Source organism: Phocoena sinus, chromosome 5 (genome assembly GCF_008692025.1).
Source record: "Phocoena sinus isolate mPhoSin1 chromosome 5, mPhoSin1.pri, whole genome shotgun sequence".
NCBI classification, from domain to species: Eukaryota; Metazoa; Chordata; class Mammalia; order Artiodactyla; family Phocoenidae; genus Phocoena; species Phocoena sinus.
In genome coordinates this window covers 53,384,487-53,665,498 of record NC_045767.1, presented here as the reverse complement: position 1 = coordinate 53,665,498, position 281,012 = coordinate 53,384,487, and the positions used below count along the sequence as shown (strand labels likewise).

Genomic DNA, 281,012 nt, shown 5'->3' with positions numbered 1-281,012 from the left:
ACCTCAAGGTGCAAAGGACAGCTGTAACCTATGTGCACCCTGGCCAAGCTGAAAACAGGTGGAGTCAGGCCCAGAATAAAAACTGGCATACTTGGACTCAATTAACAAGTAGCTTTTGAAAGTCAGAGGCTGTATACGCCTTTAAGTACAATCTATGTGTTTGTTAATGTTCATAGTAATTTTATGTGTGTGTGGAATACGAACAGAGAAGTACATTCTTTACATATATATATATACTCTTCAGGGTGTTTAAAAAAAGAATAGTGGATGGAGGTTGGAATTCAGAAAGTGTTATCATTCTACATTCCTCTACAATGGTTGGAGTTTCATGAACTTCTTTTCTTTGCAAAATTGGTGTTGAAATCTCTCTCCTCCAATGTAGAATCTCAACTTAAAATAAGACATGAACTGTACATTTAGATACAAGGAAGTGCATTTCTAGAACAGAATGTATCAATCCAGTCTACCAGCCCTCCTCCCTCCCTCCCCACCACTTTCTTTCATAGTTTTCATGCCTCCAAGCATCTGAGAGGTGAGCTTTTCATTTTCCTGTTTTCTTGGGTCCATGACCACCCATTGATCCATGCCTGACAGACACTCTTTGTGGTGCACAAGGGCTAGTGTTTTAAATTATATATAAAAAAAAATCAATATGGAAAGGGGAGGGGCAGAGAGTGGCAGGAAGTGATCATGAATAGGGGAAGGGACGTTGTATAATGTAACAAGATGTGAGTGTTGACATTTGTTGTTTTTTTGCGGGTTGGGGGTATAAAGTGTTAACAGAGAAGAAATTATTGAGGATGTGAACATATGTTATAGGGGACTTTTCAAGCCAGATGTTAGTTTTTCTATTCCTCAGACTACAATATTATTTTAATAATTCTAACCATTCACCTCTGTCAAAAATTTCAAGGTAAAAATTCAACTGACTAAAACGTGCACTGCTAAAATAGTAATGATGAAAGGTGTAAGAAATGAAGATGTCTCCAATATTTGAGTAAATCCTACAAAACCTACCATTTTCCTGCCAGAAGAATAAACCTTCCTCTCTGACAGTGTTAGCATATAACTGAAGCTAAATTAGCCTCTTTGCTCCCCACACCTTATTGGAAACCTTTGGAAATTCCAAAGGTATGTTAACCTAAAAATGGGGCTGCCAGATTTAGCAAATAAAATACAGGATGTCCGGTTAAATTTTAATTTCAAATAAACAATTAATAATTTTTTTAGTATGAGTATGTCCCATGCACTAAAATATATCTTATATTTTATCTGGCAACCCTACTTTAAAAGCATGTAAGAATATAAACAAGTTTTCCCAAATATAATATAGAGAAATAAAATGCCTCTGTTCACTAAATTTATTGGAAAGTCTTTCACATAATGGAAGCTTTTTTTAAAAAGAAGAAAAATGCTGTTAACTTTCAGAATTGGTGCCTGACCTTTGGAAATGGTACTATCAATAGGCTGATTTTACTTTAAAAAAAAAATGTTTTTAACATAAAGCTATTCTAATACTTTGTTGAGTCAATTGCCTTTATTTCATGGTAAACTGAATTCTTAAATTTGAAATAAAATGACCAATAGAGTTAAGAAAATAGATTCACCAAGTTTCTGGTATTTTCTAGTGTCTTCTGGTAGCTTCCACTCATCACCAGAGTGGTAAGTTTGAACCTGAGCACGGTAATGTATCTTTGATTTTTACTTAGCCCATGTGTCCCAATGGCTTCTCATGCCTTTGTTACTTCAGTAAACTCTCAAGATAGCTTGCAGTGGTGAATAAGAAATGCACGTGTCTAGATATTAGTTTATACATGTTCGTGTGTGTATCTTCTCCATTCACTTAAATGCAATCATGAGGCGAGCGACAGTAGCTGCTGAATCTCCACTGTATTTCCTTCCAGTGCTTCGCCCAGTGCTCTGTACACCATGAGTGCTCAATAAACGTTGTGACTGACTCCCGCTCTGCCTCCGATGCTTTGGAGAACTCTTTTCCTGTCCACAACAGTGAGTCTCAACAAGGGGGGCATACTCTTGGGGAGTATCAGAATTTCTAGAGGGCTTTTTCCAACTCTGCGTGTATCCCTACCCAAGACTTGGCTGTGTGAGCATTTGCTGCCACCTCTCCCTCCCTTTTGCTCTCCCCTGTGGTGTGTTTGTGTGTGTGTGTGTGTGTGTGTGTGTGTGTGTGTGTGTGTATAATTGGAGATGTTACCAATGGGATGCTGTCACGCCTGTGAACAGTGCCAGGACACAGATTTTTTTAAAGGGCTGGGAAAAAGGACAAATACTGTAAGATTCTATTCACATGAGGTATCTAAAATAGTCAAAAATCATAGAAACAGAACATAGAAAAGTGATTACCAAGGGCTGGGGATTTAGTGTTTAGCCAGTGTAGAGTTTCAGTGTTGCAAAATGAAAGAGTTCTAGGGTCTCTTGCCCAGCTATGTAAATGTACTTAAAGCTACTGAACTGTGTGCTTAAAAATGGTCAAGATGGTAAATTTAAAGTTAATGTGTTTTTTAGTAAAATAAAAAAGGGGGAATGGGGTTGGGAAGCACTGGTCTATAGTATCCCTTGGTTTTGCTCCTTTCCACCCTCATTCTCTTTAAGGAGAACAGTAAAAATAACCATCACTGTGTTCCTAATCCATGTTTAAGTACTCTACTCACTCGTTAGGGCTGATAAGTATTATCAAAGCCCACTTGGCGCCCTTAGCTGTTACCTCCCATCTATTTGCTCTCCTGCAGGACTCCTCTGGGTACCTCTGGGCATCTTCCTATGTCATCCGCCCCGCCCCAACCCTACCTCTGAGCCCTGTGGCCGGCTCTCAGCTCCAGCCAAGGTGCTTCCTTGATTCGGATCTCTATGGCCCCTCCGCTTTCTGGTCACCCTCAAGTGGAACATAGATTCCACATTTCCTAAACCTGTTGCCACAACTGAGGGCCAGCCCCACAATTCCACGCTACACCCTGCTCTGAGCAGCCCAGCCTGGGAAGAATTTCAGGTCCTCCTTCTTGCTCAAGAAGAGAGATCAGACAAATATGAGTTGTCCAGCAGCCACCCTTGTACATAACACATGACAGGTGCTCAGTAAGTGTCTGGGGGTGCATGAATAAGTGAATGGATGAATACATTTGAATGGAGTCCATCCTCAATGCCGGGCCTTTCCGGGCTGCTATGGGGACAGCACCATCCTAACCAGAGGCATCTTGCCCAGAGTGTGCAGTAGGTAGGGCTTGACAAGAGGTAAAGCTGACTGGGCAGCCTCATTCTGTTTCCAATCCTCCACGCTGAACATGAAGTACAGCAAAAACTGCTTTCCAGTTCGCTGACCATAAACACGTCCTCTGACGGTAAAGAGGATATACATTGGACCCCAAGTCCGGAAGTCTGTGTCCCAAACTTAGCCCTGTCCCTAACTTGCTGTGTGGCTCCAGGCAGGTCACACACCCTCTCTGGGTATCAATTCCTTCCTGCAAAATGACGGGTTGTTGCTTCATTTTTGGTACTGTGGGATTCAGTGTGTCGCAATTTGCTATGTGCTTTTATTATTCCATACCCTCCCTTAGTTTCGTTGGCTTCCCGTTGTCTTTGCCATCAGAAAATCTCCCTGACGCTAAGCACATAACCACCTCTGAGGAAGGCTTGATCTCGAGGGCACCTCTGAGAGAAGGCAGCCAGGGTGAGAAAGAAAGGGTCTCAAAGAGGAATGTGCAAGCTCTCAGCCCCTTCTAGGTCACAGCTGCCCAGAGCAACTGGTGTGAGGCTGGTCCCTGGAACACGAGCCACATTCCTACTGAAACGTAGGCAGAAGAATCCACTCCCAAACCAAGTTTTTCCTAGATGAAAGAAGTACCAACATTCGTTAAAGCCTGCTTTATGCATTGTGAAGTCACTGGTGACAGCGGGTAACAATACACGCTCATGGAAGGATGAATGAATGTCTGGTACATATGGGGTTAAAGGAGGCCGTCAAAAAGATGCTACCGCCAGTTGACCCTTGAGGTGGAGGCTCCCCTGCCCCTCCCCTGTCCCTGGAATATGCTTTCCACTTGCATTCCCTGTTCCCAGAAGCTGCTCCAAGGATACAGCCTCGAGATAGAACTGTGGTGCTGAGGCTCCTGGACTGTGCAGAGAAGGCCTCTGAGTAAACTTCTAAGAGTCTGGTGGGCACGCGTGGAGATCTACTCAGCGTGCTGCCACCCAAGAAAGTCCGCTTGCTCCTTATACCTGCCATGACCAATCTGGAGGGCTGCCTCTGTCTTCAGTCTCTCCCTGCCCTCTACCAAGGAGGCCGGTTTCAGATTTTACCCTGGAAGGCCCCGAGAAGGTTGCTTGCAAAGCAGCATCTGGTTTCTTATTTAAATCTCAAAACAACGTGTGAGGCATCATTTTCCACAATTCACAGGTTAATAAGTTGAGCCTCAGGGGAGTGACCATGTGTACGAGGTCCGACAGCTAGTAAACAGCAGAGACAGATCGGGCCCATTCTAATGCCACCAAGCTGCTGTCGGGATTAGGTGACATTCAGCAACCTAAGTGATCAACAGCTGGTGATTTCATTTCCTATAATGCTTCACAGTTCCTAGTCCTGGTGCTACACAAGCCTAAGGATGAGAAATCCCGTCTCTGTCCCCCGCCCACAAACTCACTCACCAATGGCCTGGCTCTGAGCTCCCTGAATGTGGAGGATTTGAAAGCTGGCATTTTGCACATGTGTCTTGGATACTTCTATCTCTATGTTAATTTTTAGAGGAAAGATAATACACTTTGCCATATCGCGGGGAAGCCGAGAGATGCTATCAGTCAATGAGCTTTCACCTCTTGGGCAAATTATCAACATTATTAAAGTAGGTCTATTTTCTCAGAAGAATCAGAGAGGAGACAAATATAGGCCAATTTATCTGTCAGCCTGCCATGTGAAGCTTCCTGGTCTGTCGCTTCACCTGCTATCTTTCTATCAAATCCCCTTTCCCCAGTTAAATCTACAGATTATTATTATCTGCAGACCGTCACTAAGATGTCCCCACCCCAAATTCATCATCTGAAATGGAATGATCTGTCTATCTCAAACCACCTCTCCTGATTCTGTCTGCTTGCTAATGGTACCTCCACTTGCTCAGATTCTCAGGCTCAAAATCTGGCTCATCTTTTTTTTTTTTTTTTTGCGGTACGCGGGCCTCTCACTGTTATGGCCTCTCCCGTGGCGGAGCACAGGCTCTGCACGCGCAGGCTCAGCGGCCATGGCTCACGGGTCCAGCCGTTCCGAGGCACGTGGGATCCTCCCGGACCAGGGCACGAACCCGTGTCCCCTGCATCGGCAGGCGGACGCTCAACCACTGCGCCACCAGGGAAGCCCTATTGGTCCATTTTTGTTGCCTTGTGCTACATTAACAAACAACCCCAAATCTAGCACAGAGGATCATACATGAAGGTTTTCAAAACGTGTTTGATGAATGAATCCCTCACCTATAAAATAAAGTATTGGGTCTAGATTAGTGGATTTAAAATTTTAACACAGAGGAAACTCTTTCCTCCCTACCTCCCCAAGCAATTCTGTATGGAAGCCCAAATGGGAAAGAGATGAAAGATTGAGGGCTTTGAGACACTTCCTTGAAATCTTAGTGGAACCCCTTGGGGTCTGAAAACCACTAATTTGACTCGATTTCAAGACTAAGAATCTGTGATCCTTGGACCTGAGGTATCAGTCTGTCTTCCGTCAGGACTAGCCAGTGACTACAGTTAAGCTTGGCCTCCCAAGTTTAGGGTCTTGATTTGCAGACTTGCTGTGCCCTTGGCTTTGTCGAGTGAGCAGACCACTCAACACATCACAGCATTTAGCTGAGAGGAGATCCCGGTCCAACATGCCTCCTGTTGTGAGCTAAATTGTGTCCCCCTAAAATTCATATGTTGAGGTCCTAGCCCCCAGTACCACAGAATGTGACTGTATTTGGAGACAGGACCTTTAAGAGGTAATTAAAATGAGGCTATGAGGGTGGGCCATAATCCAATCTGACTGGTGTCCTTATAAGAAGAAATTGGACACACAGAGAGACCCCTGGGCTGCACGTGGACAGAGAGACAACCATGTGAAGAGGCAGCAAGAGCCCATCTGCAAGCCAAGGAGGGGCCTCAGAGGAAACCAGTTCTGCTCATCTTGGACTTCCAGCCTCCAGAACTCTGAGAAAATAAATGTCTGTTGTTTAAGCCTCCCAGTCTGTAGTATTTTGTTATGTAGCCCTAGCTGACTAATACACCTCCCCCTACCAAAGGTGCAGGGCTCAGAAGGCCACTCTCATTCCTGAGGCCCAAAACCAGTCCAAACTTGTCAGAGAAGACAGAGCCTCAGAAATGCCCCTTGTGTGGCACCACCAGAACCTCTGAGAGTTTGAGCTAAGTCCTCACACTTGCCCCTAGGTCTCTTCTCCATCAACTGCTCTGTCTTTCCCTCTTGGGCCCTAATTTCAGTTACACCCCTCAAGCACAGAAGCAGCTGCTGCAATAAGGAAACAGCTGGCTGGGGGCTGGGGTGCGGGGCAAATAAATGAGCTGGGCAAGTGAGAACAGGAGTAGTGGCTGAGGGGGTTCAACCCAGCTGAAAAACTCCCCAGGTGGAGCCAATGGATCCCAGAGCCTAACTCAGCAGGTGTTTCCCTGGGCGCCTTCCAGGTGGAAGGTTGCCAGATAAAATACAAGACACCATTTAATTTTGATTTCAGATAAGCAATGAATAATGTTTTAGTATAAGCATGTCTTGGGCAATGTTGTATTTATCAGCTATATCTGGCAACTGCATCCAGGAACTCTCAGGTGCTGGGGCAGAGAAAGAATGTCAGGAAACCGAGAGGGAAGAAATTAAATATGATCACGTGCAGCACAGACGGAGGACACGGCAGAGACTGGCACATCATAGGTTCTGAACCAATTTGGGAAGAAGGAAAGGAGTGCTTCTGGGTGATGTGTCTCTGGCCAGGGCAGGTGGGGCTGGAGACTGTCACCATCCCAGCCTGCAGCCCCTTATTTGGAGTCAAGTCAAAGCATCCCAGTTGTATTCATTTTCTGTTGCTGCTGTAACAATCTATCACAAACCTCATGGCTTAAAATAACACAACCTTATTATCTTATAGCCCTGGAGGTCAGAAATCTGAAACGGGTCTCACTGGGCTAAAACCAAGGTGTCAGGAGGACAACATTTCTTCTGGAAATTTTAGGGGAGAACCCATTTCTTACCTTTTCCAGCTTCTGGAGGCCACATGGCCTTCTCATCTTGAAGGCAGCAGCATAGCACCTTCAATTCTCTCTCTCTCTCTCTCTCTCTCTCTCTCTCTCTCTCTCTCTCTCTCTCCCTCTGTCCTCCCCATCCCCCTCTCCCTTTCCTTTCTCTCCTTGCCCCCTCTATGCTTCCATCAGCTCTTCTCCTTCTTTGACTTTGATCTGTCTGTCTTCAACATATAAGGACACTTGTGATTATGTTGGTCCACCTGGATCATGGTAACATACATACCCACAGGCTCTGGAGATTAGGACATGGATATCTTTGCAGGGCCATTATTCTATCTGCCAGTGTTTCTCCCCTGTGGCTTCTGCCACCTTGTCAAGGCTGCTATTAGGAAAAAACAGAGTTTGGCCAGGATCCATGGCTCCTAGATATATACAAGGATGGTGCTCAAAAATCAAGGTGTTGAGCTTCCCTGCTGGCGCGGTGGTTGAGAGTCCGTCTGCCGATGCAAAGGAAACGGGCTCGTGCCCCAGTCCGGGAAGATCCCCGTGCCGCGGAGCAGCTGGGCCCGTGAGCCATGGCCGCTGAGCCTGCACGTCCGGAGCCTGTGCTCCGCAACGGGAGAGGCCACAACAGTGAGAGTCCCGCATACCGCAAAAAAAAAAAAAAAAAATCAAGGTGTTGAGTACTAGGGGTTGAGACTTAGGCATGGACATGAAAGGCTGAGGGAAGGAGACAGAATGTAGATCTGAAACTAAAATGAGACACACTCAGGTCTGACCGCCTGAATATACTCCCCAGTCTACCCTGTGGGGGCATTTCTGACACCCTAAGGCTGCCTTAAATATTGCTTTCAACCAGGTCTCCCTTGGTTTGGGTGGAGAGAACACAGTATGCTTTCTCTCAAGGTCGCAGCCCTGGGGTAGCCTGAGCCCTGCACCGTCTTAGCAACAGCTCCACGTGTAGACCCTTGGTGACCCAGGCTCTGACCCTGCAGAATCTTAGTGGCTGTGCTCCTTTGCTAAGACTGCTGTAACAAAAGACCTCAAACGTGGAGGTTTAAACAACAGAGATGTATTTTCTTACAGTTCTAGAGGCTAGAAGTCCAAAAGCAAGGTGTCGGCAAGGACGGTTCTTTCTGAGCCCTGTCTATGCCTCTCTCCTAGCTTCTGCTGGTTGGCTGGGAATGTCTGTCATTCTTTGGCTTGTAGATACATCAGCCCATCTCTGCCTTCATCTTCACCTGGTGTTCTTCTGTGGTCATGCCTCTGTGTCAAAATTTCCCTTTTAATAATGACACCAGCCATATTGGATTAGGGCTCCACCCTAATGACGTCATTAACTAATAACACCTGTAGTGACCCTGTTTCCAGATAAGGTCACATTCTGAGGTACTGGGGAGAGGGTTAGGACTTCAGCACATGAATTTGGGAGGGGACACAATTCAACCTGTAACAGTGACTTAGAGACTTCAAGTCTCCTAATTCCACAGCTCTCAGTGAAATGGGCATAAGTAAGTCTACCCATGAAGTATTCACCCACCTCCCTCAGTGTGTGTCCATTAAATGCTTAATCCCTCTGCTTCCTCAGCTTGTGGCAGAATGCAGTTTCAGATGTGCATGTCTCTTCCTTATCCTCATGGTTCCTTGAGGTGGCTATTATTAACCTCATTTTATAAACGAGACTAAGAGTTTGAGAAAGCTGCCAGAACCACATCACTCATGAGGGCAGAGCAGGAAGTCACACTTTGTGACCCTCACTTCCACTGGCCCTTTCAAAAGAGGGACAAGTGAGTGAGGACTAGGGCTTACCAATGGTTATCCCCAATAGAAAACTGAGTACCCGTAGAGAACTGAGCAGATGCTTGGGTCTGGAATCATCTGGCAAATTCCTTGAGGTTCAAAAAGTGCTACCAGCCAGGGAATAATTCACTGTTGGGTGAGCTGTGGGAAGCATGAGGGTAGGGGGAATTCAGCTTCCAACAACAGAGGTATCTATGCCTGTGGTCTTGGGTCACACCCACATGAACACAAAGGCTTGGCATTCCCCATTCTAAGCTCCCAGAGGCCACTCCACCCTGCCCTTTGAAAAGGTAGATTCTTATAACTAGATAAACAGTTCCCCTTCCCCAGCCCAGAGCAGCATTACAGGAATCCCAAAAAGTACTTTTTTTTAATTACATAAAGTAATAAAATACTTAGGAATAAACCTACCTAAGGAGGTAAAAGACCTGTACTCAGAAAACTATAAGACACTGATGAAAGAAATTAAAGATGATACAAACAGATGGAGAGATATAGCATGTCCTTGGATTGGAAGAATCAACATTATGAAAATGACTATACTACCTAAAGCTATCTACAGATTCAATGCAATCCCTGTCAAATTACCAGTGCCTTTTTTTTTTTTTTTTTTTTTTAACAGAGCTAGAACAAAAACATCTTAAAATTTGTATGGAGATACAAAAGACCCTTAATAGCCAAAGCAGTCTTGAGGGGAAAAAATGGAGCTGGAGGAATCAGACTCTTTGACATCAGACTATACTACAAAGCTACAGTAATCAAGAAAATATGGTACTGGCACAAAAAAAGACATATATATCAATGGAACAGGACAGAAAGCCCAGAGATAAACCCACACACCTATGGTCAACTAATCTATGACAAAGGAGGCAAGAATATACAATGGAGAAAAGACAGTCTCTTCAATACGTGGTTCTGGGAAAACTGGACAGCTACATGTGAAAGAATGAAATTAGAACACTCCCTAACACCATACACAAAAATAAACTCAAAATGGATTCGAGACCTAAATATAAGACTGGACACTATAAAACTCTTAGAGGAAAACATAGGCAAAACACTCTATGACATAAATCACAGAAAGATATTTTTTGATCCACCTCCTAGAGTAATGGAAATAAAAACAAGAATAAACAAATTGGACCTAATGAAACTTAAAAGCTTTTCCAAAGCAAAGGAAACTGCAAACAAGACGAAAAGACAGCCCTCAGAATGGGAGAAAATATTTGCAAACAAATCAACAGACAAAGGATTAATCTCCAAAATATATAAACAGCTCATGCAGCTCAATAATAAAAAAACGAACAACCCAATCCAAAAATGAGCAGAAGACTTAAATAGACATTTCTCCAAAGAAGATATACAGATGGCCAAGAAGCACATGAAAATCTGCTCAACAGTGCTAATTATTAGAAAAATGGAAATCAAAACTACAATGAGATATCACCTCACACCAGTTAGAATGGGCATCATCAGATAATCTACAAACAACAAGCGCTGGAGAGAGAGTGGAGAAAAGGGAACCCTCTTGCACTGTTGGTGGGAATGTAAATTGATACAGCCACTATGGAGAACAGTATGGAGGTTCCTTAAAAAACTGAAAATAGAACTACCATATGACCCAACAATCCCACTACTAGACATATACCCAAAGAAAACCATGATTCAAAATGACACATGCACCCCAGTGTTCATTGCAGCACTATTTACAATAGCCAGGTCATGGAAGCAACCTAAATGCCCATCAACATACAAATGGGTAAAGAAGATTTGGTACATATATACAATGGAATATTACTCAGCAATAAAAAGGAACAAAATTGGGTCATTTGTAAGGACATGTCTGTCATACAGAGTGAAGTTAAGTCAGAAAGAGAAAAACAAATATCGTATATTAATGCTATATGTGGAACCTAGAAAAATGGTACAGATGAACGGGTTTGCAGGGCAGAAATTGAGACACAGATGTAGAGAACAAACATATGGACACCAAGGAGGAAAGCGGCGTGGAGGGAGGGGAGGTGTGATGAATTGGGCGATTGGGATTGACATGTATACAGTGAAATGTATAAAACGGACGACTAATAAGAGCCTGCTGTATAAACAAATAAATAAAATAAAATTCAAAAAAAACCCCAAAAACCTCAGATCCTGGGTCGCATCCTTAGAATCTGGTGTGGGGCTCGGGAATATGCATTATTAACAAGCTCCCCGCGTGGTATTTACACAGGTGGTTCTGAGATGCACTTTCAGAATCTTTGTTCTGCAACTTTCTATTCTTTAGAAGGTTTGAGTCCCTGTTCCCCAAGACAAGGATTTATGGGGCAACAGATTTCACCACAGCGCCCCTGCCATGAGCCACTGGGGGGGCAACTGAGTCACAGGTTGGGACTGACCAAGAAGTCAAGTGGTCCGAGCCAGGAAGCAAGGGTTGTCTTCTTTTCCGTGATGGAATACAGAAGGATTGTGGCACTGCCAGAGAGAGTGGTGACACGGACGTGCACGATGTCACCTCGCTCTCCCAGCTCCGCTCTCCAATTCTCCCTTTCAGGCTGCACCCAGGAGGCCCCCTGCTAGACCCAAAGAACTGCAAAGTAATGGCGGGGTTGGCTGATGCAATGCCCCACGAGCTGAGGCCCCATCCGAGCTAATGCAGAGGCATGCTGGTGGGAAGTAGGAGAAAGGGGGCGTGGTGCAGCAACCACAAGCAAGACTCCAGAGTCAGACCACCTGCATTCATTCTGGATTCTTCCCTGTGTTAGCTGTGGATTCTTCCTAGGGCAGGTCAACAACCTCTCTGTGCCTCGGTGCTATTGTCTGTGAAATGGGGGGAAGAGCCCAGTGTCTGCCTCTAAGGAAATTACAGAGAAGGAAGGAGGTCATCCTTTTAAAAAGCACTTATCATATCAAAGGCGCTCAAAAGCGTTAGCTAAAATTATTAACCCATGAGTCTTGGTTGGAACGGTTACTTTGGCTTCTGGCAAGTCCATAAAGAGGAAAGGGGCACATACTAGATGCTCAATAAATATCAGTTACGTGTGCATTTGTAAGCCTTGCCTGCTTGCATGCTGCTCCTGTATCCACCCCCAGATCCGAAGCACAGGGAGGGCAGTGTCCTTTGATCTTCTCCAGGATCCTCACACAGGGTTTGCCCAAGATAGGTACCAACAAACAGAAGCCCAGTTGGAGATGGATCCCATGACAGCTATATCATCTTCCCCAGTCCTTCCTCTCACACTTGAAAAACGGACTCGCCAGGGCTTCATTGCCCATGAAACTGGAAAGTCTTGTTGCTAATTGTTCATTCTGAGGCTACTTCACTATCCTGATGTCTTTACTGATGAACACCCGTGACCTCCCCCTCCTTTCTCATCCAACCCCCAAGTGGTACCAGAGTGGATCCAGACAGCGGGCTGCCATTGTATATGGGTTCAGATTATAAAAATGTCAAGTACTGGAAAAAATATATTTCAGATTAACTCAATTTAAATATGGGGCCACTTCGTTTAAATATCTAACTTGAATCTTCAGTGTTTCACTGAAAGAGGAGGAGGTGGGGAGGGGAGCAAAGGGTGGGGGGAGTGAGCCCCTGGCCCTTGCTGGGCATTGGGCTGGGCAGGTTTCCGGGCCACCCGTCTCTCCCACTGGGTGTGAACTGGGTCTTGCTGATTCCCTAGGGTCTGGGACGGCAGGAGGCACACTGCTCCTGCCCGCTGTGGTCAGGAACCAGCACCTCCAGAGGAAGAAAACCTCTGCTGCTTGCCACCCTGGCTGGTCCCCTTCCTCCCCTTTACCTAAGTGGGTACCGAGCTGCCAGCTGCTATGAGATAAAAGCCAAAGGGGAGAGTCTCCGTGCATGCGCACTGCAGGGCAACCGGAAACATTGGTTTAGGTCGGCCGTTGTCAGTCTTGATCTGTCAATTTCTTACTTTTAGCAGAGCACTAACAACATACACTTATTAACTATGAAAATAATGTTATAAGTGAATTTCCTGTGGGAAAGCTAATCTCTTTAAGGTGAGTCTGAAACGGTAGCTCCTGGCCCCCTTACCTCTTGTTTTTACAAAAGGGACATTTTGAGAAATTCAGGTATACTGGACAATGGCTGGTTTTTATTGGGGAGGGTGGTAGTGTTGTCCCCCGAGGATCTGAAACAAGAAGAAAAAGGTCCGGAGAGAGAAATGGAATCTGATCAATTTGGGCCCAAAGAGTAGAGTCAGTGGTCCTAGAGTTTGGAGTGAGGGGTAGCAAGGGGAGGAACGCTGAGGAGAGGGGAGTCCTTTGCAGAATAAAAGTAGGGTGCACGAGAGGGTAACATGACTTAAAGACCCTGAGGCCCATTTGCAATTCACTATCCTAATCCTGCCAGGACCCAATAAACATGAGAAGGCTTAGTGCAACGGGAGGCTCACTGTGAGGTTGGTAAAAGTGGCCTTTGATACCCAGGCCTGTGAAAGGTTACCGTTCAGCCAATGTTCTTTCTCTTGACACTGCCACCTCCTCTGCAGGAGGCATATCCCTGCCCTACGGATATTGGGATTGGCCATGTGACTTGCTTTGGCCAGAAGAATTTGTGGACAGGGTAGTGACAGTGAGCAAGTTTTGAGCCTATGACTGAAGAAGCGTTGAGGGTTTCCATTTATTCCTCAGTTTGCAGCTGGTCCAAGAAGGATGAGAGACACATGGAGCAGATCTGGACTCTACCCACAGCTTGGAGCCGAGCCCAGCCTAGCACAGATCAGCTGAACCCAAGTTGACCAATGGACACTTGAGCAAGAAATAAACCCTTATTATATATCACCAAGATTTTGGATGATTTGTTATGCAGCATTACTGTAGCAATACCTGACTGATGCATTGCCCTTTCCCTGTTTCCTACCACCTCACTCTATGTGTCTCCTATCCTTTCTCCTAGGTCTTCTCCCAATCAGAATATTTCTTTTTTTAAAATTTTTATTCGAGTATAGTTGATTTACAATGTTGTGTCAGTTTCAGGTGTACAGCAAAGTGAATTTTGTTATATATATATATATATATATAAATATAATAAATATAAATATAATAAATATAATAAATATAATAAATAAATAGATATATATATAAATATATATATATATATAAATATATAAATATTTCAACCTAAAAGGCCTGAGGTCAACTTCTTAACACTTAAACTAAATTTTAATTACAGACTTTCTCCTCCCAAATATATATATGCTTTCCAAGTCATTGTCTCTTTGCCAAAAGAAACGCTTTTCTATTAGGATTTCAGAAATCACCAAGCAGGTGAAAAAGGCATTTACAGACTGGGCACACTTTTTTATGTCTCCTGATTTCACACTCCTAATAGCCAGGGTGAGGCACACCCCATCAAATAGCTGATTTTTCAAGAAGGCTCAAAATACTGAAAGAAGGGCTCAACAGAAGCCACACATCTGCTTCATTCTATCATTTGCTCACAAGAAGTGGCAACATGGGCTGGCGATTCTAGCTGCCCACCCCTCCCTTAAAGTTTGGCCAGCTCCCCAGTGCACATGGCAGCATGTGTTCAGGAAGATGACTAATGTTAGCAGAAGTCTCTGGAGACTCTCTCAGGGAACTTTTATTTATTAAATATAAAAATCCATGTTTAAATATAATGTCAAAAGTACGACACAGACCAGCATTAGCTAAGACAGACTGCTGCCTCTAATCTTCAACAAAGAGATGTTCTTCATGTTCTGGCTTCTGGGCTTAAAACCTCTAAAGATTTTCCATGAAGGCTCAAACAACTCACCAGAGAAGTCAGTGGAGGCCAACAAAGCCCATCTATTTCTTTCCATCATCTGTTCTTAATGGCAGAGGCTACGGCTTTCATGTCGGGATATAGTATGTAGTCGAGTCTAAGTTAATTTCCGTGGAAGGCAGCTGTTCCTGACTGTTTGGGCTGGGCTAGAGAACACAGCTCTGTTTTCCATGGAGCCCAGACTTCATGTTCACTCGTCCACTCCTTTAATAAAGAGTTATAGGGCTTCCCTGGTGACACAGTGGTTAAGAATACACCTGCCAATGCAGGGAACACGGGTTTGAGCCCTGGTCCAGAAAGATGGCACATGAAAAAAAAAAAACAAAAAACAAAAAACAAAAAAAAAACAAAAAAAGAAAGATGGCACATGCCGCAGAGCAACTAAGTCCATGTGCCACAGCTACTGTGTCTGTGCTCTAGAGCCCGCAAGCCACAACTACTGATCCCATGTGCCACAACTCCTGAAGTCTGGGCACCTAGAGCCCGTGCTCCACGACAAGAGAAGCCACCGCAATGAGAAGCCCGCGCACCACAACGAAGAGTAGCCCCCGCTCGCCACAACTAGAGAAAGCCCGCACGCAGCAACGAAGACCCAGCACAGCCAAAAATAAATAAATAAAGTAAATAAATATATACCTTAAAAAAAAAAAAGAGTTATGGAGAACCTGCTGGGTGCCAGGCCTGGCCCCAGGGACTAGAGGCGCATGGAGTGTAGACAATGCCCAGGTCCCCTGTTTAGACTCTGGAGGTGGAGACACAGACCACACACGAGTAAACACAGAGTGCTTTGGTCACAAGGAGTAGGAAGAAAGAACAGGGTGATAGGATATGTGCGAATAAAAGGTAGGGTGCTCGGGGAATACCAGAAGTGGAAGTTTCCATGCTGCTTACCCTTTGACAGGCGCTATTTTAAGTTCTTTGTGTATATTAACTCATTTAATGTTCACAGCCACTGTATGGGGTAGGTACTACTACTGCCCTTTAACAGATGAAGAAACTGATGCACAGAGAGGTGAGGTAACTTGCTGTATATCACACAGCCAGTACATGGAGGAGCTGGATGCAGGCCCGGGTGCTGTGCCACAGTCCGCACTCTCACCTGCTATGCGACATACTGCCTCACGGAGCAGGAGACGGTGGAGCCGAAGTCTGGGTGATAGGAAGGGACCAGCCATGTCAATATCTGGCGAAAAGTGTACTCTTCGGGCGGGCAACGAGACCAGCACAGTCCTCTGGAACCAGAGTGGCAGCTCTGGACACAGTGAAAAGCTTTGGGATCTATTTCCACTCTGTGGTGTTATTTCTCATTCAAAAGCCACTTTTCCTGCTAAAGCTTCATGAGACCTTGTGTATCATCTGTTTTTCTAACCTTATGTCCTAATACCTCATACAGTACTTAATCCATAGATATATTTAATAATTCTTTTTTGGATCAATGAACATGTTGACTAATTAATTAATGAGCACTGGACCAATCTGATGTTGGTTTGAATTCTAAATCCTTCACCTGTTAACTGTTCAACCTTGGGCAAGTTACTTAACTTCTCTGATTCTCATTTTCCTTTTCTGTACGATGAGGATAATGAGACAATCACCAGGTTGGGTATTGAGAGGGTTAAATGAAATAGCTTTTGTAAGGAGTCAAGAGCAAGGTCACCATCGGATAGGTCCTACGGGAATGCTGGTGTCCAGATTTCTTTCCCCACTACATACAAAATCAGAGTTGTTCTAGTGACATGAACCCACTGTAGAATCTAGAGTTGAAAGGGACTCTAAGCCCTTGTTACTTGAAGTGTGGTCCAAGGACTAGCCCATCAGAATTCCATGGGAACTTGCTAGAAATAAATAAGCTCAGGCCGTACCCCAGACCTACTGAATTAGACTTTCTAGAGGAGAGATCTGCTTATTTGTGTATTTAATAAGCACCCCTCTCCATCCCAGGTGATCCCTATCATCAAAGAGAAAGTCGAGATAGATGAAGCCTGCTCAAGTCCAAGGGTCTATATCCTTCATACTGCTCCAAACACATGGACCCCAGCCCACTACTCTAGCGCTTGCTGCCTGGGCTTCCAAACATTGCTGCTAACCCGTTTCCTGGCTGCCCTGACTCAGATACCTGCCACTCCTAGCTGGGCCCCCAGTAGATTGACAGCCACCCCACTGGATGTCCACACCGGACCAATCAGTTGGGCTCGGGAGGGTCCAGTAGCATCGCGCAAAAGAAGAGTCGGAGCCTGGCTCGCTGACCAGTGTCACAGTCCCCTGTGAGAGGTGCCTTCTCTCCTTTGCAATCCTCCTGGCTCACCTGCTGTACCTTAGGAAATAGAATGGAACAGGATTCTGTGTAACGGTGGGAGGCGGCCGTATTTGTGAATCATCAACCACATCAACAAACCCTAAAGACGCAGGTAAAAGAGAGGACCAATTCTTACTCGCCTGTCAAACATTCTCCAGGCCTATCTATGCTAATTGCTCATTAATCAACTCTGATCTTAGGGTGTCACAAAAATTGGTTTCTTCATTTTTAGGATATGATCAGACCTTCCAGAAACTAAATTTTCTTCTTAGTTGCTGCAGAACTCACTTTAGTGAGGTGTGGAACCTGTTGTTTAGTCTTGGTGACTGGACTCATTTGGGCTTTTCAGGGAGTTGAAATAAGAATGCCTTCCACTCCACCTTGTAACTCCTTGTTTTGCCCCTCAGCACACTGCTTTAAACATTGTTTAGAGACCACCTCTGTTGGGATGATAACCCAAATGATGGTGCTAAAACATAACTTCAGAATGGCGGTGATCCTGTCTGCCACGATGGCTCCGCCTGGCACAAAGTGGGGTTTCGATGTATATTTCTTAATAAATGCCAAAAAGCATAGAGATGTAAATGGACTTTACAAAGTTGCTCATCAAGCTGAGGACTGGAGGGCACACTGGGCTCACATTTTTATCCAGAGCTGTTAGCTTTTAAATCTTTACTGTGCTCAGGCTGACTTTCATATCCTGTTCCAGCAAACTAGAGAAAATCTTTCCCAAGCCAAGTTCAAACTTGCTGCCATCTACTGGCCAACCCTTGACATTATATTTACCTGCGTATATTTAAATTTTAACTAAGCCCACGTGTAACTTAAAACATTTGCAGAAAGTTACGGAAACATGATCTATTATAAGGATCTGGAAGTAATATCCCATTTCAGGAGAATAAACTGTTCTGGATTACGTGTTTTAAAATCTTAGATTATAAATTAGAGCGCAATGAAATTGCCAATCAATAAATTGTTATATCCTCAAAGGACTGATATATTGTTTTTCTGGATTTTATGGCTCCTCCTTCATAGTCTGTGAGTTTGGGAAAAAGCATATTGAGTCTGAAAGTCAAAGAATGTCTCCTGAAGTTACTCAGGCCCAGAATGTACACATTCAGAAAACTTTGGCTGGTAGAGCTGCCCACTCAGTAGAAGATGCTAGGAAGTTCATCGTCCCAACTCCCCACCAAGGAAGTGTGTGTGAAAAAAAAAAAAAAAAAGAAAGTGTGTGTGTGTGTTTGATATACTTTTTAAATATATGAACTGCAAGCATTGGAAAACAATAGATCTCACATTGCTCCGTGCTGCATATGAAAGGTAAGTCGGGTCCATAAATAAAACTCCCCCAGAAAGAAAGCACACAGACACACACACACATACACCTCTAATTTCAAAGATTTTTCTGAGACTCAATGTGGCTCAAGACTGGCCGTTGAGAAGCTGATTGTTCTGGAATGGGACCCAAAGTCTGGCTGGTGATTTTCTTTTCTTTTTTTTTTTTTAAATAAATTTATTTATTTATGTCTGTGTTGGGTCTTTGTTGCTGTGCGTGGGCTTTCTCTAGCTGTGCCGAGTGGGGACTACTCTTCATTGTGGTGTGCGGGCTTCTCATTGTGGTGGCTTCTCTTGTTGCGGAGCACGAGCTCTAGACTCACGGATTTCAGTAGTTGTGGCACGCAGGTTTCAGTAGTTGTGGCTCGTGGGCTTCAGTAGTTGTGGCTCACGGGCTTCAGTAGTTGTGGCATGCGGGCTTCAGTAGTTATGGCATATGAGCTTCAGTAGTTGTGGCGCACGGGCTTAGTTGCTCTGCGGCATGTGGGATCTTCCCAGACCAGGGCTCGAACCCGTGTCCTATGCATTAGCACTGCGCCACCAGAGAAGCCCCTTGCTGGTGATTCTTTAGACTGTTCCAAGCCACCAGTGCCCCACAGAACCACAGAGAGACACCTCTGGCCAGGGGCAGGCAGGGAGACTACACTGTAGTCCAGGAAACATTCCCCTTCCTTGAAAACAGATTTAGCATCTCTGAGAATTGTTTGTCCTAGAGAACAGAAGAGTGGTGCATGTGTGTGTGTGTGTGTGTGTGTGTGTGTGTGTGTGTGTGTGAGCTAAGACCTGCCTCTTGCACAGCTTCTCACTGGCAGGGCTCACCAACGTCTCCCTTGCCCAGTGATTTGCCAGGAAACCGCCACAGAGTGCAGTTCTCATCCAATAAATATTTTTGGAGCTGAGAAGATGGACTCAAACTCATCCAATAAATATTTATGGAGCCTTTACAGACACTGTTCTAGGCTCTGGGGACACAGCATTGAACAAGGCAAACAGTGCTTCCCTTCTCTTGGCTCTTGCCTTCTAGCAGGAGAAAAAGGCAATAGACAAGTGCAGAAACTCAGGAGCAGTAAACGCTACACAGAAAATAAAACAGGGAATGAGATGAAGAGTGAATGAGCTGGGGAGCTGGAGGACAGAGACTTATTAGGATGGCCATCTTTTTCTCAAAAAGCAGACACCTGAATGAAGTGAGTGAGACAGCCATGGGGAGCTCTGGGAAGAGTGATCTAGGCAGAAGGAACAGTAGGTTCAAAAGCCCAGAGGTGGGAATCTCTCGGTATGTTCAAGGAACTAAAAAAAAAAAAAAAAAATGCACGTCACATACATAACTTCAAATAATCTTTCCAAAGACCCTAAGAAATAAGTGCTATTATTATCCCCATTTTACAGATGAAACTGAGGCTCAGAGAGGTTAAGTACCTTGCCCGAGGTCATCCAGCCGGCAAATGGCGGAGCTAGGCAAGGAACCCAGGTATCTGGCTGTAGAACCCAAGCTCTTAAAGAATTTGAATTGATATGAGAAGAAACAAGTGCCGGGTATTACCTGGAAGAGCTGAGGGGTGTGGGTGGTGAGTAGGGGTGGAAGATAGAACCCAGGACCAAACCAGTCTTCGGGAATAAAGGGTGCTTTCCTTTCCTCCTGGGGAGACTTGTAGAAGAGAATCTTTTAGAAGACGGTGTATCAGTTGACAGGAAAGGAAAAGGAACACCTAGGGTGTGCCTATGGGGTCCCCAGTGAAGTGTGTTTGTGTGTGTGTGTGTGTCTTCTCTTGTACGACTACGGGGACAGTTACACTAAGCGTGTCATTTTAAATTTCTCTCCGCTTAGACCCACACGCCCTAACGACCCGGTCCCTCTGTGAAGTCCGAGGGTTTGTGCAGCTGCACGGGACATTGTCATGGGAGAGCGGAGTACCCACACCCCTGCCTCCCCTGGGCAGGTGAGAAGGTCAAGGCTGAGGGTCCAGAGGGAGAACAGAGAGAGCCCTGTGGTCTGCAGCTAAGCTGGCTGAGAATGTAAGACAAAGGCTTTCCTTCCCAAATGCTCTGAGAGATCGTAGCCCTTGGGGGGAGGGTGGTGCCTGGGTCTTATTGTCTCATCCTAGAACCCAAGGTTCCCGAGAAGAGCAGTGTCGTCTATGTCACACACCAACCCCCAGGCCCCCAGCACCTAGCACAAGTCCTGGCAGGTAGAAGGCACTCAATAAATAGGTGTAATATGGACGTGTGATATGTCTATTAGGACCTTCTGCTGCAAGGGGCAGAAAATTTCTGGTTTCCAAAAGAAAGAAAATTTCTTAACCTGGTAATGAAAAACATGGGAACTAGATTGGGCTTTCCACCCAGTGGACACGGGGCTCCTATGGTGAACCCAGAACTCTGAGTTTGCCAGGTCTGAGCTCAGTCTTTCACCATGTTTGTTTCATTCTCAGGTAAGATGGTTGCAGCAGCTTCAGTCCCCACCCAACCTCCCAAGAGAAAGACAGGGTCCTGGGAATCACTCTGATTGGGCCAGCTTACATCATATTACCAGCCCTGAGCCGATCGTCATGGGCAGTGAAATGCAGTGTCTTGATTGGCCTCAGTCTGGGTCGTGTGCTTCACCCCAGATTCCTGAATGACAGCCCCACACTGACCTCAAGGATGAGCAGAGAGGGAGAGGAAGATCCCCTATGAGCCCCTTATATTGGGTGGAAATACATATGATCTGTACCATCAGAGACAGGGAGATGGAAATAATAGCAATTATAATGACAAACATTTATAGAGGGCTAACTTCTACTGAGTTCCGTACTAAACACTTCACAAGTGTTAATGCAATTCTGGTAACAATGGGATGGGTAGGTGGTATCAGTAGTCCTTACTTCACAGAAGAAGCAGCTTAGAGAAATTAATTAACTTGCCCAAGTTCACACAACTATAAAATGGCAGAACCAGGAATCAGACCCAGGTATCCAGCTACAAAGTCCATGCAGTCAACCACAGCCTATGTAAAAAACTGCTGAGAAAGCCCAGAACGGGGGCAAATTAGCAGGCAGCATTTCAGCTGATACCCAGTGCCAAGCAGAGCCCTGACCCATAATAAACGCTATTTGTCCAATGAGTAAATGGTGCCCTGGTCTCACCCATGTGCATTTGACGTCCTCAGATGCAAGTGACTTGATTTCTGGGAAAATACTTTATACTGCTTCCATATCCTCCTAAGCTGGAGGTCCATAGTGGGTGCTAACAATTTTTATTTTTAGGAGAAAATGAAGAAGCAATCGTGATTGGAAGAAATATCCTCTCCACCCCACCTTAGGGAGGATTCCTATTCTTTCATCCACCTTACATTTTGACCCTGGGCAGCACTTCCAGAAATAACTTTTCTGGGTGGTCTTGATACCAATTCTCATCTCTGCTCTTCTGGGAAAGCTTCCTTCAGAGACCATATCTAAGCTATTTGCCAGTGGACAGGGGCTGAGGGGTTCCACGTGCTGCAGACTCGTAGATCTAAGCAGGCATCTTCCCGACAGAGCCCAGGTAAAGGGCCTGGATCCTGGGGATGGTGGGGACAGAGAAAGCCCGCGGTCTGGAGCCAGCCCCTCCCCCTGGCCAGGGTGTCTGCGGGGTCCAGCTTAGAATTCTCAGCTCTGCAGGTTGGTGTTTCTTCTCTAAATAGGCCCTGTGCTAGGGTCTGAAGTGGACCACCAAGGGATGGGAGTAGTACATACAGCATTCACTCACCCACTCACTCCCTTATCCATCCTTTTACCGATACTTACTTGAACACTAACCAAGTTCTAATCACTCTTTCAGTTGCTGGGGCATTAAAAAGAGGAAGACCAAGATTCCTCCCTGATACCCTCCTCCCAAAAGACGTCTGCTCATCCTCCTATGAAGCTGAGACACTTGGGGGATCGAGCATTGACCAAATAATCACACACATCACTGAAAGGACCAGGAGCTAAGAGAGCATGTGACGAGGCAGCTGGCAGAGGTAGGGCTGGCAGTGGAGGAGGGAGTGACAGCAAACAGCTCCCAGAAGAAGTGATATTTGAGCTGAGCTCAGCCGAGCAAGGGGGAGTTCAAGGTGAAGTGGGTTGAGGCAAAAGGCAGTCAGGCAAGAAGGAAGAGTCAGGGCCGAGGTGGTGAAGAAGGACTGACAGAGGCAGTGCAGGTGTTGCAGAGATCAGGGGAGGAAGGAGAGATGCGGCCAGAGAGGGAGGAGGGGCCTGACCCTGCAGGACTTTGTAGGATTTGTTGGGAATTTTGTCTTTCACTAGAGGACACTGAAAATCTAGTCCTGGCTATGCGTTTACGAGAAAGAGCTGTGATTCAGTTTCTATGTTAGAAAGTCCCACTGGCTATTGTGGGGGAAACCAGAATGGATAAGGAGAGAACCATTAAGAGGCTACTGGAGGAATCCACAGAAGAGATGGTGGAGGTTTGGACAAGACTGATGGCCGTGGAAAGAGGTAGCATGGACAGAGTCAAGAAATGTTTAGGACACAAGTCAACAAGAGAGCTCTGGGACCAAAGTGATTTCAGAAATGTGTTTCCTACCCACCCCTCCCATCCAGGACAATCGTTAAGACTCCATGGGTCCTAGACACTTGTCCTTGGAGGCCAGGCCCCACATTCATATCAAATACCCACAGCCCACATCAAACATGGTTTTGTAGGGTTTTTTTAAATTGAAAATATTTTAATCACTTTGCTTTTCAAATTATCTAGCTACATGTATAATTAATACATTGAATTTGCAAATGGTCATACCCCAAATCCTAGCCAAGGGAGAAAATCAAAACTACAAACTGTTTCCAAATATAATCAAAAATGTTACTCTGGATGATAAATTAGGTCAACACCTTCACACAGTCCACAAATTTAGAACTTTGAACGTGACCTCCGCCTAGGGCAGAGGCTGTCATTGTTTTTATTCTGGGTGTGTCAATAGTGTTGATTTATTCAATATGCCACAATTTTGAGAACCTTCTTTTGGCATTTCTTCACCTGAAAAAAATTAGATTTACTGGGGCACCATTTACATCCAGTAAAATTCAGTCTTTTTATGTGCCTAATTCTACGGGTTTGACGAATATCTATAGTTGTGTAACTGTGACCACAGTCAAAATAGGGAATATTTTCCTCACCCCCAACATTTCCCTGGATTCCCTTTTGTATTCAGTCCTCTCCCTTCCCCTCATTCCCTGGCAACCACTGGGGTGAGTCCGTCCCCAGGGTCTTGCCTTTTTGAGGTCTTCTGATGGAATCACAGGGCGTGGAGCCTTCTATGCCTGGCTTCTTTCACTCAGCAGGTGCACGTGAGATCAATCTACTTTTGCACGTATCAATGGTTTGTTGCTTTTTGCTGCTAAGTAGCTGTTCACTGTATGATGTATTACCAGGAACTTGTTTATTTTTTGTAAATTTATTTACAGAAATTTATTCTCCCGCAATTCTGGAGGCCAGGCTTGCGCGCCCTCCAGAGGCTCTCTGGGAGGTTCATTTCCTTATCTTCTCCAGGTTCTGGAGGCGCCAGGGGTCCCATGGCTGGTAGCTGCATCACTGCAGTCTCTGCCTCCGTCCTCACATGGCCTTCTCCTCTTTCCCTCTTGTCCTCGGATTTGGGGCCCACTTGATAATCCAGGGTGATCTCATCTCAAGATCCTTAATTACATCTGCAAAGACCCTTTCTCCGAAAAAGGTCACCTTCACCGGTTCAAGGATCAGCACACAGATATGACCTCTGGGGGGCTGCCATGCACCCTATTACATATGGCTAGATCACAGTTTGTCTCTTCTCTCACTAGCCGATGAGCATCTGGGTTGTTTCCAGTTTGAGGACAGTATAAATACCCCTGCTCTGAACACCCGCCGGTCTTTGCACTGACCCACGCTCTCCTTTCTCCTGCGTGTGGGATGAGGGTGTCATTCCCCTACTTGGTGACACAGGAGGCACTTCAAAACAAGGCAGTGGCCTGTCCCTTTCGTTCCACATCTAAGAGAGGCTGTTCCCTGAGGCCTGCGTGTCCCCCGCCCCCTGGTCCCAGGCCCCTGCACTTGGAGAGTCAAGAACATTTATATAAATGGGCTCTTGGAGAGGAAGAGCTCCAGCAGGGTCAGGGACTGAATCTCATTTCCCCGGACAGCTTCCTCGAGCGCCAGGCTCCAGCTTCAGACGTGGCAGTTTCTCTTCCTGTCAGTGTCCCTGGCACGTGAGTCCAGGGCAGGCTCGGGAAGCCAGATAACGGGTGCTGCGGCTGTGAGTCCCTCTGCCACCCCACACCCCCAGGGACCAGGGCGCACTGACCCAGACGGGCTGATGAGGCCCCCCTGGGGTGCAATTTTATCATCAACCTGTAACTGCGTTATCTCCAAAAATAAATGAACAGTCGATCTTGCTAATCCCCTCGGGCTCCCCAGCCGAGCCTGGCATGTGTTTGATTACACATGTCCTCCTGTGGGTTCAAAGGAGTCTTCTGTTTAACATCGACATTTGCTTTTGAACCCTTTTCATTTATTTATTTTTTCATTGTTTGTTTCTGCTTGTCCTTGCCCAGTGTGGGAACGCCCGGATGCTGGGCCCTTCTATTCTAAGGCGCTCCGCCCCTGTGGGATCCTGCACACCTGTGTGACCTTCACCCACCTGCTTATCTCACGCTGACTAGGACACCTTCAAACTCCCTGAGATGAAAGCGCCAATGGAGTTGTTTAGAAAAAAGGCTTGCTGGTGACCTCACCTGCTCCCCAGGAAAGTCTGCCTCCTAGCCTGCAGGGGGAGAAGGTTCTTGCTGGGGGAGGCTGCGAAGCCCGGATTCAGTCTCCACCTCCTGGTTGAATTCTGTGTCCTTGACCTTCGGCTGTACTGCAACACTAACTGAGCCTGTCGCTGCGGGGCAGAGTATAGTTCCCCCCAGGATTCATTCCCTCCATTAAAACAACAAAAAAAACACCCTTTCTAGCCTTCTATGGGTTGAAATGCCTGGGTTTTGTTTTTTTTTTTTTTTTTGCCGGAATTCAAAATCCTAACAGAGAGTCCGCTTCTACGGCAGAGATGGAGAAATCTGCCTAATTTCCTCCCAGTTCAACTTTTCTCTGCTACTCCGAGGGCCTCCTGAATTTTGTGCAGCCCTATTCACAGTGACAAACATGGTTCCTGGGAGGCTGATAACAGGGAGCATTCACCTTTCTTACTATTCAGATGACTGCTCCGACACAGGTGAAACCGCCCTCAGGTTTCCCACAGGTGAAATCTCAGTGAGGTGAAAATCCAGGTGGCTTCAAACATAAGGCAGGTCTGCCTCTTCTCTTCCAAGCCACTGGCTCCCACCTAAATGTGTAGCTTGGTTTCCATGTGACCCAAATCAAACTCAGCATTACATGAATGCCTACTTTATGCCAACCACTTTACATATTTAATCGCATTTTTATGTTTATCAACAACCTCAGTGAAGCAGATATCCTTCCTTCCCTTCATCTTACAGATGAGGAAACTGAGTTTTAGAGAAATAGAGTGAGGTGTCTAAGACTTCAAAGCTAGCTAGTAGTGAAAGAGGAAACCTGAACTTAAGCCCACGTCTCTGTGTCTCTAATGCTCATGGTCTTTCCCTGTCCATGCTGCCTTCTCCAATCTGACATAATTCACAATGTGCCTTTGAACAAGTTACTCAGCCTCTCTGAGCCTCAGTGTCCTTGTCTATGAAATGGGAATAGTAAGTCCTGCTCCCCAGTGTTCTTGAGAGCTTTAAAAATGGGATCAAGCAGGTAGACTATTTAGCATATTCCTGGCACATAAATGTTCAGCAAGTAGCACCAACTTCTATTTTCTAGTAACAGCATTCAAGCTTTTGATGGTAGAGTCAGATCATAGAATCTTCCAGCTAGAAGCACCTTTAAGACCATCTTTTACAATCCCCTCACTTTACAGATGAGGAGATAGAGGCCAGAGAGTTTACGTGAACTTCAGACAATGTGGTCAGACAATGTGTTAGTGAAAAACTGAGGCCATGTTCATGGTCATTCAAGTACAGGTTCAAGTTCTTCAAAACTGACTTTTGGAAGAAAGGAATGTTTGTATCTTGCCCTTTGAACTTCTTAGCTTCATTCCAGGCTATTTGGTGTGGGGACAGGGGATGGGGAGTAGTTTCTGTTTTTGTTTTGTAGCAAATCATAGTTGAGGAAAAATTGTAAAGGAAAAGCCAATATGGGTCAACACTCCTTGACCCATGTGAGATCCCTGGGTCAGCATCATCTAGAAGCTTGTTAGAAATGCAATTTCTTGGGCTCCAACCCAGATCCCTTAGTCAGAAACTATCTTAGGGACTTCCCTGCTGGTCCAGTGGCTAAGACTCCATGTCCCCAATGCAGGGGGCCCAGGTTCGATCCCTGATCAGGGAACTAGAGCCCACATGCTGCAACAAAGAGTTCGCATGCTGCAACTAGAAAGATCCCGCGTGCCACAAAGAAGATCCCGTGTGCTGCAACTAAGACCGGTGCAGCCAAATAAATAAATATTAAAAAAAAAAACAAAACCTCTCTTAAAATGGATCTTCCAATAAATACTTCATTTGAAAATATTGTATCCATAAAATACACCAAGAACAGAATATTATGAAAAAAAGAACAAGAAAGAGTTTTTGAAAACTTAAACAAAAAATGAGAGCCAAAATGAAAAAATCCAAAGAAGAGCTGAAAGGAAAACTAGAGGAAATCTCTCTGAAAAATGAAATAAAAAGACAAAGAAATGGAAAACAGGATAAAGATAAGAAAATTAAAGAAGCAATCAGGGTGGCAGTTTGGGAGGGTCATCGGACTGGTAGGAATTCCAGAAAGAGAGAACAGAGATAATGGAGGAGAACAATCTTTCAAAGACATAACACAAGAAAACTCCAGCAAAGTTTGTAAATATCTATTATTTATTTATTTATTTTTGTCTGGGTTGGGTCTTTGTTGCTGCACACAGGCTTTCTCTAGTTGCGGTGAGCAGGGGCTACTCTTCCTTGCGGTGCACGGGCTTCTCATTGCGGTGGCTTCTGTTGTTGTGGATCGTGGGCTCTAGGCACACAGACTTCAGTAGTTGTGGCACACGGGCTCAGTAGTTGTGGCTCGCGGGCTCTAGAGCGCAGGGTCAGTTGTGGTGCATGGGCTTAGTTGCTCCCCAGCATCATAAATATCTATTTTGAAAGCACCCAGTGAATGTCTAGCATGTGTTTGAAAAAAAAAAGTGTACAGCAACATATGTATGTTAGTGTACAATTTTAGATTGACAAAAATCCTAGGGCTTCCCTGGTGCCACAGTGGTTGAGAGGCTGCCTGCCGATGCAGAGGACACAGGTTTGTGCCCCCGTTCGGGAAGATCCCACATGCCGAGGAGCGGCTGGGCCCGTGAGCCATGGCCGCTGAGCCTGCACGTCCGGAGCCTGTGCTCCGCAGCGGGAGAGGCCACAACAGTGAGAGGCCTGCGTACCACACACACACACACAAAAAATCCTAAAATCTTCCAGAGAGGGGGAAAACAAACAAACAAATAGAACCACACAAATCAACTGTAAGGAAAGACAGTTTAAAAAGGAAAAGGCCCATAGGACAAACAGCAGTTAGAGGTATCTGGAAGGATGACTTTCTAAGGAAAAATAATGGTTTTAATGACTATCTGACATGTTTGCGTATTTGGAAAATAACAATGATGTTTATTTAAACAAATATAAGCTCCACGAAGGCAGGGATTTAACTAGTTTGCTCACTGCTGATCTTCAGTGCCAAGAACAGTGCCTGGCACATAGTGAAAATTTAGACTTAATGAATCTTATGGAACATTTGGAAATAAAGAGAGAGTAGGTGTATAGAAAACTGAGTAGGGGTAGTGGGGGAGAAAAATGACACTTGTATTAACTTCAGGAAAAACAAAAAGTTATACTAAAGAGGAAACATAATTATAGTAACCTATCTATATTACTGTATACTCTCAAGAGTGAATAATTAAACAACCATAGTAATGTAAGCACTGACCAATTATTTAAATAAAAACTGTATTATATTTGGAGGAAAGAAAGTAAGAGAGGAATGGGAATCAGGGTGGAGGCAAGCAAAATCCTCAGCTGCCACCGCAGGAAAGTTGACAGATAATGTTTAAATTAAGTCAAGAAACAGAGTATGATGGGGGCTTCCCTTCCCTTCCCTTCCCTGGTGGCGCAGTGGTTGAGAGTCCGCCTGCCGATGCAGAGGACACGGGTTCGTGCCCCGGTCTGGGAAGATCCCACATGCCGCAGAGGGGCTGGACCCATGAGCCATGGCCACTGAGCCTGCGCGTCAGGAGCCTGTGCTCCGCAACAGGAGAGGCCACAACAGTGAGAGGCCCGCGTAAAGAAACAGAAAATGAGGACCAAGAGGTAACAAGGCAGAAGGTGAGGGGCACCAGGAGGACTTTGGATTTTACTCCGAGCAAGATGGGAAGTCAGTGGAGGTCTTTAAGCAGCAGAGGGACACATTTGCAAAGACCCATTTTGGCTGCTGTGGAGAATAGACTCTAAGAGGGCAAGGTTGGAAGGTGGAGAAGTGGTTAGAAAGCGGCTGTAAATACGCCCCGTGAGGGCCGATGGTGGCTTGGCTCTCACTGGTGGAAGTGGTGAGAAGGGGTCAGAGTTTGAACATATTTTGAAGGAGCCACTGACTGGCTTTCCTGATGGACTGGATGTGGGGCACGAGAGCAAGAAACAGTCAACCTTGCCTTTGAGCTTCTTTCCCCGAGCGATTGGAACCACGGAGGAGGCGCCGTTTAGGGAAAGGGGAAGGGAGGAAACAGGGGCTGGTTTCACATCGAAGCCTGAGATGCCTATTAGCCTTCCGATGTCAAGCAAGCCATTATATCTACAATTCTGGAGTTCAGGTGAGAAGTCAGGAAATATGCCCTGGGGAGTCACCCCCATAAAGACCTGAGACGGGAGAGACCATGGCAGGGAGTGTACGGTAGGGCAGACAGAGGGGATCGGTCTTCGCTCTGGGACCACCCGAGGTTTGCAGGCTGGGGAGCTGAGAAGGAACCAGCAAGGCAGACTGAGAACGAACAGCCAGAAAGCTTGGTGTCCTGGAGGCCAAGAGAAAAGAGAGTCTCAGAACTGAGGGGCGTAATCAGCTGTGTCAAGTGAGTAAACGGGATGGACAATGTTCCAAAGCCACGCTGTAATAAACCACTCACATTTAGCTAATAAAATGTGGGCTTGCAAACATGTTTCTCTAACAGCTCAGAAAACAAAGTATTTCATATGCTTTAACATGCTGCTTTCCATCTTTTAGAATACCTCCACATTTGTGACAAAGGTTAAAAAGGAAAAAATACAAAAGGAAAACTTCAGGTTGCCCTGGGCTCCAGCACCAACACACAAAGCCAAGTCTTTCTCTACTTGTCCTTGGTGAACCAAACTCCAGTAAACGTGCCCAAAGCTTTGCTCTTTACACACACTTCCCTAGTGTTGAAATCATGTGACAGATAGAAAAGGTTAAACATCATATTCCAAGAAAAGACTCCTTGATTTGGTTGAAATATTATCAGAGCAGGAGTGTGGGTGTGTGTGTGTGTGTGTGTGTGTGTGTGTGTGCGCGTGCCCGTAACATTTCTGAGGATCTCTCACTCTGTTTTGCTTCTCTGCTCACCTGGCGTCTATATCCCATCCCTGGAAGGAACCTGTGTATTGTTTGCTCCATTTGGATCGAAAATCACAGGGAGGGGAAGAAAACATGGACTTCTTAGAGCCAGGCCACAGAAAGTTTCTCTGAGGAGAAGCTTAAGTGAAGGGTCTGCCTCTCTCAGCTCCGAGGGTTGTCTGTCTGAAATCTCATTAGCACCCGGATGCCACTCATTTGGGTTTTAGGTTTTTGTGATAATTTCGTCTCTCTGAATTTGTAGAATTGCACTCAGGGGTAAGGGAACCCAATTAAAAATGAGGGGTTTTTCCCCCCAAACCAAAGAGTTGTAAAACTCGGGTGCCCTTCAGCATCCCTCTAACTTTCGCCTTGGACGCTCTAAGGCTGTGGAGTTTATGACACATGGTTACGTAATGCAGGCCTCTGCCTCGTGACTATGACTGCACGTGAGCACTTCGATCTTTATTTAGACAGGCTGCATTATCAGCCCTGTAAGGAGAATGTGATGAGCCCACTTGCGATGTGGTAACAGAAGGTCTTCTCGAGGGTAGAGAGAAATCTTGACTCTGTGCTTCAAAAACAACAGGCTAATTCTAAAACCATTATTAGTGAGTTAATGCTGACTTGGAAAACAATGATGTTAGCGAGAAACAATCACTTTCACGAATCAAAGAGGCATGTTACTCTTTTTGTCGATCATTCCCATTTCTGTCTGCGCGTAAGTGAGGGCCTCGCTACTCCAGGTGGGGTCTCTAGACCTGCATTACCAATGCAGCATCATTAGAAATGCAGGATCTCAAGACCCATGCCCACTGACCTACAGAGTCAGACTCGAATTTCAACACTCTCCCCTGGGGTAGTTTAGCACAAAAAAGTTTGAGAAACACTATTTAAACAGGGACTATTGGGGCGGGGGTGGGTCTTGGACCTCTTTTCTACCTATTCTTCTCCCCCGAGATCTCATCAGGCTGATGGCTTTAAACCCCATCTACATGTGATTGACTCCCAAACGTGTATCTCCAGCACAGAGCGCCCTGAACTCCCGATCTGGAGATCTACCTGCTTACTTGCCTGTCTAACTTGAAGTCTAATAGGTGTCTCAGAATGAGCCTACGTGACTCTTATCTCTTGCCTTCCTCCCTCTGCAACCTCCCTCCAGCTGCATCACCAGGTAGGGAGAGGCCATGCTTTAATCGAACCAGCAGGGATGGCAGAAAACTGTGGTGTGGACACCAGGGCCCCTGCCCCACCCTCAGCCTTGCTCCTCTATCCCGGCCTCCACCAGGGTTGGCTCTTCTCTGAGGAGGGGCTCTCTCTGGAAGCTTCCCAGAGCCCACGTAAGTCGAGTCCTCCTGGCATATGAGCATCCCAGTCACAGCAGGCTTCCAGATGGGCTTTCCCGGGCAGAAACTGTCCTGTAGTCATCTCTCGACTGCCCACAGCTCACAGCCCCTCACCCTGCCCTATGTACATGTGCCCAGGGTTTACTGCAAGGTGACTGAAAGGGACTCCAAGAAAGGCAGCAAGGACAAGCCTAAGTTCCTCAGCGGGCTGAGCACGACTGTGACGTGTGTACAGCACCTCCACTGAAATGGTCGGCGAAGTACTCGTTAGAGACAACAGGTTTTTATATTGAATGTTACCTACTCAGTACCTCTAGGACACAGAAATTCTCACCCATAGATGCCCCTGGATGCTGCGGAGGTCTTTTGATGGTCAGATCCCATTATCTCTGGGCTTGAGATGGTGACATTTTCAGTAGGAGCCCTTTAATACGTACACATGCATAGACATATACCTGTATTTATTTTTGCCTGTCTCTCCCCAAGAGAAGGAAAGCCCCATGAAGCAGGATTTTATTACATATCTTCAGTTCCTGGCTGGAGAAGAACTAAATTAACTCATTCAGCAAAGTTATTAATACTGAGTAAAGGGCAGAGGCCAGGAATCTTAACCAAATGGTAGGTCCCCCCCACAAGGAAAGACATGTGGTGCAGAGAACCATTCCCCCTAACAGACATGGCAGGAGATTCTACCTATCGGACCCTGGTAACCTGTTAAATTTAGACACAATCATGAAACAATCAATTCCTACTGCTCGCATGGTTCAATTACACTAGGGAACCTGCCTGGACTACACTCCTTGCCTTCCATCAGCCCATCCACTCCTCCCTGTTGAAATCCTGGACTGCCTCACTATTGGAGACACCGTTCAAATGCTCCCATCTCGATGCTCCCCTTGATGTTGGTACTGTCTCCAAACCCTTACCTTCCCTAACTCACTCAGGTCCAGAGGGCCTGGGCTTGAATCATAGCTTTGCCACTTAAGGCTGCAGAACCCTAAAAACGACCCTTGCCTTTTTCTTAATTTCTTCATCGATGAAATTAAGGTAATAAAGGCAAGACTTTCTATTAGGACACCAGTTGCAAGTAATATGAACCTATTCGAGTTAATTGAAGCACTGAAGGGAAATGATAAAAATAATGGGTTATCACTTGGAACTCAAGGGCAGGAATACAGCTGAGCCTCAGAAAGGGGCGGGAACTGGGAATGCTCCCACTTTTCTTTGGATGTCTGCTTCATTCTTCTCCCTGCAAACCAGTTCTTTGCTTCTCAGTTGACATGTCAATGTTGACATGTCAAAACAAGGTCCCTGAGATCTCCTGTTTGCTTCTTGCCCAATCACCTGCAGAAAGCATGAGGAAGTCTCTCCAGTGGTTCTATCAGCTGCCATGGGGGTGAGAAAAGCAGGTCAGAGTTCCCGAGAGCTCATCCTGCGGAACGGGCATTTCTCGGGAAGGCTGGAAGGCTAGAGGAGTTGGGAGGGGTTTTGATGATGTGGTTCACCATCTGAGCATCCTTTTCAAAACTGCCTATTAAGTTGACTCAGAAGTTTGAGGAATAAGAAATATTTCATGTAAAGCCCTGAGCACAGAGAATACACTTAATACACTTAATTTGACTACAGAATTTATTGTCTGTAGCCCTCCAGAGGAGCTCCCTGGCACCTCTTCCCCAAACCCAGCAACCTCAAATTCCTTTTTGGGGAATTATCTCTTCCCCTGTTGGTTCTAAATCTAGGCCTGTGATCACACAAACCAAAGAGCCCCTGGAGGTTCCTTTTAACTGGCCCTTCCTCTAAGTGCACAGGAACAGGCAAGTGACCTAGGTTCACATGGCCGGTTGCTCTCATCTGCAAATTTGAATCTGAAGCAGCTGACTTAAGGATAAAAGAAAAGAGGGAATGCTCACAGCAGTGGCTCCCTGAGCAGACCACTCCTGAGCAGGAGTGGTTCCTTAACTCACAGGAGCTGCCTTCCTTGTATTTCTAAGCGTGACCCAGGCTGCCCTTCAATCCTTGAGCTTCTGCTACTCTTACAAAATCCCCTTTCCCTAAGTTAACCAGGTTTGGTTTCTGACTTAACTCTTGTAACTCTAATAATGGCTATCGTATTGAAGGTGTATCTTTTCAAATCTTTGAAGTATTAAATGCAAAACCACCATATCACTGTTTTCTTGAATGAGCAGCAAAAAGCCTGGGGACTAAGCTCACGAAGATCTTGGAAGACCCAGGCCAAGCGGCCTCCTGAGCTGGATGGAGAGCAACCACACCAGATACCTGGGCTCTGAGGTAAATACAGGACAATGGCTGAGTGCTCTTCATGCGTGCTTCCTCCCAAGTGCTGTGTGTCATTTACTCCCCAACTATGAATGAGACGAATGAGCAGTGGCAAGCTGCCGAATCTGCCACCCCGAGGACATTTATGATTTGAACACCAATCACTCAGGTCATTGTTTCACACTCTGGTCTCTGAGTTCTGGTCTTACTCATATGAGGTCCAGAAACTCACTGAAGTTTGAATTAACTGTTAGATTTATTCAGAGATGAAGATCCATTATCTTCACCTGGAAGATGGAAAGGTTTTGAAGTTGTTTTCACCATTATTTTTATCATTTCCCTTCAGTGCTTCAATGAACTCGAATAGGTTCATAGATTTCGAATTCTCTCTAGGGTCGTATAATTTAGCACATATTTATGTGTAAGGCTTGGCCAGGGGGACTAACAACATTAACCAAGAGGTCATGATACTAAAATAATAATAAAAACAAATGAACACCCGGCAACTGGATAGCACTTTCAAGTGAATAAAGCATTTTCAATCTATAATCACGTTTGGGTATTTCAACTTCTCTAGGGCTCGTTTTTTCTCAACTGTGAAATGTGAGAACTAAAATAGAATGGCTGTTCCCTATAAAGTTCCTTAAGACAGAACTTGTCGCAGAACCAGCTCCTAGAAACCCTAGTCCCTGCGCCTTTCTGACTGAGACGTCTCGCATGGCACTTGAGCGTGACTGAGTCACCTGAGCCCGCATCTGAATCCCAGCTCTGCTAAATTTAACGTATGACTTTGGGCAAGTCCTGAGCCTGTGTCTTCACCTCTAAAACAAGCCTATTAGCTCATAGGGTTGTGGTGAGGATTAAACAATGGCCATAAAACAATTCACAAGTGGCCAAAGTGACTTCTCCCTCAATCTTGCCTCTCCCCTTTTCCCTCAGCCCAAGTCTGTTCATTGTCTTGGCTAACTGTTGAGAATTCCCAACCAGAACTTTAAAATGCACGAAACCTAAATACCATTCTATAGATTGGTATCCAGTATACTGAAACTGTAACCCAGAAAGTTTTTAGGAAGGGCCCTGCTATGGACTGAACCGTTCTCCCCCAAATTTCATGCTGAAGCCCTAACTCCCAATGTGACTGTATCTGGAGATGGGCCTTTAGGAGGTAATTTAAGTTAAATGAAGCCATAAAGATGGGGTCCTAAGGGCTGTGGGCTTAAGAAGAGACAGACATGTCTCTCTCTGTGCCATGTGAGCACACAGCAAGAAAGGTAGCCATCTGCAAACCAGTTAAGTGTCCTCACCAGAACCTGACCATGTTGGCACCTTGATCTCAGACTTCCAGTCCTCAGAACCGTAAGAAAAATTAATTTCTGTTGTTTAAAGCCACCCAGTACTTTATTATGGCAGCCTGAGCAGACTAAGACAAGCCCTTAGTGAAAATTTTTAAGAAATGGCCACACCCTGAATGAGCTCAGAGCCTAGAACATTACTGGCCATTTAAAAATTCCTGGTTGGGCTTCCCTGGTGGTGCAGCGGTTGAGAGTCCACCTGCCGACGCAGGGGACACGGGTTCGTGCCCTGGTCTGGGAAGATCCCACATGCTGCAGAGCGGCTGGGCCCGTGAGCCATGGCCGCTGAGCCTGTGCGTCCGCAGCCTGTGCTCCGCAACGGGAGAGGCCACAACGGTGAGAGGCCCGTATACCGCAAAAAAAATTAATTAAAAAAAAAAAAATTCCTGGTTGTGTCTTAACTAATTCCAACCTCTGGCACTACCCAGAAATAATAGGGCTAGATATTTATGCTTCTAAGCAAAGAGATGCATATTCCATTATCCTTCACCTGACGGTCTTCTCAAAGATCACACCAGCGCTTCCCTGATGGCGCAGTGGTTGACAGTCTGCCTGCCAATGCAGGGGACGCAGGTTCGTGCCCCGGTCCGGGAGGATCCCACATGCTGCGGAGCAGCTGGGCCTGTGAGCCATGGACGCTACGCCTGCACGTCCGGAGCCTGTGCTCCGGAACGGGAGAGGCCGCAACAGTGAGAGGCCTGCGTACCGCAAAAAAAAAAAAAAACTCAGTTGTGAAGGTTTAAGGAGCAGGGGAAAACCACGATCACCGATTTTGTGTCGTGTTGTGAGCAAGGACAAGGAGCACCCTTGTGGGGAGAAAACTTCGTTTCACGATAAAAGAACAGCTGCCAAAAACGGCCCAAGAGGCTGCTGGGAATGACCTCGTCACACTCTACTCCTTTATATGAAGAAGATGGGGCGGGGGCGGCGTTCTGGATTGACAGTCTGGGATTTCAGCACCCGTGGAAATGATCGACCAGGCAGAGGTGCCAGAAATGATGGACCTGCATGTTGACTGTACTCAATGCGCAGGGTAGTAGAATACAAGGAGGTGAAAAGCAGGGACTACAATCAATCATGCCAGAAAGAACCTGATACACACCTAAACCTCATACTTACCTTTTAAAAAACTTGTCATAGAATTCCACATTTTAAAGTGCTACTTCCAAGATTTCTCTAGGTCCTGTTGGGATAAGTTCCTGGACTTGGCCCTATTCAGAACTGGCTGGGAGCGGTAGGACACGGAGATCAAGCCGTGGTGGATGGTGCCTGAAAACTTTACCTTTCCTTTAGAATTTTACATAGAAGAGGACCAGGAGGAGCCCCTCTGTGGCCACCTGGACTCGCACCTGGCCCGCGTCGAGGCGCACAACCAGACCCTCATCCAGCTGGAGACGCGCCTCACGGCCACGAGCCTGACGCACGTCCTCACGTGGGGCTGGTTGAGTTGAGGCAGTGGCTGTTCCCATGATCTGGAGCCTTGGGACTGGGACCCCCAAAGCCGGGCTGGAGGACGCAGGATGCTGCGGCTGGTGTGGCGCCAGCCCCTGACCACGAACCACCTGGCCGAGCCCTCAACCCCATCCATCGTGCTGGACCCGCCTGGCCTGTTTTCATCCCACAGGAAGGGGAGGACCATCCCTCTTCGGCCTTCTCAGGCTTGCCCTTACCGCATGCTTGGTTCTAGATGCCTTTAGATTTCACTGTGTCAGTAAAAGGATTTTGCTCTCCCCTGGGCAGTCGAGACTTGAGGGGGGTTTTGGCTCGGGCATATGGGTAAAAACACCTGAAGGGCACTGACACGAGGCTGCGTTTGTAGCCCAGTCTTGTCCCTCAAAGTGTAAGTCCCCCGGGTGTAAGAAAGTGGTCCACCAGCAAAGATCCAGTAGAACAAGTGGCCCAATGTAAAAAAACAATAAGAATAAAAATAAAGTGCTACTTCCGCAAAGCAAAACATTCTATAAATTCCATTATAAAACAACCTAGCTGTGTTCGTCATGAATGTTTTTTGTTATAGAGTTAAAACCTTGTTCCTTTTCTGTATTAGAAAATACTTACCTGCCTTTTCTTTAAACCAAGATGAGTCATGAGTTCTTACATATGTGTGCAGGACACCTTACACTATTTATTGAACACCTGCGTGCCAGGCACACAAAAAACCTTATCCTTAACACAAAGAACTGTGGATAACTGTCCAGTCTTGCAGGTCCTACGGGAGCTGTGGCACCAGTTCTATCCCCCAGCCGTAAGCTTTAGGGTCTAACCTGTAGGTCAAGACGAAGCACCTCATTTGTACTTTACATACATCAACTTAATTTGTCGTCCTCATTGCTGTCTAGCGCTAAACTAGGGTTTTTCAGGGGTTTTTGTACTGTATCTTTCTAGATTTTTGTTTGTTTAAGGAGAGGACTTGCTTCTGTGATCCCTCACCACTAGCACCTGATGCAGCTTGCCCTCTGCATGTTTTTAACTGGCAACCATCTACGGGTTCAAGGACAAAAAATATACACATATATATACTTAAGGGACTTTTCATTAGGTTGCTTAGAAACTGATCATATACTATGTATAACAAGGGGTAGAAACACATTATTCCCATCTAAATTCTAAACCAAGAAGCTATTACCCAATCTATACGTAGACTGGGAGTTTGGAACTGACGTGCACACACAGCTATATTTAAAATAGATAACCAACAAAGACCTACTGTAAAATAAATAAATAAATTGTTTTTTTTAAAAAAGAAGCTATTACCAATCCTAGCCATTAAAGCCTCACAACTCAAATTCCAACTATATTGTTTCTAAATTATTTAACAATCACTATTTTTAGATGTATTTAGCAAAAATCCTGATAACTTTGCTTATATTTTTTTCTTTTGGGGGAGATCAAATAAATGAACTTGTTATGACTGAAAAAATACGTAACAACTTCCCCCCCTTTACTTTCTGTTTCCCTATTAAACAAAGTACGCTTTCTTTCCAACGAGGAGCTCCCACCAAAAAGGCAAAAACATTCTATGTTCTTTCATACACCAAACCAAATGACAACCTTACACTAGAAAAGCAAGCTACTGTTAAAAAATGCTTTCCAATCTTGAGATTAGCTCGAAAAGTTCCTGAATTGGGAGACAGCCCTTGAATGGCGAAGCCCATTTCCCCGTGAAGAAGAAAGAACCACTCCCCCGCAAAAAAAACTTTCTTTTTAAAGCAGTGTAGTTTAAAACATTAAAAAAGAAAATCAGCACAGCCATCACTTTGATGTGATGTAGATTAGATAGCAAGGTAAGACTGTAAATATACCAACTGTAATATGGAATTTAATTTTATCTCTATGAAGTATTCTGAAATCAAAGACGACATGCATCAGGCACATCCAACAGAAGACTTTTACAATGGTTTACATTTCCTTTTTATTTATTTCTTGAAACTGCCCATATTGCAGGTTTCTCATGGATGAAATATGGAACTGAGCAGATTCTTTTTTCTACAAAATTATGGTATAAACTTGCTCAATTTTCTATCTTATTGCTAATAAACCTTACAGGTGCACAGTTTGTAAAATAAACCCCTTAAGGACTGAATGCATAGAGCATGCTGCAAGGTACAAGAAATAAGCTAAAAATGAGCATATAAACCTACATCTGGACCAACACAGTACTGAATGCTGGCAAACATTTATCACAACACATGGAAAAATTAATAAAAGGAAATACAGTTCAGTCCTGAAAGGGTTAAATAGAAACCCTAATATATTATTGTTTCTAACCATCATCCCACATTACAGTGCTTGAAAACAAAGTCGAAAGTCTGGCACAGAAAATTACACACATTTGTTCAGTACTCATCAGAAACACAGCTGCTTTTGAAATCAAAAATAAGTAACTTAGTTAATAATTGAATAACATTTTGTTTCAAAAAGGAACACCCCCCCACCCCCTGCATGGATTATCTGATTAAACATGACTAGTTAGTTTAGTTCTTAAAACCTGTGTTGGAAATTGAGGGCACAGATGGTACTCGTTTCATTAAAAAAAAACAAAAACAAAAAACCCCCCAAAACAAAAAACTAACCAGTTACAATGGCAAATAAGTCTGTGCAGTACGAGTGACAAATATTTCACTAATTAATATATATATGAGGATGCCTTTAGTCGCCACAGTTTAAGAAAAGTCAGCAGCAGGGTAAATTTTATACTAGTGTTCAACTCTGAAATCATTTAAAATAAAAAGGGCATTTTATATTTAAAGCCTTTAGCTTGCCATCCCAATCTATGTGATCAAATTCAACAGAACTAATAAAAACATATTGGATAACAGACTCAGCTTCTATGCATATTTTCAGAAACTGCATAGAATCATAAGAGCATAGGCTACACTTCTAATACAGAATTAAAAAAAAAAAAGCTTGAATGTACTATACTTTAACTGAAGTGGTTACCATTCTGAGAGTCTTTATAAGGGAAAATGACCAGCATCTCTAACAATGCCACCATTGGAGGAGGGGCCGTGTTCTACCATAACCAGAGGACAAGGCTCCTGAAAATTAAACACTGAAAATAATTCACAAAAAAATTTTAATCAGCTGATAAAAGAACTACTAGTAAACAATAAGCCACAACAGACAAATCATTTCAGTCTTTAGTTTGTGGTATGTAGAATGTCATAAAATAGTGGGGGGGGAGAGTGCCTGTATAAGCATATTCTTGGACTTTTCAAAAAAAAAAAGAGGAAAAGGGTTTACAGTCTAATATTTCAATTATCTTATTAAAATAAACAAAGAGCCAAAATTAGATATAGTTAAACAGTAAAAAAGCAAAAGTTAATTTTAATAAAGCCATAAACTTGAAAAAATTATATTGAGTTGCAATGCTGGGTAGGAATAGTTTGTTCTTCAAAAGCATCTCATCTATTATCAGTTAATTTAATATAATTTGGTAACTAAATACCAAACCTGGGAAGTGGAGGAAACTTGTGGCCCATTCAAAGTAAGGCAGCACTGAAAACATTTCGGTGCTCTGAACAAAAAGCACTGTGTAAAGACTACTTCCAGACTCAACAGAGAGAAGAATAAATACTACTCAGAAACAAGCAAGTTTGCAAGAAAAAGCCAGTAAACAGTTAAAACAAAGAAAGATAAGGCCACAATGAATTCTGCCCTTGGTCACTGAAACAGATTTAAAGTGTGAGGCAGGATTAGCTTACAAGAGAAGCTAGTGACGGGAGCAGACTTAAAGAGAGAAAGGCTATATATAGTATAATGCAGCCTGTGAGTAATTAAAAAGGCTTGCAGTAAAGAGAAGACCACAATAACTTTTATTTAACCACTAACATGTTTTACAAATGACTTCCCCCTTGAAAACTGAGGAAAAAGTGATGTAAAGATGTTAGGAATTGTATTTACAATGGCAGAGTCTGAGCAGAAGAATGAGTAATGAAGATATCAAAGCTGGGGGTGGAGGGGAGTTGGGGGGAAGCTACTAACAATGATGTTTTAAAAAGTCTACTGACGGAAACTTTTCAAAATAGCCCAGGACATCAGAAAGACAATTTCTGTATGGAAACTGCAGGAAGTTAGTTTTGCATTCTTAAGGTACTTGTGGCTCCTGTTTTATGGGACAGTAAAAGCTTACCACAATCTAGAGGTAGTTTTTACTCAAAGAAAGATGACTGTATTACTAGACCATGTCCTGTAACATCACACACACAGTTCCTGTAGAGAACGTAGCCCAATGAGTCTGCTGCAATTTCTAAGACACCGAACATAGGCGTGCCCAAAGTGCAGGAACAAAACCAACGTGAAACTGGTGAGCCCAGCACACAACCCTGAATGCAGCCAAATCTTAACTGAATGGAGAAGAAATGCTTTCCGAGTAGGAGACATTTGTGAAGATGCTCAGTACTGGGGAAGAGAAAACAAAAAAAGGCAGGGAGAGAAATGGAAAGATAAAGTACATTTGCATTTTTATAATCTTACAGCTATCTGTTCCTAAAGTACTGTCTTCCAGCTATTTTAGTTGGTCATCTAGTAAAAGCATCTTGTTTCAAGGTTACAATGATATTTTGGCCTAGGCTACCCCCCACAAAACAAAGTAAGTAAAAACATGCTTTTGCTGAGATTTTCCTCATTATACAATAAGGGCACCATCTACCAACTGGTAGCAAATACTTCTGATGATATTTTTTTGTCATATGCCAACAAGGCAGAAAAACACCCTGCTGAATGAAATCACTGGGAATATTCTAGCTTCAAAATAAAATGTTTAACTTACACATAATACAAGTTATGTACAAGATTAGGAGGAGGGAAAACCTGAACAAATCCTGGACCGCATAGATACATTTCTGCACAGGAAAAGGGAAGGGAACACTGTAAAAACCAACATGTTCCACGCCATTAACTCATTAATGACTAAATGGCCACATTTAATTCCAGGTAAATGTTAGAACCTCTTGGATTACAACATAAATACATTTTTTTAAAAAAAAAAGGAACACTGAAATAACTATCAACGGTGTCTGAGAATAGAGACTAAATCAACGTACGTTGCATGTATTGCAGGCAAGGCAGAGGCATTTTTTTTAAAGCTTTTGCACAGACTTCAAATAATCTTAAAAGAAATATGCAGGCCTTTACAAGATTTGAATTGCTGAAATCAAAACACCTTCCACTCATGAAAAGTCATAAGACTTCAGCTTTTAAAGAAAATAATAAAATAAAAAGAACAGTTCCAGCCTTAGACCAAAAAGACCTGGAGGAGTATGGTAATTAGATTAAACAAGCATGGTCAGGCTTGGAACCTGAATGTACTTAAGAGCAAAAGCTCAAAGGGGGTGGGGAGGAGAACAACCTATTTGGTAACAAAGGTGTACTATATATACTGTGATATAAAAAAGGTATGGTGAAAATGTACCTTTTACTAAAGCTTATACAAGTTCCTTGGTCCATAAAAACTATGTTAGATTTTCGTCTTCTAGTTTGATTACCTTTTACTCCAGCCACATCTCTATTTCTTGCCCATTTAAACAAAACCAAACAAAAACCAACCAAACAAAAATAACAGCTGAAAAAAATCAATTTCCAAAAGTTTGCACATTCTGATGTTTTTTGTTTGTTTTACTGTGGCTTCTGCACTTCAAATCAGCACTTGCAGGTAATGGGGTTTTTGAATAGTATCACCGGGTACGAAAAGTTTTCCCAAGAAACCACAAAAGATTGTTCATTTTTTTCTTTCTTTTTTTGTCAACATTTTGCCGCACTCAAGTCAGTGTAAGTCCTAGCAAAAAGACGGTAGTTAGGACACAACTGTTGCTGTAGATGACGTGACATTGGTTGAATTTGTGCTGACATTTGTGTAACTCCCCTCGCTGTTTGTGTTTGACTCATTAGGGGGCACTTGGCTAGAGTTGGCTCGAAGGATTGCTCCCGCCGCGCTGCAATGTGGCCGTGGCCCCGGTTCTGGGGTGTAGGTAAAGGTAAGGCTGGTGGAATAAATGATTCCATCATTACGGACCAAAGTTACTGGAACCTGGACTGGCTGCCGGACCCATCTCCAACCTTCTCGGAATGCAGAAATGTCTGGGACAACACAGAGCATACTCTCTCCACATCTGAGAAGGAATTAGAAATCACTTAAAAGCACAGAAAATTTTAGAACCGAAACTTAAAACAAGGTTGCTTAAATACAGGACAACCAATATTAGGAAAGAGTCTCATGAACCCACACCCCCATCAAAAACTCTAGATGATGTAAAAAATTATATTAAGTACCTGTACATAGTTTCAGCTTCTACATCCCCAAACCACACTCGTAAATTTGGAGTGAAATTCTGTCCTGTAAGTTCAAGCATTGCTACGTCCCCACCGCCATTCAACTGCAATTCACAGAAAATCAGAACAATGTTGAGAAAACTTTTCATTTTTCATTAAAGTACAGTTTCTCATTCGACTATCATGTGCAAAAAAATGGATAAATAAAATGCTTCTTTTAAATGACATGATTATAAAGACAAAGTGAACTAAAAATATCGCAAGCTAATATACAAACTGATTTACATTTAAATTTTCTTGCATAAAATTATGTTCCTCTCGTTTTCTTTTTTTAAAAAATCAACAAATGATGTATAACAAAGCCTCCAAAAAAAAAAAAACTCCAAATCACAAGATTTGGAGAAAAATCAAATTTATTGTGAAATAAAATTATGCCGTGTCATAGCTCAGATCAGTTGCAAAGAGCTAAAAGTCAACTTGTAAGTGGTCTCACCTGAAGACTTTCTACAACAGGCACCGGTGTGACTGGGGCAAGGACAGGGCCCATCCCCTCGTAAAATGTATACTCTGCCTTATCCGTACTAATGATTGTCCAGGAAGCGCCATCATTTATCATCTCTTTATTTGGTTCTTTTGGGCATGGAGTGGCCTTATGAAAAAATTGGTTAGAAATTGAGTTTTATATACACTGCAGTATAAGACACTTTAACAAAGTAACACTCATAGACTGGCATTAACATGAAGAGAATTTAGTACAAATTTATAAACTTCCCAAGCACGATGCTTCGCCAATCCCTAAACAAACAGAATATTAACATGGAAACCTCACATATTGCAGGTTTTATTTTAATACAAAATATTTCAGTGACATACTAAAAACTAATAATACCTTCAGAATAACCATTTAAGTAAGAGTATACCAGTACCTGTATAATTTCTTTAATAAAAGATCAGTATCTGTGATGTAAATAGCTGTTTAAAACTCTTTAGGGATCCCTGAGAGAGAGAGAATGGGAGCCCCCTCCTGCTCAGAGAACAGCTAGAAACTTACGTACTTTCAGCTGGAAGGAACCGAGATATTGACTGACAATCCCCTACCCCTATCTCGAAACACCTAGGCCAGACCATCAGTGCTGGGTTGAGGAGACTGGCTGTGTGTGCATCTCTCTGGAAAGTCTCCAGATGTTCAGAAATGAGTTTCATGTGAAAGTATAACTATTCTAATAAGTCATCTGTTCATGTCATAAATGTCCTCATGAAAGCCTTCTGAGTAAATATAGTTAAAAATTAGCTTTTGAAATGTGTCATTACTGTCTTAGAAGACCCCAATATAAATCTGATGAGAATTATGACGCTTCTCCAAAATAGGCATGTATCATATACAATGTTGTCTGCACATAATTTCAGGTGATTTACTGAATACCCAACATCTAGTTTTGGATAATCTGAGGGGCTCTTTGTTCCTCAGAACTAGATGTTAACTGCTTCTCTTAAAACATTTTCATAGTTTTGAGTTCTTCCTTGATGTAGGATGACTGCTATATCCGAGGAACATGTGGGCTAAGGACCCTTGAACTTGAGACAAATATCTGAACACACAGCTTCATGTATTTGGATACAATTAACATTAAGCGAGAGTTTCATGTTTCTAAATGCTGCTAACCTAATAGTTTGCACATTTTAGATTTTACCAGTAATTTAAAAACATACCTGAAACTGAATTATTCTTTCTTGAGAAAGGCACAAGTACATTCTTTCTGTATCCTTAAGGTAAAATGCACATTTATGGAGCTGTGACACAGGATCATCTGCATCCAGTAATGCGGTCTGCTTATCAACTTTCCTAATTATCTGTATTTCAACAATTAAAACAGAAAAGATCATCACATGTGGAGTTTTCATTTCGTACACTGTCAAGAGTACACAGAAAGAATCTGCTATATAATAATACACCACAGGTATTTGTAACATACCTACATACACAAAAGAATTTACAAACAATAAAGCTAGGTATAAGAATACTTTTAGATTGCAAGCATGTTAAGAATGTAGAGATGTTACCTTTTTCCTTGAACTCCTAAAAAAATAGGGCAGACTGGCACCTGTTTTCTAGATCAGTGGTTTTCAAACTTTAATGTCCATACAAATCATCTGGGGTTCCTGTTAAACACACATCTGTTCTGATCCCACAGATCACATACGGGGCCTGATATTCTGCATTCTAGCAAATTTCCAGCTGATGTTAATCCTGACCTTTCCAATAATATACAACGACAAATATTCCAACATCAAAGGGGAAATTATCTCTAAAGGCCACTATGGGTGTGCTAGTCGGTACCTAAGTCCAGTATCATACTTATATGTTGTTTTAATTTTAACCTAAAAGAGGTTATCATTTTGCAGATTAGGAAACAGGCTCAGAGGTCAGGTTAAGTTCCTCAAAATCACTTGGTTAGTAGCTCAGGGACCAGAATATGATTCCAAGGCAGGCTGCTTGTCCAGCCTGAACTCTTTCCATTACACACTATGACCTTATAATCCAAATATTCCACAAAACACATATGGATATCTGAAAGATAATCCTATCAAACCCTAGACATTACTTATCACATGGAAGGTAATCACTAAGTGTTTGAGGACTATGAAAATCACTCCCAACAGCATACAAACATGTTAGAACTATTTCTCATCTAAAATCAGAAGAAACCCCTTCCTTGACTACACATCCCTGTCCTTCCCTCTCACCACCCTGTTTCTCTGCTCTCCTTTACATCAAAACTCCTCTTCCTCACCACCCCAACTCCTGAAATCTCTCCAGCCTTTTGTCTCAAAATTGCTCTTGGTGAGGCCACTAAGGACTTCAAGACAGTTGAATCCCATAAGCACTTCTCTGTCATCTTATTAGCTTTCTCAGAGGCATCCGACCCACACATTCTTCCTTCGGGGATACACCTGCTCTAACCAGCCTTTAGTCTCCACAGCCGAGTCCCCAAATCTCTTCTCCTCTATCCATACTCTATACTTTCTATACTATTTAGAAGTTGGCAACTCCTAAATTTGTATTTCTGGCCATAGCCTTTCTCAGGCACTCGACGTGTATATTTAACTACCTATTCAACAGTTACACTGAAAATGTCTATTAATAGGCATCTCAATCTTAATCAAAAACAGAATTTTTTATTTCTTCCTAAATGTGATCCTCCCTCAACTCATAGCTCAATAAATGACACCACGTTCACTCAATCCTAAAACTGTGGAGTCATCCTTGACTCCTTGCTTTCTCTTATACCCAAGCTGTCAACAAATTGTTAGGTCTACCTTCAAACAAATCGGTCACCTCTCATCACCTTTCCAGTACCATCCTAGTCTAAGGTACCATCATCAACTTCCTGCCCGAATTTTGACAAAAGCCCAACCACCTTTCTCTTTGTTTCCACAGCTATATCCCTATGCTCTCTTATCCACAAAGCAGCCAGAATTATTCTTCCAAACATAAACCAACCATCATTCCCTGTTTAAAACTCTCCAGTGGGGACTTCCCTGGTGGCGCAGTGGTTAAGAAGCCGCCTGCCAACGCAGAGGACACGGGTTTGATCCCTGGCCCAGGAAGATGCCACATGCCACAAGCAACTAAGCCCGTGTGCCACAACTACTGAGCCTGGGCTCTATAGCCCACAAGCCACAACTACTGAGCCCGTGCACTGCAACTACTGAAGCCCACACGCCCTAGGGCCTGTGTACCTCAACTACTGAGCCTGCGTGCCGCAACTACTGAAGCCCACGCACCAAGAGCCCGTGCTCCACAACAAGAGAAGCCACCGCAACGAGAAGCCCGTGCACCACAATGAAGAGTAGCCCCCACTCGCTACAACTAGAGAAAAGCCCGCGCACAGCAATGAAGACCCAATGCAGCCAAAAAAAAAAAACCACACACACACACACAAAACCCTCCAGTGGCCTCCTATCTTACACAGATAACAGAAAGTCCGTAGTGTAGATAGAGAGAGGGACTCGACAAGATGTTGCCCATGGCTAACCTTGCAGAATCATGTCCTGGCACTTCCCCCCCGCACCCCGACTTGGCTCTAGCTACAATGGCTTCCTTTCTAGTCCTCACACATTCCTGTCTTAAGTTCTTTTTGCCCTCATTCTGTCAGCCTGAAATGCTCCTCACCCAGTTTCTGCTTTCCCAACTTCATTCTGGTCTCTATTCAAATAGCCCCACTTCAAAAAGACTTCTCTGACCACTCTAAGCACTCCCATTTCCCTATCCCTTTATCCTGTTTTAATGTCTTATCACTTACATTAACCTTTTAATACATTATATGGGTATTTCTTTAGCTGGTTTTCGTTGACATCCCTTCCAAAATGTAAGCTCCGGGCTTCTCGGGTGGCGCAGTGGTTAAGAATCCGCCTGCCAATGCAGGGGACACAGGTTCGAACCCTGGTCCGGGAAGATCCCGCATGACGCGGAGCAACTAAGCCTGTGCAACTACTGAGCCTGTGCTCTAGAGCCCACGAGCCACAACTACTGAGCCCGCATGCCACAACTACTGAAGCCCACGTGCCTCACGTGCCTAGAGCCTGTGCTCTGCCACAAGAGAAGCCACTGCGATGAGAAGCCTGCTCGCCTCAACTAGAGAAAGCCCACACATAGCAACGAAGACCCAATGTGGCCAAAAATAAATAATAAAATAAAATAAATTAATTACAAAAAAATGTAAGCTCCAAAAGGAAAGAAAGTCTACCTTGTTCACCAATGTATCTCCAGCATCTAGACAGTTCCTGGCCCATGGGTTCAGGGCTATGTGTAGAATGCACGTATGCATGTAGGATGGTAATACTTTGCTCCACAATGGACATCCTTAACAGTAGCTACTCACAAGATATTGTGAGGACTAAATGAATCAATATATGTAAAAGTGCTCAGAACAGTGCTATTAATATTATGCAATATTATTGGGTTTTTATTACTTGATTCACACCGGACATATTCCAAGATGATTTTTCTTTACTTAAGCCACAGCTATTAAAAATCCTAATCTTTTAAAGTCAACATTCTTCATATTTACACATTTTTAGCTCTGCAGTTTATTAGTCAGAATATTTGTCATTCTACTCACATCACCACTAATTTTTGAGTTTAAAGGGAGACAATATACTTTTAGCAATTACAGCTTCTAAGGTATTCTGTGAGACTAATTAAACTCAAGCAAAATGTTTCCATTCAATGCTAGTCTTAAAGGTGTATTTAAATTTAATGATGTTTGGATTTTAGGGAAATAAGTGAATTTTGAATGTTGTAAGTTTAAAGCTTACTGTAAGTCTACCACACTCAACTATGACTTCACCACGTAAGAGTCAACATTTGCCCATGACACTGTCATTTCTGTAATCCACTGTTTCTCCACTACCTAGTAGTAATAAGCATATTGAGAACATGGGCCATGTTTGGTTCAATTTTATTTCCCATAATAGTTCTCTGGACATAGAAACTGCTGAATGACCTAGTCTCACCAATAAAGAAACCAAATATGTCCCCTACTATTTGGTATCAAACTTGCTGTCATCATTTCTAATTATTAAGAATAGGAAAGAAATCTGAGAAACCAGATAGTACGAATGTTCTAACAAGCTACGTGTGATGAATTCTACATTCATAAAACATCAGATGTTACTCCAACCAGCTCTCTCTCTTCTACGCTGGCTTTGTAGGTTACTGGTACAGTATTTTCTATATTTCTGAGGTAAACAGGATACAGCTCTTAAGGACAGAAAACATATCTTATTCATATTCCTAGACTATACCTGGTAAATGCCCAGGCTCAATTCATGTCGCTGATTAGTTTACCTAACAGATTTTAGATGTCCCAAACCTCTGGGGCATCTGACAGCCTTGAGGAAGTGGGATAAATACTAACCAGTGTTTCTTGTTAGTTGGCTAGACCTACATAGACTATGTCTGTTTTTAAAGTATCCTAAAAACCAGGATTTCTCATTAGAACATTCATCCCATTGAAACTTGGTCTTGGAGGGAGAGTGTTTTCCAAGCAAAGATCTCCAATAAGGCTAATATTCTAGGAAGCATAGCATGCAATGTTCAGATATTAAGACAGTGTCATCCTTCTTGAAAGCACATGAAAGCCTCCTCTGAAAAACGTGCCTTTGTTGAAAACTGCACGTAAGTGGAGGTATAGGAGGGCATGAAGTAGTGCAGACCATATAAAGCCTAGCTATGTCTCTGAGGAATCTAATTCCTCAGTCACACAATCTCTAGAAAGAGGTATTTATCGGTACATTGTTAACGATTGTACTGCAACTTTTCCTAAGGCATTCTCTGGATCAGGTTTTTTATTGCAACATTTTTATAATCAGAGCCCCATACTTTTATATGTTGAAAATATTCAATTAAAGATGATGTTCAAGGGGCTTCCCTGGTGGCGCAGTGGTTGAGAATCCGCCTGCCAATGCAGGGGACACGGTCCAGAAAGATTCCACATGCCGCAAAGCAACTAAACCCGTGCGCCACAACTACCGAGCCTGTGCTCTACAGCCCATGAGCCACAACTACTGAGCCCGTGTGCTGCAACTACTGAAGCCCGTGCGCCTAGAGCCCATGCTCCACGACAAGAGAAGCCACTGCAATGAGAAGCCCGCTCACTGCAACAAAGAGTAGCTCCCACCCACCGCAACTAGAGAAAGCCCACGTGCAGCAGCGAAGACCCAACACAGCCAAAAATAAATAAATAAAATAAATAAGTTTATTAAAAAAAAAAAAAAAAGATGACCTTCAAGCAAGGCAGACCAGTACTTTACATGAAACTAAGTGAAAACACTATTTTAAGATTTGAGTCTGTCTTCTAAGTGGCTATATATAAGCTGTTGCTGATCAGAGGCAAAGGCCTCTGAATAGTGATTCTACAGTACAAGCATTTAATACCAAAGCAAATAAACATTATCCTTGGAATACAGTGACACATAATGAATGAAAAGAGAAGAACCTGAGTAAATGTTGATTCAGCTTGTTTTTTGGTGTGTCTTCCTTTCTAATTTATGTACCCTTCTTTCCTTACCTTTCCCCTTTTTATAATTTGCCTCAGGTTCAAGGTTTTGTAAATTTATATTACTATGTTTCACATATTTTGGCTTATGAAGTTGAAATGGGAAATAAAATCACCTTGTACAACCATGACACAGAAAAATATAAAACAAAAACAATAATATGATGCATTTACTTAGATAGTTATAGATCAACCCAGCTCCTGCTGAAATAGTCCCAGAAAAGATCAGCCAATGAAATACTTCACCAAAGAGATACAAAGCATATTCAGGCAAGTAATACTAAAAGTTCTTCCATTCACTTAACCCCCTCCCCCAACCTGACCTTGAATCAAACTTACTCATAAACCCCCTCCATCTTTAATATAACTAAATTGTGTTCTGCTTCAGAAAAGGAGGGGGAAGATGACAAAGGGTATATGAGGGGCTTTTGCTTCATTCTGCTAAGAAAAGCAGTTTTTTACAGTTTTAAAAAGCCCCAAACACTATGCCTCTCTACCAGAGTAAGAAACACCAATTTTATTTAATTTTTAAATCCATCTTCCTTTGGGAGAATAAAATAATAAAAATTATGCTTATATTTTTAAAGAAATTTGAAATTCTATGCTTTTGAAAACTTGGTCCTGTGTTGGGATGAAGCAGGTACCACAAAGAATGAATAATGTATCTACATTAGTTAAGAAAATAAATCCTAATGTAACTTTATAGTGCCCTCTATTGAACATATCCAGATATACAACCAAAAAGGGAAAAGGCCACCAACATTTATTACAAACAGTCATGAAGTCATTAAGGCCATACCAATCTTGGGAGTGCCATGCCAGTAACTGAACACACAAGTTTGACTGTTTGTCCATAATGGATGTATCCATCGCGGACTGTGAATTCTTCTCCTTCTGATTCATCGTCATCCACTGCAGTGCAATGGAAACAGACCAAATTATCTTTTAGAACTTATTAATCTGCTTATAAAAATGACAAAACTTAATATATCTGTATGTCTTATTAGTAAAAAGAATTTAAAAATTTCACACGAAAAAAATCAAATGCATATTTTTATACTCACAGAGATGAATGTAAAATGCTCCCCACTGCTGAGAACTGGCATGGAAATTACCTCCTTCTACATGCAAGTATCTGGTACTAACTGTCTGGGATCGAAGTCGATTAAACAGAGCCACCTTTGTTCCTGAGGCAATGCATACTGCAAAGAAAACACAGCTCCTATTTATGTGAGTGGGGTTTGGGGGCGGGGCAACAGTGGAGAGCAAGAAGGGACCAGTACCCAGTGAATCAGGACTATGCATTACTATCATTTAATAATTAATGGATTCTGCTAACAATTTTTTTAACCCTCTAAGAAAATACAGATGATACCCCCCAAAATCAAGGTAACTCTTTATCAGTAATGTCAAGCTAAAGATATATAATATGTCCATAAAAATCTTTTTTTTTTTTTTGCGGTACGTGGGCCTCTCACTGTTGAGGCCTCTCCCGTTGTGGAGCACAGGCTCCTGACACGCAGGCTCAGGGGCCATGGCTCACGGGCCTAGCCCCTCCGCGGCATGTGGGATCTTCCCGGACCGGGGCACGAACCCGTGTCCCCTGCATCGGCAGGCGGACTCTCAACCACTGTGCCACCAGGGAAGCCCCATAAAAATCTTTATAAAATGAGAGTTACACAGTATGTTTAATGCGGTGCTGTTTTTTAAAAGGAAGTTACTTTTAAAATATTAAGTGTCCAACAGTAGGAAACTGATTAAATAAATTATAATATCATTCACCTATTTGAATAATGTGTATTTAAATGCATTGGTAAGAAAATATCTCCCTGATATATCACTGAATGGAAAGCACACTCTTTATACTGTGGTTTTGTTAGGTAAACATATACATTTTTATGTGACAGCATGTGTCTCCATGTGCTCACATCTATTTCTGTGGAATACATTCATAGAGAGGGGTGTGGAAGGATGTTTACCAAAGTTGATGGCAACTGCCTCTGGATACTGTGATTTTAGAGATTTTGCTTCCTTCTAAATACCTTATAGTATAGCATTGCATGAAATTTCTTGAAAAAACAACCACATCTATGTAAGCAATACTCTGAAAATGAAATATGTTCTCTGCCATCAAGTAACTTAGAGTCAATAGAAATATAAAATTAAAGAGGTAATCCTGTAATTTGAATTGGAAACAGCCTAAATACATGACATTGTACCTCCTGATGCAAGAACACTACATCGCTGTGAAGTAGGCTTGCCCTCCAGTAACAAACAACAAAAAAGAACCAAAGAACAACCACCTTAAATCTGATCAAGTTTCTAAATTTACTGACAAAGACTCTCTCCTTGACCAAACTTTAGACAGGCTCCTCTGAGCCCTTTTTCCACCGGGACTCTTCCTTGGGCCCTGGCATTGGCCTGCCTAGCCCGGTTATTGCCAAGAATCCTGCTAAACCATCCTCCCATCCTTGATATCTGCTCAAGTTCCTCCCCTCCACCTTTATATCTGATCATCTAGGCCTGTCTTCATAAAAATTCTGGTAAGCTAGTTTGTCAAGAATCCCCCTTCCCTTCATGTCTCTCTCCTCTTAGTAACCTTCTATCCACTGATCCCCTCAACTCTGTTCCTTGGCTATAAATCCCCACTTCTCCTTGTTGTATTTGGAGTTGAGCTCAGTTCTTTACTGAAATCTCTTTTCCCTACTGCAAGGGTAGTGAATAAAATCTGTTTCTAACCATCTTTAGTGTCCAGCTCTGTTTCTCTCTGACACTACAATTTACAGAAAATACATTAAACTACACCAAGGAAATATAATTAGCAAATTCCAGTATGTGGAAATCTCTCATGGTCAACTGACTCAGTCTCTTGAATAAATAAACTACAAGAAGAGAGAGAGAAACAGAGAGATGTAGAGAAAATCCACAGATTAAAAAAAACTCAAGGACATGTCAACACAATATATAGAATAGTATCTGATGGATCTTATTTGAATTTTGATTCAACCAAAGGGCTAAAAAAAACCCCCACATTTTAGATAATTTTAAATTTGAGCACTAGCTAGGTATTTAATGATACTAAGAAACTATTTCTTTTTATAGTTGTTTTATGTTTATTTTTATGTGATCATGGTATTGTAATTATATTAGAAAACAGGAGACCCTATCTTTCAGAGATACACAGAAATATTTACAGATGATATAGTGTCTTGGATTTGCATCAAACTAAAATGAGGGCAGAGGAAAGTGTGTGTGGGGGGTAGGGTTACAGATGAAGATAAATCAGGACTGGCTTGAAGTTAAGATCACTGCTGCAAGTTAGAGGATGAACACAAGAGGTTTCATGTCATTAATGCAACTGTCTACTTTAGTATGTTAGAAAATTTCCATAATATAAAGTAAATGATGATGATAATAATGACCAAGCAGACTAAAAACCATCCACTACATAAAATCCCATTAAGTTCATAATAAAACAAAACAAAATAAAAACAAGCAAATAAACCAAAATCCTAAAACCTCACTGGTCACCTTCAAAGAATACTATTGTTATTCTGCAAATTAGTAAATAAGAACCTATCCTGGCTTTTCTCCATAGACTATACTTAAAGCAAACAGCTAACAAATGCAAAAGTTAAGAATAAAAGAATTAGAAAAATCATCATTTTGCAGCCCCTAATGAAATACTAGATTTAAGCAGCCATCATGAAGGGCTACTAAAATCATTAGGTTAAAGGTCGCTGAGGAACTTTATAACTGGTGGATTAGACTAACAACAGCTCAAATTACTATAACCAATCTTAACATAACAAGAAGTGGGATAACCAGATATTACATGACTTCTGATCTGATAGAAATGTACATAGGATCAGCTAATTCTAAAATAAAAGTTTAACCAACAGTTTGTAGAAAATATGAGAGACAGAGGAACACGTAATCAGCCAGATCCAGAATATGGAAATTCCACAGGAAAAATGACCCAGTTTCAACAAATAAATAACACAGAAGAAAAAACAGGCTGGTGGAAAGAGAAGAAACCATTACAGATTAAAATGTATGAACCTTGTTTGGATCCAAGTTTGAACAAGCCAACTGTTGAAAATAACAACACAACTGTAAAAAGATATTTCTGAGACAATGTGATAAATCTGCACCCGGACTAGCCATTAGATGGCATTAACGAACTACCATCAACTGTTGTTGGGTATAATGATGTTTAAAAGAAAATTATCTGTTAGAGAGTCACTACTGCAGAAATGGTTGAAAGGATACGATGTCTGAGATGTACATTAAAAAATTCCAGCAGTTGGAGGAGGAAGGAAGGGGTGGTGGTGATAGAGATGATAAAACAGAATTGGTAAAACCTGTTGAGGCCAGATGGTCACCTTATACTACTTTCTCCCTTTTATGTAAGTTTGAAAGTTTTCATAATAAAAAGTTAAAATAAAGAAAACTGGGCACAGAGGTTGAAGTTCTGTAAAATTCAAACAGCATTTATCTGCTAGTCTAAAAATGTGCTGATGAGGCAGCAGTCTCTGCCAGTGCAACTACATTAAAATTTTTGTTCAGGTTCTCAGGACAGCCTTCCAAAGCCCACTTGATATAACAGTGTTTCTCAAAGGGGTGCTTTTGATATTCTAAGTGAATCAATTCTTTATGGAATGGGAACCTTCTTGGGCACTGCAGGACATTTACACACCCTAATGCTAACATTACTCCCTCCAGTCACTATGACAGCAAAAGGAAACTCCCATTTCTCCAAATGACTCTGGGTGGCAGTGATGAACCAATTCTGTTTAAAAACCACTTCCCTGGGCTTCCCTGGTGGCGCAGTGGTTGAGAGTCCGCCTGCCGATGCAGGGGACGCAGGTCCGTTCCCCCGTCTGGGAAGATCCCACATGCCGCGGAATGGCTGGGCCCGTGAGCCATGGCCGCTGAGCCTGGGCGTCCGGAGCCTGTGCTCAGCAACGGGAGAGGCCACAGCTGTGAGAGGCCCGCATACTGCAAAAAAAAAAAACCACTTCCCTACCCCAGGTATTGCCCATTTTTAATTAAAGAAAAAGACAATAAAGCAGCAGTAATAACTGAATATGACTTTTTCAGATAAAGTGAAGACCACAAAAATATTTGAAAAAAAGGAACTGGCTACTGAAAAGCAATTTTTAATTTAAAAAATAGATGAATTTGTCTTATTAGTTCATGTCGGGAGTTGAGGACAAAAAAGAAAACAAGTATACATACAGTCAGCATTTTTCAATGACTGCTTCTTTTTGGAAGGTTTGGAGATGACTTTTATCCGCTTGCTGAGGAACACACCAATGTCATCACTATTGCCATAGAACATCTTTACAGAGAGCATGAAGTGCTTTCTCTTGTCTGAATCAGATATATACAATGTTTTGGCCGTGCAATAGTTCTGTGAAAGAAAAGGCAAGTTTTAATAGCACCAAAACCCTGTCAGCTATGTACCTACAACTCAGTATGGCCACGTCTAAGTTTGATCAGACTTAAAGGCAGTAACTCCACAGAAGCGCTGATAAAACCAACTGTGAAAAGTACTGATATCTGAAAACAAAGTACAAAGTCTTCCTTATCAAGTCTACGAAATACTAACACTGTGTTGTTTTCCCCTCTCAAAAAGGCTTTTAAAAAAGTCTTTTCTTGTTTTATACAGTTCTACATCTATTTCACAGAATTACCAATGTTATAGCAGTAATTTTAAAAAAAATTTTACAGTTAAAAAATTCCATGACTGTCTTTCTGCAAATAAGATATAAAGAAGGCTATCAGAACTCAATTAAATTATGTAAAAGATTTTAGCACTGATCCTTCTCAAAATAGTGCATACAACGTTTTTTCTTATATAGCCGAACACTAGAGTAACCACCCATGAGTCTGAGGAAAACATTATTTTTTGAAATAGCTAACACTTTGCCCAATAGGATAATTCCTATCGCATCACCAAAAGAACTGAATTTAAAGGTACTAGAGAAAACAAACGCAGCAAAGTACTATGTCAGTTTACCAGAAATTAAATTCTGGTAACTGAAAGGATAGTATTAAAGAGTTATAGCACTTGCAAAACAATAAAGATACTTTGAAATGCTACTATTTCAATTACATATGACAATTCTAAAATCTTTCCTATTCCCTTGATCCCTGTGAATGAGGGAAGAGGCTAAATTATTGATCTATTTTTCCAGATTGGGTAAATAATGCTCAAGTACAGCTTAAGTATTCAAAAATCTGAAATATATATATATATATTTTTTAAAATCATTGCTCTACTTTAAAATTAGGCTAAACAAGTTTCTTGACTACCTCTGCTGTGTGTTCCTTTTAAAAAGTAGTGCAAATGCCACTCATTTAGAAAATAACTAATGGGCTCCAGGTGTTTAATCTTTAAAATATTACTCACAGCCAATTTTAGTACCAGAACAAAAATCATGCCATACTTTATTGCATTTCTCAACAGCAAAGTTATATAAGAAAACTTAGGTGCCGTCTTAAATATTTTACTCAATTAAGTTTTTATAAATTCAAAAGGGTGATAAAAGCTTTGAGAGGCTTTGTTCTGCACAAGGCAAAGTTAAGATAAAGCTCATAATAGTAATAAGAAAAATTAAAACAACAGCCTTTGCACTCACTCAGCTCCTTTCACTCCAGGATCTCTAAGTGTTCAGGGATGCTGAACCATGGCCCTGCCATACTTTAAAAAGCTCTGAAAGTCATATAAAGCCTGAACTATGGAATTATTCTACAACGTAAGACCAAGTCTAGGAAGATAGGTATTAATACACTAAAGGAGAGTACTCCCATGTAACAAAAATAAAATGTGTATCTAAATGAAAGCAATTAAATTCTAATGGCAAAACTTAAAAATGATGAGATCACTTAATTTGAGTGTTAACATTAGGGGATATGATCTATATCAGAAAAGAGAAAATACTGAAATCTAGCATAAATGATAAGGTAGACTGGCAAACAGGAAAGGAAAAAAGAGCAGAGAAAATTGGGTCATAACACAGACACTCAAAGGGCTTTATTTTGTTTGGAAAGAGCAAACATACATATATCTCCTTGGAAGGAAAGGAAATATACCCCTAATTACAAAAGTGAGTAGTTTGAATCCACAAAAAAATTCTAATAAAGCTATCTCAGATACAATTTATTATTTTTTAAAAGCTATAAAGCTACTGACCACAAACTACTCAAATTTCACAAGAAAAAAAAAAAGGACAAGTCACTGATTCAGAAAGTATTACGGCTTTAAGACGCTAAGTAAATAAAAACTGAAGTTACATTTGCTTCATCATACCAAAAGGCTAAATTAGCTAATAAAATTCTAAAACAGAAAATGGCATATAATAAATCTGTCTATAAACAATGAAGAGTTTAACTTAAAAAACATCTTTCTAAAGACAAGATCTTCAGGCAAGAAAAAAAATCTGCCCTGAAATAAAAAAGAAATACCAAATATAATCCTACAAAAGTTTATAGAAATATCTGAATTGTAGAATTTGAATTATATAAACAAAACAATACTAGCAACATAGGTGTAGGGGATGTAATTCTTTAAAATAAAAATACAAGTGTGCTAATTAGGGAAGTAATTCATGTTGCATAGCTTACCTAGCTCCAACTATGTAAGACATAAACTGAGGAAATGAATAGTTAACAAATTAAAAACATCAGATCCAAAATATTACCAACATATAGTTAAATGTCATGACCATAAAATAAGGGCTGCATATATTAGAACTTTGTTGTAATGAAGATTAAAATAAGGACAAATACCCAAAAATGCAAAATAAAATCCCTCCTTTTTCAATAATGACTAATTGTACCATTCAATGAACAGGCTGTTGAAAGAAAATAACATTACCTTAAATGAATGGAGGTTAAGTGAGATAGGACCAAAGTGCCTCTTTCTGAAGCTCAGCATCTATCCACTGCTTGGTCCATCTTTGCCTACCTGGACCCAAACTTACCTTGTTCCTGTACCTTGATGGTCCAAGCATATGATTATGCTGTTCTTTCTGCCTGGAATGACTTCTGCTCTCAACCAGTCTTATTCTCTATAGACTTCTCTAATAGCATTTTTCATTATAACTAAATATTAACACATAATTTTGGCATACAGACTCTGTACTACCCTGTAAGTAGGTGTTTTAAGCACTATTTAATGCTCGAGCTCTCAGGTATTCTCTTCTGCAAATTTCTAGGGCTTGGGAAAAGGATATAATGGCAGAAGTTGAAGAAAGATGTACTAAGCCGTTATGCTAAGAAAAGCAAGTGGCAGTGCTGTTTGTTTGTTATTTCCTCCCTTAAAATTGCTGGAAGCTGGAAGTGTTAAAGCAAGCAATGAAGTTCAATTAACACAATTATATACAATGGTAGCTAGAATCCCTGGCTTCTTACTACCTATCTGATTTAATTACCATTCACAGTTCCAAATGTCTAGATGTACAGCTTAGAGACATATCACTAAGACTTTCTATATAACAGAAAAATAGATGAGACATGACTAAGGCCTATTTGTTCAACCCACTACTTAAATATATCTTTTACCTTGGCTCAAGGGTCATAATTCAGAAATATTTTACACTGCTCTATTTTAAGATGAAACAACCTTTACTGTAGTAAGTTTTATCCCAAACCTAATTTAAAATACATAGTTGACAAGCCTTAATGATAAAAATATAGAGATACAAATGACATAAACATACTCAAATTTGAAGGAGGTTGAAGGCTCCTTATTCTCAGTGCTCATTATCTGTAAAATGACTAAAATTGAATGAGAGTACAAATCCGCTAGCTCACCACCCTCAACCTTGCCCTGCAAACTCCCATTCTTAGTGTCGGCTACAATACAGCAAACACTAAGACATTCAACAAAGACTTACTGAATGAGAAAACAGCTATTTATGCAGTACTTTAAAAGACATTCATGTAGTCACTGAAATCAGAAATAGCCATTTTTCAAATTTTAATATCAAGAGAAAACAAAGTAATAACTAATGCTAAGTCACTGAAGAACTACTTTTGAAAACTAAAGGTACAGACTGAAATAACTGCTTTCTAAATCGATAAAATACAATTAGTAAAACTAACTCATAAATTTTATTCCCTAGTAAAGTAATCAAAGAAAATACCTAAAAGTTTGAGTAAAGGTAATTATGGCTGTTCTTGTCTACACAGCATATTTCTGTTCTACACTGAAGCTAAGTAAAACATTTATGATGTTTATAACCCATAATACTTTGTTTCTAGTATAAGACTAAGATTAAATGAGTAGAACAAAACATTATTGAACTATGTATTTTCATTGTTGTTTGACTATCATGCCCCTGTCAGATGGATGAGCAATTAGCCTCCTATACTGGCCCCCAACAGAAATCTGATTCACAGCCTGCTAAAACTGCTAGCAAGCTGAGGAAGCTTATTGTGTGCCACCTTTAGATGTCAACAGCTCAAGCTCCGTGAATCATGACTAAACCACAGCTACTTGAGAAGTTTATTTCTGGCTCTGATTTATATATTCAAAAGAGTGCTACCAATAGCCATAAAAGGAAAAAAAAAAAATCACCACTACAAAAACAAGTAAGAAAATTGCATTCTGGTACCATGGTTCTCTTTACCTTTCCTTCCAAGTTCAGCTGCTGCATTTCTTGGTCACTATTTCCTATTCCAATAAATGCACATGGTTGAGACTCTTGTTCAGAACAACCATCGCGTTCCATTTGTTCTTTTTTTTTCTTCCATCCACTGCCCATAAGATATACACAAGGAGGAGGGCAAAAGAACCTGAAACAATGAGGGGGAAAAAACACAATGCAATTACATTCAAGAAAGCATTTCCCTTTCTTAAACACATGAATACAAAATCATGCTGAACTGCACAAAGTTAGCTCCTAATGAAACATTTTGGTGAAGTCTTTTGTAATGCAAATAATCATATCCACAGCACAGAAATCAAGACTTCCACTTCCATTTGTTCAGGTAAGGTTCATCTATATTGATGTTATGCATTCACTTAGCCTAGATATTTTTTAGAGCAGGGAACATCTCTTTTCACATAGCTCAGAGTTTTGAACTACTGCAGTTCAACAAATCCAAAGTACTCTAACATATACAAAACATGGTATACCATCACAGAATCTGCAGTTACTGATTAACGTCTACTCAAAATGATGTATCATTAATTAATGACATTCTTGGTATGGATATTACTCTTAACTTCATTTGGTAATTAACCTGGAAAACAGAGCAATGCCCAAAGTAGAAAATTTCGAAATACTAATACAACTAAGTAAAAGAATTAAAAGCAAAATGAATCATTGGATTACTATATATCTTACATCCTGAACACCTGCTGTATGTGGATGACTGAAAGAAAAATATACTGTATCCTTTCAACTCACAGACAACCAAGAGATTTGTTTCGCTAGTTGCCAAAAACCCACCCTCACAAATTCTTCCCACCTAGAATAATTTCCTTATAATCTTCTCTTAGTAATTACAAAATATCTACTTCAAATCCTAGCTCAGGCAGGCCCCACATTTTACATAGTTCAGACCGTCAATCCAGTCCTTATGTAGGGTGTAACTCCTTTGCTCAATCACACACTGACTTACACATACTTTAAAACATTTATGTCGGGACTTCCCTAGTGGCGCAGTGGTTAAGAATCCACCTGCCATTGCAGGGGACACGGGTTTGATCCCTGGTCCAGGAAGATTCCACATGCCGCGGAGCAATTAAGCCTGTGCGAAGCCCGTGCTCCACAACAAAGAGAAGCCATCTGCAATGAGAAAAGCCCTCGCACCGCAAGGAAGAGTAGCCCCCGCTCACCGCAACTAGGGAAAGCTGCCCGTGCGCAGCAACGAAGAACCAATGCAGCTAAAAATTTAAAAAATAAATAAATAAAATAAAGTTTAAAAAACATTTATGTCATGTCTCGTCAAGGGGCCTGAAAACTCAAATACCTACTCAAATAGTAGCCAAGTAAATTCAAATAGCAGCCAGGTAAGCAATATAAATGGGTGGGCCAGCTGTACAATAAATAAGTAGAAATATCCCTTAGTTACCCAAAGAAGTAGGTTCCCTCCCTTCTTTCTTGAAACACACAGCCCTCATGGTAATTCCCACTTTTTGTATAGCTATAAGCATAGAAATTTCTTTCTTAATCTTTTAAGCCCACTGAAAGAAAAAAAAAAAGAGCTTAACTGCAAAGAGTATCAGCCAATGCTGTGTGGCTCTGATGACAAGGAAACAATCGGGATCAGCAAGCATGTGAGTATACACTCACCCACCCACTCACAGGGCTGAACTATGGGCGTGGAGGCCTAGTGCTGGCCACATCCTCCAACTTCCCAATAGTTGCCTGAAATCAAGTTTTACATGAAATTCCTAATTTTAAAATTTGGCAAATAATTTATGCCTTTTAACACTTTTTAGGCCAACAATGTACAGACTTAAAAAAATAAACAACTGTACACAGGCATGTGTGTGTACATACATACACACAGATACCATCATGCTGGATTTAGCTTTCAGGCCACCCTAAAGGTAGTAAATTGGGAGGCTGGGGTCAACATATATATACTACTATGTATACTAATGAGAATCTACTGTGTAGCACAGGGAACTCTACTCAGTGACCTGTGGTTACCTAAATGGGAAGGAAATCTAAGAAAGAGTAGATATATATATAAATGATTCATTTTCCTGTACAGTAGAAACTAACAACACTGTAAAGCAACTATACTCCAATAAAAATTAATTTAAAAATAAATTAAATAAAGGTAGTAGAGTAGTGTCTACCTGTTTGCTTCCCTCTCAGCACCTACTACAATACTGACTGAATTGAATCAAAATATATGGCACCTACTTTTTGCTCAACTCTACCAAAGACTACTTTAGAGGCAATCTACATACAATTTATAGGAAGTGAGCTGGGTTTATTTAATTTTCATTAATTCACAAAAATTTATTACACCCCTAATCTATACTAGATACTGGGAATATATTAGTAGTTAAAACAAACAAATAAAAATTCTTGTCCTAATGGAACTCAGAGTCTAATAAGAAAGACAATTTTAAAAAGTTAGATGACTAAAATAACATATATACTCTGTTAGCTGATGGTAAGTACTGAGGGAAAATAATAAAGCAGGGAAGGGGTACTTAAAAATGTAGAAGACCTGGGTGGCCAGAGAAAGCCTATTTAAGAAGATGACTTTAAATCATGACCTAAAGCCATGGGTTTCTAGGGTGAGAGCATTTCAGAAGAAGGAATAAATAGCAAGTGCAATGGCTCCAAAGTAGAAAGGACTATAATGGACGGCGGAGAAACAACAGACCAGCGTGGCTGGAGCAGAGACGAGAACAACAGGAGATGAAGCCGGAGTAATGGGGAAGTAGACCTAGCAGGTCGAAGGGGTCAGGCTGAGTTAGGATGAAAATCTTCTGGGGTCTTCTCATATGTATCTAAACCAACAGAAAGGAATCAGAGCAGCCTTTGTTCCTGTATACTCTCTGTCACCATGGACATAGAGGTCACAGCCGAGGCAGTGGGCTCAGTTCCAGGTCACTCCAAGTTTGGAGGGATGCCTGGATTAGCTGGGCTAGTTCAGGAGTTGGCTCAGTTCAAGTCTGCACCACGGATCTTTCTGGCCTCTAATGCTGGGAACCACCCAATACTTACCATGGCACAGATTCAAATATCTAGCTGGCACACTATCAAGAAGTTGAGAAGGCATCAATTTTGGAAGCTTGTCTACTATTAGTATTTTATTGACAGATGTTAAGCCTCCTTAGTAAGTTGGTATATCAGCTATAAAATTCGAAAAGCTTTGTTTTACTATAGTGTACCAAATGTAGTGCTGGTTTTCTCAAGAGTACTGTGATAAAATGGCATGAAACCAACAGGGCATAAAAATCAGACAGGTTGACAAGAAATTCTTTACCACTCAAAACACTGACCTAGTTTGTATATTGAAAGTGCTTTCCAATCTTGTAATAAATGTAAGAAAAATGAAGATTCTTCAACTGCCTCTGAACTAGCCTTATTTTTATATCAACTCTACAACTATTCAAGAAAGCTGTGATGCAAGAAAATTGCAAATCCAATATAAACATTAAGATTATTTCTACCATATGATGATGAAATCATATTTTAAACATCCCAATATTGTCACTCCCTAAAAATCAGCTAATGAATCAAATCTTCATTTCCAGAAACTTCAGTAGTAATATAATAATCAAATAGAAGATAAGCATCAATACAAAAAAATTTACAGACAAATGAAAGGAAATTAAAGGGAGGAGGGTAAGGAAAAAATGCCACCTAATTAACAAAAGAAAAATTAACATACACCTTTATAAGGTGTATGTGAATCGATGATTCGTTGAATTTGGACAGCTGGTCAATATGTACCAAACATTCAGTGAAAAGTCTGACCAAGTGGCTAGCCTTTGGAGTTTAACAGCTGCTATAAAAGGACACTTTATGAAACAATGTGCCTTTATTTTCTAATCTAAGCAACTATGACAAACAATGCTTTTATTTGCCACTTGGTGGCGATATGCACACATTTATGATTTCATTCATTTCCTAGTTCCACAGTCAGTCTTTATTTTCAGAGAGTGATTCAACAAGTTTTTCCTCATATCCTGAGATGAGGTCTGGAAAATACCTTACAGATTCAAAGAAACCTTTTTATTTAGCCCAATATATAAGATTAGACAAAATCCAAACACATCATTTATACTTTTTTATTTTGGCAGAATCATTACCCTTTGATGATTATTCATATTTCCCCTAACACAAAGTTGAAGAAATGTTAATATGTCTACTGGCATTTCCATATCTTTAATAGAAATTTGCCTCTAGACAAATAATTTTTTCTTTAAGTTTATTTTTCAATTTGAAAAGACCTTCTTCGATTAAAAAGTAAAACTAGCCACTAACATACTAAGTGGGATACCAACTATGTTATGCAAATAAATACTCATCATTAGGCACAAAAGTGAATCCTGAGAATGATTTAAGATTTTAGGATAAAACTTCCTACCCAAATATTTCTAGCATCATTCACTGGAGTTATTTTGTAAGCCAAGATGACTGTGGTCATGTCCCCAGGTTACCTCATGCCTAATGCAAGAAAGAAAGCAGATCTTCCTCTTTCCGCTGCACTCCACTAAGGAGTAAGGGACAAGAACTCTTCCAGTAAGAAGCCCTACCAGTTATCCAGGAGGCTGACCTGTGTTAGCAGCCCCTGACGACTAATACCTTTTTAAAATCAAGTAATTTTAATAGGTTTTTACCTTTACTGTGAAACTAGTGTATGTCTCTTCTGGAAATTTTAATAATACAATAAACATAGAAAGTAGTTACTCTGGCTTTTTCATCTTTTTTTTTAATTCTTTGGAGTCAGAAGCTAAGATTCTTTGAGCTTTCCTCTGACTGGGGTTTTAGACCCACCAGGCTATACCCCAAATAATAGAAAGAAATTGAAAATAAGGGCAACCATAATAACAGTTAACCATTAAATCACCTATTTTAACTTGATAAACCACTATATCTTTGTATTTTTAACAGTGACTAACAAACAGGAACCTTATCTGGACTAATCTTTTGAGTAGCTCTTCCCCTTCTGTTATCTGCACTGGGCCTCAGTTATCCACTGAAGTATTAAATGACTTAGTGACTTTTAAAATTCCCATCCAAGATGCTTTTGCACAGTACCTGGAACCTTACAGGTTGTGAGAAATAAAGAATAGATGAGTTAATAAATGAATCCAATTGTATTAAACTGAGCAACACTGCCCAGGTTGGCAGCTTATACAATGAACATATGTTTTCCTATCTTCATTAGATCCAGCCCAATCTCACTCTGCTAATGGTAAAAAGAGAATCCCAGACAAAGTGAAGTTTACAAAGTTTGTGTTTTTTAGACATCTTTAGGTTCTTCAGGTACCTTTTCCATCTTCAAGCCTTGCTGTAGATAATTAACACTCAAACATAAAATGCCAGGCTATGAAAATTAGGGAAATGAAAAAAATATGAAATTTGGAATTACAGACCCAGGAGTTTTAATCCTGGTTTTTATCAACTCCTAACTAAAGTGAATCTGGGCATATTTAAAGTCTCTGATCTTTAGTCTCCTCACTCACAGAATGGGGATTAAAGCATGCCTACTTTACAAGATTATTCTGAGGATTAAAATTTAAAGACATTTGTAAGGCATTTCCAGAACAATGTCTAGCTCGTGACTGGATAAAGGGAAGCTGTTCCTTCTTCAGATTCACTATGAAATACAAGGCTGACCCTTTAGACCCATCTCAAGTAATGAGGGTATTGACTTATGCTGTTTTGCTTGGTTGGGGGGAAGGAGACAATCTCCTATATACACGTGATTTCATTATTGGCGGGGGGGAGGGGGGGAAGAGCAGACAGAACACCTGAATTTCCAGTACCAACTTCATGCACAAAGGGGTCACTATCTCGATTTGGTTTCTTCGTCCCAAACTGCAGGTACCAACTTCTTCACATATTTAACTCTAAATCAGATGATTTAAGTTCCATTAGTAAAGTAATCAGAAATTTAGTAAACTTGAATAACTAAAAAAGAACACTTGGCAGTATGAGTCCTAAATGCTGTTTTCAGCTGTTCATCCTCTTTGAGGATAACATTATCAACTAAACAGTTTCACCTTTTTTTCAGCTCAGATTTAGAGGACTTTGAGAAAGAGACTATTTAAAATTCTTCCAGCCTGTAAATTAATATACTACCTTTCCCTTCTCTTATGCATATGCTAAGATCTCCTTTATCTCACAAATTCTAAGATTCCACTCATTCCTTTCAATCCAACACCCAAACCTGAGTTTTCATTCCTTCTCCCAATTCAGTTTTGGTGCCTTTCTAGCCAATCCAAAAAAATCTTTCATCTTCCCCCGTAAGCAGCCTTTGTCTACAAAATGCTTAACACAAAAATGCTGTCTGAAAGACAAAGGCTTGAGAAACTATTAAGAAAATTCCAGGAACCAAGTGAAATAACAAAAATCCACAATTATATACCAAAAATGCTGAAATTTTAAAAATACTAAGACAAACACTAAATATTAAAATCCCTATTATAATTTAATTTTGGCTAATCTGATTTATAGGTCATTTCTGTAGTGCCACATTCATGTGGTATGAGTACCAGCTCAGCTTTGCTGGGTTTTTTAACCTGAATAGGCACAGGGTCAGGGTGGAGAGGGGTGGGAGTACTTTCCTTCACAATCACTGCATAATTCAATTTGGGGGTTTGTTTAAGCCTTTTTCTTTTTAAAATGGTACTTTTGGGGTCACATTTCTTTATAAAACTACATTTTCCACCGAAAGGAAAGCTACTTTTTGAATGAGCTAATGTATCACAGAAATACTTAGAGAACACCATGCAGCCCCAAATAAAAACTACGGATTATTTCATTTTGTGAAATCACGGATTTAACCAGAGGATCTTTACAAAATTAGCCACAATTTACTTTGTTTCTCCCTCTTCAATAGAGACAAATCCCCCATTTTTCATTTTGTACTTGCAAATTAACCCAATAGAAACTATCCTCTTACTTGTATATTAATACATCACTTGCAAATTCATGATAGCCATTATTAGCCATTAATTATCTACCAGAAAAACAATAATCTTACCTTTTTTCATTTCCATATGACTTCTGTGCAACTTTTGCATGAAGAATAAGTACTGTTTGATCCCCTCGCTCTTTTAAATAATTTCGCATAGCTTCCCTAAAATAAAATATAAATATCACCATTACAGGGGTAAGATTTAGAGTATTACTATGCTCTATAATGAGAATACTTAAGAATATGTTTCAAACAAGCAACTCCAAAAATGAAAACAATAAAGCAAAACAAACCCATGAACTAAATTTAAAGAATGTTATACAATGGGGAAATATACACTGCTCATCTTCAACTCTATTCTTTGTTCTTTGAAAGAAGCTGTCCCTCGCTCTTGGAATTTATGATACAACTCAATTAAACCACAATTACAACTTAGAGAATAACTAGAATCACTATGTACACTGCTAATTAGGTTTTAAACCCTTTATAAAATTAATGCATGCAATACTTTTGTATTTAATAATCTGATTCACTACCACCACTAGCCCCTCTCCTCCAGCTATTAGAATGAGTATTTTTTACTGAATACAAAGCCATAAGAAATCCTTAGGTCATACAAATTTATTATTACATGTTCTTAAAGTAACAACCCTACAAAAGGACTAAGAAAGGGCTACCATTTATATACAGATACATAATTACTCTCAAGGATGTTACTAAACACATAAAGTTAATAAAAGCTAATGCAAATTAGTGAAAAACAATTAAATTTTGGAAAAAATACAATGTTAATTATTTCAAGCACAAAATACTCCAACTATCTATTTATTATGCAAGTGTATAAAAAATTCAATGTCTTAAAAATATTTATTCACCCAATTATTTTGCTAAGCAATATAATAGAGTATGAAGAACACAAGGTCTACACAGATCAAACTTTACATTTCTGAATCAGTAGAATCCCAGTTCTTGAGATGTTTAACACATTACAAAATAAAGCAAAAGTGCTTCAAAGGCAATCATCAAGAAACTTTTAATAAAGTGAATGCTATTTTTATTTATAAGTAAAAGACAAATGTATAGGGGATAGCTACAGAATAGTAGTAAGCTATTAAACGCGGGGAATTCTAGACTTCTGGCACTTTGAAACTAAGTGGCCTGGAGCAAATTTCTCAACCTCATCTAGCTTGACTTTCTGTATCTGATAATAACAATAATGCTGACATAACATAGAGTGGTTGTGGGGATTAAATGAGATGACAGTGCTTATGTTTAGTGACTGAAAACCTTTTGGCTCAAGGCAGGAATGGTAACACTGGAATCCAACAGATTGCACATTATTCCTTACCACTGTAACAAAGCTCAAAGTCCAGTAAAGACAGCAAAAAATGTTTGGAAAACAAATTGTAATGAGATTCATGTTCCAAATAGAGGTATGACCAAAGAGCTCCAATAGAGAGTGTCTATGTAAAGGAGGGGAGGGGTGATAAAGGACCACTCCTAGGAAAATTTTCTTAGAAGAGCTAACTTCTGAAGGAAAAGGAATAGTCACAGTAAGTGGAAGGAAGAAAGAGTAAGGCATTCCAGGGCCAGGGAGAGAAGTATGGACGAGCAGGAATGACCCTGCAAATTTGGGTACAGCAAGAGATTCAGGCTGAGGAGTAAACCAGCCACAAAAAACAATAGTAGCTAAGATTTCTTGAGTGTTTACTATGTGCCAGGCCCTGAATAAATGCATTATTTCACTTAATCCTCATAATCCAAAAGATAAGTATTGTTAATACCATGCTGAATGTCTTGCAATTAATAAATGGTAGTCAGGAAACTGAAACAAATTCTCTAAAATTCTAAAGTGAGCCATGGCAGTGAATAAAATTGAGAAGTTGGGTACAGTCAAATTGTGAAAATCCCTCGAAAATCTGACATTTGTAAACTTAAATACTAAGTATAAAAGTTTAAGCTAATTCAAATATCACCCCATGATAAGATGGTGATAAAAGTGGTAGCAGGTAATAAAAATTTTAAGACACCTAGAAAAAACTTAAAATAAAAAAATCCATCTCTTTGAGAGTTAGGAAAAGATCATCATTTAATTTTATCTCCACTCCATTATAGAAAAACACCATGCCGTGGAAAGTGGATTTTCAATCTACACAAAAAGCAATTCAAGATCTTGAGGTTTCTTTTAAACATACAGTTAATTTTCCTTTATAGTTAATTCTAGTGGTGAAATAGAGAAGGGGTTTTACAAAGCATAGAGAAAAGACAAACTTGAAAAAAGGCTGACACACCAAGAAAGAGGTAATAGAAGACAGTACAGGAGAAGACAGGTTTTAAGTCTTTTGTTTCAGGAGAAGCAAGTGTTAATAGGTTCTACTGGACAAATGTCAACTCTGAAGTGCCCCAGAACTCCAAGCTGGAAGTATTTAATAGGTTGTTGGAAACAACCATCTGTAATTCCAGAGAGGAATCTGGGCTGGAAAAGTACAGTTCATTGGTATACACAGTTCATAAATAAAGCCATGGTAGTCAATGAAGTCTCCCAGAAAGAAAACACAGTGATAGGAGAGTCAAGAAGAAAATGTATAAAAGGAAATGAAGAACCGGTAGGGGTAGAACTGACACTGTCTATTAGATGCTATGGAAGGAGACAACCTCAAAAGAGGGGAACAATCAAAAGGTAAGATGCTGGAAAAGTGAAGGTCACTTTAATTTTAGCAAGAAGTCTAACAGCCACCAGTTAAAGCCTCACAAGTTATTTGTAAAATAAGAGGCCATTGTGATGCCTAACAAGTAAGAAAAGAGCCATAGGTACTATCTGGAAATACCCTCCAGGGAATGGAGAAAGAAGCTGACTATGTACAATGATTGAAAATCGGTATTGAAGGACTGGCTAATGTTGAAATCCATAAATGATAGTGTCAAGTCCCACTAACATTCCAAGGGAATAGAGACAGCACATTCTCAAACCTGCTGGGTACTGGACAAGAGGTGCAGCGTGGAGAGGATAACGATTAATAAGGGATTTGAGGTGTTACTAAGTCACGTGACTGACCATAGCATTCAAGGTAGATAAGAAAACAAAAGCTAAGCCAGAAGAAGGTCAATATCTTGACAAAACTGGCACAGAAGCCCAGTCACTGGCATAAAAAGTGAAAAGTTGCTATATACTTGAAAAAAAAATTTTTAAGAAACCATTTTAAATATTTCCCCATGCCGAATTCTATTTGCATTTACAGTCTCTATTTTATCATTTAGCAATTACTTGATATGTTGGTCATATTTCATGTCTTTTTTCCTTGTCTTCCCAAAGAGTATGCAAACCCTTTCAGACACACTATTAGGTACATTTTAGAAATGGAGGAGGGGTTAAGTAACTTTCCCAAGATGATACTGAAGTCCCAGGATTCAAATTTAGGCAGTCTGGCTTTGGAGGACAAAATTAATACTATCAGATACTTTTGCACTGGTATTATGAGCACAGTTTTGGTATGAAACAAACAGGAAGAGGTCTGAATCTTGACGCCTGTCAATTACTAAGCCTGAGTTTTCTCACCTGCCTTTTTTTTAAAAAAAAAGACAGTAATAGCTCATATTGTGAAAAATATTTTAAATTAAGTACCCCCACAAACTGACAAATATCCAGTGTCAGTAAACTCTACCTATTCTTATTATTTTCTGAGAACAATGGCAGGAGGGAGAGGGAGATGGAGGTCGGAAGACTTACACTGAAGTTTAAGGGCAAACTTGAAAATGACCTGGAGGTAAATCATCAGGTGTCTCACCTGCCTTGCAAGGCACAAGTTTTTGCAAGCATAATAGGTAAGCTGCACTTTTATACATCTTCCCATTAAAGATTTATTGAGAACCTATTACATCCCAGGCACTGGTTATCGTGCTAGCTGAACTGTTCACAATAATGATTACGACAAAAGATTACAGATCTCAAGGTATTTATGATGAATGCAAGATGACAGCTCTAGTTTTCCTTGTCTTTTTCCTTCATATTTATAATACAAATTCTTGAAAAAAGCAACTAGAACCTTAAGTAACCATTAATAATAGTTGCCCTGTAGTAGTAATTTGCCAAATAGCTTCTTTCAACAAGAAAAAATTTTCCTTTGTTAATAGAATATCAAACATTAAAATTACGTTATCTGGCAGTTAAAGGTTGACAGCTTTGTTGTGCACCTTAAGGAGCCGTTAAAAAAGATATAGGCAATATACTCAAAAGAAACACAATTAAAAAGTAAAGACCATGGAATGACAGCCCATGTGCTCTTCATTTAGTCTAGGATTTGGTTAATTGAATAGGGTTTCTATTTCAGCAGTGTTGACATCCTGGGCTAAACAATTCTTTGTTGTGAGGGAGCTGTGCTGTGCATTGGAAGGTGTTTAGCAACATCTCTAACTTCTACCCATTAGAAACCAATAGCACCTTTCCTACAGTTGTGACAACCAAAAATGTCTCCAGATATTGCCAAACGTCAGAGGGGTAAAGGGGGAGGTCACCTGGGTTGAAAACCAGTGGATTAAAGAAAACCAAAAATGTTCCAACAATAAGTTGAGAAAATCACTCAATGTCTTTTTAAGAAAGAATGAGGGAAATTTTGTCATTTGAAGACATAATATAGGTGCTGTAAAAACGTTACCAGTAGAATTACTACTTTGTATTACTGAATTGTTAAAAAACAGTAACAACAAAGCTAAAACTCATAATTTGTTGTAAGTTACTATCTAACAAGTTTTGAAGCTTATGTATTCTTTGTTATTTCATTTAATAATTCCTTATAAAATATTCATTCTGAATGAAAGCCAATTAACAATTATTTGAAGAACACCATGGAGCAACTATTTCTGAAAGAGTTTACTCACTTAAAACACATTAGCTTAAATGTTTAGAAAATCAGAAAATTTTACCAGTATTTTTACTCACATGAAAGCACAGCAAATGCCATTCTAGCTTGACATGTTTAAACTATCACCATCTTCGTCAAATTTCTGGCTCTTTTTTCCTTTATAAACGTCTTTTTTTTTTTGAATATCGCAAACAAAATTCACAAAAAAGACCATCCTTAACAGTGTTAACCCCTATTTTTCTGAAACTAGAACCCTTACTTCCTCACCACATTCATATACGCCACCATGATTAGGCCAAGGGGCACATAAGTGATTTAAACCAGATGTACATGTGCGTGCACACATTGGGGGCTGGGGGGAAAGCATTTGAGCTGGGAGCTAAACATAGCCAGTCCCAACTACTCAAGGAATGAAGTGGCCCACAAACTTGGAAAGTCCAGACAGCCATCCTTACAGATAGGATCAGTCCCTGTACTACTCAAATTGGAATTTTGTCACTTGTAAAATCCAAATAATAAAGGTTCCAATGTGAACTGTCTTCTGGTAAAGAAACCTAGTTTTGTTGTATCAAGTGTGCCCAAAGTAATTCCATACACACACCTCTGTACCTGCAAACATTTTAGAGAGCTGCAGTGTATACTTTGAGTAGTATTCAGTATACTGAATACTACTACAGGCCACAGGTCAGCAAACCACACTAGCAGCCTGTTTTTGTACTCTCTAGGAGCTAAGAATGCCTTTTACATTTTTAAAGGGTTGTAAAAAAGAACAGAAGTCTATGCAACAGAGATAGTATGCAGACCTCAAAGCCTAAAATATGTACTACTTGGCTCTTCACAGAAAACATTTGCTGACCCCTTCATAAGCAATAAAAAATAAAATGATTTTAAAAGAAAAGTTGCAAAACTGGAATTTCCCTGGTGGTGCAGTGGTGAAGAATCCGCCTGCCAATGCACGGGACACAGGTTTGATCCCTGGTCCAGGAAGATCCCACATGCTGCAGGGCAATTAAGCCCGTGTGCCACAGCTACTGAGCCTGCGAGCCACAACTCCTGAAGCCCATGCACCTAGAGCCCATGCTCCACAACAAAGAGAAGCCACCGCAATGAGAAGCCCACGCACCGCAACAAAGAGTAACCACCGCTCGCCGCAACTACAGAAAGCCCACACACAGCAACAAAGACCCCAAACAGCCAAACATAAATAAATTTATTTAAAAAAATTTTGTTTAACTGTGTCAGAAAAACTGTGCTTTTAGAACACTATCTAAAAGATCATCCTCTAAATAACAACACATTTTTTTCACTGTTGTTTAAGTTGGAAGATGGAGGTTAGGATAGAATAGGGTAGGTTTAAGAGATTTTTTTTAAGGGAAAGAAACCCTCTCTGAATTGAAGTGTCCAACCTCCATACACCCGAATGAAAAGTGATATAAAATTCCTTATTTATTCATTCATTTATGGCTGTGTTGGGTCTTTGTTGCTGTGCACGGGCTTTGTCTAGTTGTGGACAGTGGGGCCACTCTCCACTGTGGTGTGTGGGCCTCTCATCGTGGTGGCCTCTCCCGTCGCAGAGCACAGGCTCTAGGCGCCCAGGCTTCAGGAGTTGTGGCTCACAGGCTCTGGGGCACAGGCTCAGCAGTTGTGGCGCATGGGCTTAGCTGTTTCGCGGCATGTGGGATCTTCTCGGACCAGGGCTCGAACCTGTGTCCCCTGCCCTGGCAGGCGGATTCTTAACCACTGCGCCACCAGGGAAGCCCTAAATTATTTTTGATCAAATACAAGACCCTAAAATTTTCCTAAAACGGAAAACTCTTTACAGGAGAAATGAGGAAATATGGTGAAAAAGAGCCAGATGGGACCTAAACTTGCTATACTGTCAGAAGGGAAAATGTCCTGACTTTTGAAATTAAGGTTAAATTTTTATCACAGAATTGGGAATTGATTTCACATTCCAATTTTCTGTTTTATTCAAACTGTTTTACTAAATTGCTTTATACTAGCTTTGATAATAAAGAGTAAAAAATCTAAGTTTGCCCTCTTTAAGAGATTTAAACAAATAAAGCTTACCTAAATTCTCCCTTGGAAGACACACTAATTTCTTCTAAGGTATTTTTAAAGGGTAAAATGCTACTAAAATTTTTTACAGCTTTACTGAGGTTTAAATTGAAATACAGAAAAATGCATTTATTTCAAGTGTACAATGTGCTAGGTTTTGGCATATGTATACACCATCAGCACAATCCAGAAAGACAGTCATCATTCCCAAGTTTCTGTCTCTCCCCAACCCCAAGAAACCACTGATCTACTGTTATTATAGATTAGTTTGCATTTTCTACAATTTTATATAAAATTCTACTTTCTCCCGACTTCTTTAGAAAACTGGACATAATTATCCTAAGATTCCTCTATGTTGTTGCATGTATCAATAGTTCATTCCTTTTCATTGCTAAATAGAAAGCCATTGGAGAATACACCACGATTTGTTGGTCCATTCACGTGTTGGTGGGTATTTGAGTTATACCTATATGGCTATTATAACTAACACTTCCACAAACATCTGTATTCAGGTCTTTGTATTAATACGTTTCCATTCTTCGTAACTGAATATGTAAGAATGAAATGGCTAGGCCATATGGTAGGGGAGTTTTAACTTCTTAAGTGCCATTTTATTGCGCTTCACTTTATTGCACTTCACAGATATTGTCTTTTTTTTTTTTTTAACAAATTGGAGGTCTGTGGCAACCCTGCAACAAGCAAGTCTTTCAGCACCATTTTCCCAACAGCACTTTTTTTTTTTATGCGTTACGCGGGCCTCTCACTGCTGTGGCCCCTCCCGTTGCGGAGGACAGGCTCCGGACGCGCAGGCCCAGCGGCCATGGCTCACGGGCCCAGCCGCTCCGCGGCATGTGGGATCCTCCCAGACCGGGGCATGAACCCGTGTCCCCTGCATCGGCAGGCAGACTCTCAACCACTGCGCCACCAGGGAAGCCCCCAACAGCACTATTTTTTAATTAAGGTAAGTACTTTTTTCCCCCAGACATAATGCTATTGCATTAGACATAATGCTATTACATTATAGCGTAAACATAACTTTTACATGCAACAGAAAACAAAAAAAATCTGTGACTTTTTTCCCCCAAATCAAAAGAGCTTTTATTGCATCTTTAAAATATCACAAATGAGTCCGAAGAATCATCTGGCATCTTGCTGTTTCTGTAGCCAGACCACTCAAATATTATTCATCAGCCTGCTGAACTGTTTCTTTTTTCAGAAACATAGATAACATCCAAAAATTTTTTGATATCCTTGTTTTTAACTGTTGGCGCTTGCTGAATCAAAGCAGCTAAATTTGACACAAGTTCAATGTCATTTCCTTCAATAATCAACTCATCTTTCTGGACCTGATACTGAACAAGCAACGCCTGGCCTCATCCAAACCCTCAGGATGTATTTTTCACCCCCAAAATTTTGGATTTCAACAAGAGAACCATTCTCCTGAATATCAACATTGATGGGGAACTGAGCATATACAGACCTCATAACAGAAGTCCAGTTTAACACCCTTGATCATGTTCTGTATACAACTACAGACAGTGCAAACAGTCGCCAGTTCCCTTCTATTTCCCCACCATTTGTGAAGCCAGACTGTCTTCTTTTTCTTTCCAAGGAGACTGAGTTCTACATTGATGTGACTGAAGTCCCTCCACAGGGTGCCTCTAGAAAATTTGTGTGTCTTGCTTGTTTTCGTCTAAAAGCTGTATAATTTGACATTTTACATTTAGGTCTATTTTGATCTAATTTTTGTATATGGTTCCAGGTATGAATCATAGTTATTTTATGTTATGTAAGTGGTGGGTGCATATGGTTATCCAACTGTTCCAGAATCCTTTGTTAAAAACCCTTTAGCTGACTAAACTGCCTTTGTACCTTGACTGAAAAACTTATCTCAAGAACAATTTCTGGCCACTATTCTGTCGCAATGATCTACTTGCTATCTTTAAACCAATACCATCCTTGATTACTGTAGCTATCTAACAAGCTTTGAAATCAGGTAGTGTTAAGTTCTTACTGCCCTTTTTCAAGGTTGTTCTGGATAGTCTAAGACATTTGCATTTGCATCATAAATTTCAAAAACAGCTTGTCAACTGCTATTAAAAAAAGCCCATTGGGATTTTGATTGGGATTATGTTGAATCCATAGATGAATTTGGGAAGAACTGACACTATTGAGTCTTCTGCTCAAAGAACATTTATTTAGGACTTTACAGCAATGTTTTGTAGTTTTCAGTACATAGTTTTTGCACATCATGTGTCAGATATTTTCCCCTAAGAATCACATATTTTTTGATGCTACTGTTTTTTAAATTTCAATTTCCCACTGTTCATTACTAGTATAAAAAACGCAATTCATTTTTGTATGCTTTATACGTTGACTGTGTAGCCTACCACCTTGTTAAACTCACCTATTAGTTCTAATAACTTTTTTTTTTTTGGAAGATTCCATAGAGATAATACTGATGTCTACAAATAAAGTCAGTTTTACTTCTTTCCAATTTAGATGCCTTTCTTTTTCTGGCCTTACCCGTACTAATTAGAACCTCAAGTACAATGTTAAATGGAAGTGGTTAAAAGTGGACACCCCTGCATTGTTCCTGATCTTGAGGGAAAACATTCAGTCTTTCACAAGTATGGTGTTAAATGTAGTTTGTTTATAGGTAACCTTTATCATAATGAGGAAATTCCCTTCTATTCCTAGATTGATGAAAATTATGATGAAGAATGAAATGTCAAAAGCTTTTTCTAAATCCCTGAGATGACCAAATGATTTTCCTTTTTTGTTGTTAATGTATTAAAATGACATTGATTGATTTCCATTTCTGAGATAAATCTCATTAGATCACGATGTATCATCCTTTTAATATACTGTTGGAGGACTTCCCTGGTGGTGCAGTGGTTAAGAATCCACCTGCCAATGCAGGGGACACAGGTTTGAGCCCTGGTCCAGGAAGGTCCCACATGCCATGGAGCAATTAAGCCCATGCGCCACAACTACTGAACCTGTGCTCTAGAGACCGTGAGCCACAACTACTGAAGCCCACACGCCTAGAGCCCCTGCTCCACAACAAGAGAAGCCACCGCAATGAGAAGTCCATGCACCACAACGAAGAGTAGCCCCCGCTCGCCGAAATTAGGGAAATCCTGCGCACAGCAATGAAGACCCAATGCAGCCAAAAATAAAAATAAAATTTAAAAAATAAACAGATCAAAAAAAATACTGTTGGATTCATTTTGAAAAACTGTTAAAACATTTTATATCTGTGCTCATAAGGAATGTAAGTCCACAATTTTATTTTATTTTAATGTCTTTGTCTGCTTTTAGTAACAGGGCATCACTGTCCTAACCGAATGAACTGGGAAATGTCCTGCTTTCCAGTTTTCTGGAAGAGTATGTATAGAACTGGCATGATGTATTTCTTAAATGTCTGGTAGAATTCAATAGCAAAATCATCTAAGCCTGGAACTTTCTATGTGGAAGGTTTAGAATTACAAGTTCAATTTCTTCAGATATAGGGTTATTCAGGTTATCTATCTGTTTCTTCCTGAGTAAGCTTTGGTAGCTTGCCTGTTTCAAGGAATTTGTGTATCTCTTCAAAAGTTGTTGAATTTATCAGCAGAAAGTTATTTCTAATATTTGCTTGTTATCCTTTAAATATCTGTAGAATCTAAAGTGATATTACCTTTCTCATTCTTGATGCTAGTAATTTATACAGAAACAGATTTCTATTTGATATGATTATCCTTCTGCCTGAAGGATTTCTTTAACATTTTTTGTAGCTCAGGCCTGTTTATGATTAATTCCTTTTCAGTTTCTTATGTCTAAAAATGTCTTTATTTTGCCTTTGCTAGGTATAGAATTCTAGGTTGCCATATTTTTCCCCCTTGAATACTTTAAAGCTCTTGTTCCACTGTCTTCTCCCTAACAAGGTTTCAGATGAGAAACCTCTGTCATCCTTATCTATATCTTTTTTTCCTCTGTATATAATTTATCTTTTTTTCTCTGTTGCATTTAACATTTTCTCTTTATCACTGACTTCAAGCAATTTGATGATGATGTGGTTTTAAAAAAATGATAGTTTTTGCACTTGGGATTCACTGAGTTTCTTGGAACTGTGGTTTTATAGTTTTCACCAAATTTAGAAATTTTTCAGCCATTATGTCTTCATATATTCTTTTAGTCATACCTTCCCCCCCTTAAATGACTCCAATTACATGTATATTGGTGTATTTGAAAATAAACCACAGCCCATTAATGATCTTTTTTTTTCCAGATATTTTCTGTGTGCTTCATTTTGGATAGTTTCTATTGGTATGCCTTCAAGTTTGCTAATCTCTTCTTCAACAGTGTATATCTGTGATTAATCCCACCAAGTGTATTTTTTCATTTAAATACTTTAGTTTTCATCTCTAGAATTTGCTTTTGATCTTCCCTTTTTTATCTTCCAGGTCCTCTATTTAAGTTGTTCAACCTCTAGCTCAGGGATCTACAATTACAGCCTGCATGTCGAATGCAATCCACCGCCTATTTTAGAAATAAAGTTATACTCCAGTATACAGAAATGTCCATTGGTTTACACACTGTCTGAGGCTGCTTTTGTGCTACAACAGAGTTAAGTAGTTACAACAGAGGCTGTTTGGGTCACAAAAATACCTACCATTTTACCCTTTAACAAAAATTTTATACACTCCTGGTCTTAGCTTCTTTTTTTTTTAAACATCTTTATTGGAATATAATTGTTTTACAATGGTGTGTTAGTTTCTGCTTTATAACAAAGTGAATCAGCTATACATATACATATATCCCCATATCTCCTCTCTCTTGCGTCTCCCTCCCACCCTCCCTATCCCACCCCTCTAGGTGGACACAAAGCACGGAGCTGATCTCCCTGTGCTATGCATCTGCTTCCCACTATTTATTTTACATTTGGTAGTGTATATATGTCAATGTCACTCTCTCACTTCGTCCCAGCTTACCCTTCCCCCTCTCCATGTCCTCAAGTCCATTCTCTACGTCTGTGTCTTTATTCCTGTCCTGCCCCTAGGTTCTTCAGAACCACTTTTTTTTTTTTCGATTCCATATATATGTGTTAGCATACTGTATTTGTTTTTCTCTCTCTGACTTACCTCACTCTGCATGACAGTCTCTAGGTGATCTTAGCTTCTTAAACATAAAGAAGACAAATGTAATAACTGTTTTAAGGTCTTTGTCTAATTTTATCATCTGTGTCATTTCTGGGTTGGTTTTAATTGACTGATTTTTCTTATTATGAATTATATTTTCCCTACTTCTTTTTACAACTGGTTATTTTGATTAGATGTTAAGACACAATGAATTTCATCACCTTTTTGAGTGCTGCATATTTTTTATTCCTTTAAATATTCTTGAGCTTTGTTTTAGGACACAGTTACTTAGAAAAAGTTTTATCCTTTCAACCTTGCTTTTAAGTTTTGTTAGGTGAAACCAGAGCAGCATTTAGTCTAGGCCTAATTTTGTACCACTACTGAAACAAAACACTTCTGAGTACTCTTGTTGATGCGCTGTGAATTATGACATTTTTTTCCACTTTGGCTATTGGGAACAGGCACAATTCATAGTATTGAGGGAGCTCTAGGAATTCTTTCCTCTAATTGTTTAGGTTGTTTTTCCTCCCAACCTTCGGTAGTCTCCTCACAAGGTGGTAATCAATACTCAGCTTAAGACTAGAGAGGACCCTCTGTAGATCTCTGCGTAGCTCTTTCCTCTCCAGTTCTCTGCCCTAACAGTTCTGGCCACCTTAGCCTCCTAATAGTCCCAGCTCTACCTCCACAACTCAGGGTGCTTACTAGGCTCCACCTGGATTCCCCTTCCCTACATCATGTACTGGAAACTTTCTCCAGGCACTAAGCTGAGGCAATTGTAGGGCTCACCTCATTTGTCTCCTGTCTCTCAAGGATCACTGTCCTTTCTTGCCTGCCATTCAATATCTTGAAAACCACTGTTTCATATATTTTGTCCAGGTTTTTAGTTGTTTTAGGCCGAAGAGTAATTCTAGTTCCTGTTACTCTATCTTGCCTAGAAGCAGAAGTCCTAAAAGCTACTAAAATTTTCCAAACAGGGAAAATTGCTTAAAGGGTAAATGGAAAATCATGATAAAGTAGATGGGACCTAACTATATTATTGTTTATATTTAAGGAAAGGAAAGGAAATTTTACATATGCAGGTAACTATTCATCAAAATATATTTTATCAGGGACTTCCCTGGTGATCCAATGGTAAAGAATCCACCTTCCATAGAGTCTGTCATACAGAGTGAAGTAAGTCAGAAAGAGAAAAACAAATACCGTATGCTAACACATATATATGGAATCTAAGAAAAAAAAAACAAAGTTCATAAAGAACCTAGGGGCAAGACGGGAATAAAGACAAGACCTACTACAGAATGGACTTGAGGATATGGGGAGGGGGAAGGATAAGCTGTGACAAAGCGAGAGAGTGGCATGGACATATATACACTACCAAACGTAAAACAGATAGCTAGCGGGAAGCAGCCGCATAGCACAGGGAGATCAGCTCGGTGCTTTGTGATCACCTAGAGGGGTGGAATAGGGAGGGTGGGAGGGAGGGAGACGCAAGAGGGAAGAGATATGGGAACATATGTATATGTATAACTGATTCACTCTGTTATAAAGCAGAAATTAACACACCATTGTAAAGCAAAAAAAAAAAAAAAAAGAATCAACCTTCCAATGCAGGGGACATGGGTTCAATCCACATGCCGTGGGGCAACTAAGCCCACATGCCACAACTACTGAGCTCACGCGCCTCAACCAGAGAGCCTGCATGCCACAAACTACAGAGCCCACGTGCTCTAGAACACGTGCGCCACAACTACAGAGCCCATGCGCCCTGGAGCCTGTGTGCCACAACTAGAAAAGAGAAGACCTGCACGCCACAACTAGAGAGAAGCCCGTGTGCCACAACAAAAGATCCCGCATGCCTCAGCAAAGATCCTGTGTGCCACAACTAAGACCCGACACAGGGCTTCCCTGGTGGCGCAGTGGTTGAGAGTCCGCCTGCCAATGCAGGGGACACGGGTTCGTGCCCCGGTCCGGGAAGATCCCACATGCCGCAGAGCGACTGGGTCCGTGAGCCATGGCCGCTGAGCCTGTGCGTCCGGAGTCTGTGCTCCGCAACAGGAGAGGCCACAACAGTGAGAGGCCCGCGTACCACAAAAAAAAAAAAAAAAAAAGACCCGACACAGCCTGAATGAATGAATGAATGAATGAATAAATAAATATTTTATCGTTAGGAGTCACTTGAACCTATTGCTGCTGGTAATGAAATTAAAATATTTATCTATTAAATTTTAAATTTCAAAATGCCTATCTATGTGAATTAAGCAATTCCAGTTAGAATTTCAAGATATATAAAAATAATTGAAAATACATTTACATGGACCTGCGAGATAAGTTATATTTTCCCAGCCCACTTGATCTGAAATACACCTTAAATTTTTTTTTTATTTTGAATTTCAGGCACAGAGAAAAGTTACGAAAGCACAAACAATTCCTAGTCCCCATTTCCCCCAGACTCTCGAATGTTAATATTTTACCATATTTGTATATTATGGGTTTTTGTGGGGGTTTTTTGCAGTACGCGGGCCTCTCACTGTTGTGGCCTCTCCCGTTGCGGAGCACAGGCTCCGGACGCGCAGGCTCAGCGGCCATGGCTCACGGGCCCAGCCGCTCCGCGGCATGTGGGATCTTCCCAGACCGGGGCACGAACCCGTGTCCCCTGCATCGGCAGGCGGACTCTCAACCACTGTGCCACCAGGGAAGCCCTATATATTATGTTTTTAAAACCATTTAAGAGCACATTATAGATATAAAGTCCCTTTTTCCCAAGATACTTGTGTTTATTTCCTAAAAAGACAGTCTCTTATACAATCACAATGCAATTATCACTGGTAATAGATTTTATTCAGATGTCTCCAACTGTCCCTCTAATGTCCTTTATTGGGGGTGGGAGTATGGAGCAGTATTGAGAAACAGCTGTCCTCAGGCCAAATCAGAATACCGTTTAGTTTATTTGTTTTTTTAATTAATTTGAGCTGGAACAGACACACCATTCATTTCCATATTGTCTACGGCTGATTTGGGGATGCAAGAACAGAGCTGAAAAGTCAAAACAAACTCAGTTTGCCCCAAAAAGCCTAACACTTTTATTATGTGGCCTATTACAGAAAACGTTTGCCAACTCCAGCTTTAGAGCACAAGAAAAATTTGTTCCTGCTCCAGGTTCAGTTGAATTTGTCATGTTTAACTTAGTTGTCATGTCTTTTTGGTCTCCTTTACTCTGGTACTCCTCAGTCTTAGTTTTTCATGATTTTGAAATTTTTGAAGAGTAGATGCTGTTTATTTTATAGAAATGTCCTTCCATCTGTGTCTGTCTGATGCTTCCTTATGCTTAGATTTAGCTTATGCATTTTTGGCAAGAACCACTACAAAAGTGATAGTATGTCCTCAGGATGCATATGATACTTAGTTGTCCATTATTAGTGATGTTAATTTAGAACGCTTAATTAAGGTGGCATCTGCCAGGTTTCTTCACTGTCATGTTACTGCTTTTCACTTTATAATTAACCATACTTTGTGAAGATATGCTTAGACACTATAAAAACACTTTGTTTCTCATCAGACTTTAAACCAGTAGTTTAAGAATTCACTGATGATGTTGGCCTGAAACGATTATCACTGTAACGGTTGCCAAAATGTGCTTTCCTAGTTCCATGATTCCTTCTACACTTATTAGGTGGAATTCTTCTGTAAAGAAAAGCTATCTCCTCTCCCCCATTTATCGAATTATTTATTTAACTCAGTGTAGACTTCTAAACTGTCCTTTTATTTTATGGGTTTTAATCTATTATTATCATTATTTATTTTGATGACCAAAGTGTCCATGATTTGGCTAAAAGAAGCCTCTTCAAACTGGCTCCCTTTGTGTGTACTTCTGGCATGCCCCTGTCATTCTTTGAGTGAAACAGCTTTTTTAATAATAGTAATAATGTGGAAAGAACCCAAATGGCTATCGGTGTGAATTAAATAAGGAGTAGTGGGAAGACAAGGAAAATCTATGGATACACTAAGGAGAACAAGGTAGAAGATCTACAGTTAACAGAACAATGGTAGAGTATGATGCCAGACTTTAAAAAGAAAAAAGACAGGTATATGTGTATACACACATACGATTTTCTTGAAAGATACTAATGACACAGGGTAGCATTAACTCTAGGACTGTAACTGTGGAACTGAATGTCTTATTTTTATTTTACAATCACTGATGGTTAGAAATTTTAAAAATCATTTTCAAGACTAACACTTTTAAATTTAACATGTGTAATTAAAATGCATACCGTAAAAAATTACATAATTAGAATATAATATTTATAGTCTCATTAAAAATGGATAACATCTTTGTTTTAAAATTCTTTTCTAAAAGCATTTAAGACAAAAAAAAAAATAAAAAAAAAAAATAAATAAAAGCATTTAAGTATCTTTCAAGTTCCAGTTGTGATCAACAAATTGTGACTGGCTAATGAAGCTAGATATAGGAAACTATCTTTACATTGTAGCCCTTGTTATACTAACTATATAATACTCAATATTAATTCTTGAAAGATTTCATTTTTCCCTTTGAACTGTATCCTCTTACCCTGTTTTTTTTTTTTTTTTTTTTTTTTGCGGTACGCGGGCCTCTCACTGTTGTGGCCTCTCCCGTTGCTGAGCACAGGCTCCGGACGCGCAGGCTCAGCGGCCATGGCTCACGGGCCCAGCCGCTCCGCGGCATGTGGGATCTTCCCAGACCGGGGCACGAACCCGTGTACCCCGCATCGGCAGGCAGACTCCCAACCACTGCGCCACCAGGGAAGCCCTACCCTGTTTTTTGAAGGGAGAAAAAGGGGAGATGTGGGGAAGGGAGGGTGGAAATACGCTTATGATCTAGATACCATTATGTGAATAACTTCTTGCAAAGAACATCTAATATAGCTTCCAAAATGACAGGATCTAACTCTTTTATGAAATGTTTGGGTGAAAGACTAACATAATGCTTACCTAGTAAGTCGTTTAGGTGGAGGCCGCTCACCAAATTTTCTAGAGAAAAAATAAGAAAAAAAAATTAAATAGGCTGTATGACATGCTCCACAGTAAGCTTTTTAGGCACCATGAAATCTCCTTTATGACTTATACTTCAACCCTACTAAAGTCCAGTGTAAAAAGAAATCCTCTAGTAAACACCTATACCCAGTTATAACAATACATTCTTTAAAACCACTCCTAAACAAAACAACAAACTCTAACTAGGCCTGACACATCCACTCTAAACATGTACCATGCTGATTAGATGAGGATGACAGGTACCTTCCAGAGACACCTTGCTAAAAGACATCTAACCAAAGACCTCCCTGCCCCAGTCTCACATAACCTGGAGCACTCAAAAAAATCCTCACAGCCCAAGAGGTGGTGTAGAGCTCACAAGTGTTTACCATGTGCCAGGCACTATGTTACACATTTTTTCCCCTTTTTAATCATTATAAAATAATTCTGGAAGATACATATTGGCCCATTTTAAAGCTGTAGAAAGCAAGTTGCCCAATATCACAGAGTAAATTAAGTGACAGACAGAGTTAAGATTTAAACCTAGATGTTGACTACTTAATTAGTTTATAGCATATGGCCCTTCAAAAATAAATATGCTATATGTACTAGCATAGAAGCATTTCAGTTGTTTGGGAGAGGGCAAAGAGAAAAGCATGAGCAAGGATAAGCACAATTTAGGTTGGAATTAGAAATACATACACCATGCAGGTTAAGAGAAAGACTCAGAGTGAGATTAGCTGAATTCAAATCTATGATTTGGTATTGGGTTGGCCAAAAAGTACCTTTGTTTCTTAAGTAGAAATAAAAGACACATTTTTCATTTTCACCAAGAACTTTATTGAACATATTCACTGTTTTGTTCTACTACCTTCTGCCATTTTTCAGGCAACTTCATAAGTCCATTTTCCCAAAACTTTTTATCTTTTTGAGCAAAGAACTGTTCCAGGTTCTTTTACAGTCTTCCAAGGAATTGAAATTTTTTCGGTTAAGAGAATTTTGTAAAGACCAAAATAAATGGAAAACCAAAGGTGCAATGTCTGGTGAATACTCGAATGAATCAGAACTTCCCAGCCAAGCTGTAACAGTTTTTGCCTGGTCATCAGAGAAACGTGCAGCCTTGCGTTATCCTGGTGGAAGATTATGCATTTTCTGTTGACTAATTCTGGACGCTTCTTGTCGAGTGTTGCTATCAGTTGGTCTAACTGGGAGCAGTACTTGTTGGAATTAATCGTTTGGTTTTCCGGAAGGAGCTCATAACAGAGGACTCTCTTCCAACCCCCCCATTACACGACATCCCCTTCTTTGGATAAAGACAGGCCTTTGGTGTGGTTGGTGGTGGTTCATTTCGCTTGCCCCACGATCTCTTCCGTTCCACATTGTTGTACAGTATCCACTTTTCATCGCTTGTCATAATTTGTTTTAAAAGTGGAACGTTTTCATTACATTTCAGTAGAGAATCGCATGCGGAAATACAGTCAAGAAGGTTTTTATCGCGCTATGTGGAACCCAAACATGAAAGCGATTAACATAACCAAGCTGGTACAAACTATTTTCAGGGCTTGATTCAGATATTTTGAGTACGTCTGCTGTCTCCCACGTGGTAGAACATTGACTGTACTCAGTTAAGGTCTCGATTTGATTGCTATCAACTTCAACTGGTCTACCCAACCGTGGAGCATCATCGAGCGAGAAATCTCCAGCACAAAACTATGCAAACCACTTTTGACGTGTTCGATCAATCACAGCACCTTCTCCATACACTGCCCAAATCTTTTTTTGCATTTCAGTTGCATTTTTGCCTTTCTTGAAATAATAAAGCATAATATGCTGAAAATGTTGTTTTTCTTCCATCTTCAATATTAAAATGGCTAAACAAAAATTCATCAATTTTTTTTTTTTTTCGGTACGCCAGCTTCTCACTGTCGTGGCCTCTCCCGTTGCGGAGCACAGGCTCCAGACGCGCAGGCTCAGTGGCCATGGCTCACGGGCCCAGCCGCTCCATGGCATGTGGGATCTTCCCAGATCGGGGCACGAACCCGTGTCCCCTGCGTCGGCAGGCGGACTCTCAACCACTGCGCCACCAGGGAAACCCCAAAATTCACCAATTTTGATAAGTCTTTTTTTAAATGCATGCTGATATGACAGCTGTCACATACAATCTAACAAAATTGTCTCGAATGAAGTTTTAGACAACTAAGCGCTACTAGAGCCATCTTACGGACAAAACTGAACGAACCTTTTGGCCAACCCAATATTTACTTCCTGTGCAGCCCTGAAATTATTTGACTCTCTACACCTCAGTTTCCTTCCTCATCTGTAAAAAGGACACAGTGGTTGTACTGACCTCAAGGAGTTGCTGAAGGGATTAAATGTGCTAATTAACATATAGAAGACACATAGAACAATGCCTGGAATACAGTAAATGACGAATAAATGTTAGTAATTATTACCGTTTTTTAGTTATAAATGGTTATGTCAAAATAACTAAAGATATTAAGTGTGATATTAATAAAGGTAAGTATAAGAGGAAGAAACAAATCCCTATGTGATGACCTCCTATTTCCTCTGAAATAAGAAATGAGATCTTCTGAAAGACATGGTGGAGGCACACAGCACTTGAAGAAAAATGATCAATAGAATTTTGTTTTCTTTTTAAAGCAAGATTGCAGTTATAGTTTAAGTGACTTGTTCATAATCACAGTTATATGTTTGTGAAGCCTAATTTGACTTAAGATTTCTCTACTATATTTGTCGTATTTTACATAATTATTAACTTTGATGACTGAAGTCTTAGAATCCCATGTACTTCCTTTTGTTGAGTAATTTAATGCTATATGACATTGTTTATGAACTCCATTTATAAACAATGGGCATCTGTGACTTTGAATATTCTGGTATTTTAGTTAACTCTAAAATATTGAAACGTGACTTTAATTGAAATAGCACTAAAAATGAGCAAATAATCCAAGTTTCTGTCAGAAGAATTAATAACAAGTAATTCTCATTGATTTTATCCTATAGGATGTTCAATTTTAAATACAATGATTTAGTAGTAATATAAGCAAGGCTGCTGAAGACCGTAGTTTTAAAACACTGAACTACTGGCTAATCTATGATGTGAACTCCAATTATGAAGTTAAAGGCTCTACTCCTGAATCTTTTTCCACAGGAAAGATTTTCTTTTGAACCTTTGAGATTGACTAAATGTACCACTGCAGCATATGATTAAAATAAAACTGCCTCACTAGAATATTTTACAAAAACCAGGAAGTTTAAGACAATCTTTAAATTACTTCTTCACATATGTATTTAAGAGCAGTTAAACTTTATAAAAGAAGCAAAGTGAGGTGTGGCCAGAATCTAACTAAGGGCTTAAAATGGTGAAAATTTTAGAGAGAGACACAGTTAACAAATGAAATAAAACTTTTCAGTGAGAATCACGATGCCACTAACCCTTCAAACTAGCTAATAACTCCAACCATTAAGCATCCTTTGGGATCTAACACAGAATTTAACATAAGTTTATTACATGGCTAGTAAGAGATCCACTGCACTCAAAATACAAATGCAAATTTTGTTTCTTGGTGCTGTGAAATGCTTACAAAATTAGATTAACAACTGAATGCTGATTAAAATATGTGTCTACATTCTTTTTTGGAGCTACACATTAGATGAAGTCAACAATCATATAGCACGCTTGTGCAATATCACTCCTGCCCCAATAAAAAACATGAGCAAGAGAACTCAGCAATTTGCCTGCTAAGCCTAAACAGCATTTCAAAATGATGCAGTGTTCTGTCTAAGTGCTATCCTAAGGCTAGAAAGCTTATAAATGTTAATAAGATTCAACTGGTTCTTCAGTATATAATAAAGCATCTCCAATTGTGTGCAGTCTCAATCCTCTCTTTAATGCATATGCCATCACATTCATATCTATCCCATTAAAAACTAATGGTTGGGGCTTCCCTGGTGGCGCAGTGGTTGAGAGTCCGCCTGCCGATGCAGGGTCCACGGGTTCGTGCCCCGGTCCAGGAAGATCCCACGTGCCGCGGAGCGGCTGGGCCCGTGAGCCATGGCCACTGAGCCTGCGCGTCCGGAGCCTGTGCTCCGCAATGGAAGAGGCCACAACAGTGAGAGGCCCACATACCGCAAAAAATAAACAAACAAACAAACAAAAAAAACTAATGGTTACTGCAAATATCATATGATATTGCTTATATATGGAATCTAAAATAAAAGGGTACAAATGAACTTATTTACAAAACAGAAGTAGAGTCACAGATGTAGAAAACAAACTTATGGTTACCAGGGGATAAGGGGGAAGGGATAAACTGGGAGATTGGGATTGACATATACACACTACTATATATATATAAAATAGATAACTAATAAGAACCTGCTGTATAGCACAAGGAACTCTACTCAATACTCTGTAATGGCCTACATGGGAAAAGAATTTCAAAAACAAAACCAAAAAAGAGCAGATATATGTATATGTATAACCGATTCACTCTGCTGTACACCTGAAACTAACACAACACTGTAAATCAACTATACACCAATAAAAAATTTAAAAAAGGGCTTCCCTGGTGGCACAGTGGTTGAGAGTCCGCCTGCCGATGCAGGGGACACGGGTTCGTGCCCCGGTCCGGGAAAATCCCACATGCCGCGGAGCGGCTGGGCCTGTGAGCCATGGCCGCTGGGCCTGCGCATCCGGAGCCTGTGCTCCGCAACGGGAGAGGCCACAACAGTGAGAGGCCCATGTACCGCAAAAAAAAAAAAAAAAAAAAAAAAAAAATTTAAAAAAGAAAACCTAATGGTTACTGTATCTATTAGAATGGGGGAAGGATAAGAAAATGAGGTTTCCGAGAAAATTCATAAAAGTGTTTAGTAGGTTCACAATGCACAATTCTGAAGCTCACAATTGAACTAAATTCTGATTATTCAATAAAATTCATAGGTCTACGTATTTAAAACTGTCATTATACCAAGATACTATATGCACCCTATACTGATCAAGATCCATTTTCCTCTTCTAATCTGATGTATTGATAGAATATACAAAACTTCAAGAATTATCTACTACAGAAAGAAGGCCCATCTTTAAACATGAGTGACTTAAGAAAATTCATAATGTATATTTACATTATGCAATCAAAATAACCAGTTTTCAGCAGAAATGACAAGTCAGCTAACAATTACTCAGAGACTGATTATGATTTAAAGATTAAGTTCTATCCCTCCCTTTTGCAGTAGGGAATGGTGAGAAAGGTCGGTACAAATTTTTTATCTTTACTTGTAATCTATTTTTTGAAATTTTATTTATTTATTTATCTGTGGCTGCTTTGGGTCTTCGTTGCTGCGTGCGGGCTTTCTCTAGTTGCGGCGAGCGGGGGCTACCCCTCATTGTGGTGTGCAGGCCTCTCACTGCAGTGGCTTCTCTTGTTGCGGAGCTCGGGCTCTAGGTGCACGGGCTTCAGTAGTTGTGACTCGTGGGCTCTAAAGCACAGGCTCAGTAGTTGTGGTGCACCGGCTTAGTTGCTCCGTGGTATGTGGGATTTTCTGGGGCCAGGGCTCGAACTCGTGTGCCCTGCATTGGCAGGCGGATTCTTAACCACTGAGCCACCAGGGAAATCCCTTGTAATCTATTTTTAAAACAAGATATCTATTGACGTGTTGACAACTGAAAACCAGAAATAAATTGGATCCACCAAGTTTAGGCCACTCTTCCGTAAAACACTTTCATAATAGGTGCACAGTATATTTAACAATGCAAAAACAAAAAAATCTAAATCCTTAAGTATCCTAGAAACACCTTTGATTTTATGAAGTATTGACTTAATTCCTCATTGTAACAAAGAATCACTGTTATCCAATTTCTCTTTTTGATATTATAGGTTGTCAATATCTCATTTGCATGAGTAGGTTTCTCAAATTTTTTGCACACTATATAAAGCATAGTTTTGATTAAATGTGATCATCAACGCTGTTATATATTTAAAAGAAAAAAGTTGTAATTCTGGACTTTTTTTAAGTAACAAGCAAAGGTTAGCTTATATAAAGGTGATTACACCCTTTTCTTCTTCTATTACGTATGCTTCTCCCTCATATTGTGATTGGTGAACAAAACACAAAAACTTATGTGCTGGATTTCCCTGGTGGTGCAGTGGTTAAGATTCCGCCTGCCAACGCAGGGGACATGGGTTCCAGCCCTGGTCAGGGAAGATCCCATATGCTGCGGAGCAACTAAGCCCATGTGCCACAACTACTGAGCCTGTGCTCTAGAGTCCGTGAGCCACAACTACTGAGCCCACGTACCACAACTACTGAAGTCCACGTGCCTAGAGCCTGTGCTCCGCAACAAGAGAAGCCACCGCAACGAGAAGCCCGCACACCACAACGAAGAGTAGTCCCCGCTCACCACAACTAGAGAAAGGTCGTGCGCAGCAACAAAGATGCAATGCAGCCAAACATAAATTGGAAAAAAGAAAAAAATCTATGTGCCATCATTAGTAATGTTCATATAATACTATGGCTCAAGAAAACTTACACTGCCCAAAGTATCTATGTTGTAAGTATAATTTTAGGCTAGCAAACTCATTTTACTTTAATTTCACTAGCTTTCCCTTTCTAAGATAACAGTGATCTTTTATTCAAAATACAAAGAGCTAGGGAAAATATTATTATAGCTAAATCTATTTTCATATACCTGGCAGTGTGACGATTTTTTAAATTTTGCCATCAATCACTAAACATAGCACTTCCTACCTATAAATAGTATTAAGATTCCCACATATCCTCCAATCCATTTGAATTTTCAAATAAGTAAAAAACCTGCATACACTTTACACACTTCTTTCACTTCTTTTTTGCTCATGGTGGAGATGTAATATTGTTTTCCCCACAACAGATACATTTCCTTCTATATTAACCAATCTGTTAAGGAAGTATATGACTACAAATGTATTGAGGACAAACATGATAATATCAAAACTTCACCATCTTAACACCTTTTCTAGCTAACAGATGATTCACGTGAGAAAAACCAAGTCAAAACTCAAAAGGCGGGGGCTTCCCTGGTGGCACAGTGGTTGAGAGTCCACCTCCCGATGCAGGGGACACGGGTTCGTGCCCCGGTCCGGGAAGATCCCACATGCCACGGAGCGGCTGGGCCCGTGAGCCAAGGCTACTGAACCTGCGCGTCCGGAGCCTGTGCTCCGCAACGGGAGAGGCCACAACAGTGAGAGGCCTGCGTACCGCAAAAAAAAAAAAAATCAAAAGGCGGGTGTGGAAGGATAAGAAACAACTTTTTTGAATATAGAACAACTTAGTAATTACACTGCTAGAATACTGTCTAGTAACAATATTAGAATTTCCAAGTTTAAAAACATAGAGCTGGATGGAAAAGCAAGCTCAAGTAATGTGGGAAAAACACCTTTTCTAGCTAACAGATGCTTCACACGAGAAAAAACAAGTCAAAAAGCAAAAGGCGGGTATGGAAGGATAAGAAACAACTTTTTTGAATATAGAACAACTTAGTAATTACACTGCTAGACTACTGTCTAGTAACGATATTAGAACTTCCGAGTTTAAAAACATAGAGCTAGATGGAAAAGCAAGCTCAAGTAGTGTGGGAAACTATTCTGCCCTTGGGTGTAGAACTAAAAGTAATTTCCTCTATTTTTTTGTATTTCACAAATTTTTTGCTTCATGCAGAAACGATATTACAATAAATTAACTCAAGACACACTGATGCGGTATTCGCAGGAAAAATGTAGAAAAGAAAGCATGAACAATTCAAACCCATAATTAAGCCAAACTCTGCACCAAATCTGCTGTAAACAGTATACAGTTCAAAAAAGTACTAGAACTCTTGAAACATGATTCAAGATACTGAAATTAAACAACATTTGATGGGAAAATTAGGAAACCTGATTCATATACTCAAGAATCCATACCTGATCATTCCACCAGGAGAAAGAAACAAATAGGTGATATACACTATCACCATAGTCTATGCTAAAATATAATACGAAAAACAAAGCAAGTGGTACTAGGAAGTTGTTTAGTAATTTACTCACAAAAATAGAAGATGCTAGTTAGAAAGGACTACACATAACATACCGTCTTTGTCTCTAGATTCATTCATTCACCTAGTATGTACAAAATATAGGTACTTGGTATACATCAGTGAACAAAAGAAACACAAAATCCATGTCCTTATGGAACTTACATGCTACTAAGAAAAATGGACAATGGCATATGTTCAAAGATATTATCTATATAGTTTATAAAAACAAAAATGTAAGAAACAACTTAAATATTGTACTTATTGAATATGATTTAAAAGATTAATACTTGACTAATCTAAAAAATATATTTAAAGTAAATATGTAACTTATTTTTACTTCTAAAAGCTTATTCATTCTATACCTATGGCAGAAAACAGCCTACGTATTAAGTCACATAACTTTGAGCAAGACATGTCACCCTTTGTCGCATTTCAACTTCTAGCTTTGAAACTACTCTTACTTTAAGAACCATATTTAATGGCAATAATGCTCAAAACCTGTACAGGGTGTAACTAGTGGTCTTGGATACTGTAACAAAGACAATCAAGGCAGGAGACTGGATACTGTAACAAAGACAATCAAGGCATGATGTAGTCTCCGAAACCATCACATTTATTAAGCATGTTTCTATTAGAACAAGTATCCTATGGGGTAGACTTCAAAGACATGCCACACTTGCAGTTGACCCCATCAGGTGGAGAACATGCTCCCCTTCTTACTAGTATACTGGGTAGAGAACATTTGAAAAGCACTGCTTCCTTAATTTTTAAAGTCCCTTTATCCTACCTTTTCTTTTTCAATTAAAACCACAACAACAACAAACTTAACAGTCTGTCAGCAGTTTGTGTAAAGAATCAGGAAGAGTGGAAAGATACAAAGAATGAGTGATTGGGACCATCATTTCCAGCTATTCTCAGCATCTGGCTTTTTAGGTATCTCCAGTATTTTTATTACCAGGTTAGGGTAAAGATGTCTTTTCTAAAATCCATACCTGAGGAGGGATTTCCCCCAATTAAATCTGCAACAGCCATAAGCCTCACCACCCAGTTAGCACAACTGAGTTATGAGAACACTGGCATCCATTAACATCACATATAAAGATCTTATATGAAAAGTATATGTCTTAAAACCTATGGCTCAACAAGAGGGAGCAATGAGACACTGAGCAAAGTACTCCAATTTCATGTCAAGAGACTGAATAGGACAAATTGACATCAAATGCCTCCTAACGTGATGCATAAGAGCACAATATCACTTCTGTGATACCACTGACAAAAAAAAACCACAGAACTTGAATCTAAACATGAGGAAACATAACATACCTAAATTGTGGAATAGTCAACAAAATAAGTACACTATACTTTTCAGAGCATCAAGGTTGTGAAAAACAAGCAAAAAACTGAGAAACTGGCCCAGATTAGAAGGGACTAAAGATACATGATCACTGAATACAACAGACTATCCAGAATTTACTCTGCTATAAAAGGACATTATTTAGACAAGTAACAAAATCTGCATAAAACGGTAGATTAGGGCTTCCCTGGTGGCGCAGTGGTTGAGAGTCCGCCTGCTGATGCAGGGGACACGGGTTCGTGCCCCGGTCCAGGAGGATCCCACATGCCGCGGAGCGGCTGGGCCCGTGAGCCATGGCCGCTGAGCCTGCGCGTCCGGAGCCGCAAAAAAAAAAAAAAAAAAAAAAAAAAAACGGTAGATTAGAAAATAGGATATCAATTTTAATTTCTGGTTTTGACAGCTGTACACGGGTTCAATAAGAGAATGTCCTTATTTTTTAGAAACACTGTAGTGTTTAGGGAGAAAAGGGCATGATGCCTAATTACCTTCAAAGGGTTCAGGGAAAATAAGTATATATGTGTATGCGTGTGTGTGTGTGCGTGCATGTGTAGATACACAGATAATGCAAATGTGGTAAAATGTTAATGACTGACGTATCTGGCTGAACTTCTTTGTAATATTCTTGCAATTCTTCTGTAAACTGAAATTATATCAAAACAAAAAAGGCCACAATCAGAGAAGCACTAATCTCCTGATCAAGTTGCTGGCCTGACCCTAATTGCCACAGAACCTGGTGGTGACAAACCTATCAAAAAACATTCAATGAAGGTGACACATAAGACACTCTATGGCCAGCTTCCTGGCGTAGCTCTTATGTTCTTACGACAATCATTTAAGAATTGTTAGGACTTCCCTGGTGGTGCAGTGGTTAAGAGTCCGCCTGCCCATGCAGGGGATACGGGTTCGATCCCTGGTCTGGGAAGATCCCACATGCCGCGAAGCAACTAAGGCCGTGCACCACAACTACTGAGCCCACATGTCAGCCACAACTACTGAAGCCCACGCGCCTAGAGCCTGTGCTCCGCAACAAGAGAAACCACCACAATAAGAAGCCCGCGCACTGCAAGGAAGAGTAGCCCCTGCTCACTGTAACTAGAAAAAGCCCACGTGCAGCAACAAAGACCCAACACAGCCAAAAATAAATAAATAAGTAAATTTATATTTAAAAAAAAAGAATCGTTGCTGTAGATTTAAAGTTTGATAATACCCGTCGTTGACGTACAAGTAGAGAAACAGGAATTCTCATGCACTGATGGGAGTTTAAATTTGTAAAATCTTTTGGGAAGACATTTGGCAGTGTCTATTATAATTCAAGATGTGCATTTCCTTGAATTCCTAGCCATTTCTATTCTGGAAATTTATTATATAGGTATACATAAACTGTGACTATGCAAAAATTTGTATACGAAGATTTTCAATAAAACATCATTTGGGGCTGCCCTGGTGGTGCAGTGGTTAAGAATCCGCCTGCCAATGCAGAGGACACGGGGTTTGAGCCCTGGTCTGGGAAGATCCCACATGCTGTGGAGCAAATGAGCCCATGCGCCACAACTACTGAGCCTGCACTCTAGAGCCCGCGAGCCACAACTACTGAGCCCGCATGCCGCAACGACTGAAGTCTGCGTTCCTAGAGCCCGTGCTCCTCAACGAGAGAAGCCACCGCAAGGAGAAGCCCCTGCACCGCAACAAAGAGTAGCCCCGACTCACCGCAACTAGAGAAAGCCTGTGTGCAGCAATGAAGACCCAAAGCAGCCAATTTATTTTTAAAAAGCATCATTTCTATTAAGAAAAATTTTTTAAATCCATGTGTACAATTAGGAATAGACTGCTGGTTACACATAGCACCTCCCAGTCTGCCCCCCCCCACACACACACACAAGGAGAGAAAAAAGAGAGAAAGAAAAGGGGGGAAAAAGCTATCCAATTAGTAGCAGTGATCTTTTTCTTCCCCCCACCCCACCCCACCCCCGGCCATGCCGCGCAGCATGCGGGATCTTAGTTCCCCGACCAAGGATCGAACCTGTGCACCCTGCAGTGGAAGCAAGGAGTCTTTACCACTGGACCACCAGGGAATTCCGAGTAACATTAATTTTGAATGAGGAAATGAGATCTACATTTTCATCCCCTTTCCCCAAGTGCATATATAAAACAACACACAAATACATACACCCTGCTACGCCCAGTATTAGTGATAATGGTGGGCAGCAGCAAAAATTCCATTTTGCTCTAGAATGTATTATACAATTTGACAGATGTTTTATTCATTACTAATTAAGTTTGGCTTAGGTAAACAGCAAAATAAAATTTCAGTATCTAGACATCAGTTAAAGCCACTCATACACCAAGTCTAAAATACAGGTGGCTTAAAATAGAAACAGAGAAAAACATGTAAGTTAAAAATTTACCCCCATGGGGACACATGTATACGTATAACTGATTCACTTTGTTATAAAGCAGAAACTAACACACCATTGTAAAGCTATTATACTCCAATAAAGATGTTAAAAAAAAAAATTTACCCCCAAAATGGTCTCAGTAAGCAAATTTCACTAGGGGAAACATTTTAGAAAAAAGTATTCCAGACCCAAATAAAGAACACACCTTTATGGAAAACATACTTCCGAAAAAGGAAAACATAATGCAACATAAAGAATTTTAAAGAGGTTCCAATCTTAACGTCTGTTTAATTTTTGCTAAGAACTTCTTCAGACACCTCACTTGATCTTATGCACTGCCTTTTAAGACAGTGTTTAAGAGGTGAAAAGTGTCATCTAATGAGAGCACACACACAGTTTGTCACCAATGCAAGTCATGGGAGAGGCAGCCACATATTGCGGTAAGGGCATGGACTCAGGAGCTAGATTGCTTAAGCTCACATTCCACCTTTAAAGCAAACTAATGGAAGTTACTTAAACTCTCTGTGTCTCATTTTTCTCAACTGAAAACACAGATGAAAGTATGTCCATGTACGATTCTTGCAAGAATTTTAAAAGTTCGTAAGTGTACAGCACCAAAAAGAGTTCTAGGCCCTGAGTAAGCACTAGACAAAACACCACTACTGCTTCAAGAGTGGATTACTGACTATTTGCCCTAAGAAACATGGTAAAACTGAAATAGGCCCTTCAAAACAAATACATATTTATATTGCTTTAAAATATATATAATCATACATCTCACAAAGAGATTAATATCCAGAATACATAAAGAACTATAACTCAGCAACAAAACATTTGATTTACAAATAGGCAAAGGACTTGAAGAGATAAGAAGATATGTATCTCCAAGAAGATATACAAATAGCCTATAAGCACATAAAAGAAGCTCAATGTTACTAATCATTAGGGAAATGCAAATCAAAACCGTAATGATACCACTTCACACCCATCAGGATGCCTATTATCAAAAGAAACAAAAAATAACAAGTGTTGGTGAGGATGTGGGAAAATCTGAACCCTTGTATGTTACTGGTGGAAATATAAAATGGTGCAGCCACTGTGGAAAACAGTATGGCAATATCTCCAAAATTAAATGTACAATTACTACATGATCTACCAATTCCACTTCTGGGTATATACCCAAAAGAAGTAAAAGCAGAATTTCAAATAGATACTTGTACACCAATGTTCAGAGCAGCATTATTCACAATAGGCAAAAGGTGGAAATAACCCAAATGCCCACCGATGGATGGACAGATGTGGTATACACATACAATTAAATATTATTCCACCTTAAAAAAAATTCTGACATATGCTACATACAATATGGATGAACCTTGAATACATTGTGCTAAATAAAATATGACACACACAAAAGGACAAATATCCTATGATTCCACTTATATGAGGGACCTAGAGTATTCAAATTCAGTAGAATGGTGGTTGCCACGGACTGATGGCAGGGGTGAGGGTAAGGGAGCATGGAGAGTTATTGTCTAATGGGTACAGTTTGGGACGATAAAAAAGTTTTGGAGATGGATGGTGATGGTGGTTGTGCAATAATATGAATGTACTTAATGCAACTGAACTGCACACTTAAAAATGTTTAAAATGGTAAATTTTATGTTTTATATATATTCTACCACTCAAGTAGTACATTTAGTTTTGCTTAAACTATGGCTTAGTGAGGGATAATAGCTCAGCTTTGAGGGGTATCCTATGTTACTGCCTGGTTAGGTGGCGGCAGCTGTCCAGTAACTTAGAAAAGAACAAACAAGTGGGTGCCACAACAAACAAAAGAAAACCATGAGGAGTATATGTACATATATAAAAATGGTTCCTACTACCATCAAGGCAAAGATGCAAAAGGAAAGAGAGAAATCTGTCCTAGAATCTACACCTCCCAAGGTAGCGCAGCCCAGAAAGCATGCAAACAATCCATCGAAGACTGTTTGGGGCTGAACATCTCCCATGGAAAATGCCAAGTGATCATGGAAAGCAGCTTGTACATGAGATGAAATCACACAGTTTTTGCCATTGCACCCCCCCATTACTTCTCACCCCCACCTCAAATTATAAGCAGTGAAGATCTTTTTTCTCCACAAAACTTCTGCCAAAGATGTTAAGGGTGTCAGTTCTCTGACATCATTTGAAAATTCTTTGCAGGAAGAAAGAAATCTGATATTAATCAGAAGTTATTAATTTTCTCTCATCTTTTGAAATGCTCTTTCCAATCCTAGTGAGACTTTAAAAAAAAAGGAAGAAAAAAAAAGCCAATAAAAGTAAATGGGGCTTCTTCCCCCCTTATCCCCTTATCTAAAATGAAATTTAGAAAGTCATAGATAATAACTATCCATAATAGGATTTCTTCACCTGTTCTCCTTGGGTCCTATTCTTGAAAAGGTATGCAACATTTAGTGTGTAGTTCATTTATCTAGGAAGGGATCCAGTTACCTATATGCTAACCACTGTTCAGGACAGGTGTTTGGCACTGAGAGATCAGATCCCCAAGAAGTGACCATCAATGGTTTCTGGTAGGGAAGCTTGACTAGCAGAAAGGGCCAAAGAGGTTTTTAGTGGGGAAGGATATGAGGAAGACGAATAAGTTACATTTCAGGAGACCTCTCAAAGTAAGTTCTTGCCTCCATGGAATAAACAAACTGGAAAAATAGGCGATTTTCAGTTAAAAAAGAAAGCTACTAAGCCAAAAGACTTTGCAATTTTAAAGCTGGGCTCTATATTGATTCCTAACACCCTAAAAATAAAAATTTCCAAGTAACTGTTGAGGAATCAAAGGATTAAACTTGGTAGAGAGAAACCAGGCATTGTACTACTTAGCTCCCATCACACAGAAAGTATGAGTAGAAAAAAATAATATTTCCCTGTAAAAGTTATGTCCAGTGGACCTCTCTCTAAATTAACTGATTCAGCCTGTGGAATGGAATAGCCTCAGAAGCAACATCATGCAATGAATGAGGTGGTACGTGAAGGCCCAAGACTTTTCCTTAATGAAAGTACACCTGAGAATATAGTGATACTGATAAACCATTGACAACAGTTTAAAATACATGCTTATTGACTTGAGATTATTACTGCACATGTTCAAAAGTAGTAAGAATGCTATACCCCCACAAATGTGTATACATGGGTACCAAAAGACATCTACAACAATGTCCACAGCATCATCAGACATAATAACCGCAATCAGAAACTCAAATGGCCACTGTCAAAGGATTAGATAAATTATAGAATAATCATACAATAGAGTGCTATTCAGTAATGAAAGTGAACAAATTATCATTACATATGCAATAATGTTGATTACTAGCAAAACAAGTCAGGCTCAAAAAGGTACAAGAATTGTATGATTCTATTTATATGAAATTCAAAAAAAAAAAGCAAAACTAATCTACTGTACTCACAAGAATACAGGTTACCTTTGAGAGGGAGGTACAGACACTAGGAGGAGCTATAAGAAGGGTCCCTGAAAAGCTAGTAATATTCTGTAACTTCATCTGTGCGATGGTCACCCATGTATATTCACTTTGTGAAAATTTACTTTATTGTACATTTATGATTTGTGTGCTTTGCTTTTCTGTAGGTATATTACTTTAATTGATAAATATATTTCTAGATATATAAATACTTAAGTTTCTTGAATGAATGGATGGTTTTGAAAAAAAGTTCTTTCCTAGACTTTATTCCTATTGTCGTCAAATTGTATTTTAACATCAAAATTTAGAAGCCAGTGATTTCTAGTCCTCGGCTATACCATTCCCGAATGTATGTATTTCATATCAAGAAGGGTTAGTATAAGGGTATAAGTCCTGACAAAATTTGTCTTCTTCTCTCCATCCAAACTGCAGATCAGAATTTACAATCTCCTCTCCTAATTAGTAGGCAAAAAATCAGGATCAACTATGGTCCTCTGCTGGGGCAAATCTATTCCAGAGTAGGCACTTAAAAAAAAAAAAAATCACTAATTATGCAGTGTCACAGAAAAAGGTTGAATGTGTACTAGGATTAGAATCTTCCTATTTGTTAATTTTTAAACTGGCTTCCTATGCCTCCCTTAACTAAAACCAAGATGAAGAAGAAGGAGAGAGAGAGTGGCATAATTAATTGTTTTCCTACAGTCTCATTCCTTTGTTCTTTCATTAACATTTAACATATTAAAGTGCCTACTGTATGTTAGGCACTGTAGTAGACACTTGGAACGTACAACAGCAAATAAGAAACATGATCCCTATGCAGACAGAATACACTACAACAGCAGGATCAGGCTATGCACTGTGCATGCATATCTCACTTCACACACACACGTCAATCTTATTAAGGTAGGTGCTATTATCCCCATTACAAGATCAGCTTAGAAACCACCTTGCCCAAATTGACACAATGATAAATTTGGTTTAAAATGTAACTAGGAAGATAGCCTCATCCACCACAGAGCAGATAGCAGAAGCAAGAAGAACTACAATCCTGCAGCCTGTGGAACAAAAACCACATTCACAGAAAGATAGACAAGATGGAAAGGCAGAGGGCTATGTACCAGATGAAGGAAGAAGATAAAACCCCAGAAAAACAACTAAATGAAGTGGAGATAGGAAACCTTCCAGAAAAAGAATTCAGAATAATGATAGTGAAGATGATCCAGGACCTCAGAAAAAGAATGGAGGCAAAGATCGAGAAGATGCAAGAAATGTTTAACAAAGGTCTAGAAGAATTAAAGAACAAACAAACAGAGATGAATAATACAATAACTGAAATGAAAAATACACTAGAAGGAATCAATAGCAGAATAACTGAGGCAGAAGAACGGATAAGTGACCTGGAAGACAGATGGTGGAATTCACTGCTGCAGAACAGAATAAAGAAAAAATAATTAAAAGAAATGAAGACAGCCTAAGAGACCTCTGGGACATTAAACACAACAACATTCACATTATAGGGGTACAAGAAGGGAAGAGAGAGAGAAAGGACCTGAGAAAATATTTGAAGAGATTATAGTCAAAAACTTCCCTAACATGGGAAAGGAGATAGCCACCCAAGTCCAGTAAGTGCAGACTCCCATACAGGATTAACCCAAGAAGAAACATGCCGAGACACACAGTAATCAAATTGGCAAAAATTAAAGACAAAGAAAAATTATCAAAAGCAGCAAAGGAAAAACGACAAATAACATACAAGGGAACTCCCGTAAGGTTAACAGCTGATTTCTCAGCAGAAACTCTACAAGCCAGAAGGGAGTGGCATGACATATTTAAAGTGATGAAAAGGAAGAACCTACAACCAAGATTACTCTACCCAGCAAGGATCTCATTCAGAGTCGATGGAGAAATCAAAAGCTTTACAGACAAGCAAAAGCTAAGAGAATTCAGCACCAACAAACCAGCTCTACAACAAATGCTAAAGGAACTTCTCTAAGTGGGAAACAGAAGAGAAGGAAAGGACCTACAAAAACAAACCCAAAACAATTAAGAAAATGGTAATAGGAACATACGTATCGATAATTACCTTAAACGTGAATGGATTAAATGCTCCAACCAAAAGACAAAGGCTTGCTGAATGGATACAAAAACAAGACCCATATATATGCTGTCTATGAGAGACCCACTTCAGACCTAGGGACACATTCAGACTGAAAGTGAGGGGATGGAAAAATATATTCCATGCAAAAAGAAATCAAAAGAAAGCTGGAGTAGCAATACTCATATAGATAAAAGAGACTTTAAAGAATGTTACAAGAGACAAGGAAGGACACTACACAATGATCGAGGGATCAATCCAAGAAGAAGATATAACAATTATAAATATATATGCACCCAACACAGGAGCACCTCAACACATAAGGCAACTGCTAACAGTGCTAAAAGAGGAAATGGACAGTAACACAATAGTGGGGGACCATAACACCTCACTTACACCAATGGACAGATCATCCAAACAGAAAATTAATAAGGAAACACAAGCTTTAAATGCAACAACAGACCAGATATATTTAATTGATATTTATAGAACATTCCATCCAAAAACCACAGATTACACTTTCTTCTCAAGTGCGCACAGAGCATTCTCCAGGATAGATCACGTCTTGGGTCACAAATCAAGCCTCAGTAAATTTAAGAAAACTGAAATCATATCAAGCATCTTTTCTGACCACAACGCTATGAGATCAGAAATCAATTACAGGGAAAAAAACCGTAAAAAACACAAACACAAGGAGGCTAAACAATACGTTACTAAATAACTGAAGAAATCCAAGAGGAAATCAAAAAATACCTAGAGACAAATGACAATGAAAACACGACGATCCAAAACCTATGGGATGCAGCAAAAGCAGGTCTAAGAGGGAAGCTTATAGCTATACAAGCCTACCTCAAGAAACAAGAAAAATCTCAAATAAACAATATAACATTACACTTAAAGGAACTACAGAAAGAAGAACAATCAAAACCTAAAGTTAGGAGAAGGAAAGAAATCATAAAGGTCATAGCAGAAATAAATGAAATAGAAACAAAGAAAACAATAGCAAAGATCAATAAAACCAAAAGCTGGTTCTTTGAGAAGATAAACAAAATTGATAAACCATTAGCCAGACTCATCAAGAAAAAGAGGGAGAGGACTCAAATCAATAAAATTAGAAATGAAAGAAGAAATCACAACTGATACTGCAGAAATACAAAGGATTTTAAGAGATTACTACAAACAATTATATGCCAATAAAATGGACAACCTGGAAGAAATCAACAAATTCTTAGAAAGGTACAACCTTCCAAGACTGAACGAGGAAGAAATAGAAAATATGAACAGACCAATCACAAGTAATGAAATTGAAACTGTGATTAGAAATCTTCCAACAGGGCTTCCCTGGTGGCGCAGTGGTTGAGAGTCCACCTGCCGATGCAGGGGACACGGGTTCGTGCCCCGGTCCGGAAGGATCCCACATGCCGCGGAGCGGCTGGGCCCATGAGCCATGGCCGCTGAGCCTGCGCGTCCGGAGCCTGTGCTCCGCAACGGGAGAGGCCACAACAGTGAGAGACCCGCGTACCAGAGGAAAAAAAAATCTTCCAACAAACAGAAGTCCAGGACCAGATGGCTTCACAGGTGAATTCTATCAAACATTTAGAGAAGAGCTAACACCCATCCTTCTCAAACTCTTCTAAAAAACTGCAGAGGGAGGAAAACTCCCAACTCAACATAATAAAGGTCATATACGACAAACCCACAGCAAACATCATTCTCAATGGTGAAAAACTGAAAGCATTTCCTCTAAGATCAGGAACAAGACACGGACGTCCACCCTCGCCACTATTATTCAACACAGTTTTGGAAGTCCTAGCCACGGCAATCAGAGAAGAAAAAGAAATAAAAGGAATACAAATTGGAAAAGGAGAAGTAAAACTGTCACTGATTGCAGACGACATGATACTACTATACAGAGAATCCTAAAGATGCCACCAGAAAACTACTAGAGCTAATCAATGAATTTGGTAAAGCTGCAGGATACAAAATTAATGCACAGAAATCTCTTGCATTCCTATACACTAATGATGAAAAATCTGAAAGAGAAATGAAGGAAACACTCCCATTTACCATTGCAACAAAAAGAATAAAATACCTAGGAATAAATCTACCTAAGGAGGCAAAAGGCCTGTAGGCAGAAAACTATAAGACACTGTTGAAAGAAATTAAAGATGATACCAACAGATGGAGAAATATACCATGTTCTTGGATTGGAAGAATCAATATTGTGAAAATGACTATACTACTCAAAGCAATCTACAGATTCAATGCAATCCCTATCAAATCACCAATGGCATTTTTTACAGAACTAGAAGAAAAAAATTCTTAAAATTTATATGGAGACACAAAAGACCCCGAATAGCCAAAGCAGTCTTGAGGGAAAAAAAGGGAGCTGGAGGAATCAGACTCCCTGACTTCAGACTATACTCCAAAGTTACTGTAATCAAGACAATATGGTACTGGCACAAAAACAGAAATATAGATCAATGGATCAGGATAGAAAGCCCAGAGATAAACGTATGCACCTATGGTCAACTAATCTATGACAAAGAGGCAAGGATATATAATGGAGAAAAGACAGTCTCTTCAATAAGTGGTGCTGGGAAAACTGGAGAGCTACATATAAAAGAATGAAATTAGAACACTCCCTAACACCATACACAAAAACAAACTCAAAATGGATTCGAGACCTAAATTCAAGACCAGACACTATAAAACTCTTAGAGAAAAACATAGGAAGAACACTCTTTGACTTAAATAACAGCAAGATCTTTTTTGATCCACCTCCTAGAGTAATGGAAATAAAAACAAAAATAAACAAATGGGACCTAAGGAAACTTAAAAGCTTTTGCAAAGCAAAGGAAACTACAAACAAGACGAAAAGACAACCCTCAGAATGGGAGAAAATATTGGCAAACGAATCAACAGACAAAGGGTTAATCTCCAAAATAAACGAACAGCTCATGCAGCTCAATATTAAAAAAACAAACAACGCAATCAAAAAATGGGCCGAAGACCTAAATAGACATTTCTCCAAAGAGGACATACAGATGGCCAAGAAGCACATGAAAAGCTGCTCGACATCACTAATTATTAGAGAAATGCAAATCAAAAGTACAATGAGGTATCACCTCACAACAGTTAGAATGGGCATCATCAGAAAATCTACAAACAAATGCTGGAGAGGGTGTGGAGAAAAGGGAACCCTCTTGCAGTGTTGGTGAGAATGTAAATTGATACAGCCACTATGGAGAGCAGTATGGAGGTTCCTTAAAAAACTAAAAACAGAATTACCATATCACGCAGCAATCCCACTACTAGGCATATACCCAGAGAAAACCATAATTCAAAAAGACACATGCACCCCAATGTTCATTGAAGCACTATTTACAATAGCCAGGTCATGGAAGCAACCTAAATGCCCATCGATAGACAAATGGATGAAGAAGTTGTGGTACATATATACAATAGAATATAACTCAGCCATAAAAAGGAACGAAATTGGGTCATTTGTAGAGACTGGATGCATCTAGAGACTGTCATACAGAGTGAAGTAAGTCAGGAAGAGGAAAACAAATATCATATATTAACGCATATATGTGGAACCTAGAAAAATGGTACAGATGAACCAGTTTGCAGGGCAAAAACAGAGACACAGATGTAGAGAACAAACGTATGGACACCAAGGGGGGAAAGCAGCGGGGTTTGGGGGTGGTGGTGTGATGAACTGGGAGATTGGGATTGCATGTATACACTGATATATATAAAATGGATGACTAATAAGAACCTATTGTATAAAAAAATAAAATAAAATTCAAAAAAAATGTAACTAGAGTATAATGTCCATGATTTTCCATGTAGTCTGTAGTAAGATAGAATTTAATTACACTTCAATTCTGGATACTAACATATGAAGAGGTATGAATATAAAAATTATGAAAAGATTATTAAATGTACTAACTGACCCTAAAAGTTTCTATGCTATAGTACAGACCCATTTTGCTTCAGTGAGGGGTCAACAAAAAACCTGAAAGGAAACCTTTCATTACACTCCCAATACTTCCACTACTGACTAAATTTTATAATTGTAAAGGATCATTTTTTCTTTGATTACTAGAAAGTGAAAAAATATTTTCTAAAGCTATAAATGCATATAATTGAGGAAGTCTAAAGACATCTGCTGTGGGAGCATACCTTAGCTATTGCATAAACAGACACACATGTTCACGTAGATCTGTAGGTCAAATTTTTGATGATTACTCTTTCGTATTCCCTGTACAAAGACAATATGTTATATTGTTCATGTGATAGTGTCTACCCTATCAATCATAATTTCACAAAGTACATTTTTTTCTGAGTTGAAAAGGACCAAGAATACGTAGAAAATTCAATTTTCTAAAAATTATAAAGACAGTACCAGCCCAACCTCTATCAAACCATTTTTTGGCCAATTTCTTAAATAGCCAAACCTCTAGGATACAGTTTGGTATTCTAAAATACTTGAATTCTGCAGTGCATCTGCCTTTTATTATTTTTTTTTTTTTTTTGCTGTACGCGGGCCTCTCACCATTGTGGCCTCTCCCGTTGCGGAGCACAGGCTCCAGACACGCAGGCTCAGCGGCCATGGCTCATGGGCCCAGCCGCTCCGCGGCATGTGGGATCCTCCCGGACCGGGGCACGAACCCGTGTCCCCTGCATCGGCAGGCGGACTCTCAGCCACTGCGCCACCAGGGAAGCCCCTATTTCCCTTTTAAATAACACAGACCAGAACATTTATGGATGTGTAACCAAAATAAGGTCTAATTCATAAAGGAAAGACTACGATTCAGGTTTACAAGGAGTTAATAAACCTTTTCAAAGAAGCCTGTCCCTAAGGGAAAAAAATAAAAGATGGCAATTATCATTTTAAAACATGCAAAATAGGACAGTGAAGGGAGACTATTCAATAAACAAAAATAATAAGGTGGTCAAAATTCATATATTCAGAATAGGGAAGAAAAGATTTCCAGAACGTTTTTAATAACACCACTGCATGAATAAGGAAATGCCTTTCTGCTTGAGTGTTTATACCCAAAACAATACATTTCTTTTGAACCGTAACTTAACTTTCTGTTATCACGTCATGTTATAACGATCAAACCTAATTTTTGTGGTAAAGCCAAAAACCACTCTGAAGAAGTGGTCTTAACCACAATTCAAAGCTTAAAGAATGGCTTTTCTGCCAAACCTTATCTGAGCCATTAACCTGTCATGCTTTCAGACACTGCTAGGACCAAAAAGGCAGGCCCAGCAGCTAGCATCTGCTCAGGCAAGCCTCACAAGGAGGGGCCATGGGGCTCTGCAAGGGGAATACACAACACGGGCACGGAGGTTGATGGTACAAAATCTGGCAGCAAAATGCTTTGCCTTGGGTGGTACAATAGGCAGCCTAATACTTCAACAACCATCTGAGGAGCCTTGGCTCGGCACAGGCAAAAGGAAGATTCTGAATTGAGAATCACCATAAAGTGATTAAAAGTATAGACCCTGATAAATTATAGTAGTAAAACACTAGAACAGGAGGCAAAAGCCTTGGGATTTGATAGCAGCAATGAGGAAAACAAGTCTATACTCTTAGCAGGTGTAGACTTAACTGTCACAGTTTGGGCCATTCATGCTATATATTTACTTGGTATTTTGCTGTGCTATGAGTTCAAATTATGTAAAGCTGTTGTGTTACAAATTTACTAGTTAACTGGCTAGTCAACTGCCCCTAACATCAGCTGTCTAACTAGAAAATATGAGGGCACAGTTTTTCTTTAAAGATGAGCTGCTCGGGCTTCCCTGGTGGCGCAGTGGTTGAGAGTCCGCCTGCCGATGCAGGGGACATGGGTTCGTGCCCCGGTCCGGGAAGATCCCACATGCCGCAGAGCGGCTGGGCCCGTGAGCCATGGCCGCTGAGCCTGCGTGTCTGGAGCCTGTGCTCCGCAACAGGAGGGGCCACACAACAGTGAGAGGCCCGCGTACCGCAAAAAAAAAAAAAAAAAAAAAAAAGATGAGTTGTTCCATTGCAGCAGCTAATTCTTAACATTCCTTTCTCACCAACTTCTACACATGCATGTTCCCTAAAGACACTGTGGCCTCTCTTCTCTACAGTGCTAGTATTATTGACCTCTTCCCCTCATTCTTGCCTTCCATCACAAAAAATTCACTGACAAATGCTATCAGCTGCATTCCCAAATTATCTTCTATATCTCCACTCCCTGATTCCATAAGATTAGATGAAGCTCTTATTACAACTTTTATATCCATAGCACCCTAAACTGGCCTCATGCAGTAAAACAGACAAGCACATAAAAACAAACAGAATATATCCACTTATATATGCTCTCATTTAACTCTCATTAACAATTCTGATAGGCATTATTTCAAACTTAAAAGGGAAAACTGAAGCTCAAAAAGTCACAAGGTACGACTTTCCTCTGTTTCTGATTACACACTGATCATACTAAGATTGAAGATTACATATAAAAATATAAGGAAGCCATAGTCTAGTCTTTAAACCACTTTACTTTGCCTTCGCAAAATAATTGTTTTTTCCCCAATTTTAACTTCTATTTGCTTTTATCCATTAAACAAATCTCCTATCATATGAAAATTTATTTAAATGTTTCAGAAAAATCACTTCTTAACTTGTAAACTATTTCTCAGCAAACCAGAACTGCTGATTCTCAAGGATGAAACGCTGTAGTAATCCAACTAGGGAAAACGGAACAATGCCACATTTAAATAAACCAGGAAAATCTGACTGTGTTAACAGCTCTAGGAATTAGTCAAATCTAGCGCCTTTAAAGAATTATAAGTATCCCAGTAATGAAGAAAATGCCAACCTGTTTCCATAATAAACTGAAGATGCACAGGGGATTTTTTTAGGCTGTAACTTTTATGCTGGACAAATTTTTTTTAATGGCATTAGTGTACATTAGAGAAATATGCCCAACACTATAAGCATGTATTGTTCATAATTAAAATTGACTCAACTTCATAAAATATTAAGTTTTCAAATGCAATTCTGTACAGTGTGTGCTCACTAAGCGAATGAACCATAACAATAGCAAGTCATCTTGCTAAAAGGGTAACAAAACAGTCATGAAATCGTAGCTCTTAAACTATAATATAATTTAGACCAACTACTTTGAATTAACAAATGATTATGAACAAACTGATCTGAAATGTCTAATAAGTTATTTTCTACAGTGGAGGAAAAAGTTATAAATGGTCCACCAAACGAGTTCATACTAACTTCACAAATTTTATGAGAAAAAGGAATTAACTATTTTACCAAGTCCAAAGAGCTAAAACAATGATTAATTTCCTCACCCTAATGAAACTGTCTACTTTTCCCATAAAGAATGCCCTGCAAAGATACCATGCTATAGGTAATTACTGTTACTCGCACTACAACAGCAATGTAGTTTAATGTGGTATGCTGACACTTCAAAAAAGTGATAATCCATGTTGTTGACAGATTCTATTAGGAAGTGGTATCAAGATCTAAATGGGGCTACAAACAATACAGCTGAAAAGAGGTCCTTAGAAGTTTATGTTCTTTCATGTAATTTTGTTGAGTCTAAAACTAAGTGCTAGGAAAACTTACATACACCAGGTGTAAGTCTTCAGCAATTTCACGCAGGCAATTTTTTAATTTTTTTTCTGTGGTACGCGGGCCTCTCACTGTCGTGGCCTCTCCCGTTGCGAAGCACAGGCTCCGGATGCGCAGGCTCAGCGGCCATGGCTCACGGACCCAGCCTCTCCGCAGCATGTGGGATCTTCCTGGACCGGGGCACGAACCCGTGTCCCCTGCATCAGCAGGCGGACTCTCAACCACTGCGCCACCAAGGAAGCCCGAAAACATCTTTTTAAATACTCTCAAAGGATCTAACCTTCATTCTTAGAGAGTGTTTTTGACTTGTTTTCAGTAACCAAAAGTATACTGGAGCCATATCTAACAGCTGACCCAGTAATTTATAACATGCTCTTTCTTCTAATCCTAGACCTGCGGTTGGGGTGCTGCCTCCGGTCAGTTCTCTCAGTTCTTGGCCAACTATACTAGAAGGTAGTTTAGTTTCTTCCTAAACTACACTTCAGAGACTTCCCTGGTGGTCCAGTGGCTAAGACTCCATGCTCCCAGTGCAGGGGGCCCAGGTTCAATCCCTGGTCAGGGAACTAGATCCCATGTGCCGCAACTAAAGATCCCACATGCTGCAACTAACAAAAGATCCCACTTGCAACAACTAAGATCCTGCCTGCCACAACTAAGATCCGGCACAGCCAAATAAATCAATAAATATTAAAAAAAAAAAAAAAAACTACGCTTTAGGAGGAAAAATCTTTGAAAGAAAAAGATGACAAGCTGCTCTTGTGCGTTATGATAACCAAAGTAAAAGGAACACGGTTGTGCACAAACAAATGCCACGAAGTGACAACATGAAACCCTGCACTCAACAGGATAAGCAGCATGAGGCAGAAAGTGATGACGCTGGAAGTAAATATGACTGAAATAATGATGAAAAGCTAAGCAATGCTACTGATAAGAGGAGAAAAGGTTGGACAGTCTGGGAGAAGACCAGGTTGGGGTGGGGGTGGGGGGACACTTGGGGAAACAGTAATAGAAAAAAGGGATTCAACTCTCCCATTCTCTGAATCCACAGGTTCTTGTTCCCTGCCCGCATCACTAGCAACAGTATGTCTTTACGCACTGATGCAAAGACAAGCCACCAACATGAAGGCAGTTAACCCACGGGGCGGGAGGGAGGTGGGATTTCTTTACCTATCTTCTGTAATTCCAAAAAATAATTTCTAGGTTTAATACATCATACCCAATTCAGAGCAGGAACCATATATGTTTTTGACTCAATTTCCAAGAACTTGCAGAGAAACATGAATTGTACTTATTATCTTTTGGACTCTTATTTTGGCAAAGATTTTTATCCATTGTTCAACTCCTGAGTGTAGAAAACTAATGTACAAATTCCATTGTTGTGAAACAATTTACCAGAAATCGTCATTCTCGTATTGTTTTCTAGGAAGGAGGAAACTGTATTTCAAACACAATCTTAAAACATGAATATGCTGATACTGTACTACTCTGAAGCTTTACTTTTTAAAAAATATTCACCAGAAACTCTGTGATCATCTTCAATATATCTGTAAAGCAAATATCTGCTGTTATGAAGACACTGGAATAGGCAGAGGCACTAATCCAAGAAAAATAAAATTTTAAATATTATCAAAATCCTCACAAAAACAGAAGTTCTAACATTTGACTACCTTAAATATTTGTGACATATCTAATTTAAGGTTAATTTTTTTGGCAACATTAAACTTTTATATTTACCTTCTGAAGTAAAAAAGTACCTGGTATATGAAAAAGTCCTAAGACACAGGGAATGGGAAAATGAAGTGGGTGGATTTTAGTATGTATCATCAGTTTTTTGGTACTTTTTAATTGCATGGGTCATTTTCATCAATGCAAAGAAAGTAAATTCCTTCACAACTAGGAAATATTATAAATTTCTAACCTATGAGCCTTTAAATATTTACGAGGGCAAGCAAGAAAACACACACACATACACACACTCACCCCAAATAACACAACAAAAAACAAGGTTTCATAGCTAACTGTTTCCTACTGTCAGAGAGAAAACTACTGAGCTAACAATCCTGTTTTAGATATGTGAAGTCTTCTCTGGCTGAGGTCAGTTTGACAATATGGATTTATAAGACTGAGTGCCATACAGTTTCCCAGATGATCATTATCAGAACTTAGGTCTGCAATACAGTACACACACATACTCTCAAAACAAGAGTTTTACAGAACTATATCATATGATCCATTCATGGCATTTCCTATTCTGTTCTTTTCTGCTTCATATAATTTGCAGGGTGGGGGGGAGTAAGGGAGGATAGCAACTTATTTAATTGACTCCAGAATGGGCTACCACTGGCAGTTTGAAAACCACTGATCTATGAGTTGATTAACACATTAACAGAATGCATGCCAAGGGGCGGTCTACTAGATTACTCTACTTGATAAAATATCCTTAGTTAATGCCACTCATCAGCTGCTGCTATTATGTTCCCCTTTTCTCCCTGCTCCTTAGATATTCTCCTGTAACGCAAAGCATGGTAGGAAGATCCTTGAAGATGATATAGAGAATATGGCATACCATTAGAAGCCACAGACTGGAACCTATCCTGGTCACTTTTTCTCAGCAAGGAAAAACAATATAAACCTAATACCACATCTCAGGGACATCTGTGACCATGGGAGGCATACACTGAGTGGAACCAAAACGATCCAAGCAACATACACATAAATGTGCATATATCTTGTTTATTTCAGCTTTTTAAAAAAAATGAAATAAGTTTTTTTTTAAAAATGCTCTTTTCTACATACACTGCACTGATTTTATTTTCTATTACAATACATGTCTTAATGCTGATCATAACCCCCACTAAATCGAGTTCCTAACCAACTAAATCGAGTTCTTGACCCACTAGTGAATGGGCTGAAACCTGCAATTTGAAAAACACAGCTTTAAAGGACACACAAATCGACCTAGCAGGATAAGAGAACCAGAGATAAATTACCAGTCTCCAGTGGCCACCTTCTTTTACTGATGAGAAAAAGCTCAAAGAATTGAAAACATTAGTCAAAGAGTGATTGTTTATTTAACTCTAGGAAGATCACAGAAGAAAGTATAAGATTCAGAAAAAGAAATAATGTAATAGCATCTCACCCAGCAGAAAAGAGGTTCCTAATCTGGCATTTAATAATCATCATCGGGCTTCCCTGGTGGCGCAGTGGTTGGGAATCCACCTGCCAATGCGAGGGACATGGGTTCGAGCCCTGGTCCAGGAAGATCCCACATGCTGCGGAGCAACTAAGCCCGTGTGCCACAACTACTGAGCCTGTGCTCTAGAGCCCACAAGCCACAACTACTGAAGCCCATGCGCCTAGAGCCCGTGCTCTGCAACAAGAGAAGCCACTGCAATGAGAAGCTCGTGCACCACAACGAAGAGTCGCTCGCTGCAACTAGAGAAAGCCCGCGGGCAGCAACAAAGACCTAACGCAGCCAAAAATAAATAAAATAAAATAAATTTAAAAATAAATAAATAAAAATAATCATCATCACTGTTAATCTAACACTGGCTTCTTGCATGCTCAATCCTACACTAAATGTGTATGGAATTTATTTATATATATGTGTGTGTATATATACATATACACACACATATATAATGTAATATATAATTACGGTATTATATTTTTAATACACAAGTTTATTTTTTTCCCAGATCATTCTTTCAACCTGTCAAAACAAAAAAAGTAGTGCCAGATTTGAAACACAGATCAGCTGGCCGCAGAATCTAAGCTCTTAACCACCAAGCTATAAACTCTTCCAAAGAGAAAGGAGTTCCCAAATCTGGCTGTGCATCAAGAATCCCTGTGGCATTAAAACAAACAGATGCCCAAGTACTACCCTAAAAAGAGATTTTTTTTTAAGTTGAAGTGGCAAATATTATGGAGAAATATATTTTGTAAACAATGTATCAAATACCATCTCCAACCAAAGAAACCATCTTTTTGGAGAGTAGACACTGTTGTATTGGACATAAAATACCTGGTTGAACTTGGTTAACAGGCAGCTGACTTCACCTTGAAATTTGATTCACTGTCATTATAGACCAGAATTTAATATAAAGCAGTTTTGTCTTAGGTTTAATAACTAAATTCCATTAATAATTTAACTGCTGACACGTCAAGAGAATCGTAACATAAGGTAGACTGATAAAAATTACAGGCTGCACCAAAGTATTTCTATTACACTTATATATCCATGATTTAAACATCTATCTTCCCAACATGTTTTCCTTCATTACCTAAAAGATAAAGAATTTTGAACCCGATGTAACTTTATGAACTCAGCATTCTCCCTGGGTTGATTCACTTCCACTACCCCAAGAAAACATCCAGTAGCAAGCAAACAGTACAAATTTAGGTTTCCAAGGTTTCCAATAATTAAGAAATGGTTTGACTACATCACTCAAATAAAATGTTATGAACATAAAAACCTTAAAGATTTTTGATGGTTAAGTGGGTAATATGAAGCCTAGAATTACCACTACTAGCAACCACAAGTAACAGTGGGACTACATACCACAAACACATGAAAGATTAACTGTATACATACGGTGGTGAAGAGACAACAATCACAGTATTAGTAAAGAATTACTCATTTTCCTCTCAGTAAAAATTCTTTGTAAAAGACAAAAACAAGCACAAACTATAAATGGTCCAAGTAAAAATTATTTCGTTTGGTCAAATTAACACTCCAACTGAAGAACTGTATCCAATTATTTCCTGTTCAGGCTACCATGAAATGACAGCACTACAGAGAAACTAGTTATGATGTAAACCAGAAAGATAATTACAGACTAACATATGAATAATCACTAAACTATTTCGTGAGAGAAACTATAGCCCATTACTATTAAAATCTAGCAAAAATATCTACCCTAGTGTCTCCTATAACCATATCTCAAAGGGGGGTGGGGAATCACTCAACAAGCTTGTGATACATGTTTTTACAACAAAAAATACTTTTGCCATAACTCCATAACCACATCTGCAATTTAAATATTAAAATATCTTAAAATATGCAATAATTAAATATAGAACCATGAGTGTTCACTCTACGCATGACCTTGGGGCCACTGGAAGATTTCTAAAGCATACCTTTTAATCCACGCCATGGTACTTCAAGAACATGTTAAGGTAAGCCACAGGCTGGAACACTTCGATGCACCTCAAAACACCTCAGCCAGTGTATCTGTATCATTCTCCTTTCCTTTTGAGATCATAATGGTTCCGAAGAACTATAATGCTTCCATTGGAATGACAGTTTCATAATTTCAATGACTTAAAAACAAAAACAAAAAATAAGGACTTAAGTGTTGGTATGTTAAGCCACTAGTGAGTGCACTGTGTTAATTGCTGCCACGGCTAAGAAAAACAAAGCAGCTACTGCTACTACCACGTAACATTTTTAATATGACCCTGATGTGAATGAGGAGGAGTACATGCTTAGTGGTCAGAGTGACAGCCCTTGCTTTATAGAGATCTATCCAAAGCCCACAAATCTCTTTACCCCAACTGATTCTTCAGTTTTCTTCTCAAGGAATGAAAATAACCTAAAAGACAGGTCTGAATACTTGGTAGGTGCCAGGTTCACCTCTGACCAACTATTCTATTCTGTGTTGAATGAGAGCTGGCAATCACCCACACACCTGCATAAAAGGGAACTCATTAATAGACACAACAGGGATTCCTTCAAACAATGCCCCTTCGGGTGTTAATATTACTGAATCATTTTAATTCCATGGAAGTCATTAAACTGTAAAAAGTTACAGTTTCTAAAGCTTACTTCTATGAAGAGCATGCAGATAAATGAACAGATCCATGGCTAACTATCAGGTTTTAGTGCTTCTCTGTGATTGCCTTGACAGGTTACCTGATTCCTCCTTCCTCCTCACCCCACTCCACCTTTCTTACATAAAAACATTAAAAACACTTCATTACTTAAATGATACAGTAAGAAGTCTATGTATCACATTTTAAATCTAAGAATTCACTCTACTTCTGCTTCAAGTTTGGCACTCTATAGTTACAAGAAAGAACGAATACTCAACCTACACGAAGGAAGTAAAACTGATAAATTATCAGTAATACACATACATTTATGTCATAAAGCAGTTAACATTACTTTAGGATGACTGATAGGAAACTTTTAATAAAAGCAAGCAATAAAAGGGGCTTCCAAGGAAAGAAAGTAGCTGGGAGAGGTCTGTTATACTCTGGGTTTGTGGGGCAGCTCGTGCAAAGGTTAACAGACAAGGAATGGCAGACAACAAAGTTTCCCAGCTAGAGCTAAAAAGTACGTGCTAAAGAGAAAGAGAAATTATTTCCTGTTTGAAAGGGTAGATTCAACTGATGAAAACTTTTCAGGTCCACTGTCAGAAAAATTACATATTCCTGAGATTTAGATTTATTGCAGGTTGTAGGGAATACAGACTACAAAATATAGGTCACTCTTCAGAAAGCTGGTAATAGTGGCATAATTGGGAAAATACTAATGAAGAACAGAAACAAGGGCCCTGGTCCAATGAAATCACTGTAGCCACAACCATCTTTAAAACTGATCATTTTACCGCTTTAGTGCAACCCCCGACCCTTCCCCCTCCAGCTTAAAACCTTTCAAAGGCGCTATATGTGTTACAACCTCCTGGGAGGAAACACACATTGTTTCCTACACTCTGTTCCTCCATGTTTCCTACACTCTGTTCCTCCAAATAAACTCTGGACTATCAGGTTAATGTTCCTGAAGTACAGTTCCTCCCTTGCACATAAAGAATGATGTTAATCACTGGGAAACAAGGCAGGATATAAATACATTAGATAATAAAGGAAAGAATAAAAGCCTAGGTCTGTAACACTTACTCATTATCTCATTTAATTTTTCATAACGCCATTTTACAGAGGAGAACACTGACACTCTGTGGTCAAGTGACAGACCAAAGAAAACATGCAATATGAGAAAAGAACTAGGCCTTCAATCTAGACCCTCTAGCTGGAATTTCAACACTTGCTCTATGCAACATTGTTGTAAAATATTGCTGGAGGAAGGAGGTGGTATTGGGGCTAACATTTGTTGACAATATGCCAAGAATCATGCTAGGGACTTAATGGTATTTTATTTCATCCTGATCTACCACTCATAAGACTGACCAGTTGCCTCCTTTTACAGGTGAGGAGATTGAGGCTCATAGACATTTAAGCATTAATCTGTTCAACATAATGCATCTGAGACTGAAAGAGGTTGGTAAGATATTCTGTCTCACATGTCCAACTCTAATCTCACACTCACGTTGCTTTGCCAATCTATCTCCCAGAAGCAATCAAATCCAAACTTAAGTTTTATTTTTCAACCTGGCTGATCTAACAATAATCTAATTTTATAAATGCTGCTGACTCAAAATGTAGTCAGTGTATATAAACAGATTTTTAAGCTATGGTTTAACAAGAGACTATATGCACATTCACTAAAGCCACTAAGAAGGCTTAGAATCATATTTAATAACTCAAATCAGAAAGTTCATTTGATTCTTACAAATGAGATCCAGTTTTTTCATGAAGTTATGCACTTGAAGATCTTTTAAAGCTGACTTGTAAATCATGGTAGTTATCAATATAGATTTTAGTTGACAAAACAAAAATAAGCATAAAAGTTATTTTCCTTAAGAGGGTGCACTACCATGTTTCCCATGGACTGCTGCTACCAGTCTTAGCCTCATGGAAAGCAAACCATTTATTAGGTGAGGGAGGTGAGGCCATTCAGTCAGATTATCAGTAATTAAAAAAAAAGAGAGAGAGAGCGAGCAGATGGTCAGCTCTCTACAATGCTTCAAACCATGTTAAACTAAGAGTAACAAAAAGCACTGGAAAAATTCCCCAAATTAAGGACAGGAAACTCCTAAGTAACGTCAAATTTGAATAGAAACCAGCACTCACGTTGCATTCCAAAACTGCCTGCAGAAGTGATCAACAGAACTACTATACCAGTGTTTTTGGTAACAAGTTAGATGACTCAAAGAAACCATTTTTTAAATTGCTGAAACAGAATTTTGCAGAATTACCATATTTAAGGGTTCAAAACTTACAGGAAGAAATTAAATAGTCATTTAACAAATCTTCATCAGGGACTTCCCTCATGGCGCAGTGGTTAAGAATCCGCCTCACAATGCAGGGGATGTGGGTTTGATCCCTGGTCTGGGAAGATTCCACATGCTGTGGAGCAACTAAGCCCATGCACCACAACTACTGAGCCTGAGCGCCAGAGTCCACAAGCCACAACTACTGAGCCCACGTGCCACAACTACTGAAGTCCACACACTGCAACTACTGAAGCCCGTGTGCTGCAACTACTGAAGCCCCGTGCCTAGAGCCCGTGCTCCGCCACAAGAGAAGCCACCGCAATGAGAAGCCCGAGTGCCAAAACAAAGGGTAGCTCCTGTTCGCTGCAACCAGAGAAAGCCCACGCACAGCAACAAAGACCCAATGCGGCCGAAAAAAAAACCGAGAAATTCTGATGCCCAACTAAATACCTTTTTTTAATAAATATATTTATTTTTTATTTACTTATGTTTGGCTGTGTTGAGTCTTCATTGCTGTGCACGGGCTTTCTCTAGTTGCGGCGAGCAGGGGCTACTCTTCGTTGCGGTCTGCAGACTTCTCATTGAGGTGGCTTCTCTTATTGCGGAGCATGGGCTCTAGGCACGCGGGCTTCAGTAGTAGTTGTGGTGCCTGGGCTCAGTAGTTGTGGCTCGCGGGCTTTAGAGCACAGGCTCAGCAGTTGTGGTGCAAGGGCTTAGTTGCTCCGCAGCATGCGGGATCTTCCCAGACCAGGTCTGGAACCCGTGTCCCCTGCATTGGCAGGCGGAGTCTTAACCACTGTACCACCAGGGAAGTCCCCCAATTACATAACTTTAATTGCAAAATTAATGTGTATTAAAACTCTATGCAAAAAAAAAAACTCTATGCAATTGTCTGCAAAACATTTCACTTCTTTTGGAAGAGACAGAAATACATTTTCATGACAGTTGTTACGGCCTCCTTCACTATGTTGTGTCCAAAGGGGGTAGCTTTTGTCTTTCATCTCTGTAAAACTATTATCTAACCACCAAAGCCTGGAACACAATTGGCACTCAGGACTTAAGCATGTGAAAATATTATAAACCCCATTTGGGACACATAACTGACAGCTAAATACAGAACGTTCGTGATGGAGTGCTTGTCTCATGTGCTCTAAAATATGTTAGGCACACAAATATTCGAGTGATTTGAAGAAATTATTTAGAAATGGCTTATACGTGCTGCAACAATATCAAGGACAACAGAGACTTTGAAAGAAGATGATTTAACATGGACACCATTTTTTGGCTACTGAATTTTGTTTGTTTTGTTTCTGACTACTGAATTTATAATACACAATGATTATTAAGGTATAAGATCAGCACTACTGCTAAAACATAAGCTTCAGGAATGTAATTAGAAACAAATGCCAGTAACTTCAAACTTCTATGCTTTTATAAACAGCCTCACATAGTAAGCTGAAATGACAATAATGAATGCATTCCGAGGCTCACTGCAATATTACCAAGCAAGGACTGGTAATTTCCAACAACACAGGAATAATTAAATCATGGCACATCCATATGATGGCAATAAGTCAGTAATGTTGAAATTTATAACATGGTAATATTCTAATTATAAACATGGTTAGTTAACTATATATAGTGTTGGGACTTCCCTGGTGGTCCAGTTGTTAAGACTCCACGCTCCCAATGCAAGGGGCCCGGGTTCGACCCCCAATTAGGGAACTAGATCCTGCATGCCGCAACTAAAAGATCTCACATGTGGCAACCTGGCACAGCCAGATAGATAAGATAGATAGATAGATAAATGGTGTTTTCTCACATTACATGTTGTGTGTGTGTATATATATATAAAGTATATAAAATTATAAATATATTTATAAATATAAATATGTTAAGTTCCATAAGATCAAGAACCATTTCAAATGTATCGCCAGCATTTATCACAGTGACTTCACACAGCCGGCAATAAAGCTTGGTGGTTAGAAGAATGGACTCTGAATAGGCTTGGGTTTGAATCCCAGATCCATAACTTACCAATATATAACTCTGAGCAAGTTAATTAATCACTAGGAAACTTAGTTTCTCCTTTTGAGAAATTGGGATAAAAATTTCATGTAATAGGAGACAAGGGATCTAATATATGTAAATCCCTTAGAACAGTATCCGGCACATAGTGATTACTCAATGAATGGGGGTTGGGGAGGTACGGAGGAGAAACAGTAGATTCTCAAATACCCAAGTAAATGAACAGACATTATTTTTAAAACATACACAGAAATGTTAGTAGGCATATGCAAACATTAAACAGGGTTTTTCAAACTTTGCTAACCGCAACCAAAAGTAGGTTTTAACGTAACAGCCACACACACATCCAGGTAGATAAAATCTATTCTATTTTATATCATCAATTTACTTAAAATGCTGGTTGTAACCCAATAAATGGATTTCACAATTAGTGAAGCACTTTCTAAATGATGGACTCACAAATAATTTCTCCTTTATTTTTATCCTGCCACTTTAACTTTTCTTAACAAGGAGCAAGAAAAATTAACTATTATATCAAGAACCTAAGGTCAGAAAATACTCCAGGTTGGGGAAAGGTGCAGGGGAGGGATAAATTAGGAGTTCAGGATTAACATATACACAGTATTATATATACAACAGATAACCAATAAAGACCTACTGTATAGCACAAGGAACTCTGCTCAATGTTATGTGGCAGCCTGGATGGGAGGGGAGTCTGGGAGGGAATGGATACATGTATATGTATGGCTGAGTCACTTTGCTGTGCACCTGAAACTATCACAACATTATTAATTGGCTATATTCCAATATAAAATAAAAAGTAAAATAAATAAATAAGTAAAAATAAAATGGAAAAAAAAAAAAAAAAGAATCTAAGGTCAGAAAATACTCCAGACTGGGGAAAGGTAGAGGGGAGGGATAAATCAGAAGTTTGGGATTAACATATACACACTACTATGTATACAGTAGATAACCAACAAGGACCTGCTATATAGCACAGGGAACTCCACTCAATATTCTGTAATAAACTAAATGGGAAAAGAATCTGAAAAAGAATAGATACATGTATATGTATAACTGACCCACTTTGCTGTACACCTGAAACTAACACAACATTGTAAATCAACTATACTCCCGTATAAAATAAAAATTTTTTAAATAATAAAAAGAATTTTTAAAAACTCCAGAAAAGGCTTTAATCTGTTATATATTTTTAATTTTGTTTTATAGTCTTCCAAATTTTATTATTTTTTTTTTAATTTATTTATTTATTTTTGGCTGCATTGGGTCTTTGTTGCTGCACACGGCCTTTCTCTAGTTGTGATGAGTGGGGGCTACTCTTCGTTGTGGTGTGCGGGCTTCTCATTGTGGTGGCTTCTCTTGTTGCCAAGCACGGGCTCTAGGCACGCAGGCTCAGTAGTTGTGGCACACGGGCTCTAGAGCACAGGCTCAGTAGTTGTGGCACACAGGCTTAGTTGCTCTGCGGCCTGTGGGATCTTCCCGGACCAGGGCTCGAATCTGCGTCCCCTGCACTGGCAGGCGGATTCCTAACCACTGTGCCACCAGGGAAGCCCTTATTTACTCTTAAACCACCAGAAATCTCAATAGAAAACTTTAAAAGATCATCAAAAGGTGATACAGAAATTTGCCCGCTTTTAAAATATACCTAGGTAGACTTACTCGTGAAGTTTTGACAAAGGGAGAACGCAACATTAAGAGGTATGAAAGAAAAAAGGTTGCTGGATTTGGTTTAATTGGACAACTGCTGGATCCTTCCTGATCCAGCTTCTGGTCTCCTCCTAGCCATCCAAATACAACATATGTTCTGGCCACACTGGAAATTTGTACATCTCTCAGAGGACACCATGGTGTTTCAGATCTCTGGACCTTCGCCCCACCCTCCCACATCCACAAACTGCAGGAGCAGTGGGTAAAATAGAATTTAACGTTACATGATATTGTTTAAAAGGAGAATATAAGAATAAAGGAGGGGGGCTTCCCTGGTGGCGCAGTGGTTGAGAGTCTGCCTGCCGATGCAGGGGACATGGGTTCATGCCCCGGTCCGGGAGGATCCCACATGCCGCGGAGCGGCTAGGCCCGTGAGCCATGACCGCTGAGCCTGCGCGTCCGGAGCCTGTGCTCCGCAACGGGAGAGGTCATAACAGTGAGAGGCCTGCGTACCGCAAAAAAAAAAAACAAAAAAAACACCAACAACAAAAAAGAATAAAGAAGGGAAAAAATGAAATAGGTGAGACTAGGAATGAGAAACAAAATTTTTTAATGTTTTTGGTCCCTGCAATAGATGACATTCTACATGCTGAGCTAAGTTAGTGTTTTTCCATAAATTCTCACAGGCTTATTATATAAAGATATTTTTAAGAAGAAAAATACTAAATACTGAATTGATGAAGCAACGTATTTTTAATTAGATACCATAATTTAGGGAATATGTTCTACAGACACTTTAATTTTAAATGAATTTTGTCAACGAAGTACTTGGAAACAGTCTTGTTAAATAATGACAGAAAATTAACCATTGTTATTACCTAAAGTATGAAAATCACATATTCCAGGTATTTCAATTCTAAACTTGTTTTTGCCAGTGCTAATAAAGGTTTCAAATCTGGTTTGAGTAACTTTCCAAGAATCTTTCTGAGAATCATAAACTATTCTGATTCCATCATAATAGTAAAGCAGTAACTCCTTTTCCAGCTAAACACTGGGGGCAAGGGAAAGTCAAGCACCTAAGAGGCTAACTGAAGATCAATGAGACCCACTGACTAAAAGACGCTTGACATCTAACAATTCTGGAAGATGGAATATTCAGCTAATTTTATTTTTGAGGAACTCCCAACTGGGGAAGCTCTTTTCTCAAAATGTATATCCTAAAATTTTCAGTAACAGCGTTATAAAACTATCAAAGTGCCTGCTGCTGCTGCTGCTCTTAAAGTGGCAAACATCCAGGGTGTCAATTGGCATATGCCTGAATTTTTTGCTAGAATTCTAGATGGCACAGTATGCACAGGTATAATTTGAATATAAATACACACATGTACACACAAACACACACAACTATCCTTTTTCAAATAGATCAGTGTTAGCAAGTTGACCAAGCTAGGAGGGTGGGGAACGTGGTAAGGGCAATGGAAGAACTACACTGTTCAAAAGTGCTGAGTAAAGGATGTTAAGGAAGGAAAAGTAGTAATACCGTAAATCAGCTCATAAAAACTACTATACATTTATTCAAAACAAGCAAATCAACAGGAGCTTCTTTCCTTTCTAGGATTTGAGAGGAAACTAAGGAAGAAATGCTAAAGAGTCTGAATCAAATTTACGTCAACTTTCTTTTTTATGTAAATATTTATAAAATGGTTATGAGTGAATTCAGTTTCTCCATATCATTTTCTTTCTCCTTTGGTTTCACTGCTTAGGTCTCTTTTTGTTTAAAATAAAACGTAAATTTTGGTGGCTTGAAAAATAGTGTGGTCATGAGTATAAAGAATGTGCTGGGGCTTCCCTGGTGGCGCAGTGGTTGAGAGTCCGCCTGCCGATGCAGGGGACACAGGTTCGTGCCCCGGTCCGGGAAGATCCCACATGCCGCGGAGCGGCTGGGCCCGTGAGCCATGGCCACTGAGCCTGCGCGTCCGGAGCCTGTGCCCCGCAATGGGAGAGGCCACAACAGTGAGAGGCCCGCGTACCGAAAAAAAAAAAAAAAAAAAAAAAAAAAAAAAAAAAAAACACATAAAAACATAACACATGTTCCTGAGATGGAACTGTGTTGAAATGTATTAACAGCAGTCACAATTTCAGGCTGTGGGCTTAGAATTACAACCCTGCTAAATAGAAATGAACTGTAGAGAACTTGGAAAGTGAATATGTGTTTTCTAGGGAGTAATGAATAAAAAGATAAAGGAACCTCTCTGATATACTTATTCTCACCTCACTGTTCTTATTTTAACTTCAATTAGAAAATTACTGCCACAAAGTATCAAGATTTTAGAGACACTTTCAAAATTAACAGCTAACACTTGACAATTCATCCCTATTTTAGGATAACCTTATCACTTAACTTTTTTCATCAGATGCAGGGGCTGTTTTATTTTACCTATCTAATAGTTGAAGGTCTTCAAGCAGTTCTTCAGTCAGACTAGAACATGTACAACACCATCTCTGTTTTGGGCACTTCAAAGTGTACATAATTTTGTACATTTTACTTAATCCTCACAATAATCCAATGATTATATTAAAAACCGCAAGTCTTCTAAGTCCGGTTAACTTTATACTATACCTCCATTGTGGTGTCTACCACTAGTAGGATAAGCATTTTAGGTCATTTTTCCAAAAGTCATAATATATTTGAGTTGTACAAAGTATTTATATGATCTTCTGTAATCATCCTTGTGGCAGCAAACACTATTTTTGAACAGTGGGTCTCTACAAGACTGTAGTAGTTTGCACAGTTTTATCAAACTCAATTTTATTATATGCAATCTTCAATAACAAAAAACCCAAGATTCCCCCCACCAAAGAAACAAAAACACAAAGACAAAAAACTCAAACAAATGCAACCCAAATGTCCACCAGGAGATGGACAGATTTTTTAAATGTGGTACATGCATACAATGGAATACTATTCTACCTTAAAAAGGTAGGAAATTCTGACATGCTACAACATGGATGAACCTTGAAGACATTATGCTAAGTGAAATAAGCCAGTCACAAAAGGACAATACTGTATGACTAGGTAACTAGAACAGTCAAATTCATAGAGATAGAAAGGAGAATGGTGGTTACCAAGGGCTCAGGGTAAGGGGGAATACAGTTATTGTTTAATGAGTTCAGAGTTTCAGGTTAGGAAGATGGAAAAAGTTCTGGAGATGGATGGTGATAGTTGTACAACAACATGAATGCACCTAATACCACTGAACAGTACAGTTAAAAGTGGTTAAAATAATAAATCTTACATTACATATATTTTGCTACAATAAAAAAACTGAACACATATCATGGAAATACATCAACAGCAGATAGTGAATTATCTTCTTCCTTATATTTTAATAAAGTTTCCCTTATTTTACCCCAAACCTATTTCTCATTCTAGTTTTGTTTTTGTAAATGGTGCCACCTACCCACTCAGATAGCCACAACATTCAGTTTCTCTGTTGTCATCCTAAGCTTACAAACTGGTTTTAACTCTGTACCACTGCTTGAATCTGATTCTTTAATTTCTAATGTCACGGCCTTCATTACAGCATTTGATTACTATAACAGTCTCATAGCCAATTTCCCATCTCAAAAACCTAGCCTTCACAGTTACTGCTTTTGAAATAAAGCTCATGTGTAAAACCTTTCCAAAGGCTCCCATTGTCCATTCAAGTTTAAAGTTCTGAGCTACACAGTAAAAATACTTTGCTACTTGATCCAACCTACCTTTCTAGACTTGTCCACAAGCCCCTCTTGCTTCCTATACTCTACACATCAGATTCTTTACTCCCTTTTGTCTCACCGTATTTACTAGGCTGTCCTGCCTCCATGCTTTTTCTCACACTTCTCCATCTGTACAGAAGTCCCTTCTTCTCAATTCCTATTGAAATCCAGTCATCAACTCACACACTGCTATACATATGGGTGTGATTTAATATAAGGTTCTAGAGCTGGCAGTATCTATCAAAACTACAAATGTACATATCCCTGCAACCAGCAATTCCACTTCTAAGTGTATGCCCTACAAAAATACTCACAGATATGTGGCTACGACACAGCGTTGTTCCTAAAAGAGAAACACAGGTAGCTGTATGCCAAATGCAAACTGGCTAATAAATTCTGTTACATCTATATTACGGATATGGAATACTACACAGTTTTGTGGGTTTTTTTGCGGTACACAGGCCTCTCACTGCTGTGTCTTCTCCCGTCGCGGAGCACAGGCTCCGGACGCGCAGGCTCAGCGGCCATGGCTCATGGGTCCAGCTGCTCAGCGGCATGTGGGATCCTCCTGGACCGGGCATGAACCCGCGTCCCCTGCATCGGCAGGTGGACTCTCAACCACTGCACCACCAGGGAAGCCCTACACAGATTTTTTAAAATTTGGGGGGGGGGGGGGCGGGGCGGGGGGGACCGCGCCACGGAACTTGCAGCATCTTAGTTCCCCGACCAGGGATGGAACCCAGGCCCATGGCAGGGAAAGCACCAAGTTCTAACCACTGGATCACCGGGGAATTCCCAAGAAAAATAATTCTAAATGCATGCTAAGAACTCAAGAATGATTAACTTTTTAAAGTAAACATAACATACAAATACAATAATATGAGCCCATCTGCCCTCTAGAAAGCCCAAAGTATATGGAAAATTGTCTGGAAGAATGTATCTCAAAATTTTAAAACTGGTTACCTCTGGGGAAAGAAGTAGAACTGGAGGCTTCTAAACTATCATAATAATGATACAAGAATATATTCCTGTATTAATTGCATAACATTTCAAGGAAGAAATGTTTTATATATAAGGAAGAGCTTATACAGACAATCTCTCACTCCTTATCTATTTGGCCTGATCTGGCTCCTACTCCATTTATCCAATGATACAGAACTTAACTGAATGGCACTGGCTACACAGAACAGAAGCACAAGCAGCCTATCTTGGCACAGATTTATCTTGGCTCAGGCTCCCTAATGACATTCACAGCTGCCAGTGACACACGCCTCAGGTCCAGGGAGAAAACGGCCACATTATCACTCCGCCGCTACTCAGGCTTACTCTTCGACTGACTTTGTTTTCATCCATTTGAAGGAATGTTTACAAACTGAGCACTCATGGTTTTTTAATTAATTCGTCTCCTATAAGAACCACACCCTGACTGGGAGGGACAGAGAGTACCCAGGTTTTTTTTTTTTTTTTAACATCTTTATTGGAGTATAATTGCTTTACAATGGCGTGTTAGTTTCTGCTGTATAACTAAGTGAATCAGCTATACATATACATATATCCCCATATCTCCTCACTCTTGAGTCTCCCTCCCACTCTCCCTATCCCACCCCTCTAGGTGGTCACAAAGCACCAAGCTGATCTCCCTGTGCTATGCAGCTGCTTCCCACTAGCTATCGATTTTACATTTGGTAGTATATATGTCCATGCCACTCTCTCACTTTGTCCCAGCTTACCCCTCCCCCTCCCTGTGTCCTCAAGTCCATTCTCTATATCTGCGTCTTTATTCCTGTCCTGCCCCTAGGTTCTTCAGAACCACTTTTTTTTTTTTTTAAGATTCCATATACCCAGGTATTCCTGAACAAAATCTCGTCTCCCGATTTCCAGAACTCACCTTCCTCTAGCATAATTTAAATGTTTAAGGGGAATTCCCTGGTGGTCCAGTGGTTAGGACTCGGTGCTTTCACTGCTGAGGGCCCGGGTTCAATCCCTGGTCAGGGAACTAAGATCCCACAAGCCACACAGCTCAGCCAAAAAAAATTTTTTTTTAAGTTTAAAAATAAGAAGAGGAATAAGAAAACCTTCATGAAGGCTTTGCTGAAATCCCCAGTCCAAATTAATCACTCCTTCTTCTTCTGTATTTGTGAAATGTCTCTATTACAGGAGTCATTATGTTCATCTTTATATTACAGTAAAAGTGATGAGCATAGCTGGATTCTGCACTAAGGTACAAACAGCCAAAGACCAAACTGTCTTAACTCATCTTTTATAAAACTTAAGGTGTTCAAAGATCTTGCCTGTAACAGGTTTTCAAGAAATGACTCCTCAATAGAATTTGTTGAAAATAGTTCAGTGCATGGTACTAAGAATAAAAATGTCAATAGGAAATATCAAATCAAATAAGAAGGATCAATGAGAAGTTTTAAATGGAGTTCCTGTTCAACTTATTTGGTTAATTGAAAGCTTTGAGTTGGAAGAGAGAATATAAACCTTAAAAACCACTACATGTCATAGGCAAAAGCAGTATAGAACTTTCAACAGCATTCAAACAGAAAAAAATTCATCTCCTTTGCAACCTAAAGGAAAAAACCTGTTTGTATCCCCTTACATCACACGAGCCTAAATACAATTACAGCCTCTTCACTTTCTGATTATTTTACCAGTTTCCTATATAAAATTTTGCCCAAAAAATGCAAATACAAATCTCATTTACCACATTTTGTGTCTGTTTTCCTTGTGACCTACATTTGACAGTAAAAACAAAATCCTGCCTTCTCATATTTTATATTAAATAAAATTGATAAGCATCTAAAAATTATTTGAAAAATGTTAAACTTGCTGAAAATATTTCTTGACAGTGGTATATGTTATGCCATGCTCTGAACAGTACTATGAATTATAAATGACAACTGCAAATTAAGAGCTAACACTTACTATTAGTAAATTCAGTGTGTAAAAAAAATTGTCAGGAATTATCTCCTTTATTTACTACCAAACTCTATGGACAGGTATAATTAATTCCATTTTACAGATACACAAATTGGGGCTTAAAGAAGTCAAGTAACTTGCAGAAAGTGACATTTAAATGATAGAGCCAGAATTCAAAGCCTGGTCTTCCCGATTCCAAAATTAATACAGTTGATCCTTGAACAACGTGGATTTGAACTAGGCAGGTCCACTTACACACGATGGATTTAAACTATGCAGGTCCACTTACACACGGATTTTTTTTTTTTTTCCAATAAATACACACTATAATACCATGCAATCCATGGTTGGGTGAATCCAAGGAAGTGGAACTGTGGGTACAGAGGGCCGACTGTAAAGCTATATGAGGATTTTCCACTGCACAGGGGTCTGATGTCCCTAACTGCCAAGTTGTTCAAGCGTCAGCTGAACTCACCTGCCACTCACCCTATGCATTTAACAAATCAAATCAAAACAAGTGTAAAGTCTGTTCTGCTATAATGTATGTTCTTTGCTGTGAATTACTTCTGAGGCAACTAGAAATAGGTGAATGATGCTAGTGTAAAAGGAAGTTATGTTGCTTCATACACTATTTTTCCTAGCATGTTAATGTTTTGAGGCAAAGGGGAAAGCTTTTCCACAAATAAAGGTGAAATCTTAGTAACAGATGAATATTTTAAGGAAAAAGCCCTGAAAATCTACAAAAGTACTTTTCTTTCTTATGAGTAGTAGCTGGTTTAGTGGCTTCAGGAATTGCTACTCTTTCAGCTAACTGGGTTAAGCTATTTGACAAAGCTGCCTGTGCAGATGAAGAAGCTGCAAAAAATTCCCCCTGTATTAGGACAATGGATTGGGACTTCCCTGGTGGTGCAGTGGTTAAGACTCCATGAGCCCAATGCAGGGGACCCGGGTTCGATCCCTGGTCAGAGAACTAGATCCAAGATGCAGGCCGCAACTAAGAATTCGCATGCCACAACTAAGGAGCCGGCATACCGCAACTAAGAAGCCGGCGAGCCGCAACTAAGACCCAGAACAACCAAATAAATAAATATTTTTTTTTTAAAATGGATTAATGAAGAAAGCTACACATAGGATTAGATTTTTAATTTTAATGAAAATAGTCTCTTAGAAGCAATGTCCTTCCAGGACCTACAACTAGAAGAGGCTGAATCCAAGGTTCAAGATTCCAAAGATTGATGGTAACACAAGGTACAAATGCTAGTCCTTTGGTTTTTTAGGATTGCTATTGTTTTTAGTTAGTATCCAAGATCAGTTTCATGGAATTTCACTAGTCTGTCCCAAACCTTTTTTCCCCATGAGTCTTATTACTTTCACTGCACAATTTTGCAAATCTCAAGTTTTGTCAAGCTACATATTCACCCCTCAGTATTTGCAGGTGATTAGTTCCAGGACCCCCCTGCATACCAAAATCTGCAGATGCCCAAGTCCCTTATATAAAATCACATAGTATTTGCATATAACCTATGCACATCCTCCCATATATATAGTTTTATTATTGTTATTCTTTTTTTTTTTCTTTTTCGGCTGCGTTGGGTCTTAGTTGTGGCATCTGGGATCTTTCATTGCAGCGCACAGGCTTCTCTAGTTGTGGTGTGCAGGTTTTCTCTCTTTAGTTGTGGCGCGCGTGAGCTCTGTAGTTCGTGGCACACAGGCTCTCTAGTTGAGGCACATGGGCTCAGTAGTTGTGGCACGTGGGTTTAGTTGACCCGCGGCATGTGGGATCTTAGTTCCCTGACCAGGGATCGAACCCGCATCCCCTGCATTGGAAGGCGGATTCTTTACCACTGGACCACCAGGGAAGTCCCCCCTCCCATATACTTTAATTCATCTCTAGATTACTTATAATACTTAATACAATGTAAATGTTACATTAATGCTATGTAAATAGTTGCCAGCAAGTTGCAAATTCAAATTTCCCTTTTTGGAACTTTCTGGATTTTTTTTCTCCCCAAATATTTTCAAACCACAGTTGGTTGACTTCTCAGATGCAGAATCTACGGATACAAAGGACCAACTGTATATGGCATTATGGCAGAAACCCCTGTGTGCATTAGACAAAACAATCCCTATGAATCTTTGGTACATGGATTTATCAAAATGCCATGGATAGCTTTTTGTTTGGTTTAGGTTCTGGCTTTTAAAAGTGTGACGTGGGGCTTCCCTGGTGGCGCAGTGGTTGAGAGTCCGCCTGCCGATGCAGGGGACACGGGTTCGTGCCCTGGTCCGGGAAGATCCCACATGCCGCGGAGCGGCTGGGCCCGTGAGCCATGGCCACTGAGCCTGTGCGTCCGGAGCCTGTGTGCCACAGCGGGAGAGGCCACAACAGTGAGAGGCCCGCGTACCGCAAAAAAAAAAAAAAAAAAAAGTAAAAGTGTGCCATAAACGCCAATGCTACAGAGAAAATAATAAAAGTGTGTTAAAACTGCTACCATTAGATCAAAAATGCAGTAGTAGTGATTAATGATATTTTGATGATTTGCTGTTGATCTTTTTTTTAATATTTATTTACTTATTTATTTGGTTGTGCTGGGTCTTAGTTGCAGCAGGTGGGCTCCTTAGTTGCAGCTCGAGGGTTCCTTAGTTGTGGCATTCAAACTCTTAGTTGCAGCACTCAAACTCTTAGTTGCGGCATGCAGGTGGGATCTAGTTCCCTGACCAGGGATCGAACCCGGGCCCCCTACATTGGGAGCAGAGAGTCTTAACCACTGCACCACCAGGGAAGTCCCTGTTGTTGATCTTTAAACAAAGATCAACGTCAACTAATTGTGATCCTAAAGTAGACATGAAGTGTGCACACGTGCCCATGCGCGCACGCGCGCACACACACACACACACACACACACACACACACACACACCAAAGCAGCCCTTAATGTACTTCATTTCTTAACATATCAACTAGAGAAGATGATCCTATGGGAAGTGATTCTATTGAATAATCTATTATATAAACTAAGGCAATGGAGCCTACCCAGCATGCATGTATTTCCAAATTTATAAATACAGCATCAAAACAGAAAGCTCATATAGAAAGATAAACATAGCTTGTATAGAAAACAGGCCATATAATGCAGATATTTTGATACACAGTTGCCCAGAATTAATTGTTTATAACATAAAGCATTCTCAGAAAAAAAATCATTTAAGTGATGCCTTGAGACGGAAGTATGTGGTTAAATGTAGGTTCAGGTTCTGGTACTAATTCCAACATGGAAAGGGGACTTCTCATACCAACAAGCAGTTCCCTGGACAGCAGAAAGGTATCCTACAATTCAACTCAATTCTGACACTATCTACCGGGAGATAGATCTCCGAGGTTCCAATGACCTCCAACTTGGGTTTCAGAAGCCAGTCTGAAGCCCAACTTATTTACGTGTGTTTCTGACCAGCCAGCTATACAGATCAGAGGTTCCCATGACCCCCACCTTGGGTTCGATTAATTTGCTAGAGTGGCTCACACTTACTACATTACCGGTTTCTTATAAAAGGATATAACTCAGGAATAGCCAACTGGAAGAGATGCAAAGGGCTAGGTATGGGGAAAGGGCCACACGTTGCCACATTAACATAACAAAAGACACCTTTATCACTCAGGAAATTCCATGGGTTTTAGGAGCTGTGAGCCAGGAACCATGGACAACACCAAATACGTTTGAGAAATATATTCTGGTCATCTGATGACCAGATTTATAAATCACAACATCACAGTGGTAAAAAATTTGTTTCTTCTTCCCATTAGTCTTAATATTATACCTCCCTATTTCCCTGTTTCTATCTAAACAGTCTCAGAATTATGATCCTCATATGTCAGAGATTACATACCAATCTATACAATATTACCACATGTATTGTTTAAATCAACAGGGTTGGGGGCTTCCCTGGTGGCGCAGTGGTTAAGAACCTGCCTGCCAATGCAGGAGACAGGGGTTCGAGCCCTGGTCTGGGAAGATCCCACATGCCACAGAGAAACTAAGCCCATGCGCCGCAACTACTGAGCCTGCCCGTGAGCCACAACTACTGAGCCCACGTGCCACAACTACTGAAGCCCACGCACCTGGAGCCCATGCTCCACAACGAGAAGGAAGCCACAGCAATAAGCCCATACACCACAATAAAGAGTAGCCCCCGCTCGCCGCAACTAGAGAAAAGCCCACATGCAGCAAAGAAGACCCAATGCAGCCAAAAATAAATTAAATCAATTAATTTTTCAAAAAACAGGGTTGGGAAAGACGTTTTGCATTTTAATAGAATAAAGCAAGAAAATTTCAAGTAATTACTTAAGAATTCCAAAATTAGTGTGTAAACACTCATTTACTCCAGGAAAGTTCCCTTCCTTTATTACCTTTGGCTTGAGCAAATAAATTAGTTTATCTTCCCTAAGTGTCATCAATTTAGAGTGAAAGTTATTCAAAATCACATTTCTTGCCTGAGGGACATTTTTTGATCCCTCACCATGCAAAATCCAGAAGCCATGCCAGCAAATTATTCCTGTACATACTTCCTCATCTCCCAATCTCACACCCAAAACCTGTTTCCCATATCAAATGATAGCAACCCTGTAATTACCATTGCTCAAACCAGAACATGAGGTTAGCTTTGATTCTTGTCTTTACTTCACATACCATATCTAATCTAGGCACGCTTTGCCTCAGGGTCTTTACATTTGCTGTTCCTGCTTGCTGGAATGTTCTGTCCCCACATAAAACATGCCTCACATTCTCAACTTATCCTTAAGGTCCTTTGCTCAAGTGTCACCACCTCAGAGACCCACTTTATCTTGTTGCAACCTCTTTCTGATACTCCCTATCCTATTTCCAACACTTTCTCTTCTGAAGCCCTAATCTCAATAAATATTTAACTTATTTGGTTTTTGTCTCTCTCACTAAAATGCAACCTCTATACACTGGCAGATTATACATATTTTTATATATATATTTTGGTCTGTTTTGTCCACTGGTATATCCTAGTGCCTGGGACATAGTTGGCACTCAAAATCCTTTGAATACATCACTAGGGCTCAGTCTATGTCAGATGATCCCAACCTGAGGGAATAAAAGGTGTTCCACAATGTGAAAGGTTGATAATGGTGCCCTCACTGACTGATCTGTTTCAGCACATCACAAATTTCCTAGTTTGATGACCTGAGCCCTCAAAAAACAGGTGAGGGACTTAAGATAATTTCTGCAACAAAGAGGTATTGGAGATAGTACTAATAATTTAAGCACACTAAATAAATAAATGGCAGAAGGGTACCCTCTTCCTCCTAGTATTCCCTCTTTACCAAGTAAAAATAATGATTAATCAGATATAACAAGACAGTCAAAAAGAAGATAGAAATTAACCAAGATAACTTTTTAAAATACAGATTTACATCTATTATCAACAGTAACTTCACCATATATATAAATTTTGCCCCAAAATATTAGCAAATGACAGTGCAAAGTAATCACAATTAGTAAAATACTTAAAATTTTAAGTACTTAAAACATAACAGGTCTCTATAGGTTGTGAGTTTTTTCTCTCTGGCAAGGTTTAAAGTCATGATTTTCAATTCAGTACTTTGGAAAATGTCATTGAGTTTACATGCTTCTTTTGTGACTACTTATAAAACAGTGTAAGATAAAAAGCCACAGGGACTTCCCTGGCAGTCCAGTGATTAAGACTTCACGCTTCCACTTCAGAGGGCACAGGTTCGATCCCTGGTTGGGGAACTAAAATCCCGCGTGCCGCAGTCAAAAAAAAAAAAGGAAGCCACATATCATGGGAAAGACTTATTCTTCCTGTCATGGTAGAAAAGGCTGAAGTATGACTTGGGGAACAACATGAACATAAACCAAAATGTATTTTTCTGCCAGTAAATTACTATATAAATATGCACAGAAAACACTGTTGAAGATTATGGGGCGGGGGGAATTGGTATTAGAAAAAACTACATAGTGCGGGAAATTTGTCATACAGTAGGTAGTTATGTTTTTTCTGATATGCCTCAGTTTATTTAGTCTTTGCTGGCTTCTTAATGAAATGCAAAGTTTTCTAAGAAAATATCTATAGGAAAACATATTCTCAACTGCAAATTCATTCTACAGTTAAATATTTACTGAGTGCCTTTTACATGACAGGAACTCTTATAGGTACAAGGGATAGAAAACTGAACAAAAAGACACAATGTCTTCAGGAGGGAGCTTCTTTGACCTATTTTAATTAAAGCTTTTTATGGAAAATCAGTAAGAGTATTATCTGCTATGAGAGTGGCTGCTTTAAGCAAAATAAAACAAGATTTCTATAAAAAGCTTACTGAGATCCCATCACACAAGAAACTCATTCATTTAATCTTTCAATTAGGAAGCAAAGAAAATGACAACAGAATGACACAAAGTACTACCAGATGTCATGGATATGGTTAGTTACACTATATCTTCATGAAACAGGGAGTAACCTTGAAAACCTTTTGTACCACATAGAGGTTTGCTCTTCATCTTGTGGCAAAGCACTTAAAAGGTTCTGAAACTTGACGGGTTACTCATTTTTCTTACACAAAAAGGTCCCCAAATTGATTACTTTTCCTGTGAAGACATGCAGCTTCCTGTAGTATGTGATCTAGCAGTTACTTCTGTAAAATTAAAAACAATAAGCACGGCATTTTAAACAATGGCTTTTCAACTATGAGAATCACCTGATTTGTATAGAACTAACTTAAAACTAGCCCTTTGAATGACTCTCAAAGTATTAACCAAGATTTTTTAAAAATGATGCATATTATATATACCACAATTAAAAAATAACAAAGTAAACTTAAATACACTACTCTCAAAAAATACTTGTGAAGATAAAAAGGGGTTCTACCATTCTATTAAAAGTATCTTCAAAATTTTGTTTACCTCATTTTTATCACAAAATTTTTTAACATCTGAAATTTCTATAGATACTTCAATGTGTATATTAGTAAAGTACAACACTTCATTATAATTTTTTAATACACAATCACATATACTGGGGTACACGTTAATTTTCTACTGATATAGGTAAACAACCAAAAGTCTAGAGACTATAGTATAGTACAAAGCAAAACAAAGTGCTGCACAGGCCACATAGCTCTTGTAGTATATGGATCAAGACCCCAAAGACAGGCAATCTTCTTTGGCTTCATATGAATTAATTAAATCCACCACCTCAGTCACTAGGGACACCAAGCAAAAATATATGAAAGAATCAACGAATAAACATCAACCCTTGAGGAGAAAAATACAGAATATTTTCCCTCATTAAAATGAGATAGGACTTCCCTGGTGGTCCAGTGGTTAAGACTCCACGCTTCCACTGCAGGGGGTACGGGTTCAATTCCTGGTCAGGGAAGTTCTACATGCCACATAGTGTGACCAAAAAAAAAAATTTTTTTTTTAAATGAGATAGTCAATGTGGAAAGTCTCTGAAAAGTTAAGAGAATCAAGTTCATGAATGTCTTCACTGTCACATTACTGAATGTGTGCCCCTGTCCCCAACAAAACCCCCTTTAATGTTGACTTTCCATTAATACATGAGAAGCTGCACAATGTCACAGAAAAGGCACCAACAGGAGTTCCCAGTTAAATTTCATCCCCTTCCCTCTTTGTGTTCCTTCCAATAAGCATCTAAACATGTCAAGCCTATTCCTCCATCACAACACCTAGGTTCCATTCCCACCAAGTTCTGAACCACTGCTCCTGAAAGAGCTGTCTCCACTTCCTCAACCTGTGCCAAACCATATTTTAGCTCCCACCAGTTCTTACCAATTTGAAGTCCTAAAGTCTTACCAACTTGAAGTACTAAAGTGCTAAACTAGTGAGCATTTGTGTTTATCCCATTTGCCCTCTTTGTAGCATGTGACACAACTGACAAGTTTCCCTCCTCCTAGAAGTACTCTCTTCATTTTTGTGATACTACACTGTCTTAGGTTTTTGTCCCACCTCTTCTATTACTAGTTTTCCTTTACTAGTTTTTACACCTCTACCCACTCCTGAAGTATTGATGCTCACCAGTGGTTTGTCTCTGCTTAACTCCACCTCTCCCTGAGATTTTGCCCACTCCCAAGGTTTTAATTAACATCTAACAGTCTTCAAGTATGTGTGTACAACCTTGACCCCTCTCTCCTGAGCTCCAGGAACCACACACAATTTATATATGTAACTGGCCACTGGATAGCTTCATCTAACTTTCTCACAATGGCCTCAAACAAAACATGTTCAAAACCAAGAACTCCCCACCAACACTAACTCTACTCTTCTACTATGCCATTTATCACAGTGCCATCTAATTTTAACAAATGGCACCACCATCCCCCACCCCAACAAAATGTGTAAAGCACCAGAGGTTTTTTTCCTTCTTTACAATTTTTTTAAATATTTTTTTATTTATTTAGTATTTATTTATTTTGGCTGTGCCAGGTCTTAGTGGCAGCATGCAGACTTCTTAGTTGTGGCATGCATGCGGGATCTAGTTCTCCGACCAGGGATCGAACCCGGGCACCCTTCATTGGGAACTCAGAGTCTTACCCACTGGACCACCAGGTAAGTCCCTTGACAAATTTTTAATAGCTCCAAAATCGAGATATATACGCCAAGACTCTATTCACTCTTACAACTTACCCCAACCAGTTATACTAAAGAAATAAAGCACTACCCTGTCTTTTCAAAAGGCAACCTGTCTTTACAAATTTTGTCACTAGATTCCTTTCATATATTTAAAAATGACCTCAAAAATACAGATAATTCTTGCTACAGAGTAAATATAGCTTACAAATGCAAAGTTTTTAGAATCCTAATAGTTGACTCGTGTTTTTGAAATTTTAGGAGCGTAAGTATACATGTGAATCCCCAATATGCGTTTGTTTTAAAATGTCCAACAGGGGAATTCCCTGGTGGTCCAGTGGTTAGGACCCTGCACTTTCACTGCACAGGTTCAACGCCTGGTCAGGGAACTAAGATCCCGCAAGCCACGCAGTGTGGCAGAGCCAAAAACAAAACAAAACAAAACAAAATGTCCAACAGGAAAAGGAAAACAGACACATTAAAAGGGAGAAGACAATCCTATTAATAGCAAATAAAAGCTCACATTAGAGCAGAAAAAATATGTGATTTTGTCATTCTAAGTAACTGTATCACTGTATTCTCTGAAAATCTTCCTTGTACACAACAGACACCTATCCTTAATCCTAACAAAAACCTACCAATGCCTCAAACCACTGGATGGGCTAGTCATCTGACCAAGCAGAAATGAAAAAAGCACTGATGTCAGAGCTAATGAAAGTCAAAAAGTGGAAGAGGTAGCTAAGGAATCCCTGAGAGGATAGCTGAGGCATCAGTATCCATTACTAGGTGATTCCTCTCACAGGAACAGACTATCTTCCCCCAGGAACGTGGGAATTATACATACTCTCAACTTTTGTAAATTCTCAAGTTCACTAAGTCATTTTAATAACTACATCATATTCTATTGTCAGGTGTCATCTTTCAAAAGGATACCAAGTTGGTGTGATTAGGAAATCATCCAACATAAACAGGAACCTCAGTAGCACTGTTAGGGACCAGTGCTGGAAAAGCCATCTGTTTATGGAAATAATACTTCCATTTCCCTAGTGATTATAGCTACCAGTGACAACTGTAAGATCCCAAGAGAAGAAAAGAAAATTTAACTGCCTCGAAACTTTAATTATTCATATAAACTAGCCAAGAAACTAAAGTTAAATGTTACACAAAGTGCTCTCTAACCCCCTAATATTTTTGGCTAATTATTCCTTTGGTAGCCCACATCTGCTCTGCTAAAATCTGATTATGAATCAGAAGTAACTCACCGGGAATGCTTTCTTTTTTTTTAAACTTAAAGGAATAAAACACTTTATTTTAAAAATTCGAATATGCTTCAAATGAAAGCTGCCCCTTTATTAAACACCCACAAGTTTCAAGCTTTGTACAGAACATTAGAACACTTGTTCATACTCTTTTGGAGCAAAATTGCCTGTTCTGCCTCACTTGTTTTTTGTTGACATTGACGTTTTAGCTCCACTGTCATAAAATGACCAGTTCTTTAAGATTTGATCAAGAAACAAGTTTCTGATCCATAGAAGTAGATCATGAGGTTAATGCAGAAGTCAACTGGCGAAGTTTCTGTCAACTGTTACACTTCATATCCTCTTCCTCCTCCGACCTCCCCGGTCACCGCCTCCTGGAGATCCCTTCTCACCTGAGGCCGAGGTAGAAACCTCTGCAACGGCAGTGGCTTACATGGATCTATATAAAACTTCTGTCGTTTTTTAAAGGAAGATGCCTTCATGTTCTCTGACAATTTAACTGAAAAACAAAATCTCTAAGCTGTCCAAATATTTCATCCACTTTCCAATTTGTTCTTTGTTTTCTAAATAAACTGGAGCGCTGAAATAAGGCACCTTATTCTCATCTATGGAACATTTACAAACTATGTCATCTTCACAGAGATGCATGAACTCTCCTAATAAAACTACTGGCTCTGGAGGTCCTTGGTCCTGGCCTTTGTTAAAACCTCCGCGGCCGCCCCTCGTCCAAATCCTCCTAGGCAGCCGCAACCTCTGCCTCGAAAAGACATGCTCTGCTCCCACCGGAGCCACGTGCACCTCAGGCGCTGGGAATGCTTTTATATCTAAAAGTAATTGTGGATAACAACTACAATTCACAAAAACTGTTATTTTTAATGTGCATAAAATCCTGTCCCACACAATAAAAGAAGTTACTGTCAAGGTTTAAACTCTCTTAACTAAGAGGAAAAATGAGGCAATTTAACAACAAAAAAGTTCATTTTAACAGCATATTCAACCTGTACTTTTTGAATATCTTCAATACTAAGCAATTTGGGCTTCCATGGTGGCACAGTGGTTAAGAACCCGGCTGCCAATGCAGGGGACATGGGTTCGAACACTGGTCCGGGAGAATCCCACATGCCACGAAGCAACTAAGCCCGTATGCCACAACTACTGAGCCTGCGCTCTACAGCCCGTGTGCCACAACTACTGCGCCCGCGTGCCACAACTACTGAGCCCGCATGCCTAGAGCCGGCGTCCCTGCTCTGCAACAAGAGAAGCCACTGCAATGAGAAGCCCGTGCACCATAATGAGGAGGAGCCCCTGCTCGCTGCAACTAGAGAAAGCCTGCAAGCAGCAAGAAAGACCCAATGCATCCAAAAATAAACAAATTTATAAAAATAAATAAACACATAAATAGTTTATAGGTTTGCAAATATATACTCTAATAACTTCCTAAATACTGACTATAACCTCACATATACAGTTATGGGGTTTTTTTGTTTTTGTTTTCTTTGGTCAGGGAGCCTCATTTGTTTCAACTATCGCTCTACCACTCTTCCCCTTTTTTTTTCTTTTTTTGAAATAAATATTTCCTAGAATTCTTTTCATTGGAGAAATGTATCTTCTAGATATTTTGATAGAAAATACCAAGGCTCACCTGATTTCTTGTAACTCAGCTCCAGGTGTGAGCTTTAGTATCTCAGAGTAAAACTACTTTTAATAATTTATAGTTAACTATTTGGATCTGCTCAACAACATATTAAAACCATATACTTTTGAAATGAAAACAGTTATACGCACTGTGCCTAAAACTATATGTATGAGCTAACCATACCAAATGGAAAATATTTAGTTCCAAACAATCCAACATTTAAACAGCAGACACAGGTAAAGCATCATCCATAAGTGCTATTACACACAGTAATTGCTGAGGGCAAAAATATTTGATGACAGAAACCATGTCCATAAAACAACTAAAATTACAATTTACCTTTACACATATCGAAGTAATACACTTAAAGATCATCAAAAAGTCAAGCAAAACATTCCAAATTCCTTCAAAGTCATAAGAAATAAAGAGCAGTAGCAGAAATGACCGCTCCAAAGATTCCCAGAATAGAAACACTCTCTCAATTTGTACTATCCTAACTCACTCCCCTCAAAACACATTCACCCTTAGGGAACAAACACAGAATTCATTGCAACTGTGGCTACAATTTGTAAGCAGCCTTTCATTGCTCCATAAAGGCTCATCATTGTAGAAGTTCATCAGTTTTTAAGCCACATCCACAGCCGCTGTCTTAGTTAGAAAAACAACAAAATTTGACAGCAGAAACCTTAAAATAAAAGATTTACATAAAACAAAATTTAAAGTACTCCAGTATAATAAAAAGAATGAATGTATCTAGAGTACCAAAAACATGAGACTTGAGTCATTTTTAATAGCGATACCTTTCATTTACATGGTGTGAGAATTACTCTCTAAGCTCTCTGGCACATATAGTATCATTTCTAACTTAAAGCCTAGATCAAAGATATCATTTACACAGAAAATAAGCAAAGCAGGGATATTACCAAATTAGTTAGTGGTGAAGAGAATCTATTTCATGACCACCAGCCTGTGTTCTTTCCACAACCTTCCTTCCAAAATCATATTCTAAAATTCAGAGGCAAAAATCCCACATAAAACTGTTGAAAAAAGTCTATTAAAAACAAAAATCCTGCATAAACCAATTCCCTATTCAACTTTACCCTCCTGCCTCAGATCTATTCTCTGCCTGGACTGAGGGAAGGGGCTCCTCTGGTTAGTGAGCACAGCCAATAATGTGTTGATGGATGACTAAGCATTAACTACATATGGGGAAGCATTATCACATATTAGACTGCACAATCACTAGAAGACGTTCATGGCAATGGAACTGGAATCCAGAGACATGAGTCTGAATTTCAACTCTCCCACCAACCAACAGGTAAGCTTGCTTAAGTTTCTGTAAAACAGAGGAACACTATCTTCCTCACTAGAGGATGGCAAGGGCTAAATGCAACAACAGACCTCAAGACTACTGAACACCATATTCAGGTATTGAACACATTAGATGAATCAGCATTTATACCAGGGGGCTTATACAATTTTATAAGTATAACACATAGTAGTAAAAGTAGGACTAAAAGTCCTAAAAGTAGGACTTCAAATCAAGGAGAAAACAACAGACCATTCAAAAAGTGATGCTGTTAGAACACTCTGTTCATTCATTCAACAAATACATACTGAGTACCCACTACATGCCAAGCACTATATTCTAGCAGGGAAGAGAAATAAATAAAAGGCAAATAACATATATTGTTAGAAGCTGACACATGCCAGTGAGAAAAATAAAACAGGGAAGGAGCACATAATGTGGGATAAAAAGTAGGATAAATGTAGTAAAATCAGAAAGCACTAGAAAGGAGACCAAGAAAAAGGTGCCAGTGAGGTGGGAAACTAGAAGTGTGGTATTCTAGAAGGCAAAAAAATGTTTGAACAAGACATCAAATGCCACTGATCAAGTCAAGTCAAATAACATTTGAAAAAAAAAAAAAAACTACTACATTCACCTGTGTGAAGGGAATTGGTAACCGTGAGAAAAGCAGTTTTGCTGAAGTGGTCCAGACAAAAACCCTGGTTGGAAAAGGGTTAGGGGAAATGGAGTAAGAGTAACTGGAGATAGAAAGAACTCTTCATACGAAGTTTGTTGCAAAGAGGAATAGAGAAATAGGAACTAGAGGGGAGTGCTGAATCCAGAGAAGAAATAACAGCATGTTGTATTGTCAAGAATGCTTCACTAGGGCTTCCCCGGTGGCAGCAGTGGTTAAGAATCCGCCTGCCAATGCAGGGGACACGGGTTCGAGCGCTGGTCCAGGAAGATCCCACATGCCTCCGAGCAACTAAGCCCGTGCGCCACAACTACTGAGCCTGCGCTCTAGAGCCCGCAAGCCACAACTACTGAAGCCCGTGCACCTAGAGCCCATGCTCTGCAACAAGAGAAGCCACTGCAATAAGAAGCCCGCGCACCACAACGAAGAGTAGCCCCCGCTCGCCGCAACTAGAGAAAGTCTGTGCACAGCAGTGAAGACCCAACGCAGCTAAAAATAAAAAATCAATAAATTTATTAAGAAAAGAATGCTTCACTAGAAAGGTAAAAATTGAGACCAGAGGAAAGGCTAGTGGGCTAACCAATGTCCTAGAGTAGCTGAGAAGGGAAGGGATCTAGGGCACAAGTAGAGAGTCTGCCCTAAAGTTTGGAAGTATCCTCACCCCACTGTAAGCAGTGCATTATCTCTGGGGGTTGGGATTTAAGTGTGAAGAGGAACTGTCTTATTCACTCTATACTAATTTCAGTTTACAAGTAACATGTATTTGTCTAAATTACTTTTTAAAAAACTCAAGACAGGATTTTAGGATGGTGGTGGCAGCGGCAGGTTTTCAATCTCTCCACATAAAAGAGCATCTAGACAAGAAAATCAAAATCTACGGACACCATTTACAACAAAATTAGGTTGCCAAGTAACCCCAAACCTCTAAATACTAACAACTGTACACTAGCAAACCACCAACTGCCATAGACTGAAGAAGGAACTGACAAGGCTATGACAGTGGTCCAACTAGGAGATGAAGCTGACCTGGAGAATAAAGCAATGGCAGTGAACAAAGAGAGGAGAGCCCAGAATATGAGACAAGTAATCTGGAAGCAGAAAGGGAATGATTTGGTCATCAACAAAATAAGAAAATACAAGAGCAGGAGGAAATGAGGAAAATACAGTTGTTCATTTTTACCTGCTGGATGAACAATGGCATTAATAACAGATATCAAGCCTATTTTATAAGATGGTATAACAGGTCTATTTGGTGGAAAAAACATGTTGCTTTGGATAAAACAAGTTTGGTGGGCCTACAGAACAACCCGTAGTAGTTTTAGAAATATGTATGTAAACATCTGAGGTGATGATACACATATCAAGTCAAAGAATAGGCAAGACAAAAAGAGAAAGACAAAGATTGCAGACCACAATATTTAAGACTAGAGGAGGAATAGGTAGAAAAGATGGAATGTCCAAGAGATAAAGATAGTGTCTTATTAGTCATGAATAAAGACACCATGGTCAATAAAAACAAAGGAGGCAGAAAAATTAAACAAGGTTTTGGGATCCAGTTGAAGGGTTATTTATTGATGGCCTGGGATGAAAAACCAGATTTTAACATTTAACAAAAAAGATAAGTGGTAAAGAAAAGATCTGGCCCTGGCTTGAATGAGAAATAAGAAAGGAAATCAACAGTAAGCAATTGTTACAGAACAGCCTAGTCTGGCAGCCCCTTGCATACATACATTTGATCCTCACAAGAATTCTGACATATGCTCCCCACTTTACAAATGGAGAAACTTAAGTTACAACACAATTAGGTAACTTGTCCAAAGCCAAACAATGTGTATACAAAATAATTAAATGACCTGAAAATTGGTCTTTAGGAAGAAAAGGAATAAGACATAGATAAAAACTAAAAACACAAATAGGAGAAAGAGGATTAACTGATTTAACATCATCCCAGGAGTACCTGACAAGATTATTTTTTAAATGATACAAAATTTTACTTAAAGATAAACGATGCTACTTCAGAGAACCTTCTGAGTTCAAACACTAGTCAAGAATATATATTTGGGCTTCCCTGGTGGCGCAGTGGTTGAGGGTCCGCCTGCCGATGCAGGGGACACGGGTTCGTGCCCCGGTCTGGGAGGATCCCACATGCCGCGGAGCGGCTGGGCCCGTGAGCCATGGCCGCTGGGCCTGCGCGTCCGGAGCCTGTCCTCCGCAACGGGAGAGGCCACAACAGTGAGAGGCCCGCGTAACGCATAAAAAAAAAAAAAAAAAAAAAAAAAAAAAAAAAAAAAAGAATATATATTTATTTTTAAAGTAATGTAATAGAGAAGAATATATAATAATCTCCTTTTCCTTAAAGCCTTGTGTTAGGCTTACCTGTGTCTGGGACTGTCTTGCCACCTAGTAGAGAGCTTGGAAGCTTTCAAATGATTAACATTTAGGTGGAGAGATAAACATAAGCTCTCTGAGTACATGGTAGTGCAATGACAAAGGCAGAAGGGAAGTTGTGTGAACTTGGGTTAAATCACTAAATCCCTGACCCTCGGACATCTATAAAATGGAGATACTATCTCCCTTCACAATGTAGTTGAGGACTCAGTAGATATTCAACAAAATGTCAGTTCCCTAATCCCCTTAAATATTCTGTTTGCTAAACTACTGACATCTTTTAATATATCAATAAAATAGAATGTTAGCATTTCCGTTTAAAACAAAAAAAGTTGAAGAATATGCTCCCAAATTGATAACAGTAGTTAATTTCCTGGTAGAAGACTACAGTGGCTCACTTTACATGACATATTTAAATAACTTTTGAGTTTCTTATAACAAACATTTTTCCAACAAGAAAAATAATCAAGATGAGTGTTTACAAATGACACTAACTAGCCCTTAAGGAAAACTTCCACTCGATAGTCACTTCCCTGAAATAATTTTAGAAACAAGGTAAAATACAATGAAAAAATAAATCAACTGCACACCTAAGCTACCATGTGAACTTAAATTGTAATGTAATTTAAACGATATTTAATGTACCAACTGACAACTTCCAGGACTTACAGCTAAGAAACTAGGATTAAATGAATAACATGCCACTAAATTCTGTATTAAAATGTACCTATGACACGATAGCATAGAGGAAGGCCAGAATGAAAAATACTTGTTACCAATAATTATGAAATCATCTTTGAAAGCTATGGCTCTCCAGGTTTGTTTTTTTAACATTACAACAGTGAAGCAACAACCCCCACTAATTCAGTACAATCCATTTAATCAAATAATGACACTCATTACTGTAAGCTGTAAGTAGAGTACCAAACCAAAACTACCACTACTATCTTTGGAATGCTGAAATGGATTCAATTCACTTCCTTGACATTTGGATAAGCACAGATGACAGACACAACAGATTTAATGAATTCCATAGTCAAGAGTGTCATATTGTTTTGACATAAATACACTAAAAAAATCACTGTATGAAAATCATAAGGTTCATAAGCAAGCCCATCTTTCAGTATATGATTTCAAGTTGTGGCCTCCTTCCCTATATAACAGTCTTCTTTTTTCTCAATCTCCCCTCCTGTCCATTTTCTTGGAAATAGCCAGCTGCAATTTAGTGCAGGTGGCAAAACTAAGAAGCTAAGGAGGCAAGAAGCAGAGACTGGAGTGAACCAGGGGTAAGTGAACCCAGGCAGTTCTTGCACAGGGGCAACTGAAGCAGAATGGGTGAGGAGGTGTGCAGTGAGAACAAGTATGTGGCCACCCTGGTCAGTCACAAGTACAGTACAAGATAAAGAACGCAAAAGCAGCATCAAGAACAGGAAAACAGCAAAGGAAGAAAGAACAGGCAGGCTCAGAGCTGACCTCTTACTAAGCAACACTGGCAGCAGTACCCCTGGGTTTGGGGCTGAGAAATTTGTATTCTTGATCTAAGCCCACAAAAATAGGGGGAAGAAAGTATTTTAAACAACAAAGTGCATGTAACATTAAAAGGCAGCTTAGCGGTATAAATACAAAAGAGTGAAAGCCCAGCATAAATCTCTCCCCTTAAAAAACAAACCAGGGGCTTCCCTGGTGGCGCAGTGGTTGAGAGTCCGCCTGCCGATGCAGGGGACACGGGTTCGTGCCCTGGTCCGGGAAGATCCCACATGAAGCAGAGCAGCTGGGCCCGTGAGCCATGGCCGCTGAGCCTGCGCGTCCAGAGCCTGTGCTCCGCAACGGGAGAGGCCACAACAGTGAGATGGCCGCAAACGGCAGAAAAAAAAAAAAAAAAAACAGAACAAGTCTCAGCTCAGGCACTGAATGTGTCTCAGCCATTAACTAACTGTAAATTATTTACTCTGTCTCTGCCCAAGTTTAAATGAGTGGTTACCAGACAAGGATGTCACAAAGAAAGAAAACTACAGGCCAATATCACTGATGAACATAGATGCAAAAATCCTCAACAAAATACTAGCAAACAGAATCCAACAGCACATTAAAAGGATCATACACCATGATCAAGTGGGGTTTATTCCAGGAATGCAAGGATTCTTCAATATACGCAAATCTATCAATGTGATAAACTATATTAACAAATTGAAGGAGAAAAACCATATGATCATCTCAATAGATGCAGAGAAAGCTTTCGACAAAATTCAACACCCATTTATGATAAAAACCCTCCAGAAAGTAGGCATAGAGGGAACTTTCCTAAACATAATAAAAGCCATATATGACAAGCCCACAGCAAACATCATCCTCAATGGTGAAAAACTGAAAGCATTTCCACTAAGATCAGGAACAAGACAAGGTTGCCCACTCTCACCACTCTTATTCAACATAGTTTTGGAAGTTTTAGCCACAGCAATCAGAGAAGAAAAGGAAATAAAAGGAATCCAAATCGGAAAAGAAGAAGTAAAGCTGTCACTGTTTGCAGATGACATGATACTATACATAGAGAATCCTAAAGATGCTACCAGAAAACTACTAGAGCTAATCAATGAATTTGGTAAAGTAGCAGGATACAAAATTAATGCACAGAAGTCTCTGGCATTCCTATATACTAATGATGAAAAATCTGAAAGTGAAATCAAGAAAACACTCCCATTTACCATTGCAACAAAAAGAATAAAATATCTAGGAATAAACCTACCTAAGGATACGAAAGACCTGTATGCAGAAAATTATAAGACACTGATGAAAGAAATTAAAGATGATACAAATAGATGGAGAGATATACCATGTTCTTGGATGGGAAGAATCAACATTGTGAAAATGACTCTACTACCCAAAGCAATCTACAGATTCAATGCAATCCCTATCAAACTACCACTGGCATTTTTCACAGAACTAGAACAAAAAATTTCGCAATTTGTATGGAAACACAAAAGACCCCGAATAGCCAAAGCAATCTTTAGAACGAAAAAAGGAGCTGGAGGAATCAGGCTCCCTGACTTCAGACTATATTACAAAGCAACAGTAATCAAGACAGTATGGTACTGGCACAAAAACAGAAAGATAGATCAGTGGAACAGGATAGAAAGCCCAGAGATAAACCCACGCACATATGGACACCTTATCTTTGATAAAGGAGGCAGGAATGTACAGTGGAGAAAGGACAGCCTCTTCAATAAATGGTGCTGGGAAAACTGGACAGGTACATGTAAAAGTATGAGATTAGATCACTCCCTAACACCATACACAAAAATAAGCTCAAAATGGATTAAAGACCTAAATGTAAGGCCAGAAACTATCAAACTCTTAGAAGAAAACATAGGAAGAACACTCTATGACATAAATCACAGCAAGATCCTTTCTGACCCACCTCCTAGAGTAATGGAAATAAAAACAAAAATAAACAAATGGGACCTAATGAAACTTCAAAGCTTTTGCACAGCAAAGGAAACCATAACCAAGACCAAAAGACAACCCTCAGAATGGGAGAAAACATTTGCAAATGAAGCAACTGACAAAGGATTAATCTCCAAAATTTACAAGCAGCTCATGCAGCTCAATAACAAAAAAACAAACAACCCCATCCAAAAATGGGCAGAAGACCTAAATAGACATTTCTCCAAAGAAGATATACAGAATGCCAACAAACACATGAAAGAATGCTCAACATGGGGCTTCCCTGGTGGCACAGTGGTTGAGAGTCCGCCTGCCGATGCAGGGGACACGGGTTCGTGCCCCGGTCCGGGAAGATCCCACATGCCGCGGAGCGGCTGGGCCCGTGAGCCATGGCCGCTGAGCCTGCGCGTCCGGAGCCTGTGCTCCGCAATGGGAGAGGCCGCAACAGTGAAAGGCCCGCGTACCGCAAAAAAAAAAAAAAAAAAAAAAAAAAAAGAATGCTCAACATCATTAATCATTAGAGAAATGCAAATCAAAACTACAATGAGATATCATCTCACACCAGTCAGAATGGCCATCATCAAAAAATCAAGAAACAATAAATGCTGGAGAGGGTGTGGAGAAAAGGGGACACTCTTGCACTGCTGGTGGGAATGTGAATTGGTTCAGCCACTGTGGAGAACAGTATGGAGGTTCCTTAAAAAACTACAAATAGAATTACCATATGACCCAGCAATCCCACTACTTGGCATATACCCTGAGAAAACCAAAATTCAAAGAGAGTCATGTACCAAAATGTTCATTGCAGCTCTATTTACAATAGCCAGGACATGGAAACAACCTAAGCGCCCATCATCGGATGAATGGATAAAGAAGATGTGGCACATATACACAATGGAATATTACTCAGCCTTAAAAAGAAATGAAATTGAGCTATTTGTAATGAGATGGATAGACCTAGAATCTGTCATACAGAGTGAAGTAAGTCAGAAAGAAAAAGACAAATACCGTATGCTAACACATATATATGGAATTTAAGGGAAAAAAATGTCATGAAGAACCTAGGGGTAAGATAGGAATAAAGACGCAGACCTACTGGAGAACGGACTTAAGGATATGGGGAGGGGGAAGGGTGAGTTTTGACAGGGCGAGAGAGAGTCATGGACATGTACACACTAACAAACGTAGTAAGGTAGATAGCTGGGGGGGAAGCAGCCGCAAGGCACAGGGATATTAGCTCGGTGCTTTGTGACAGCCTGGAAGGGTGGGATGGGGAGAGTGGGAGGGAGGGAGACGCAAGAGGGAAGACATATGGGAACATATGTATATGTATAGCTGATTCACTTTGTTGTAAAGCAGAAACTAACACACCATTGTAAAGCAATTATACCCCAATAAAGATGTTTAAAAAAAAAAAAAAAAATCCTAACCTTATCACTTTCTGAGTAAATTTACCCCTATGGAAATCCCTCAGTGACATTCCTCAGATGGTAGTGAACCATCTCTGGGAGTTTGCCTACTGGGAGTGAATAAGTGACTACCTGTGGTTAGTGAATCTCCACTTGTTTTCTTAGTTGCTGATTATTGTAATAACATCTTCAGTAGACATAACTCTCAGAATAGTACAGATATTTTTTTTTTCTCATGATAATGTAAGGTACTGCAAAGAATAAAGGCACAATGACAAAAACAAACTCAAAGAAACAAAAACCCGAAGACTGATTCTCTCTTTATACACCATTTAAAAACAGCTTCCCCTCCCATTGCTTCAGGGTTTTGTCATTGTGTCCTTTAAAAAAAAAATCTATTCTGAAATACACTGCAATGGGCAGTCTTTTTATCTTATTGTGCATGTGTGCATGTACAAGTGTTTCTCTTTACCTAGGACTGGAACTACTAATTCCATGGCATGCTTGCAACCAACTTTACTTAGCATTGGCAAATTGTTTTTCATGGCATCTGTAGCAATTTACCTCTCCCTATATCAGCAGTATAAAAAGAATCCCACACCCCCTCTATATCCTTGTAGACATTTTGATTTTGATTTTTTTCCTTAATTTTTACCAATTGTTTAAATTTGATGTTATCTCATTATGATCTTATTTTGTATTTCCTGGTTACTAATGAGTTTGGTCATTATGTAGCATGTGTATTCACCAGTTGTGTTTCTCATTCTGGAAATGTCTGTTTATTTCTGTTGATTGTTTTATTATTTGTCTGATTATTATCAATTTGTTTTTGTGTGATTCTTCCCAACTTGTAAGATATTTCTTTATGTATTCTGGATGATAAGTCTTTATTAGTGTTATTTTATTGCAAATATCTTCTCCTAGTTTGTACCTTTACCTTTCACTCTTTTGTCTGTTTTAAACAAAATAAATTCTTAAATTTAAAAAAAAAATAAAATAAAATAAATGAGTGGTTACTTTAGAACATATGATTAACAAGGTCTTTTCCAGGTCTGAAGTTTCCTGAATCTAACGGATTTAACAACCTGTAACATTTGTCACACAGGATGTAGTTTCTTTCTATGGTATGTTTGTTACTCCACAACAGGGAGAGCACAGTACACCAGAATATAAATAAGAGAATACAGAACCGTGTCCAGTATCCCTACAGAACACACTTCATCATCATCTTTCATTAAATCCAGGAACAAACAAATTCCCAATCTTCTCCTTTAAGGCAATCCACAAAGTCTTAAGAAAAAACAAGGCCTAAAATCTAAGCACCAGGCTTCACTTTAAATACACTCAGAGATGGGTAATTTAGTCACTGTGATGTGAATTTTAACTAAGCTTCACTTCAGCTCCTTTTTACAGGACATATTCTAATGCCATTACACTTTTCTGTTTTTCAATACTCTGAGGTTTCTATTTGCTATATGTTTCATATCCCACTTCAAAAAGTATAGTCCAGAACTGGCAGAAAGCTAAACAATAATCCAGGGGGTCAGTTTATCAGTGGGCTCTACATACAAAAGCCAATCTATGCTGAATTTCAGCTTTATCACTTAGACTAAGTGCCACCTAGTGGCAAGTATTGTATTTTATTAAATCCATTCAAGTCATGTTCATCCAGCAAGTACAAACTGGCCAATAGCAGTTGCTCCACAATCATGCAACAAAAGTAAAATATTGGCCCAGTCTTTACAAAGCTCTCTGATAGATTAGATAAATGGATATAGACAGAAGAAAAAAAATAGATAATACAGGTATATTTACACAACTGCAGAAAAACGTTAAATGTTATATCAGAAGCATGCAAAAATATTCAGTATTTATTTAAAAGAAACAAACACTGTTATGTAGGTTCTCTTACACCCGTTCACCTCACTCAGACTTTCCCACCTGTAAATACTTCATCACCCGGGTTTCAATAGTTCAGTGTCCCCCCACCCCGTCCCACCTTCTCTTCCATGCTTCTCCCCACCCCCATCTAATATCCTTTAAATTCTATTCCAGAAAGGGGGAAGAGGAGAACCTATTTTTTGAGCACCTACTACTCCCAGAACTGAGTTAGGCATTTTATATCCTGTATCTCATTTAATCCTCATATTGATACCATGAAGCATTATTTTCTCCCACTTTTTAGACAAGGGCAAGACTTAGATTAAGTGACATGCTCACAGCCACAGATTTTATCTACTGCATCGATTCCAAAGCTCCCTATTACCACCCTGCCCCCAAAAGTGCTGCTTTGTTCCTTCCATTCCTAGGCTTTCCAAGATCAGACTTTGCTCATATATATTTCTCTTATGTTCTGCATCAACTCCAATCTATTTTACACTACAATTGACCCTCGAGCAGCACTGGTCCACTTACATGAAGATTTTTTTCAGTAATGAATACTAAGTACCACGTGACTCAGGCTCATTGAATCGAGGATGGGGAACCATGGGTACAGAGGAACCTCAGGTACCTGAAGGTGCTACTACAAGCTATTCGCCCCAACCCACCCCCCCACACCTGTGTTATTCAAGTGTCAACTGTATCTACACCCAGCCTCACCTCTTCAAATCTCGGTCAGTGCCCCCCCCCAATCCCTGTTTGACATTCAAATCCTTGGCTTAGCACTCAAGGTCCTCTAAGAGGCCCCAACCACTTTTCTAGCTTTATTTTCTACCACTCCCTATGATCTCTCCTCTCGAATTAAAAGATAATCATTTGCACCCATGTTCCCATCAACATTATACATCTGTTAAACACATATAATCTCCCTTATTATCTGTGTACTTTCCACTAAATCATGAGCTTCACTGGACCATTTTTTAGCCATCTTTAAACGGTTTTATACAGCGGTCTTATACCTAAAGTGCTCAATAACTTTAATAAATACATTATTAAAACAATTATAAAGAACCACTAAAGCATGGTTATACTCTTCATTTCCCTTAACCATTCCTTCATGTCTGGGGATCTCAATGTTTCTACCTCTTCCACTTGGTGTATGGATCAGGAGCTCTGTACAGAACTACATAATTTTTTCCATGAAAAAGTTCCTCATACTCAAACCGAAAGTTATATGATTTGAAAAAGTATGCTGGAAACAATGGAGACAATAAAAAGTTCAGTGGTTGCAGGATGGGATAAGGGAAGAGAGAGCAATGGACAGGCAGAGCACAGAGGATTTTCTAGGGCAATGAAACTACTGTTTGATACTACAACGGCACATACATTTGTAGATACGTTATACATTTGTCCAAACCCACAGAATGCACACCAAGAGTGAACCCTAACGTAAACTATGGACTTGGAGAGATAATGTGTCAGTGTAAGTTCATCAGTTATAACAAATGTACCACTCTGTTGGGGGATGTTGGTAATACAGGAGGCTATTTGTCGGGGGGGCAAGGAGTACACAGGAAATATCTGTACCTTCCCCTCAATTTTGCTGTGAAACTAAAACTGCTCTAAAAAATAAGTTCCAATTTAAAAAAAAAAAAAAAAAAAGGAATTCCCTGGCAGTCCAGTTGCTAGGACTCGGCGCTTTCACTGCTGGGGCCCGGGTTTGATCCCTGGCTGAGGAACTAAGATCCTTGAAGCCGTGTGGCACAGCCAAAAAAAAAAGTATTCTGGATAAAAAAGCAAGATCTTAATGGATCTGCAGTTTTCCAAAAACGAAATACCACTGTTCCAAAAGAAGTTGTTTAAAGAAAAAATATATAACACTGATTCTCTATTTTATAAGGCAACTGATATTGCAGTTATATAACACAATCTTTACAACACTAGTAAAAAATAACCGGGTTTCATAAAGTGATGAACATTTTTCCTAGTTATATAAACTGTTTATGAGAAACTATTCTTATTCATTTACAACTCTATCATCTAATTAACAAGTGCACAAAAAACGTTAGTTCTAAGGCCAAATTAAAAATATGGAATATAGATGGGACTTCCCTGGTGGTCCAGTGGATAGGATTCCACGCTCCCAATGCAGGGGGCCAGGGTTCGATCCCTGGTCAGAGAACTAGATCCCGCATGCATGCCACAAATAAGAGTCCGCACGCCGCAACTACAGATCCAGCCTGCCACAACTAAGACCTGGCACAGCCACAATTCATTAATTAATTAAAATACTGAATACAGAAAAGAAAGCACGGGAGGGGAATTAAAAAGGGTCAACTTGATTTTCTAGTGTATTCCATCTCACATCCAATCAGCACAGCATTTTCATTGCAAGACATTTTCATTGCAAGCCAACTTAGGATACCCAAGATGCAGTGGTTTCTTTCTTTTCGTTTTTGTAAATTTAAATATTCCCAAAACTGCCATGAACTTTCCAATGTGACTGAAAAGCTGTCATGCTTATCACTCTTCACTGTCTCAACACAACAAACCTACACAAATATTTCTACAGATAAGTAATTACTACCAATTATACAAACCAAGCCAGAGTGCCTCCAATGCTTGCTTTTTCCCCAGTAGTAAGTTGTGTTCAGGAAATGCATTACCCTTTTCACACCATTAGAATATCATTTCACTCCCTGAAGCAGAATCAGGCCTGACAAGACATAAGTGACATCATGATGTTGTACCAGGCCTAATGGGCATCCAGAACTATGGGCAAGGTGTCCTGAGAGATGGTAGCAGCTGGGCATTCAACATTCCTACATCATTATGGCTGTCCAAGCAAAGAGAGCAGCAAGAAGCAGACCCCAAAAAGTTGGGGGTGACTCAATGACAACATGTGTGGTCAAGCAGTAATATATCAAATATGTCTGCTCAAAATGCCAAGGCATATATTCAAAGGGCTGCAGTCCTCTGCACTAAATACACTGCTGCCTTCCTAAGACATGAGCCACAAACCACAGGTTGCAATATAAGAAAGTTCATCTTGAATCCTGCCTGTGAAAGGTTACTAAAAGAAACTGATTATTAAAATTAAAGTATTTGTATACAGTGCTTTACTATTTACAAATCACTTACACATCCATTGTTTTGACACACATTTTACCTTACTTGATAGTCACAATGTGTCCAGCAGATAAACACAACAAAATTATCATTACTTATTTTATAGAGGTAGAAACTGAAGCTTAAAGAAATTATCTATAAGTAATCTGTCCACAAAACCTGAGCCTTCCTGAAGATTATAAACTTATTTGGTTCAATCGTGTGGATCCCCCAAAAAAAGCAGCCTACGGTGTCTTAAGGTTTAATGCATGTCCCTATGCATCTAAGAAGTACTTAAAACACTTAAAAATAATGAAACCTTTTGAAAAACACTGAATAGTCAACCATACAAAAAAACAAAATATGATATTTAAGCTTGTCAGTTTGTACAAACAATACACTACTTTCTAAAAATCCAAAGGAACTTTTGCCTAAGAATTTTACTACAATGTTGTCAGGGGCTATAAGACTGTCTCTGACTGAAAATATCAATTCCTTTGGGTACTTCAGCAGTTAAATACCCTATAGAATCAATATATTCCCTGTACACATCAAATTCTGCTTACACGAACCATGTTGCATCATGGTTTCAAAGTTCTCTGAGTCCTTTGTTCAAAAAACTTTTTACTGAGTCCCCATCATGTTCTAGACACTCTTCTAAGAATATATAATTTTTTTTTTAACGTTATCTGTCATCAAGTGACCAACAGCCTTTGGGTATGACAGACAATTACAATTCAGTATGACACTTCCAAGTGAATTATACGCAGTCCTTTAAGAACACACAGGAGGGGTACTGAACCCAGCCTGGTGGATCAGGGTAGAATATCCTCAGACCAAAATCTTGAATAATAACCTACCTAACACCAGCACTTTTCAAGCACAGGGATACATTAAACTGTGGAGCCCATACAAGGAACTCCAAGTTCTTGAATATGGCTGGAGAACTGAATATGAAGGGAGAGAAAGGCAAAACAGTTCAGCTGGAGAAAAGGTAAATGAAATAGTTATACAGGACCCTATATGCCATGCTAGCTAACATTTTTTGAGCACTTGCTATATGCCAGGCATCCTCAAATGTTCTCTTGCATTTAATCCTCACAGAGAACCACTGAGCTAAGAATAATTACCTTGCAACTGATGGAGGAGGCAAGGAGAGGTTAGATCGTTTGTCAATCTTATAGAGGTTTTAAGTGGCAGAGACAGAACTGGAACCCAGTTCAGATTAAATCCTAAAAGTGAGCTCATAAACTCTCTACTCTGCTGCCTCTCTTAATGAAGGCTGCTAGGGGGAGCCATTGAAAGGTTTTTAAAATAAGGAGTGAAGTGATCGGATTTGCTCTTTAGAAAGACTATGTGGAAGTTGGATAAAGGGGGTGAGTCTAGAAGCAGAAAGAGGAAGCTGCCAATGTCTGTAGTAATCCAGGTGAGAAACGATGAGAGTATGAATTGTGGCAGTGAGGATGAAGGAGACAGATTCAAGAGTTTTTCAGGACGGAAAATTATCAGTTCTTAGTGATTAAACATAAAGAGTGTGAGAGAGAAAACCTGGCTTGGGGAACTATTGGGACATGACATAATCTACCAGGAATAGAGAAACAACTGGTTTTGTTTTTTCAATAAATATCTACAGAGTATCTCCCAAATGCAAAACACTTTTCTAGGCCAAAGGTCAAGTCTGAAATTATGGTACTGGTTGTTAGAAAATATTGAGAGTAAATGACAAAGCATTAAAAAATATAAGGTATATTGAAAATTAGTCACTACTATTCACAGATTTGGCCTAGAGTCTAGTGAAAACATTTTGTGCTACCATTTAAAACAAAAGGGTACCACATGCAGAAAACAAATCAACAGAGGAAAGGCATCCCACAATTTTAAGATGTTATTACATTTGAGTTTGACAGATCTTCACTCTCTTACACAACACAAACACACACACACACACACACACACACACACCTCACCCTGTAATGTGTTTTACTTATCCCTCTCCCTCTTAAAAACAGTATCAATTTTATTACCCTAACTATAATACATATTTGGAGATTTTTCATCCCACTATCACCACTGTGATTTGCCAAGAACTTAGTTCATAACCTCCACTTGATTTCCTATAAAATATGACCTACTTCACATTGGCTTAATTCAGTAACAATTCCTAGATTTTTTAACCACACCTTTCATCCAAGGATGCTCTCTGCAAATCCTAAGTCACAGCAATCCTGTGCAGATGTGGCAAGTTACTACAATTCCCATTTTACTACATAGTTATGAAACTGGCCCAGGGGAAGTAGAGTAACTTGGAAATAATCACAAAGCCAGATGCCAAAAATAACAACTTTTAGCCAATCCATGAGAAAATACTGCCCCTAGTTGAAATAACATGAAATTTAGTATTAGGAGGAAACAAAATGTGAACAATGTTTTAAAGCCAAGTCCTGGGTTTTTTAAATATATTTTTTTAAATGACCGAATACTAAAGATTTGTAAGAACTTTCAAACACACCATTTTTTTCCCTAATACTTTATCCATCCAGAGAGCCAAAGATTATTTAATGAATTACATCTGGCAAGAGTAGCTTCCCTCCCACCCCCAAAACGTTTTTTATCTTAGCCACTTAAGACACTGATAGAAATCTGTGGGTATAGAATAGGTAAGTTTTAAACAAACCTATTTAAGAAGCATATATTAGAACAGGAGTCAAAATACCCCAAGTGAGCCTCTTATATTTTTTCCTGAAAGTATACCCTCTGCAGAACCATCTGCAATACGCATGGACAATACATTTAAAGCTTTAATAGTCAATACTCAAAATGAAAGTTTCCCAATTACAACTAATGCTGTATGTTTCTAAATATGCTGCTATTTAATATAATTTAATAAAGGTAGTTTTATTTGGTCACGTAGTAAAGGTCTTACACGATTTATAAACAAAAAAACACAACTTGATTTTTAAAAGTTGCTTTTATGAGGTTTGTGTGATCATTCTTATCTGCACACATCAGAGCAAAATACCTTCCATTATTACAAGGTATTTGCTTACAGTCAGAAACAACAGTGTGTGCTCAAGATTTCACCTTCAAAAAGAATGATTATGCCCTAGGAACAAGTAAGGAAGACAAATGATTATAGGTGGAATCCACTCATGGAACCCAGACTGCAAATTTTCACAGAAGCCTCACATATCAATCATGAAAGATGATTTTCCATTAAGTAAAATTCAAACTAATTCATACTAATTCTAATCGCAGCCTTATAAAAAAAATGCTTTCTTCTCCACCAACATTCCTCACACTTGTATATCCTCTACTAGTAGCACTTCATGTGGTTTACAAATGACACTCCAAGTGATTTTATGGATAACGTATCTTCTAAAAGTAGTGATCAGCTAGTTGGGACGGGGGTGTACCTCCTGAACAGTCTACTCAGCCTAGTAATACTGGTAAATCTAATACCTCTTATTCCAGCACCGGAATATCCAGGCCATTTAAACGCACCATACCACCGTCCCCCAACTCCCACACCAAACTCGAAGCTTTTAACATTTCCATAACAATAAGCACTCTGAACAAATTAAAGCTCCTTTAACACTAGAAGTGCCTTTACCTTACTTAAAGACTATTAGTTAAATGTCTTTTAATTGCATTTGATTAATGCATTCCACAAAGATTCCAGAAGCAGTATTCATCAACCCAAACTGCACTCTTAAGTGCTTTTTCCTCGTTTCAACTTCGAAGATGGGGCAGAAGAGCTGTCATAAATCTACAGAGCAAAAGCACATAACTGTAAACTATCTAAAAATTAAGAAAAAGTAAAATATTTATATCAAATTTCCAAGCAGGATGCCCTCCCTTTTTCCTTGCAAAGCAGCAGTTACTGGTAAAATAACTGAACTCTTGAAAATGCTGAAATTCTCCACCCCAAACCAACATTCACAAGTTTTTTAACACCAAATACTCAACTGCTATGCACGTACCAAATGAATATCCAACGTAACAATTGAAACTATTCTCGCACGCCAACAGAAAAAAAAAACACCTTTCGTCTCTACAACACCCTCAGGTAACCCAGATGCAAAGCTACGACAGCTGCCCTTGGCCTAGGCCATCAGAAACCAAGGGGCGGGAGGGCGGGACTGGGGGGGGGGCGAATAACCAAGAGACCTTTTTCCAGGGCTACTGTTGCCAAGCAAAACAACCAGGGGCCCAAAGAGACCGCGAAGAAAACTGGAGACACTGTAATCCCGAGAGCAAGGGGTGGTGGGGAGGTGTGCACGCAACCCCGAGAGAAAAGGGTGCGGAGAGGAGGAGCGCTGAGGAGGAAACCAAGTATCCCCACGCATCTTTCAGACGCACAAAAACAACAACAAACCCTAGGGTCTGTCTGTACTTAGGAGCACCAGATGGAGTCCCCGGGGCTGGGACAGTTCAGCCGACAAACACCGTGGATAGTGGATAAACCAACCGATGATGGGAGGTGAAGGGGGTACCAAGCGAATAAACCACTGGACGGGGGAGACAAAGCCTCCGGGGGTGATCAAGGGCCAAGCAGAAAGGTGAGAGGGAAACGCAAGAAAGAAATAATGGGAAAAAAATTAGAAGAAAAACAGAAATGTGGTACCTGGGCTGTGGCAGGTCACTGGGCTACCGAATAGAGAGGGGCACAACAAAGGGGCACGGGAGGAAGGACAGCTGAGGGGAGGAGATGAAGAAGGGATGCGGGGCGCGACGGGTCGGACAAAGCGCCCAAGGCGGCGAAACAAAGGGCCGGGGGTAGAGAGTCGCGGGGGGCAGCGGGGAGAGACAAAGCGCCCGGGGCCGGGGGCACCCGCCCGGCGAGAAGGCGACGACGGCCTCAAGGAACAAAGCTGCGCGGGGCCGGGAGGCAGGGCCCGCGAGCGGCAGCGCGGAAGGCGCGCTGCGGGCACGGAGCCCGCGGGCCCCGCGCGCCGGGCCGCACTCACGCCCGCACCCACCGGCCTCGCCGCCGTCGCCGCCCGCCCTCACGCGCCGGAGCCCGAGCCACAGCAGCGCAGAGCGGGCAGCGCACGGCCACACGCCGCCGCCGCGCTCGGCGCACGCTACACCGCCCCCGCGGACCCCGGACGCCAAGCGTGCCGCGGCCCTCGAACCCGCCACCAGCCGCGGGCTGCGAGACGCCCGCAACTTTCCCGGTTCCCAGCGCTCCGATTCCCCCAGACTTACCCTGTCACAACAGGCGCCATCTTCCACAAACTCTCGCCAAAACTCCAACCCTCGCGAGATTCCCCCTGACGCCTTCCCTGGTCCCTCTCCCCCGCCCCTTCCCTTTTTCCTCACTCCTCGATTCCACCCAGCCCCCGCGCTCTCTTTTCCCTCGCAGCAGCCGCGAAGAGCCAGACGCCTCGCGCCGCCAGCGGAGTAAGGGATACAGCTCACTGCCTTCCCTGGAAACCTACCCAAGAGATGGAGCATGCGCAGGCGGCTCCTCCGCGGGCGAGCCCTCCATCTGGTACATGGGGAGCGCTCCAGTTATCCGGGTTTTGGGACGCGCCCTGAGGGACGTACGTGGAGACTGAGGAAAACCGGAGGGGATTACAACGGGGACGGAGAATGGAGGGGTCAGGAGGCGGAGCCGAGGGGAAGAGCGGAGGGGTCCTGGGAAAATCTGCCGCGTTTCACAGGCCTAGATGAAACACCTCCTCAGATGGGTGTTTTCCAAGTGGCTTCCCGCTCACTCTAGTTCCCAGCCCTTTTCATTCATTCAAACGTTCATTGGACGCCTCCATTATGGTAATGTCAGCGTTAGGTGCTGGAGCTACAAAGATGCCTGGAGTTCGGACGAGTGACATACCAAGAACTATCTTAGTTCATTCGACCCCCTTGCTAACAGAGAGACAGCCAATATTACATCGTGGTCCGACCCTCCAGAACTCTGTAAATGAACAACTTTTGCAGTTGAGCTCTATTAGAGCCTTGCTTTCTTCTCCTTGGGTGTGAAATGAGGTCAGGCCAAGGCCTCTGGCAAAGACACCCCTACTGTGTCCACTTCGCATACACACGCCAGAGCACCGCGAAGCTTTCTCCAGAAGCGAAAACTGCGTTGTAATTGAAAGCCACCCCTCCCCCACCCCGCACTCAAGCCAAAGGTTTTGCTTGGGCAGAGAGCTGCCTGTCGTGTAAATCTCCCTAGGACCTCATCGCAGCCCCCAGACTTGTGTGAACCCAGATGTATACGGGGACAGACTGACAAGGTCCTCCCGTGGGCCTGGCACAGTCGAGGACGCTGCTCGTTGCCCGAAGTGCATCTCAGACAATCTAAACCTGGAAGCCCCCGAGCAAACTTGGCCCGTCTGGGCACTTACTAGAAAGGTGCAGGACCCGAGCCCTACCTCTTCCTCCTTACCTGCAGCACCCCTTTCTTCCCCCCACCCTTGCCCTTTCAATTCCTAGAGATTCCCAGATCCAGCACTGCCTCCCGCAGGGAGTCCCAAAACCCGGAGAACTGGAATCCAGAGCCCGAAACCTGCTGAAGGCGCTGCAGGATTGGCGCGGCACGAGCGAGCGGCACTGCGCATGTGCCCAATGCGGGCAGCCCAGTCTCACGCTACACCTCCTTCCCACCGCCTTCCACTACTCGATTCAGACACAACACGGGCCGTGGGAAATTTCTTAAACCTCGCGAGAACCCTCCCACTGTTGCCTATGCTTTCGCTCCAAATCTCGCGGAGCCCAGGAGGGACAGGTGTTTGTCTACAGCAGCTCCCGGCGCTGTTCGTGCCGCGCGTGCCCGGGCGGCGGGCGCGGGCGGGGTGGGAAGGGAGCGGCTCTTGGAGGAGGCGCGGGGGCGGGTAGGAAGGGTGCGCGGGGCTGGGAGCGCGGGGCGGGGGGCGGAGGGCTGCTGGGAGGGGCCCGACGTCTCGCACACACACGCTGCGTGACGCTTTGTGGAAGGAAAATGGGGGTGGTGGAGAGGCAGCTTCTGAAAGAAAAAGGGGAAGCCTGGAGATTAGAAACTCCTCCTGGTGTGGATGGTAAGAGGTCAGACTCTAGGGCAGGAGGAGCCCCAGGCCGGTCCCCGGGGAGGTTTCCTGTCGCCCTCCACGCGCCTGGTACTTTCCTAAAATGTTTTTGACGCCGCGCCCCCGGCCTCCGGGAGCTGATGGCCCCCGGTGTCGGGTTTGAGTCATGCCTCTGAGTCACCCAGTCTGGCCACCACTTTACTTGCTTTAAGACAAGTTTGGATTCCCTTAGCTACTCTCTTCTAGCGAATGGTTGTTTTCTTTCTGAGGTACCCGCTGGTCTCGCGAGTTGGGTAGGGAAAAAATTGCGCTCGGTGCGCTCTTGCGTTGTAGACTTGCATAGATTCCGCCTCCCACTCGGACACATTTTTCTAATTTCTCCTCCTTAATCTCTTTTTAGCCTTTTGAAGTAATCCGTATATATCAGTTTCTGCGGGGTTTTTTTGTTTTTTTTTTTCCTTTCCCCTAATTTAACTTAAAATACTGGTTTTGCTTTCCTTCACCTTTATATGTGTTTGTTGAAATATTCATTCCAAATTTTAGGTATTGTTCCATCAGATGCTTTAGTGACAGCTGTTTTAAGTGCATTCCTTCTTGGTTTATTTATTTGTCCAGTGAATTCCGGTTTGCATTCTTCAACCAGGCACATTTCAGATTGCCTTGGTGTGATTTCTTGTAACCAGCCTAGCCTGGCATTGTCTAGGAACTGGTGTCTTGATGACATCGTAGACCCACAAATGTAGAGTTGAATTGAGTTTTTTATTTTCGGAGAACAGTGAGTCCTTTAATAAGGGTTCATGTTCTGCTAGTTATGTAGTGGACAAGAAATCAAGTTTTTTAGTTGTTTTCAAGGTTAGTTGTGTGTGTGTGCGCGTGCATTTGCATATCCCTTTGATTAAGTATTTCACAAAAAGAAGATGCAAGAACATTTAATGCAGTATCTCACTGCAAGGCTGATTTGGAATAGGCTAGCACCAGGAGGAGAATGATGACCATGGGCACACATTCCTTTGAGCCTTCATGCCAAGAAGGCATTTCAGTCATGGCCTTGTCTAGGCCATTAATTGCATCTGGAACCATGGCCATCTTAGAGCCCCAGCCACAGAGAGCCATGGTAACCACAAGTCAAATCACAACTCACCTTCACCCTAATACCTGCTCTACCTGCGTTCTTTCCCCATCCCAGTAAATAATTCCATTCTTCCACTTATTTAAGCCAAGAACCTTGGAATCATTCTCACCTTTCTGTCTCACATCCAACATCCAATCTAACAAAATCTTGCTGGGTCCACCATCAAAACTGACCCACAGTCCAAACACATCCACACCTCCATGGCAACCAGCCCAGCCTAACCCATCTCATTTCTCGCCTGGTTTTCAGGAAGTCTCCTAACTCATTCTGCCTTCATCCATTATTGCCTTCCCTCAGTCTGTTCTCAGTAGAGCATTCCGAGTAACCCTCTAGAACCCTCCAGTGGTTTTCCTATTTTCCTATGAGGCCTGCCGCCCAGACCTCCTGAACTCCTTGATTTCACCTCTTCCCCTTGCTCACTGAGCCCTAAGCAGCAGCTTTCCTTGCTGTTCCTAGGACATACCAGGCACCCCCTCAACTCCTACCTTTGCTCTTTCCCCCAGATGCCTTACAGATCTTTCCTTCACTGCTTTCAGGTCTTTGCTTAAATGTCACCTTCTCAGCAAGGCCTTCCCTGACCACCCTTCACGAAAGTAACTCCTCATACCCCGTTCCCTCCTTCATTTTTCCCATGGCACTTATCGTAAACTAACATACCATATATCATATCTGTGTATTGTGTTTACTCTCTGCCTCCCCCCATTATAATGCAATCTTAATGAGGGCAGGGACTTCTATTTTGTTCATTGTTCACGCCTCAGCCACCAGAACAATGCCTGGTGCAGGATATACGCTCAGTAAGTATTTGTAGAATGAATGGGATGTCTTCCACTTCTAGAACAGAGTAGAAATGATTCTGAAGACTCACTAAGCCTTCTAGGGTTCAGAACAATACCGAGGTTAGACCAGTAATGAATATCCCAATGCCAGCTTGCCTGGAGAGGAGAAATGAGCCTACAAAGCAAACACCTGTGTTGACTTTTTGCAAAAAATATTCTTACTCCTGAGTTAGACCAGTAGATGAACCTATACTTAACTTGAAGGGTTTCCTTTACTCTCCATCCTAGAACCTCAGGAAACAAAACACTATTGGCAAAAAAAAAAAAAAAAAAAAACACACTATTGGCAGAATATAAAGAAACAGGTATTCTCATGTGTTGCTAATGGAGTGAAAACGTGTATAATCTTTATGAAAACCATTGTGATAAAACTTATCACTACCTGTTAATCCTACAATTCCGTTTCTAGGCATCTATCCTACAAATAAACTCACAGTGTGTGAAACAACCTGTACATATATTGTAGCATTATTGATAGTAGAGAATACTGATAACAACCTAAATGTCGATGAAGAGATGTCTTATTAAAAGAAAACCACCAGGCTTCCCTGGTGGCACAGTGGTTAAGAATCCTCCTGCCAATGCAAGGGACACGGGTTTGAGCCCTGGTCCAGGAAGATCCCACATGCCGCGGAGCAACTAAGCCTGTGCACCACAACTACTGAGCCTGCGCTCTAGAGCCCGTGAGCCACAACTACTGAGCCCACATGTCACAACTGCTGAAGCCCACGCGCCTACAGCCTGTGCTCTGCAACAAGAGAACCCACCACAGTGAGAAGCCCACGCACCACAACGAAGAGTTGCCCCCGGTCACCACAACTAGAGAAAAGCCCTTGCACAGCAATGAAGACCCAATGCAGCCAAAAATAAATACATTAATTAAATTAAATTAAAAGAAGAAAACCACCCTGATATATTCATAGAATTGAATAGTATGCATCTGTTAATAAGCAGAGGCTGCTTTTTATGTGCTTATGTGGAAGGATCACAAAGTTTAAAAAAACAAGGTGCAAGGGACTTCCCTGGTGGTGCAGTGGATAAGACTCCACACTCCCAATGCAGGGGGCCTGGGTTCGATCCCTGGTCAGGGAACTAGACCCCGTATGAATGCTGCAACTAAGAGTTCACAAGCCACAACTAAGGAGCCCATGTGCTGCAACTAAGGACCCTACCTGTTGCAACTAAGACCTGGTGCAACCAAATAAGTAAATATTTTTTTTTTTAAAAAGGTGCAAACTAGTGATAGATAAATGTATACTTATTTGCCTATATGTATCTAAAAGGGTTCTGGAAGTACACAGGAGAAACTGTAACAGTGACTGGTTCACTGTAAGGGACTCAATTGTTGGAGGATGTAGGTGAAGAGGTGGCTTATCTTGGATCCTTTGAATTTTGTACCAAGCACATGTACTGCCTGTTCAAAATTTAAAACACTTTAATTAAAAGGGGGGAAAGAAAGAAAAGGAATAAATGTGTAAGAAGAAAAAAATGACCGAAGTGTTTTCTTTTTCCCACCTGCTAAAAAATTATTTTCTAATAGAAGTCATGTACTTGATGTACCGTCTCAATAGAATTAAGAACTGCAGAACTGTCAGGACTTCACCCCAATCATTTGGTAACGCTGAACTCAGTCCATTCGAGCAGCAAGTTCAGAGTCCCTATTACTCTGTATCAGGCATGATCTTTGGTAGTTTACAAAGGATAGGTAGTGCAGAGACCTCAGGGGACCCCCCCCCCGCCCCCGGCCAGCAGAGTACACAGACCAGCTGCAGGATAATTCTAGGGTAGAGGCATGAGTTTAATGGTATTGGGGTACAGTGGAAAAAGCACCTAACTCTTGCCTGATGGGCCCAGGGAAACCTTGCAGAGATGACTTTTGAACTAAATCTTAGTGGAGTGGGAGTTCAGAAGACAATAAGAGGAGGAAGCATAAGAAGCACAGGAAACAGCATGTTCAGGCTCTGAGGTGTGAAACAGCATCTTGTATTCAGGGGAACTCCAGGTGGTACATGTAGAAGCGGGGGTAGGCAGCGTAGGCAGGGTCACAAGAAGGACCTGGTAGAAGGGTGGTCCTCAAAAGTTGGTGGGCCCACTCCCTAAGACTTAAAATGAGTAAATCTGGGCTGAATCCCAGGAATAGGCTTTTCTAGCAGGCTGGTCAGGGATTCTGATGCAAATTATCCATGAACCAAGCTTTGAATCTTTGTTGTAGGAGTTTGGTGTACTCTTTCTTCAGGAGTTTCACATTAAAGGGGCCAATGGTGTATAGTTTCTTTGTTAAAACAATAAATGAAATATTTAACTACTAAGAGGAATAAGTTTGGAGGCCCCTACGTGTATATCCAATAGACATGTGGAGCGGATAGTGGCAGTGAGATCAGCACACTTGTGATGGGATCACGTTTCGCTGTGGTGGTTTAAACACAGCGGCATGTTTCAACATTGCTTTCATTCTAAAGTTAAGTTACACCAACTCATATTAATGAGACACACTAAAATATTGAAAATTTTATTGAATACTAGGCAGCCCCATGATGGAGAACACGGGTTCCAGCATCACATTGCATGGTTCCAACTGTAAGACCTTAGACAAGTTATTTAACCTGTCAGTGCCTGTTTCCTCACGTATACAATGGAGAAAATAGCAGCTAATCCATAGGGTTGTCATGAGGATTCAACGTGTTTATTCTGTCTAAAGCACATAGAATGATACCTGTAACGTAATTGCTATAGTAGTGTTCATTTTTATTATTATTTTTACTTAATAAATCCATAAGTTGCCTTCATCCCATGAAAATTCTTGCAAAGCATGTCAAAATGTCTTTAATGCTTCAACAATCAATGTTAAAATAGCCAAACATAGTGATGATTTTATCCAGATTGATGTTGATTCATTTCTTTATCATACCCATTCAGAAATGGCAATATCATTATTATTATTTAATTTCTAAGAGATTCAAGTGGCCAAAAAGGTTAGGAAACCTACTGTAGATGGCCGACAAGAGCAGGGCTTGATGTGATCAGATTGTGAGGTGGTTGTGTGCCTAAGAAAACCTTACTGATAGCTCACGTTAGAAATTAGGAGCCTTTTACTCCACAGAAGTCTCTTAACTCATGGTTTTCATTCATCCTAATACCTCCCTTTTTTAATAAAAGTATCCCTATCATTTTCTACTGTGTGTTAATTAAAATTAATAAAATGTATAGAAGATTGAAAAAGTGTCAAGAAGGATTCCATAAAGACTATGTGATTCTATAAGGAAAACAAGCTGTGATTCTATAAGGAAAACAACCTCTAATTCTAGGATTAAAAGAAAGAAAGAGAACATTGAAAGTAAGTCACAGAGAGGGCTTTAGGAGAACTTGAGAAACAAAAATAAATATTCACCCTTTGCTTTCCAATTGCGTTTGATTTTAAACAGGATTCTTTGGACCTGGGAATTTGATTTATTTTCCTTTTTTTTTCTTTCATTTTTTTTTTTTAAGGTCCAAGTAAAACAAAGCTTAACATGTGCAGCAGTTCAAGAAGGTGAAACAGGGGACTTCCCTGGTGGCGCAGTGGCTAAGACTCTGAGCTCCCAATGCAGGGGGCCCGGGTTTGATCAGTGTTCAGGGAACTAGATCCCACATACATGCCACAACTACGAGTTCGCATGCCACAACTAAGGAGCCCACATGCAGCAACAAGCAGCTGGTGAGCTGCAAGTAAGGAGCCCTGGAGCCGCAGCTAAGGAGCCCACCTGCCGCAACTAAGACCCAGCACAACCAAATAAATAAATAAAATAAAATAAAAATTTTAAAACATACGCAACGTAACAATAAAATATATTTTTTAAAAAAGGTGAAACAAGAAAAAGAATGTGCCATTTACTCTAATGATGTAGAATGCGAATGGAATCAAATGTACCTTTGGTGAGAATGTGTACAAGGTGAATAATCTGTCAAAAGTTGTTGCTCATGTAATTGAAAGAAAATGTTTCCATGTGTGATTGATGCATCTTGTTCTTTCTATGCCATAAACAAGATAAAGCCAGTTAACACTATCTATGCAATCAATGAAAACAGCGTATGAGTTGTAAAATTCCAGTTATCTGTTTATAAAAGAATACATTTGAGTTTTGATTTTCTTAACGTTCCCCTTTGTCATGTATCATATATTGTGGTTTTTGGTTCTGTGTTGGGTCAGTGTTGAACACTCATAATTAACAAAACAGCTGGGGTATAAAGGAAAAAGCATTGGACCAGCTCTCCCATTGAATCCTACATCCACCACTAGCCAGCTGGCTAACTTTGGGCAAGCTAATATTTCCTCATGTGCAAATGGGGAATGTAAAACCTATGGCTTACAGTCATTTTGAACATTATTTGAGATATTACATGAAATAACTGGGTACATAGTAAGTACTCAGTAAATGCTGCTGCTTTAGGAAATTGTACCACCCATGCCAATGCTGTTTTCTTTTCTATTAGATGGACTAGGACTCCCTGCCTTAGAGATTTGTTACACAGACCAAATCAGATAATGACATAGATAATTAAATGGCAAGAATTATCTTTAAATAAGTTTATTGTATTTATTTTTGGTTGGCACATTTATTTGTAAAAATTTGAGTATGGTTTTATAGCAAATCAATAGAACAGACAAAGATTCCCTAAATTTTCTCCTCTGGCCCATGTTACTGTTAACCTGGGGCGCAAATGACCTTTATCAGTTTTTCAAAGAAAGCCTACCAGAAAGGTTTTACCCTTTGCATCTGTGTTGTTTTGTGTCAGAGATAGTGCAATGATAAGCATCAACTTGCAGTTATGACCTTCGTGGCTAGCATCCTTGTCCAAAATAGACTAAGAACTAAGAAGATCAACTTTGGAACCAGTCTATTCAACCACTGACAAATAGTGAAGATATCAAACGATTCCTATCTTGTGAAAAACCAAACTCTGTCAAGGACAGCTATCAAAGACAATGGAGAATCCCCTTGAACATCATAATCAAAATTGTACATTGTCACTTTTAAAACAGCCATGATGTCAGTACGTCAATATTTTTTATTTTAATTAATTAAAAAATTTTTAATTGTCATGTCAACAAGGGGAGTTTAAAAATGAAATCTTGTGAAATTACTACAGGAAAAAATATATAAGATAATTTCTAAGTGAGCTATCAATAAATATTGAGTACAGATTTAGTTTAATGCAATAGGAAAAACAGAAAAGTTTCATCTCAGTCTCATAATGATGTACTTAATTTGTAAAATGCATTAGAGAAACGCTCTCTATTTAAAGGAACGTTTGAAGACTCTGTGTTATATATTATAACTGGTATTGTTTTACATGAACTTTTTTTTCTCTTAAATGGTTATTTAACAAAATTCTATCATGATTAGCATTCTGTGGAAGGTAAAATAAATTGTATTAAGGTGTTACTAATATCCCACTAGTGGAAAAAACATTTCTCAAGATCTTAACTGCAAATCTCCTCCCACTTAAGTTCTTTGGGAAGATTTGGAAATTTATGCATGCTTCTTCTTTTTTTTTTTTTTTTCTTTCTCCCAGCTTTCAAAACACTTGGCTTAAATTCTACCCTCAGAATTACTTCTGACTTCAGTGAGAGTTATAAACTACTGTTTGGGAGAAACAACTGTCTTCTACTTTTCAAGTCTAAAGCTCTCCCGAAATGTTCTTATGAAATGTGAATCTGATTTTCATCATGCAGTTTTACCTACATAGCATCATAGTTTCCTTCACCAGCAAACACTAAGTATTTTATTTTTAACCAGCAAAGCTATATCTGTATTTGCATGGTACTTTCCAAGTTTCCAAAATAGGCAACAAATCACAGAATCTAAGCCAAAGAAAAGGACTTAAGAACTGAAAGATAACTTCTGAAAAACAGATTACATACAGAAGTACTCAGTTTTATGAAACAGAGGATTTTTTTAAAGTTGTATGCCAATCTAACATGCAACCGAACCCCTTTCTATTTAAAGGGATACTGTGATATGCAATTTGTGAAATGACAATAAATATGAGTGAGTCTACACCATCCCAAGCCTTCTCACAAATATCATCTCAGTCAGTCCTCAGGACAAAGCTGCAGATAGGCAATTTTATTCCTGTTGTAGCTGAGGCTCAGAGAGCATGACTTGTACAAGTTATAGTTCTGGAAGTGGAATTTATGCTTGTGAGGTTTGTTTGGATTTTTTTGCTATATTAAGTTATTTTTTTATTACAACCTGATAGAGAATATCTTGTGTCATATACTCAAAGTATCAGATTATAATTTAAAAAATTATTTACAAAAATATAAATGCTTAAGAATGCAAAAGATTTATTTTTAAATAGCAGGTAATATTTTTTTTTGTTTGTTTGTTTTTTGTTTTTTTTTTTTTGCGGTACGCGGGCCTCTCACTGTTGCGGCCTCTCCCGTTGCGGAGCACAGGCTCCGGACGCGCAGGCTCAGCGGCCATGGCTCACGGGCCCAGCCGCTCCGCAGCATGTGGGATCCTCCCGGACCGGGGCACGAACCCGCGTCCCCTGCATCGGCAGGCGGACGCTCAACCACTGCGCCACCAGGGAAGCCCAGCAGGTAATATTTTATATACATAAACCAATCGTATGAACTAGTAACAGTGGCTAAGAATGGGTAGCCAAAGCAGGGAGAAGACCTAATACCCTTGTGGATTTTTTCCTGTGTTTATTATTTTAAAAAATAATTCACCAAAGACATTACAAGAAAAGAAACCTACGAACCAATAAATATAAACACAAAAATTCTCAACAAAATTCCAGCAAACGCTGAACAAACTAGGAAGGGAACTTCCTCAACCTGATGAAAGCATCTGTGAAAAATCCAGAATCAGTGTCACTTTAAAAAATAAAAGACTGATGCTTTCCCACTAACATCAGGAAGAAGACAAAGATTTCCATTTGGATCATTTCTATTCAACATTGCACTGGAGGTACTACCCAAGTAATTTGGCAAGAAAATTAAATAAAGGCATTCAGATTAGAAAAGAAGAAGAAAAAGTGTCTCTATTTTCAGATGATAGGACTTTATATATACAAAATTCTGAGCACTCCACTAAAAATGTATTAGAACTAATACACAAGTTCAGCAAGTTTGCAGGATACAAGGTCAATATTCAAAACTCAATTGTATTTTTATATATTTGCAAGGGACAATCCAAAAATAAAATTGAGACAATTCCATTAGCATCAAAAAGAATAAAATACTTCGGAATAAATTTAACAAAAGGAATGCAGTTCTTACACTCTGAAAACTATGAAACGTTGTTGAAATAAATTTTTTTAAAGAAATTTTTAAAGATCTAAATAAATAAATGGAAAGACATTCATGTTCATGGATTGAAAAATACTAATAAGATGGCAACGCTCCTCAAATTGACCTACAGAATCAACACATCACTATCAAAATTTCGACTGTCCACTTGGCAGAAATGGACAAGTTGTTCCTAAAATTCATATGAAGTTTTAAGGAACCCAGAATAGCCAAAACAATCTTGAAAAAAAAAAAAAAAAAAGCTGGAGCAGCTACACTTCCCCTTTTCAAAACTCACTACAAGCCTTCAGTGATCAAGACTGTGTGGTGCATGCATGAGTTAGACATATAGTTCAATGGTGTAGAATTGAGAGTCCAGAGAGTCCAACTGTCACATTTATGGTCAACTGATTTCCATCAAGAGTGCAAAAACAAATCAATGGGGAAAAAGTAGTCTTCATAAATGGTGCTGGGACAACTGGATAGCCACATGGAAAATAATAAACTTGGGCCCCAAACTTCACAATATATATTAAAATTACCTTAAAATGGATCATAGACCTAAATGTAAAAACTAAAACCATAAAACGCTTAGAGGAAAGCATAGATCTTCATGAACTTGGATTAGCAATGGTTTCTTAGATATGACACCAAAAGCCCAAGCAACAAAAGAAAAAATAAATAAATTGGGCTTCATTAAAATTAAACTTTTGTGCTTCAAAGCACACTCTGAAGAAAGTGAAAAAGACACCCCACAGAATGGGAGAAAATATTTGCAAATCATATATCTGATAAGGATCTAATATCTAAAATATATAAAGAATTCTTAAAACTGAATAGTAGAATAAACCATAATGGAAAAGAATATTAAAAGAAAAGATTGTATATATGTATAAAACTGAGTCACTTTGCTGCACAGCAGAGATGGCACAACATTGTAAATCAACTATACTTCAATTTTTAAAAAACTAAATAAAAAAAGGGAAATAATCCAATTTAAAAATGAGTAAAGGCGCTAAATAGACATTTCTCCAAATAAGACACGCAAATGGCCAATAAACACTTGGAAAAATATTCAACATCATTAAACATCAGGAAAATGCAAATCAAAACCACAATGAGATACCATTTCATACCCACTGTGATGGCAACAATCAAGAAGACAGATAACGACACGTTGTCCAGGATGTAGAAAAATTAAAACACTTGTACACTGTTGGTGGGGATGTAACATGATGAAGCCATTTTGAAAGACAGTCTGACAGTTCCTCAAGAGGTTAAAATAGAGTTACCATATGACCCAGCAATTCTCCTAGGTATATACCAAAGAGAACTGAAAACATATGTCCAAACAAAAACTTGTACATGAATCGTCATGGAAGCATTATTTGTAACAGCTGAAAAGTAGAAACAAACCAAATGTCCATTAACTGATGAATGGATAAATTAAATGTAGTATATCTATAAAATGGAATATTATTAGGCCACAAAAAGAAATGAAGTACTGATATATACTATAACATGAATAAACCTTGAAAACATGCTATATGAAAGAAACAAATCACAAAAGGCACTCTGTGTATATGAAATATCTAGAATAGACAAAATTATAAAGATAGGAAGTAAATTAATGGTTGCCTAGGGCTAGGGAGTATTGGGAGGAGTATGTTGTGAGCGACCGCTAAAGCGTACAGGACTTCTTTTGGAATGATGAAAATGTTCCAAACTTGATTGTGGTGATTGTTGCACAACTTCGTGAATATAATAAAAACCATTGAATGCACACTTTAAAGGGTGAATTATATGGTATGTGAAGTATATCCCAATAAAGCTGTTAACAAAAAAAGCAGAAAAAAATTAAAATTTAACTTTATTCATTTAGTTGCTTTAAAAGTCAATATGATCTTAACATTTACCTTAGTCATATGCTGATATAAATATTCATGTGTGGACAAATAAATAATAAGCTCCATAGAAAATTAGAGAATCGTCATCACTACGTCAATTGATTTACCCTCTAGCCTCATAGTAAGTTTGAGATTATATTTCTGGCAAGGATGATATTTCTTAACATTTCGGAAGTGAACTGACCTTGTTTTAAGATAAAATTAATAGCTGCAATTTTTTTTTTTTTTTGCGGTACGCGGGCCTCTCACTGTTGTGGCCTCTCCCGCTGCGGAGCACACGGGCCCAGCCGCTCCACGGCATGTGGGATCTTCCCGGACTGGGGCACGAACTTGTGTCCCCTGCATCGACAGGCAGACTCTCAACCACTGCACCACCAGGGAAGCCCCAATAGCTGCAATTGTTGAGTACCAACTTAATCCAAGGGACTTCATGTCCAGGATCTCATGTGATGCTCTTACACCCCTGAATAGGACTCCTCCCCCTCTTAATAGCTAAGGAAGCTATGGCCCAGAGAAATTAACTAAATTTCCTTAGCTTACAGTTACAGATATAGCAGAATATGAACACTTCCTGTCTTTTGCCCTATGCTGGACCTACTGGGTCACCTTCTCCCTCCTTACCTTTGATGAATTAAGAACCCAAAGTCCAGGGACTTGTAGGGTAATTACATAATAGGTATGCTAATATTACCTTGAAGACCTAAGAATTGGGACACCACCTCTAGGCTATTCCTGAGAGCTGGTGATAGGGAGTTGGAGGGTGGGGGTGGGATGTAGAGGAGTTGGAAATGGAAATTCCTTATTTTCAAATGTGGAGGAAGTGATGAAGAAATTGAAAAGAAAACCCCAAAGTTTCCTTCCCGCTCTAAAGCTCAATCAATTTAAGATTCCACCTTTGTGGAGCTGAAGGTAATCGGAATTCAGATAACTATTTCTTCCTCTCCTGACTTAATCTTATCCCAGGATCCATGATTGAGAAGGTGTTTCCTTTACGGCTCCAGTGTTTACAATTTCATCAGGAAGTGTGTTTTCTGACTTTTTTCCCCCTTAGCTGCACTATTCTGGCAAAATGCATGCCATCAAAATCATCTTTGCAAACTTAGTCTTTTTATACTTATTTTTAAAAATTATCCTTAAGTCTCATATTTAATTTCAATCGATAACGATGTCCACTTCCAGTCCTTAGCTAAAATTGCCTTTAAATATGTGACAAACAGCAAAAACTGCCTTATTAAATAAAATTATTTTATTATTTATTTTTAGAATGGGTCTTATGTACACATGAAACAAAATTTTAAATTCACAGAAAGGAATGCACATAGGGTTGCCAGATCTAGCAAATAAAAGTACAGGACACCCAATTACAGCTGAATATCAGATAAACAACAGCAACGAAATTTTAGCATAAGTTTGTCCTATGTAGTATTTGGGACATACTTATCTAAAAATTATTTGTTATTTATCTGAAAGTCAAATTTAAGTGGGTGTCCTGTATCTTAGCTGGCAACACTAAATGAAGAGAAATGTAAGACTCCCTTTGGCTGGGGTCTCCCAGGGACCCAGTTGCCCTCTCCAAAGAAAATCCTATCACCAGTTTCTTGAGAATCCTTCCAGGGATATTCCATAATCAACTTTCTTTTACAGGAGTTACCTTATCAAGCCTCAGCACAAAATAGAATCTGAAAAAATAAGGATCTAAACAATATAATGATGTCCGTATTTTTAATTTGGACTCATAGCAGTTACTAAAGGAACTTAATGGAGGCCATGCAATGCACAGAGGAGGGATTTTAGTTCATACCAACTGGGTATGTTCCTTAACTTCTAGGATCCTTTACAAAAGGAGGTAAATATTAATAATCACCTCATATGTTTGTAGTGAATAATATACGTACAACATACATGCAAAATGCCTGTCATAACAACGTAGGCGTCAGATCGGCAGAGTCCCCTCCCTGTTTGGGTGTTTTGGGATACTCATCTGTAACTTTCTTAAGAAGTTCAACTTGAAGGCCCCTGAATGGAAATACAGGCCAGATTAACTGAGAGTGTCTCAGTATAACCTTCTCAATTTGCAATCAAGTAACTAATTCAATTGCTTCATTATAGCCTCTACTCCATCAAATATGATGGCTCAATTTATCCTATCCTACTTTCACCTGATTGAATCTATCCCTTTGTCATCTGTTGATTGAAAAAGAAATATTTACTGAACACCCACTCTGAGCCGGGAACTCTTGTAAGCGCAGGGGAGACAGGTCTGAGCCAGTAAGACAAGATCACTGCCCTCAGGGGACTTGTGTTCAAAGATAGAGACAGATAATAAAGGGGTAAACAAATAAGTAAGACCATTTTAAATAATGATGAACGCTAGACAAAAAATTAAACAGGAGTGAAAAATGCTAAGAGGGGAAGGAAGCTGATTTTATTTAGATCAACTGCCCTCTTAATGGTAAATTTCTTTCATTGTGCTTAAACTGCTCAGAAGTACTTTAATTGTGTTATTCTTTTAAAAAGATTTTCAAAAAATACAAGTGGAGAGCAACAACGTTTACAATTTTAAGTTCACTCTTTAGACTCTAGCAGGATGTAGATACCGAGGTCTTTCAAAAGTATAGACTTGGATATTCCTACCTTTCTTTGGTAAAGTTTACATAGGAAAAGGAAAGTGATTAGCATTCAAATTCTGAGCACCAATTATAAATGGACGAAGCCTCTTACCAGCTATTCACGTTTATAATCCACCTCCCCATACCCCTATCCCACCCTCCCACCCAGTGCTGGGAGTTAGATGTTTTTATGTTTATTTTATAGGTGCAGGAAGTGAAGCTCCCAAAGTTCAAGTGATTTGACCAAGGACACCCAGGTCAGAAGTGGACAGACCAGATTTGATGCCGTCTTTCTGCCTCCACGTCAAGAACCCTTTCACTTATACCAGGTAACCTGTAATTTGCCATTCCCTCCAAAACCTTGCTACTTCATTTAAAAGGTTTTCATTTAAAAAAATTACTGTGAAGGGAGTTGGGGTATGTTGAGATTTGGCATAAGTGTTTCAGCATCGTTCAAAAAAAAAAAAATCACAATATGTTACTTCCCATTTCATTTTTTCTGTTAAGTCACATATTATCAGAGCTAATATTCAGAAATAATTATCCATTTGTAAGGAGAGTGATTACTACACTATTTTAAAAGCAGTCTTAACTATCTTTTCTGAGAAGCAGCTTGTTGTTTGCCAGGATAATACAAGTCCTGTTTGTGTATTATAAAATTAGCAAGGTTTATATGAAGAAAACCTTTTTCCTTTGTTCCATCCAGTGAAATGATGCCTTTTCATGATGATTAAAAGCAAAACAGCCTAAAATGCTATATTAGTTCACCAAAATTTCTCAGAATGGTGTATTAAAACTGAAACTGAAATATTATGGAGGTGGTAAAATCTACTCACATTCAATTATCTATGAGCAAAACAAAATTAGATACCATCAGTATCTGCAGATCTACACTATGTGTTAATAATGATGTTGAAAATAGCATGAAATTTAGGGTGAATCCTCTAGGTAAGGATTCTTCTAAACAGTTATAGAAGAGTTGATAAATTAGTAGACCCTTACAGTTAACTGAGGTGCAAAATTAGACGCACTTAAGATGTTATATTAAACTTTGCTAAGAAGATAAGAATCATTTTGAAATGTGATTGGTTTCCAGCTTCTTAGTTGACTCTCCCTCCCCTGCCCTGTCCCTAAATAGTTTCTCTTTTGAGGTATAAAGTATTTATTTCATAGCCTCATTCCTATGTTGGAGTTCTTTTCTTTCATTTTTTGGAGCTGGAGGGAAATGTGATGTTTCTAAAGGACAGGTTTGCAGATTTTGAGATAATAATACAGCTTTCTCTGTCTTACCTTTTCCCTTAGAAGTCTAGATTTTAAATGCCTCTAAAATGGTTAGACTTAATTCTACTTAAATACACTTGACAGATTTACTTCTTAAAAGTGCTTTCTGTTTTTACTTTGTATTTCAATAACTTCACTGGTCTTCCTGCCTCTAAAATGTGGATTTTCCTGATTGGTGACATCATTTTTGGTGTTGTCCAGTGTTCTCCCTTGCAATGCCCTCCCACCCTGAATCAGTCTCCACTATTAATAATCACCTAACTAATAAGAACAGGCCTGTCAAGCATACTGCTTTGAACTTGAGTTTTATAGGAATTTATAAGCCAGACTGTTTCCTCAAATTATGGTTATATTGAACAAATATTAGTTATTAAGAAGATCCTTTTAATGCCTCTTCTTCCTCTTCATTCACTCTAAAATGTTTGGTTTCTTTTGGAGGCACACAACTTTGTCCATCTCGTGTAAATCCCCTGTAGGGTTTGTAAAACTGTAACCCATAATCCCCTCTTGAAAAAATACACTGATTATTTGTGCTTATCCTAGTTCTAAATATTACAATAGTTTCTGGATTTTTGCCACATTCCTCTCTAGATGGTCATTTGGGAGACTTTGTTTATAATATGTGTTTTGAATGAAATTTAAAAATTCCAAGACCACAGGATGTAAGACTCAATTGTGGGTTAAACTTAATTTTTGTATTTTTTCAAAGAGGCCTTACTTAGATTACAACAATAGCAAACATTGAATAGAAAATGAGAGAAGGTATGTTTTTTCCGAGGATTAGTGTTTGAAAGAATATAAGAAACCACGGTATTTCCAAGGATTAGGGAATGTTTTCAAAGTGGCCTATACCATTCAGTTGGTGGTTTAGGTAAATTAAAACATTAAGCTGTTTTATGTACATCAGGAGAAACATTTTCTTTAGTGATTGTGCTAATTGTGATTTTAAAATCAGAAACAAAACCTTGAATTTAAAATAGCACCCCTCCCCCAGAAAAGTAGTTAAATTCATCAGGATAAACAGTATAATAGCATTTTTTATTTTTTCAATTTAAGGCAATGTTAAAAATACAAAAGCTCCTCTGGGACTTTTTCCTTCTAATAAATTCTGTTTCTTCCCCTCATATTCTTTGTTTATTTTAGAAGCTGATGCTCATTAAAGAACCCTCACATATTTTTTGACAAAATGAATTGGTTTTTTTAATGTAAATTAAGGCTTTTTGCATCTGATTACGACTTCAGGAAGTTTTTTAACTTTACAAATGATAGACTTCATAAACCGGTGTGTCTGACTTTAGTTGTTTTGTGCTCTGGTTCTTTTGCCTGTTGCCTCTTGAATATATCCTTTTACTCCTCTGCTTAGAAAACAGAAAACAGTGCCCACAATAAGGAACACTTGTAAGTTAAGGCCAGCATCCTCTTTAAACATTCTCAGTCACTATACACTAACGGATTTCTCCTCAAGATGTTTAAGCTTACATTCTCTCTCTAAATCAATCTCTCTCTCTCCCTCTCTCTCTCTTTCACACACACACACACACACACACACACACACACACACACACATGCCAGTGATTTCTATGACATAACCTTTCTGGAATTCTATAAACACAGGATATGCAACATGGGTTAACCACTTGTCTAGAAAAGAAAATAAGCAGACAGTTGCCCACAGAACACATCTTACATTTGGGCTCCGACCTATGCCAAGAAAGTGATCCAATGAAGTGATCACTTTGAGTCCCTGCCTGAATAACAGCAGGACCTTGAAAGCTCTGTTGCTATTTTAGATGGATGTTGCTTGTTAACAGAATGCAGAATGAATTATGGCCTCTGTATTAAGCTCTTTCATTGTTGACCTTACTCTTCACAGAGGGTGAGGTAGGTAGCCAACTGCAAGTATATTAGGTACAAGTATATTAAGCTTATATTAGGTACAAAGGAAAATATTCTGCTTAAGAGAAAATAGGATAGAAACATTAAGTCACAGGCTAAAGTAAAATCTTTTGTCATTCATCAAGGTAAAGAATAAGATATTAACCATTCAGGGCTTCTCTGGTGGTGCAGTGGTGCAGTGGTTAAGAATCTGCCTGCCAATGCAGGGGACACGAGTTCGAGCCCTGGTCCGGGAAGATCCCACATGCTGCAGAGCAACTAAGCCCGCAAGCCACAACTATCGAGCCTGTGTGCTACAACTACTGAAGCCCACGCGCCTAGAGCCTGTACTCTGCAACAAGAGAAGCCACCACAATGAGAACCCCACATACCACAATGAAGAGTAGCCCCCGCTCGCCGTAACTAGAGAAAGCCCAAGTGCAGCAACAAAGACCCAACGCAGCCAAAAATAAATAAATAAACTTATTAAAAAAAAAATTAACCGTTCACATTTAGCAGCTTCCTTAGAACATTTATGAAATAGAGTGAAGAATAAGTGAGTAAAGAAATGCCCTAAGTATTGCCCCTCTTCCCTAAGCTGCTGGACTGATATTGAGCCTGATGGATATTGCCCTAACATAGGGACACCATCCACCACTTTAAACTTAGCACCTACATTCAACAGCAGAATTTTAGGTCCAGTTCTACTCCCAGCTACGTAGGCATTGTTAGAAGTGGGGTAAGTAGGGATGTGACTAATAGTCTTGTGTCCCTGTAATAATAGTGGGAGATCACTGTGCTAAATGTTTGCAACTTTTCTATTCTACAGAAGCAGTGACATCAGGAAGTGATACTACTAGTGGTGATGACAGAAACTGCCATTTCAGGGAGTCAAATTAGTTCCTCTAAATTCCACTTAAGACAGATTCAAAGGAAGGCTCTTCAGTGGAGGCAGAGGGAACACTTTCACTCCACTGCACCCTGATGGACTCGGACTCGTTTGGGCTCATTAATTCAGGAGCTATCATAGCAGCTCTAAATGGGAAGAATCTGTTTTCACAATTACTGATATCAAATAAGCATCACAGTGAGGCAGGAGACAGATGAACTCCAGGCTAGACATTTACAACCAGCCTCCTGTTTATATTTCTTTCTTTCTTTTTTTTTTTTTTTTTTTTGCGGTACGGGGGCCTCTCACCGTTGTGGCCTCTCCCGTTGCGGAGCACAGGCTCCGGACGTGCAGGCTCAGCGGCCATGGCTCACGGGCCCAGCCGCTCCGCGGCATGTGGGATCCTCGCGGACCGGGGCACGAACCCGCGTCCCCTGCATCGGCAGGAGGACTCTCAGCCACTGCGCCACCAGGGAAGCCCATGTTTATATTTCTTGAGGCAAGAAATAGATGGGCTCCAGGTTAGACATTTACAGCCAGCCTCCTGTTTACACTTCCAGATAGAAATAACAATAGGAACAGGGTAAAAAGCTGGACTTTGCCTCCGGTGGACACTTTAAGGTAAGAGTAATGGCAGGGGCAGAGAGTAGCTGAGTCCTGTCCAGATAAAAGATAAAGAGACCACATATTCCTCATTCTTCCGGTCAAGGAGACCTCCCCGACTACACATGCTCAGAAGGGCTCTTTAGGGGTCAAAAGGGAGAGGGTACCACCCCATAATGGGTGTTGTCAACCTTCCCATTGGCCTCTGCACTGGAATCCATCTTGGCTAAAAGATGCGCACGCATGTCAGGGAGGGACCTAGGACAGGTCAGGTGTGGAAAAAAGTGAGCTAATTGGCCAAAGGTAAACAAAGATCTGGAACTTTAACTGCCTCTTTACCGCAGTCCCCCTCATTAGGGAGGATGCCCACACCCTTTCTCTCTGGGTGTGTATCTCTGCCTTGCTTCTGTCTTAACTAAACAGTTTCTCTGTGTGCTCTCCTACATGTTGCGCTGTGTCTCTAATAATAAACTTTGTACCTGTTTTTACAGTTTTTGCCTCCTTGAAATATTCTTGCTTTCAAACAGGGCAAGAGCCAGGGGAACTTTGTTTCGAGTATCTAGCCCTTGCTGGTCTGGCGGCTAGGATTTCTGATTCTCATCCAGGCTACCCAGGTCCAGTGCCTGGACAGGGAACTGAGATCTCCCTTCAAGCCACCACCTACTGCTGTCTCCACAAGATCATCAGGAGTGAAGTGATTTACTATGGTTATACAATTACACAGTTCCTCTAATTTTACCCCTGGGGTAACTCGACAGCATCACAATCTGAATGTGAACCCGGCAGAAGGGCTCAGATTGTGGAGGCAGGGAATTCCTTAGGAGGCTCCTTTCCCTTCAGAGATCCTTGAATTAATAATTACTGGGCGAGCAGGGACCAAGGTGGTGAAGATTCAGCACCATTGCCATTCCTTTGAGCCCCAAATCAGCCCTGTGATTGATTCTTTGGTGCGGCATGGCCAACAAGGATGGAAGGGACCTCCAGCAAACTTGCCTTTTTCACAGGGATGATTCTGAGAATTGGGTGTAGTAGGGTAAAGTGGGCCTTTGGAATCACTATACTTCTTTTACCTCTCCTACTGCTATCAGCATTTTCCTCTCACTCCCATCTCCTCAGTGTTCTAGTCCTGCGTTCCATCTTGTCATTTTCCTAATATTTAAAAATATTTTAAATATTTTCAATTACTTACAGCACTTCATCCCCAAGCCCAAAGCTACTTGGTCCAAACAGGGCAACACTCAACTAGGTACTCAATGATTCATCTTTGATTCCTCTCTTTTCATCAACCCTATCCAATCCATTGGCAAGTCCTGCTGGTTCTATCCTCAAACTATGCTCCACGTCTAATAATTTTTACCGTCTCCCCATTACATCCTAGCCCAGGGTACCATCACCTCTCTCTAGGTACCTGCACTACCTTCCCACCTTCTCTCTATTTCTACTCTATCCCCTACAATCCATTCTGTGCAGGATATCTGAAGTGATCTCTTAAAAATGTAAATCATGGATCATGTTACTTTCAAATTTAAAACCTTCCATATACAAGTCTACCATTTTTGTTATTCCTCAAGTATTTTGTCATCATCATTAGCATTGAAAATCCTTGAACAACAAAGCTGTGTGCTGTCTTACAGGAAACAAAGAAGCTGGGAACTGAGGGCACTACCTTCCAGAGTCAGGAGAAAGGGTGGGTGGTGATGGCCATCAAAGGGAGGAAAGCTAGCAGAGCCCTGGGGACCTGCAGTCAAGGAAGAAAGGAGGCTGCTGAGAGCTAGCTTGGGCCTGAGGAGGGGTCTAGGCTGAGCAACAGACCCCTAACTGGCCTCTGAGGCTCTATAGGGTGTGGCTTCTGCCCCCTCTCCAGCCTTTCCCCTTACTCTCACTCCCTTCCCTGAGTCTTGTGCTCCAGCTATTTTCAAATGTCTTTCCTTCCTCAATGCAGGAATACAGACTTGCCCTGCCATTCTTTTTCTCTACTTAGAAGGACTTTCACTAGCTTTTCTTCCTGGTAAATATTTATTCAGTTCATACAATTCCCCAATAGATTTCCCCCACCACAATTTTTTTTTTTTTTTTTATGTTTTGGCCACACCGTGCAGCATGCAGGATCTTAGTTCCTTGACCAGGGATTGAACCCTCACCTTCTGCAGTGGAAACGCAGAGTCTTAACCGCTGGACCGCCAGGGAATTCCCTGCTCCCACCGCATTTTAACATCTTAATTTTCCCCCTTGCTCTGAAGTTTGTACAGTTGTTAAGCCTATTCTTTTACTCTAAATGACAGCTTTGTAATAATATCTTCCAGTAGTTTTCCAACTTTTGAAGTTTTCTACATGCCATGAATATTAATACTTACAATTCTATTTGATTAACAAGAAAAAAAAGATTATGCTGAACAATGGCCTATTGAATTGAAAAGGCAATGCATCTGATGCACTGTTAAGGCTATGCACATGTTAACCAATGGACCAGACAAGCATCTAAATATACTAGTCATTCTGACAGGTAGCTTCTCTGCTCTGATCGCCTCCTTTTCTGGACTCTGGATCATTGCACAAAGAGTAACACTCATTTCTCTCTACTCTTCCCATGTACATTAATTTTTTTCTCTTTACAACACTTCTCAAACAAGTATTATAGAAATATAGTTAATAAAGGGAAAGCAAAACCTTATAAGTGAATATCTATTTGCTCAGGGCACATAAACAGTGTTCAGGGAGAATGCTTTTTATTTTTTTAATGAAGGATTATTTATTTTATTATCTATCTACTTCCTTGAAGGAAGACCAACTGGTTTAGAACAGAAATAAAGGCTCTTAATTTTTATGTATTTCATTCACAATTCTATTCTGGAAGGAGGATTCCCATTAATAATAGAAACATTTATAAGTATTATAATATCTAAATAAAAGTACACTAAGTCATTTACTTTGGGGTTAATATTTAGGGTGTATATTTCAGCTCACTGGAGAGTTCCTAACAGAACCAGAGTACTTGGAAGAAGGCACGTTACTGAAGCTAAACTTGAGTTCTTTTATGGCAGGACTGGACAGCTGCTTGCACCTGCCTTAACTTTGTTTTCAGGCTGAAGTTATCTATTCCAGGATCCTATGTCATGCGATATAAAGCTTTGGTTTCAATCAGTCACTAACACAGGAGCTTGGATATACTTGAAATTCCTTTTGGGGGGAAAAAATTGGCCAAGGCTTTTGGCAGCAGTGCTTCTCACACCCAGGCCAAAGTGGGCTGGCTCTCTATGGGGACAGGAATGCGTAATGGTATCTCACCCTTAAAGTCACAGAATCATAGCAATTTGGCCCTAGAAGTGACTTTGGAGTTCATGTGGTCCAACTTACTTATTTTACATTTTTCTATAACATTATGTTAGCATTCCTTGCTCCCTTATAGCAGGTAGCTGAAGCCCTTAAGTTAACTGACAATATAGAACATCTGTACTATAGGTGCCTGGTAGAGGATGTCAAGACAAAGAAATAAGATTAGGCAAGTCATTCAAGCACTCTCACTTAGAGTTCCGGATACTTAAGACAGTCCAGCAGACAGATTAACCATCTATTTATGTATATTCTCCACATTACATTTCTTAGTTTAATAAAGTAATTAGAGGGCAATGAGCCTGGGCCACATTTTCATTAGCCTCTTGCTCAAATATATTCACCAAATTAAAGGTGAGGTATGTTCTCTGTGAATATATACAGGGTTGAAATGAGAATATCTTCCGCACAAGCACAGTTGGAGATATTGGCCACAGTGTCAAGTGGCATTGTCTCTACACAGATCCATGTAATAAATTCCTTCTTGAATTTAGTTTCAGGCAATGATAACTTGTATGCTTGCGCCTGTCAGAAAGTGAAACCCCTGTAGCCTATCATGTTTCTCCTTTCACCTTCGCTCTCAGAAATATATGAACCAAATTTATTGCCAAGTGTTGTAGTCTGACCAACTCTGGTGCCTAGAGGTATTTACTCCTCCTAAATATTTTATTTGTAAACCACCTCAAGTAATTTTAGAAGTATGCAAGTTGACAATAGATATCAAAATTAATAAGATGGGTAAACAAAATTAGTAGGCAGTAAGGAATAGTCAAACTTGCCAATGACTTGTCTGTGCAAAGGCCTTTTTGCCAATTTTCCCATTTGAAAGGGAGTGAAGAGATCTTTGTGTTTTGTGTCAGAAAACCTGGTTTTAATTCCCAGCTATGTAACTCACTTGCTGAATAACCTTACAAAAGTCACCTAGCCTCCATTTCCTCATTTTTAAATGGGGATATTAATGTTGTCAATCCACTAGGTCGTTGTGACAAACAAATGAGAAAACGTGGGGAGATGCTTTACAAACAGTGAGTCACTGTAGAAACGTTCGTTGTTGAAATTTCCATGCTGTCTTGCGTGTTGACCCACTCTACTTTAACCAGCACATGACGTTAGTATGGATTTTAAAAGAAGTTCACGAATTCATAAACAAATTCACAAATTTGTTGCTACTCTTCCTTTTAAGAGGTCGAGCCTCATTTCTCTCCCCTAAATACAGAGCACGGGCTGTATTTAGTAACTTGTTTGTAGCTGATAGAATGCGGCAGACGTGACAGTGTGACTTGTGAGACCAGGTCATTAAAAGCATAATGCCTTCTCCTTGCTCTCATGCTTAGATCACTCATTACGAGTGAAGCCAACACTCAAGCACCCCAACAGCGAGATCCATGTGATGAGCAAATTTGCCAACAGCCAACTGAGTGCTCCATCATGGAAACACACCCTCTGGCCCCAGTCAAGTTTTCAGAAAACTGTACCCCCAAACAGCTTAACTACAAACTCCTGAGGGATTCTAAGTCAGGAGCACACAGCTAAGCCACTCCTGGGTTCCTGGCCCTCAGAAAGTCAGTAAGAGAATAAATATGTATTCTTGCTTAAAGTCCCTAAATTTGTGGGTAGTTTGTTATACAACAACAGATAACTAATAAAATGTCCACAGTTATGTACCCATCCTCTTGGAGAACACTGATGAGGACCAATAGGAGACCTTGCTCTTCCCAGATGTTTTTTTTTTTTTTTTTTTTTTTTTTTTTTGCGGTACGCGGGCCTCTCACTATTGTGGCCTCTCCTGTTGCGGAGCACAGGCTCCGGATGCGCAGGCCCAGCGGCCATGGCTCACAGGCCCAGCCGCTCCACGGCATGTGGGATCCTCCCAGACCGGGGTACGAACCCGTGTCCCCTGCATCGGCAGGCGGACTCTCAACCACTGCGCCACCAGGGAAGCCCTCAGATATTTTTATTCAAGGAAACTCTTAGTGCCCCAGCACCTTAGATCATTGTATTGGAAATCACCTCAGAGCCATGTGGTGCAGTTCTCTCATTTTGCAGAGGGAAAATTGAAGCAGAGAGGTAAAATGAGATGTTCAAGGACATTTAAATGAATGGAAAAATTGGGGCTAGACCCTTCTATTTTCTTCTTCTATTTTATGTCATCTTTTCTTTTTTTAATTTAAATCTATTTATTTATTTATTTATTTATGGTTACATTGGGTCTTCATTGCTGCGTGCAGGCTTTCTCTAGTTGCAGCAAGCAGGGGCTACCCTTCGTTGTGGCGCGCAGGCTTCACATTGAGGTGGCTTCTCTTGTTGCAGAGCACAGGCTTCTAGGAGGGCAGGCTTCAGTAGTTGCAGCATGTGGGCTCAGTAGTTGTGGTTCACAGGCTCTAGAGCGCAGGCTCAGTAGTTGTGGTGCACAGGCTTAGTTGCTCCACGGCATGTGGGATCTTCCCAGACCAGATCCCTTCCCAGGGATCAAACCTGTGTTCCCTGAATTGGCAGGCGGATTCTTAACCACTGTGCCACTAGGGAAGTCCTTTTCTTTTCTGTTCTTTTTTTTGTATATATAAATTTTTTTTATCCCTGTGTTCTGAATTCACAGCATTTTTAAAGTTTATTTTATTTTATTTACTTTTGGCTGCATTGGGTCTTTGCTGCTGCATGCGGGCTTTCCCTAGTTGCGGACAGATGGGGCTACTGTTCGTTGTGGTGTGCACTTCTCATTGCAGTGGCCCCTCTTGTGGCTGAGCATGGGCTCTAGGCGCACGGGCTTCAGTAGTTGTGGCACACGGGCTCTACAGCGCAGGTTCAGTAGTCGTGGCGCATGGACTTAGTTGCTGCGCGGCATGTGGGATCTTCCCAGACCAGGGATCGAACCCATGTCCCCAGGATTGGCAGGCAGATTCTTAGCCACTGTACCAACAGGGAAGTCTCTCTTTTCTGTTTTTAATGATCTAAAAAGCTCCTTCATTTTTGAGCAGAGATCTAAGAACAATGGGATGGTTCAAAATTGATACTCACTTTTCCCCTGATATACCATGCTACCTTTCCTTTGCATTTGTTCACCCAAAAACACGCCAACTAGTAGTTTTTAGTTTACACCATAATTTTACAAAAGAAAGGGTGACCCCCCCAGAGAAGGAAATTGCAAACCAAATAAATGTCTGTGTGAACACTTGCTGTTTGTAAAATACTGTACAGAATCAAAGAAGATTGAGCCCAAATTCTAGCCCTTAAGGTCCTCACAATTTGGTAGAATGGGATGTTCTAAGCACAATCAGAACAGTGAATTATGGGATATTGGAGGACAGAGAGATCACATGTGAGACAGAAAAATATATTTAGCCAGGAGCCCACGGTACATATTCTACAATCACATTCCCACAGTGATGTCTAAAGTCAGTCTTTGATCTACATTGTGAAAATGACTATACTACCCAAAGCAATCTACAGATTTAATGCAATCCCTATCAAACTACCAATGGCATTTTTCACAGAACTAGAACAAAAAATTTCACAATTTGTATGGAAACACAAAAGACTCCAAATAGCCAAAGCAATCTTGAGAAAGAAAAGAGCTGGAGGAATCAAGCTCCTGGACTTCAGACTATACTACAAAGCTACAGTAATCAAGACAGTATGGTACTGGCACAAAAACAGAAATATAGATCAATGGAACAGGATAGAAAGCCCAGAGATAAACCCACACACATGTGGTCACCTTATTTTTGATAAAAGAGTCAAGAATATACAATGGAGAAAAGACAGCCTCTTCAATAAGTGGTGCTGGTAAAACTGGACAGCTACATGTAAAAGAATGAAATTAGAACACTCCCTAACACCATACACAAAAATAAACTCAAAATGGATTAAAGACCTAAATGTAAGGCCAGACACTATCAAACTCTTAGAGGAAAACATAGGCAGAACCCTCTATGACATAAATCACAGCAAGATCCTTTTGACCTACCTCCTAGAGAAATGGAACTAAAAACAAAAATAAACAAATGGGACCAAATGAAACTTAAAAGCTTTTGCACAACAAAGGAAACCATAAACAAGATGAAAAGACAACCCTCAGAATGGGAGAAAATATTTGCAAATGAAGAAACTGACAAAAGATTAATCTCCAAAATTTACAAGCAGCTCATGCAGCTCAATATCAAAAAAACAAACAACCCAAACCAAAACTGGGCAGAAGACCTAAATAGACATTTCTGCAAAGAAGATATACAGATTGCCAACAAACACATGAAAGGATGCTCAACATCACTAATCATTAGAGAAATGCAAATCAAAACTACAATGAGGTATCATCTCACACCAGTCAGAATGGCCATCGTAAAAAAAGCTACAGGGCTTCCCTGGTGGCGCAGTGGTTGGGAGTTCGCCTGCCGATGCAGGCGACATGGGTTCGTGCCCCGGTCCGGGAGGATCTCACATGCCGCAGAGCGGCTGGGCCCATGAGCCATGGCCAATGGGCCTGCGTGTCCGGAGCCTGTGCTCCGCAACGGAGAGGCCACGACAGTGAGAAGCCCGCGTACTGCAAAAAAAAAAAAAAAAAAAAAAAAAGCTACAAACAATAAATGCTAGAGAGGGTGTGGAGAAAAGGGAACCAGCTTGCACTGTTGGTGGGAATGTAAATTGATACAGCCACTATGGAGAACAGTATGGAGGTTCCTTAAAAAACTTAAAATAGAACTACCATACGACCCAGTAATCTCACTACTGGGCATATACCCTGAGAAAACCATAATTCACAAAGAGTCATGTACCACAATGTTCATTGCAGCTCTATTTACAATAGCCAGGACATGGAAGCAACCTAAGTGTCCATTGACAGATGAATAGATAAAGAAGATGTGGCACATATATATAATGGAATGTTACTCAGCCATAAAAAGAAATGAAATTGAGTTATTTGTAGTGAGGTGGATGGACCTAGAGTGTGTCATATAGAGTGAAGTAAGTCAGAAAGATAAAAACAAATACCGTATGCTAACACATATGTATGGAATCTTAAAAAAAAAAAAAGGTTATGAAGAACCTAGGGGTAGGACAGGAATAAAGACACAGACCTAGAGAATGGACTTGAGGACAGGGGGAAGGGGAAGGGGAAGCTGGGACGAAGTGAGAGAGTAGCATGGACTTATATATACACTACCAAACGTAAAATAGACAGCTAGTGGGAAGAAGCTGCAGAGCACAGGGAGATCAGCTCCGTGCTTTGTGTCCACCTAAAGGGGTTGGATAGGGAGGGTGGGAGGGAGATGCAAGAGGGAGGAGAGGGGCTTCCCTGGTGGCGCAGTGGTTGAGAGTCCGGCTGCTGACCGTTTCATGCCCCGGTCTGGGAAGATCCCACATGTTGTGGAGTGGCTGGGCCGGTGAGCCATGGCCACTGAGCCTGCGTGTCTGGAGCCTGTGCTCCGTAATGTGAGAGGCCGCAACGATGAGAGGCTTGCGTACCGCAAAAAAAAAAAAAAAAAAAAAAAAAAAAAAGAGGGAGGAGATATGGGGATATATGTATATGTATAGCTGATTCACTTTGTTATAAAGCAGAAACTAACACACCATTGTAAAGCAATTATACTCCAATAAAGATGTTTTAAAAAAAGAAAAATAAAGTCAGTCTTTGAAAATAATATGCTAGGATGAAAAAAAATCTTAAGGTTTCTTAGAATAAACTCTTCTTTAACTTTTTAAAAAAATTGAAGTATAGTTGACTTACAATGTTGCATTAGTTTCTGCTGTACAGCAAAATAAGTAAGTTATACGTATGTATAAGTTCTTTTTTATAGTCTTTTACATTATGGTTTATCACAGGATATTGAATATAGTTTTCTGTGCTATACAGTAGGACCTTGTTGTTTATCCATTCTATATATGAGTTTGCATCTGCTAATGCCAAACTCCTAATCCATCCCTCCCCCACTCCCCTCCCCCTTGCCAACCACAAGTCTGTTCTGTCTGTTTCTGTATTGTAGATAGTTTCATTTGTGTTATATTTTAGATTCCACAAATCAGTGATATCATATGGTATTTGTCTTTCTCTTTCTGAGTTACTTCATTTAGTATGATAATCTCTAGGTCCATCCATGCTGCTGCAAATGGCATTATTTCATTCTTTTTAATTGCTGAGTGATACTCCATTGTATATATGTACCACATCTTCTTTATCCATTCATCTGTTCATGGACATTTATGTTGTTTCCACATCTTGGCTATTGTGAATAGTGCTGCTATGCATATAGGGGTGCATGTATGTTTTTGAATTATAGTTTTGTGCAGATATATGTCCAGGAGTGGGATTGCTGGATCATATGACAACTGTATTTTTGGTTTTTTGAGGAACCTCCATACTGTTTTACATAGTGGCTATAAAAAAAAGAACTTCCCAGTTTGAGAGGTGCTTTTAATAATTATTACCATATTTAATCCTGTAATTTGGATATCCTGATTAATTTGGATATTATGAGAAAATGAAGACTTGGGGTTAGGTGACCTGCTCAATATCATTTGCCTCTAACTTGAATGTTCTGGACATCTTAACAAACCACAAAAATCACTGTATTTGAGCGGGGCCCCCTCACTGCCCCTTGCCTATGGCATGTACATTCCAGCCTTGCTGCCTTTGCTCCCTCAATCCCTCTTTCCCCCCACTCACACCCAAAGAAATGTGTCACTCAATTTGGACCTATTGAACAAGAAAACGAACCCCATCTTTACCAAAACTTCTTCTCCGAGCCCCCAGCCCCTCACTGATCTTCCAGCCCCCAGGTCTCACGCCATTGTGGTCAATACTGTGGTAATCTCTAACTGTAATGATTGTATAAGTGTGCATTAGTTGTGTCTCCCTGGCTAGACTGTAAGCTCCTGGAGGACAGAGACTGCCTCTACAAAAAAATTAAAAAGTACATCCTGCGTCTTGTACAGTGTCCTAGGACCCTGCTGGGCAGTGGAGGTGCACCAAAAAAAAAAAAAAAAAAAAACCCACTGTATTTAAAAGCTTATTTACATGCATTCAGTAGGAAAGAAGAGAAAATAGCTTATAACCCCTTTTGCTTTAGAAAATCCTATAAGATATCTTTATTTTAAAACTCAGAGTCTACATTTAAAAAACAAAGGGGTGGGGGCTTCCCTGGTGGTGCAGTGGTTGAGAGTCCGCCTGCCGATGCAGGGGACGCGGGTTCGTGCCCTGGTCCGGGAAGATCCCACATGCCGCAGAGCGGCTGGGCCCGTGAGCCATGGCCGCTGAGCCTGGGCGTCCGGAGCCTGTGCTCCGCAACGGGAGAGGCCACAAGAGTGAGAGGCCCGCGTACCGCAAAAAAAAACCCAAAACAAAACAAAACAAAACCCAAAGGGGTGGCATTTCCGTGGTCTCAACTAAATATTTCCTTTTATTATATCAAACTATTAAGAAATAGATCAAGCTCGTTTGATATGTTCTCATTTAAGTTTCTTAGATGCTTATTTGCATATGAAATCTATCATTCAACTCTCTCGCACCAGTTTATTTATTTATTTATTTTTGTCAGGTGATTTCAGTTCATGTTTTCATACTTAATTCGAAACTGGAAATTAAAATTCAAGCGCAATCTCATAGTAGCATGGGATTTTAACATGGTGTTGGCAGTTTTTCCCAAAAGAAAGAAACGCATGGGACATGGACATGTTGTTTTTCAAGGAGTTATTTATCTTGGTGGCCATGAGGATATGGACCTACTGTCCATAGCAGCATTCTTTTTTACATGATTCATAGGCAAGATTTACATTAGCAAAAAGAAAAGGAGGATTAAGGATGAAGGCAATTATTTACGTCTCATAAATCCCTTGAGAATTTGATAAAACTTTGACCTTCTCCCTAGATAAACACGTATATACGTGACGTTTGCATGAAAATTGCGGGTGGGGATGGTCCTCCCGGATCTAAATAATTTGGAAAGGATGAAGCACTTTCTTTGAAAGAGCTCTGTAACTCAGAAAAGGAGGATTAAATTAAAACAAAAGGATTTTAAGAAATAACTTTATAAGACCAAGACTAAGAACTGTTAAATTAGCGTAACTCTTCTGTTCAGACATTAAGAAATTAGAAGTCTAGTGTCTATTATTTACATGTAGCCAGTTGAAGATGGGAATAGACTTACTGGATATTTCCATCTTTGGGATTTGCCTGTTCTGAAGATAAATACACATCTTAACTTATGTTTTCATTGCCTGCTAAAAGCAACTCATAGAGTATGTCTTTTTCAAATACTAAATGTTTTACAATTGTAACAATAAACAAGTCAGAGACAATTTTAATGATGCAGTAGAGTGATTCCAAAAGTATTTTTTTAAGCAATGGAACTCTCAACAGTATTTTAAAATACAATAGATTAAAATGGCATTTTTAGCATAAATTGCTTTTTTATATGCTAAAATTAAAACTCCTCACTATAATGTCATTCCAAGAAGCTGTTTTTGTTTAACACAAACAGTTAGAAATAGGACCTAATGGAAAATTGTTACAGCCTCATCATCCAATGTATTTCTGTGTTTAGTCTTAGCTACTCAATAAATATCAAAAAAATTCTAATTTGGATATAGATGTAGTTACAAACGGCAACATTTTTAATAAACAGTTACCTTTGACCTCAGGATATTCTTCAAATAAAGAAGGAAGGAAAGGCTTTATTCAAAGTCTACCTAAAAACTGGAGAGCATATGGGAAGTCCATATTTTATGAAAATTTAGTATATAACTAATCTGAGTGTACATTTGTTTTAAAATTTCTTTAATTGTAATAAAATATATATAACATAAAATTTACCACTTTAATAATTAAGTGTATAATTCAGTGGTTTTAAGAATATTCACAAGTTGTGCAACCATTACTACTATCCATTTCCAGAACTTTTTCATTATTTAAAACCATTTGCTTTTGTTTTTGTAAAGGTTTTCCAGTTCTCTTTTTAAATTAGTTTATTCTGTTGCCCTCTTTTAGGAAGATTCACATTAGGAAGATGGGTGAATTATCAGTCATCTAATTCACATCATTAATGGGAAAGAGCTGTTTGCCGAGCATTGGAAATATTAAGACCATAAGACCAGGAACTCCTCGCATGGGTTTTTCATCCCCCTCCCCTCCCTGCGCCACCCGTGTATGACAGCTGGCCCAGAGCAGAACCTTCCAGGGGGACTCTACCCGGACTGCGGGGCGACTCTGACCGCACTCTCCTGACTAGAGGGTGGCTGAAGCAGTGAGCTGGGCCTCGGGAAAATGCCTTGTCTGGCATTAATCACACCATTTGCTTTTAATAACCAATTTTTAAACAGTGAAAACAAATTTGAATCAAATGTTTGCAAAGTATGGTCCACTCGGTTTGAGGCGCAGAGGATGTATGGGTCTGGACAGACTGGTCTGGTTTGCCACTGTCGACAGTTAAACCAGGGCAAGAATGGTGCTCTCCTGGCTACCCAACTGTGCTGATTTTTCTCTTCTACCCTTCCATCCCGAGGAGCAACAATCGCTTTATCATTCTATCCTTGAAAGACAATTACAACTCCATTCCTCAGAAGCCTTTCATCTCTCTCTACTTGAAAATGAGAAGTTCAATTGTGGCATGCAAAAACCTGCTATCTTCTTGGGAGGTTTTACTGAAATTCATCACAGCTGGTCTTAGAATCATCCTAAATTAAAAGCAAGTCTAAGCAACTCCAGGAATTGGTATAAACATTTCAAATATCTTTTGCAGAACAGTCTGCTATGCAAGACTGGTCTTCTGTAAGTGGCCCCTCTGTTTATGGCTAGGCTCAGACCACCATCCTCCTCTACCCCACCTGCCCTTCTATTCAATCAGGTTGAATTTAGTGAAGTTTATTAAGGACTACCAGGTAGGACAGACGTTCACCACAAAGAGTTAACATTTACTGAGTACCTACTGTGTGCCAGGAGATTTTGCAAATTCTGTAAATTCCTCTTGGCATTCCAGATCACCTACATGTATTTGTTCTTCAGATTGTCCTTTGAACTGGTTTTAACATTTCTCCCTCATGAATGAATTAATGAGTTAAAGTCTTTAGCACGTATTCATTTTGTATTGTATGGGAGTCATGGTTTTATCTTTTTGAAAATTATATTTTAGTGCCTTTATCTTTAGACAAAAATTGGAGATGAATATGAAGCACATAGGATAAAGTAACTAGAAAGCAAAGGCAGCAAAGAGAGGATAAAGGGGCAAAATCATTGAAGAGGTCCTAATCAGAATGTCAGAATCTTGGCATTCTCGATCACAATGCTATAAACACTGCTTAGTACATAGTAGGTGCTCAAGAAATAGTCAGCAAAGAAGCTAGCTTGGAAAACAAGATATATAGATATGTATAGGAAATATGTATAGGAAATAAGCACATATATAGGAAATAAGCAGCAACTAGGAAAAAGAACATGAAGATATCACGTACAAATAACTTGTAAAGATGACATGCACGCTGAGTCCAATTTTTAATAGCATGACAGAAGCCTATGGGGAAAAGTAATACATTTAAAAACCCTAATCCTGCCAGCAAAATGCTTCCTCTGGGCCTTTGTGGCTAGAGAGGGTCAAGAGAACATTTCTCTGAGGGAAAAATGTGAACCCGCACATACAAGCCAAGTCTCTCCCTTCTGCTAACATTTGCCATCTTTTCCTCCATCACTACCACCCTACATGGTTTTAAATCCTGCAAAAGAGATGAACTGGTGCCCTCCACCCCTGTAAAGCTATGTGCCCATCACATCATGTCTCTCGCAGACCAGATTTTCTGTAGTTCTGCCCCTGCTTTCTTGGACACCTACAGCTCGGCCAGACTGGCACTCACCTACAAGACTTACAAAGGTAACCCACAAGGGCCATGCACTGGAGAATCCAATCTTCCGTGGCCCTCGGGCTTGTAACCTAGTTCCAGACCCAAGAGAGGAGAGAGGCTCCTATCTGGTGGTGCAGGGGGTAGAGTGGAGATTCCTAAATCATTAACTAAGGAATTCCGTAAACATTGGATTTTTCATGAGTGCTAGTGTTACAGAGGGGGATCAGAGCCCAATTTTCACAAGTTTGTCTTTTTTACTTAGAGAAAATCATGTGGCCCAATGATTCTGTTCCAGCCAAGATATGGAATACCATCTAGCCAAAAGAAAACAATATAATTTCAAAACTGACTTCACAGGTTGAAGAAGCAAGATATTATTTGACCCCGCCCTTGCCTCAAGGGACACAAAGATTTCTCTGCTAAACAGTGTTCTCCAAAGATATAGGGACACTAAACCTAACACTTGAAGTTTGCCTGTTTAAAGTTTTTTCTTTAACACAGTATGTACTCAGTTAAACATCAAACAATTAAAGGCACTACTCTAGGTCTGGTATCTTGGTGAAGTAAAGACTTGTTTGTGTTTTTCTCTCCCATTTAAATGATTCAAAGGGTTTCACATACAGCATTTAACCAGCAAACCCAGGAAAATGGAAAAGTAATCAATAGAGTCAAGCATTCCAATGTGTTAACAACAAAGCAAGTACAAGCCTGGAGCCCGAGGTCACTTTAGCTTTTCCACAGATTGCATGTTAATTGACTTCTGTGGATTCACCAGAACATGTAGCATTCACGCTCACATCCAGCCTTCCTCGCCCAAGCAAGATCCCTCAGCCCCAAGAGCTCATCTAGCGTGCTACAATTTCCAAAGCTTTGCTTTAGTCACCTTATGGAAAGAGCTTTGCAAGTAGGACTTTAAATTCACTACAGCTTCAGAGTTAGCATGTCATTCTTAATCTCTCTTGAGCCATTAAAACTATGTGGTTTGGAGAAGAGGCGACAATTGTGACTTGTCAAGACACCTCCTGCCCCGGTGGTTTGTCTTCAGACCACTGACTTGACATGTTACTTAACCACAAAGTGAGTCACGTAGTCTTCCTGGCTTTTAATTTCTTTTTCCTATCCCACCAGGCTTTTGGGAGGTGTAAACAGAATTATAAAATGCCAGGTCCCACCTTTTTTTTTTTTTTTTTTTTATAGGGAAACAGGTACACACAGATTCAGAGCCTTGCCTAAAGTTACCGAGGTGGGATTTGAAATCTCATCGTGGTGCATTTTAACTGAATCTGCTTAGGATGCCAAATCACCAGCCTTTGTCCTGAACTGGAGTCAGGGAACCAATGGCAGCACATGGGAAAAGGCACCCTATAGAGTCAGACACCCCTGCCACTTTCTCTTGCTGTCACCTTGGGTAAGCATGGAAACTTTCTGTGCCTCCAGTTCTTCATTTGTGTCTTATCAACAATGACACCTCACCACTAGTAGTTATTGTAAACATCAAGGACGAAGCAGGCAACTCTCCTTCGCTTAAATGCTATCTTCCTCCATGCCTTCTCATGCTGGCCCTCCTGCCTTGGTATTTTAGATTCTCCCTGATCCAAAAGTATACCTTCCCGTATCTTCTATCTGGTTTCAGAAATTCCTCAAATTCATTCACTCTTCAACAAATACTTATTAAGCACCTACTATGTACCCGGCACTACTCTAGGTTCTGGGGGTGGAGCAGTGAACAAAGTAGCCCAAATTCCTGCGCCCCAGAGTTTCCATCCCAGAGGCTGAGGGTGGAGCGGGTGGGGTGGGGTGGGGGGTGGAGCAGGTGGCAGAAGAAAAGAAAAAAAATAAAGAAGTAAAATGGAGCTTCCCTGGTGGCGCAGTGGTTAAGAATCACCTGCCAATGCAGGGGATACGGGTTCGAGCCCTGGTCCGGGAAGATCCCACATGCCGCGGGGCAACTAAGCCTGTGTGCCACAACTACTGAGCCTACACTCTAGAGCCCGCGAGCCACAACTACTGAAACCTGCGCGCCTAGAGCCCGTGCTCCGCAGCAAGAGAAGCCACCGCAATGAAAAGCCCGCGTACCGCAACGGAGAGCAGCCCCTGCTCACCGCAACTAGAGAAAGCCTGCACCCAGCAACGAAGACCCAACGCAGCCAAAAATAAATAAAATAAATACATTTATAAATAAATAATAATTTTTTTTAAAAAAAGAAGAAAAATGGAATGCATGGACAAAGCATGTTAGGAGGTGACAAGTGTGATGTAGGAAAATAAAGCAGAGAAGAGGGCAGCAAAGGCTCCCTCGGGGTAGGGGGCTACACCTGTGGTCTGGAAAGCCCACATCTGAGCAAAGATGCGTAGCCGCAGGGGAGTGGATCAAAATTAAACTCTTTTCCCCCAAACCAGAGATGACACAGATACCACCAGGAGAGGCAAATATTCCCAGGAAGGTGCCGATGGAGATGACTGAGTCTTGACCATTCAAACTTTTAAGAAGAGGGAAGAACATCTGGAGTCCTGAGCTCTGAGACTCAGACATGCAAGAGTGGCTGCAAAGGGCCCCGGGGAAGGCTGTGGTCACCGTGGATGACAACGACAGCCCACTTCTCCCTGGAAGCTGACCAGGGGTTAGAGGCAATTGCGTGACCAGCTCCCTGGCCCAGGTCTTTCAGGCTTTTCTGAAGAAGGAGGTGCATCTTTGAGTAAAAAGAGTCAATGGAGTGGTTCTTCCCTGGTCTTGTCATGTGTGCCCTCCTTGCCTTGGATTCCAGAACGGCCCTGGAGGTCTACAGCCCTCTCTGCTGCCAGCCTTTCAGCCGGCGAGCTCTGGAAAAGCTTTCACCCTTGCTGCCTGCCAAGGCCAGGGGATGGGTGTGGCATCCCACCCTCCCGGAGGTCGCCAGCCAGCCAGCTTTGGAAAACAGGGAGCTTGGAAAAAAAGTCACTTGAATTTTATAAAGTGGTAACTACTGCGAGGCTTTAGGTAATTAAACCTAAATGCCATTTTCCTGCTAAAGCTCTCGGGTGAGGTAACAGTTCTCTTTAAGGTCAACTCAGGAAGTTTTACCCAAGAAAAAGGAGGTGGGGGGAGCACTGTTTGACAAATCAGGAAATGTGAATTAACTGACAAGGAGCTGAAAATAAAGAGACAGGCAACGGAGAAGAAGGGAAGTTGGACAAATGAGTAAACTTGGGAAACACAGGTCAGTGGTCATTGCAAGTAAATTCTGCTGGGCGAACCTTCCTTTTTTATTGTGGGTTGCTCTGAAAAACTTGGGAGGAAAGAAAACCCCAAACTTAATGCCGTCCTCGTGGAAGGAAAACCTAAGGCATTAACAGGGATTCCAGCCTCGGTAATGTCAACATTCACCTTGGGCATGGAAACTCTGGCTCTGAGAGCTTGCTACAAGTTTCCTCTTTCACACCACAAATGTCACCAATGCTTTCTGCACAATGTATGATTTTAAACAATGAATACACTATGTAGATCAAGTCGGACTTTCCTCCACCCCACTACCCCTCCCCTGGTATTAGACCTACCTCATGGTTTCAGACCTGGTTGGCACTCCCTAAGGACAGAGAGAAGAAAGCCATGTTTTTAAGCAGGTGTTCAGGAACCAAGAAGAATGAATCACTTTGGAAAAAATGAAGGCAAAATGCAAGTTCATCTGTCACCAAATCTGTAGTGAGTTTCAGAAAACAGAATTAGCCTTTTTTTCATTTTCTCTTTCCTTGCAAATATCTTTTGGTTTTATCTAGACGCAGAAGCCAAAGGTCTGCAATACAAGGAACTTTGTCCAAAGAGGTTTTGCCCTAAACAGCTTTTTTCCCCTACCTAATTTTCAGACTTTTAGTTAGGGCTGTCCTGGATAGAAGGCCTTTAAAGGGATGAGGTAAGTGACCCCAGGCACTGGCCCTGAAGAGATCTGGAATCTATTGGAAGCGTGTGTGCACATTGCATGCACGCATGTCTATATGTGTATGTGTGTGTGTGTGTGTGTGTGTGTGTGTGTGTGTGAGAGAGAGAGAGAGAGAGAGAGAGAGAGAGAGAGAGAGAGAGAGACTGGGCAGAATGAATGAAAGGACAAAGGACATCATAGTTTATATTTTGGAGTCTCCTGGTCTCTCCACATTGACAAAGCTGGCTTTCCCATAGAAGGCTAGGTCTTCAATGAAAAACAGTCCACACTAATTGGACCTCGGTGGGATGGAGGGGAATGAAATGCTTTCCGGAAAGACCACATCAATGCTTTTCAAACTCTAGTACCCTGGGTACTTGTTAAAAAATCTCCGAGTTCCCACTCCAAGAATTCTATGTTCTAGTCCAGGGTGGAGCCAGGAATAGGTCTTTTAAACTATCAGACCAGCAATTTCACTGGTTGAGGAACACCCGTTGACTTTATGAGCCAGAGTCTGTTTCCACGCAATCTGTCCCTTAACTCTTTAGTAAGTGTGTTGCTTCCTTCTGAGGGCCTAGATCCTTTTTTTTGAGGCAGGGCTGGACCATACAAGGAGCTGGTTTATTTATTTATTTATGCTGTGTTGGGTCTTCGTTTCTGTGAGAGGGCTTTCTCTAGTTGTGGCAAGCGGGAGCCACTCTTCATCGCGGTGCACGGCCCTCTCACTGTCGCGAAGCACAGGCTCCAGACGTGCAGTCTCAGTAGTTGTGGCTCACGGGCCTGGTCGCTCCGCGGCATGTGGGATCTTCCCGGACCGGGGCTCGAACCCGCGTCCCCTGCATCGGCAGGCGGACTGTCAACCACTGCGCCACCAGGGAAGCCCCCTAGATCCTTCTTAAAAATAGATATTTGCTGCCTCAAAGTAATTTGGGATTCCAGCTTCAAATCTCTGCTCTTCTTTCCCTCAGGCGTTCCCCTCCCTTCTCTCCCCCTTCACTTCCCTCCCTTGAATTCTCCTCACCCCTCACCTAGTTCTCCTTTTCCTTAGTTTAGTTCCAGAAGTTATTTCATGAGTTTCCTCTAAAGTTTAAGGTGCTGGGGTTATCAGAATGAATTAACAAGCTGAAGTCTGGTTGAGGAGACAGACAGATTGAACAGATCATTTCCACAGGGAGAGAGCCACCTGTTAAAATAACAGCAAGTCCTGGGGCTCAGAGGGAAGGGTAGTTGAGAAAATGCTTTGAACCGCCCCAAGTGCTATGGTTTTCCAGTAGCTGAAGTCGGGGTACGGGTCCAAGCTTCCCAGTTCCTCCCCCCATCAAATTAAAGTACATGCATTTGCCAATTGCTAATTTTTACCAGGCGAATAACCCAAGTATCAGAGAAAAAGAGCAAAATTAATTCAAAGTTATAATTAGAAAATGATATGGTAACCGAAGTGACCAGGAATTGAGCACACGTTTATCGAGTTAATATATGAAGTCTGTTCTAAACAGGTTTTCTAAATTTAGGTTGTTGCTTTCTTCATTTGCATAGAAAGGGCTTTGCTTGGGGGATGAAGCAGAGGAATTGGGAGATTATATTTACCCAACCCCCCCCCAACAACCCCCTCCACTGTCCCTCCCTCTCCTTTGGGCAATGCTTGACCTTGGATATGACACTTTCTGTTTTTTGGTTTCCAACTAGTAAAGTAGGCAGAACAAAATACCTTTGCTTCCAGCTGCTTGACAATGACACTGAGAAGATTTATGCACTAATTCTGTCAAAATCACCTGAGCTCCCTGAAGGAGCAAATAGTGTGTGTGCCTCTAGTGAGGAGAAGGGAGAGACAGAAGAGGCACATTTTTTTTTTTTCACTGTACTTCTTGCTAGCTAATTAGAAAACAGATTCATTAAGGCTCAGGCCCAAAGAAAAAGCCCAAAGCGTGAAAGAGACTAGAGAGAATTACATCATTTCCTCTGTATCTTCCCTGAGGGCATCCTGGTTTTGGAGAGAATGACTCAGGCCACAGACATGAAGCAAAAACAGCGCAACTTCCAATGCTGATTATTTTGGACCAGAACCTTACACAAAAGAGAATACTTTTTTGGAAAAACAAAGGAGTGAGGCAAGCAAAGAGCATGGTTTTCTGACTGGGCTGAAAATAAAACAGAGGGAAGTTGACGCTAAGTCAGAGCATGTGCTGTACTTTTCCTTCTTCCCTCTGTATAAAAATCAAAACAGCTTTCAGACTTATTCAACTAAGTTTTAGGAAATTTGGATCAGTAAAATTCTTGGAATAGAAGCACTGGTTTAGAAGTTTACTCTTATTTTTTTTCATGCATTTTTTATTTTCACAGGAATGTCAGATGTAATTGGGCAGATAAATTAAGTAGGAAGATCTTTTTTTCCACCTCCTACAAGTAGCTGTTGCTCTTAAAGCGAAATTGTAAAGTTTCCTGTCCTGTGAATGCCTCATTAAATTCATTCCTTCGCCTCTAGCAATAACCAGCATTTTGAAATCTATTGTCCTTGGGCTTCCCTGGTGGCGCAGTGTTTGGGAGTCCACCTGCCAATGCAGGGAACATGGGTTCGTTAGCCCTCGTCTGCGAAGATCCCACATGCCGTGGAGCAACTAAGCCCGTACACCACAACGACGGAGTCTGCACTCTAGAGCCCGCGAGCCACAACTACTGAAGCCGGCGTGCCTAGAGCCCGCGCACCGCAATGAAGAGTAGCCCCTGCTCTCTGCAACTAGAGAAAGCCCGCGCACACCAACAAAGACCCAACTTACCCATAAATAAATAAATAAATCTATTTATTTAAAATAAATGAAATCTATTGTTCTTGCTCAGGTGATGATAGACTGCTGATATTTACATACGAATACGAGTTGTTTTTTTTTTTTTTTTTTTAAGTTAGTCCAATACACTCAGAGGAACCCAGGAATGATCTTTGGGCAGCGTCCATGGCAAATTCCTAAATTGGGAGTTCGTTATTCTGGCTGCTGAGTTGCGTATACACTGGGAGGCTGGACTCAGGACAAGCTTTGTCCTATCTCCAAGCCCCACCCCTCCAGTCTCCAAGACTCTGGAGCACACACAAGCAAATAAACTTGGGGAAAATCGGGTCCTTTTTTTTTTTTTTTTTAATTACTTAGCTACAGATAACTTGTCTAATTTTTTAAATATAAATTTATTTTATTTGTTTATTTTTGGCTGCGTTGGGTCTTCGTTGCTGCGTGCAGGCTTTCTCTAGTTGTGAGTGGGGGCTACTCTTCGTTGCGGTGCGTGGGCTTTTCATTGCGGTGGCTTCTCTTGTGGAGCACGGGCTCTAGGCACGCAGCTTCAGTAATTGTGGCACATGGGCTCAGTAGTTGTGGCTCTCGGGCTCTAGAGCACAGGATCAGTAGTTGTGGCACACGGGCTTAGCTGCTCCGCAGCATGTGGTATCTTCCAGACCAGGGATAGAACCCATGTCCCCTGCATTGTCAGGTGGATTCTTAACCACTGTGCCACCAGGCAAGTCCCTCAGGTCCTCTTATATTTACCCATTTAGAGATCCATCATGCTCCATGAGTCCCAAGAAAGACAGATAGAGTAAATGTTAGGCTCCTGTGTAACCCCATGTCCTACTCTATCTTGAAATCAAGAGAAAAGACAACTTATTAACCATTTGCGTCATCAGGAAGTGCAAGTTTAAGACCATTTGGGTTTTAAAAGTTAATGTATGAAAGAGAAGAAAAACACCTCTTTGGAACTTTTGCAATAAGATGATGATTAAGAGGTTCAGATTACGGAAAGAAATTTGGAAAACATTTTTGATTATTAATGTTTCTACCTTTAATACAATTTTACCTAGGAATTGTGGAGTTTCCACCACTGAAGGTTTTTTGTTTTTGTTTTTTTTGGCCATGCATGATCTTAGTTTCCCCGGCCAGGGATCAAACCTGCGCCCCCTGCAGTGGAAGGGCAGAGTCTTAACCACTGGGCCACCAGGGAAGTCCCTACCTGATCTTGTTTAAAGCTGAACTCAGTGGCTCAATGGCTCCTCCTAAATGTCCTCCATCTATCCATCCGCCCATCCATCCTCTATTTCCAGGATGTAGACTATGTGCTAAGCAATGTGTTAAGTGCTGGGAGCACCACAGGGAATAAGATGTGGCAGGGCAGTCTGCTGGGGGAGAAGCACTTGATAACTTCAGGCAAATCATAAAATAACCCCTACAGTAGTAGAGGGCCATGGGAGCACAGGGTAAGGGCACCAACACCATCTTGAGAGCTAAGGGATATCCTCAACAAAGTGACAGAATAAACTGAGACTTGAGGGCAATGAGCAGTTAGCCCGGGGAGGGGCACGGTGCTTTGGGGGGAAGTGTCAATGTTTGAGTGTGGCTAGATTGGAAAGGGAGTGAGTATGTGTGTGAGAGTGTGAGTGAGGGTGTGTGCATCTGTGATGGGAAGGAATGTAGAAAGAGAGCAATGGTGAGAAGGAAGGCTGGGAAGATGAACAGGAAGGGAATTTACATGGCAAAATAAAGAGTTCTGAGGGCAATGAAGGACTATTGAAGAGTTTTAAAGTAGAGGAAATGGCAGGATCAAGTGTATAGTTTAGGAAGATACCTATGGAGGGGCTCTGCTATGGAGGGGCTAGGAAGGAAGACAGGGAGGTCAGTTAAGAGGCTGCTGTAGTGCTCCAGGCTAATATGCTAGAGCAGCGGTCCCAACCTTTTTGGCACCCGGGACCAGATTCATGGAAGACAATTTTTCCATGGACAGGGTGGCAGAAGGGATGGTTCAGGCTGTCATGCGAGTGATGGGGAGCGATGGGGAGCAATGGGGAGGGATGGGGGGTATGGGAGAGATGGGGAGCAATGGGGAGGGATGGGAGCGATGGGGAGGGATGGGGAGGGATGGGAGTGATGGGGGGCGATGGGGAGGGATGGGGATATGTGAGCGATGGGGAGCAATGGGGAGGGATGGGAGCGATGGGGAGGGATGGGGAGGGATGGGGGGATGGGGAGGGACGGGGAGCGATGGGGAGGGACGGGGGGCGATGGGGAGGGATGGGGAGCGATGGGGAGGGATGGGGTGCGATGGGGAGCGATGGGGAGCGATGGGGAATGGCAGATGAAGCTTCCCTTGCCCATAGCTCACCTCCTGCTGTGCGGCCCGGTTCCTAACAGGCTGCAGACCAGTACCGGTCAGCAGCCGGGGATTGGGGACCCCTGTGCCAGATCTAGATTAACAAGAATTTACTGATTAATTCAACACATATTTTTAGAGGCTTATTGAGACTGGGTTGTGAACAAAAATGCATCTGCCCTAACATAGGTTAAAAATCTGGTGGAAGAATTGGACATTAATGATGTAATTGTACAAATAAATATAAAATGGCAACGTGATAGGTGATATTGTGGCAGAGACTGCTTTCCCCCCAGATCTGTTGTTTGCTTCTTTGCCCAGGTAGACAGCTAACTACATTTCCCAGCCTCTCTTGCAGTGGGGTATGGTCATGTGACTGAAGTCTAGACAATGACATCTAAGCAGAAGTGAAGGAGTGTGGTAGAGAAATAAACAGAGAGGAGCCAGCCCACTAAATGTGTGGAGGAAAGTTACACTGACAACCTGAATACTAGGCCAGGAGTGTTACGTGAGTAGGAAAATAGTTCCTGATGATTGAGCAATTACTTATTTGGGTCTGTTTGGTATATCAGCTTAGTCTACCATAAACTAATATCTATTGTAAGAGAGAGGCACAGAGTAAAATGAAAGAGTAAAATTGGAAGACCTGACAGTCCAGCAAAGGAAAGTCAGGAAGAATTCATTGTAGAGTTCTGAGGATGAGTAGGAGTTAACTGAGATGGATGGAGCTGACCGTTCAAGAAATAGTCAACAGGTAGACTCCAGGGGACCAGATAACTGGATGTGTAGCTGAAGGAGAAATTAAAGATAACATCCATTATTTTGCTTTGGGAAACTTGACAGATGACTGTGCTGGCATAAGAGCACACAGGAAGAACACGTTTGAGGGGGAAAATAAGATCATTTTTGGACATGTGACGTTTGCAGTGCCTGAGGACCACACTAGAGGCGTCCAGACTATTTGAATTATGGTTCTGAAGCTTCGTAGAGGGGGATTAGGTAGCAGTTAGAGTATGTTGGGGGTGTCATCTGTTTCTGAATAATAATTGAAACAATGGAAATAGAGCAGATGTTCCAAGGAGATGGTATAATGTTAGAAAAGCAGAGAGTCAAAGATGGACTCTCAAGGAATGCCAACATAAGGGAGGAATCTATAATAGAAGAGAAGGCTTCAATGAAAACTCAAGAGCAGCGGTCAGAGTGGAAAGAGGAAAACTGATGAGAAAGCTATCCTAAAAGCCAACAGAGAAGATATTACACATCTATCTTTAGTTTCTAATTTAAACAAAATTAGAACTAAGTTTTCTCTGATACTTTGCATAATGGGCAGGATTCTGGTGTCTAACTTAGGATGGTCATAAGACATGCTAGATTAGACAGTCATTTGAAAGTTCTGGTTTAAAATGGTTGAAAAGTTCTTATTTGATGACAAAGAATTTAAACATATGTTTTAGAAGTTTTACCTACAGTTATCCAAACTGCACAGAATTTCTGACTCAAAGCATCACATACTTGGTCACATTTGTGGTCCTGATAAATCATTCAATATCTCAGGGTGCTGTTTGGGTCTACATCATCGTCAGATTAAAGCAGAAGGTGGAAGTCACTTTAAAAGTATAGTAAAATATTCCATTGTAACAAGTATAATCTAGACTTAAGTTCCTTTCATTGCAGTTTTCTTTTTTCCCTTTGATTTTGCAAAGTTGTCAAAAACTGATTTTGTGTGGAATAATTTTAATAACCAAAAAAAGGACCAACCACTTCCCTCTCTTCTTCCCCTTTATCCTCTATTTACTTTTCTCAGTTCTCTTACCTTTGACCAAGGGATAGAGCCTTCCTCATTTTTTTCCTACTTCCCAAAGCCCAAATTAGCTCTTCTGGTTGACATAAAGCATTTTCCTAAGGAGATTATAAAAATGCTTTTCTGCCATTTTCTTCTGCCTTTATCTCCCACTTCACTTAAAAAAGAAAAATCTCCTCTTTGCTTCTTGTCCATTCATCTCAGCCCTCTAGTGATGCATCTCTTCCTTTCCTGTCTCTTCTCATTCTTTCTCTTCTTCCTCATTTTAGTCTTTGCCAGTCTCCTCTACTTCTACTTTTAAATTGTCTCTTTCTTTGCTTCTGCACCTTGGTTTAGGGCCACCATGAGTCAGTGCAATATTTTCCTCAGTTCCCAAATGGTGTGTTTTTTCTTCCTCATCTATAAAGTGGGCATAATCATGCCTTTCCCATGTATTCCCCTCATTTATTTTTTGATACCTTTTTTAAAATTAATTTTTATTGGAGTATAGTCATTTACAATGTTGTGTTAGTTTCTGCTGTTTTTCATACCTTGCACATGCAAGATACTGTTTTAGGTGGCTCATTTTCTCTGCCTTCAAGGAATTTACTGTAAAAAAGTAAAAATTTATGGTTTTCTAAAAGTAATTATAGTAACATATGTCATACCTGAACAGCATAGCCAACGAGTACTAGTGAGGTCAGAGAAATGAGGGATCAGGTGGATTCAGGAAACCAGGATGGGCTCACGGAAAAGGAGAGAATCCTTGAATGGGACTGTGAAGGATTTTCATTTTATCATTTGGCAAAGTCAAGGCCCCAGGGAAGTACAAAGGAGTAAGAGAGTGGCATTTCAATGAGGAGCACTTCAAAAATACAAAATGGTCTGCAACTGCAAGGTACTATTATTTCCACCCCCTTGTGGGTCATCACCATCAACAAAACAACTTCAGAAACCTCCATTATTTGGCCATACAAAAATGTCAGATTTATCAGAGCCTCTGGGTTACAAAAGAAGAAAACAGGTAACAGCTGCTTTTTTGTATCCTGAGTCAACTAAAATTGTTCACTATAGATTCAGCAGGTAAGAGAGTTGAGGATCAAGGGCATTAAGAGAGTTTATGGTGTCCAATTCTGAGTATGCCACAGCTAATAATGGAGCTATAGCTGAAGTCTACAATGAGAGAATTGTTAGCAATGACACTTTATTTTTTGGTTTCTACCCTTAAGTTTAATAATTTTTTTTCAGCAAAAGCTTTCAAACTGATTAGCACCATCAGTACATGAAAGAGGATTTGTATTTGTATCAGACAAGCCATACAAATTGTTTGCGATGCTCCAAGTTCCCTTCTAAACGTATGGGTCATGCTTTGTTCCATATGATCCTGCTACTTTGGCTGCAGCTAATGGACACAAAGATGTTTCTCTGGGGAGGAGGGTTGGTGAGTGGGAAGGCAGCCATCTATAGACTTTGAGATGGCTTGATGTGAGCACTCTACCCAATGGGAGTACCATCTCCTAGATGCACTAGTAGATCTAGGCATGTACCTGCTCAGATTCTCTCTTTCTCATGGAGTTTGATTGTGAGCCCTACAGGGAAAAAAAAGGGTGATAAATAAAGAAGTAATAATTAAAAATAAAGAAAGAAAGAAGAGAGATCAGAGCAGAGAGAGACAGGAGAGAGAGGTAGGAGAGGTGAACACAGAAAAGTCAATCAGTACTGAGTAGGTTGAGAGACAGGAGACCAGCAGAGAAGTGAAGTAAGTCATGAATGTGGTGGACAACTAGAACTGCTGTTGAATGACTAGAGCTACTACTGCAACCTGAAGAAAACTGAATGATGTTCCCTGAGGCCTGACTGCAGCCACTGAGACTGTTTCCTGTGCTTTCTCACCTTTCTATGTGTTCTTACCACAAATTTCCCCACTAACTGACATAACAAGAGCATGTCTCTGCTCCTTCTTGCAAGGAGCTCACTTAGTAATTTACAAATTATGTTTTTATACCAGGTCACCATGTGCAGAAAACATACTTTCATGGGCCATAGCTATACCTGTTGAAATTTAAGCATTGCTGATACCATAATAAAATCCTGGATTGTCCAACTTATTCAGGTTGCAAATGGTCTTCTCTATTTTTAAGCTCCTATATCTTTAAATGTCTCTACCACCAGCTAATATTGAGAAGCTAGGTGAATGCAGGGAGAAGCAGCTCAAGTTAAGCTGTTGGGTTGGCCAAAAAGTTCGTTCAGGTTTTTCTGTAACATCTTATGGAAAAACCCAAATGAACTTTTTGGCCAACCCAATACTTGTTATTTCTTCTAATGTTTGGTGATGGGAAAGTAGAAACTAATGAGTAGGTGGTATAGCATAGAGAGGTTGCATATGTATTGGTTTAAGGGTATGTTTGAACTTGAGCATGACTCAACCACTTTAAGACCCAGTTTCTTCACCTATAAAATAGGAGTAATACTACTACTTTATAAGATAATTTAGAGGATTAAATGATTTATTAGATGTAAAAGGCTTAGAAAAGTGACTATTCCCCCCCCAAATTCCCACCCATAGGGCTAGTTGGGGATTAAATCAGATAATACAGGGACTTTCCTGGTGGCGCACTGGTTAAGAATCCGCCTGCTAATGCAGAGGACATGGGTTTGAGCCCTGGCCCGGGAAGATCCCACATGCCACAGAGCAGCTAAGCCTGTGCGCAGCAGCTACTGAGCCTGTGCACCTAGAGCCCGTGCTCCACAGCAAGAGAATCCACCGCAATGAGAAGCCTGCTCATCACAACGAAGAGTAGCCCCTGCTCACCGCAACTAGAGAGAAAGCCTGCGTGCAGCAACGAAGATCCAACGCAGCCGGAAAAAAAAAAAAAAACCACTTAGAAAAAAAGAAAAGGATAATACAAGTAGCACATAGGGGAGAACCTGACACATAAACTCAAACGAATATTAGCGAGTACTATAATAACAGTATATCAATGAATACTGTAATTCCTCAACTGGTTTCGCAGTTAATGGACTGATAATTTTATATTCCAATCCACCATGTTCTGTGAGGGGTTGGCACATATGATTGAACTCTGCAAGTCACTACAGCTTGGTGTGATGAGAAAAGCGTGGAACCAGGAGATCAGAGGTTTTGTTTCAGCTCCAGCCCTAATGGGGTCTATGACCTTGGCCTAGTCATTTGAACTCTCTGAGTTTCAATCTCCTCATGTGTTAAATGAAGGTCGCAATGTTCTTGTGGTTCATAAATGCTGTGATTCTAAGCCTTCATGTGGTTTTAAATTTTAAAAACTTGGTTTGTAGGTATGCATTTACAAGCATATGAACATCTGTCTTTGCAGCTGATATTGACTTTGGTTCTAGACATGGAAGAAATTCGCTTTTTCATTTCCTGGGATCATTTTTTCACAGGATCTGAAAGAAGGAATGGTGTTAAGTTCTAGTGTATATCATTGCTATCTAATCATCACTATATTGTTTTTTAATGTATATTTCTAGCTTATTGTAACTAAGTGGCTAAAAGTTAAGCATGTACAAAGGTAGTCACTGTAATTAGGTATGGTCTAGAAAAAGTAATTTAGGAATTATCTCTGGCAATATCTAAAATTTGATATCAGTCTCCTATTATCTTCATGAAGTTTATTACATTAAAAAATTTATAAAGTTGTAATCAATCCTGTCAGTTGCACCCTGATTTCTCCAGAAACACCATACTAGTTAAAATTTGTGTAGCATTTTTTTTTTGTTTTTTTCAGAAGCTTGGGATCCTTCAATTCCATTTTTATTTCCAAAGGCAGGGTGGGGCTGTGGCTTGGCAGTGGAGGTGTGGTTTTGATGGAATTGGCTAGGCAAGGGAAAATGAACACTACAACAATTGTGATGACAATTCACTGTCTAGAGACCATACATCCTTGAGATGTCTGTGCTTATGCATAAAATATCTCCAACTGGTTTACGACTATCCATGGATCCAAGGAGTGCTGCTGACAGAGGGAGGGAGGGGTGGAAGGAGGGACAGAGGAAAGAGGAAAGAGAAAGAGAAGGAAAGGAAGGGAAGGGGGAAATAATATTTGAATATGACCCATGGAAATATAAAACAAGAAGTACACTTAATGATCATCTAGTCCAGCTTACTAATTATTCATAGGGGAAACTGATGTTCAAAGAGGTTCAGTACTTGCCAGAGGTTACTCCATTATTCAGAAGCCAGGACTAGAACTTGGTAATTTCTGAAGCTGGGTATTCATTCATTCATTTATTCAAGCAACGTTATTTAAAGACTTCTACGTATAGACGTCATATTAGGCATTGAGTGACAAGGCACTCCTGCAGCTTACATTCTATGGGAAGAAATGCTATAGCATAAGCTAGTTACCCAATAAATGGTAAAGATGAAATCAGAGTGTTGAGTGCTTTAAAGAAAATAAAAGAGGACGTTGGACACAGGGTGAAGGCATGCATGGGGAGCGAAGACTTCTCTGAGGAGTCAGAGAAGGAAGGAACTGTGCAAAGATTGTGGAACAGAGCATTCTAGGCAAAGGCCTAGGCAGAGAACTTCCCTTTCTTCTCTCTTCTCCCTCTCCCCCCACTTCCTCCTCCTTCCTCTTCCTTCTCCTCCTCCTTCTTCTTGCTCTCTCTCTCTCTCACCACCCGCCCCCAATACTTTAAATATGTTAAATATAATCTTTATAGCAAACATGCAAGTTCTGGATTCTTATCAGTCTCTAGTGTAGAGAAGGGACAGCTGAGGTTCAAATGAGGTAGTGCCAAAGTCAGGGAGTGTTAGGCCCCTAAAGTGGGAACCCATTTGGAGGATTTGAAGAAAGAAAGCCCATGAAGCTGCAGCACAGTGAGCAAGGAGAATAGTGGTATGAATAGAGGTGAAAGAAGGAAGCCTGGGACAGATCGGGAGAGTCTTAGGCAGGTAGTGACAGGATTTGATCTGTAGTTAAGAAAGGCCAATCTGACATATTGTATGGAGAGTGGATTGGAAGGGGCTGGAGTGGAAGCAAGGAAACCAGCCAGATGCTATTGCTCTTGTCTGGGTGCTGTATGATATGCACCGAGATGGTTGCAGTAGAAGTAGAGAGAAGTGGACAGATTCTGATGCTCAGAGGAGACACAATTAGGCATATCCCCCAACCTTGTTACTCAATGTTCTTTTTACTAATAAGGGGGAAAATGGTATTTATAAGTAAAGCAAAATTCCAAAACCTTTCAACAAGATTACTATCATTTTGCACCAATATTGTTTTAGACCACGTAACTATTTCAAATATGATTACTATATCTAAACTCAGAGGGACAAGAATCTTCCCCCCCATTATATTCCAATTATAGAATAAAAATAATCCATCACAAGAAAGCAAACAGGTGTCAAGATTTTCATAAATAGAGAAATAAATTTCCAGTTTATGATTTGAAGTCAATGTAGATTTAGCTCAATTTCATGTATGCCTTATACGTTTATACCCACATAGACATTCACATGTCAATGATTTTAGCCTGACCAGCGATGCTGAGGCAAATCCACAAAATTTTACTGTATAAAAGTGGATTGGCAGGGACTTCCCTGGCTGTCCAGTAGTTAAGACTTCACCTTCCAATGCAGGGGGTGCGGGTTCGATCCCTGGTTGCAGAGCTAAGATCCCACATGCCTCGTGGCCAGAAAACCAAAACATAAAACAAAAGCAATATTGTAACAAATTCAATAAAAGACTTAAAAAAAAAAAGTGGATTGGCAGACTTCGGAAATATTTTCAGTGTTGAGGGTTAAAATACCTGCTTTAAAAAATTTAACTAACCAGAAGAAGTTGATAAAAATTCAATTAATTAGACTTTAAGAGTTTTTACTTTGTTTCGTTTGTAGTTTTGTATCCTATAATAGCATTGGCAAATACTGCTTTGGCTATATGTATAATATTGGGTTACTCAGTTTAGAATATTTTCCCAAGTGTGGAAAGAACTTAAGCATGATATAAAGCTCATGGAACATGCCCAAAACCTATGGGTCAAATGTCCCTGTAATATCAGTAGCTGTCATTGAACACCAGTAATATTCCTCAGATGCCTTAAATGTGTTAAATATAATCCTTATAGCAAACATTCAAATTTCATATTATTATCACTCTCGAGTTTAGAGAAGGGACAAGTCAAGTTCAAATGTGGTAGAGGAAGCAAAACCAGCCTAGTCTTTCTGATATGCCCAATTTTATGAATCATTCAGTCTGACTTTGGATTACAGAAACACTGATTCTTAAATCCACATTCAGGTTCAAAAGCTGATGTTCTCCAGCCAAAGGCCTGTTTGGTTGTTTGTGCTATTTTCCCATCATGACGGCCCTGGCCTACACATTCTGCAAGTTAACTGCTAGGTTAGTGTTTTTCAGACTTGAGCAATGTATGCAACTCTTTGATAGAGAATATAAATTTATTATTGATTTAACTTAGTTTTCAAAGAATATGACTTTAAAATGTACGAACAGAAAACTAGTTATAAGCTCCTTGCACTTGTAGTTTTTACATATGCAATGATAGAACCCAAGGCAAATTTAAAAATTATATTAAAACAATACTGTTTAAATCTGTAGAAATTTTGTGATCTACATCCTTGCAGCCTTTTCCCCCTCATTGTGAGAGAGATCTTAGTTCCCCGACCAGAGATGGAACCCTGGCCCCGGTAGTGAAAGTGCCGAGTCCTAACCACTGGACCACCAGGGAATTCCCTCATTAGATCCTTTTTATTTGGCTTCTCACTGTTGTGATGATCCTGTTCTTCCACCACTTTCCTCTATTCAAACTACTTAAAAACCTTCATTCCTGGGCTTCCCTGGTGGCGCAGTGGTTGAGAGTCCGCCTGCCGATGCAGGGGACACGGGTTCGTGCCCCGGTCCGGGAAGATCCCACATGCCGCGGAGCGGCTGGGCCCGTGAGCCATGGCCGCTGAGCCTGCTCGTCTGGAGCCTGTGCTCCGCAACGGGAGAGGCCGCAACAGTGAGAGGCCCGCGTACCGCAAAAAAAAAAAGACCTTTCAAAAGTCATCCTCAAAAAAATGTCATCTGTCTTGGTATTAGGTATTGACGCTTTTTCTTTGGCTTTTGAAGTGCAATTGTTTTTCTCTCTCCTTGTCTATTAATGCAACAACAACAAAATTTTTTTGATGACCAATTGTATTCAAGGCATTGTGCTAGGCAAAGAACTCTACTACACCAATAGGAAGATGACAGGTTACATTTAGAAAGCTTGAAAAACTCTGTTCTAGAAGCTGCTTGTCAAGACTTTCTATTAATCTTCAAGATTCTTTCCAATCAGAGCTTCATATTCCCTCTTTGGCTTCTGTATTAAACTGTTTTGACTTAGTGGTCACCTCCCAGCTGGTGTTTTTGGCTTTTGCCCAAGAAAATCCTGCTTTCTGATCTCTGGTCTCTTGTTCTTCCCAGCTGTTCCTAATCTTTGAACTCTTACCCTGCCATCTTGGATATATCAGATTCTTCCTGGCTCCTCTCTCCGCTCAATTTTTTTAAGAATTTAAGGGATGAAAAATTCCTCCAAGTCTCTATTTGTATCCCATGGAGACTCAAGCTTACTCTGCATTCAGGGAATTATTCACTATTATATATCCTTATATATTTTAATATATTATTATATTATATTCATATCTACATTTTATATATATAGTTGTTGCTATATCCCCAAAATGATATAGTTTACTTTCCTGTTTGGTATTAAAGCTCATATTGGCTGTGAAAGTTTCAAAAGCAAATACTCTTGACTTCAGTAATAGGTTAACAAATATCATCACTATTACTTAGTATTATTTGGGAGGATCTACTATGTAATAAGACAGGAAAAGCAAACGAGAATTTCAGATATTGAAAAAGAAAAGGCAAAGGTATTTCTGTTTGCATGTAATATACTTTTATGCCTAGAAATCCCAAATGACCCATTTAAAAATATTAAAACCAATAAGATAATTGGTATAGTGACTGCATATAAGATAAATTTTTAAAAATTACAGTATAGCTGATTTACAATATTGTGTTAGTTTCAGGTGTACCACATAGTGATTTAGTTATATTTTTTCAGATTATATTCTATTATAGGTTATTATAAGATATTGAATATAACTCACTGTGCTTACAATAAATCCTTGCTGCGTATCTGTTTTATGTATAGTAGCTTATATCTGTTAAGCTCATACTCCAAATTTGTCCCCCCACCACTTTGGTAACCATAAGTTTGTTTTCTATGTCTGTGAGTCTGTTTCTGTTTTGTATATAGATTCATTTATATTATTTTTTAGATTCCACATTTAAGTGCTATCATGTAGTTTTTATCTTTCTCTGTCTGACTTACTTCACTAAGCATAATATTCTCTAGGTCCATCCATGTTGCTGCAAATGGCAATATTTCTTTTTATTCTAAAACCAAGTAATATGCCATTGGATATATATATATATATATCACATCTTCTTAAGCCAATCATCTGTTAATGGGCACTTGGGTGGTTTCCATGTCTTGGCTATTGTAAATAGTGCTGCTATGAACATTAGGGTACATGTATCTTTTTGAATTAGAGCTGTTGTTTTTTTCCATATACATACCCAGGAGTGGGATTGCTGGGTCATACAGTAGCTCTAGTTTAGTTTTTTAAGGAACCTCCATACTGCTTTCAATAGTGGCTGCTAGGATAAATATCATTAAAACAAATAACTTTTCTGTATATTAGTAATAATGAATTATATATAGAAATTACAAAATAAATTCTTTAAAAATAGTGTCATAAATAAATTTAACAAGGGAAGTCTAGAACCTATATAAAGTATTAAAATTTAATTGAAGGAAATAAAGCATGTCTTAAATAAATGGAGAGACATACCAAAATCTTGGATTAGAAAAAAAATCATGAAAATAAAATCCTTTCCAAGTTAATATAAAAATGTTAGTGATTGAATCCAGTCAAACTCCCACTAAGGACCCAGTAATGAAAAGGATATTAAAAAATAAAAATTCAAAAATTGTCAAGAGAATCTTGAACAAGAACAATAAAGGACAGTTTGCTATACCACGTATTTTAAAAAGATACTATAAAGTGACTGCAGTAAAAATATTACAGTATGTCCTATAGATAATACTTGTACAGCTCTACAGACCTTTCTTTTTATGAACAGGGTGATTATAAATGAGCCACATCTGACAATAGGCTGTGAGGCCCCTCAGCAAGATAAGATCCCGTTAAGCTCTGTCCCCTGAGTAGTTCCATTTTTTCCCCCTCCACTTAGTCAGTGAGTCAGGCAAAACACTTAAAGCAGGGACCAGGCTGGGCTTTAGAGAGAAAATTGTGCAGAAGACCCTGTTACTGCTCTCAGAGAGTTTGAAGTCCAGTGAGAGAACCTGGCCGTTACAATACTGAAGGACAGAATATTTGCCTGTAGGGTTCTTGCCTCTTCTACTTCTGTGGGTTTACCTGAGCCCACAGTCTGACAGGTTGCATGTTTATGGTCCCTTAGCCAATGCCAGCAGCATTTTCCCAAAGAGCCAAGCTAATGAAATTCCCAGAAAAGTTACTGTCCTGGTAGCACACAATCAGAATGCAAATTATATCTCACTAGAACAGCAGGTTTTCAAACTTAAACACTCTTAAATATTATAGCAATCAGTATACCAAAATCAATTTTATTTCTATATACTAGAAATGAAAATCTGAAAATGAAATTAAGAAACTTCTATTTATAATAGCATTGAAAAGAATAAAATACTTAGGAATAAGTTTAACAAATAAGTATAAGACTTGTACACTGGAAGCTACAAATTATGAAGTAAATGAAGACCTAAATTAATAAAAAGCCTATGTTCATGAATTGGAACATTTAATACGATTAAGATGGCAGTACTCCTCGAGTTGATCCACAGATTCAAGGCAATCTCTATGAATATGACAACTGACTTTTCTGTAGAAATTGACAAGCTGGTCCTAAAATTCATGAAGAAATAGAAAGGGCCCAGATAGCCAAAACAATCTTTAACAAGAACAACAAATTTGGAAGACTCAGACTTGCCCATTTCAAAACTTATTACAAAGCTATAGTAATCCCTGGACTGTGTAGTATGGGTGTGAAGATAGATACAGAGATCAAGAGAACGGAATTGAGAGTCCAGAAGTAAACGCATACATCTACAGTCAAATGGAATGGTGTGGTCAAATGAAATACAGGATCCCCAGTTAAATCTGAATGTTAGACAAACAACAAATAATTTTATAGTAGGTCCTGAGCAATGTTCGGAACATACTTATACTAAAAAATTGTTCGTAGTTTATCTGAAATTCATATTTAACTCGGCATCCTGTATTTTTATTTGCTATATTTGGCAACCCTAAACAGGGAGGCAGGACAGACAAATTTTGCCCACATTGTCATCTGCCAAAGGCTCTGGGAAGGGGATGCTGGGAGTCCTAAGTATTTAGTTACTTAAATTTCTGCTAAAAGGTTTCTATTTTCTGTATAATAACATCCTTTACAAGAAAAATATTGCAAAGTGGTAAAATGCATTTTACGTCCCGTTAAAAAAATCTCTTGGCTTTGAGTGGAACCATGATTAAAAGGATTAAAATGGCGAATGAAACAGAGTGTAGCTGGATTTACCGTAATAACTGAAGTAATGAAGGAACATTCCCCATTTCCCCCTAAACAAACTTTCATTCTATCAGGCTCTTCTCTCTCCTTCCCTCCATCCCTCTCTCTCTCTCTAATGCACTCTCTCTCTCCCTCCCTCCCTCCCTCCCTCCCTCCCTCCCTCCCTCCCTCCCTCCCTCTCTCTCTCTCTCTCTATCTCTCTATCTCTCTATCTCTCTATCTCTCTATCTCTCCAATGCACTGTGCCTGGTCTAGACGTACCCTGGGATGTTGGGTTGGCATTTCCTTTCAGTGCCTTCTGAGGTCACTCTGTGCAAAGTTTACAGTTTTTTCCTTGATTACATTGTGCCTAAAGTGTTAACCCTGTTAGCAGTCACTGCACAGATTTCCTCAATGAGACTCTTGTGCGCCTGACAATGTAACTATTTATTTGAAAGTCACTACCATTGACATTTGTGCTGCTCAAAGGGAAGTGTTACCAGTGCTTTCTTTATGTCACTGTTTCTCTTCAGTAACCAAGAAAAGCAAAACAAAGTACAAATAACTGCTTATTCAGAAAGAAATCTCAGATTGTTCCTTAAACCTGCTCCAGGCAGCACATACAGACTTTTGAGTATCTGGAAAATATGAAAAGCCCTTGGCTGGGAGACAAAACCCAAATGGCAAAAGCAGAAATAGGAGCTCAATAATAAAAATAAATTTCTGTACAGCTGATAGTGACTTCGGGAGGGTGGAGGAGCTCTCAGAAGTTCAACTATGATCTGTGCGGCCAATGCTTGGGGGCCTGCATGGGGGCAGGGAGGGAGACGGGGCTTTGGTTCAGGGATGGTCCCTCAATTGTTGGCTGATTGAAAAAGGCAAATGTGGCTGCCGTCTCCCTGCCAAGGGTTTTATTTGGCCTCGGCCCTCCTTGGGTGCCTGGAGTGTGGACTCTCTGTGGCCCTCACCTGCTGCTTTGTTCTGACAAAGCTGGCGTCTGGCAGCCGCTGCCACTCACTACTCTGAGCTGTTGTCCCGGCTGTCCTGAGTGTGTAAACCCTGCCATCCCCATCTGCCCAGCCACCTGCCTCCTTTAAATATCTTCCTGCAGCCCCACCGCTTCTGGAAGCTCTCTGGAATCATCGCCACCCACTTGTTTCTAACTGCCCACACAATCCTCTCTCAGAGCCACCCTGAAAATGACTGTGTCTCATTTCTGTTGATTGTATGCTCCAACAGAGGGCAAAGCACGTGCAATCTGAGGCAGGTGGGCTAGGGTTCATTAACTGATTTTTGTCCCTTGCCAGCTCTGTGACCTCCGGCCACACAGTCATCATGATACCTAGACGGCTAGCGAGCTCTCACAGTGTGCCAAGCAAGGGGTCACATGCTCCCTTGTATTTTCTCCCGCTGTAAAACTATGAGTTAGGTGCAATTATTCACCTTGTTTTATAAATCAGAGAGCTGATAGAGAAGTAAAAGAACTTGGTCAGGGTCAAATAGTGCCTTCATGGTGGAGCTCAGTTTGGAACCCAAAGGGTCAAGCCCTTACTGGGACCCAAATATCAGGCAAGGTACCTTAATTATTTAATTTTCTCAATAGCCCTATGAAGTGTGTATTATCCACATTATACTGATGGGGCAACTGAAGGCCAAAAAATTTTAGTGGCTCATCCATGATCATGCCTCTAGGAAGTAGGCAATGCTTCCAAATAGGAAGCTTACACCTGCAGTGGGGAAAAAAAGAAAATGCGTGTTTTGCTCTAATGAGTTTGCAAAATGCTGGGTCAAATCTAACTAACAAGGTTTTTGTTTTTTGTTTTCCTTTTAATGTTTAAATTGTTTAACCATAGAACTTCCTAGGGTTTTGAACATTGCACAAAATGCACACTCTAAGTCTCCAAAAAATGATTTCATAGGCAGCCTTTTCAAACGAAGCTTTTTTTGAGATCTACCTATTAACGTTTTTCTGCAGTAATGCTTCCCTGAATACAAGTTTGGAAAACACTGCACTACACTACTGAAGTGATAACACCTGCAAAATAAGGATGTAGCTAGAGATTCATTCGTTGTTGCTGTTGCTGTTTCGGTGGTAATGACAAGGTACTTCAGGTGCTTCCCAGCCTGTTGAGCCTGCCAGGGCTAACCAGCTACCCCTGGTCCTCAGAGCCTGGCACCCAGGTGCCACTTGTTTTATTCGTTCATTGAACTGATATTAATCCTCCTCATAAACTATGGGGTAGATACTGGTGTAGAAGCCTCCAAGATGGCCCTGTATGGTCCCCTCCCACACTGAATTAGGGGCTGCCTTGGGTGACCAATAGAACATGGCAGAGGCTGTGGTATGTGACTTCCAAGTCATAGAGGTATAACGTCACTGCAACTTCCATCTTGGTCTCTTGGATTGCTTGCTCTGGGTGAATCCAGCTGCCATTTTGTGAAGACACTCAAGCCACACTGTGGAGAGGCCCATATGGAGAGGAACCAACTTGCCAGCAATGTGAGTAAGCCTTTTTGGAAATGAATTTTCCATCCCCAGTCAGAGTTTCAGATGACTGCAACCCCCAGTTGACATCTGACTGCCACCTCATGAGATACCCTGAACCACTCCCAAATTTCTGACCCATAGGGATGACTATTGTTGTTTTAGGCAACTACATTTTGGAGCGGTTTGTCATAAGCAGAAAATAACTAATAACAGGTACTTTTACTGTCCCCCATTTTTCAGTTGAGGGACTGGAAAGGATAAGAGAGGTTAAGTTACTTACTCAAGGTCACAGGACTTACTCAAGGTCACAGCCAGAGATTATGTAGCTGAGGTGGGATGGAGCAAAGGACTCTTCCCCTCACACCCCAAAACATTGCCCCAGAAGTCTGCTACAGAATCCAAAATTCTATTACTAGGCTCGTTTATTCAGTGCAGTGATGTGATAACACAGAAGATTTTGGATTCTGTCCATTCTTTACCTCTCATGAACTTTAGGTCCTCAGAGAGTAATATCATTTACCTGGTTGCGGATGAAATAATTTAATATACTGAAAGCTCAGGCAGAGTCTAGGCACTGGATATTTTAAGTTTCCTTCCCTTCCAATTCCTCCTTTAGCATCAGGCCTCACTTTGGTGGTGAGGAAAAAAAGTTAGCCCAGCCAACAATCTGTCATTCCCACCCTAGAGGGAATTAGCTCATCAGGATCCAGTCCTAACTGGCAGGAGACTGAGGGGGCAGACTTTTCGCTTGGAGAGCAGAGGACAGGAAGACGTAATTTTTGAGTATGGTTTACTCCGGGAGCAGGCAAGCTTGGATGGGTGCCCCAGAAGGCTTTTGGAACACCTAGAGGGCATCAGAAGAGGCCAGAGAAGCCACTGTAAGCGGGAGGGAGCTTTTCTTCACAAATTGACTTAAGGCCTGCCCTAGGCAAGTCAAATCAATAAAGACGATTGTTGTGTAAAGCATCACTTGAGTATCTGCTGCTTCAGTTTCAGCCAGGAGAGGCTAGGAAAAGAATGTGCAGTGATTCTGTCTTCAAAGTTTTTTTGTTTGTTTTGTTTTGTTTCGAAGTCCTTGGCCCCAGGTAGAAGATATTTATCTTCAGAGATCCACAAAAACCAAAATTAAGGTTTAGGTCACAGATTTTGGTCTAGAACCCAAAAACCTGTGTTGTAATTACTATGTTTCATTAAATCCATTTGTTTGGGGTTGAGGGGCACATATTACTTCGTCCAAGAAACCTCTCATCGTTAACACTGCCAAAGGTCACTTATTTTGAAAAATTTTAGTACCAATATGTAGTCTGGCATACACGATTAAACACTTTATTAGGCAAGTTTTTGGAACACTTACTCTGTGCTAGGTATTCTATTACCTGCTAGGGATTTGGCAATGAACAAAATGCAGCCCCTCATACTGTTGTGAAGGTTACACTTAGAGGTCCGGACATCGTAGGATAGATGATAAATTACGTAATAAGCGAAAAGGTGACTGAGAAAAATAAAAGGGAAAAGGAATAGAAACAGGGCTTGTGGGGTGGGTAGTGCAATTTGTATAGAGATTGGTTAGGAAAGTTCTTGCAGAAAAGGTGACATTTGGGCAAGACTTGAAGGAGGTAAGGAAGTAAGCCATGTGGCTATCTAGGGGAAGAGCATACCACTAATTTGTATGTTACTAGGGAATTACTCTTGGGTTCCTTCATGCTTGCAATTTTATTATTCTTCTGTCCCCTAGTAAATCCTCAGGAGCGTGTGTTTCATCTGCTTCCTTGGGTCTAATGTAAGTGCCTCCTGCAGAATGTTATTTGTACCACAGGCTCTTAATAAATGCTTGTTGAATATTTTGGTTAAAGTCATTTTCTCACTATTGCCCTTTTTAGGCAAGAAATGAAGGGAAAACTACAGTAGTTCAGTACTCTGTCCAATAGTCTAAATTACTTACAATGTCCAAACCAACATTTAACTGCACTGTCCAACATTCTGGGTTGGTATCCTTTGCCTTCCATAAACATTACATCTAAAAAGATTTGTGAAAGTCTTGGCTTCTCCTAAACTCAAAACAGGAAGCCTCTGTAATCTCTAAGCTGTCTTTATTCACCTCCAAACCCCAAACTGGAATCCACCATTACTATTTTGTAATTATAATCTTTTTGTAAAATGAGCTCTGACATTTTTTGAAAATGATTTCCTGCCTAAGCTAGAGACATCCTGTTATTCTTAATATTCTATGCCACCTAAATATTAAGGTACCTTGAATTCATAAGGACAGAACCATACATGGCTGGTAACTTACGTGTTCCTCTTTGATTTTTGCAAAAAGAGCCACTTCGCAGAAACTCTTTCCAATTTCTTTCTGAACAAGATTCTCAGTTTTCATATCAATGAGACCCTGACGTTTTTGATTCAGTGCTTTCCGCAAAGGTACATAACCTGTGCTTATTTTATTCGCTCTTGATTTTGTTTTGAAAAGACAAATTGAAAATGTAAAGAATTATAACAATGTTGAAGATCCCAATGACGCCAACAATAATGGTGTTGGGGAAAATTTAACAGAAAATCAAAGTCAGAAGACAGAGTCAGCAGCTGAGTAATGAGCTAACATTACACATAGGAAATGGAGACAAGGAAACATCTTAATGAAGCTGAAGGGACTGGGGAGTCAGGGGGTATAATTCTCTAAAGGATAAATTGGTTAAAAACCCAAATGGGGAAGACAAACTCATTGTAAGAGACAGATCAGATGGTGGTAGGTAATAAGAAAATCAAATGTGTCAAGACGAGCTTACTACTTTGACACCCGTGGTCATGTAAATGCCTCTAAGGAAGAATATTAGGGTAATATGGATGTAATCATTCAGGGTTTTTTTCCCAGTATTTCTTTTTTTTTGAATTTTATTTTATTTTTTTTATACAGCAGGTTCTTATTAGTTATCCATTTTATACATATTAGTGTATACATGTCAATCCCAATCTCCCAATTCATCACACCACCCCAACCCCCTGCTACTTTCCCACCTTGGTGTCCATATGTTTGTCCTCTACATCTGTGTCTCTATTTCTGCCCTGCAAACCAGTTCATCTGTACCATTTTGCTATCCACATATATGCACTAATATACCATATTTGTTTTTCTCTTTCTGATTTACTTCACTCTGTATGGCAGTCTCTAGATCCATCCACGTCTCTACAAATGACCCAATTTTGTTCCTTTTTATGGCTGAGTAATATTCCATTGTATGTATCTATCACATCTTCTTTATCTGTTCGTCTGTTGGTGGGCATTTAGGTTGCTTCCGTGACCTGGCCATTGTAAATAGTGCTGCAATGAACTTTCCCAGTATTTCAATTTCTAGCACATATTCTTTCAGTCAGTCCTCAGATGTATTCAGTAATGCTTTACTCACCATCTGGGGTAATAAACATCCAATCAAGCACCAACTGTCCCGAATCTTAATCACTTCAGGATGTCACATATAGAAAAAAAGGGACTGCCTTAGTTCTTTCTACAGTGCATATGATACTACTTGCACATCTGGAGAGGGAAAGACAGCTGCTCGCTCTGTATGTGAGACCTTGGGCAAATTATTTACCATTCTGAACTTCACTTTCTTTAACTGTAATATAGGGATAAGAATACAAAACTTAGATGGTGCTTAGGAACATGAAAACAATAGCCAACTTATACAAGGTTCCAGGCATGCTTTCAAACACTTTACGTGTATGAATGTATTTAATCCTAATAACAATCCTACAACATAGGTATCATGATTTACGGACGCGAAAACCAAGTGCAGAAAGACCCAAGCCATCTGCTTGCAGCCACGCAATGGTGAAACTGGCTGCAGAGACCACGTACTCGACAGCCACTCCGAAATCTCTCTCTAATGATGGATGTAAAGCACATAGTGCTCAATAAGTGGCTCTTATTGTTGTCATAGGGGGAAGATACAATATTTCTTACCTAAGCAGATTCAAAGTGATTGCTTTCCTGAGACTCCCAAACTCATTCAGGTGAGAAGACAATCGGAACTGATAAAAGCAGACACTTTAAAAATAAGTGGATCATGTACAACTTTTCGTTTTGGACCGCATGTCATAGTTTTACAATTGGGCTGAACTGACTGCTCATCTCAGCAAAAACGAGGCTCCGTTAAATGAAAATAGCAGTTCAAGCTAATTGCTTGACTAAATTGTTTCATTTTATTTAAAATAATCAACCTGTCAGTTCAGTGAGGCTCCAGCCTTGTTCCTATGGTTTTGTGGTTTTTGGGGGGTATAAAATGGAGTTAAAATATCGATCTCATTCCTTCAATCAATTAATTTGTAAACAGGTCACATCACTGAAATGGCCAGTCTTGCCACCTACACATTTTTATGTTCAGGATCCATCACTTGTGCTGATGTGTATAAAGCCCACTTACATGTTTCTTTGTTGGATGTTGTCGGAGAGCCTGGGGGAGGGATTTATTCTTGCCACGATCTCAGTGAGGTGATAAAAATGGCAGTCAAGTGGAGGCTTTCCTCAAGGTGTCAAAATATATCAGTGGAGATATTTTATCAGGCTTCATTACAAGGTGGCAGAATGCAAAAGCTATGCTTGTCATTTTTATTTTATTATGAATATATTTTGTGGGCCATTCTGATGTTAGGACAAAAGTGGAAAGCTAATGACTGAGGAAAATAAATAGAAGAGAAATGAGCTGAACTTATTTGCAAGGACATGAAAATAAAACATGAGTTGCATCAGAAACAAAGAGCATCTAGAGAAACAAAAGAACCTTTATAACAGACCAATTATTTGTGGGGAGTAGGCCTAGAGGTTAGAACAAGGACTTCTCTGAATGAATCTTTCAGATTCAAATGCTGACTGCCACTTACTTGCTATATACTGCGTAAGTGTTAAATGTTATTATTATTTTTGTTATTATTATTGGTACATTTGTATGAGTTATAATAAAAACGTAAGTTTGCCTAAATTATGGTACCTAGTAATGTAAGAATGAGGCAAAAAGCCAGTCAACCTGGTTGTTTCCATCTTTTGGCTCCTGTGAATAGCGCTGCAACGAACGTGAACCACACTGACTTTTTTTTTTTTTTTTTTTGCGGTACGCGGGCCTCTCACTGTTGTGGCCTCTCCCGCTGCGGAGCACAGGCTCCGGACGCGCAGGCTCAGCGGCCATGGCTCACGGGCCCAGCCGCTCCGCGGCATGTGGGATCTTCCCACGGCATGTGGGATCTTCCCAGACCGGGGCATGAACCCGTGTCCCCTGCATCGGCAGGCGGACTCTCAACCACTGCGCCACCAGGGAAGCCCCACACTGATTTTTTAAAATCCATTTTACAAGTAGTGGTATAGCACAATCATCAAGCACGTGGTCTCTTCACTCCGACTGCCCTGCGTTCTAATCCTGGCTCAGTCGTTTACATGTGTTATCTCATCTTATCCTACTGTTCTTTTCCTGCTATTATCCTACTGGTCTTATACTACTATTATTATCTTATAATAATGTCCATACATTATTGGCACTACTATTAATCCACATTTTATAGTTGAAGGAAATGGAAGCTTAGAGTGGTGAGGCCCCTCTGAACAAGGACATACAGCTAGTAAGTGGCAGAGGTGGGATCTGAACCCAGATCTAGCTACACCTAAGCTTGTGCCCATCATGATTACTTTAGCCTGCTCCCAGTGAGGGGAACTTTTTGGTGCAGTGAAGTGAGATGGGAAAGTTAAGATGGCAAATACCTCCAGATAGGAAGAGACACTGGGGATGGGGTGCAATTTCTTCAAGGAGCCCAGTTTAGAGCAGTCCGGGCCAGCGGGTGCTCTTGAGTGCCCAACAGAAGGAAGAAGACGCAGAAATGGAGACCAGCTCTGGAACTCGTCACTCATTCCTTAATTGTGCCAGGGTTCAGCCCGAGAGGTCCAAGCACACTGATCCACTCCTGAGGGGTTCCTCTCATTTCCCTCAGCTATCTTTGGTTTTGTTTTTTAAATTTTTAAATGCACCACACGGCATGTGGGATCTTAGTTCCCCAGCCAGGGATCAAACCGAGGCCCCCTGCATTGGGAGCGCGGAGTCTTAACCATTGGTCCACCAGGGAAGTCACAACCTTTGGTTTTTTAACTGCAGCCCAACTCAGCTGAAGAGGTGATTTGTTTCACCACACCCATAGAACTTTCTGTCCTATTCTGGAAAACATACCCCCCGAAAAAGGAGAAGAAAGGCACAGAGTTTATTAAATTTCTTTTAGGCTCCCTGCCTGATTCTCCACCCCGCAGCCTAACTTGTTTTAATTTCTCCCAAGGAAGCCCATGGGTATATGCTGATTTGCTTGGCTATAGTCATGGGTACTTTTTAGAAAAACAAAGCCACGAAGAGCCCTAAAGCCTCCCGTGACTTGAACCATCTGCCAATAGCTGTTTTATTAAGTGCTGATTCTGCCTGTGGAGCTGACTTAATGGAGGTGGGAAAAAAAGTCAGGGCCCAAACAAGGCACCATTCAGATGCGGTATTGAAAATATCAAGGTAACAGAGAGTGTCTGTATCCAGCCCTGCAGGGCCAAGTACTATATGAATGAAAGGGAAGCGGCTGTTCCACATACAGCTGGTCGAACTGTTCATAGACACCCAGCAAGAGGGAAAGACCTATTACTCACTACCATCACTCCTAGCCAGCTCGAGATTCTTCCCGATGGGACAGTTCCTTCCATTTTGGCCAATTTCATTGAAAAATTTGAGTTTTACCTAGAATTTTGTTGATTAGTCACATGTGTTCTTGGGTGTTGTTTTTCTTCCCCTGCTTTTCAAAAGAGGGGGATTGCAGAGACTTGCAGGTGCAAGTCAGAAAACATAGGCTCGAATTAAAGAACCTTGCAAAATGCGAAACGTGGAACAAAATACGAATGGGAAGGGGAAATGAAAGCGATATAAATCATGGCTATCAGAACAAAACATCACTATTAATGACAAATCCTGTGGCAATGAAATCTAGACAGGCGCCTCACTAGAATTCTTCCCCCGGACAGTATGCCTACATGTGGCTGTGAGCTCGAGTGTGCGCATGCGTGTAATTGTGTGTATGAGTGTATGTGTTAGAAGGAATAACCCAAACAGAGACGGTCTGCAAAGCAGCAACTGGGGAAAATGGCAAAATGAGGAGGGGTGGATAAAGTAGCCAAACCAAGAGTCTGCTGCTGAAATTACAACCAGATTGCCTCTGAAAAGCAAAAAGCAAATAAGCTCGAACAAATAAACCCATGGCTAAACCTCTGTGGCAGATCCGCTTTCACAAGGGTACCTGCGAGACAATGTCCAGGTCCCTCCTTCCAGATGAGAGACCGAGGGCTAAGGGGAGGAAGAGGGGTGATGCTGGCTGCAGAACTGGGGAAGCCCTGAGTGGTCCCAGTGGCCTGCTCGTCACGGTGGGATCGACACAGGGGTGAGACCTGCTGGGGAGGCCTGGAGACAAGTAGCAGTTCAGGAAACGCAGAAAGCAGAGATGTTAAGAGGCTTTGGGAATGAGAATGTAAGAGCAGCAGGAAAAGGGAGAGGCCGGCAGAAAGACGTGGAGCAAATGTGCTGACATCTGACATCTATCAACAGCACCCAGACGATCCGTGACTAAAGCGAAGGCTGCTGTGTGTTTCTGGATTTCCACATCACAAGCGGCAGATTCTGGGAGAGCGTTCTTGGAATGAGGTGGACATATGGTCATGCACCCTGGGCCTGCTGCCTCGGATGTTCTGAAACGGCAGCAACTCCAAGTGAAAAAGAATAAATGAATACAAGATGGTGCAAAACTCCACTCCACTCGGGGGGTGGGAGGGATGGTATTAATTCACTTAGATCCCAATATAGAGTCTCATCGTGGGCCCTTTCCATGCACTAGATGAATATTAATGATGATCATTGCTAATATTTATTATTGCTTACTGTGCCAAGCTCATTATTTGGATTTTCTTATTGACTTTTCACAGCTACCCTACAAGGTGGCCATCGTTAACATCCATCTGCATTTTACGTAGTTGTTGGGTAACTAGCCAAGTCGCCATAGCCAGGACGAGGCAGAACTGAGGTCTAAACAGCAGGTCCTGCTCACTCCAGAGTCAGCTAACCACCCTGCTTGTAGGACTGAGGTCCTGAGCTCAGTTGAGAAATTACCCAGGTCTTTACAATTGCAAAGGTTACAGGAAAGGATTCAAATCTAATTACGTGGCTGCCAGTCGTGCAGGCTCCAGCCATCAGCTGACTCAAATGAGAGATTATTTTATTCTTCTAATGTTGCTGCATAAACATTCTCTACTCTGCTTTCCTGAGACAGAGACACAGGGGAATATCTGGGAGTTATGTAAAAGAGCTACCTCCAGGACTCTTCCTCATGGTCAGTGAGGATTCACCCACCTCTCCCAGCCCCTACGTCTCTGCAGTTCTGAAAAAAGAAGTGACATTTGGAATGACACCGTGAAGCCCTGCTGGATTCTGGAGTGCCTTCCTTATCACTAAGGACTCATCATTGAATAAATTTAAATTTTGTTTGGCCTAGTTTTCTCCTTAAACCAGTTTTATTGCACGCATTCTAATTCTGAGAAAATTGGATGGCTATGTATGGTATCCACGGCAACCTTCACTTAAACAGAATATGGAATTAACCAGGCCACTCTGTGCCTCTGACATTCCAGAAAAATGGAATTAACCACAGACAGCATGTTGGCAGTCTTTTCAAGGCAATTTCAGGAGTTCTATGCCCATAGGGTCCTAGAAATGTCAGATTGGGTCCTGTCTAACCCCACTCGGGTAGACGAAGTTAATCAGAGCCTCAGTTTCCCCATTTCAGAATTGTAGAATTTTGGTGGTCAGCTCCTTTAATTGTTCCCCCATCCCCTATTTTCATTGGATTGACCGCAATTTTTATTTTTTTCCCCTCCTTTAGTGGCGTGGCAGTTGCATATATCCTACTTCTATTTTGCTACTGTTTGCCCTTGATTAAAAAAAAAAATGAATAGGCTCATTTTTTACAGCTGTTTTAGGTTTACAGAAAAGTTGATCAGAAACTACAGAGTTCCCATATATCCTCTCCCCAATCCCCAGTTTCTCCTGTTATTAACATTTTGCGTTGGTGTTGTACATTTGTTATAATCGATAAACCTACATCAGTGCATTATTATTAACTAAAGTCCATAGTTTGCATTTGGCTTCCCCCTTGCTGCTGTATGTTCTATAGGTTTTGACCAAGGTATAATGACAAGTATCCATATTCCAACATCATACAGAATAGTTTCATCGTTATAAAGATCCCCTGTGCTCCCCTCTAAATCCCTGGCAAACGCTGATCTTTTTACTGTCACTATAGTTTTGGCTTTTCCATGTCATGTACCAGGAAGTTATAGCCTTTTCATACTGGCCTCTTTCACTTAGCTGTGTACAATTAAGTTTTCTCCATGTCCTTTCATTGCCTTTAATTTTTCTTTTTTTAACAAACAGGTAAACCTATATTTTTCTGCCAAAATAAAGAATCAGTATCTACTGGGATTTCCTACCACAAAGCAATGCAAAATCTTACTTCTGTTTTCCTTCATATCAGCTACCTCCAACACAGGTTTTGTTGAAATTTTGGTTCCAGACAGGTATTAAATTTTTTTTATATTATACCTCTTATATTGGACAAATCTTTCCTTAACGTACGAAGCCTCACTACTCCATTGTCATCAATTGTTTAGACTTAACTCTATGCGTCCCTGTTTTTTTACTTCTTGCTTTATTGGATTCTTGGTCTCGGCTCTAGTTTCTAGGGCTCTCTTTGGGGCTGGGTAAGCAGAGGTAAATCAGGCGGGGCAGGAGCTCATTTGACTGTTGGAGTTCCATTGGAGATGTAGCTAGACTTCTAACTCCAGCCCTCCTGGACTGCCTCTGGGAAATTGGTCTGCCCTGCTTGGCATAAATTTAGCAAGCATATACTAAGCAACTGCTACATGCTAGCACTGGGCTTCAGGAGAAGCATATGTCACTTGGATTCTGTTGTCAAGAATGTTCTATCCTCACTGCTGTGGATGAAACATCAGGGGGAAGGGACAGGATGGTGGTACTTGGTGTCCGAGACATACTCTCTGAGTCAGAAAATAATGGAGAGCAAGTCAAGATAATTAACCAATATTAATACAAAAAATATTAATGGTTAATATCTATTGAGAACGGCAGAGATTCTCCTAGACTCATTAAATTCTTATAACAACTCTATGAGGTGGGTAATATTATTCCCATTTAGGAAACTAAAGCACAGAGAAATCAAGTAACTGCCCAAAGGCCAGAGAATTAGTAAGTTGTAGAGCATGGATTTCAACTTGGGCAATTGCCCCCAGTACTGGGCTAAAGTGGGGGATTAAAGAGAGTTTCTCAGCGCTGAGCCTCTCCTGGCCCCAATCTGTCCTCTGATGCCACTCTTGCTATATCCCTAAGAAAAATTCTGCTCCTGTCTCTTCTTTTCTGATGGCTTTGCTTCTGGGAGCACAAAGCCCTTTACCACCTGGTCCAAGGCCCTTTACCATCCTTTAGTTCTGGTTCCTCTTTTGCCCTCACTTCAGCCTCCCTGAGTCTTCACTCTTCTCTGCCTCTGTCTTGCCATATTAGGACTCTGTCTCTGCTCCTTATCTTTCTGCAATGCCTTTCCTCTCCTTTATTACCTGGAAAGCTCCTACTACTTATATTTCAAGACCACTCGCAGCCATAACCTCCTTTGTGAAGATTTTCCCCAGATTCCTAGGCAAAGTTAGTAATTCCATTCTCCAAGCATCCGTACATCTACTCATATCTCTGTTATAGTCCATGGCAAAGTGGGATGTACATTGCTATCTGTTTACTTGTCTGTGACCTCCTCTGTGTCAGAGAATGTGTCTTATTCATCTTTGTGTGCTCAGCCTTTCATGGAACATATCACATGGTTGTCTCTCAACGTGTAACTCATATAAGAGCAAGCAAATGCTGTGGTCCCCATCTCATGGAGTGCCCTTCAAAGAAGCATATTCACCATCAACAATTAATGAAAGTATTATAATTCTTAGTTGCTCGAGGAAACTTCCAAGGATTGTATTTTTTTTTCCATATAAGAAGAATTTTTGTTTTTATTGCTGGTTGTATTCATTTTAGTAGTAGTACTTCCTTTATTTTCTCCGTTGAAGTTCCTTCTACCACTTGGAAATAGAGTTTTGTTTTTTTTTTTTTTTTTTTTTTGAAAATAGAGTTTTTATCTCACATTCTAATTTCATACAGAGTCCTTGATTACATGTGCCACTGGTATTCATTATGCCATTTAGATTTTGTTCAGAAATGGTAATTGAATTACTTTACTAAACTGCCTTGTGATTGCGTGGTTAAAGACCTTGATTGGATCCTAGGTACCGAGTTTGCCAACTGATTTCGTTTTCTAATTAATTAATTAATTTTTGGCTGCGTTGGGTCTTCGTTGCTGCATGCAGGCTTTCTCTAGCTGCGGCGAGCGGGGCCCACTCTTTGTTGTGGTGCACAGGCTTCTCACTGAGGTGGTTTCTCTTGTTGCGGAGCATGAGCTCTAGGTGCACAGGCTTCAGTACTTGTGGCACGCGGGCTCAATAGTTGTGGCTCACGGGCTCTAGAGCGCAGGCTCAGTAGTTGTGGCACAAGGGCTTAGTTGCTGGAATAGTACGTTTCATGCACAGTAAAGCCTTTAGAAAACTCACCTCCTTGTCTCTGCCACTTTCAGTTGCCTCCATAGACATGGCAGCTCCTCATTCATTCACTTGTTTGTTCATCTATTCAATCAGGAAACATTTATTGAGAACCTACTAGGTGCCAGGTACTCTTCTTGGCACTGTTTCTCTCTCCTCTATTCTCACTTTTCAAATCTCAAAATTCTCTCTAGACATCTAATCCAAGGGCTTTGCTATCCCTTTCCTCTCATACTCCCTCTTGTCTTTATTCTGAAGATCAGCTAAACCTTTCTGCCCTCTTTATTTTCTCTGTTGATCCATTAAAAAGATTCCCCTTGATAAATCATAGCCTAGAAACTGACCCAGAAAACTAGAATCCTTGCTCCTTAGAATCTATCTAAAAGGAAGGGGAAAGATTTTGAAAATTAATGGTGGGAATGTAAATTGGTGCAGCCACTGTGGAAAACAGTATGGAGGTTCCTCAAAAAACTAAAAAAATAGAACTACCATATGATCCAGCAGTTCCACTCATGAGTATATATCCAAAGCAAATGAAAAGACTAATTCAAAAAGATACATGGACCCCAAGGTTCATAGCAGCATTATTTACAATAGCCAAGATATGGAAGCAACCTAAGTATCTATCAACAGATGAATGTATAAACCTAAGTATCCATCAACAGGTGAATGTATAAAGAAGATGTTATATATATATATATATATATATATATATATATATATATATATAATGGAATATTACTCAGCCATTAAAAAGAATGAAGTCCTGCCATTTGCAATAACATGAATGGCCCTAGACGGTATTATGCTTAGTGAAATAAATCAGACAGAGAAAGACAAATACTCTCTGTTACCACTTATATGTGGGTTATAAAACACAAAACAAATGAAAGTATATAACAAAACAGATGTATAGAACAAACTGATGGTTACCAGTGGGGAGAGGGAAGCAGGGAGGGGCAAGATAGGGGTAGGGGATTAAGAGATACAAGCTACTATGTCTAAAATAAATAAGCAACAAGGGTATAAAGTACAGCACAGGGAATTATATCCATTATTTTGCAATAACTTTAAATGGAGTATAATCTATAAAAATGTTGAATCACTATGTTGTACACCTGTAACTAATATAATATTGTAAATCAACTATACTTCGATAAAAAACAAATAAATATATTTAACATCAACCTTGAACAAAAAGAAAAGCAATACATTAGTAATATTGGTCCTTGTTATGGGTTAATGTGTATATATACAAATTAAAAAGTAAGGATCCATGCAAAAATATTCTAAGTTCCAAATGAATGATACAATCAGTAGATGCTATAGGATTAAGGGCCAAAATATGTGTTTGGGCCCCAGATGAATTTCCTCAGAGTGATGTAACTACTGTAGTGCAGTGAAATCAACCCTGGACCTGGGGCCAGGAGACTTCAGCTCCTGGCTCTGGTGCTTAGCATGGGTGGGAGGTGGGGCATCTGGAATAAGCACCTTAACTCCTTTTGATCCTCTAGTTTGCCATCTCTAAGATGGGGCCGTTTATACCAGCAATCCTCCTCTCTGAGGCACTCAGGGGCTCTAGGACATAACAGATGACTAGTCCTTTGGAGCTCAGGAAATGGTTGTTCAGTCTGAACCCTTTGGTTCTGAATTCTTTACGTGTGGGACCCAGTGAGAGGTAGAAAATACTGGGACCAGAGTTCAAGGTCCATGTCACAACAAAATAATGGAAACCCACCAGCATATAAGCTCTGTCAGGGCAGAAATTTTTGTCCCTTTTGCTCACTGATCTATCCTAAGTGTCTGCAACAGTGGCTGGACACTCACTAAATATTGTAAGAGCTTACTAAACATTGGTTGATTTTTTTAAAAAGTTCCTATAGCAATGTGAAGATGTATTTCAGCGCCTTTGAAACCTAGGTCTCAAACACTGTTACTGAGAGTGACTATTGGTACAGCCTTTTGAGGGGCAATGAGGTGGAATCTTTCCAAGTCTGAAATGCACACCTTTGCAGGTGGAATATAAACGCCTGCCCTCTGGTTATTCAATTAGATATTATTGCAACTCATCTGCATATTTTCTAGACCTGCATGTATCATTTATGGAGCACGTAAAGAGTGTAAAGTAGTGGCTGAGAGCACAAACTCTGAAGCAGAGTGCCTGGATTTAAACCCCGGCTCTGCCAGATACCAGCCAGTGTGCCCTTCATCAAGTTACTTAGCCTTCTGCATCCTTGTCTGCAGAATATGGATGATAACAGCACCTACCACCCTTATAGGGTTTTTCCAGAGCGTTAAAGGGATTCAGATGTGTAAATGTGTGGAGTAGCACCTGCTCTGCGAAAGTACATGCTCACTTTTTATTCCTGGGGAGTTTGGAGGCTCACCACAGCCCTTTTATAGCCAAAGTCTCGGAAAGTTAAAAATGAAGGCCAGGAGCCGCCAGTCAGCTGCAGAAGCAGCACATGAACTCTGGTGGGTCTACCCCAGCACCCACGGGCTTGCCCATCTCTCTCCCCAGCAACCACAGGCGGTACCACCATAGACTCCTTGACTCACAAAGTGTTTTTGTCCTGATCCATATTTTCCAAGTGCTCTGCTCTGATTCTGGTCACAATCACCCTGCCTGTGGTCAAGAAAACACATACATCATCTGCTCCGGGTAATCTTGCTTTCCTCAATAATCTTGCAGGCTGAATGGGCAGACTCTCATCTGGTGACATATCAGGGTATCTGGAGGGTCTTCTTTTTTTTTTTTTTTTTTTTTGATGTGGACCATATTTAAAGTCTTTACTGAATTTGTTTTACATTTTGGTTTTTTGGCCACGAGGCGTGTGGGATTTTAGCTCCCCGACCAGGGATCAAACCCACACCCCCTGCACTGGAAGGCGAAGTCTTAACCACTGGACCTCTAGGGAAGTCCCGGAGGGTCTTCTTAAAAACCAGCCCTGTCTCAGCCTGACCCCCAAACCTGAATTTCTTCATTAGATAATCCTATTCTTATTTGTCCTTGACTTGGTTTTCTTTTAATTTTACTTCATTAATGGTATCATTTCCATTTTTAAAAAATCCTTGGCATCTAGGGCTTGAGGGTTGGCCCTGAAAGGGGCCTCGGACCGGCCTTGGCTTCAGTGTCGGGTCTGAAGCTCTCTGGTGGCTGGCTCTGGAGAGAGGCTGGAGGGGAGAGGCAGGCTAATCCATTTCTCCTCGGTGCTAAGGCCTGTTTCTCGTTAGAGCTCTGACTCCACGCAGCTCCATGCAGCTTCCTGCCCTCCCCACATCGCCCCACACCAGTCATACTCTTTCAGGCTCTTAGCATCCTGACAGGGCTTATTTTTAGGGTTAATCAACAAGTGGTATTGAGTGCCTGCTGTGTGCAGAGATGGGGCTGGAGACCCCGGTGGAGAAGGGGAGGGCCCGTGGCAGAAACCAAAGGCGAGGGCCCGCTCTCAGGGGTTTGCATTTCTGGCACAGACAGCAGCAGCGTGGTCAGAGGGCCATCTGTGAACCAGTAAGCTGTCGGGTCCCAGAGTGGTGGCCCTGTTTGAACCCATGAGCTCGCGCTGCTAAGGGTGCTTATACTTCAGTGCTTTTCGAAAGGAGCATCCTTCTGTGGGGAGAGAGGACTGGGTGGGAGCAGAACCAAACATTTCTGCCCTCAGGTCCGTCTGGGTGCTTCAAGGGGAATTTTCTCAGGCAGCCACAGTTCTGGGATGGACTTTCACGTCTGTCATTAGAGCCATCTGCTTGGTTGCCTCGGTTACATCACTGAAAAGCTGTCTGCCCTCCCTTCCCTCTCAGCAGCAGAGAGGCCGTGGATGCCCGTGGCCACAGGCCACAGCTGGGGGGAGGCCGTGGGGTGGGATTACCATTGCCTGGGGTCTCCTAACCCAACTCCTCACTGGAGCCAAGGTGAAACTGAGTCCCGCACAGGGCTCTGGGCTTGCTCAAGGTCATACAACTAGAAAGACCCTGAGTGGACCTGAGTCTTCTCATTGCCTGCGCAGACCTGGTGGTAAATCAACACTGCTTCCACCAAGATGATCTTACTGTGCTTTAATAGGTGGAAATGCCCTGTTCTCTTCGGTTTTATTCTTCCCGCTTTCCAAGAGCACAGGTCTACCCCTCCGTGAGGATCTCCTGAGCACGTCTATGTGCCCAGCACTTGTGAGACCTGTAGGAGCCACAAAAATCCAAAGACCTGGGCTTTGTCCCCATGGAGGACTGTAGAGACAGACAGGGCCAGTCACGAGACAAGGACCGTGCAAACCCAAGTCGACCTTGAGAACAGCCCCAGCTACAGAGTAGGCTGGGTCTTAGGGGGGGAATTTAGACGTTTTGTGTCAGAGTGGAAGGAATTGGGTGAAAATACCAGATACCGGTTTGCATTTTTGTTGGTTTTTTTCCAACTGGGCAAATTTTCCATCTACTTCTGGTTTTACATTGATTGCAAGCGATGCTGCCAAGAGCGGAAGGATGTTCTCCTTTCAAGTCAGGAGGCCCACTGCACGGTCCTGAGTGGAGGGAGGGTGCACAGCCCTGAATCCCGGGGCAGCTGCTTCTCACAGCCTTTCGAGTTACAGGGCACTCAGATTCCTGGAGACAGTAATTGGGCTTCTGGGGTCTGCTTGGGTCCCCTTGGCACTGGGATGCTGGCTAAAATATCTCAGACCATAAAAATACCAGCATGAAAGTACTTGTAGCAAACCACACATCCACGTGTTCTAGGCAGAGGCTATAAAAGCTCCCAATGACACCAGTATTGCTCTTCGAGGGCACAAGAGTGCACAGCTGAATGGAAAAAGAAGGGATATTTTCAGGGTGAAAATGGTGAGTTCAGCACCATTATAAGCTTGCATTTGTCCTCCTAAGAATGTCTTCCTCAAGCCTTTAAAATTAATTTATAAAGGTTGATTCCCTTTCTAAACAGTTTTGCCAGGCCACAGTAAGGCACAGTCTTTACGTATTGCCTTCCTCAATGTGACTAATCAAAGCTCTGGTGGGGAGAGACAGGGTCCAGTAAAATCTGGTGGTTCTGACCTACCCTAAAATTCTTCTGCCTCTCTCCTAGCCCACATCCATTCTCCACGAGCCACAAGACTTATTTTCCTCAAATGCACACCTGGCCGTGACCCTCCCTTGCTTAAAATCTCAGCCGTTCCCCTTTGCCTCCAAGTCCAAACATTTTCCCAGAGCTTAGCAGGCCCTTAATGATCTGGCCCTGCCTAACTTCCCTGACCTCATCCCGCACCATTTCTAACGTGGTTCATGTCCTCAAGATGCTCCACACTCTCTCTTCAAGGTCTTCAAACCTGCCAGGTCCCCTGCCTGGATGCTTTCTCTCTCTCCTTCACTCAGTTCAGGTCTCAGTTAATACCCTGTGGGAGGCTGGAGCAAGTCTCTCATTCATTGCTTATAGTTGGTTGAATGATATGCCCTCCCCACCATGCCCCCCTCCCAAGATATGTCCATCTAGTGACTGTGACTGTAACCTTGTTTGGAAAAAGGGTCCTTGGAGATGTAATTAAGGATCTGGAGGTGAGATCATCTCGGATCATGTGAGTAGGACTTAAATCCAATGATAAGTGAGCTTATCAAAGAAAGGCAGAGGGAGATTGGAGACACACGAAGTGAAGGCTATGTGTAGATGGAGGCAGGGACTGAGTGATGCAGCCCCAAGGCAAGAAGCACTTGGAGCTCCCAGAAACTGGAAGCAGCAAGGAAGGATTCTCCCCTAGAGCCTTAGGAGGGGATGCAGCCTTGCTGGTTGGTTTCAGACTCCTGGCCTCCAGTATCAGAGAATGAATTTCTGTTGTTTTAAGCCACCCAGTTGGTGGTAATTTGTTGTGACGGTCCGAGGAAACACATACCCGGCTGTACCACTCACACTCATCACACTGCCCAGCACTGAGGGCCCCAAACAATTTCTTGAATGAACTAAGTCCAGGAGACTGGCAGGGAGATGAGAGGGTCTGGGGAGAGTCAGGGTGGGGAGATGTGCTGAGAGGTGCTAACAGGTAGCAATTTCCGGGTACACCTCCCGTACAAGGGGTCGCTCTGCTCTTAGATGAGGGGCCCTGGAGTGTGTGGTTTGCTGTCTTAGTTACGCAGCACTCCAATGGGCCTCCTGTTACCTCAGGAGGTGCTGCGAAATCTCAGAAATGTTCTCTTGGCAAAATGAGTTTCATTCACTTTTAATAGGTAGTTGTTTATTTGAAACATATTTCAATTAATTAGCAAGTATATCTGAGTAGCTATGAGTCTCTTCAAACTTTACATGAGTTGAGTAGACTCTTGATTCTTCCCCTGAAATCTGCACCTTTTCAGGCCTCTTGTCTTGGTAAATGGCACCACCCTCCACTTAGCTGTGCACGCCCCAGACTTGAGCGACACCTTATTTTCCCTCTTGCCCTCACCTCCACCAGCCAGAGCTGTTAACTCCATGTTCAGAACACATCTCCTGGTACTCTGCCTCTCACCTCCTCCAAACATCCCCTCTAGTTCAAGGCACCATCCTCTCACTCCTGGACTTCCACAACGGCCTCCCCACGGATTCACAGCAGGCTCGCTTGCTTTCTTACCATGTAGTCTCTACCCAGTAGCCAGAGTCACCTTTCCAAAGGTGACTGATAAATCTGATCTCCACAATCCCCTGATTGAAATCTTTCAATTGCTTTTCATTGCATTTAGAAAAACTCCAAACTTACTACCATGGCCTCCTGAGCCACTGTGGATCTAGCCCCCGCCTACCTTTCCATTCTCATCTGGTACAGCTCTCACCTCGGACCACCATGCCACAGCCTCACCCATCAACCTTCTGTTCTTCCAACAGTCTAATCTCTTTCCTACCTCAGGGCGTTTGCATTTTCTGTATCCTCTGTTGGGAACGCTCTTTTACAATTTTCATAAAAGTAGCTCCTCATTTTCCCATGCCAGGCTTCTTCTCAAAGAGGGCTTGCAGTACGACCCACTGTACAATGTAAAAAGTAGCCCCCTTCTGCAACCATCCCATGGCACCCTTATAATTCCCTCCATAGGCAGGCTACAAGCTAAACGATGGAATTCGTTTGCTAGGGCTGATGTAACAGAGTACCACATACTGGGTGCCTAGATGAGATCAAGATGTTGGCAGGGTTGGTTCCTTCCGAGGACAGTGGAAGAGAATCTGTTCCTTGCCCCTCCCCCAGCTTCTGGTAGTCTGCTGGCAATCGCTGGTGTTCCTTGGCTTCTGCTGCCATCACCCTGATCTCTGCATTCAGCTTCACATGGTGTTATGTCTGTGGATGTATCTGTTTCCAAATTTCCCCTTTTTTATAAAGGGGATAAGGGGCCCACCCTATACCAGTATGACCTCATTTTAACTAATTACATCTGCAGTAACCCTATTTTCAAATAAAGTCCCATTCTGAAATGCTGAGGGTTAGGACTTCAACATATGAATTATTTTGGGGGGGTGGGTGGGGGACACAACTCAACCCATAACAGAATTGTTCACTTGTTTGATTACTTATTTATTAAGACAGCTGCCGCGTACAATACTTTTTATATAACCTCGGAGAATTCATGGACACCTTAAGTAAGACTGCTTCTGTGGACTGAAGTCACAATGCTTAGGTTAGAGGATCTCACCAAAGACCCTTTTAGCTCTGAAAATTATGGGACTGCACACACCTGTGCTCTGCAATGCACAGGTGCTCTAGGTAGAAAGTGAGATACTTTGCCACTGTTTACGGGGAGTTTATGGTCAACTTGGAGAGAAAAAAAAAAACATATAATCCAAAACCGTGTGGAGAAAGGTTTCATGCAGTTTCTTGGGTTGAAAGCACCCACGACTAGGCTTTCCTTTGACACACTGACAAAGAACCAGGCATATGTAGAAAAAAGAAAGAGAATGCAAGCTTGCTTCAGGGTTTGAGAACCAGTGTCACCAATAAAAATGGGGTTGACACAATAAGTTTAACAGAAGTCTTACTGATAATTGAAATAAAAGGGATTTTTCTTACTTTCCTTTAAAAACCTGTTAATGTCATGTAGCATCTGTTTTAAAAAAGATATTAACAATGTTTTTTGATGCAACGAGAATGATTGTGAAGCGACGTAATCGCATTCTGCTGCTCTCTGCACCGGGACAGGCCCATCAGCCAAGCCGTCGCGGAGCCACTTTCTCCATGTGGATACGCCTAACTCTCCCTCCCTCCACTCACATGCCAAATAGAAATTCTCACAACAAGACGTTTAATAAAGAGGAGGGGGTGGGCTAGTGGAGGAGGGGAGAAAACTGGCAGTTAGAACCTTTATAAATTCGGAGAAGACAACATTCCCAACTGTGAAACGTTGTAAAACTCTCCCAACTGTCTTGAGGGTTATCTCTTTGCCTCTGAAATGACTGTGGCCAGTACATATCTCATTAAGAACACATTAGGAACCCCAAATAAAAAGCTGAATTAGAAGAAAGAGTTTCTGGAAAATTGGCTAGAAGGAAAACCAATCCAACAGTTGTTTTAAGTTCTACAGCGGTTATCACATGGGTTTAGGTTGGCAAGATCACTGGCCTCAAAAGTGTTTTCCTATCCCACCAACGTCATCGTTAAATCAACAGCAAAACCTACCACTCAAAATGAAAATGGTATGAGAAGTTAGGGAGGTGAAGTGATGGAAGAAGGAACGGAAGGAGGGAAGAAGGCAGGAGACAGAATGGAGCTTGGTTGTTTGGTTGGCTTAAGATAACAGATTTTCATTTTTTAGGTCCATCAATACAGAACGTTTTCCACAGTCTGACTCTGGAATGACTAGGTGAGTGATTGCTACATTGCTAAGGCTGGTATTTCAAATTAGCATATATTCGAACGAAAAGCCTTTGTTGAGATGGAAAACCAAAGTCACCATATCCAGCAAAGATCATATTTTCGGGGAGAGCCACTTGTACCAGCTTAATAGAATCCCTTGTTAAATATTCAGGAATTTTGCAAGCTAGTTGACATCATGCTGGTAACGTGAAATAGGCCACGGTGAGAGTATTTATATCACGGGAAATGTTAGAGACCAAGGCCTTTTTTTTCTTGGAGAGCTGGCTGCTAAACATTTACCAGCACACTGTCTTTATACTTGAATAGTTACCATTTTAACTGCAAGAAAACAAAGAAAAACAAATACCTCTAGCCAACCATTTGGAACAAGCACAAACACTTCCGAAGAGGCAACTTAGAATTCGTCTTAAAGATACTCATTCAAGCAGTCAGCAAACATTGAGTACCTAGGTTAATCCTGAAGGGACAATGAAAGCATCCAGTACAGATCTCAGTCTCTGAGTATCTTAGAAATTGTTTGGGGAGACAGGATGGGCATACATGGAATAATTATGTAAGAGTACAAAGTATAATTACATGTAATATTGTCTTGTAAAAATTGGGTGCTACAAGAATTCAGAGAAGAGGAAGATCACAGGGTGGTTAAAATAAGCGAAAAAACCATGCAAATCATGGTCCTCTGTTAATTCAAAGCAGTAACAGATAAACCAGCTTCACCCTAATGGGATGTTTGGCTTGCAGCAAAGGGATCTTCAGACAATTAAAAAAAATCCTTTGAGTTTCTCTCCCTCTTACTTAATATAACAATCATTCTTGAAATATATTATTAACACAGACTATTGTGCTTTGTAATAGATGGTGACATCTCTGGTGTGTGGCTATTCATGTTTTCCTGGGTCACTTGGTCAATGGGCCGACCTTCTTTTCTGCACTTGAGAGAGTATACTGCCCTTGGGCCCAGAGTTGCAGCTACCATTTGAGGAGGCTGCTTAAGTTTGAATGACCAGAGTTTGAATCCACCCTCTGTCACTTTTTAGCTGTGTGACCTTAGGCAAATGATTCAACCTCTCTGTGTCTCAATGATCTCACCTGTAAGATGGGGAAAACACACAGGTTTATCTCATCGAGGTGTTTTAAGAATTAAAATGGGTTAACTCATATAAAGAACTTAGAACAGTGCTGAGCATGTAGTAAGCATTATATTTATTATTATCGATACTATTCTTCTTAGCTTGAAGCCCAGCCCTGCTATGTGGGTTTCGTGCCTCGTGCAAGTCACTCTTGGTCTTGAAACTGGGGTTTCCTCATCTATAGGATGGGAGTGATCATTTCTGTCCACCCTGCAGGGGTATTGTGAAGACTATAGTAAGTAGTATATGTGAAAGCTCTTGGCAGACTGGAACGTTCTGGACAAGTATGAACTGTTGGGGCTGGTGGGAGATATCTGTGCTCAAAATTAGCCCCTGGGTTCTCGGCCTCGTGATGGTTTGGTGTGTTTGGTGTGCTGTCATGGTTTCCAGAATCCCATCGCTGTGTCCCAGAGCACAGTGTCATGGCTTGCTGGCTTTCAATTGTTTCCTCTTCCTGTGTTTTGTCAAAGTATCATGTAAATGTACTCAAAGTGTCTTCCCTAAAAGATTAGTTCATTGTTCATAATCTACATATTCCCCTCTCATTAGAGCATCAGCTCCCTGAGGGCAGGGCTTGCTTGTCTGTTTTATTCCTGGCTGGACCCCAACAGTATGGACAAGAGTCTGGTACGTGATAGGCACTCAATACACGTTTGTGGCAGGAATGGATGTTCACTGTTCTCAGCTCACATTTCTCTAAACCAGAAAAGTGAACTGAGAGGCGTCTCCATAGAAAGGAATCAGTATCCTGTAGGCATCCACAAAGGAATCACTCAGTCCATCAGTCAGCTAATTTTCAGCTGTATGTGTGTACAAGCCTCTGTGCTGCATCCTTTGGGGGAAGGCAGGCATGGAGGGGAAGGTACAGCCTCTGTTAAAACTCTTTTTTCAGATGAAGAAGATGCCCAACTTGAGATCTCACAGATCTATCTATTACCCCACCCTAGTTCCACATCCTAAAGCTGACCTGCTTGTCGCTGACACCAGCTCCCAGAAATGGACACTCGTCTGGATCTAGAATAACCATGAGGAACTGGTTTCTAAAGCACCATCTGCTTACCATTTACTCGCTAAGGTTTTCCATTTCAGAATCAGACGTGAGCCACAGAACCCTTCGCCTTCTCCAAGGGGCTTAGAAAAGACTCTGTCATTTCCACGTTAAAAAAGATGGGTAGGAAGGGAGAGGGCTGCTTGAATCTAAACTGGAAAAAGCTGAATTGATTTATGGAATTCTGCAGGTGAGTCGCCCTGGAGCAGAAAAGCAAACCTTAGTCACCTGTGCAGCTGACATGCCATGATTTTCAGAAGAGGCACAAAGGTTTAAGGGATTTTATGTAGCTATTTAGCACTATCGTCCTTTAAAAAGCTACCAGAGTTCAGAGAAAAAAAGACCCAAAAATGTTTTCTTGGCTATCTTTCTTTTAGTGACTGTGAAAACCCATGAAGGAGGAAAACTGGCCAGGAATTTTTTTTTTTTTTTTTGAGGGTATGAAAGCCTCTCATTTTTAGAGATTTGAAAATCCTTGGAGTTTAACTTTGAACTTTAACCAAGAAAAATTATATCTTATAAACAATGGCATTTGTTGATTGGATGAAGGACTAGATCAATATTGGTCTTGGCAACCACTTTTGGCTGCAGTTGTCTCCAGAAATATGCTGGTTGTGGTGTTAAAAAATTATGTCAGTTCCTCACCATGTGCCTCTTTTTCTTGGAGTTTGCCTGAGCATTAGTTTCCAAAGATACTTCCAGAAGTTAACCTAGAGCCTGGCCTCGGTAGTGAAGGAAGTCACACATAAACTCTCAGAAAGCAGCCACCACGGTGAGCTTCTGGGAGGGACAGAGGAAGAAATCTCAACTTTTGGAGAAAGAGGATAACCTAGGGCAACTTTGAATTCCCGGAGGATGGCTGCATTCTCTCTCACTGCTAAATTTTTCACTTAGACTCATCACACTGAGAAGGGAAAAACCCCAAACTAAACAAAAATAAATCAGTGTTGGTAAGTGAAAACCATTGCTTTGAAAGAAAATAATCGTATTGCAGACACGATGGAGCTGTCTGCTTTAGAATGTCTTAAATCTTTCCATTTTGGGTTGAGGGGGAGAGTGGTGGTGGCTGGGATGTTTAAGGAGGGAAGTAGTAAAGATTTTAGTGTTTTATTTTAGACTATTGTATTATCAATTTATTTTGGACGTAAGACTTTATGCCCCATGTTTACTTATGCACATATTTATAAAGAAAGTACACATATATTGATTTTACTCAACTCAGCAGATTGGTTTGGGTTATTTATCCTTATTCTCTGTAACTTTGGTCTGGATTTTCACTTTAAGTATAATAAGTAGAGCGATGCCTGACTGTGAAAGGGGGAGCAATAAGAAAAGTTAAAAAGGAATCCTGGGCTTCCCTGGTGGCGCAGTGGTTGAGAGTCCGCCTGCCGATGCAGGGGACACGGGTTCGTGCCCCGGTCTGGGAAGATCCCACATGCCGCGGAGCGGCTGGGCCCGTGAGCCATGGCCGCTGAGCCTGCGCGTCCGGAGCCTGTCCTCCGCAACGGGAGAGGCCACAACAGTGAGAGGCCCGCGTAACGCATAAAAAAAAAAAAAAAAAAAAAAAAAAAAAAAAGGAATCCTGCATATCACTCCTGAGTCTGCCAGCCTCTTTTGCCCTGCGTGGTCTGCCCTGGTTCTCCTGCGCTGTGAAGAGCGTGGGGCAGTGTCCTTTACACTAAAAGCTGGCAATGAAAAATGGCACAAGGCTGGAGCTGCCACCGTGTCCCTGCTCCTAGTGAAAGATGAGTGCAAGCCTGCCACTGCCTGGGAAACACTGAGCCAAGAGCAGCTGAGTGCCCCCTCTTGAGGACCTGCTGGCTGAGCCCGCCCTGTGCTCCTAGTGGCCAATGGGCACCCTTGGTCCTCTTAAGCCCCACCCCCCACGTAACTCTGCTACCAGAGACATCTCCTTTCAGCCACGTGGCCCCTGGCACCAAGGCCGGGACCTTGGCATGTCCCTTGGAAAGGTGGCCAACTCTGCACTTGCCAGATTCTCACAGTTCCTGACCCGTGTCTCGGCTGAAATGAGTGCGGGGCGGGGTGGGATTATTTTCAGCCCAACTCAGGGAGGTTGTGCTGGCCATAGACTAACAATCATAAAACAAGGCTACTGCGAACGTTTATTGAGCCCTTACTGTCTACCACGCATTGTGCTAAGCACTTTGCACACTTTATTTTGAGAGGTAACAACCATTTTATGAGAGTAGCACTATTTTCCAGATGAGAAGGTTGAGGCTGGGCATCTCACGGCTAGTAACAGTGCTGGGATTTCCTCTGGGGCTGTCTCCTTGAGGAGCCACGGCACTTCTAACTTGGACTGACACACAGGTCATTTTGCCCCACTGTGCTACCTCTTTGCAAAGCCACATCTATGAGGGTCTCCACCAGTTGCCCTCACTCTGGTGACTGGTGATGGCGATGGCGGAGCTGCACCTACTTGCCCCAAGGACCCGGCCAGCCTGTGAATCATTTCCAGAACTCTCACAGCCTTCCTGAACAGAGCACTCAGGGAATCCTTCCTTATGTCCCGTCTTCAAAGATTATCACTTCTTTCACTGGCATGAAAACAATTTGCTCAGCTAGATTCAGTATTCCCTGAGCGCAAGAACTGTGTCTTCTATTTCTTCCAAATTAAAAAAAAAAAAAAAAAATCACTGACTCTTAGGATTAGAAAGGATCCTTAGAGATCACCTGCCCAGTTCTGTCATTTTGAGGAGATGGATGGAGGCCCAGTGAGGCTCGACAACATGGCTGAGGTCCCGCAGCAGGAGAGGCAGCCTCAGGACCTGAAGAACCTCTGGCTCCTGACTGTAACGCGCAAGAAATCCTCTGGTTGACCTGAATTGACCTATTCAGCTACAGCGGGGAAGAGAAGAGGGGCCGTGAAGCAATCACCGACAGGTCAACCTCAGTGGTCATCCCTGGTGCATGTCACCCCCCTCACTCCAACCTACTCCTCAGGCGCGCGGTCAGCGATGCCTGTGATGGAGAGAGAACCCCGGGCTGTGCCTTAGAGGAAAAATACATCAAAGCGTCTTCCCCGTCGGGTGAAGCGTCTTCCCACAGGACCCCGCGGACACACAGCCGCGGGCCTGATCTGGGCGCAGGTCTCCCGCAGCCCCTCTCCGAGCCCCCCTCGTGTGGCCTCGCCAGACTCGCCGGTCCGCAAACAAACGGGGGCGGAAACCTTTCGCCGCAGCCCGGGAGCGCTCCCCGCAGGGCTCCTTGCCTGTCTGGCCCCGCGCCCTGCATATCTCGATGGAGCCCCGGATGCTTTGTGCGTCCTCCAGGAGGCCACAGCGGCCCCCAGGGCGGTGCGCCGGCGGCGGAGGGAAGCAGGAGTCCCCAGGGAGTTGTGCGGGCGGAGCCCCAGTGATGGTTGCGCGCTCTCAAAGTCACCTCGGCCACAGGGATCAGGCAGGCAGCCCTTTGCCTGCCCGGGGCCACCTTCTCCAGCGTCCTCAGGCCTGGACCGAGCGGACTTCTGGTAGGGCAGGTCGCTGGAAGAAGTAGGATTGTGTGCAGAAATCTTGACAGGTTAGAATGGGCGTGTATTTAGGAAATAAATCAGTGAATACTATTGATTTTAGTCCCCAGAATACCCTTCCCAGGCTAAAACGACTTTACATCAAGAGTAATAGCTATCACTCATTAAGCATGGACTTCTAGCTTGATACTGTGCTTGGTCATGTGAACTTTGTATTATTTCGTGTTTACTGTCCTGGCACATGGCAAGCATTAGTGAATATTTGATGAAGGAATGAATTTATTCCCCACAGCAATCCTACCGTTATCTCATCTGCAACTGACGGAAGCTCTAAGATTTGTACAGCCCACCTCTCTCCAATCATGAATTCCTTTGATGTGAAATTTTACTCCACCTGCATAACAGGGGCTCTCTCCTCCTCCCTCCCTCTACCCCCCTCTTCTGCCAAAAAAATCCCTAAGGAAGAAAAATCCCATCTCTTCCTCCACAGCTCACCTCTCTTATGAAAGGGACCAACATTCTACAAAAATAGTAGCGAACACGTATCATGACTCCAAGCACTTAACATGAGTTAATTAATTTAATCCGTACAACAAACTTACAAGGGAGAGACTCATTATTATCTCGATTTTGCAGATAAGGAAAGTAAGTAAGTCACAGAGAGGTTAAGAAACTTGCCCCAAGCCACACAACTGTTAAGTGACCAGGATTTGGATAAAAGAAGTTGGTCTCCAAAGTCTATTAAGTATTATGTGATATGTACTGCCTCTCAGGGTTCTCCTTTTCTCCAGGAGGAAAGTAAGCAGTTTGTGTGTGTATTTGAAAGGTGGTGGTGAAGTTATAGTCTGCAAGACAGGGAGGAGGTGTGGGGGGGCAGAGAACTATGCCCCGTGCCAATGCTGAACCCCTAAGGCACAAGGTTACCTGAAGATGGCTGTCTGGAAAGCTCTGAGGGCTGAGCACGGAGGGCAGTGAGTGTGGGAACCTTGGCAAAGATCAGAGAGGGAGAAGCTGCTGGCAGCCATCCCCTTCACAAGGGTTCCACAGGTGGCCGCAGCAGTGGCCAATCATTTACTCAACACACTGAGCCTTTAGTCTGAGCCAGATCCTGTGCAAGAGTGGGGCACAGAGGGGTGAAGAAAACAGACAAAAGTCCCTTCTCTCAATGAGCTTACATTTTAGAGGACGGAGGAAGACAGTATATGACAAATCATGTTAAGGGCTATGAAGAAGAATAAAGCTGGTAAGGGGACAAAGAGAGACAGGGGTAGGGGATGCATATACAGGCTGGTCAGGGAAGGCTTCATTTAGAAGGTTGCGTTTGAATACAGACATAAAGGAAGTGAGGGAATGCGCTGGGTGAGTATTTGGGAAAAGGTATTCCCAGCAGAGAGAACCACATCATGTAAGAACTTGCAGATCATTGTAAAGACTTTGGATTTTCCTCTGATAGTGATGAGAAACTATTGGAAAGTTTTGAGGATAGGAGTGATATAATCTGACTTTTAACTTTAAAGCAGGGGTCCCCAACCCCCGGGCCATGGACTGGTACCGGTATGTGGCCTGTTAGGAACCGGGTAGCAGAGCAGGAGGTGAGTGGCGGGCGGGAGAGCAAAGCTTCATCTGCCGCTCCCCATTGCTCCCCATGACTCACATTACCCCCCAAACTCCGCCTCCTGTCAGATCAGTGGTGGCATTAGATTCTTATAGGAGCGCGAATCCTGCTGTGAACTGCACATGGGAGGGATCTAGGTTGCGCGCTCCTTATGAGAATCTGATGCCTGATGATCTGAGGCGGAGCTGAGGCGGTGATGCTAACCCTGGGGAGCGGCCTCAAACACAGATTATCACTAGCAGAGAGGTTTGACAGCACAGAGACCATAATAAATCAATTGCTTGTAGACTCATATCAAAACCCTATCGGTGAGTGGCAAGTGAAAACAAGCTCAGGGCTCCCACTGATTCTGCATTATGGTGAGTTGTATAATTATTTCATTATATATTACAATGTAATGATAATAGAAGTAAAGTGCACAATATATGTAATGAGCTTGAATCATCCCGAAACCATCCACCCCCCCCGCCCCCAGTCTGTGGAAAAATTGTCTTCCACGAAACTGGTCCCTGGTGCCAAAAAGGTTGGGGACTGCTGTTTTAAAAGATTACTTTGGCTGCTCTGTGAAGAACGGATTTAGGGGATAAGGATGGGTGTGAAGCAGGTAGACACTTTATGGCAATAATCCAGGCAAAAGTATGCTGGTGACTTAGACTAGGATGGTGAAAGTGGAGGAGGTGAGAAACTATACGACAATCGCATTTTCTGATGGGATTGAATCAGTCTATCTATCTGTCATCTGTCTATCTATCTAGAGGTGAGGGAGTCAAGAGTGACTGCAAGGTTTTTAGCCTGAGCAAACAGTACGATGAAGTTGTCTTTACGGAGGTAGGAAAGAATGAGGATGGAGCTGAACTGGCGGGGAGGGGGTGATCAGGTTTTGGCCATGTTAAATTTGGCCATTGGCAACCAAGTGGAGGTGTCAAGTGGGCAGTCAGCTACAGGGGTCTAGAGTTGATGGGACCAGTTGGAGTGGAAGGTCACTTTGGAAATGATCAGTGCAGAATGATGATATTTAGAACCACGGGGCTAGAGGAACTCACTTAGGCAAGGAGAGAAGAGACAGAAGGAGTCTAAAGATGGTACCCCAATTTTAGAGTTAGAGGAGAGGAGGAGGAACCAACAAAGTCACTGCCAGAGAAGGGGAAAGAGAGAAAGTTGTTTGGGAAGAGGCAGAAATAAACCATGTCAAGTGCTGTAAGATGAAGACTGAAAAAATTACCATGACATTTTGTACTAGCAGCTCCTGGGTATCATTGAAAAGGTGGATGGAGGACCAGGGACCTTCCCTCAATTTCTGTTCTGAGTAAGCCCCGGGTTTCTTGTGTGGTGTAGGGGGCAAGGATAAATCATGGAAAATTTCTGGGATTTGGCAAGTCTTGATCCTTTTGCATGCAGGGCATGATAAAGGTTTAATTTGGTTGAGAACGTTAAAGAAATGTGGCCTTTTTTTGTACTCCAGGGTGTCACAGAACCATCTACACCTGTTGCTTTGAGATTTACTTCAATGTCGGTTTTGTTCCCAGAGACCATGAATTGTGAGTCATGCCTGTTGGGGGTGGAAATGCGAGGCAGAGGTAAAGGCAGGGAAGGGTGGAGGTTTTTGCAATGAAGCTGTGGGTGTAATACATGGAAAATGAGGGCAAAGCCCGTGTGGTCCTTGGAGTCACACTGATGCCCTCTTGGGGAGGGGGATGGAGGCACCTGTAATGGGAGGTCCCTGACATGTTTTTTGGCACAAAGCTCTCATAACAGAGCTAAAGCTCTTGAACCTTGAGTACCAGAGAGGGAATTAAGAAATACCTACTCAGCTGTGTCACCCAGCTAAGTAAAAGTTATACCATCCTTCTTCCACCTCCAACATCCCAATTACATCACAAGTTTGGGATCACAATTAAAACCAGGAGGACAGACCCCAGAGGCAAAAAATAGTCAACAAGTCTGAGTTACAAAATATAAAAAGCTTCGAACATTTGGAAGGAGAACCCATTGGGGGAGAGGAGCTCTACATTATGTGCATTATCCATAACAGATAAAAATGAATTTCCAAAGTTTTTGGAAATTACAGAGTAGGGAGATCCTGAAAAGTCTCTTAAGAGTAAAAGATGGTAAATGGAATTCATTCACTCATTCAATTTCACTTTGGAAAACCATCCATATGCCCTGGGGATAGATCAGAGAACAAGGTGGATGTGATTCCTGCCCTCACACCACTTACAATTGGTACAGCCGAAATGGGCAGTTATGGCCTAGGGTGATCAATAATGCAAGTGGAGAAATACAGGCACTAGAGAGCCATAGAGGAGGGGTTAAGGAGACTTCTGAGATGAAACAAGGTCTAAGCTGAGACCCGAAGACGAGCAGAATGAAGTGATTTCTGGGCGCCTATCATATGAGAGGAAACAGTACAATGGGCACTGGAATCCATTGCCTGGGTTCAACTCTGGGCTCTGCCGTTAGCTGTGGAGCTTGGTGAAGCTAGTCATTTGTCTATGCCTCAGTTTCCTCATGGTATGATATACTACTTTCTTCTTTTAATTTAACTTTATTTAAAATTTTTTTTATTTTAGGGCTTCCCTGGTGGCGCAGAGGTTGAGAGTCTGCCTGCCGATGCAGGGGAAATGGTTTCGTGCCCCGGTCCGGGAAGATCCCACATGCCGCGGAGCGGCTGGGCCCGTGAGCCATGGCCGCTGAGCCTGCGCGTCCGGAGCCTGTGCTCCGCAACGGGAGACGCCACAACAGTGCGAGACCCGCGTATCGCAAAAAAAAAAAAAAGAAATGTATAAACAGCAGCAGATTGGAACTATAGAGCTCATTCCAGGGATTTTCTGCATCCTGCCTCCTAATCCCCTGAAGACTCACTCTAGACCTTAAAATTGACCTAGATGAATTGTCTCACAGCAACACTGTCTGGTGTTCCATTCTGACTGTGTGTATATTATATATACATGTATATATATATGGAGTGTGTGCACACGCGCGTGTGTGTGTGTGTGTGTGTGTGTGTGTGTGTGTGTACCTGTTAGTTAGCAGCTGACCTGTGCTTTTAGCATCCTTCCTCACCCTGTCTGACCCTGGCATACACAGGAGGGGCGAATCACACCAGCAGGACCTCTTGGTTCCTTTCCCGGGTACTCCTTGACATCTTCCCTTGAGTGTTTCACAAGACTCTCAGTTGAACTTGTCCAAAATGGAACTGATTAACTTTCCCCCCAACCAGCCCCTTTAGCTCAGTGAATGGCTGCATGTAACCACCACCCATTCAGTTATCCACCCTAGAAACCCAGGCATCATTTGTGACACCTCTCTCTCCCCCCAACTCCCTGCAATCGCTGAGTCCTGATAATTCTGCTCCCATAGTTACTCTTTTTTTTTTTTTTTTTTTTGCGGTACGCGGGCCTCTCACTGTTGCGGCCTCTCCCATTGCGGAGCACAGGCTCCGGACGCGCAGACTCAGCGGCCATGGTTCACGGGCCCAGCCACTCCGCAGCATGTGAGATCTTCCCGGACCGGGGCACGAACCCGTGTCCCCTGCTTTGGCAGGTGGACTCTCAACCACTGCGCCACCAGGGAAACCCCCACGGTTACTCTTGAACCTGTCCACCATCTGCATCTCTGCCATGGTCACTCTCCTGGTTCAGAGAACACTCATCTCTGGCCTGATTTACACAATCACCTCCTACCTGGGTCTCCCTGTTCTCAGTTCTGTCCCTCCTTCCTTTCCATCTTCCACATCTTCTGATATGCAAACCTGATTATGCCACCTTCCAGCTTAAAATCCTTCTGCAGCTCCAAGTTGCTGTCAGGACAAAGTCCATATTCCTTCATTGGGATTACAAGGCCCTGCCCACCACCTGAGCCTTCTTCCTCTCTATGCTCTTCCCACGTCATACCTCACCCCACCTCCTTCATCACTGGGCACTTCCTCATGTAGGTATCTGGCATTCTGGTCTTACACATACTGTTCCCTTTTCCCTGGAATACTCTCCCTGCCCTCTCTCCACTTTTCCCCAGCCTCCTTCATCCAGCTAAGCCTTACTCAGACTTGAGGTCTCTGCTTGGATGTTGCTTCTCCTAGAAAGCCTTGAACGCCTCCTGTGTGTTCCCAGAGTTTGAGCACCTCTTCTTCCAGAGCATGGAGGGTCACACTGCTTACTCTTCAGTGGCCCCCACGATAATGCTCACCGGCGTATCCCCGGGGCTTCAGCAGTGCTTGGAACCTGGCGGGCACTCCTCCATACTTGATAAGTGAATGAAAGAAGGCAGCTCCCAGGCCCGGAGAAGCTAGCAGGGAAGACAGTTTCTTGGTGCCAGTCTTCCAATCTTCCCTTTGAGCCTTCCCTGGATCCCTCCACATACTTCTGTTGAAAGTAGCTCGATGGCCTAACCCCCTCTTTGTGCTCTCAAAGACCTCAAAATCTTTTAAAACTGCAAGAATGAATGACTCCTTAGTGGTAGAATGTTCAAATTTATAATTGCTAACAGGAAAGCAAATTTCAAGGGTAGGAATTCTTTTCTGTTCCTCTGTTATCATTCCACACATCGGATTTCCCAGTCCAGCGTCTAACCCTGGCCGAATTCTTCCCTTGTGAAGAATTTTATAGGAAAGGGGAGTTCGTGTTTAATGGGTACAGAGTTTCAGTTGGGGAAGATGCAAAAGTTCTGGAGATGGATGGTGATGATGGTCACACTACAAAGTGAATATACTTAATGCCACAGAACCATCACTTAAAAATGCTTACAATACAATGCAATTTTACGTTATGTATATTTTACCATAATTTTTTTTAAAAAAGAATTTTACAGGCTATGGTTGTAGTAGTTTGTGATCAGACGGTTCTTGGTTTGAAACCTAACTTGTCCTACAAGCTGTGGAACTTTAGTAAGAGGCTGAGTTTATGCATCTGTAAAATGGGTATGATCATTCATTCAACAAATATTTATTGAATATCCATCAGGAGAGAGGCAGAATAGCATCATGGTTGAAATCAAAGGCTGGTGGCCTAGATTTGAATCCTGGTTCCGTAGCTCTTTTTGTTTTTAATTTAAAGCTTTATTTATTTATTTATGTATTTCGGGTTCCATAGCTCTTTAGCTGTAGGGAAACAGGCAAGACAATTTTTTTTCCCCCTCTGTGTCAGTTTCATCATCTGGAAAGTGGAGAGGGTAGTTTTTTCATCACAGGGTTGTTATGAGAAATAATTGAGTTATTGTAGGAAAATAGAAGTGTCTGGCACAAGATAAGTGGTAGTTATTACTATTTGCTTCAGTTGTGTGAAAGCACTTAGAACAGTATCTGGTATAAGTGTTACCTATAATTATTATATGTTTTTATGTCCTAGTTCTTGAAACTGGACATATAGCCATGAACCAAATAAAGTCTTTGCCTTCCTGGAGCTTATTATTTAGTGAGGGAAACAGACAATGAATAAGTAAATGTACAGTATAGCAGGGAGCATCTAATGTCTGCCTCACAGTATGAGTGCAATTACATGAGACTGTATATGTAAGGTGGCTGATGGGGCCAGACCTGGCTCATGATGGGCACTTAATAAATGTTAACTCCTCTCGTCTTTCTCTCTCTCTCTCTCTCTTTGGAGGGAAGCCAGTTAAAGCCAGGCGGCCTCTGGACCCATCAGCCTAGGAAGTGGAAGGAGCAGCTCAGGCCAGGGCTTTGAAAGGTTGGTAGCAATTTCTGCACCAGGTAGTTTCTCTCGTGCTACGTCAGAGGAAATATGAATCATCTGCTGTTTGGCTTCCGTTTCCTCGGAGGCTGCAGGCCCAGGAAATCTGTGGCTTGAGCATCAACGCAGAGATCAAATGAAACAGCTATCGGCGGTGGAGTGTGTTGCTAGGACGACTGACAGTCAGCTCTTGAGCCAAATGGCACCTTGAGCTGGCTCCTCAGCCCTCTGACTGCATTCACCTCAGCTCTGATTGCATTCTTCCTTAACTGTGCTGGCTGGTGGAGCACACCCAGACCAGGCTGGGGCAGGAGTAACCTAAATGTCCATCGACAGATGAATGGATAAAGAAGATGTGGCACATATATACAATGGAATATGACTCAGCCATACAAAGAAACGAAATTGAGTTATTTATAGTGAGGTGAATGGACCTAGAGCCTGTCATACAGAGTGAAGTCAGAAAGAGAAAAACAAATACCCTATGCTAACACATATATATGGAATCTAAAAAAAAAAAAAAATGGTGCTGAAGAACCTAGGGACAGGACAGGAGTAAAGACGCAGATGTAGAGAATGGACTTGAGGACACTGGGAGGGGGAGGGGTAAGCTGGGACGAAGTGAGAGAGTGGCATGGACATATATACACTACCAAATGTAAAATAGAAAGCTAGTGGGAAGCAGCCGCATAGCACAGGGAGAGCAGCTGGGTGTCTTGTGACCACCTAGAGGGGTGGGATAGGGTGGGAGGGAGGGAGACGCAAGAGGGAAGAGATATGGGAACATATGTATGTGTATAGCTGATTCACTTTGTTATAAAGCAGAAACTAACACACCATTGTAAAGCAATTATACTCCAATAAAGATGTTAAAAAAAAAAAGAAAGAGAGCTGATAATTGTACAGGAACCGGGATTGAGCGGGTCAGTAGGAGACTGAAATTTAGTGTACCTTGCTCCCTGGTAGGTGCATGCATAAATGTGGTTCGGAGGAAGTGCAACGCTAGGCCTTTTGTTGTGCTTCCTTTGTGTTCTCAAGTTTGAAAGACATGCACCCGACTCTGAGGAGCTCGCGTCTCTTAGGGAGACACATAGGTCCACACAGTTAGAATCTAGTGGACTAAGTGCAAAGATAACTTTGGTTACTCAGAGAAGTGTTCTGAAGTGTGGTGGTGGTGGTGGCTGGGAGTCTAGAAGGATCAGAAAAAATGTCCTGGGGTCGACTGATCGACTGAGCTCTTTGAAGTCATGTGCCCTAGAAGCTCCATCACCAAAAGGCTGTCTGGCTTTGGATAAGTCGTTTCATGTTAATGGACTTAGTTTCCTCATCCGTCAATGGGGACAAAATAGTACCTGCTTTACAGGTGATTTTTTCTTTTTTAATTAAAGAAACAAAGTGCTTAGCGTAATGCCAGGTATGCTGGATGTGCTCTGTAGTATCACCTATTGTCATTATATCAGTCTCCCTTAGTGTTTCCTCATCTGGAGTAAACGTGTGTGTGAGTGTGTGTGTGTGCGTGCGTGCGTGTGTGTGTATAGTGGGGGATAGTTATAAGCTGAGGCTGAAACCTCTGGGAGCACCTCTTACCTGGGGCTGCAAATGGTAGCTGGTTCATGGGAGTGAGTATCATAGTGTCAGCTGTCCAGTGGGGAAGGCCAAGCTCAGAAAACCAGAAAGCAGGTTAGGAGGTCAGTACGCAGCCAGCAAATTCGAGATAGATGACGTAGGAAACCACAGCTCAAAAATAAGCAGGAAAGATGTTCTGGACCCACACCTGTGTGTCTATCAAGTGCTGCTACCTGTGTCTTTGCAGGTGACGCGGGGACAGTTGGAGGTATCATTGAGCTGGAGAAGGAGAGGACAGAATTAGTCCGACAGAAAAGGGAGCGACTATTGACATAGGTAAAGGAAGCAGAAGGTGCAGGGTACAGAGGCTTGAGAGAACCTGCCGGGTTTCAGAGCGCTGAACAGCTTGGTAGGGCTGCAGCACAGAAGAGTGTAGGAGAGAGATGCCAGGTGAGGTTGTGGGGCAATGGGGCGGGGAAGGGTGGATGTATCACAAGGGGCTCTGGGTATCAGACTTAGCAGTCTGCTCTCCATTCTGAACGTTATGGGGATCAGGGAAAGAATTTGAGGACAGGAATGACACTGTCAGATTTCTGGAGTAAAAAGCTCCCTCTGGCTGCTGTGTGGAGCCGAGCTCCAGGAGGACCATCTGACGGCAGAAATAACAATTATGTACGAGCTGAAAAGGTGCTTACTTTGAACACACGGTAATAGTTACACGATTGATTGATTGTACTAGAAATTTTAATAATGCCAGTGTTCTGGAGCGATTTAAATAGCAGAGTTAGGGCTCAAACCCAGTGGAAAGATGCTCAGGAAGGGAAAGTTTAAAAAAAACTTCAAGTGAAAAATTGACACTGAAACAAAGAAAAGGGGGAAAATTTCAAAGAACTACCAGAGTTAATTTTGTAAAAGTAAAAATGAGAAAGTGTCTCCGTGGATAATCTTCACTTGTTCCAAAACTGAGAAAAGGGGCACCTTCATTTTCAATACGGAAGCAAGAATTTGTTTGTTGCTTCTTAGCTGCTCAAATGTATTTCCTGGTTTTATCTGGGCAGCAGACATGCTGCTGCTATCAGCTTGTATAATATGGTTTTTGAATGTTCACACCCTCCTCTTATGAGTGCCTTTTAATAGTACATTGGTGATTGTATCAGTCTCCTATTGCTACTGTAGTAACTTACCACAAATTTAGAGGCTTAGAACAACACAAAGTTTTAATTTTACCTTTCAAGAGTTCAGAAGTCTGCTGGGTCTCATGTAGGTAAAATCAAAATGTTGGCAGGGCCGTGCTCCTCTCTGAACGCTCTAGGGGAGAATGCTTTCTTGCCTTTTCCAGTTTCTAGGGGGTGCCTGCATTCCTTGGCTCGTGGCCCTTTCCTCCATTTTCAAAGCCAGCAGTCACATCCCTCTGACCTCTGATTCTACCGTCACATCTGCTCTGACTCTCTTCTGCCTCTCCTGTTCATTTATAAGGCCCCTTGTGATGATGTTTTGCCCACCTGGATAATCTGGGGTATTCTTGTCATCTCAGGATCCTTAGCTTAATCACATCTGCAGAGTCCCTTCTGCCGTCTATTCATGGCTTCTGGAGCCTAGGGCATGGACATCTTTGGGGAGCTGTTATTCTGCCTACCATTGTGGTTAGTTATGGAATGGAAGTAATGAGAAATGGACTCATGTGCCAGAGAGGCAGTGTGTGTGATGGATAACCTGAACTCTAGGGACAGGCATCCTGAGTCTGCACACTGCCTCCCCCAACTGCCAGTCCTGTGGGCTCTGAGTGTCCATTTCCTCATCTGGTAATGGGAGTGTTAATCAGACCCAACTCACAAAGTTGTTGTAAGGACCAATCAAGTGCTAGTATATGTCCATAACTTTGAATAGTGACTGGCACATAGTTAGTGCTCATTAAAATAGTGGCCATTACTACCTGATGGATGGGTATTCTATAATCCTTTTTTTTTTTTACTGTGGTTGAATTTAATTATTATTGTCAACATCTCTGTGTGTGTGTGTGTGTGTGTGTGTGTGTGTGTGTGTGTGTGTGTTGGGAGAATTCGTGTGTTTAAGAAAAGCCTGATTTCTCATCCCTGGGACTTGTCATTAGCTGGAAAAGAAAGTGCCTGACAACAGTTGAGCAGTCCAGGCCAGTTAATGATGCTAACTCTTAATAGATGTAACTGGAATATTTTCTGGAACTACTAAGATTTCTATGATATATTGCATAAAACCTGCAGATAGAAATTTTAGGTTGTGTTTTTCAGATATTGTGTGTGCTATTCCATGAGGTAGATAGAACTGATTTTATAAAATCGTATATGAATTTCCTACCTCATATGAACACTTAGGATTGTGGTACAGGCTGACCTGATTAGTTTCAGTAGTATACAGATACGTATAGTTTTCCTATTAAATAACTTCATTAAAACAGAAAAGTTTGAGCATGAGGGCTAATTAAATTAATGAAATTACTTCTGATTTTTAAACATAATTATTATTTAATTCTTCCCCAAACCACACATCAGAGTCAGATGTACACATTCACACTGCTTCAGGAAAGGGTATTATACCTTCTATCATATTTCTGACTCCATAAGTAACATAATTTTAGCGAAATAGTATGTCATGTTCTTGCAAATAAAGTAATGAGCAACAGCATTATTTTCCTGTTTTACACTTGTTGTAAAATTAAGTATATCTAATCTACATCAATGTAAACTTGGCTGCTTTTTAGGAATCTATATTTTATATGATGCATTCCATAATTTATTTCTCAGTAGTTTTTATAATATTCTCTAAAATGAAAATTAAGATAGTTTAGTTGAAAAATAAAGTCACACTTTTAAAGACAAGAAATACATCGAATCTGGCTGATTGGTTTGACAATTAGGCTTTATGATGGAACATTTTTCATCAGTTGAATCAAAGCTGAAGCTCCAAGATTTTGACCAAATTTTACCTCAGGCACACAGCAAGATAAAAGCATTAAAGTGGTTCTGTTCTAAAAGATGTATGGAAATAAATATTTTGCTTTTCTCAGCTCTTACTGAGACAAATTTAACAAAGTACCTCTGAGGGAAAGGATAACAGGTAAAATAATAATAATTTAAAAGTCTTGCCCTTTTTGGTATGCAACACAGAATGAGACCTCAATGACTGAATAATGAATCCTTTCTCAAGTCAGATGGTTTCCAATTATTTACTTTCAATGAAATTGAAGGAGGACCCAATCAAAGTGATAGATGCTTAAGAATTATTATACTGTGTTTTGGGTGTGCAGTTCAGAGGGAGTTCAAAGAGTTGAATGTCAGAGCTTTGGGAAGACTTCCTTCCCTTCCCATCTCCTTTTTTATGTGAATAGAAGTTCTCAGTGGTCACATCTATGAAACAGAAAAACAGGAATAGAAATGATTCTAAACTCTGTCTCTCTCTAATTGTAAGTGATCATCGTTCCTGAATATATGAGCTAGTGGGGGAAAATATCTCTACCCATCTCATTGAGATGCATTCCAAATTACTTTTAATATTATAATTATGTACCAAAAGTTAAAAAGGAAAAAATATTCATATATGTGTTGTAGATGCACAACATGACTTATAAAAAATACATTAAGATAAAATTCTGAGAAGGAAGAGAAATAGAAATAGCAGTTCAAGGAGGTAAAAGAACAATGTAGAATTTCTGAGTGTGAAAGAAAAGCTTGTTTGTGCCTTTTTAAATGGGTGATAGCACAGCAAATTGCTAGGGTATTGCTGGGGTGATAACTCCAAGGGATTCGTTTAACATAGTGATACAACTATTTTCTTTTCAGACATCCATTTTATAATATACTATAGGGATTTGGGGCAATCATTTAATCTTAAACTGAAATGATAAAATTAGGGGGCTTCCCTGGTGGCGCAGTGGTTGAGAGTCCGCCTGCCGATGCAGGGGACACGGGTTTGTGCCCCGGTCCGGGAAGATCCCACATGCTGCAGAGCGGCTGGGCCCATGAGCCATGGCCGCTGAGCCTGTGTGTCTGGTGCCTGTGCCCCGCAACAGGAGAGGCCACAACAGTGAGAGGCCCACGTACCAAAAAAAAAAAAAAAAAAAAAAAAAATTAGGTAAGTTAAGAATGTGTGCAGAGGTGAAGTTTTCAAAATTAATTTTTTGGGAGTATTAGAGTGAAAAAAATTGAAGTCTGCTGACAGTTTCTGAGTGGAAGTTAGCAGGTCTGTGAAATCAAACGGCCACGCTTGGACACGTGTGTCCCAGTGGCCCACTTCTTGGTTTGCTTTTGAAGGGCTGTTCAGCCCTGACCTCAGTGTGTCCCACTCAGCCTCATTCAGCAGGAAAGAGAGGGTCAGATCTGCAGGGCACAGTCAGCCAGCATCGCCCTTCAGATTACTTCACTTGATTTGGTTAAATACAATTTTCTCCAAGTGTATTTATGAAACACATATAGTACTCACTATGTACCAGGCACTATTCTAATTGCTTAACTCATTTCAGCCTTGTAAAAACCCTATTAGGTAGGTATTGTGATTATCCCCATATTATTGATGAGGAAACTGAGGCACAGATAGATTAAATAACTTGCTAAAGGTCACACAGCCAGTGAATGGTGGAGCCAGGACTTTTTTTGCGGGCCTCTCACTGCTGTGGCCTCTCCCGTTGCAGAGCACAGGCTCCGGACGCGCAGGCTCAGCGGCCATGGCTCACGGGCCCAGCCGCTCCGCGGCATGTGGGATCCTCCCGGACCGGGGCACGAACCCGTGTCCCCTGCATGGGCAGGCGGACTCTCAACCACTGCGCCACCAGGGAATCCAGGACTTCTTATACATTGATTTTTTTTTAAGAGAGCAGAAAGAAATGATTCTATTCTCTGTACCCAGGGTGGACTACCATCAGACTCCTTTCTCCCCAACATGCCTGGTACTTCAGGCTCTTTTTTCTATACCCAACACTTGTCTGGATTACAGGTACGCTCGATTTGCCTGTGAGGATCCAAAGAATCCAGTTTTGAGATGCAACAGAGTTGAATTTCAATGGCCTGTTCACTGACGCTGGCTTCCACACTGTAAATCATCATATAAATGTCTTATTCAGACAGAAAGGCTGGGTAATTAGTATTGCAGGTCACTAGTAAAAGGCCTCAGAAAGTATCAAACCATCCCCCAAAACGATTTTTCCTGGCCTCCTCCATACAACCTCATAACTCCAGTTTCAGAGGTTTGGAGTGGGCAAAGCCCTCTTGCAGTTTCCTTTACATCAGTGAGGAAAATGACTTACCCTGGCAGAGCAGTTGAGGGGAGAAATCACTTTTCGGCCATCTGCCCCTGCCTTCCAAATGACTTCCGTTGGGCTTGCCACTTGACATAGGCAGAGGGGTCAAAAAAGATTGCCAGAACTTTGAGGATGAAAAACACCTTAGGAAGTTTGCCACTTTGCAAAAAGAAAACCGCTTAAAAAATACAACCCTCTCCTGAAAAAAAACCCAATCCCTCCCCTCCCCCATCCAATATAGCTATCTTTAAAAAAAAGTCCTGCATTTGGAGATAGATTGGTATCTATTACCAATAGATACCCAGCAAGCGAAAATTACTTTGGGGCAACTCTGGGACATTTTAATATCCTTAATATTATATAGGGCACTGCAGAGCTGGAAGCCAATCCCCACTCCAGCTTGTTATGGGGATAAAGCATCGTGGGCTATGAGTCCTGGTAAGAAAGATGCCAGGATCAGCCAGTGCCTACCGCCACCTACCAGCCTTAAATCTGTTAGAAAAATTTCCCAAAACCTCATTTATTTTTTCCCTGCAAAGATTAAATTGCCTTCTAGTTGTCTGAGTTGTTGGGAACATCAAGAGATAGAAGTGAAGTGAAAAATTAGCTTTGCTTTAAAAAGAGCTATGCCAGGGTCAGGCTCTATATGCAATGCTGTAGAGACATCTGTGTGTGATGGGATAGATGATTATTAATATGACCCTGTGCCCTCATTCTTCCCTGTCCACTGTCCTGTGAAAAGGAATTAAATAATAAAAAAATTGGGAGACTGAGGAGAAGTGTCAGAAGAGAAGATCATCTTTGTGGTCTAAGGGTACAAAGAAAAGCATAGAAGCAGCAGCATTGGGTTTGGGAGAATTTAGGAATTATCAGAGTTGCCGTGGGGGTTAGGAATTGGATCCTCTTTTTTTTTTTTTTTTGCGGTACGCAGGCCTCTCACTGTTGTGGCCTCTCCCGTTGCGGAGCACAGGCTCTGGACGCGCAGGCTCAGTGGCCATGGCTCACGGGCCCAGCCGCTCCGTGGCATGTGGGATCTTCCCGGACCGGGGCACGAACCCGTGTCCCCTGCATCGGCAGGCGGACTCTCAACCACTGCGCCACCAAAGAAGTCCCTTTCATAATATTTTATCTCTACTAATCTAAAAGCGCTTGGGCCTTTTGAAAACTTTTTAAATTTTGTTGAAAATTCTGATTATTGAAGTCATGCATGCTCATTGCAAAAATTTCACTAAAAACAGAAAAACAAAGGGAAAAATCACTTATAATCTCGCCATCCAGAATATCTACTCTTAACATTTAATATATCACCTTCCGTCTTTTTTCTATGTGTGAATGCATGGTTTTAAAACAAAAAATGTGATCATATTAAATATATTACTTGTATAACATGCTTTTTTCCATAAAGGTAGGTTTATGTCCATATTAGCAAATGCAGTCTGCATCAGAGGTTCGCCTTGGTGGCTTGTCCTGATCTAGCTTGTAGATACGTTTTGTCTAGTTTGCATAGTTAAAAAAATTTAGCCAACTTAAAACAAATCAGGATATTTTCCAGAAAAGTCACATTCTCCTGCTCTGGAAAGTCTGAAGTTCCAGCCGCACTGGGACTGGGTTCCAGGAGGCCAGTTACTGGCTAGAACTGAGCAGTGCTTTGACATTGTATTCCTGGCCCACGGTAGATCCCTGGTCTCCATCATTACTGGTAATGGGTATGTAGCGTTTTCTGGCTATGTGTGAACACATTTATTCTCCTCAACTAGAATAGGAAATATGAGGGTAGGGCCTATTCTACTTTATCTTTTAACCCTTAGACTCTCAGTGCCTCCCACTTACTTAGCTCAATAATTATGTGACATAAATATGTGAATGAATGAGCTCAGTTGTGACATCTCACACATTCACATCACTCTAGGAGTGCAAGGAGGACTCTCGACCCCATCAGAGCATTGGGCTTCTTTTGTCCCTTGCAGTGGCTCCCATAGCTGGACTCAAAGCAGGGCTCCATCCACATTGGTAACTTTGGGCGAATCTGACTTCTTTCTTCCAGGAGGAGCCTTAAAGACTTTCAAAAGGCAATCCGTAGTAACCACTTCACTTCCCACCCAGAAGCAGCCAACTCTCAAGCGGAAGATGACAGCTCCTGAATCGCACAAAGAAGCCTTTCAAAACATCTAACATTGGAAGAGAGTAAAGGAAACGAAGTTTGTCATCATCTACCAGTGGTTGTGCTTGCTTTTTTGTTTCTCCTCACTGTCTTTTAAGCACCGTGAATGTCTCTTAGGAGCCATAGGGTGCATTGTGCATGAGTTCCTGTGGGTGTTGGTGCTCAAATTAGAAGCTGGATTTCGGGGGCAGCTGGAATGCTTCCTTGCTGCTCCACCCTGCAGGCTGCACGTGAGGCCCAACCGCAAGATGTGAGGCGGGCCCCTTTAATCCTACACCAGAGTCTTGACTTCCAAAACCTGATCCTCCAACATTTGGACTTATATAACTTATTTGTTTATTTTTAAGCCAGCCCTGTCCAAGTTGAGAACACTTAAGATGCCCTTTTAGAGGAAATTTGGAACCCAACATTATCATTAACTGAATCAGCAAGCAACGGTTCTGTAAAAATACCAAGTGGCACAGTTCTGAGGACTTTTATCGTCATGTTCCTGGTGGAATTACATCGTGTGGTAGTTTGTCTGAAAATTGTCCTTGGGATTCTTTCCCTCTCTCTCTGTCTCTTCCTCTGTCTGTCTCTTGCTCCCTTTCAGTCTCTCTCTTGTAAACCATGGTCTGAGTTTAAGGGAGGTGGGGTTGGGGAGAGCAGAGCCTCCCTGCTGTGCAGGAACCCCTCTCATTTGACAAGGGACCGGGTCATTCTTATTCTGTAATTGACCACAGTGGTTCTCCAACGAGTTCAGCTGGCGGGGCCTCTGGAAGACATAGTGCTCTTTGTAGAGCGTGGTAAAGCAGAGAACATGATAAGACACATATCTTTGGGTCAGATCGGATGCCATTTTACAGTAGATTCTAGACGAGAAGGAACAGGTGCAAAGAGTCTGATAAAAATGTATGTGAAACCAACAGGGACCTACTGTCCAGAACAGGGAACTATACTCAATATCGTGTAATAACCTATAATGGAAAAGAATCTGAAAAAGAATATGTATACATACATCTATATAACTGAATCGCTTTGCTGTACACCAGAAACTAACACAACATTGTAAATTAACTATACTCCAATAAAAATTTAAAAAAAAAGTATATGAAGTTGTTGACTACTATGCTATTTCTATTAGGGACAACACTAGAAACGCTCTAAATGTTTAGCAAGACGAGAATAATTAAATTACCTATGGCCATTTTCAGTGCGCCCATTAAGGATTCATCAAAAGGTACAAAGATTCTTTGGAGAGTCTTTAATGATGTTGAGAGAAGTCTCTATGATTTGTCAGGTTAAAAAAAGTGGAAATAAAGGTCATATATGAAGTATGAGACCAATTACATTTATTATATGGACAGAGATCCTTAGGAAATGCACCATAATTTTAGGACAGGTTATAGTTCTGCATGATGGAATTATGGGTAGTTTTTATTGTTTATTTATCCTTTTCAGCATCTTCAAATGTGTCCATGATGAGCATTTATTGCTTTGATTGTCAGAAAATAAAATGATTATAAGGTAGTCAACTTCCCTGGTGGCTGCAGATTTGGGTCCAAGTTTTCTTTCAACACCATTTTTATTTTGGACCTTACTACCCTCTGTCCTCCTAAGGCTCCTCCAGTGAGGATCTAGAAGAAAAGGCGGGGGTTTAAGTTGAGGAGGGTGAGACGTGCCCCTGTGTGCAGAGCCACAGCAATTTCCCTGGTGACCCGGAGGTTTGTGGGCACCTATGAGCTACATGCATTCTGTCTGGATTCCTGTCTGCAGATTCATAGAGCTTTACTAATTTAAGAAAGAAATGAGGCTGAAGGAACTTTGAATTGGCTGATCAATCTCATCTTTGGGTGAGAAAGAGTTCTAGCAGGACCCCCCTTCCCTCTTCTTATCCCCACAGCCTCTGCTTCCTTAAAACAACCCTGAGGGACATGCAGACAGATATTTTCAAGTTCGGGCGAGGCAGCTTGGTTCAAGCAAGGCTACTGGACTGCACACGCTGAGCTTTCAAGGTTGTCCGGCCAAGAGGGGACTGGTTTATTCCTTGGGCCAGGCAATTCCTTCAGGCCTGTGGGTTTCCTGCATGTGTGAAATGGATGTAACACTACTCAAAGCTTCTCTTGGAGCTGTGTCCCATGACCTCATCTACCACTGCCTGTGCACATGGGGTGAAGTGCTCCCTCCAGGCGCTGAAGGGTAATGTTGAAGCACTTGAGCTGGGACTCAGGAACAAGTCTTAGGAGGATTTTTAGGAAAGGAGCCAAGTCTTTTAGCTACCAAGCATGGCAATAATTCAGTTCATTATATCCACCCACTGTTTATTGAGTAATTGTCTACATTTTGAGCCAGAATCCAAGAATCCCCCAGACTCCTTAGAGAAGCCTCAGTTTCCTCCATTAACATCCCATCTATCCCTTTCGTTTAAGGCCTAGATCCGTGGTATGGAACCGGCAAGGGTCCTGAAATTGATGGGTCTGGGTTGAAATCTCATCTCTACTCTTGTCGCCTTGCAAGCACTGTGGCTTTGGGCAAGTTGCTTAGTCTCTCGAAAGTTTATTTTCCCCACATTTAAAATAAGAATAATAATGCCAGCCTCATGGGGTTGTTTTCGAGTAGGGTTGCTAAATTTAGCAAATGAAAATATAGACACCCAGTTAAATTGGAAGGTCAGACAAACAACAAATATTGTCTTAGTATTATTAGTATGTCCTAAATATTGCACAGGACATACTAATTGCTAAAAAATTATTTGTTTATTATCTGACCTTCCAATTAACTGGGTGTCCTGCATTGTACCTGACAACCCTATTCTTGTGGCCAAAATAGAGGGATTTATCTGAAAGCCCCTGACCATGGCTCAATGAGTACTCTTTCCTCTGTACCTTCCTCTCCCAGGGAGGGCTGCATGATTAGTTGCTTCCCATTTTCATGGCAGGGGAAATAAAGACTCTGTGACCAGGTTGGTGGAAGAAAGGTGAGGATGCTCAGTTAGAGGGGGGACATCTCCACGGGAAGAGTAAGAGAAGACAGAAGACATGAAGGCTGGCATGAGCTAAACCTCTAGCAAATAGTGCCCCTTGGTCCTGTGTGCCTTTAACACACTCTGCTTGCTCTCTGCAAGCCTGTCAGAGGAGGTGACACCTTGGGGCCATGAGGCGCCCAGATGGGGATGCTGACCCCAGGGAAACCCCAGCTAGGCATGACCATTCATAGGCTTCAAAGGCCAGCTGTTGTGTTAGACAGAGGGACTTTCCTGGAGGTGATTTTTACAAAGAAGGGGTAAAGGGGAACTGGGTGCCCCAGGGGCCTTACTGTGACTCGGGGGAAAACCCGGGGTAGAGCTGACAGTAGCCCGTCCTTCTGCTCCTTTCTGTGGCTCCACCCCCAAACTCGAATCCCCTCTGACTTCAGCTCCCCCGGCTCATGGGGTGGAGATGGACAGGTGGCAGGTCACACTCTGGCCTTTGTGTGCATCGCAGGCTGCTCCAGTGCCCCACAACCTCAGGGTGTCATTTTCTTTTCTGATCATCCAAATTCCGGGTGAGGAGCTCAGCTGTCGTCGGCTTCAGGGAATTTTTCCACCAGGATTGAAATCGGGGCCAAGAAAGTGTGGGCATGCAGAAGGCATTCTTTCTACTATTCAGATGTGCTTTCTCTTTAGTTTGGGCACTAGAAAAGGCTGCCTTTACCCAGAGTCCCAGAAGAAAGTTTGAATTTCATTATGGTGAAAAAAACACACGAAGAGAGGTCCTAACCTCTGCCACATTTTCCCCATCCCTCCTTTAAAAAATTTAGACAACACTTTAACATATATTATTTAAAGTTAAGAAAAATAAAATTAATTCAAGCCATGCCCAGTGCAAAAGGAAAAAAAAAAGGAAAAGGAAAAGGAAAAATTGAAGGGAGACCTCTATCTCTAGTCTCTACTTAAGGATCACAGTCAGCTTGTTATTTTTATTTTGGAAGAGATGATGTAACAATTGACTCTTACTTACTAAATCATTTTCTTTAACTTAATATACTTTCTAAAATTTTTAATTCATCCTAAGAAAGAGTATCTTTAAATGTAGGATTTGATGTGCTATATATATTTCCCCCTTAACATATGAAGATAAACATATGCTATTAAAAATTTAAAATGCTCATCTGTGTATCATTTAAAACACTTTCAGAAACACAGTTCTTGAATAACTTCATGAAGTTATTTGAAGCCAGAAATTCCTATCTATCACCCAGTTAACAATAGGCAGATTTAGTGAGACGTTTACTCCATTCTGGAACATGCACTTTGCACGTAGTAGCTCATTAGTCCTCCCAGGAACTCTATAAAGAGGGTGTTTTTATTGGCCCCATTTTACAGATAAGGAAACTAAGACCGAGAGAGGTAAAGTCAAGGTCATATCGCTGGTAAGTGAAAGTCAGATTTAAAACAGAGCAGGCTGAGGTCAGAGTCCATGCAACCCCCCTCCCTCCCTTTCTAACCTCTTAGGAAAAACAAAACGAATAAAACAACAGGTATTGATACCACCACTTGCCAGGAGAACAGCAGGCAACAGTTCTGTTGAAGAAAGAGTATGTTCAGAATGAAATGGTAAGAGCGTCCTTCCCATAACTTCTCATGCATTGCATGCAGTTCCCAACTTGCAGGGTGGTTGGATTCTAAAAGTTGATTTAAAAGCAATTTCGCTGTCGCCTTGCTCTGTGCTCCAAGGCGCTTTGTACACACCTCTCCTATTACACTCAGCACGTTGTCCCTTGGTTGCGCTTACACGTCTCTCCCCTACAGGGCTCCAGCCTACTCAAAGCCAAGGGCCTTGCCTTATATTTCCTTTGGTATTCCCAGCACCCAGCACAGCGCCCAGCCCGCAAAGACCCGAAGTGTACACGTATTGTATTAAATTACAAGTCATTTGTTTGGAACTCAGCACACATTTCCCTAAAGAAATGCATTACGAATGGGAGTGGAAGCCTTGTGTTTCCAACCAGCCCACATGAGTTTATTTAAACCTTTCTCCTAGTCTACCAAGAGTACTAATAAGTTATGCGTGGCCGTGGGTGGAGCGAGAGGTGCACGCGGAGATAGAAATCTTCCCTCTCTTTCCTGGGTCAGACCTAGATGAAATTTCACATGGGTCATAGTTCATCTTTGACTCCCCACAAACTGCTCTTTTTTCTATATCTCCCATCTATGGTCATCACTGTCTCCAGGCTTCCTACTCAATGTCAAGCTGTGGTCCCTTGCCCAAGTCCTCTCCGTTCTTTCCCCAAATAACCTACTTGACCCCCTTGCCGATCAAAATTCCTGTTTCCTGAATGCAGGAGAGCACAGTTGATGTCCAGGAGGAAATTCACAGATTAGCAAGAATTAACTCAATTCTTGCCAATCTGTGAATGATAGCCTCTAATATCCCTCCACCGCCACCTCACCCCCACCCCCAGTGCTAAGCCCGTGACAGTTTATAGCACAGTCATTAAAATTGTAGGATTTGGAGACAGATCTAGGTTTGAATACTGATTCTACTTCTAAGTTATGTGGCCTAGGGAAAGTAATTTAACTTCTCTAAGCCTCAGTTGTCTCATCTGCAAAATGGGAATAACTGTAGTTATAAAGAGAGCTAATACCTTGTTTTTTGTTTTAAACATTTTTTAAGAATTTGTTTATTTATTTGTTTTTGGCGCGTTGGGTCTTCGTTGCTGAGCGCGGGCCTTCTCTAGTTGCGGCGAGTGGGGGCTACTCTTCGTTGCCGTGTGCAGGCTTCTCACTGCTGTGCCTTCTCTTGTTGTGGAGCACGGGCTCTAGAGCACAGGCTCAGTAGTTGTGGCGCGCGGGATTAGTTGCTCCTCGGCACGTGGGATCTTCCCGGACCAGGGCTTGAACCCGTGTCCCCTGCATTGGCAGGTGGATTCTTAACCGTTGTGCCACCAGGGAAGTCCGTGGGTTTTTTTTTTGTTGTTGTTCTTTGGGTTTTTTTGGCCGTACCAGGCGGCTTGTGGGAATCTTAGTTCCCTAACCAGGGATTGAACCAGCGCCCTCCGCAGTGAAAGTGTGGAGTCCTAATCACTGGACCGCCAGGGAATTCCTGAGAGCTAATACTTTAAAAACATTTAGTGTTATGTCACAGTGCTAAGGACTTGATTGACTTTATCTTTGCAGCAATCCCATGAGGTATATACTTTTATTATTAACTGTTATAAAGGCAAGTGATTCTTGAAAGAGAATTTAATGGTAAATTAATTATTATTTATTACCTGCCTTCCTTCTTCCAAAAAGGCTTTGAGGCAAAATGCTACATTGATAAAATTTCTGACAGCATGGATGGGAGAGGACAGTCATTCCCGGGAGGAGATTTTTTTCAGGGCAAAGGGAGCAGGGACTGCTGCTAGATCACCCATGGCTGAAAATTTATCCTGAGAGTCCATTCCCTTACACGGTTCCTGTTTCCACAGCTTCTTCCCTTCCTCTGCCTCTGAATGTGCCGAATCTGCAAGTGGTCCAAGTTTTTTCTATCCCCTTTCTTTCTTTTTTAATTTTTTCACATAGCCTGTGGCAGCTGCAAGGTGGAGGGGACCAGGCGGGTGGCAGCAGCTGTTTGTATGTATGGGATCTCTGTAGTCTTTCTTTGTGAGTCAGGGGCTGTCTGTATATATCACAAGCTACCACCTGGCAAGATATTTCGTTCCATCTATGTTGTTTAAATGTTTCCTGGATGATGTCATGAATGCATACGGATGGGAGGAACTTCAAGATGTAATTTTCAGCCCCTCATTGCCCTACACGGGCATCCTAGGGCGATTTTCCTCCTCTAGTTTAGGAGACAGCTTGAAATTTGCTTCCCATTTACCAGATGCGGAGATTTTAAAGCCAGTGGGGTAGGCATCTGAACAGAGGCCACAGTGTAGTCCTGGAAAACACTGAGCAGAAGCTAAGGGCAGAGGCAGGTGGCAGGCTCACCCCCTCGGTCCCCCTCAGTGATGTCCTGTTGATTGAGTAACTTCACTTCGCTGGGTCTCAGTTTCCTCTTCAGTCAAATAAGGAGGGTGAGCTGAATTATCTCTGGTCTCTCTGGAGATTTAGGACTCTGATTCTCTGATAAATTACCCAGGACAGATGGCTGTTCATCCTTTGTGACGCCACCCTAGGGATGGACAGTCCATGGTGACCCATGTAGGCCTGTTCAAATGTTTCCTTATCTTAAAACTGAGAAATTTCCCTTTATGCTAAATAAAAATTTCTTGTGATTTGAGCGTTTTCTTTTTTTTTTTTTTGGTTGTCGTTGTTATTCGGACTTCTAAAAACATAGGTAGAATTCTACCTGTATTCCTATTTTATGGTGATACCTTTGTTATACATACAGTGACATGTCTGTTTTAACCTAGATGATGAGTTTTCGAAGACTTGATAGCAATGAAATTCTATTTTTATACGACATTTATATTTAAAAACTATTTCACATGTATCATTTCATTTGAACCTCAAACTAAAAATAAGAAGAGAAATTATACTCATTTTTATAAGAGGGACTTCCCCAGTGGTCCAGTGGTTAAGGCTGTGTGCTCCCAATGCAGAGGGCCTGGGTTCGATCCCTGGTCAGGAAACTAGATCCTGCGTGCTGCGACTAAAACTCGGCGCAGCCAAATAAATAAATAAATATTAAAAAGAAAAAAAAGAATTTAAATATTTATAAGTGAAGAGATTCAGGATGAATAAACCTAAATTCCTTGAACAATATTTCATCTTACAATTACTCAGTGAAAGAGTCAGGACCCAAACCCAGGTCTTTACTCAGAGTCTAGCACTCAGGCCATGAGAACTCATTAATTTAAGACAGCACCACCAGCCGACGCACCAGCTCCCCCTGCTTGAGTTTCTGCTGTGTCCCGGGTACACTACTAGGTGCTTTTTATACAATATCTCGAATCCTTGAAACAGCTATGCGATTGAAGTATTATCACACTCATTGAGAGATGACAAAAATTGAAGTTCACAGAGGTTAAGTATTAAGTAACCGCCTGCTGGCTAACGTGCGCTGAAAGCAAAATTCAAACCTAAACCCATTCTTTTGACAGCGCTGCCTTTCACTTAAATACACATTGCCTAAAATGAGACCCAGTATAGTTTAATCTTCAGGATTTTTTTTTAAGGCCACATGAATTATGGTTCCCTGAAAGTACAGTTAACAGAAATGACACACTGATTGAATCCCATTCAGCCAGCTGGAATCTCACTCAGTTGCCCTTGATTTTTCCTGTCGTATATCACTCTGCTTCTTGGGCTTTTTTTTTCTAGACTTTTTTCCCATTTTTTCAAAAATATTTTTTGTTCCTTTTTTTTCCTGCATCCTCTTAAAGTGTCTCTACTTTAATTTTAAGAGATTGGCATTTAAAGTGAGTGTGGCATTCTTAGTTAGAACTCGGATGATGACCAGTAGAAGAATGAGATTTTAGTTTGCCCCCTCCTTCCCATATTCTGGATCACATGTCCCAAGATCATTTTTTTTGTCTTTCATAAATGTATTATTTATTTTTGGCTGCATTGGGTTTTCGTTGCTGCACAAGGGCTTTTTCTAGTTGCGGCGAGGGGGGGGCTACTCTTCATTGCAGTGTGCAGGCTTCTCATTGCTGTGCCTTCTCTTGTTGCAGAGCTCGGGCTCTAGGCGTGCGGGCTTCAGTAGTTGTGGCACACGAGCTTAGTAGTTGTGGCTAGAGGGCTCTAGAGCGCAGGCTCAGTAGTAGTGGCGCACGGTCTTAGTTGCTCTGCGGCATGTGGGATCTTCCCGGGCCAGGGCTCGAACCCGTGTCCCCTGCATTGGCAGGAGGATTCTCAACCTTGCAGCCACCAGGGAGGTCCCTGTCCCAAGATCATTTTAAGTTTATTCGTAATCTATTTTCCTGGCATTTTACCTAGCTAACCCTTGCCCATTTTGTATCTACATAACTTTTTGCCTATTCTTAAACACTCTAACTCCATCTGTGAAACGGGGATAATGTGTACAGTGTGGGGAACATGGTCAATAATTATGTTGCATCCTTGTACGGTGACAGATGGTAACTAGAGTAATTGTGGTGATCATTTTGAAATGTACAGAAGTATCGAATCACTATGTTGTACGAATAGGAACTAACACAGTGCTGTAGGTCAGTTAAACTTCAAAAACAAACAAACAAGCAAACTCAGAGAAAAAGAGATTAGGTTTGTGGTTACTAAAGGTGGGAAGTGGGGTGGGGAGGGGGAACTGGATGAAGGCTGTCAAAAGCTGCAAACTTCCAGTGAGAAGATAAATGAGTCCTAGGGATGTAACGTACAACATGATAAATACGGTCAATTCTGCTGTACATTAGGTATGAAAGTTGTTAAGAGAGTAGACCCTCAGAGATCTCATCACAAGGAGAAGCGTTTTTTTCTATTTCTTTAACGTGGCATCTGAATGAGAAGATGGGTGTTCACTAAACTTATTGTGATAATCATTTCACGACGTATGTGAGTCAAATCATCGAGCTGTACAGTGTAAACTCATACAGTGCTACGTGTCAGTTATATCTCAATAAAACTGGAAGGAAAAACAAAGGAATGAGAATAATGATTTCTGTCCTGTCCACATTTCACAGACTTGATGATGTTCCATCAAACAATAGGTAGGGAAAGCACTTGGAAAAGTATAAAGAACCATGGGCATAGAGAATTATAGTATATTTTGCTTTTGAAAAACTTAAACTGTAGAAATGGAGCTAAATAATCAGGATTGTTCAGTGAGGCAAAGATTTGGATGTCCTGGGTTTATTTATTAGTTATGTGTAATATATACTAATTATATAAAATAATTAAATCATTTTAAAAGGACTATATGCATTATTCAGAGTACTGTCCTTTTCAGGCCATACACTGACATGGTTCAGGGTTGCTTAAACAGAGGATTGATGTCTTCTCTGTTTCTCCCCACATCTCCCCGGTTTTTTGCCTGTAGACTCTTGGCTGATCTCCTACAAACCCCACACCTGGTATTACTATGTACCCTGCATTAGCCTTCTCTTTCAGAAGTCCCCACGTTTCCTGGTATAAGGAAACATTTTTTAAATGTTAACTCTTTCTGTGCAGTTCCACGATAATAATGAACTGCTGGCAACCATTGACTGAGAAAATACTCAATGACAAAAGGATATTACACATTCAGAAAACCCTTTAAATGGGTTTATACTTAATCCATTACAACTGCATCCAAATGCTTTTAGAAAATACACAGACATATCTGAGTCATTATTCCACCAGGCATGTATATGAGCACTCAGTAGATATTTGTCAAATAAAGGCATGGATAAGAAGAGAATGAAACTGTGCAGGCAATGCTTGTGGTATCTGTGGATTTGTGACCCTTTTGTCATAACTCCATCCCCAACCCCTGCCCTGGGGGGAGAGCTCAGAGCTTGGAAACCCCTTGAATGTTTTCCCAAATACCCAGTATACAGTAGGCACTCAATTGTTGTGTCCTGAATGTATGTATGAATGAATGTTACTCTTGCCTTTTAATTAGATTACAATTTTGAGGATAGCAAGTACATTGCAGGCCCTTCTGTATCGTCAGCAGAACCCAACCTTGTACTGAGAGAAAGCTGCCAGCTTTCAAATAAACCAGGAACTTGATTAGTATCACCTACCAACAGATGCATTTCTGAAGGACCTTATTAAAAAGGAAACATCTAAAATTTAAACTACCAACAGGGAATAGAGATGTCTTTGATTCCAGAAAACTTGTGTTTCTCTGCTAGGTAAATGAAAGAAAGTATGGAGTTAGAAAATCACGAGGAGATGGGACAGGGCCTACGAAGCAGTGCTGTTGGCTTGAAGGCAGGAAAAGCACAGAAACCTCATCCTTTGAAGCCTGCCTCAGTCTCTGCTGAGTAATTTAAGGCCGCATCAGAGAGGAGGCAATGTGACCAGAACACTCCTGGGTGGAGACTGAACTGGCAGAAGAAATGGTTAGTTTATCACGTCTTGAAGTGGCAGTGGCAAAAAGCAATTTACTGATTCATAAATCACGAACTAAACCATATTACATATTTTTATGGCCAATGTGACATCAAGAATTCATTAGAGGATTCACTCACCTCAACAACGCTGGATAGAGCAGGCCAATCATGTTAAAGAGAAACTCTTAATACGGGTTCTTCTTGGAGGCTTGAGTGAAATCAAACACTGCAGAGAGAGCCTTGTGCACCCTGAATCTGGTGCCCGCTTCACCTTGCAGCAAAGGAAGTGAAAGTGTCAAAACAAAGAGAAGAAAGTCAACATTCTGTCTGAGGGGAAAAATGCAGACACAAGCATTTTTTTTTTTTTTTTTTTGGGGTGGAGGGTTCGGAAGTGCTTTGATTATAGAGGATCGCTGTAAAGGGAAACAAGAAATCATCTTTCCTAGTTCTTGTTTTTCCTGGGCTTATCCTGAAATCTGAAGCCTGATTTTTATATATAAATGCAACCTGCAAAACAAATTACCAAACGGAAAAAGGACAGAAGTGATGCTACAGCTGCTTTAGGTTAATTTGATGTTCTTTCATGTTTCGGAACTGCCTTGGTATTCCTGACCTCAGTTCTTTCTGTTGAATTGAAATCGTTGGGTGAATTGGATTCCCCAATCCTAGACAGAGCCTTAACCATAGAATTGTAAGAAAAACAATCACAGAATTGTAAAATGTAATTGACATTGAATGTGTGACTAACTGAAGAAAAAGAATGAATGAATTAGCAGTGTGATCTCGGTCAAGGCACTCGACCTCTCTGGTCCTTTCTAACTCTGCTTAAGTAACTTCATGCAGATCTTGGACCAGTGGCCCTTGCCATAGGGTGACCAACCTGTCCCAGGCTTTGTCAGCTTTAGCACGGAAAGTCCCACATCTTGGGAAACCCCTGATACAGGTAGACTGGGACAGTGGTTACCCTGGGCCTCTGTGACCCTTGCTATGTTCCAGGGTACACTAATGATCCAACTCTTGGGCCTTGAGCTGTCCTGTCCTGCATCTGTCACTCCACCTTATCAATGAGGAGTGGATTGTGGTGTGTCACAGACACTAATAATCGTTTTTGCAAATTCATCTTCCCTTCTCACCTCCTTCCTTGTTGGCAGAGTCCTGATTTTATTCTTTTGTTCACCTACTGAGTGGCCCAGAAAAGGTGACCGTAACCCCAGTTCTCCAAGATGGGGGTGGATCTTGATTAATCTAATCCAAGCATGCAATTCTAGTCTCCTTGCCAGAGACTGAGTTAGCAGGGGAACGTGGTATGCACTGGTATGGCATTACTAGTTGTTAAAACTTCGAATGCTTTGTAATGGTTGGTAAAGAGATGTTGCCCAAGGGCTCTGGCTCCTGCCCCAGGATTTCTGTGCTAAACCTCTCCCTTTCAGCTACTAAAGGGTTAATGTCTAGCAGCACTGGGGGCTCCCTGGACTCTAGCTCCAGGTCTCTTGCTTTGTTGGTTCACTGCCCTTTCCTTTGTGTGTTATATATTTTATAGAATATCTTGCCTGTATGTGAGCTAATTCTGGGGACAGGTGGCAGCAATAAGAGCTCCATCCAGGGCTTCCCTGGTGGAGCAGCGGTTGAGAGTCCGCCTGCTGATGTGGGGGACGCGGGTTCGTGCCCCGGTCCGGGAGGATCCCACATGCCGCGGAGCGGCTGGGCCCATGAGCCATGGCCGCTGAGCCTGCGCGTCCAGAGACTGTGCTCGGCAACGGGAGAGGCCACAGCAGTGAGAGGCCCGTGTACTGCAAAAAAAACCCAAAACAAACAAAAAAAAGAGCTCCATCCACTTTCCTGAGGACAGTGGTCCCAGCGGCCGCTACCAGGGTCCCCGGTCCTGGGTCATGGTATGGTCTCAGTGCTGGTATCCACAGCAGCAGGTGCAGTGGTTCTGTGCCAGCCCAGTTCTACTGTGTCATTCTGGGCACAGCCTTTAAGCCTCACAGTGCCCTTGTTTTTCAGGGGATACAACCTTTTGATCAATTCCTTTTCTGCTTAAATCACTATGTCAGCTAGCTTTCATATGCCCCACGCTACCCCAAACTTAGTGATGTAAAACAATAACCATTTATCTAGCTGTGGGTCATCAATCTGAACTTGGCTCAGCTGGGCTCAGCCATGTATCTGCAGACAGCTGCTGGGGTGGCTGGAATGGGCCTATCTGGAGTGACCTCAGCTGCGAAGGCTCGTTTCTACTCCATGTGACCTGTCATCCTCCAGCAGATGACTCCTCCAGGGACTTGATCACACAGTGATCATATACTGATCCCATAGTGAAGGCAGCCTTCCGAGGGAAAGGGAGCGGAAGAGTACAAGGGCTCCTGAGGCCCAGAACTGGCATGGTGTCACTTCTGCCTCATCCCATTGGTCAAAGCAAGTCACAAGCCCAGACCAGATTCAAGGGCTGGAGAAATAGTCTCTGCCTCTTGAGAGTGTGAGTGTAGATATAGGAAGGGTAGGATATGGAGACATCTTTGCCAGTTACCACAATCATCCAGAGCTTGTATTTGGTGCTCCAACTGGCACAGCATGGTGGAAGATCGGGGCAAAGGAGACAGAATGGGGCCCCTTTCTCCTCAGTAGACTCAGGAACACTGCGGGGAACCAGGTGGATCTGTCTAAGCCTGCTCAATTCTAGGAGTAAAGGCCTGGCTTGAGAGAGATGCATGCTACGAAAAACCATCAGGCGCTACATCGATTTCCTCAGGTTTAGATGTGGTGGTGTATGATTCATCCACACTCTCTGCCCTTCTGCCCTGGCAATCAGGACTGTTCTAGATGACAGCTCCTCCAGCAACCTTCTCACAGAGAAGGACAGACCCTCTCTTCTTATCCCTAAACCCACTACGGACACATAGTCGAGTGAGAACTAAACTGATGTTCTTTGAAACTCTTGAGGTTTGAGGTTGTTTTTTCCTGCATCATTAACTATCCTATCCTGACAGACGAAGTATTTAATGAAGTACCAGTCCTGAGGAACATTGCAAAAAGAAGAGTTTTGTGAGTAAATAAATTTGGGGACAATGAGAAACTGTTAATTTTCCTTTGGTGTTTATTCTCTTTTTGCATTTTGGTGATAGAATGCTCTGAGTTTTGGCCTGATGCTTTAGTACCTAACCAGAGACTGCATCTCTTAGCTTCCTTTGTATCTGTGTCCGTATGGCTGAGTTCAGGCCAGTGGGATGTAAGCACAAACGATGGTGTAATTCCATGTTATCTCCTTAAAGGGAAAACCTCTTGCCCTAAACTCTCTCTTTCGATTTCCCCTGCCTGAGAAATGGTAACCACTGGTGCCATCTTGGAAGCCATGTGTTGAGACTGGAAGAGACTTGGGCCACTCTCTGTATTGATAAATCAAAGAGAAATTAACTTCTACTTTGGCCCTTGTATTTTAGAGTCTCTTTGTTATGGCAGCCTAAGGTGGACCACAGCTAATATCACACTATATCTTCCCCTTGGAGATTCATTTGAAATATACTAAAGATTCAGAGATGTGTGGTAGTAAAGAAATTTGTTCGAATCTTATTTACTGAGGGAATGCCTCTTTTTTTGTGGAACATTTATTGATATCACAGAGACAACTTTAAAGTAAATTTGCTTTGGGAGAAGTATTGAAATAGGCTCATCTTGGTAGCCATGGAAGACCGTGGAGTTATCATTTCTAATGACTGTAAATAAAGGGCATGACACCACCCACCCCCAACTCCTCAACTCAGCTTCCATTGCTTTCTTCTTGGAAAAGCAGGCATGTAGTAGAAAAAGCAGGAGAGTGAATGACAACAAGCCTGGACTGGAATTAAGGCTCTGTGACCTTGGGCATCCTCCTTCACCTCTCCAGCCCTCTGTGTCCTCATTTGTAAAATGAGAATACCTATATCTACTTCACAGTGTTGTTTGAATCCTGAATTTAAAAGCAGCTGGCATGCAAGTGTCTCTATCCCTCTTCCTCTTCCCCCCTGCTTTACCATGAAATTTCTTTCAGGGTCTCATAATCCTTCTAAAGAAGAAGTTCACTCTCAGGTCTCCTGTAAACCCTCCCCTCTCAGGTAAAAGTAAAAGTGAAAGTGAAAGACACGATCAGTAAGATGAATGTTTTTTCTTGTATTATCTGAATTCTAAAAGGGGTTAAAGAGAGAGAGAGAGAGAATGAATAAGTAAGTCTTAAAAGTCACAAGGAAGGAAAAGCATTAGATCCCTTTTGGGCTGTAGGATACTCAGAAAGAGAAATGACTTTTAGGTCCTTATCTTTCAAGGATATGAATGACCTTAGGCAAGTAGTGAAGAATCAGATCTGCTTGTGGGTTTTCCCGGTAAAGCCAAGGATGACACGTGGTCTTAGAATTCAAGTTAATTAGGAATAATTCAAAGTGTATTGACTTGGCAGAATTCTCTTTAGTTACCGGTCTACATATCAAGGGAAAATGGAGGCAGCAAATTGAGCCAGGAGGACTCTTACATTGGAAACTCCATGAGGGTGAGCTTGGTGCCTTCCCCTCACTCTTTCCTCCTCTGCAGAGGCCAGCATGGTGTTCTGTGTACAAGGAACATTCAAGCATCCTCACTGACTACCTTTTCCTCAGGAATATGGAGGGTCAAACTCTTCAAATGGAACTTTTATTTTAAGAATTTTGGGGTTGTGGGATTAAGAGATACAAACTACTATGTATAAAATAGACAAGCAACAAGGATATACTGTATAGCACAGGGAATTATGCCCATTATCTTATAATAACTTTTAATGGATTATAATCTGTAAAAATATTGAATCACTATGCTGTATACCTGAAACTAATATGATATTGTAAATCAACTATATTTCAATAAAAATTTTTTTTTAAATTTGGGGGAGGGGAGTTCCCTGGTGGTGCAGAGGTTAAGAAGCCGCCTGCCAATGCAGGGGACACGGGCTCGAGCCCTGGTCCGGGAAGATCTCACCTTGCCGTGGAGCAACTAAGCCCATTCACCACAACTACTGAGCCTGTGCTCTAGAGCCTGTGAGCCACAGCTACTGAGCCCGTGTGCCACAACTACTGAAGCCCACGAGCCTAGAGCCCATGCTCTGCAACAAGAGAAGCCACCACAATGAGAAGCTCATGCACCGCAACGAATAGTAGCTCCCGCTCACCGCAACTAGAGAAAGCCCGTGCCCAGCAATGAAGATCCAATGCAGCCAAAAAGAAATATAAATTTATTTAAAAAAAAAAAAGAATTTGGGGGAGGGTGTACAGGCAACAGAAACCAAAGCTAGCTATGTTGAGGAGAAATGGAATTTATCTGAAGGATACAAGGGAAGCTCATCAAATCTAAGGAACTAGAACAACCAGGCCTTGAAAAGAGCAGAACCAAGGCAACCCCAGATCCTCAGCAGTGACAGCTGGGGAGCTAGCCATCTAAAGCACTGCTGTGATGTGAGAGGGAGTGTGATAGGTCCAATCTCAAACAGGATTTAATCTTTTTTAAAAAAAAAATAATAAAATTAGGGTTATTGAGTTTGATATAGCAAAGAAAGTACACCCCAGAGGATATCCCAAGAAAGCTGGAGTGGGGAGGCCTCTTCTAAGATTTTAGATTGTGGTAGAGGGTTTTAAGGAGGGATTAAATAAAGGAGAGATGGTTACCTATTAGACGCTGTGAAGAAATCATGGAAGCTTAGTGACTGGATTTTTAAATAAATTTTATCTACAAAACAGTAGTCTAAAAGTGGGGCTATTGTATTGGTTATCCAAAAAAAGGGGGTATTTAGTTATTTTTGTGGTTGCTATGGCCTTCTATCACACTGCAAATATGATTCTAATGTAGACTTTTCTGAGCTTCATGGTTTGGCCTCCTGCAATGCTACTGTTGTTTGTTTGTTTACATCTTTATTGGAGTATAATTGCTTTACAATGGTGTGTTAGTTTCTGCTTTATAACAAAGTGAATCAGTTGTACATATACATATGTTCCCATATCTCTTCCCTCTTGCGTCTCCCTCCCTCCCACCCTCCCTATCTCACCCCTCCAGGCGGTCACAAAGCACCTAGCTGATCTCCCTGTGCTATGCGGGTGCTTCCCACTAGCTATCTACCTTACGTTTGGTAGTGTATATATGTCCATGCCTCTCTCTCGCTTTGTCACAGCTTACCCTTCCCCCTCTCCATATCCTCAAGTCCATTCTCTAGTAGGTCTGTTTCTTTAGTCCTGTCTTACCCCTAGGTTCTTCATGATATTTTTTTTCTTAAATTCCATATATATGTGTTAGCATATAGTATTTGTCTTTCTCTTCTGACTTACTTCACTCTTAATGACAGACTCTAGGTCTATCCACCTCACTACAAATAGCTCAACTTCGTTTCTTTTTATGGCTGAGTAATATTCCATTGTATATGTGTGCCACATCTTCTTTATCCATTCATCCAATGATGGACACTTAGGTTGTTTCCATCTCCAGGCTATTGTAAATAGAGCTGCAATGAACATTTTGGTACATGACTCTTTTTGAATTATGGTTTTCTCAGGGTATATGCCCAGTAGTGCGATTGCTGGGTCATATGGTAGTTCTATTTGTAGTTTTGTAAGGAACCTCCATACTGTTCTCCACAGTGGCTGTACCAATTTACATTCCCACCAAGAGTGCAAGAGGGTTCCCTTTTCTCCACACCCTCTCCAGCATTTATTGTTTCTAGATTTTTTGATGATGGCCATTCTGACTGGTGTGAGATGATATCTCACTGTAGTTTTGATTTGCATTTCTCTAATGATTAGTGATGTTGAGCATTCTTTCATGTGTTTGTTGGCAGTCTGTATATCTTCCTTGGAGAAATGTCTATATAGGTATTCTGCCCATTTTTGGATTGGGATGTTTGTTTTTTTGTTATTGAGCTGCATGCGCTGCTTATAAATTTTGGTGATTAATCCTTTGTCAGTTGCTACATTTGCAAATATTTTCTCCCATTCTGAGGCTTGTCTTTTGGTCTTGTTTATGGTTTCCTTTGCTGTGCAAAAGCATTGAAGTTTCATTAGGTCCCATTTGTTTATTTTTATTTCCATTTCTCTTGGAGGTGGGTCAAAAAGGATCTTGCTGTGATTTATGTCATAGAGTGTTCTGGCTATGTTTTCCTCTAAGAGTCTGATAGTTTCTGGCCTTACATTTAGGTCTTTAATCCATTTTGAGATTATTTTTGTGTATGGTGTTAGGGAGTGACCTAATCTCATACTTTTACATGTACCTGTCCAGTTTTCCCAGCACCACTTATTGAAGAGGCTGTCCTTTCTCCACTGTACATTCCTGCCTCCTTCATTAAAGATAAGGTGACCATATGTGCGTGGGTTTATCTCTGGGCTTTCTATCCTGTTCCATTGATCTATCTTTCTGTTTTTTGTGCCAGTACCATACTGTCTTGATTACTGTAGCTTTGTAGTATAGTCTGAAGTCAGGGAGCCTGATTCCTCCAGCTCCGTTTTTCATTCTCAAGATTGCTTTGGCTATTCGGGGTCTTTTGTGTTTCCATACAAATTGTGAAAGTTTTTGTTCTAGTTCTGTGAAAAATGCCAGTGGTAGTTTGACAGGGATTGCATTGGATCTGTACATTGCTTTGGGTAGTAGAGTCATTTTCACAATGTTGATTCTTCCAATCCAAGAACATGGTATATCTCTCCATCTAGTTGTATCATCTTTAATTTCTTTCATCAGTGTCTTATAATTTTCTGCATACAGGTCTTTTGTCTCCTTAGGTAGGTTTATTCCTAGATATTTTATTCTTTTTGTTGCAATGGTAAATGGGAGTATTTTCTTGATTTCACTTTCAGATTTTTCATCATTAGTGTATAGGAATGCAAGGGATTTCTGTGTATTAATTTTGTATCCTGCTACTTTACCAAATTCATTGATTAGCTCTAGTAGTTTTCTGGTAGCATCTTTAGGATTCCCTATATATAGTATCATGTCATCTGCAAACAGTGACAGATTTACTTCTTTTTTTCCGATTTGGATTCCTTTTATTTCCTTTTCTTCTCTGATTGCTGTGGCTAAAACTTCCAAAACTATTGTAAGAGTGGTGAGAGTGGATAACTTGTCTTGTTCCTGATCTTAGTGGAAATGCTTTCAGTTTTTCACCATTGAGGACAGTGTTGGCTGTGGGTTTGTCATATATGGCCTTTATTATGTTGAGGAAAGTTCCCTCTATGCCTACTTTCTGCAGGGTTTTTATCATAAATTGGTGTTGAATTTTGTCAAAAGCTTTCTCTGCATCTATTGAGATGATCATATGGTTTTTCTCTTTCAGTTTGTTATTATGGTATATCATGTTGATTGATTTGTGTATATTGAAGAATCCCTGCATTCCTGGAATAAACCCCACTTGATCATGGTGTATGATCCATTTAATGTGCTGTTGGATTCTGTTTGCTAGTATTTTGTTAAGGATTTTTACATCTATGTTCATCAGTGATATTGGCCTGTAGTTTTCTTTCTTTGTGACATCCTTGTCTGGTTTTGGTATCAGAGTGATGGTGGCCTCGTAGAATGAGTTTGGGAGGGCTCCTCCCTCTGTTATATTTTGGAAGAGTTTGAGAAGGATAGGTGTTAGCTCTTCTCTAAATGTTTGATAGAATTCACCTGTGAAGCCATCTGGTCCTGGGCTTTTGTTTGTTGGAAGGTTTTTAATCACAGTTTCAATTTCAGTGCTTGTGATTGGTCTGTTCATATTTTCTATTTCTTCCTGATTCAGTCTTGGCAGGTTGTGCATTTCTAAGAATTTATCCATTTCTTCCAGGTTGTCCATTTTATTGGCATAGAGTTGCTTGTAGTAATCTCTCATGACCTTCTGTATTTCTGCAGTGTCAGTTGTTACTTCTCCTTTTTCATTTCTAATTCTATTGAGTCCTCTCCCTTTTTTTCTTGATGAGTCTGGCTAATGGTTTATCAATTTTGTTTATCTTCTCAAAGAACAAGGTTTTAGTTTTATTGATCTTTGCTATCATTTCCTTCATTTCTTTTTCATTTATTTCTGATCTGATTTTTATAATTTCTTTCCTTCTGCTAACTTTGGGGTTTTTTTGTTCTTCTTTCTCTAATTGCTTTAGGTGCAAGGTTAGGTTGTTTATTCGAGATGTTTCCTGTTTCCTAAGGTAGGATTGTATTGCTATAAACTTCCGTCTTAGAACTGCTTTTGCTGCATCCCATAGATTTTGGGTGAGCTTGTCTCCATTGTCATTTGTTTCTAGGTGTTTTTTTTATTTCCTCTTTGATTTTTTCAGTGATCACTTCGTTATTAAGTAGTGTATTGTTTAGCCTCCATGTGTTTGTATTTTTTACAGATTTTTCCCGTAATTGATATCTAGTCTCATAGTGTTGTGGTCGGAAAAGATACTTGATACAATTTCAATTTTTTAAAATTTACCAAGGCTTGTTTGTGACCCAAGATATGATCTGTCTTGGAGAGTGTTCCATAAGCACTTGAGAAAAATGTGTATTCTGTTGTTTTTGGATGGAATGTCCTATAAATATCAATTAAGTCCATCTTGTTTAATGTATCATTTAAAGCTTGTGTTTCCTTATTTATTTTCATTTTGGATGATCTGTCCATGGGTGAAAGTGGGGTGTTAAAGTCCCCTACTATGAATGTGTTACTGTCGATTTCCCCTTTTATGGCTGTTAGCATTTGCCTTATGTATTGAGGTGCTCCTATGTTGGGTGCATAAATATTTACAATTGTTATATCTTCTTCTTGGATCAATTCCTTGATCATTATGTAGTGTCCTTCTTTATCTCTTGTAATAGTCTTTATTTTAAAGTCTATTTTGTCTGATATGAGAATTGCTACTCCAGCTTTCTTTTGGTTTCCATTTGCATGAAATATCTTTTTCCATCCCCTTACTTTGTCTGTATGTGTCTCTAGGTCTGAAGTGGGTCTCTTGTAGACAGCAAATATATGGGTCTTGTTTTTGAATCCATTCAGCCAATCTGTGTCTTTTGGTGGGAGCATTTAGTCCATTTCCATTTAAGGTAATTATCGATATGTATGTTCCTATTCCCATTTTCTTAATTGTTTTGGGTTCGTTACTGTAGGTCTTTTCCTTCTCTTGTGTTTCTTGCCTAGAGAAGTTCCTTTAGCAGTTATTGTAAAGTTGGTTTGGTGGTGCTGAGCTCTCTCAGCTTTTGCTTGTCTGTAAAGGTTTTAATTTCTCCATCAAATCTGAATGAGATCCTTGCTGGGTAGAGTAATCTTGGTTGCAGGTTTTTCTCCTTCATCACTTTAAATATGTCCTGCTAGTCCCTTCTGGCTTGCAGAGTTTCTGCTGAAAGATCAGCTGTTAACCTTATGGGGATTCCCTTGTGTGTTATTTGTTGTTTTTCCCTTGCTGCTTTTAATATGTTTTCTTTGTATTTAATTTTTGACAGCTTGATTAATATGTGTCTTGGCGTACTTCTCCTTGGATGTATCCTGTATGGGACTCTCTGTGCTTCCTGGACTTGATTAACTATTTCCTTTCCCATATTAGGTTAGTTTTCAACTATAATCTCTTCAAATATTTTCTCAGTCCTTTCTTTTTCTCTTCTTCTTCTGGAACCCCTATAATTCGAATGTTGGTGCATTTAATGTTGTCCCAGAGGTCTCTGAGACTGTTCTCAGTTCTTTTCATTCTTTTTTCTGCTCTGCAGTATTTATTTCCACTATTTTATCTTCCAGGTCACTTATCCGTTCTTTTGCCTCAGTTATTCTGCTATTGATCCCTTCTAGAGTATTTTTAATTTCATTTATTGTGTTGTTCATCGTTGTTTGTTTCATCTTTAGTTCTTCTAGGTCCTTGGTAAATGTTTCTTGCATTTTGTCTATTCTGTTTCCAAGATTTTGGATCATCTTTACTATCATTATTCTGAATTCTTTTTCAGGTATACTGCCTATTTCATCTTCATTTGTTAGGTCTGGTGGGTTTTTATCTTGCTCCTTCATCTGCTGTGTGTTTTTCTGTCTTCTCATTTTGCTTATCTTACTGTGTTTGGGGTCTCCTTTTTGCAGGCTGCAGGTTTGTAGTTCCCGTTGTTTTTGGTGTCTGTCCCCAGTGGCTAAGGTTGGTTCAGTGGGTTGTGTAGGCTTCCTGGTGGAGGGGACTAGTGCCTGTGTTTTGGTGGATGAGGCTGGATCTTGTCTTTCTGGTGGGCAGGTCCACGTCTGGTGGTGTGTTTTGGGGTGTCTGTGGACTTATTATGATTTTAGGCAGCCTCTCTGCTAATGGGTGGGGTTGTGTTCCTGTCCTGCTAGTTGTTTGGCATAGGATGTCCAACACT

The 281,012-nt window shown here is 40.9% G+C and overlaps 1 protein-coding gene and 1 pseudogene across 5 annotated transcripts; both read right to left on the bottom strand.

Moving 5' to 3' along the window:
- Positions 1-38,435: 38,435 nt before the first annotated feature.
- LOC116754184 (recombining binding protein suppressor of hairless) lies at positions 38,436-159,556 on the bottom strand. Of its 5 annotated transcripts, XM_032632552.1 has the most exons (12): positions 158,017-158,258; positions 113,730-113,912; positions 83,518-83,556; positions 66,573-66,668; positions 59,510-59,675; positions 55,110-55,284; positions 50,933-51,070; positions 50,668-50,780; positions 44,518-44,658; positions 43,301-43,456; positions 42,808-42,911; positions 38,436-42,647 (listed from the first exon to the last, which is right to left on the bottom strand). In XM_032632552.1, exons 2-12 carry the CDS (start codon positions 113,744-113,746, stop codon positions 42,332-42,334), a joined length of 1,461 nt encoding a protein of 486 aa, XP_032488443.1. In that variant the 5' UTR covers positions 113,747-113,912; positions 158,017-158,258; the 3' UTR covers positions 38,436-42,331. The 5 variants fall into 5 exon arrangements, with proteins under 5 accessions (XP_032488443.1, XP_032488441.1, XP_032488442.1 ...); XM_032632550.1 differs by lacking the exon at positions 113,730-113,912 and having other exon boundaries at positions 158,250-159,556; XM_032632551.1 differs by lacking the exon at positions 113,730-113,912 and having other exon boundaries at positions 158,017-158,265.
- Positions 74,604-77,114, bottom strand: LOC116754485 (annotated as a pseudogene).
- Positions 159,557-281,012: the final 121,456 nt, after the last annotated feature.

Coding starts and splice junctions, on each gene's coding strand:
- LOC116754184 (XM_032632550.1), bottom strand. CDS start 158,308: ATGTACCAGATGGAGGGCTCGCCCGCGGAGGAGCCGCCTGCGCATGCT. Junction 59,676..66,572: donor TCATATGGAAATGAAAAAAG/GTAAGATTATTG, acceptor TCATTGTTTCAG/GTTCTTTTGCCCTCCTCCTT. Junction 43,457..44,517: donor AAAGAATAATTCAGTTTCAG/GTATGTTTTTAA, acceptor TTTTTTCATAAG/GCCACTCCATGCCCAAAAGA.